General features: G+C 48.9%; 3 protein-coding genes and 1 pseudogene across 5 annotated transcripts; 2 read left to right on the top strand and 2 right to left on the bottom strand.

The window, feature by feature from the left end:
- Positions 1-7,017: 7,017 nt before the first annotated feature.
- Positions 7,018-11,055, bottom strand: LOC307098280 (large ribosomal subunit protein eL33-like; the record flags this gene model as incomplete). The annotated part of the gene is made up of 3 exons (XM_079768989.1): positions 7,018-7,253; positions 8,127-8,209; positions 11,051-11,055. 3 exons carry the CDS (start codon positions 11,053-11,055, stop codon positions 7,018-7,020), a joined length of 324 nt encoding a protein of 107 aa, XP_079625115.1.
- Positions 11,056-24,176: 13,121 nt separating this feature from the next.
- Positions 24,177-63,833, top strand: ANP32A (acidic nuclear phosphoprotein 32 family member A). 2 transcript variants are annotated; one of them, XM_079768376.1, is made up of 7 exons: positions 24,177-24,307; positions 55,782-55,931; positions 56,180-56,302; positions 58,548-58,749; positions 60,190-60,287; positions 62,232-62,295; positions 62,557-63,814. In XM_079768376.1, the coding sequence occupies exons 1-7, from the start codon at positions 24,254-24,256 to the stop codon at positions 62,616-62,618; spliced, it is 753 nt and encodes a 250-aa protein (XP_079624502.1). In that variant the 5' UTR covers positions 24,177-24,253; the 3' UTR covers positions 62,619-63,814. The 2 variants fall into 2 exon arrangements, with proteins under 2 accessions (XP_079624502.1, XP_079624503.1); XM_079768377.1 differs by lacking the exon at positions 24,177-24,307 and adding an exon at positions 47,276-47,353 and having other exon boundaries at positions 62,557-63,833.
- A 10,700-nt stretch (positions 63,834-74,533) lies between these two features.
- Positions 74,534-75,054, top strand: LOC307098134 (ferritin light chain-like; annotated as a pseudogene). Its single transcript has one exon. The product of its transcript is annotated as a ferritin light chain-like (transcript).
- A 25,315-nt stretch (positions 75,055-100,369) lies between these two features.
- On the bottom strand, positions 100,370-229,869 carry CORO2B (coronin 2B). Its single transcript, XM_079769659.1, has 12 exons — positions 229,440-229,869; positions 163,723-163,923; positions 125,972-126,088; positions 112,371-112,520; positions 111,631-111,795; positions 109,555-109,671; positions 109,326-109,430; positions 108,669-108,765; positions 106,909-107,021; positions 106,465-106,555; positions 106,141-106,280; positions 100,370-102,320 (listed from the first exon to the last, which is right to left on the bottom strand). Exons 1-12 carry the CDS (start codon positions 229,452-229,454, stop codon positions 102,189-102,191), a joined length of 1,443 nt encoding a protein of 480 aa, XP_079625785.1. The 5' UTR covers positions 229,455-229,869; the 3' UTR covers positions 100,370-102,188.
- Between the last annotated feature and the right edge of the window lie 58,489 nt (positions 229,870-288,358).

Below are 288,358 nucleotides of genomic sequence, written 5' to 3'. Positions count from 1 at the left end.
CTGATGTTTTTCCATAATTACATTCAGGTTATGCATCTTTGGCAACATTATCATAAAAACACATGAATTTTATTTATTTATTTTTGCAGCCCTTCCAAGCTAAATTCCCATCAGCTTATCTAGGCAGCCAACCAAGTGTATGAGTCACTTGACACACAGGACAACTGAGCAGAAAAGCACATGAATTTAATTTGTTCCCATACTGAGGATGTTCACTTTGATCATTTGAATAAGGTAGTGTCTGCAAGGTTTCTTCACTGTAAAGTTTTTCTTTTGTGATCAGTACTTCTGTGGGGAGGTATTCTGAGGTTAAATTCTATTGCATTGCTTCCCAAATTTTTATGGATGAATTGATATCTGTATGAACTCATAGTTTCCTGTGTGCTTCAATGGAAAGTAATCTATTACTATCATTATTTATTTTGATAGTCAAAATGTACCAGATTTGACCCTGCAAGCTGGCTTTTGTCCTCTGTCATGTCCCAAACATTCTTGGAACAATTCTTTGCTTTCTGGCATAAGAGCATCCAGGATCACCTTGTATTTTCCTGCCTAGCCCTGGAATCAACCATTTCTCCAAGGAAGCTTCTTTTTGTTTGGGTGGTTGGTTGGTTGGTTTTTAGTGAAGAATGGTGTTTAGTCCTAGCTGGTTTGGCTCAGTGGATAGAGCATCGGCCTGCGGACTGAAGGGTTGTGGGTCTGATTCTGGTCAAGGGCAGGCTCAATCCCTGGCCCTGGTTGGGTGCATGTGGGAGGCAACCAATCGATGTGTCTCTCTCACATCGATGTTTCTCTCTCTGTCTCTCCCCCTTCCTTCCACTCTCTCTAAAAATCAACGGAAAAATATCCTCAGGTGAGGATTAACAACAACAACAAAAAGAATGGTGTTTAGACCATCAACAAAACAAAAAGTCAACGCACCAAATGGGAGAACATTTCATCAATGGTACATATGGTAAGGAATTAATATCCAAAATTCATAAAGAACTCACAACTTAACATGAAAAACAAACAAATAATGCAATTAAAAAATGGGCAAAGGAACTGAATAGACACTGCTCCAAAGAGGATATACAGATGACTTCTGTGAAAAGATGTTCAATGTCACTAATCATCAGAGAAATGCAAATTAAAACCACAATGAAATATCACCTCACACCTGTCAGAAAGGCCACCATCAATAAATCAACAAACAACAAGTGCTGTCAAGGGAACCCTTGTGCACTGTTGGTAGTAATGCAAATTGGTGCAGCCACTATGGAAAACAGTATGGAGGTTCCTCAAAAAATTAAAAATGGCCTTGGCTGGTGTGGCTCAGAAGTTAGAATGTCGGCCCACACACCAAAGGGTTGTGGGTTCAATTCCCAGTCAAGGGCATGTACTGTGTTTGCAGGCTTGCTCCCCAGCTCTGGTCAGGATGAGTGTGGAAGGCAACCAGTCAATGTGTCTCTCTCACATTGATGTTTCTCTCCCCGCTCCCTTCTTTCCTCTCTCTCCCTCTCCCTCTCTCTCTCTCTCTCTCATATAAATAAATAAATAAATAAATAAATATTAAAAATGGAATTGCCTTATGACCCAGCATTTCCACTTCTGGGTATGTAGCCAAAGAAATTCAAAACACTAATTCTAAAGAATATATACGTATACCTCTATATTCGTTGCAACATTATTTATAATGGCTAAGCTATGGAAGCTACCCAAGTGCCCATCAATAGACAAGTGGATAAAAAGTGGTGGTATATAAAGTTCATTTTTAAAATCCTATATAATAAAGAGGTAATATGCAAATTAACCCTCATGCCCTCACAAGATGGCTGCCTCCAACCAGGCTGGCAGGGGGGTTAGTGAGGGACGACCAAATGACTGAACAAGCAGGCTACGTGGGGCGAGCAGGCCAGCATGGGGGGCAGTAAGGGGTGACCAGGCTAGTGGGGGGGTCAGTTGGGGTGACCAGGCCAGCAGAGGGGGGAAACCAGGCCAGCAGGGGGGCAGTAAGGGGTGACCAGGCCAGTGAGGGGGGCAGTTAGGGGCGATCAGGCCAGCAGGCAGAGGCAGTTAGGGGCAATCAGGCCGGCGGGGGTGGGGGGGCAGTTAAGTGCAACCAGGCAGTCAGGCAGGTGAGCGATTAGGAGCCAGCAGTCCAGGATTGTGAGAGGGATGTCCTACTGCCGGTTTAGGTCCAATCCTGGGCCGCCCAGCCCAGAGGGGGGATCGGGCCTAAACCAGCAGTCGGACATCCCCTGAGGGGTCCCGGATTGGAGAGGGTGCAGGCTGGGCTGAGGGGACCACCCCCTCCATGCACAAATTTTGTGCACCAGGCCTCTAGTGTATGTGTGTGTGTGTGTGTGTGTGTATCTATATATCTATATATCTGTATATCTATCTATCTATATCTATCTATATCTATATATATCTATATATATACATATATATATATACTAGCGTTCCCGTTGCAGGAAAAATCCTGCAATAGGGTTTCCTGCTGCACTCTACCCCACCCCGCCTCCGCTCCTCCCTTGTCCCCCGACCCGCCTTCTCCACCAGCCCGCCCCGCTCTCCTTCCTTCTCCCCCGGCCCCGCCTCCGCTCCTCCCTTCTCCTCCCCCCGGCTTGCTTGCTTCTCCGCAGCTTTGCTCCCTTCAGCATCTCTTGGCTTCTTTCTAAGCTGTCTTGATAGGCAAATTAGCCGCCATCTTTGCTGGGGTAATTTGCATACTCATCCTGATTGGCCGGTGGGCGTGGCTTGGTTGTAGCGAAGGTGCGGTCAATTTGCATATTTGTCTATTATTAGGTAGGATATATATATATATATATATATATATATATATATATATATATATATATATAATGGAATATTACTTGGCCATAAAAAGAATGAAATCTTATCATTTGCTACAGCATATATGAACTTAGTAGGTATTAACTAAGCGAAATAAGTCAGTCAGAGAAAGACAAATACTATATGATTTCACCTGCTCTGCTCAGCATAATGGCTCTAGGACTGAATCTTTTGGGAGGAAATGGAAGGGAATTAAAAAAGGAAAGAAGAAGGGGTGTGGAACTACTATCATTCCTTTAAATGTTGATTATTTTAAAGAGTATAACATGGCCTCTCATTATGTTTTTAATTTGGATATCTCTGATGACTAATGGTATAGAGCTTTTCAGTTGTTCGCAACATATACCTATACAGTTGATTTTTGTATACAGGCAGTCCTTGGGTTACGTGGGACTCGATGTATGTCATTTCATGGTTATGTTGCCATCTCCCATCTACATAATAAAGAGGTAATATGCTAATTGGTCCTGACGGTGTTACAGTCATGACCAGGCTGCGCACGCACAGGAGCTGGTGGGCAGGGACGGGGGCGGGGACTTGCAGCACCAGGACATTAGGCTGTCACAGGGGGTGGCCCCCTGTGGCGCCGCCCAGCCCAGAGAGGGACGTCAGGACGGGGGCAGGGCCTCAGCGGAGAGCTCTCAGCACTCCTGTGCCGGGGTCTGAAGGCGCGGAGAGGAAGGGAGAGCACATAGGCAGTTAGGGGTATCAGGCCAGGAGGGGAGTGCAGATAGGCAGTTAGGGGTATCAGGCCAGGAGGGGAGAGCAGATAGGCAGTTAGGGGGATCAGGCCAGGAGGGGAGAGCCGTTAGGGCAGTGGTCGGCAAACTCATTAGTCAACAGAGCCAAATATCAACAGTACAACGATTGAAATTTCTTTTGAGAGCCAAATTTTTTAAACTTAAACTTCTTCTAACACCACTTCTTCAAAATAGACTCGCCCAGGCCGTGGTATTTTGTGGAAGAGCCACACTCCAGGGGCCAAAGAGCCGCATGTGGCTCGTGAGCCGCAGTTTGCTGACCACTGAGTTAGGGCCATCAGGCTGGAGGGGAGCAGTTAGGGGCATCAGGCAGGCAGGAGAGCAATTAGGGGCATCAGGCTGGCAGATGAGCACTTAGGAGCCAGTGATTCTGGATTGTGAGAGGGATCCCAGATTGGAGAGGGTGCAGGCCAGGCTGAGGGACCCCCCCCCGCCCCGTGCACAAATTTTGTGCACTGGGACACTAGTTTATTTATTAAAAAAAGAAAAGTTCTGTCATTTCGACGTATGTACAAATGTGCTTTATGTTTTTTATTATTTATTTACCACAAGTAAAGGTCAGGAATTGTTATCTTTCTTTTAAATTTTTTTTAGTTTCACTTCATTACTGCTGTGTATGTGCTCCATGTGAGTGATGTAGGTAGGTGCTTATGTAGGTGGGTTCTGACTTACGGCGAAAATCATGTTACATCACGCCATAGGGACAGATCTCTGATGTAACCCGAGGACCTACTGTACTGAACTTGTATCATGCAATATTCTTAAATTCACATATCAGTCTTAGTATTATTTTCATAGATTTAAAATTTTTTCAATGTAAACAATTATGTTTTCTGTAGTAAAGACAGTTTACTTTGATCTTTTTCAATCTGTATACTTATTTTTTTCTCTTATCCTATCACACTGGCTAGGACTTCCAATACAATGGCAGATAGAAGTGGTGATAGTGAAGATTCTTGCCTTTTCCTGATTTTAGGGCAATATTATTCAATATTTTACCATAATTGTATAATATTGGCTGTGAAATTTTCTTAAATACCCTTTATCAGTTTGAGAAAGTTCCCTGACATCCTAGCTTGAGATGTTTTAGTTTTGAACTGATGTTCACTTTTATCAGTGCTTTTTCTGAATCTACTGAGAGGATGATGTGGGGTTTTGACTTTCCTTCATTATTGTAGCAAATTTCATTAATTGATTTTCCTAAAGTTAAACTGCCCTTGCTATCCTGGACTATAACTCATTTGCAGAATTTTATTTAGATTATTGTCCCTGTTTATGAAAGACAATTAGTATGTAATTTCCCTTTATTGTAGAATCCTTGTCTAGTTTTATATCCAGGTCATGCTGACTTTATAGCCTCTATTTACTGAAATAATTTCTGTAAAATTAATCTTTTCTTCATTGAATATGTGACAATTCTAATGAATTCCACTGAAGCCATCTGTGCTTGGAGCTTACTTTGTGGAAAGGTTTGTTAATAAGAGTTCCAATCTGGCCCTAACTGGTTTGGCTCAGTCGATAGAGCATTGGCCTGCGTACTGAAGGGTCCCAGGTTCGATTCCGGTCAAGGGCATGTACCTTGGTTGCGGGCACATCCCCAGTAGGGGGTGTGCAGGAGGCAGCTGATCGATGTTTCTCTCTTATCGATGTTTCTAACTCTCTATCCCTCTCCCTTCCTCTCTGTAAAAAATCAATAAAATATATATATTTTAAAAAGAGTTTCAATCTGTTTAATATATATAGGATTATTTAAATTTTCTATTTCTTCTTGATTATATTTTGGTAAATTGCATTTTTCAAGGAATGTGTCCATTCTTCTAAATATTCATATTTTTTGCATAGTTATTCATAATATTTTATTCTTCATATTGGTATGTTGTGTTTTCTTATTTAGTTTTGCTAGTAAAATTTAGTTTTGCTAATAAAATTTTCTAATTCAATTTTATTAATTTCAATAAACAATATTTGGCTATTCGGATATACTCCACTTTGTGTGTATTCTACTTTGTTGATTTTTGCTCTAATATTTACTATTTCCTTCTTTCTGCTTCCTTTGGATTTTCTTTGAGGTTCTTTTCTGATTTCTTGCATTAGAAGCTTAGATCATTGATTTATAACCATTCTTCTAATATGTACACACAGATCTATAAATTTATTTCTTATTACTGCCTTAGCTGCAATTCACAGGTTTTGATAGGTTGCATTTCCAGTACAGACAGCTCAAAATATTTGATAATTTCCATTGTGCTTACTTCTTTGACTCATGGATTATTTTTGAAGTGTGTTCCTTAATTTCTAAATATTTTGAGATTTCTAAATTCTGGTGATCAGAATAATACACTATAGCCCTAGCTCGTTTGTCCTGGGTTCAATTCTGGTCAAGGGCACATGTCCGGGTTGTGAGCTCAATCCCCAGTTGGGGGCGTGCAGAAGGCAGCCAATCAATGATTCTCTCTCATCATTGATGTTTCTATCACTCTCTTCCTCTCCTTTCCTCTCTATAATCAATAACAATATATTTTAAATAATAACAAAAGAAATAATACACTATATAACTTTTGACTTTTGAAATTTGTTAAAACTTGCTTTATGGATCAAAGCATGTTTTGATAAATGATACATGTGCACTTGAAAAGAATGTGTATTCTATTCTTTGGGGATACAGTATCCTATAAATACTAATTAGATAAAATTGGCTGGTAGTGTTATTTAGATATTCTATATTTTAATGTTTTTATTGTTTTACAAGTTACTGGGAAAGCTGTGGTGAATTCTCCATATATTATTGGGATTGTCTATCTTTTTATTCTGTAAACTGCTGCTTTATGCATTTTAGAGATGTGTTTTTAGGTGCATATTAATCTTTTTTAAAAACGTTTTTATTGATTTTAGAGAGGAAGGGAGAGTGACAGAAACATCAATGATGAGAGAGAATCATTGATCGGCTGCCTCCTGCACGCCTCCTACTGGGGATTGAGCCTGCAACCCAGGCATGTGCCCTTGGCAGGAATCAAACCTGGGATCCTTCAGTCCGCAGGCCCATGCTCTATCCACTGAGCCAAATCGGTGAGGGCTAGATGCATATTAATTTAGCATTGTTTTATGTTGTTGTTACGGTTGAATTAATTCTTTTTTCAATATGGAATTTCCCTCTTTATATCAAGTAATAGCTTCATGCCCTAAAGTTTACTTTCTCTGGTATTAGTATAATAATATTTGCTTTCTTGGGTTAGGTGTTTAAATGACATATTTGATCCATCCTTTCCATTAAACTTATTTGTTTTCATATTTTCATGTATTTTGGTGTGTCTCTTGTAAGCAGCATATATTGAGTCTTTTAAAAAATCTAACAATTTATATTGTGTGTTTTTTTCACAAGAGAACAAATCCAGTTTTATTTACTTACTTTTCAATGAGTTTAAATCCTTGAGGGGTATATTACATGGATTCTGTGTCCAATGGCCTTAGCCAGAAGGCTGATTTGGAATTTGGCACGAGCCATGCCACTGTTTCCATGAGCGTGAGTTACCTCTCCCCAGATTACTCTGGTTTTGTTTGGTTTGCCACCAGGAGTCACTGTGTTGTTCTTTGATTTGCACACAGAAGCACATCTCTTGCCTAGATAGAATTCAGTTTCACCTTGAGCATGAACACCTTCAGTTTTTTTTGTGTGTGTGTTTTTAATTTCTTTATTGATTAAGGTATCACATATTTGTCCTCATGCCCCCATTCCCATCCCACACCCCTCCCCACACATGCCCCCACCCCCCTGTTGTCCCCTACCGCTGGTTAGGCGCATATGCTTGCACACAAGTCCTTTGGTTGATCTCTCCCCTTTACCCCAACCCTCCCCTACCCTCCCTCTGAGGCCCGACAGTCTGATCCGTGCCTCCTTGTTTCTGGGTCTGTTCTTGTTCATCAGTCTATGTTGTTCATTATTTCCACTAGATGAGTGAGATCATGTGCTATTAGAAATACACTTATAAGAACCGATAATGAGACAAGCAATAATGGTTATGGTGACAGGAAATGAATCAGTCTGTAGTGAGTTTCTTTCTGGGCCAACAGTTCTTTTGAGACCCAATTACAATGTCCAACAGTTCCTTATGTGTACATGTCAGCACTGACATTACAGTTCTGGATGGTGGAGAAATGGTGGTAATGCAGATCCGGCTCTCTCTGGTTTGGTCCTGGGCAACCTGCAGTGATGCACAGCTGCTAACTGCTAGTATGGGAAGACCAAGTCAGCGTCTTCCATCTCTGGACTGCTTCTCTTCTGTCTTCATGGCTGGAGTAGTAACCTGTAAGTAAATTACACCTAGAAAATTAATTGTAAGGCTAAAAGCAAGACACCCATGAAAAACACACAAGGTGTCAAAACAAGCCAGAGGAAAATCATTTGGGAAAAAAATGAAATAGGATCCCAAGTCAAATTTATAGAAAATATTCCTTTATTAACTTTTGGTCGAGAATATGTTTGTATATCTTCAGAAAACAACTCCGAGACCATGTGGATTCCAGCAACACCTTCAGTTTTAAGAAGAGCTGTGTGCTCCCTCTGGTTCCAGAGACCCAACGTATAGCCAACAAAAATGGCCTTGGACCACAGCCTTCAGACACGTTTGTCGTTTAGCAGGCCTCCACAGGTTCTAAGATGGTGGAAAGAAACAATCTAGTTCTTTAATTGGGAGTTTTATTCCTTTACATTCACTCTAATTATGAAATAACTAGAGATTCAGGCACTGGGGTGGGGGGTGAGAGTCCCCTCAGCCCGGCCTGTTCCCTCTCGCAATCTGGGACCCCTCGGGGGATGTCCGCCTGCCGGCTTAGGCCCGATCCCCAGTGGGATCGGGCCTAAGCCGGCAGGCGGACATCCCTCTCGCAATCTGGGGCTCTCGCAGTCCGGGACCCTTCGCTCCTGCAGTGGAGGCGGGAGAGGCTCCCCCCACCACTGCTGCGCTTGTCAGCCGTGAGCCCGGCTTCTGGCTGAACGGCACTCCCCCTGTGGGAGTGCACTGACCACCAGGGGGCAGCTCCTGCATTTAGCATCTGCCCCCTGGTGGTCAGTGCATGTCATAGTGACCGGTCGTTCTGCTGTTCGGTTGATTTGCATCTTAGGCTTTTATTATATAGGATTAAGTTGTGGTTAAGTCTGCTTTGCTATTTGTTTTCTTTTTTTCCCATGTGCTTTCTTCCTCCCTTCATGCCTTGTTTTTATTAGTCAAGGATTCTAATATTCCATTTTATCTTTTTGTTTTCTTTTTACTATCAGTCTTTTAGAATGTAAAAAAAAAAATGTATTCTTAGCTTATTACAGTGTACCTGTCATTGTCACAAATAATGTCAGCATCTTAAAACAGTGTATATCCATTTACCCCATTCACATCTTTATTTTGTACATTTTATTGCCTACCTGTGTATAAACCCCACAAATATTTGTTATGATTGTTGTTTCAATAGTAAAGAGTTTCTCATATTTACTCAGTATGATGCTATGAGATCATTTATCTTCAACCTGAATAAAGTTCTTTGGGATTTATTATTATGTTAGCCTGCTAGGGATACAATTTTGCAACTTATTTGAGAACATTTTCTTAAACTTTTCTTTTTTAGGAAAATCTACGTTAGCAGGGTGGTATTTTTTTTCCTTTCAGCTGTTTGAAGATGTTATTTTATTGCCTTCCAGCTTCCATACATTTTTGTTATAATATCAACTATTGTATCATTCTTTTTTTCTGGCTGCTTTAAAGATTTCCTTTTATCTCAAAAAATTCACAAAATTTGACTATGGTGTGCTGTGGTTTTCTCTTATTATCCTGCTTGGTGTTCGTGAGGATTTTTGAATCTGTGAGCTTTATCATTAATTAGATAGGAAAATTCTCAGCCACCATTCTTTATATATTGTTTATGCTTATCTCTCTCTTCTCCTCCTTCTGGGATTTAAATTATTATATATTAGATTTTTTGCCTATGCCCCATATCTCTCTCATATTTTGTTCTTTTTCATTATTTTTTTCCTTCTGTGTTCAGTTTAAAATTTTTCTCTGATTAATTTTGAGTCTAGACTGGTGCTGTAACCATTGAAATAGTTCTTAAATTTCAGATATTTCAATATACATATCTAGAATGTCGATTTGATTCCTATTCATAGACTCAAATTCTCCACTGAAGCAGTCTGTCTTTTCATTCATTGTGTCCACCTTTTCTTCCAATTTCTTTAACATACCAATTGTAGTTATTTTGAAGTTTTTATCAGATAACTCTAGTAATTTCTAAATCATCTCTGGGTCTGCTTTTTTTACTGTTTCACCTCATGGCAGTTTGGTGGTGGTTGTTTTTTTCTTATTTCTTTGCATGTCCAGTGAGTTGTTTTTTGTTTTGTTTTGTATTTCTGCTGGTTAATAGTTTTGTTTTGTTCTGTTTATCTGCTTATTTAACTGTATCTCTTGATGATTTGTGTGTGTTTTTCTTTTTTCTTTGCATATCCAGTGGAGGTTTTGTTTGTTTGTTTGTTTGTTTTTATTTTACAGAGAGAAACATCAATGAGAGTCATTGATCAGCTGCCTCCCGCACACCCACTACTGGGATCAAGCCCACATCCTGGGCATCGAACTGGTGACCTCTTGGTGCATGGGATGACGCTCAACCAACTAAGCCACACCAGACAGGGCTTTTGTTTTGTTTGTCTGCTGATTTAATATAGTGGTTATTACAGTGAAGAGGCTCTAGATTATATTGCCTTCCTCTGAATGCTGAATCTTGTTCCGACAGCAAGTGTCAAATTATTTAAGTTTAGTCCTTACTCCTATTGTGTAACACTACTCATTCATGAAGGTCCTTAATACTAGGATGTGGGCTTTCAGGGGTTTCCATTAAGTGCCTACGTATTCATGAAGTTTTATACATTCTAAATTAGGCTTGGCTTAACCTCTCATGCCTTCCCATTATTGTTCAACCGCTGAAATCTCTGTTCAGCTCTCAGCCTCCTAGTCACTGTTCTCTGCTAGGTCTCCTGGAGTCTTGCCCTGTTCTTACAGATTGTAACAATGGGCCAAGTTTCTGAGGGAATTTTTTAATGCAATTTTGGAGTGCTTTTTCTCTGCAGCTCCCTCCTTAAGGGACCTTGGCCTCTAAACCCAGCTTTGTTAGTAGGTCTAAACTCTGATCTCTGTTTCCTCTGGCCATACACATTACTGTTCTCTGCTCCATTTCCTTGTGCTGGAATGAATGTGAGGCTGGCCTCATGTGCTTCCCATTTCTGAAGGGTAATAATCCTGCCTTGGTTGCGGCAACTGTTTTACGCAGGAAGATGAGTCCAATGTCAGGCACTCAATAATAAATAGAGCTGAAAGTCAAGAGATTTCATATTTTAAAAGGAATGAATTAAAAGAACCACTATGTTTTTCTCATCTCAAGTTGTAATGCCAGGCTAAACATAAAGAGCTTCTTACCACATGCTCCCACTCAAATTCAAATCCTAAATTTAAATTCCGGTATCATTATAGAGTCCTGTCTTTTATTTCCATGCCTCTGTAAAAATTAATAGCTTAATAAAATATACTCATCCTGCCCTGACTGGTTTGGCTCACTGGAGAGAGCGTCGGCCTGCGGACTGAAGAGTCCCAGGTTGGATTCCGGTCAAGGGCATGTACCTTGGTTGCGGGCACATCCCCAGTAGGGGGTGTGCAGGAGGCACCTGATCGATGTTTCTCTCTCATCAATGTTTCTAACTCTCTATTCCTCTTCCTTCCTCTCTGTAAAAAATTAATAAAATATATTTTAAAAATAATTAAAAAAATATATATATACTCATCCTAATCTTTGTTAAATTTTCTATTTATACAACTGAGGTAAATGAAAACATTTACACATTGATATTCATATTTCATGACCATTACAGAAAAAAATGTTAGATTTATTAGATCAAAAATACAAAATGAAGATTTCCTTCAATTGTTAAATAAGAGTGAAATAAATGAGCTTTGTAATCTCATTCCTTCTTTAATTTATTTTTTTCTGGTTTTATTGAGATACTAGAGGCCTGGTGCACGAAATTTGTGCACAGGTAGGCTCTGTAGGCCTGGCTGGTGATCAGGGCCAATTGGGGCCTTCCTTCCCCCAGTTGCTGGTCAGCCGAACTCCTGAGGGGATAATTTGCATATTAGCCATTTATTATATATGATAGTTGACATATAACATTGTATTAGTTTTAGGTGTACAATATGATGATTTGATATATGTATATATTGCAAAATGATTATCATGATAACTTTAGTTAACATCTATCACCTCACAGTTACAAATTCTTCTTGTGATGAGAAATTACTGTTTTAATAACTTTCAAATATACAATACACTGTTGTTAAGTATAGTCACCATGCTGTACATTAACTCCCTAGAATTTATACACAGTATCTCATAAGTGGATGTTTGCATCTTTTGACCATTTTCACCCACTCCCTATGCCCTGCCTCTGGCAACCACCAATCTGTTCTTTATGAGTTTGGTTTTTTAGATTCCACATATGTGAGATCACATAGTATTTGTATTCCTCGGACTTATTTTACTTAGCATAATGCCATCAAGGTCCAGCCATGTTGTCACATATGACAGTATTTCCTTCTTTTTTATGGCTGAGATATAGGTAGATATAGATCTCTTACGTTTTCCTTGTCCATTCATCCATCAATGGACACTTAGGTTATTTCCATCTCTTGGCTATTGGAAATAAGGCTGCAATGAACATGGGTATGCAGATATCTTTTCAATATAATGATTTCATTTCCTTCCGTTATAAACCCCGAAGTGGAGTTTCTGGATCATATGGTAGTTCTAATTTTAATTTTTTGAGGAGCCACCATACTGTTTTCCACAGTGGCTCTACCAATTTACATTCCCACCAACTGTGCACAAGGGCTCTTTTTCTTCACATCCTTACCAGCACTTCTTATTTCTTATCTTTTTTATAACCATTCTAACAGGTGTGAGGTGATACTCCATTGTGGTTTTGATTTGTAGTTATTAGTGATGTTGAGCACCTTTTCATGTACTTCTTGGCCATTTCTATGTCTTCTTTGAAAATATGTTTATTTCCTCTGCCTATATTTAAAACTGTGGGTTGTTTTTTTTTTTTTTTTGCTATTGAATTGTATGAGTTCTTTATATATTTTGGATATTAGCCCCTTATTAGACTGATGATTTGCAAATGTTTCCTCCCATTCAGTAGTTGTTGATGACTTCCTTTGCTGTGCAGAAACATTTTAGCTTGATGTAGCCCTACTTGTTGATTTTTGCTTTTGTTGCCTTAGCTTTGGGTGTTAAATCCAAAAAATCATCACCAAGACCAATGTCAAGGAGTTTACCCTGTATTTTTTCTTCTACAAGTTTTATGGTTTTGGGTCTTTGAGCGTTGTCATCTTATTTTGTCTTGCTTTTTGATGAATATAAAATCCAAAGAATATTGTGTAACTTCACTAAAAGTGGTATAGATACAAAATTAGAGTTAGGGAGCTCTCTAATTCCCATCTCTCCCACAAATTGCCTTTTAAGACAATTCAATCCCTGGGTAGGAGCCTAAAATAAAATGTTATAGTAGAAAAGCTTCTGTGTTGTGGTCATAGAAATAAGAATTTTTTTTCCTCATGTTAGAAAGAATAAAGAAGTTACTTAGCAATCCCTGTTTCCCCAATATCCTACTGCTATTTACTTGACATTCAAGATTATAGTAATTTAAATGTTTCAAAGGGACTTTTAAAGTAGGGTGCCCACTAGGTTCAAAGAATTTAGTCATTAAATATATATTGAATATTCAATGTTCAAATAATACTGGGGGTAACAAAATATGTCAAACATTATAACTTTAAGGACTTATTGAGGGGGTGGGTAAATAAACACAGTACATGGAAGTGGTCCTATTGCTACCCTTAAAGTCTTATGAAATTCAAGGACAGGAAGGATCTCTGGGTGGATTTAAAGAAGGTTTCATGAAGGCAGTAGTATCAAATTTAGTCTCAATTTTTGGGTAGGATTTGGACTGGTGAGGAAAAAAGGAAAGGGTATATAAGCTGGGAGAATCACATAGTCAAAGACAGAAAAAAGGGAATAATAGAAGGTCCAATTTGTTTGGAAAATAGAAATAACAATGGGGAGGTCATGTGTGGTCTCTTTATTGGAAATTTAAATGCATGGCTGGGGTGGGGTGGATAGGCCACCAGGAACCAGAGAAGCTGTTGCTGATGGGAGAAGCACTGTGACTGGAGCTTAGGACCATTCATTTGGCGATGAGAGGATATCAGGACTTCAGGGCCAGTGCTGGGCCACAGAAGTTTCCGACTACCTGAGTTGAAAATCCTGAATAATGTAGTGAATTTGCATAAAATTAAATTCATTTAATGTAAAGGACTCTCATATATTCCAATGTTGAGTCCTTCCTACATTACTATTTTTTAAGTGTTTTTTTTTTCTAACCAGTAAAGTTACCTGACTGTTTTTGTTTTTAAATATATTTTTATTGACTTCAGAGAGGAAGGGAGAGAAGTAGAAACATCAATGAGAATCATTAACTGGCTGCCTCCTGCAGGCCCCCTATTGGGGATCGAGCCTGCAACCCTGGTGTGTGCCCTAATTGGGAATTGAACTAGTGACCTCTTGGTTCCTGGGTCAACACTCAACTGCTGAGCTACACTGGCTGGACCCTACATTACTGTTTTAAGACAATAGTCTATAGAGAAATAAATGATAAATGTCCATGTGCATTGCAACATTATTTACAATAGTGAAGATATGGAAACAATGTGTCCATTGATGGATAATGAAAATGTTTTATTTACATATTTATCTTCTTTATACATATATCACATAAAGAAGTTTTTTGAACATATTTTTATCTTGTAAAATTAAAAGTTGGTGATCCTATCTTGGTCCTTAAAACACATTTTTGGGGGAAATGTTATTGGTGAGAAAAATAGAAGCACATGGGGTCAATTTAGATCTGAGGGATATTGGAGTTGGTGTGAGCACTCTTAGGTACAGTGGAGAAAGTGGGCTGAAAGGAGGAAAGATATTTGGGAAATAAAACTTAGAAGATGAGGCAACCATTTGGTTATGTGAGTCAACAGAGGGCAATTCCAAGGGTGCCACTGATAAAAACAAGAGAGTGAGGCACACGATGGTATTTTGGTAGAGGCAAAGTAGGCAGGGCCTGACGGGGAAGATTATTTTAGTTCTGGAAATGTTCTGTGGATGTTCCTGTAGGAAATGTCTCATGGTCAAGTGAAATGTCAGTCCAGAGCTTCAGAGGGAGGCTCATTTATTGATGAAACAATAGACATTTATTTTATACCCGCTATGAGCCAAGCACTAAATTGGGGGAAAAGAGATATATTTGCGTGTCACTTATATAGACTTTCTTACAATTATCTTTTCTTCATTAAGTTCTTATTACTTAATATAACTCTTTTACCTGTTTTATGGTGCTTCTGAGAACATGAAATTCAAGATATATTGCAAATCTAATAATATTTGAAATTTACAGTTGATCTACAAAATCATAAATGAATAGAAAGCTAAGACTGATTTTTAAAAAAACTTTATTAGTGTTAGCATGGCTGCAGTGTCTCAAACGTGTAATGGCACAGCACCAAAAACGTTTCTATGTTGGTCACAGTTTCTCTCTTGATGAGCAAGTGAACAGGCTGGTAGACGGCTCTCTGTAGAGACCCAGGCTGAGGGAGATTCCAACCTCATGAACACTTGGCTTCCAAGATCACTCTGTCACCTCCACGTCAGTCAACATGCATTGGCGATTTCAGGCCTCAAAGTAACAAACATCACTTCTCCTCCCACTCCACTGTTTAGCACTCAGTCCTATGGCCCAATCTAACTACAAGGGCAGCTGGGAAGCATAGTCAAGCTTTGTGTGCAGGAAGGAGAGGAAGAGATTTTACTTAATAATTAGCAGTCTGACATGATTGGCATTAAATCATCTGGGGAAAAAGTTAAATTCTAATAAATAAAACACTTGGTCATGAAGAGCATTTTGTGTTTTAATGGACAGAATTTTTAGCACTGCATCTCAGAAGAGAAGTTATTACCACTTATAAGGAGTTTCTACTCATGTTACAGTTAAACCATTAACCATTGTAAAAATTAAACTAGAAAACAGTTGAATTCCTATAACTTTGTTCCAAGTCCTTGCAAGGGTATCACTTGCTTTTTCTAGTTGAAAAGCAATCTAAGCCCTAGCTGGTTTGGTTCAGTGGATAGAGCCTCGGCCTGCGGACTGAAAGGTCCCGGGTTCGATTCCAGTCAAGGGCACATGCCTGGGTTGCAGGCTTGACCCCCAGTAGGGGGCGTGCAGGAGGCAGCCAGTCAATGATTCTCTCATCATTGATGTTTCTATCTCTCCCTCCCTCCTCCTTCCTCTCTGAAATAAAAAAAAAAAAAAAAAATTATTTAAAAAAAAAAAAAGCAATCTAAGCTAAGTGACCTAAAATGATGTGGGGGGCAGAGAGGAGGGGGGGGGGGGCGCAAAAGGAAAGAGGACACTATCCCAGGATTAATATGTTTTCTATAAGCAGATCCTTTATGACCTTCTTCTTTGTTCCCAGGAATATGGGTCTCTTTGATGTGTTTGTGGTTTTTGCATTTCTTTCACCATCAGCATTTTTTTCTTCAAAATTGTCCTTAAAGAGATTGCATCCTTTTAAGAACTCTTAGCCTGTGACCACTTGCCTACTTCCAATACATTTTTACTACACATCTCATGCCCTTCAGTTTAGTTCTGCACTTGAACCTGACACGTGCTCAGAGTGGCAGTTAGAAAGCCATCGGCAGTACTGCATCACTACTCAACATTACCTATCTATAAAGACTCTGCATTTATTCTTGAAATATAACATGTAGATTATTCTATCTTTAGTGTATCTCTTAGGACTAAATTCCTTACCTTTTTTTTCTGTTTGTTTTCTTAGAGGATATTTTTTCCATTGGTTTTTAATTTTTTTTAAATTTATTTTATTTTATTTTTAAATATATTTTATTGATTTTTTTTTACAGAGAGGAAGAGAGAGGGATAGAGAGTTAGAAACATCGATGAGAGAGAAACATCGATCAGCTGCCTCTTGCACACCCCCTACTGGGGATATGCCAGAAACCAAGGTACATGCCCTTGACCGGAATCGAACTTAGGACCCTTGAGTCCGCCGACGCTCTATCCACTGAGCCAAACCGGTTTCGGCTCCATTGGTTTTTAGAGAGTGGAAGGGAGGGGAAGAGTCAGAGAGAAACATCAATGTAAGAATACACATGGATTGGTTGCCTACCGCGCCTGTCCCGACCAGGGCCAGTGATTGAGCCTGCAAACGAGGTATTGAACCCAAGATCCTTCAGTCCACAGGCCCATGCTCTAACCACTGAACAACCCGGCTAGGGCTCCTTATTATTTTAAATCAAATATCTATGGGACCTTTCTCAAAATCTGTTACTATCAACTCTGCTTTCTTTAAGTATATCATCAACATCAATAATAATATATTGTTTCTTCTGGCTTAGGATTTGGAAAGGGAAGCATTTCAAAGAAAATTAAGGATCTCAGATATTTGCTGTGTGTGTTTTTTTTTTAAATGGATTGGTTTAGAGAGAGAGAAAACATCAATTTGTTGGTCCACTTATTTATGCATTCATTGGTTGATTCTTGTTTGTGCTCTGATGGGAATCAAACCAGGAACCTTGGTGAATCTGGACAACACTCTAACCAACTGAGCCCAGCCATGGTTCAAACATTAGCTGTTTTAGGTTGATCCTAAATAGGTGAAGCAGTCCCGCCTTAGTCTGTTTTAGGCTATAATAACAAAATACCACAGGTTGGGTGGCTTATAAGTTAAAAAACACACAGCTATTTATTTCTCACAGTTCTGGAGGCTGAAAGTCCAGAATAAACTACTACATGGTGGGGGGAAGACCCTCTTTCGGTTTGTAGACTTCTAGCTATACCCTTACAGGATGGAAAGGCTAGGGAACTCTGTGGGGCCTCTTAATAAGGGTGCTAATCTCAATCATGAGGGCTCACGATCCAGTTGCCTCCTGTTGGGAGGACCACCTGCTAATACCATCACCTTGGGGATCGATTGGGGGCTGGGGATACATACATTTAGATCATATCAAGTCTCTTCCTGGTAAGTAGTTTGGAGCAGGAGAGGAGCTAAAATGGGTAATTTGGGTCATTAGAAAATCTTCACAGTATTGTTTAATCAGAACAGTTTAGATTTTGCTTTTGGCCACCTAGCATCAGAATACTAGGTAGGAGGGCTGAGGGAGAATCCTAACATAAATGGGAGGCAGTGTCATACAATCTTTTCCCCTGAAAGCTGGGGAACCTGCAAATGCTCTCCCTAAGTGCTTTGAATCTTGAGGGAGTGACACAGAAATGGAGGCTCCCGAGATCATTTACAGCAGTGAAGGGACAGAGTCCAGAGCTTAGAGATGAATGACAAGGGGTGGGGTCCTCTGCAGATTATACCTGGACCATGTTCTTTGGTCCTACAGTAAGCTTATAAGAAACTCCTGCCTGCATTGGTCAGGGACAGTTTCTGCTGCCTGCAACCAAGAATTCCAACTAGCGCAAACACTGTACCTGCTATATCTATATTTTCCACTAAAAATAAATTTATTGCAAACATTATTTATCAACTGAAAATCTTAGAAACTTTTGACAAAACAGAAAACACTATAACCCCATCACCCAGAGCAGCTTTGTAAAAACAAAACAAAACAAATCTTAATTTCCTGATGTATACTCTCTAGACTTTTCCTGGGCATATGAATATATTTTTTCTTCCTCTAGATACCACACTGTGATCAACATGCTTGTTATTTGCCTGCTATTCTGCCTCATCCTACAGCATTGCTTCTCCACAGGAACTTGAACACAGACATGTTCATGAGTTTTGGTCCAGCCTAGTGAAAAATACTTGTCACAGTTACTCGAGTTGTCTTTGAATAAATATATGTAGAAGTGATATAATTCTTATACACAGAAGGCATAGAAAATGATTTCAAGTAAATTCTTGGGATAAAAAAAGCAATCCAGCAGAGTAAAACGTGTATGTGTTACTCTGTTGGGTAAGAGTCCTCAAACATCTAACATGGCTATCTCATTTGGTCCTGTACAAATGAATGCATAATTTTTATATTCAAGTTGCTAGAATTCAGAATTTCCAGAGAAAGTTTAGGGTATAGGTATACTGTCTGGAGGACCTACTATTTTAACTAGAAATATATTTAAAAGTTACTAATTTCTTAGAATGCATTAGATGGATCTTTAATTCAAGAAGAGGTGTAGTTCATATTTAAAAGTACATAATTACTTCTAGCTACAAATAAGAACTATTTCAAAGTACATAATTTGAGGGGACAATTTTACCATGCATGCTTAAAATTACAAACACTATTTGCAAATAGTAAATATAGTAAAAGTTCTTAGAAAGTCTGTTCTCTATCTTATCTTAATAGACTTTAGTACCCTTTTCTATATAGAGGTAAACTTCAACCCCAGATGGATGGAAATAAATTTGCAGATTCTAAGTGAATTGCATTTCTATTTTTTCAACATAGATTGCCTTTAGTCAGTCTTGTTCCATGATCCCTCATGCCATTATTTACTTTTAAACTATGTACTGTTTTCCTTTATAGCCATATTTTAATACTAAAAATAAGAGCTTATGGCTCTGGTTTTCTTCCTGGTGAATGGTAAATAAACTTTCCTTTTATTGCTACCCCCAAATTTTCTTTACTAAATATATTTAAGACATAGATTCATAGAATTTCTAGTGATTCCCAAGCAAGTGCACAGGTAATAGTGTCCCCCCGCCCCCTTTTCTTTCTTTCTTTCTTTTTTTGTTTTTGTTAATCCTCACTAGAGGATATTTTTCCATTGAATTTCAGAGAGTGGAAGGGAGTGGGGGAGAGAGAGAGAAACATCATGTGAGAGAGGTACATCCATTGGTTGCCTTCTGCACGGATCCCTGCGCACCCCCCACCCCCATCCCCAATTGAGCCTATAACTGAGGCACGTGTCCCTGACTGAAATCGAACCCAGGATGCTTCAATCTGCAGACGGATGCTCTATCCATGAGCCAAACCGGCTAGGGCAGTTGTTTTTCCCTTTTCAAAATGAATCATCTTTAAGCTGCTTTTAAGATTTTTACTAGTAATTTTAAAATCCTCTGACTATTTTTATTTAACAGTGCTTTTTCTCTATGACCTGCCCATTGATAAGGTAACTATTCAATAATTTAAAAATAATCTAATACTTTATTAAGCAAACAATAAGTAACTTTTTAGATCCTGGGCCTCAACATTCCTTTGCTCCTCAAATCAAAATGCAGTAGTTGTCTCACATTTGTTACCATGAATTTCAAAAGTATAATTTACATTCTAAAAACCTTTTTATACAGGACAATGAGAACATAATTAAGCTGGAGTCTTTCCATATCATTGTCTTTTGGGGTCCAGGCAGCAGAACCATGATGTAGGTGAAAAAGTATCATGGCCAGGTTCCAGTGTATGTGACTCAAACTGAAGAACAAAAAGTTGAACTGTGAATACATCAGCTCAACTCATGAAAAGGATGCTACCAAGAGGGTCTCCATTTTTAGAGACCAAACAAGGGCAAATGAGCTAAAATAGCAGCAGGATCAACATGGGTTATTTATAAAACAATACTTTCTAACAGGTATCAAGAGGTTAAGGATATGCATTGCTCATACCTCCTAGAGCAGCGGTCAGCAAACTCATTAGTCAACAGAGCCAATTATCAACAGTACAACGATTGAAATTTCTTTTGAGAGCCAAGTTTTTTAAACTTAAACTTCTTCTAATGCCACTTCTTCAAAATAGACTCGCCCAGGCCATGGTATTTTGTGGAAGAGCCACCACACTCAAGGGGCCAAAGAGCTGCATGGGGCTCGTGAGCCGCAGTTTGCCGACCACGGTCCTAGAGAATAAGATAGGCTGCTCATTTGTTTGGGATGGTTCTCAATGGGAAATATTCTGGAAGACAGGATGGTATCTTTCTGAACTTGAAGTCCATTTTTCAACATAGGGGCTCAAACCTTTGAATTGTAGCTCATTTATTACTCTCAGTGCAAATCAAATCCAGTTCCAGACTCTCCATCTTAACCTAACTCCCACTGCAGAATCATCTCAACAGTTAGGAACTCATCGTGCTCTCACTCCAAATCAAAATGTAGCCAAGCCCTGGCAGGTTTGGCTCAGTGGATAGAGCTTCAGCCTTCGGACTGAAGGGTCCTGAGTTCAATTCTAGTCAAGGGCAGCTCCGGGTCCTGGTTGGTGGCATGCGGGAGGCAACAAGTTGATGTGTCTCTCTCACATCAGTGTTTCTGTCTGTTACTCCCTGTCCCTTCCACTCTCTCTAAAATATCAATGGAAAAAATATCCTTGAGTAAGGATTAAAAACAACAAATGTAGCCAAGATTTCTTGATGGGGGCTTCTTTTCTTACTATATCTTATGATGTCCGATGTGTGATATGCAGAGCCATTTAGAGCAATGACTTACGACTATAACATGCAATTGAGTGTAATTTAAGAAACAACTCTGTAAAATAAGGAATATAAGAGAAGGGTTTTTTGTTTTTATGTTGGTCAAGTACTGCGGGGCAAATGGCTGAGTGTTAGCTGAGCTATATTCCTATTTCCTTTTGATAATAAAAAAATCAAAATCATTAAAATTTCCCTTAAAATAAGCTACAAATATATCTATTTGTAAAAATGAGAGGAATCTTTTCTTTCAGAGTATGTTGGAAAGATGGGATGTTAAGTATTCAATTGGTTATATATACATTTTGGACATTTCAATATCTAATGATTGACGTCTGGCAAAGCCTTCTTTCAGTTTTCTAACACCAATACAAAAGCTGTTATAAAAATGTATAAGGGTAAGGTGCTTTTAAAAATAACTGTTAAATTTAGCCCTAGCCGGTTTGGCTCAGTGGATAGAGCAATGGCCTGCAGACTGAAGGGTCCCAGGTTTTATTCTGGTCAAGGGCACATGCCAGGGTTGCGGGCTCAATCCCCAGTAGGAGGCATGCAGAATGGCAGCCAATCAATGATTCTCTCTCATCATTGATGTTTCTATCTCTCTCTCCCTCTCCCTTCCTCTCTGAAATCAATAAAAATATATTTTAAAAAATAACTGTTAAATTTAATATTTTGCCTTATGATAAAGCCATTTTTTGCAATCCTAATTTTCATTTGTATCTGTCCACTTTCTTTCATGGGAGTTTGAGCTTCCACACCATCCTCTTTAGTTTTTGTACGATAAAGTGAGCTATTTGCTTCTTTTTAGCAGAGCTGGATGAGGACATTTCCCTGCATTTGATTGGTTGGATTGTAAGGGATTACTCACTCCTCTGGAAAGGCACTGTCCCATATCACATTGCTAAAAATGTGGACTTAATTGGGGTTAAATATTTAAATTGAAGCATTTACCATCAAGAGAACATAAGCTTCAGGACCCCTATGTTACTTAGATTTTACACATCATATTGACTTAATGTGCTTCTGATGAAGAGCTCTGCGTTTAATCAACCTTAAATACCATACCCAGGAAGAACTGACTCTGGCATACAGGTAATTTGGGGTCCCAGTACATTTTATAACGAAGCCAGTACAATTTTAAAAAGAATAAATTCAAAATACACAAATTGACTTCAATAAGATTAACAACACTGAATTGTCAGCTAAGTCAAGTCAAATAAACTACTCTATACTATTTATTCCCATAAAGAAAAACGACTTTCCATTTTTTATTCCTCATTTTCAAGCTACTCAAAAAACATGATCACTTTTCAAATTTCACTTATCTGAAAGAATTTACTGAGCAAAATGCTTAGTTGCAGGATTTTACTTTTGTAACCCATCAGGTTACAATATTAAATTTACTACAAGTTTCTTCCCCAGTGCAGGCATTCTGTATGTGTTTTATTTACATTCTGTCACTTTTTATTTCCTCCTAAACTTTATATGCCCACGAATGAAACTGTATTGGTGTTATGTAACAACATTTCAAATTTGCAACATACATACTGATTTATCTGTCCCTTGAACCCACTTCCCTGAAAAAGAAACACATGTATCCAAACAGAAAAAAACTTCCTTACAGTGAAAGAGTCTAGGCGTGTAGAAATAAAAGCATTTAAAAACAGTTGTATGGAAGGGTCAAGATGTATCTTTCCTTGTTGATAACAACCCCCATGATTTATTAACAACCATAGGCAGCCAAACCTTAGGCCTGCACATAGAGGTTGGTAACCCAGCGGGAATCAAGGCTTTAAGGTCTCACGATTAATGTGATTCGAAAAACCCAAAGCAAACAATCGGAAAGGCCTGATAAAGTGCTCCAAATAGAGCCTCTTTGGCAACTCAAGTTGAACCGTATGACTCAGGTGGACGATTAGACTAAACTGTGCGCCGTTTTCTTTCATTAGGTCTATAAAGCCCATAAATTAGGTTTGGTCCAGAAAAGCAGAAGTTATTAGCACCTTCCTTTCCCACTTTTTAATACCATATACATACACAATTCTTAAGCCATGGTCTTCATTCATTGATTAAACAAGATCCTGGGTGCCTTTTTGGTGATCACTCCTCCCAAGCTGACCTTATATGACAGCAATTTGAAATGCCCCTCCGTGGCAAGGGTCGAGACCACGAGGTTAGTCATCCAAAGGTGGACGCGACTTGCTTTTATTTACTTAATTAATCGAGGAGCGGCGATGGCCGCGGCTGGACTAGGACGAGGGTGGAGAAGGGGCGCGCGGGTTGTGAGCCAGGGATGGGAGCCCCCGGAGAAGGGGGGCAGCAGCCAAGTCCCACCTGCTCCGCCCGCCGGACCCAAAAAATGACCAGCCCCCTCCCCCCCGACACCCCTCGCTGCACCCTTGATCCCTCCCCCTCTTCCCAGGCCTTTTATCCTCCCGCCTGCCCAGCAGCCCGCGACTCCCAAACCTCGCGCCAACAGCCTCCTTCCGCAACCCCCTGGGGTGGCGCGCGCAGGCCTAGGGCTGCCCTGCGAAGCCCGGGCCCCGCAAGGACCCCTACCCGACCCCTCCGGCCGCGCCCCTCCCCCTGGTATAACGCACCTGCGGCCCCGCCCCCGGCCAAACGCTGAGGCGGCGGCGGGCTGGCGAGGCCGGGCGGCTCGGCTCTCGAGGTAGTCACCTTCCCTTACCCCGCCATTCATCCCACCCCCCTCGTTCAGCCACGGAGCAGCGGCCGCGCTCCTCTGCCGCCCAGAAATCTAAAGGGGTCCGTCTCCGGCACCACAACCAAATGGCTGAGCCTCCCTGGCCGGCTACGCAGCCCGCCCATTGGTCCCTTCCCCCGCCGCCGCTGCCGCCACTGGCTGTGGCTCAGAGATCCTCGGCGGCGATTGGCTGAAGCTCCTGCCGCTCATTCGCGAGACCGCAGATCCCGCCTCTACAGCGATCAGGTTTGTGTGCGCCGCGGGTGCTGGGGGCTCGAGAACCGAGCGGAGCTGGTTGAGCCTTCAAAGTCCTAAAACGCGCGGCCGTGGGTTCGGGGTTTATTGATTGAATTCCGCCGGCGCGGGAGCCTCTGCAGAGAGAGAGCACGAGAGATGGAGATGGACAAACGGATTCATTTAGAGCTGCGGAACAGGACGCCCTCTGATGTGAGCATTTGCCAAAAATATCTCTGTCGGTCCATTCTCCTACTTTGTGTATGTGTGTGTGCGTTGGGGGGGGGGGTGAGGCACTTTTATTGAGGGGGGGAGCCCGGGAGGTGTGGGTTTGGGGGTCGGACTGCAAATGAATTGCAAGGTTGGGGGGTTGCAATACCATCAGAGCATGTTCCGGCTGCCGCCGCCGCCGCCGCTGCCCTTGGTGTGTGACTACCTGTGCGTGTGCTCCCGCGTGTGCGAGTGTGGGTGCGAGAGTGTGCGTGCGAGTGTGTGCACCCATCGGGGGCCAGCGGGCGCACGCGTTTGGGTCGGAGAGAATGAGGCAAAATGACCCTCTAGCTCGTTGCTCCCATGACTCCGTCTGGGGAAAAAGATTAACGACGGAGGAGGAGGAGAGGGGCTGCCTCCTGGATTTAACAACAAAAAGGGGGTTTATATTTTATAAATGAAAACCCCCGTCCACCACCCCCTCCCGCACCTCACCCCTCCCTTTCCCTCTCGCTCACGCACACACAATAAGTTTTGGGCTTCGCGAGTCCGGTTTAGTTTCTGATAAATGTGGACCGAGGCCCCCGGGGAGAGCGCGTGGGGAGGGGGCTGCAGTGGAGTTGGGAACGGCTCGAGTTTAAAGTGCGTCTTCATTTCTTTGCAGTGATGAGGCGAGAGACGGGGGAGCCATATTTGTAACTTTGTAGTGTTCGTGAACGCGCCCTTTCTCTCCCTCCCTCCCTTTCTCTGCCTCTTCCTCTTCTCCTCTTTCTCCCTCACTCTTTCCACCCCACCTTCGGGCCAGATGCTGATATTTCTTGCCTTCGGAGGGGAGGATAAATGGGAAGGAGAGGGGGAGGGATTTTCGAACGTGCAAAGGCACCGATAATCCCCGCGCCTCCCCACATCTAGCGATCGCTATTGCAAGTTACCCAAAGGCTGCGTCCCGGTCCCCCCTCGCCCCTGCGCCTTCCGGATGCCAGCCTTCGAACCCTGGCGAACCCTGGCGACCCCTGGCCGGTCTCTCTCTAGAGCGGGCTCCTGGGCAGCCATTCGGTGCCCGGCTAATAAATGGGCATGGGAAACTTTGTCAGGACGCAAGCTGCCCGGAACTGGTGCCCGTGGTGGGTATTGGCCGGGTCCAGATTGATGCGGGCAGAGCGAACACGCAGCTCCGGGATGGGAGTTTGCCTTCCCGTCGCCGTTACCGATTGGGCAGCGGCGGGAGCAGGGCCGAAGGAAACTTACACGGCAGGGAACGGGGAGCCTCGGCGAGAGCTCACCCCTGAGGAAGTGGGAGGCCAGGGTTGGTTACTCGAACGCTCGGTTTTTGTTTTTGTTTTGCTTTTCCTGGCTCCCTCTCGCTTTCACACACTGTTTTATGCGAGTTGGCGGCTCCGCGGGAGAGAACCCGGGTCTGAGACGGAGACGCTGGCTGACTCTCCTAGTGGCCTTTGGGGGACCAGGCGAGCGCGGGCGCAGGGCCGGCGCTCCAGCCGCGGTGGCCGGGGTTCCAGAGTTGGCGGAGCACTGTGTGCTGACCTGTCGCCCCTCCGGCTGATTAGAACCCGAGTCCCTGGCGAAGACAGGCCTGGCTTCCTCTTTGCTCTAGTTCCTCCCCCAAACCTGAGTGAGACTTTTGAAAACAAGATCCTTTTTGTGCCTCCCCCCCGCCCTCCCCATCACATCATAACGCAGCTGTGGAGTGTAGACGTGCGGAGCCTGATGGCGCGCAGGGCGGGGAGGGGTGCCCGGCGGAGAAGGCAGGAGTTGCCTGGAACAATTTGCCGGCGGCTTGCCTTTCTCTGGTCGGTTCCTTCCCGGCTGGAACCCCAAGCCGGAGGATTGGGGGGCTGGGTGTGGTGATGGGGGAGGGGGCCCGAGCCGCGGTCTTCCCGCGTACTTTCCGGAAGCCCCCCGTGCGGAGGGGGAAGGGCGCCGAGCAGGGGGCCCGGGTCTCCGCGGGTGGCTGCGAGCGGGGACGCGGATCCCCCGGCCAACCCCGTCCACTCCGCCGGCCACCTGGGAGCGAGCTCGAAAGCGGGTCGAACCGGCTCTTTAAACTTCCGAGTGTGTGCTGGGGGAGGGGAGCGCGCCGAGCGGGGAGCGATTTCTCACGCTTCGCCCCCTCGCCGCCCAGGCTCCCTGCCCACGCGCCTGCCCCGAGCCTCGAGGCCGGGTGGGGCTCGGGGAGTGGAGGGGGCACTTTCTGCGCGTTTGGGGAGGAGGGGAGAAAGCTCGCTAATGAGGGACAAAAGAGGTGGGGGAGGAGGAACTATTTTTTTTAACGTTCTTAAGACAAATAGCTTCCGGAGAGCGCCCCCTGCGCCCCTGCCCGCCGCGCCGCCCCCCGGGGCCCCCACACACCCACCTTGCGAGCCTCTCCCAACTCCGATCCGGGGGCTGGTGGCCGCGCCGCGCCGCCGAACTAGGATGAGCAGCCATGTTTCCCGGTCTCGCGCGGCCCGCCCCGCCCCTCCCCCACCGCGCGGCGGCGGAGCGCGGGCCCCGAATGCGGGCGCCGGGCTCCCCGCGGCTCCGGCGGGAGGGCGCTGGGCCTGGTGCTGGCGGGCCGGGGCGCGGGCGCCTTGGCTCAGTCCCCGGGGCGGGCCTTGGGGCGTCCGGAGCTGGTTTGGAGCTCGAGGTGTTTTATTATTTTAACGGCCAGACCCGCCCGAGGCCGAGCCCCAAGGGCGCCGAGGCATTATTGGGGGGCAGGGGCGGCCGCCAGGGCCCTGTTCGCTAGTGGCACGGCTGCCGGGCGCCAGGCTGCCATTTTGTCACCGCGGCTGTTGTCGCTGCGGGGGGGGCGGGGGCGGGAGGCAGGGCCTTGCGCCATCACCCCGACGGGCCTGGACGTGGAGGCAGCTTGGGGAGGTGGCCCCAGCACCCTCAGATGCGCTATGGGACCCGAGGGGTGTTCCCTCCCGTGCCACCGGCCTGAGGCTCTGCTGGAGCGTCGCAATCGCTAGATCCTTCTAGTGCCCCCCCCCCCCCCCGTCCCCCATGGCGCTCCTCAACCCCCCGCTCTCCAGTATTTTGCCCTTCCTCCTGCAGTCGTTTTAGACGTAGTTAAATGTGGTCCTGAGGACGAACCTATCACCCTGGTGTTTGGTCTTTCCTCAGAATTTATAGGAGGGGGCGGGGGGAGAAATTGAACAGGGGGTTTCTTTTTGGGGAGGGGATGCGCACGCAACTCTAGCGCCCCGACTGAAGCGAGGACCGCAGCTGCTTCCTCGGGAGGGACGCGGCGTGCGGGAGACGCCCTGGAGGCTGGGCTCTCCGGGGAAGGTAGGTCTTGCTCCGGGTTTCAGGTGGGTGTTGCAGCGCCCTGCAGGTTGATAGGGGAGCCCCCCCAACCCCTTCCCTGCCCCCCTTCTTTTATTTTCTACCTAGGGGAAGGTAGCTACAGTACTAAATGTAACCGCAAATGGATAAAAGAAGGGAATAAGGTTTGGTTTTTTTAAAAGTAAGTGATGTCTTTCTTGCCGACTCCCCTTCTCTGGCTATTGACTGCAGAGCCAGACAAGGTGTCCTGTAGGCGGCATCGCTCTGGGACTTTTTAAAGCCGATAGGATGCTGATTAAACACCTCACTGGTGTCTGCACAGAGACTGGCTTTCATGGCAGCGCCCAGCAAAGGCTGCCCAGTCAGCCAGGTTTAACTTCGACCTTTGGAATACATCGCATGATGTTTTCCAGTCTGACTTACTGCCTAATTGGGTTCAAGTAGGCCGGTGTTAATTCCAGTTTATGCAAGCCAACGCGGGATCCACAGGCAGAAAATTGAGCATTGAGCTCGGGATAGTCATGGTTATGTTTTGTTACTGAACTGCTGCGGCTGATGGTAATTTTAAGTTTGGGGGCTGGGTCCACGGTAAATCTTGGTTCTGGAACCACACAGATCTGAGTTTGAATTCCCCTTGTCGCAAAAGAGGTAAGGTAAGTTAACCTGCCTCTGTGAGCTCGGGCAGGTCAACCTAACCTACCTTTTTGAACTTTGGTTTCCTTACCTGGAAAGCGGAAGTAGTAATCCTAGTTAGTAAGCGACAAAACTGGCTTAATCTGGCCCTAGGGTGTTCAGTCTATGATAGCGTTGTTATCTGAGAGATACGGGATGCAGTGGGGCACAACTCTGAACTCCTCTTAGGATTAGAATAACAATAATAGCTAATGCTTTACATTGTACACATGCTGTGCCTGGCACAGTTCTTAGTGGATTGTGCCTATCAGTTAATTTAGCGCTATGAGGTAGAAGATACTCTTATTATTCTTGTGTTACACATGAGGAAATTGAACACAGGCTATCACAACCAGTCTGTACTCAATCTCTACTCTCCGAAAGCACCCTTTTTTGTAAAATACCTTCAGGAAGAGCTTTTTTTGTTTTTCTGGCTTTCAAACTTACCTTAATGGCAAGTGAGTTTCCTGTGTTGAAGGTACGAAGACTGGAGGGCCTCTCGATTGAAGATGTTGAGAGTTGGTCAGGACCAGAAGCTCTGCGGATTATCTTTTTTTTAATTAAATTTATTGGGGACATTGGTTAATAGGATCATATAGGTTTCAGGTGTGCATTTCTATGTTACAAGATCTGTATATTGCACTGTGCCCACTACCCAAAGTCAAATCATCTTCCGTCACCATATATTAGGCCTCCTTCACCACCCCACCCACACCCTGGGTTATCATCTTAAGGGGGAAGCCATACACTTTCTGAGTTTGGTTTAGCATGTCACCTCTGGTTAGACTTGAAGCAAATCTGGCCTTTTAGGTATTGGGGGGTGCATTTGGGGTAATGAAAAGACAAGCACAAAAGGAGCCACTGTTAGGCACTGATTTCTATGGGATCTTGTATGTAATGCATTTTCATTACTCTCCATCCATAGCCAAAAACAACAGAATTGGCATGTCCTTGGTATTTAGGACTAATATGCTAATAATACCACATGGATCATTTCAGTCCTCCCAACAGCTCCTTCAGGGTAGACCAAGAATTGTGACATCCTGTTCTCCCTGTTGTGAAAGTGAATCATTGAGGATGGGAGAGAGGGTGGAACAGTCAGGCAGCAGGTGAGTAGCAGAGTTGGGTTCTCTCACTGTAAAACCAGAGGTGGACAGTAAGGACTTTGCAAATTATAGTCTGTTGGGTCCCAAACATGGTCCATCACCAGAATCATGTGGGGAACCTGTTTTTGTACAGCCCATGAGCTAAGAATAATTGTATATACAAACGTTACACACAATTTGATGATATGGAACATTTAACTTGGAATCCCAATTAAATAAAATGTTATTTCCCCCGCAAAAAAAGAATTTTGTGTTAGACCTTTATTACAAAAATTATACTTATATATTTTTAATTTTATCAATAAAGGAATTGTGTGGCCCTGGCCGGGTGCTCAGTGGTTAGAGCATCGGACTGAAGGGTTATGGGTTCGATTTTGAATCTAGGGCAGTCCAGGTGTGCAGGGAGGCAACCAGTAGATGTGTCTCACTTTCTCCCCATCCTCCTTCCCCTCTCTCTAAAAAATCAATGGAAAAAAATATCCTCACGTGAGGATTTATTTATTTATATTTTAATATATTTTTATTGATTTCAGAGAGGAAAGGAGAGATAGATAGAAACATCAATGATGAGAGAGAATCATTGATCAGCTGCCTCCTGCAGGTCCCCTACTGGGGATCGAGCCCACAAACTGGGCATGTGCCTTTGACAGGAATTGAACCCGGGACCCTTCAGTCCACAGGCTGGCGCTCTATCCACTGAGCCAGACCAGCCAGAGCCTCATGTGAGGATTTAAAAAAAAAACAACCACAAACTAATAAAAAAGAGAATTGTGGAAACTTGTTTTCTCTCATTGTAAAAGTGCCTGTGTAGTACTGTCAGTTTTGCCTTTAGGTAAAGTTTACTATCTGGTCCTTTACAGAAAAAGTTTGGTAAGCTCTGGCTTAGTAGAGTAGGGGGAGGGACCCTGAGATCTGGGTTTTTTTTAAAAAAAACAAAACATTTATTAAGCATGTGGCAAGCCATTCATTTGGTTGGTGCTTTGGGGGCTCTCCAAATCCTTGTATGTGTGTCCTTTAACTAGTTGACACCTACTGGAAATCAGTCTCAATTCAAGAACCTGCATTAGAAGAGAAATTCTCCTTGCTGCTCGTTTAAAATTGAACACCACTTCTATCCAGAGGTTCTGTGTAACCAGCTAAAATGTTTTATCTTGCATATTCAGAATATTTCAGAAGGCTTTTGCATATCTTGTAGTTACATGGTTACTTTTTAGATGTCTTCTCAGAGCTAGAGGGTAGGAGCTTTGAACTGCAACGGTTTGAGCTTTGAGGCCTGGTAAGGTGCCACAGCTGTGCACCCTGTGGCTGACATCAGACCCTCAGAGCACAGATGATTGAAAACCACAGATAACCTTGGAATCTCTGGTTTGGGCATGCTGCTCTTACTCCATGCATGGACTCCGGAGAATGAACCAGCAGAAAAGTGGCTTTGAGCTTCCAAGCCCTTCTTTCTACCTTTAGCCTCTCGTGCCTGAGCCACTGAAGGATGGGAATGGATGTGAGGTTGGCCAGGCCTGGGGAAGGAGATGCTAAATCCAAGAGAATGAGGATAGCAAACCAAAGACTCAGTTCCCTGCCTTAGCTGCTGCTGCATCACCAGCCTCTCAGGTGACTTACTCTAGACCAGTGGTTCTCAACCTTCCTAATGCCGCGACCCTTTAATACAGTTCCTCATGTTGTGGTGACCCCCAGCCATAAGATTATTTTCGTTGCTTCTTCATAACTGTAATTTTGCTACTGTTATTTTGCTGTCACGACCCACAGGTTGAGAACCGCTAGCAGGGTCGCCTAAGACCATCGGAAAACACAGATATTTACATTACGATTCATAACAGAAGCAAAATTACAGTTATGATGTAGCAACGAAAATAATTTTATGGTTGGGGGTCACCACAACATGAGGAACTGTATTAAAGGGTCGCGGCATTAGAAAGGTTGAGAAACACTGCTCTGGACTTACACAATCCTTATAGGAAACACAGGCACCGGTTGAGCTTTGAGAGCTGGTCATCCCAGAGGTTAGGTCCAAATCAATTATACCACATTGACATAGAAAACTGGAGGCTTTTGGTGATCCGTTATGGAGAGAGTGTAGGATTCTCCTCGGATGTCTCCTTTCCACTGTGCCTGCCCTCTCTACCTTGGTGCAGTCACTTAAGAAAGGAGAACTTGCTCCTGAGTGCTGGTGAGCCCTGGTAGAATGAACTTGGCCCAGTTTGGCCTGAATTCTGCCTTGGTAAAGAGGAGACTCATTACACTGGTGTCCAGAGGGGGCACTCCCTTACAGAAGTTTGCTGCCATGCCCTCCCCTCCCCCCATTGTGACCTGCCCACCCGCTGCTGTGGCTAGTTCTCTAGTCTCCTATAAAGTACCCCTCACGGGTCCCTGTCACCACTGCCTTCCTGCCACAAGTAGAGAAACATGGACCTGACTCTGAATCTTAACATTACATTGAAATGTAATTTTACAACAAATGATAAATGCCCAACAATGATGTTTTCATTAAAGAGATGGAGTCTGGCAGGGAGGGAGAATTTCGAAGGCATCTGTTCTTCAGAACTTCTCCTTTAATAAAATTTGTCGAAAAAGATGCACAAAGCACCCAGGGCCACCTGCCCAGACACGGAAGCACCCTCCTTGTATAGAACTAGTTGTCCAGTGGATTGGTTAACACAAAATCTGCAAACAAGATAAAACCTCTTTGCTGTACCACACCAGCCCCTGTCCTGTGCCTCTGGGCCACACCCTGCAACCCCCATGTTTTCACTCAAATTTATTTTGTTTTGGCTCTACCGCTGCCCTGATACACTTGTCTGTCTTCTCCTTTACCCAAACTTGCTCCAGGCAGCAGATCTAAAAGATCAACTTACTTACTATCTTTTACTCTCATGTGGATTAAAGTCAGGGCTCTCTCCCAGAGTTATTTGCATTTGGAGATTCCAGTTTGGTGAGGAAATTACCAGAGAACTATTAGAAACTTGAATGCTGTTCTCAGCTTTGCTGTTAACTAATTCGGGCATGTTGTTCAGCTGCCTCTATTTTCTTCACTCTTAATTAGATTAGTGGCTTTCAAACTTTTTGACCCTAACAGTAAGAAATGTTTTACACCACTGCCCAGTGTGTAGATACATTCATGTCATTTGAAAAACTGACAGTGAGCTCCCTTACTGCGTGTAAAACACTTTTCTATTCATTAAAACAAGTGTGCTGACTTTGACCCATAAATTGGTTTCATTAATTGTTCGTGTTTGAAAGACATTTAAAATATGAACATTAAGGTTCATTCACACTCAAATATCTTGTGGTTTGATTTGGGGGAATGAGGGAATGCCATTTGTAGCATTGTGAAATCTGTCTCCTGAGGGTCAGTGATTTCTGCGTTTTGAAGCCAGCTTATCTGGGAGTCCCATTTTCTCAACCTGCTCTCCTTTCTTCTAGCTCTTTCCTAACCAAAACTTTTTCATGGCATTAGGGAATCATTATCCTAAATTCCTGCTCTGGATGGATGCCTTCCTGTGTTCCTGCTTGTGTCTGTGACCCTAAGCCAAGCATGTTCCTCCACTCCCTTCTCTCTACCCTCATCACCCACTGCCCTCCATCCTTTGGTGTCGTGCACACTATGCAGGCTGCCTGGGGCGCCCACATTTATTTACCAGTGTGGCGGAGAAAGGTTGCAAACAGAAGATTCACTTGGCTGCTACTCTCACCCAGACTGCCTGGGTGTTCCTCCTGTCCCCCACCCCTTCCAGCTGTGGTACTTGGGCAGGCCCCCTCACCCCTCAGCACCTTTCCTTCTTGTCTGTGTAAAATGACAATGTGATAGTACCTACCACAATCTGGCACACAGTAAGTGCTCAATAAGCGTTATATGTTATTATTATGGTTTGTTCTGCTAGAACACCACAGTTGTCACCCACTTAAAAATAAACCTTACATTATCAACAGACACATTATATATAAAAAACATTTGTTTCAATGGGAAAAGAGGTTAGAAGCTATAGACTAAAACTTGCCAGAAGTTATTTTCCTTACAAGCAATTCAACCGTAATGTGAGGATAACTGTCCCATCTAAACGTCGTGCTCAGCCCGGCATTGGATTGTCAAGTTGTTTCTGCTGAGGAGAATGTCATGACTTGCCACTCTCCTGGCAACTCCTTTTGTCACTGCCCTCAAGCAGCTGTTTTAGGCTCCTGTCAAACTGCCCACTTTCCCTCTCAGACCCTTTCCCTCCTAGCTGCATCCTCCTTCCTTACAGAGAAAATTAAAACCTCCTGGTTTCCAAAGAAATACCCAGACCAAGTCCATGCCCAGCTCAGCTGTCCTTTGGTTCTCATCCCTGCCTGCCCTCTGGTCCCCTTCTTCGTTCTGGGCCCCTAGCCACTCTCTCGTCGGGATGCTTCTCCAGCGTGGGGTGTTTCTCCCACCTTAAAACCAGTGGAAGACCTCCCTCGATTCTTCTATCTCATTGTGGCTGCTACCTGTCTCTCCCCTTTCACACGCAGCTTATTGCATTGTCTGTAACCACCTTCTCCGTTCCCTCCTCACACCTCAGCCCTCTTCAGTCTGGTTTGCTTCCTAAACAGCTTTCCCTGTCTTCTCTTATGTGACTCCTCAGCAGAGTATTTACACCCTGACCTTCATGAGATACGCTCCCTCTTGCCCCTCCCTCTCTGTTTTTTTCCTCTGTGGATAGGGCTGCTCCCCAGTTTCTCGTGGCCTTTGCCCTCCTCTATGCAGCCATGAGGCATTGGACTCGGTTAAGCCTGGCCCTGGGCCCTCTTCTCTATTCCCTCCCGATAAAGTCCTGTCCTCCCTCACCAACAGCTGCCGTTTACATCTCTGGCCCTGACCTCTTGGCTAAGCTCAGGACCCACTCAGTATCTCCAAAGCACCCCACATTCAGTGTGTTCAAAAGGAACCCATGACCTGTGTAATCTCTTCCCTCCCCCTCCCAACATGTACACACGGGACCTTCTTTCTAGCTATCACAAGTTCTGTCAACTCAAAATATTCTCCACTTCTTGCAGCCAGTCTCCCTGCATCACAGCCCCCTGGAAGCTATGCTTCAAACTTCAGCCAGAATGCTCTTAACAAAACAGATGAAATCATTACCCTATACTTACAACACAGCATTGTTCATAGGATAAAATCCAGAGTCCTTAGTAAGACCAACAAGGTCCTGCATGGACTGGCCACTGCTGGCCTCTTCCTCTCATTTTTCCCCCTTGATGCTCCCTTTCCTGCTGTGCTGGCCTCACTCACTGCCTTTTATTTCTTCAAATCTATTCCACGCTGTAACTGCCACCATCACCTCCTTAGCATCTAGTCATCTTTACCGTCTCCTTCATCATCCACCCCTCCTCAGCTCTAGGTCTGGTTCTTTTGTTAGAAAACTCTTATAGAAATTTCCTTCAAAGTGCTTGAGTTTGTAATTATATATTCCTGAGTGCGAGTGTTTTAATTAGCATCTCTCCCCCTACTTAGCTGGTAAGCTGCTTGATTTAAAGGACCTGGTCTGCTTTGCACTGTGTATCCTCAGAGCTCAGCACTGTACTTGGCTCATGGTGGGCATTCTAGAAGTGTTGGTTGGATGAAGGAACCATGGTATTTGCATGTTCTTGTCATCTTCATTGCCCTCTGTTTGGTGAGCCAAGCACGAAGCCACTGAAACAAAGCATCTGAAACGAATAGAGGTTTGATGCCCTCAGCTCTCCCCTGGATGGGCGTGAGCTTCTGCCACTGGGTGGGTGGTTCATACTTTCTCATCCCAGTGCTCTTCAACTTCTTCCGGCTTTTATATTCCACTAGAGGCCCGGTGCACAAATTCGTGCACAGGTGGGGTCCGTCTGGCCTGCCCCCGAGTGGGGTGATTGGCTGGTCAGCTGGGGGGAGGGGCTGTGGGCAGTTGGCTGGCTGGCCTCGCCCCCTGGTCGAACTCCCAGTTGAACTCCCAGTCAGACTCCCAGTTGAGGGGACAATTTGCCTATTAGCCTTTTATTATATAGGGTAATAGTAAAGACTTTGACCGTGAGCCCCAGTACGTTTACCATTTAGTTGCGGATTATTCACATACACTACATATAAGTATATGCACATTATAAAATGTAACACTAAAAATTAAGAACAAGTTAAAAGATATTAAAAGTCCTAATATTTTTTTTCCTGCATCCCAGGGGAAGGGGACCACTGCTTTAATCAGTTGCTTATTTTATTTTTAATTTGGTCATGAAAGATCATGTCACACAGGAAATGCCTATACCTTACCAAACACTCTTTCCTTAATTAGATCCTCCCAGTCCTGGTGTGTGATGGGTAGGAGTGGAAGGCATTCTTAATCCTTCTTTGATAAGTGGGAAATCCAGTGGTCTGCCTGAGATCCCCAGCAAATCAAGTGCCCATTTCTGCGTGTCAGCTAGGTGCTGCCTGGTTAGACTGTGTGCACAGGCCTACCCCAAGCTCCCTTAGGTCACCCCTTAGGGTTCAGCCAAGGCCAATCCCTGAGCTGTTCCTGCAGATCTGGAGAGGCCCAGAAGTGTCTGAGGTGAGAGGATTCCATCAGTAGACCTAGGCTGGTCAATGGAGGGGAGAAGGCTCTCTCCTACTTACCCTCAGGCTGGGAATAAATCAAAGGCAGGATGAGCTTCAGGCTGGAAGAGGGCGGATGGAGAGCCAGAGTGAAACTGGAGGAGACAGGCCTGAGTGTTTGTGTGAAGCACCTTAGCAGAGTGGTGCCGGGACCCAGCAATCACAGCTGTCTGGGACTGGTTTGTCAGATTGTGCTGCCTCCTGCAGAAGTCGTGGGAGGGAGAGAGAGAGAGAGAAAGTAAGGATGGTAGGTTTGAGGCAAGATCCTGTAACAGTAAAATTAAAGGGATTATTTTCAGGGGCTTGCATCCCAGGGAGGGACTCATCCCAGGTTATGTAACCGCCTTCACCTTAGTTATTGGCCTCACCAGCAGGTTCAAATGATGTGACTGGAGGGAGGGGTGAAGGGAGCCCACTTTCACCCGGCATCCAGAGTGATGTAGGGAGTTAAAGAAATGCTGTTTGAATATCTGTAGCAGATTGCATTTGTTTAATCCAGTTCCTGTGACCCACTCCACCTGGGCCAGGAGGAATGGGTCACCGGAAGGTGGTGGTATGGGTTTCTGTGGTTGAGGGGGATGGTGGAGAACTCAGCATACAGATGCGGGGGTGGGGGTGTAGTTAGGGAGGCGGATTGCAACCCCAGTTGTCAGAACCACCAGGGAAGCATTTATAAGAAATTCCCAGGCTCTACCCGGCTAAGGAATCCTCCAAGGGGGGTGCCCAGGCTGTATTTTTAGAAGGCTCTGAACGGGCTCTGAGGCACAGTTGGGAGCCACCACTCCGGCAGGTGCAGCACTTCACAGCAGGTAGGAAGAAGTAAACGAAGGCTGTAAAAGGAGAGAAAAATGGAGCAAGGAAAACGGGAAATAGAAAGAAGGATGTAGGACTGAACCTGCTGGGGGGTAGGGGTCCAGTCCTTGGCCTGGCCCCCCACACACCCTCTTGGCCACACAGTTGACAGACAAGCACATTCCTGCTCGTGACACTTGTAATTTTTCATATCTCTGTGTCATGCTGCTGCTGCTGGAGTGTGGAGTGGGGTTTATTGAGCAAGCCTGGGCTTGGCCCATCGGGATTTCTAGGGAATTGAGAAGGCAGGCCTGTGGGCCTTTTGTAAGGAGGGGACCTCAGGGCCAACAGTCAGGTGTGGTGGGCAGTGCCCGGGACTATGGAGCTCCATGGCTAGAAGATATCTGGCAAGTACCCTCTTTGAGCCTCAGGTGCCTCATCTGTAAAATGGTGACTAACAATATCTGCTTCCTGGGAGTGGTGGTCGGGGGCAGGGGGCATTAGGACGGAAAGAAATGAGGTTTGTGCCAGACGTGCATTGCGGACAGCCTCTGAAGGGTAGTAGGTTCTAACCAGCCCAGGCTTGAACAAGCTGTTTGGACAGGGGAGCCAGCCTGTCTGAAGGAGGCCCCTTACTGGGTGTCTGAGCTTGTACATGGTGGGAGCAGTTCTTGGGAGAGCTGCCTTTACCTGCCCCTGAAGGAGGCCTCACTTGAGCTGCTAAAGCAGGTAGGAGGGGTCAGGGGGGCCCCAGGTAGGGGACAGAGCCCCCATGTTTGAGGTGGGGCTGGAGCAACATCAACCTAGCTGTGGACTTCCCCTGCCCCAGGGCCCCCCTTTCCCATCTTGGGGTCGGGGTTAGGGGTTCTCTGCCTGGCTAGCCATTCATTTCTGGAGCAGTGGCTCTGTGCCAGTAGCCCCTCCTGCCTCTTAGCTTACCTCCTGGCTGCAGAACTCAGTCTGCCCTTCCCAGGCTTTATGTTTCATTCAAACAGCTCCTGAGAGGAGGTCTCCAGGAAGTCAAGAAAAGGGAGCAAATTGTGTCCTTCCCAGGTGATTTAAAGATGTAGAAGCCTCGGGACTTCCAGGTCATGCGCAGCGTTCTGTCAGCTGGTTCTAGTAGCACCTCACTGGGGTGTGCACTGTGGCTTTGCTCCCATTGGGTTGGTCAGTGTCTCTTCAGCCCCCCTCTGGAGGGCAGTAGGAGGGCTAGCAGAGCCGGCATAGCTCCCCTGCAGCTGGGTGCACCCGGAAGGCTTTGTGATGACGTCATCTGTTCTCCAGCCTCCAGCTTGGCTGCCTGTGCAGAAGATCTGTCTGTTCTGGCACAAGGGCCTGTTCCATATGGAGGGCCAGGAACTGGCCATCACACCCACCCAGGGCGTTCCTTCCACTTCTGTACATCTCCCTCTCCTCTTGGAATTTTGGGTGCACCCTGGGTGTGGCCTGGGAAGAGTGGGAAGGCATGCACTTGAGCAGGGCTCCCCAGCTGTCTCTGGTAGTAGGCCTGAAGAGGCCTATCTGCAGGGATTGGCCTGCTGCCATAATAATGATTGGTTCTGCTTCTTTTAGCCCCCATCCAGTGTGCTGCTCTGTGGCAGACATGCCCTTATGTGTCTTGATTAAGAGAGCTGGCGTGTCAGCACGTCTAGGTGTGGTCTGTGAGTCTGGGGAGGCTTCTCCTCAAGTAGGGTCATCCAGGGCTGCTGTTTGGGGTGGAGGTAGAGGAGCAGGCCTGGGAGCTGAAATGGAATGCTGTTCTTGTAGAAGCGAAAGGGTACTTGGTTCAGGGTAGGCAGCTGGCCTCTGGAGATGGGTGCTCAGGAGTCTTCCCTCAGTTCAGGTGCCCAGTGTGGCCATTCTCAGGGGCCACCACAGGAGAGGGTCAGATGTGGGAATGAAAATGCACCTTGGATGGGGGGTGGGAAAGTAATGGGGGGATGAGGACAAATATGTAATACCTTAACCAATAAAGAAATTAATATGCAAAAAAAAAAAAAAGAAAGAAAGAAAGAAAATGCACCTTCGAGTTTGACCAGTGGCTGTCTGGTCTGAAAGGTACCCATTCAGCCGGAAACCAGGCCTGAATGGGCAAATGGCTTGCCAGCCCCAGGAGGCTTATTACGGCCACGGATGTCCCTGGTGATGAGCAGCGTGGCCTGTAGTGTTTGATGTGAACCTGAGTTATGAGGGTGATTTCTGCAGATGGAAAATACGTGTGTGGCAGGGCCGGCCATCCGTTGCCACATAAGGCACACCTCGCTTGATTGCACTTCACAGACACTATATTCTTCAAAATTGAAGGTTTGTGGCAACCCTGCGTCAAGTAAGTCTATCCATGCCATTTTCCCAACAGGCTCTTCGCACTTTTTAGCAATAGAGTATATTTTAGTTAAAAGTATACACATTTTTTAAGACATAATGGTATTGCACACTTAATAGACTACAGCATAGTGTAAATATAACTTTTATATGACTGGGAAACCAAAACATTTGTCGGATTCACTTGATTGCAATTTGCTTTGTTGAGATGGTCTGAAACCAAACCTGCAATATCTCCAATGTCTGCCTGTATTGATTGAATGCCTGCCCTGTGCCTGTTCTGTTCTCTGCATTCTGCATACCGCTAGCATTGAACTAGATGAGCACATCATTTGTACTGCCCACGTGGGGCTGACATTCCATTGAGGGAGACAGTCAGTAATCGAAGCAAAGGCATAACTGCTGGTGTGGTGAGTCCGTGACGACATAAAACTGTGTTAAAGGGAGTGGGTGACCCAGGAAGGCCTCTCTGAGGAGGAGCAGAGACTCACAGAACCTGCACTGGACTTCTGGGCCCCCATGAGCCAGAAGCTTAAGTATCTATCTGATCAGTAAGTACCTGTGAATCACCTGCTGGTGAGCAAGCTGAGGCCAAGTGCGGTTAAGATGCAAATTCATGAGGTGATTAGTAGGAAAGATGAAATGATACCAAAGAGGGACAAAATATAACTGGCCAGTATTCTGCTCACAACCTTGGGTATTTCTCTGGCCAGCTCACCCTCTGCCTTTCCATCTCAGAATGTGTTTTATTATCCTCTCGAGACTCACACTTTGAAACATTTATATTTCCAGATTGCATTTATTAACAATAATATTTTTTCATTATGGCTGGGGGTGTTGGGGTTGGGAGGCAGAAATGCCAAACACATCTTTAACTGCCAGTCAGCCTCCAGGCAAGGGCTTAACCACCTGGAGTTGGTGTTTTGCCTGCCTAGGCAGAGGAATGGTCCAATTTTCTTAACCACAGGCTCTTTCTACCTGTCACAGGGGGATTTCGATTGGTCTTTTTGAAATGGCAGTTATGTGGAGGGCCCCCATTGCTACTTTGGATTCCGTCTGGACCAGGCCCTCCCTCCTGTTGAGGGTCCAGATGCCTTTGGGTGGGCTAGGGAGAACCTGCCGATGCCTCTGACCAAAGATGGTGAGGCAGGACTCAGGGTGCCCGCGGTGTATTTGAGCGGGAGAAGCCTGCAGTTAGTTCAGGTCACAAATCCAGCCCTGACCCACCTCTTCCAAGGACAAGGCTGAGCATTAATTGGCTGATAGTTTTCATCTAGAAGCAGGTTCCTGCATGAATTTGAAAGGAGCTTCTGGTGAAGTAAGACTTCCTTAATTAGCCTGTTAGGGAACCAGCTTCCCAGTATTATGGGGGCTGAAGAATGTGATGCCTACTCTTCTGCTTCAAGCTTCTAAAGGGAAGGACCCAGATTGTCATCTTTTTACTCAATATTGAGAAAAAGTAGTGTCTTTTCTATGTTTTGCTTATTTTTACCTATTGAATGTCTGTGTGCCAGACATCCTATTTATTCATATTTAATCAATACAGAAATACTACAAAATGAGTGGGATTATTCCCACTTTAACAGACAGGGAACTGAGGCTCAGAAAAGTAGTTCAGTAATTAGCTCAAGGTCAATTAGTCCTGAGCACAGCTGTGCTTGGGTGCAAAGCCAGGTCACTGACTTCAGAGCTGTGCACGGAGCTGCAAATCTTCACTTTGACCTCCTGCCTTCTTCCAGCCACTTAGGGGCTGCTGAGAATATGGAAATACGCTCGTCTCCTGACTTCCTTTTCCTTTCTCTATCATAACCGATGATGCCAAAATTTCTGATTTTTAAAAATGTTCTTTGTGTGAAATAGAATATATATTGAAGTGAACAATAAATGTGAGGTCCAATGATTTTTCTTTAGATTCCCCCCTCACCGCCCCCCCACCCCCACCCCATTAAATGATTATTTTACATTGTTGGGGAAATCCCCATGAAATCCACTTTTCCTGTGTCTGCCCTTACCTTTCTGGGCCAGAGCCTTAATGAATATGTCTGGATTTCCTTTTACACTCTGACTTGCTTCACGCCCGAGGGCTTGTACACGTAGCTGAGAAGTGTCCCCAGGGTGCCTCAGATACTAGAGGGTCTGGAAAGTGGGAGAAGGCCACATTGTTTTCCAGTAAAAGTAGGCTAAGACATAATTAGGGACTGAGGTGCTGCCTCAAAACCAGCAGCAGTGTATTCTGACCTGTGAGAAAGGAGTCATGGCTGTTGTGGAGCAGGTGTGGTGATCATGGTGCTCCTGGCCATCAGCAAGACCCCCTCTGGGACAGGAATTAGGTTTTGCCCCTTATTGAGCACCTAGTATAGGCCTTGCATCATGCTAGCTAGTTAGCAAGCGTTACTTTTTGATCCCTCAGAACACCCCTAAGGTGTAGGTGTGGCCGCCCATTTCTAGCCGGGGAATCAGATGGCCTTCAAGGCCCACTGAACTAACTGCCCCTGTGTATTGTAGCAGTCCCTTCTTATCCCCTGCAGACTGGACACTGAGGCAGAGGGCAAGGTACCTTTATCATTGGATCCCCAGTGCCTGGTGCACTGACAGGCATAGCTGAATATCTTAATACATTTAAATTTTAAGATTAAAAAATTTTTTTGGCACTTGTAGGTTCTGGAGTAACATTTCTCGAATGAGTGGAGGGGAAGTAACTTGCCTACATAGGTACAGTAGCGAGTCCATTAAATTGGAGGACTCTGAGGCTCTATGACGGCTGCCCTTGTAGGTCAGAAGTGGGATCTGATTCCAGCTTCTTGGTTAATAAGCTGGGCGAACGGGAAGTGACATAAGCACCAGCTTATCTGTATTGTGGAATTATTAGAGCTAAAATTGGAAGCAGCCCAAATACTCATCAATAAGGGACTGGTCAAGAAAAATGATGGCACCCCCGCACAGTAGAACACAATGCAAATAAGAAACGAGGAGAAAAATAAGATTCTGAATTTGTTTTTATATGTGTAAACAAATCCTGATGAGGTGGTTAACTGGATGGGATGGGAGAGAGAATTAACTGTTTATACTTTTTTGGTTTTGAAACCATGAGAATGAAAGTGTTACTTTTTAAAACCAATTTTTCTAAATAACAGAAGTGACTTTGGACCAGCTGTTCTACTCATCTGGGCAGTTGGATTAGATCAAGGCTTCCTGTGGAGTGAGATGTTGCATATATTGTGACTCTCCAGCCTGTGTGGGCTTTTCCAGGAGACCCTGGCCCTGTCTGACGATGGTGTGATGGTATACAGTCCCTTTCATTGGTGGCCGGGACCTGGATCGGCTCAGACCGTTTGAGAGGGGCTGGGGTGGGGTGGAGAACAAGGAGCCTTCTGCAGAGGGGTCAGGCCTTGTTCCTGGGAGTTTATCCCATGAGAACCCTGCCCTGATGTGACTCAGTTGGTTCTTCCCCCAAAGTGAAGGATTACAGTGAAGAGAACTGTTCTGGAGCATTCTGGCAAACTGCAGTTTCATAGGAAGAAAAAAGTGGCAGAATGTTTTCCCAGATTATTTTTAATGCTTTTCGGTTCAGCAAACATTTGTTGAGAGCTGCATGCAAGGCAGCGTGGGGGAATCAGAGCTGCATAACACCTTGTCTCTACTCTCTGGGTGCAAAGTCTTGGGTAAGAAACCTTGTAAAATTCCTCCCCAGCCTCCTCCAGGATAGCAGTTTACCTCTGGTCCCACGGAGACCATGGGATTAGTAGGAGTTGTTCTTTGCATTTTACAGATGAGGAAACTGAGTCTCAGTGAAATCTTACCCACATCCACACAGTTCCTAAGTGGTAAAGCCCAGATCCAAACCAGACTTTCTGACTACTTCACATGTGCCCAACCTCTCATAATCAACACATTCTACCATGGATATTTCCCAGGGGTGTACCCCATTTCGACCTGGAAACATTGGGTGAGCACAATCCTGATTAAAGCTCCTTCTCTTTTTTCCTTTAAGAAAGGGCAAGGGAAATCCCAGGCCTACGGTTGGGTCTTAGTTCTTACCCCTTTGATGTGGTCCAAACAATGCCAATTCCACTGCCTATGAAACCCACCACCCTACCAGCAGTTACATGCAGTGCGCCCCAAATGTGTGACAGACAGCTGCCCTCTCCCCACCCTATGCTCACACCACCACTTCCTCTCCTCTTCTTCCACACACTCTGTTGCTGCCACCTGTCCTCTTGGCTGTTCCCCAGAAGGCCATGCACACTCCCCACTCTCAGGGTCTTTGCCCTGACTGTTCCATTCGCACAGAAGGCTCTTCCCAAGGTCTTCGCTTGGTTTCAAGTCCCACTGAAAACTCAGCTTTGGATAGGCTGTCCCTGGCCACGTTTTCTAAAGGAGTGTCCCTTGTTGCTATTGCTATCCTCCCCCTTTTTTTCTTTGTAGCACTTACATATATTATGTACAGATGTATACACTTATTGATTTATTATCTTGCTCCCCCACTAGACTGTAAACCGGAGGCCAGGCACCTAGTTTTGCTTACTGCTGTATCTCCTATGCCTAGCATGGGTGTCCAGCATCTAATAGATTCTGTAAATACTGTCAAATGAGTAGATGGAACCTGTCGCCTAAATAAGTAGTAACACTTCTTTAAAGAGGAAAGAATCACCTGCTGGCGTGCTCAGTGGTTTGAGCATCAACTTAGGAACCAGAAGGTCACGGTTCAATTCCCAATCAGGGCACATGCCTGTGTTGTGGGCTCCATCCCCAGTGTGGGGCGTGCAGGAGACAGGCGATCAATGATTTTCTCTCATCATTGATGTTTTTATTTCTCTCTCCCTCTCCCTTCCTCTCTGAAATCAATCATATAATAAAAGCCTAATATGCAAATTGACCGAACAGTGTAACGACCAGTTGCTATAATGCGCACTGACCACCAGGGGGCAGACACTCATTGCAGGAGCTGCCCCTCAGCCCGCAGGCCCCAGGCCAGCCAAGGCGGGTGCCAGCGGGGGGTGGGAGGGCCCTTATCGCCTCACTGGTCGCCCTGCAGATCCGCCGATCACTGGCTAGGCATAGGGACCCCAGCCATGCATGAATTTCATGCATCGGGCCTCTAGTAAAAAAAAAAATATATATATATATATATATATATATATATATATATATATATTTTTTTTTTTTAAATATATTTTATTGATTTTCCACAGAGAGGAAGAGAGAGGGACAGTCAGAAACATCGATGAGAGAGAAACATCGATCAGCTGCCCCCTGCACACCCCCCACCGGGGATGTGCCCGCAACCAAGGTACATGCCCTTGACCGGAATCGAACCCGGGACCCTTGAGTCCACAGGCCGACGCTCTATCCACTGAGCCAAACCGGTTTCGGCTAAAAATATATTTTTTAAAAGAGGAAAGAATCAAACCATAGCATTGTAAGAGAAGAAAAGACCCAAGGCTCATCTCTTCTCAGTGCTTCATCATGCAGTATTTTCATTTAATAACCGTTCAGCACTGTTTATGTGTGAAGTTCTTTACAGACAATCCCTTAGTAGCCTCCAGGGAGCTCACTTATTTATTTATTTTTTCAGAGCAGCCCATTTTATGGGACAGTGTAATGATTTAAATACCCTCTTGTATTTTATTTTGGGCCAAAAACTGCCTCTTTGTAATTCGTGCACACTGATCTTAGTTCTTGCGCCACCGAGGAACACAGAATAGATGTACTTCTATTTGCATATGACACTCCCTCAAATAGTTGGAGAAAGATAGTGATCAAGAGTCTTTTCCACCCTCCAGCCTAAACATCCCTAGTTCCTGCCATTGCTCGTCCAACTGTCAGTTTTCAGACACCTTCCCTCTCTGGTTGCCTTCCTCAAGTTTGTGATGCTTCAAGGTTCGGCATTTGAAGTCTGGCCCTCTTGGAGCAGAGTGTTTTGTGATGCTGAGGAAGGAATGTTGGTCCATCCTACTTGTTTCTGTCAGCACAGCCTGGGATGGCCTTGTCGGCGTTGACCGCCTTGGCGGGACCTCCTTCATGAGCTTCTGGTGAAGACGAACACGTTCGATTCTTTTTTACATCATCTCTACTGGTCTAGCCCCTCCCTGATCCTCAGGGATTACAAAGATTGTACGGCTTTTGTATTTTAGCATTTTGAGATTAACGCAGCTGTAGATCTGTGAACGACAATGAACTCAACTCTATTAAAAAAACAAAACAGTAAAGATAGGTCAAGTTCTATCATCTAACAATAAAGATTTAAGAAAAAAGAAAAGTTCTATCACCAAAATGCAGGTGAAGAGGGTGGAGCTCTGGAAGTAAAGCGAAGCCTGTAGTGTAAGCCTTGTAACTTCCTCCTTTCTTCCCTGTTGTTGACTGCCTGTGCCTTTCTCTCAGGCCTGTCTGTCTCCCCATGTTTCATCAGCCTCTTCTCCCAGCAGGGCCTCGCCTTCCCATTCCTTCCTTCCTTTCTCTCATTCCATTGCTTTCCATTTTCCCCCCTTCCAGTTACTAGACATAGGAACTAACATTTACTTCTTAGCATTTCTTATACTTCCATCCCCAATCCTTTTATCATAAGCATTTAACTTATAGAATTTTTCTAAGGGAGAAGAGAAATCAGGTTAAATTGCTTCTTGTGTGTGACCTTGGATGGAAGGAACGTTCAGCCTCCTGCCTTAGGTTCTAATGCATGATTGGTTTCCGTTTCTGCCCAAATCAGCGGTTTCCGACTGGTGGTTGGACACTAGGGCTCAGTGCAGCAGTGTTTGCTCTGTTTCTGTCACTGCCAATACTTTGTCACTTTGGGTAGGGTTGGCAGGGAAGGATGCCAAGGTCGACGGTTTCATCTCTGGAGCCACTTAGTTTTTCCTGCCTCTTCTGCACTCTGTTCAGAGTGGGGTGAGTGGAGGCAGGGTGGGAGGGAGGGAGCTGAATTCAGGCAGGGGGCTCTTTTCCTAACAGCTTTTTTCTTTTTCCTGCTGTTTCCTCTGGCTTCAAGGAGTTCCCTGTGGAGAGGCTTGTAACTTAGGGGTGTGGCCCCTAAGTTAAGAGAACTGAGGCTCGCCCAAGGCTCGATTCTGCAGTGGGCTAACTCTAACCTTGGGTGGGTCACTGGGTTGGCTCAGTTGCCCGAGAAGCTGGGTTGGATCCACTGGTTCCACAGAAGTGGCAAAGATGTAGCCCCTGCATTCTCTGAAGCATGTTTTAAAAGCCAGTTGGGGATTCGGCAGAGGCCTAGTACCAGGGCTGTGGAAGGTGCCTGGATCTCCGAGTCTGAGTGGTGTGCTCTCTTCTTAGGTGGGTTATGGTGGTGGGCTGGGCTGGACAGAGGCTTTGAACTGCCAGCTCATGGATCTTAGTAGTGAAACTGAGGAAATGAATGAACTTTTGTTTTGCAGGCCATTCTTCCCCTCGGGCCCACAGGGAGTGGGTAGCTGTTATGGTCCACACTACACCCATGGCAGAGACCCTGGGCTGTGCTCCCTTTTCAGACCCTGCTGACCCAGGGACTCTGGCGGGATCTCTGCAGCAGACAGCCCTCGCTGTCCGCAAGTGGTCCCAGCCCAGCCAGGCTTAAATCCTTGAATCTGATCGCAGTAGCCAAATCAACCGCATTAGTCGGCTGGGACAGAGGGCCCAGGAAGCCATTTAAAAAAATATATTTTTTTGCCCGGCCAGCATGGCTCAGTGGTTGAGCATTGACCTATGAACCAGGAGGTCATGGTTCAATTCCCGGTCTGGGCACATGCCCAGTTGTGGGCTTAATCCCTAGTAGGGGGCGTGCAGGAGGCAACTGATCAGTGATTCTCATCATTGATGTTTCTGTCTCTCCCTCTCCCTTCCTCTCTGAAATCAATAAAAATATAAAAAAATAAAAAAATATATTTGTGTTGACTGGCCCAACAGTGGAGTCAGTGGGGCACTTTGCTTTAGAAAGTGAATAAGGGGTTAGTTAGCCTTTGCCCACCCCACTTCTTCCTCTCTAGCTTGAGTGACCTGTGTTTATGAAAGCTAACCCCTCTAGGCAGAGCACCAGGGGCCGCTGAGACCTTAGAAAGGCTGTGTTTGGAGGAGAGGCAGCAGGAGTAAAGACTGCCAGATGTCCTGTGGCCGAGCAGTGGCTCTCAGAGGGCCTGATGGAGAGGGACAAGTTCCCTGGGAGGGTAGAACTCCACTTGTCTGTGGACAAGGTAAGCGTGATGAAGCCTGGGGAAGCGCTTTGTTTACTGTAACATGGGGAAGAAATGCCAGGTGGTGTCATGGTGCTCGCTGCAGGTCAGGGAGCCTGGTAGAGGGGTGAGGCGGGGACAGACTACCTTCAGAGGAGGCACAGGGGGTTTGGTCAGAGAGCCATGATGGTGGGGGGACTGGAAATCCTCCTCTGGATTTGCACTTGATCCCCATGGCCATTAAAAGCTTTGGGACAGGGGCTGATGGGAGGTGATCAAAGCAGCTTTTTAGGAAGATTGACCAGGATTTATCCACCCCTGCTCTCTAGGCCTTCCTCTTCAGACTCCTCATGGCCAGTGCTGCGGCTCTGTAATGAGGTCATTGTGGGTGGTGTGGGTTTTTTAAGAATCACAGGGTTATTGAGCAGAGAATGGGACCCTGTCAGCTGGGGTGCCTGCCCCCTGCTGCCTTGTGAGGTGGCGGACATCACATGGAGGAGGTCAGACTCCCACATTTGGAACACAATACCACAGACTTCTGGGGGCTGTTTTTGTGATCCAGATGTGTTTAATAGACTACATGATTGATTTTTGCATTTCAGTAATTATCAGGATAATTGACCAGTGTCCTGTATTTCCTTTCTGGCATCCCTTAGTGATGAATTCTGGGCTTCTTTAGCCCATGAAATTTCCCACCTACTTTTGGAGAACAGTGACTGAGATTGGGTATGGGTGGGACTAAAAGTGTGTGGACGACAGAACTTTGGAACCAGAAGGAATCGTACCTCTGTACTCAGGCCCCATTGTTCAGTATGTGGACGAGGGGCTGGCAGAAGCCCAGAGAGTGGACATGACCTCCCTCAGCGCACAAGCAGGGCAGTGGCAAAGTGAGCACCATGTCCAGGTCAAACAGCGTGTCGAGCATCCTTTGCACTGCACCTGCCCACATCTTCTCCCCCTTTCCTTTTTCTGGCCCCAGACCTTCCGGGATCTGCTGAAGGTAGGAAGGGACAACCATTTAGAAGATGCAGCCTGCCAAGTTTTTTTTTCAATTGATCACGCCACCCACAAATTCCAAGAGCCTCGTCTCTCCCTTCTGAACTTCTCCCCACTTCCTGGCTCCCAAACAGCTTTCTAAGCCTCTTGCTCTTGGAATACTTTCCTTCTTGTGCTCTTAAACCAGGCAGCGCTAGTGCAGGGCTGGGCAACCAGGGAAAGCTTCCTGCCGGAGGTGGAACTGACAAGTCCTTGAAGTGGAGTAGATGGCTGGAAGGGAGAGGTGAGATTTTAGGGGAGGAAAGCAAAGGCAGAACATCAGGGAGGGGCCCAGCCTTGCTGAAGTTCACAGGAAGTTAAACAGGCCCGTTGGAAGGCCCAAAGCCCAGGTCCTACACCCACCTGGGCGGGTCCTGGGGTGGTTACCGCTCTGAGTCTGTCCTTCTGGCTGGAGGAAGCATCTGCCGTGGAAGCAGCTCCTCTGTCTTGGCGAGACAGCCACCAAGTCCTCCCCACACCCGCGGAAGAGGTAGGAATCCAGGGAGCCAGTCACAGGGTTTATGTTAATGCAAGCCCTCCCCTAGCCGGCGCACAGCCTATTATCCTTGCCGGCCGACAGCTTAATTACCGCTGCGTTCCTCGGTTCCCTAAAATAATAAGGATGGCGTCACCGACTTCCCGCGGCCATGTGCTCCCACCCCGCCCGTGCCTCCAGAGCGCTATTGTAGGAAACAAAATCCAGACACTCCGAGGCTTTTTTTTTTTATCTTGGAGAGATTTTTTTTTTTTTTTAGTAATGTGGGCCCTGCCCCTTAGTGAAGATTTTAAAAGATCTTTAAGAGGTGTGGACACCTGTCTCCGCTACCATCAAGGCTGAGGAATACCCTCCTCTTAACAGAAACTGAAAGCTACGTGGACGATTCCTGGGTCTTCCACGGGGGACTGGTTTCTGGCAAGAGCAGCGTACAGTGTACGTGGTACAGCAGAAGAATCACCTAACCTGGGTTCCTAAGCTCTAGGCAAACTCTGGACCTGGCTTCTTCCTCTGAGAAAAGAGGGTTAAACTAGACCAGTATTTTGCAAACCATGGATTAAAAACATTTTTTTTTAACGTGCTAGAAAGGAGTAATTTTAACAGGGTAAGTTTGTTTCAGTGTGTATGTCTAGATGCACACAAAAAGGTATGCACTGAGTCAAGGTGTAAATGGATTTTTTACTGTGCGTTGTGGTCAGCAAGCCACTGACCTAGATGATCCCTAAGGCCTGTCTAGCTTTCGAAATGTCTGACTTTTCTCCCAGAGCCTGACTTTCACCCCATGGAACCTCACTGATTTTTGCAGGTTTTGTCACACCAACTGTGAAGCAAAACTAGATTTTATGGTTACAATGACAAAATCACAAGCATTTATCACTCTAATCGAACACGTTTAGGAGAAGCCCGTTTCCCCTCTGCTTTGGTGCCTCGAACAGTCTGGCCTTCTAGCTAGAAATCTGCAACAGGGGATGGCCCATTTAAAAGCTGACCTATTTAAAACCCATGAGCACACACACACAAAAAAAACACCACAGGGTCAATTTGATTTGAGTCTTCTCTTCTGTGCAAGGCTGGAACTGGAAAACTAAATTGGTCAGGGACTGACAAGGTTGAAACCAAAGCTACAAATATGTATTGAAGTCTTGCTCAGTGAAAAAAGACAGTCAAGGGTTGAGGTTAGTGGAAAAAAAGAATCAAGGCGTGGATGTAAAATAAAGGGGTGTGTTTGTGGTACACCATCTTAGTTCTCCAAAATGTTAAAAGGCCTTCTATATTCCATGAGGAAGCCTTGCAAACAGCTGAGGTAATAACTCAGATCTGCTGGCCTGCCTTTGTTCTCATTTATCTATCTACCTATCTATCATCTATCTATCTATCTATATTTAATTTTAGAGAGGAAGGGAGAGGGTGAGAACGGTAGAAATATCAATGATGAGAGAGAATTATTATCAGCTGCCTCCTGCATGACCCTACTGGTGATTGAACCCACAACCTGGGCATGTGCCCTGACTGGGAATTGAACAATGACCTCCTAGTTCATAGGTCGATGCCCAGCCGCAGAGCTACACCAGTCGGGCTGTTCTCATTCTTGTGCTTTGAGAGGGGACACAGCAATAAACGTGACTGGATCAGGGGGAAGGAAAATGGCTTTTTCCACAACTGGGGTGTTCAAAGTATTATTTCATTTAATCCAACCCTAAGTGATCAGCACTCTGGTCATCGCAGGAGCTCAGGAGGGGTGAGATGAGCAAGCAAGTGGATTTGAGCCAGGTCTCTCGTGACTCCAGAGCCTGCCTTCTGTCCACCTCTCCACCTTGCCTCAGGAAATGCTGGAAAAATAAAGAGCAGTTCTCACTCAGCTTCCTTTTCTCTGGTTCTGGCCTTCAGAGGCCTCTGTTTGAGGCCCAAGTTGTCCATTTAAATCAGTGCCAGCTTCACGGGCATGTGACTTGCGCAGTCACACAGGGCCCCATGCTTAGAAGGGCCCTGCTCTTGGGTTAATGTGCTGCTGTCACTGTCTTGGAATTCTTAATAATTCTTGAACAAGGGTTCTCACATTTTCATTTTGCTCTGGGCCCTACAAATTACATGGCCAGTCCTGGCTTTGATATGTGTGTCCCCTTTCTCTGTCTTTCTAGGTCCCACAGTATGCCTCCCAGCTGGCACACAGGACTGTAGTTGTTTACCAGCTGTCTGTCTCCTCCTAGCCAGCCCCCACACCTCCTGCTCACTGTCCCCTCCGAGCCCCTCAGCGTTGGCCCAGGTGAACAGCGACACAGGAGCACTGTGTCTGGAGAGAAGGGCAGAGCACTGGGTCAGGGGGGAGGAGTGTGCACAGTTTGCTGGTCTCCGGGATATAAGACATACTGGAAACCATTGCTGCTGCTGTTCACAGAGGCAGGGTGTTCATTCAGCTTGTCCTGGACCAGTCACATTGTACATTTCATGGTCTGACTTACTCTGTGTGCCCCGCACCTAGTGTTGTGCCTGGCACGATAGACAGGGCATTTGTTAGGCAGTTGCTCTGGTGTCCACTCCCCGCTAGGCTGATTATGGAGAAGGACAGTCCCTGACCTCTAGGAGGATCGGGTGCTTAATACACGATTAAATGATTCATGCAGCAGCTGCCTTCGGTGCCCTGGGATGCTCAGAGCTGGACGCAGGGGAAGGCCTCCTGGGGAGGGGGGCCTTGTGCAAGGATGAGAGGCGGGGAGCAGTGAGATTGGAGGGCGTAGGGGGAGATCCAGAGTGGAGGGCCTCTCAGGTCAGTTTAGGAACTTGAATTCCCCCTCCCCCCCAGGCGGTGGCCACAAGCTGGGAATGTTTTCTAGGCCAGAGTTTGCATTTTATAGGTTAACAGATATCATCCCCTTTCTGCAGAGACTGAGCCCAGCATCTCAGGGATACAGCCAGGGTTCATTCAGCCCGTCAGCCGGGTCCTTGGCCTCCAGGCAGGGCCTATTCCCAGGAGTCCAATGTCCCTGCTGTCACAGAGGCCCCTTTGGAAGCAGAGCGGCTTAGAGTGGCTTACGTGACTGGCCAGGACCAGGCTGCAGTGTTGGGAACACAGAGGAATGGTCAAATTGGAGCCGCTGTAAAGACACGCTTGCACAGTTTTGGAACAACCAGTGGGTTGTTCCTCAGTAATAATGTGTTCATGTTGATCATGGACCTCACAGCTCTCGCTGGTGAGAAATGGCCACTGCGTTCTTGCTTTGTGGACAAGTTTTTCAGGAAATACCAGGGCCGGGCAGTCTGACTTCTAGGGAACTTCTTAGTGCCCCACCCACATCTCTTTGGGGCCGAGTGTGGATATTCAGGCTTCTCTGGGGTGTCAGCACTTGAAGCCTGAAGCAGAGGGTCCTGTGTAGGTTTGCCATTGGTGTATCTGAACAGCTCCTGATACAAGCAGTGTCGTCCCAGCTGTTGAACTAGAAAGAGAGTAACCACATTCGGATATTTTTAAACAGCCAGTGGAGTTGGGAGAGAGTCTAAACCCAAAGTACAAATTTCCGGTTTAATTTTAACTTTGCACTTAACTCACACCCAGGATTTGGCAGGAGGAAATGGGCCTTTAGTTATTTGTTTGTTTATTTTTTTAAGGAGAACACTCCCTGAATGCCAAGGATGCTCTCTTCACCTGGAAGGTTAGAGCATGGTCACCAAGCAGAGACAGGAGGAAGCGGGGTGCAGTTGCAGCAGTTCCAAGTGATTTAAGGAACGCTGGGGCGGGTTGGAGGTGTGGCTAGATAGCCTGTTCTATTCGGGAGCTCAAAGAAAGTGTGGCCCTCCTCCAAGGAAGGGGGTGGGCCCAATGGCTTCTGCTGTTGGGCTGGCATTTTTGTTTTTTGTTTTTTCCTGTTCGGTCCATTTCAGACTTTTCACGGACAGCTTACTTGCCATCCCCATCAACCCACAAAGAAGAAGTGGGTTTCCCGCAGTGTGGTTTGTACATTTTGGTGATATTAGCACCCTGGGGTTTAAGCCTGGACTTGCCCCCCTCCTCTTTAATCTCTCCCCTAAGAGTGCTGAAACCCCCAACAGGAAGGAAATGCAGAAACCCCGGGGATCCTGCATGCCCCACAGACCTGCAAGCCCCACAGACCTGGCTCCCCGACACCACAGGCCTCCCTTGCCAGTGACTGGAAGCAGCCTCTTGCTCCCTGGGGAGAGGGGGGTCCCCGAGCCCCTCTCCAGATCTGTGCTCCCTGGCTTCAGCCTCATCTGAGCGAGGGCTGGGTTGTTTTGTGCTTTGGTTACTGAGCAAGTGTAACCAGGGTGGGGTCTGCTGGGAGTGGCCCCCACCTGGCTGGTGGAACAGTTAAAGGGGTGTAAAAGGGGAGCAGGTGGCTGTCAGGGCAGCTTGTCCGATTGAGTTGGCCGCTGGGAGCGCCTGTGCCCCATATTTGAGAACGTCAGAAATCATCAGGAGCCAACACTGACCACCGGGCCCAGCAGACACCCTCCTGTGGCCACTTCTGCCCTTGGGAAATGGGAGTATGCCCACTGTGGGTCTAGCACTTAGAGGGTGCCTGCTGAGGGCTCAGGAAAGAGCCCAGGATTGTTATGAATAACACAGTAGTAATAGTAGCACGGACTTGCATATTGGTCCCGAGAGGAATGGCCTCCAGTTTGGTGTGGAGCTGGAGCTGGAGCCTCTGTCTGTAGAATTCCCAGGCAGCACTGAGCTGCTCCGGGAAAGAGGTCGACTTCCAGGAGGAATTCCCTTGACTCTCCAGCACCACCTCCCCCCAGCTGCGGGGCCTTCTCCTTGGCTAATGGCCTTAAGAGGAGAAGCCGTTGACCCGGTTAGAGAGATTGCATGTCTGAAATCGTTGAGGGTGGATTGGAATCCGTTCTCATATTTGTCTTTCTTTGGTGGAGGTTACAGAACTCCCAAGACCTTCCAAGGAAACAGTAACTAAAGAAGATGGTGGGCCCCGTGACTCCGGCATTTACCACAGCCTGAAGGAGGGTCCTCCCTCCCCCAGGACAGTTGCTCTCCCTCCATCTGCTCTGCTCCCCTGAGGCCTGGCTTCCTGGCTCTACACTGATTTCCTGCCCTAGGGTAGGACTTATTCCCAGGCATTCTTGCCACTGACCTTGAGAAGGTGACTTGACCTGGACATCTGGCCTCTCCTGGGGCCTGAGGGAGTGGGAAAGGACAGGAAAGGCCCCAAGAAAGGTGGGCCTGGGCGCCAGTGCCCAGGCCCAGAGCTCCCTGCCGTGAGGGATTAATGCTGTGCCGGGCTGAGCCGCCTGCATCTCTCCAGCAGGGAGGAAGAGAGCACTGATGTGCCCTGAGCTCCCCTCGTCTGCCCACTGGCAAGCGTAGACTGAGGAGGGGCACGGCAGGCCTGCTGTGGGTCTGTTCCCCCAAGTTGGCATTTGACCCAGAGACGCCCCAATCGGAGGGGCACCTGGACGACCTTGGCAAGATGGTCATCCTGGACCCTTCGGGGAAAAGCTAAGCAAATTGGCCTGCTGCAGGGAAGCGCGGGGGCAGCCTGGCAGGCAGGTTAGGGGGTCTGACTGCTTATCCCTGAGAAGAAGAGGCTCTGAGGGGCAGGAATGACCGTTGGGACATTGCAAGACTGCTGCTGAGAAGGACAGGCCTGTCCGTGTGACCCGGGGTGAGAGGCCAGACCTGTGGGGAGAGGGCCCAGGGCCAGCATGTCCAGGCGGCTGCAGTGCATGTTTCCTGGAGGCTGCAGGGAGCAGGCAGGGGTGCTGTGTCAGGCCCCAGGTGTGGCCAGGTGGAATCATCTTTAAGGTGCCTGCCAGCCCTGGGAGGCCAGGGGCTGCCGTGCCAGCCTGCCAGGGACCTGAGTGGGTAACTGGGCATATGCCTGGAGGGCCAGCACCCTGGCTGCCCTGGTTGACTCCCTGGGTCCGTTCAGGCCTGAGACATGGTGTTCTTCTCAGCTAGTGTCCCTATTGTCCGAAGCCTGGCCTCCCACGTCAGCCAAGTCTGCCTTCTAACAACCTAATGAGAAGGTAGCTTTTTTTATCAGTTCTTTCTACCTCATTAGAAATAAAGGATTTGGGGCCCAAGAGAGGAGAATCCAAGACCCCTAATAGGGCAAACTGCCTCCAGAGAGGTGGGCATGGGGCAGAGCCATAGAAGTGCCTCCAAAGACCAGCTTTTGGACTTGGTTGCCCTCGGCATTTCATTATGGGTCCATCCTGGTTTATGGATTTCCGTTCTCTCCTTCCACATCTACTCAGGACCCCGAAGGGCAAAGCCGAGAGCTGAGATATCTGTTACGGTAGCTTACATGTGTCTCTTAATATTAATTAAAGTTCAATTAAATTTAAAACTCTGTTCCTCGGTCTCACCAGCCACACTGCAGGTGCTCAGTGGCCACCCATGGCTAGTGGCTCCCCTCGTGGACAGTGCAGGGGTTTCCCTTGCTGCAGGAAGTTCTGTGGGACAGCAGTGGTCTAGCGAATGGAGAGTTGGAGGAGCCCCTGATTGTCTCTCCCTACCCTGGGGTAGGCCAAGCAGTGACCATGGTGACAAATTCCAGGCCAGGTGGGCAGGTTATGACTGGTGGCAAGAGCGGTGTGAGAGCAAGAGAGGGAGGGTACGCCAGCAGGAGGAAGGTCACCAACACATGGAGGTGAAGGGAGCACGGGGGTTGAGGATGGGACGTAGGGAGCTGGCCTCGGGCCGGTCAGGCTGGGGCCATGATGGGCGTGGGGTGAGGCCCAGAGGTCCCCTAACGTTAGAGCCAGGATCTGGAGGCTGTGGTGGTGCATGGCAGCGTTGCCGACGCAGCAGGGCTTTCTGAATTTATCTTCTGCGGTTCGGCCGTGCCTCCTGTCTGGAGTGGCCCCTGGTTGGTTCTGCAGCTCCGCTCCCCTCAACCTGAGTCCCCGGGTAGAAAGGCCAGGGTGGGCATGTTGTTAATGTGCGAGGAGGGACTGCTTCCTGGCTTTGTCGCCGTCCTCCGAGGAGGCCTGACACCCTTCTGCCTGGGCCCCATTCCTCCCTCCGTTCACACGGTCCTTCCCTTTCCAGGTGAAAGAGCTTGTCCTGGACAACTGTCGGTCTTATGAAGGCAAAATCGAAGGCCTCACAGATGAATTTGAAGAACTGGAATTCTTAAGTACAATCAACGTAGGCCTCACCTCAGTCGCAAACTTACCAAAGTTAAACAAACTTAAGAAGGTAAATAGAGTGTAGAGGAATGTGTGTGTGTGTGTGTGTGTGTGTGTGTGTGTGTGTGTACACATGCGCACATGTGTGTGCGCCCTCAAGCAGGTGGTGGGGGTAGGGAGGAGGAATGGCCATCACTTCGTGTTTAGGGAGCATAATTGAGGGTGTATCCAGCTGCCTGCCCCGCTGTCTGCTAGGCTCTGAGCATAGAGCCTTCGTTTTAAGAGCTGTTTCTGCTTTTTTTTTCCTTCCCTATTTAGCTTGAACTAAGCGATAACAGAATCTCAGGGGGCCTGGAAGTATTGGCAGAAAAGTGTCCGAACCTCAAGCATCTAAACTTAAGTGGCAACAAAATTAAAGACCTCAGCACAATAGAGCCACTGGTGAGTCACTGGGTCCTTCCCTCTCCACCGGGCGGGCAGAGGGCAGGACTGATTGCAGCGAATGCTGCTTTTGAGTTTCCCCCCACTTGTTTTACTTTTTTTACTTCATTTAACTCCCCCTGTGTGCTGTGAGATAGAGTTTGAGCAACTATTTCTGCTTCATCCATCAAGAAACTGAGACCTAGAGAAGTTAAGTGCCTTGGCCCAGGTCACACAGCCAGGCTGGCAGTCTGGGTGCAGACTAGGCCCCTAGCCTCAGCGTCTGGCCTAGCGCTTTTCCTCATGCAGTGTCCGCGTCCCTTTGGAAACTGGAGCTTTTCTCCAGGCTCCTGGTCCCTCTTTGGGGAGGGAGGATCCATCCGAGAATTAGGCTGATCCCGGAGGAGGCAAATCTGCTTTCTCCTTGGTCACTGACTGGCCTGATGCTGGTGCCTCTGAAGGTCAAGCCGTCTGGGATGGCAGAGAACTGTGGTCTGGGACCCTCGTGCCGGCCTTCCTCTGCTGTCCTCCCAAACGTTCTTACTGGCTGGAACGGGCACGTCCTGGTCAGGATAACAATTTTTACATAAGCAGGATCTGAATGGCTGAATTATCTTGATTTTTTTTTTTTAAGGAGGTCAACTGTAAGATGTGTCATTGGTTCATTAGTAGATTTTTTTGAAAGATAGAAATACTACCACACGAAATAAACACACTTACTGTAAATATACACCTAAGAGTCACTTCGTACGCCATGCGACTTAGAATCAGGGGAAAGCCCGGAGGGTCTTTTGTCAAGTTTCTCTTTTTCTGAGGGTGGAGGTTGGAGCACTTCTCAGTTGGGTTTGTAGGGTTCTTGCCCAAGAAGCACTCTTTGCCCTCTGTGGGTGCTCGGGGGGCTGGTGGATGGCCCAGGTGGCAGAACAGGAAGTTAGACATTTTCTGCCCATCTGTGGCCTGGGGTCACTCACTAGAATGGGCTTCCCATAGAACATTTTGTCAAGTCCTCCTCTGATCGGAAAGCAGAACTATTTTGTATATCTGAAAGTCTTAATTTCATTACAAAAGGGAAAATGTGTGGAGGTCTAGCTGTGTGTTTGGGTGGTGAGGGACCGAGTGTATAAAACACTGTGAATCAGTCATCGTTAGAGATCAGATATAGACAGACAGACAGACACACACACACACACACACACACACACACACACACACACACCCCATGCTCCTCCCACCCAGACCACACATTTTTGTAGCTTCCTTTTCCTAGTGATCAGTGTGACTGATGGGTTACACTCACCACTAAAGGGTGGGCAACTGCTTTGGTTGGGGGTGCTGGGCTCACCCACCCAAACCACAGCCCAGATTCCCTCCCTGCCCTTGACCATCCGCTGAGAATGGCCAGGTCTCTGTCTTGAGCTCTTGAGAGAGCAGCCTGGTTCCTGACATTGACCCTGAGGGACAGTGGCTTTAGTCGCCTGTTAGGCCTGGCCCCGTGGGAACAGAGGCTTGGCCTGGGCAGGGTCCTCCTGCCAGCTGTGTGACCCTTCCACTTCCTGGCCTCAGTTTCCTCAGACACCAAGCAGGAATGTATGAGCTTAAACCCTCGTACATAAAGCTTTGACAAAGCAAATTATTCATGTTAAGTACCATGAACAAAATCTGGACCCTCCGCTGGGTTTTCTCTTGTCCTTTTTGACAGGCAGCATGGCGGAGAGTATGCACAGGGGTGAAGCTGGGCTCCAAACCTCAGTTCTCTACTTCCTCATCTGGAAAACGAGCAAACAATTATTTCTACCTTATCGGGGTTCTGAGGACAAATTGAGTTAATACCCAAGTGCTGTGTTGACTCCTGTTATTCTAGCAGCAGGGGTTAGTATGTTGGCTCATGCTGCTGTTTTAGTTCCCGTCTGGCCCCTCATCACAGGGGCAGGCAGCACAGCTCTTGTCTCATGCACCAAGAGAGCCCCACTTAATTTCAAGCAGAATGAAAGTGTGGGCATTGGATGAGATTTTAACGATAAAATCCAACCCTTCATTTTCCAGGTGAAGAAACTGAGGCCCACCAACCGGGGGTGATGTGAGTGGGTGGACACTGTGGCCAAGCAGGACCAAATCAGAATTCTTCCCCCCTGTGGCCTTGGTGCTCTTCACACTGTCTCACTTCATCCCCACCTGTTTCCCTGGTTGTTTCCCCTCACCCCGCCTGTCCCCTCCTCTCCTGCCTCCCACAGGTCACTCACTGTTGACTTTATTTTTCTGCTTGCAGAAAAAGTTAGAAAACCTCAAGAGCTTAGACCTTTTCAATTGTGAGGTAACCAACCTGAACGACTACCGAGAAAACGTGTTCAAGCTCCTCCCACAACTTACATATCTCGATGGCTATGACCGGGACGACAAGGAGGCCCCTGATTCCGACGCCGAGGGCTACGTAGAGGGCCTGGATGAGGAGGAGGAGGAGGATGAGGATGGTGGGTGGCCGAGTGAAGGCCAGGGCAGGCCTGGTTCCTCCCTGCTTTACAGAGGGGTGGCCTGGGTGTTGGGAGGCCCCACTGGCTGCTCAGGGGCAGGACTGTCAACCTCTTTCTAAAGCTGTGGAGGGAGTGGGGCTCTCTGCTGTGTTTACTGGTGTCCCTAATCTGGGTCATTGGTTGACTCCCTAAAAGAACCGTGCGTGAGCCCCAGAGAAACAGCCTCAGACTCTGTGTAGTAACTTTTTAAAGACCATCTAGCTGAAGCCTCACTTGGGTTGTTTTTTTTTCCCCCCTTTCCAAAGTCCCACTGGAAATGAGATTCTACACTGTCTAGTGTGACTCTAGACTCAGACACTGTCCTAGGGAGGGGGGAACAGATAGAGGAAGGTGGGGTATGGTCTGAGGTGTCCAGTCATGGAGCTCGAGAGGTTGTGGGGCCCCCTGGTGGCTGCAGCCCAGAGAACCACAGTCCAGGACTCGGGGGTGTGAACTTATGAGGGACCCAGGCAGGTGGAGGCTGCAGGTAGCCTGGTGGGCTCCCTGGCAGTGTGGCGAGCAGCCAGGGTTGCAGGGAGGGAAAGGAAAGGGCACCTTCTCTTACTTCCCTCGTCACCAGCACAGTGTGGCTTTTCCAAGGGTCTTCATGGCCAGAGTACAGTTGAGGATGGAGATACTTGCCTGGTTAATTCAGACCCAAGATTTCCCTTGTTAAATAGTATTTTGCAAGTTATTCATGCACTTTGTGATACAACATAACGGGCCCAGGACTGGAGTCCTGAGACCAGGTTTCTAGGCACAAACTAATTTGATGTGTGACCTTGAACAAGTCACTTCTCCCCTCTGCCTCAGATTTCTTGTGGGGGTGGGGAACCTTTCTTCTGCCAAGGGCCATTTGGATATTTATGACATCATTTGAGGGCCATACAGAATTATCAACTTAAAAATTAGCCTGCTATATTTGGTCAAACATTTAATTAACTCACCCTTAATGCCTTGGCAGGGCCAGACCAAATATTTCAGGGCCTCATACAGCCCGTAGGCCGACGTACCCCACCCCTGCTTTAAAGTGAGCAGTTTGGCTGGATGCTCTTTCTAAATGAATTAATTTCTCAGCTTTCCCGGGCCCGGTAACTGTTCCTCTGATCCTTCCATTTCTCCGTGGTCTCAACCTTCACAAAAGGTCTCTCATTTTTGTACAGCTACGGGACCAGGGCTTGTTGCTCACACCACTTCAAGTGCTTATAATTTAGATCATTTTAGGATGTGTTACATCACCTTCAGGCATCTAGGCTTTGGGCTTTGGTGGGGTGTGAGGTCATAGGCCCCACACTGAGGACCATACCACCCCTGCCAGTCCCGCCAGCCTGGGGCCTGTGCTGTGCAAGGGAGGAGCCAGCTCACTACCAATTCGTTCTTGTCCCCATTTCCACTGCACAGAGGAAGAGTATGATGAGGATGCTCATCTAGTGGAAGATGAAGAGGATGAAGAAGAGGAGGAAGAAGGTGAAGAGGAGGATGTGAGTGGAGAGGAAGAGGTAAGTGCCTGGCTGGGTGGGGTACCATCTCCCTGAGTCCCTCTTACTTGCTGTCTCTGAGTCAGCAAGTAAGAGGGACTCAGGGCTGGTTTGAGAGAGGCCAGACTTGCAGCAAGCCCTGGGAAGTTGGATTAGGAGAGGGTGAGAGGGGATTCTGGAGGCAGGTAAAGAGGGGACCTCACCTGCTGGGGTAAGCCTGGCCCTCAGTTCTGTGTGAAAATTAGTTCTTACTGCATCCATGTCCCCATTTCCTGCCCTTTTGCATTCATATGTTAATTCACTGAGCACTCACAGTATATTAGGGGAAATCAAAGACTGCCCTGAACTGATGGATAATGAAAGACACTGCTGGATCCCAAATCAGAGTGACCAGGGTCTAGTGCACACAGTGGAAGTAGTGCCATTTTCTTAGCACACTGACTGGTTCCTAGTTTTTTGACAAGTCTGGGATTGTCTGTGAGTGGTAATACAGCACAGAGATTTAGCTGTGTGTCCCTGGACAAATTCCGTGACCTTTCTATTTCTTCATCTGAGAAATAGCCATCTGGATGGTAAACAGGGATCAACTCACTATATTGTCAAGAGGATAAACTAATTTATAAGTAAAATGCTTAAGGACAGTGTCTGACTAAGGTGTTTGACCACTTGCTATTTTAGGCTTTCACACCCTTCTTTCTCCAAGATGCCGGCTCAGCGTGCTGGGTTTTGTATTGGGTGTTCTGCATCAGCTCTTGCTGATTATAAAAGTTAGGTGTGGAGAGGTTTAAAATTATGACAGCATGGACAAGGCTCCTGGTTTCTCCCGGTTTTCTGTCTCTTGATTGAGCACACAGACACCCACCTGCCGAGCACACCAACCTGGGCAGGATCTCCCAGCCAGCACAGCCCAGGCGGGAGGAGAGCTGGTGTGATGGGCTTGGTTCCTCCTGGTCTCCGTGCGGTTGCTCTTCTCCCTGGGTGTAGGCTGCTAGGCTCACCTCTGAACCCTTAGGAAAACAGCCACCCCCACATCCCTCAGGACAGGGCAGTAAGTTGTGTTGACTAATGGGCTTTTTTGTCTTGTTCTTGCTGCCACAGAAGCTGCAGCGTGCAGGGTTGGTGTGTGTGTGTGTGTGTGTGTGATCTCATTGACCATCTGCAGATTTCCAGCTTCCAGTAAAGGAGAGCTTACACACACACACACACACACCAGTCTCAGCAAACAGACTGATTAAGGAATTCTTCTGTGACATTATAAAAGGATATCTCCCTTGACAAAAAGAAGTCTATCACCAAGTTCTTGTTAAACAATGGCCTGCCTGATGCTTTGGGAACAGTGTTCAACAGGCAGAGATTTAACTAGCATGTAACCCGGGAGCAGCATAAAGCAAGGGTCCTGTGTTGAGAAGGAAGTCACACATCTGGCTGGATCTTACCGAGCTGGGATGATGCCCTCAATGGAATTTATTCTCCCCTCCAAGTGGTCCAAGTTTGCAAGATGGTGCTGGGCTGTGTGGGGTGAGGTTGGACTTGCCCACAGAATCTGTGTTTGCTGAAACGGGGGTCTTCCTTGAAGCCAGCACTAGATTGAGGGCAGATGGAAGGATGGCCTACTTCCCATGACAGAGGGTCTGCTTGGGAACCTGTTCTCCTAGGAGAGCAGCGCATTGGATTAGAATGCTGCCTGAGTCCTAGGGACTTCAGCTCAGGAGTTCTTGACCTGGGGTAGGATCCACAACCCCCCTGACACTGTTTGCACGTATTGTATGTGACAGGGGTATTTTCTGGGGGAGGAGTTTAAAGCTTTCCATAGAATCTTTAAAGGGGTCTGGGGTCTGTGATGGAAAAGAATGTCCGTGGGGGCTCTGAGAGGCCTTTTTTGAGATCAGTGCTGGGGAAAGTGGCTTCCTCAGCAGGTCTGTGGCCGGGGCACTACTGATGACTGGCACACATCTTCTCTCCTAGGAGGATGAAGAAGATTATAACGACTGGGAAGTAGACGATGAGGAAGATGAAGAAGAGGCTGGTGGTAGGCAGCCTTTGTACTCTTGGCTGGTAGCGGCTGTCCCCTTCAGTTGACAGTAGATTGTGTAGACCCCAGGGACCTGGCAGTGGGCAGAGCATGCCCATCCGAGGCTGCAGGTGCCTGGCTTTGCAGATGTCCTGCCTCGGTTTGCCAGGAGGGCAACGCTTCCGAGATGCCGGTCTCCTGGCTTCAGTGGGGCGGGGAGGGGGTAAATTAGAGGTAGGACCACTCTTTAATCTGAACGCCTTTTCCTTGCTCTTCCAGAAGAAGAAAAGGGTCAGAAGCGAAAACGAGAGCCTGAAGATGAGGGAGAAGAAGATGACTAAGTGGATAACCTATTTTGAAAAATTCCTATTGTGATTTGACTGTTTTTACCCGTACCCCCCAAATCCCGCCCCCCGAAACTTATTTTTTTCTGATTGTAACGTTGCTGTGGGAACGAGAGGGGAAAAGTGTACTGGGGGTTGTGGGGAGAGGGTGGGCGGGAGGGGGTGGAATAAAATACTATTTTTACTGCCACTCTTTATTTTTTCCCCTACTTTTTTTTGTGTCTGTTTTTGTCCCTGTAATTGCAATAGCTGAGTACACACCAAGTGAGCATTTGTTCCATACCCTCGGAGAGGATGGTTTGGAGGTCTCTCACATTTCCTGGTATTTCCTGAGTCTCTTGAGTGGGTTGGAAGGCCGAGGCTGCCTCAGTTTGGTTTCTCAAAGCCCTGGAGGGACTGAGCACCAGCCACATCTTACCTCTTGTCCTGGTTCACGTGGTTTCTGCATTTCTTGGGCCTGCTAGAGGCATCCAACGCCCTGGTTTTAAATAGCAACCTAAAGGCGTATTTTGGCACTGGTTGGGGGACAGTCCCCATCTCTCATTCCCTTTCCCTCTTCACAGATGGTGGTGGGCTTCGTTCTACGAAGAAGACTCTGATGTCGCTCTTAGGAGTAGGAGCTATGAGCCAGAGAGCTGAAAACAGCAAGCTCATGAGTAAAATGGATTTGGTGGTTAGAATGAAAAGAGAAGAAGCAAACCCTTAACCGTTAACCTCTTTAAAAGATTTTTTAAAAACTCTCCTCTCTTGTTCTGTAAAATATTAGAATGCTTTGTTTTACAAAATGACAAGAGAATTCTTCCACATGTACTCCTGTGCTTAGACCATTTTTACAAACCTAAGTGCAGGAGATGTTGCTGCATGTCGGCTGGGTTTGTTTGTTTGTTTTCATACGCCCGAGCACGGAAAAGCTAGCGCAAAATTGTATTTTCTTACCTAGTGGAAGTCTGAAATGACTGCAAATTCCTAGTGAATGTACAGGTTTGCTTTCATGTCCCTCTTCTGGATTGCTTTAGGAGTGACGTGCTTCCTGGCCCGTGTTTCATCTGTACAAAAGAGCATCTGCACCGTTTCTTTCCCCCCCTCAGAAGAGCCAAACTTTGAGTTTTATGTCTGTTTGTCATTGATAAATTTCAATAAATCTTTTTATACAATTTTTTTGGGATGGCTTCTTTGAGTCCAACAGGCCATTGATCTAAGATGCATTCCACACCACCTGCTCGCTGACAGGGCTCCCCGACAAAATAGCTTTTCTCATGGGATATGTAACCCGATACTACATTTGGACCCTTTGGGTCTCAAAGCAAGACTCAGTGGTGTGCTTTCTTCATTAAAAGCTTCATGTTGGAGGCGGGGAGAAGTGTAAAGAGAGAAAGATAAAAAAACCAAAATGTTAGGCCAACCTTGAGACCAGACCTTATTCTGAATACCTTCCATAGTTTTGTTGTTCAGACTGTAAACTAGAACATATGCTTGAGAGCCTCAGGAATGTGTGAAACACATTTGTTCCTTTTTGACTTAGCATTATTACAATAATTTCTCTGCCTCTAAAAGGTCTTCAAAAGCATCTGTCTAACAAGGGTAGGTAGTGGTCCACTAACTACTCTGATGTGTTCCATCCTAACCAATGGTTAGATGTTATTTCCAGCTTACCACCACAGTGGACTTTCTGTTACACGTTTTGGAGGATTTCTTAGAACAAATGCTTAGAAGTAGTGTCGTTGCACCAAAAGTTGACATTTCTAACACGCGTGCAAGGTGCTCATGATTTCCAGAAGGGTTATACTAAAGTGCTGCGGTAGTTTATACATATGTACATGTCTTCATCCTCGGCCTTGTAGCCTTGAACCCATGTGAGCCCTGGTGCCTGTGCAGTTCCTTTTGGGAAACCTCACTCCTCTGGGTGGTGCCTGGGATACCTGCACTTCTCTCTGGAGAAATCCCCTGACTCTGTGTGTAGGATGGGCGGTGGCCTCCCAGAGGCGCGGTGCTGTGGAAAAGGGGGCTGTGAGGATGAGCGAGGTAGGCATGCTCTGTGCCTCCGGAGCTGGAGAAAGGACATGGGAGTGGGGTGAAATCCAGAGCCGCTCGGGCCTGGCCTTGGGTTTTCTGGCCCTGGCTCCATTTCTGGGGGTTTTAAGGATCAGTTGACTCACATAGATATGGAAATAACTGCTGTAAAAATGGAAGCTAAAATAGACTGTGACTGGTTAATGCTGATGGGACTGAGGGAGGAAAACTGTCGATGTCAATCATACTGAACATTCACATCAGCCCTCGAGTAGAAGTCTTATTGCACCCGTTTTATAGATGAGGAAAACCAAGGCCCAGTGACGTGAAGGTAAGGAGAGGTGGAGTCAGGGTGAAACCCAGGTCTGGACTATTTTGTTCAAACATTGTCATGAATGGCAAGGAGGAAGAGAAAGCTTAGCCAGAGGGGAGAGGCTGACGTGTATTGAGCTCCTGCTGTGTGCCGGGTACTGAGAATTCATTCTTACTGGATTCTCACAGCCACCTTAGGGAGGTGCCAGTACCCAGGTCACACAGCCAGAAAAGAGCATCAGGAATAATCCAGGGAGGGGTGGTTCCAGAGCCAGCCCCCTCGTCTTACACTAGAGTGTCTCCTGCTTCCCCGAGACGCCTGTATGAGCCAGCTGCGTAAAGCAGTTGCTCACCTTGCCCAGTGCACCTGGGAGTGAGGTTTCTCCACTGCAAGCTAGCAGGTGCCCTATGGACCCTTGAGAGCTAGAAACCCCCAGTCATCAGTCACCCCTCTCATTTCATGGGAGAGGAAACTAGAACCCAGAGAGGCTGAGTGATTGCTCAAGGTCACACTGCAAGGTGCCAGAGCCCACCCTGGGCCCCGGGACTCCTGTTCCTGGGCTTCTGCACCAAGTCTCCCGCGGCTCACTGGTTGCAGGGAGGCCAGCTGCTGTGAGAATCAGGAGATCCATCCACAGTAGTGTCTTCCAGGAGGAACAGCCCAGCCCTGGGTGGACAGGATGCCGCGAGCGCCAGGGCCCAGCTGTGTGTTGTACGTGGCTTCAGAGTGCATCCAATGTTTTTTAAATATTCATAGTGGGTTTGGTTTCCCAATAGTGTCAGGCTGGTCATCCCTGAGAAGGGCATTTCTTGACGCAGACTAGTGCCTGGAGGGGAGGAGGATGCTGCTGATTCTAGATTAGGAGCTCCTACTCTTATCATCATTTATATCCATCGCCTCCCTCTTCCTCACACGGATTTCACAGAGGAAACCAAGGCTCAGACAAGCTGGACAACTAGCCCAGCAAGTTAAGTGGCAGCTGCGCTTCAAACCTGTGTCTGACACTGGAGGTCTTTTCCTTATCCACTGTGTTCAAAGAGCCAGGCAGACAAGCGATTTGGTTCGTCTCATTTGCTGACTTGCAAAGGCTGTTTTTATCCTGGTTCAGAGACTCATTGTTCCTGATTGGAAGGATTCCCACAGTGGGTCCCTAATAAGCAGCGTTGGACAGTGGTGTCCCTGAGTCCCTGGACTAGCCCTTGGACAGGCCCCTGTGGCAAGCTGGGCTCAGGGCTGAGTGGGGCAAGGAGAGGCCTGGAGATGGTTGGACAGATGAGGGCAGGTCTGAGGCTGATCAGCCTGCCTGAGCCCCTCCAGGCGGGCTCTGAATGTGGCAGCCGGGGCATCTGCAGACTGCCACCTGGGACTTGGGAGCTGATGCCGGGGGCGCCTGTGGAGTTGCCTGCCAGGCATCCTCTCCTCTTGGTCTGGCAAAACCACTGCAGAGACTCCCATGGACATGGCCCACCTCCATTCCTGAAGTTCAGGCGGGGCTGCCGGTCACCTATCTGGTTCCTGGGCTGAGCAAGTGACCTAGTGCTGGCCAATCAGCATGTTCCATACTCTGACCAGAGTGACTGGTCCTGGGACACAGATTGGTAAAATGAGGCTTGGTCTCTGGAATTTAAATGAGGAACTTCCTGCTATGCGTGTGGGGCTGGGATGATGGAGGCCTGGGGGGGGGGGGGGCCAGTACACTGAGTGAGGACACCAACGCAGATTTAGAACTTACTGTTGGGCGTTGCACATCATTTTGCTTCTTTCTCATAAAAACCCTACCAGGCAGTAATTATCCCCATTTCAAAGACTGAACACATAAGTACTTGCTAAATATTCGCTTAGTGCCAGACACAACACTGTGCTTTATAGAAGTCAACCTAGTGTTTCCCAAATCTCCCTGATAAGAATCCCTAGGGCTTGTCAGACTGCCAGGCCTCCCTCACCCCTGGGAATTCTGGTTCTGTAGCTCTGGACTGGGGCCTGGGAATCTGTTTTAACAAACAGCCAGAGGATTCTCACCACTGGGGACATTTGGGAAATGCTGCATGAAACGTAATACCCACAACAGCCCAGTGAGGAGGGTGTTATGGCCACGCTCACTCAATGTTGAGGAAAGTGAGGCTCAGAGAGGTTAAGTAACCTGCCCAAGATAACACAGGTGGTGAGTGACAGCTGGGATTTGAACCTGGGTCTACATGACGTTCACACTTCTTGGAGAAAGGGGACGATAATGACTACCTGTGTGTCTCACAGGTTGTGAGACAGACGGTGGGAAAGATGGGAAGGGACTTTACAAAGTGGAAAGCAAAACTGCTTTTGGTAAAGAGAGAGATGCCAGTGTTATGAAAAAGAAGTCTCAGCAACCCAAATATTTTCTGTAAGGAGGGGAAAACAGTCCTACAAACCAGTTGGTCATTAAGATAATTATTATGAAAGTGGTTCCCCCTCTTTTAAAATTTACATACAATAAAATTCACTCTGTATCAACTATCACGATACAGTATATCGAAGATCTTAGTTGTAAAAAGAAGTGAATTTGCACTCAATTTTGCTGATGGCTTTCTGAGGGCCATCAAGCCTTGACCAGGGCTCAAGAGTTGGGAGACCTGGATCCTCTCCCAGCCCTGAGACGAACTCGCTGGGTGATTGCTTACAAGTCACCTCTATGTCCTGGAAGAAGATCCATGCAGACTAAATGGCTTCTGACAGCCTTAGTCGGTAGTTTGTTGTAATAGTCTTTCCCTTGCCCTGAGGCCTTCAGGTAGGTCTCTCTTGACATGGAGTTTAGTCAAGGTGTTCTCTGCCAAAACTACGAGGTGGCAGTAGGAAAGATCAACGTGGGAGAAACAGCCTCTGCGGGCGGGAGCGCTCTGATGCAGAATTCACAAAAGGACCTTCTGGGGTCTGACGGTGTAGCCGGCGCAGTCCGGACACATTCACGATTGCCTGGGCCAGTGAAGAAGCCGAGAGGAAACAGCTCGGCACGTGTGATCTCATCTCGTACTCACAGAAGAACTCTCTTTCAGGTAGTTATTCTCCCCAATTTCCAGACGAAGAAACAGGTTTAGAGACATTATGAAACTCGCTCAAGATGGCATAGCCAGGAAGGCACTGCTGCTGTCCGCACGCACAGCTTCCTGCCTGAAGTATGGGGTGTTTCCTCAATCCCTAGGGCCTGAGCAGCCTACAGCTCACTGCAGCAAGAGTCATCTCTGAATCTCGGTTTGACTAATTTCACACCTTTTCTCAAGAATCCAGCTCTCAGGCCCAGCGCAGTCCTCCCACTCATCTCTGCAGTTCTCCAGACTGTGACAAAACCAGGCTCCCCACAGTCCCGGGGAACAGCTGTCGTGCAACAAAAATGACTTGAACCTCGGGAATAAGGAGAACTGATTTCTACCTCTGGAGACAGGGACTCTACATGTTTTGGGGAAAAAACAAAACAAAAAAACAACAGCAACTCCTTCCAATACTTGAAAAGTAGAAAGGGGCAGCATGCTGGGCCAGAGCGAGGAGGCCCGTGTGACCCGGGAGGAGCCTCCTCTCTGTGGTGTCTGCCTCCCAGAAGTGACAGGAGATAGCGTGTGTGTGTGCTGGTGGGAATGATCCAGTGCAGAGGGAGGCATCGACGATGAGAGACAGAGAGAGACAGAGGATCTCGGAGAAAATCAGAGGCCTGGGATCCTGTGACTAACTGGAAGTTTAGCCTTTGGTAGAGGAAAAGGACACTTCATCTTTTGAACAGGAGAGAAAGGCTATATAGGTCCATGTCGGTGGGCGAATTTGACGGAGGGAAGATGGCAAAGTTCCTGTCTGCTTTTGCAGAAAATAAGAGGCAGGATCACCAGTGGGGGATGGGGGCTGAGAGGGGCAGAAGACTGAGACAGTTGTTCTGGAGGGTGGGAAACAACCACTCTCGGATGCCTGGGAGGGGCGAATGGCGACCATGACTTTAAAGGGGGAGCGAGCATGGCTCTGCTGCTTGAGAGCAGGCATCGAGGTGGCAGAGAGCTGGGCTTTACCAGCCAGATGAGGAGAATGCATACAGCAGGGGGCAAGGAAGATGGGGTGTTTAGAAGATTTGTAAGGATGGACCATCTATATATATAAAAGCCAAGTGACCAGAACGTCGGAATGACTAGAATGATCGGTCACTATGACGCGCACTGCAGCAGCCAACTGGCCTGATTGGGGCCCCAATTGCCGCCCCCCCCAACCACCCATGGCTCCTCCCCCCGCCAGCCCTGCCCCCGATCAGCCCCCCCATCAGGGGGAGGGCCGGTCGACCTCCTGCACCCTCTTCCCCCACCAGCCCAGCCCGATGGCCCCCGTCAGGGCAGGCTGGCTGGATCCCACCTGTGCACGAATTAGTGCACCGGGCCTCTAGTGAATTATAAGTTAGCTATGGAGGGAAGTAAGTCATGACTGATAGTGAGAACATGGGAGCAGGTCAGTAGAGTGGAGAACTGCTGGAGTTAGGTTGTTGGGATGGGAGCATCAAGGTAGGTGAGCTGCAAGGAGATAGGCAGTGGTCAGAGAACGGAGATGTCCAAGGTGGTGCACTGACTGGTGAGAAGCCAGGTTATGACCATGGGAGTGGGTGTCTGAGATGGGAAGGAGGAGCAGATCTTCACTGGAGGTGAGAAGTTTGCAAAACAGAAAGACCAAGGAATTGATTGGGTGGTTTGTGCTTGAGGTCATTGAAGAGTAATAGGAATAAAAATAGGAAAAATGATAATAAGCCAATTGCTAGAATCCTCACTAATAAGGAGGCAGATAATGGCAACAAAGAGTCAGTCATGCCTCTTTAAAGGAGGAGGGAGGAGAGATGGAACAGTGATGGGGAACCAGAACAATTCTTAGTTCCAGGCTTTGGGGCATATGAGGGAGGGGGACACTGTGGCCCAGAAGACAGCTGGGGAGAGGGGTCATCAGGTTAGAACCAGGTTTGAGTTAACACAAGAGAGGAGGTCCATCAGCTGCTTACTGATGGCCCCTACAAGGCTCCGGAAGGTCTGAGGAGGGGGAAAGGGTGGAAAATAGCCCTTCTTCCTAATACAACTTCCTTATATGTTCACGTTGGTGGTGGGGTGGGGATGGGGCTGGGGCCGGTGAAGGGGCCAGGTTTCCCCCTCCCTTTTAAAATTTACAACCTTCGCCATACAGTTCAAGTTGGGTGTTTGTGGGTGTCCCCGGAGGAGCTGGTTCTCTTATGTCTGTTAGTCATGGTAGACTCTTTGGAGCTTGCTGGCTTCTCCTCCCACGGGCTGCCGCTCCCTGTGGCCCCACGCCCCTGACTTCTCTAGGTAGAGGCGATACTCTGTGCCATCGGCTCAGCCCACCCACCCTGAGAACTGTTCTGGTTAGAAGTTCCCTGATGGAGCCCTTATTTAGCATCCACCAGCCAACTATCTAAGCCAGATGTCCCCTCTTACTCGCCCTCCTTCGGCCAGTGTTCTAAACTTCGTTGCTGGAATTCCGATGGCAGGGAGGAAAGCTGCAACACCACCACCAGCCCGGCCTCCCTGGGACCCAGCCCCTCACAGACTGTGTAGCAGGCATTTCGGAGAGTTGCAGCAAAGACTCCTTTGCCCTCAAACATAAAGGTATCTTCAGGGCCTCAGCTCTCTGCACTCCCACCTTCCCCTCCCCAGGCAACCGGGAGGTGCCTGAGCTGGTTGATCACCAACAATGGGGAGCCCCCTATTGGTCAGCTTCTGGCTTGGACACCACGCTCTGCTCAGAGATCCCCAACTTGAATTTATAAGCACTATCAACTTGCAGAAAGAGCTGTGTGGGCTCCCATTCCCAGAGGGGCCCTGGGCCTGCCTTCCCTTGAAGCTTCATGGATTATCTGCAGAATCTGAGTTTGAGTTTGGATGCCCACACCTCCCCTGCTCTAGATCTCTGGTGTATTCTTGCCTGCCTTGATGGGCCTCTGGAAGTCTCTTTGACCTCCATACTTTAGGCTCCTAACCAGTTCCAAGCTGTTGCCATTCAATTATTTGCCATTCTATCTTTCCAAAATGTACGTGTATATCAAAAACCAAGATGTACACATTAAATATATGCAATTTCCGTTTGTCAATTATACCCCAAAAAGCTGGGGGGAAAGAAACAAAGTTCCTAGTAAACTGCTTTTTTGTTTTGTTTTGTGTTTTACAATCTAAGCATACAGGTTTTTAAACGAATATTATTATGTTTATTTTTATTTATTTATTAAAAATATTTTTATTGAGCCCTAGCTGGTTTGGCTCAATGGATAGAGCGTCAGCCTGTGGACTGAAAGGTCCCAGGTTCGATTCCAGCCAAGGTCATATGCCTGGCTTGCAGGCTCGATCCCCAGTGGGAGGCATGCAGGAGGCAGCCGATCAGTGATTCTCTCTCATCATTGATGTTTCTATCTCTCTCTTCCTTCCTCTCTAAAATCAATAAAATACATTTAAAAAATATTTTTATTGATTTTTAGAGAGAGAGGAAGGGGAAGGAAGAGAGAGAGAAAAACATTGATGTGAGAGTGAAACATCAATCAACTGCCTCCTTCTGCACCCTGCCTCCCACTCCATCATTGAGCCCAAAACCCCAAGCCCATGCCCCAACCCAGAATCAACCGGCAGCTTCTCCATGAACAGGATGACACCCAACCAACTGAGCCACACTGGCCAGGGCAGCATGCAGGTTTTTTTCTAATTATTATTTTGAATTGGTTTGGGGTATATTGCTTAGTGGTTAGACAATCATATACCTAGTGCTCTCCTTAATGTTTCCAGTACCCTAACTGGCACCATATATAGTTTTGACAATATTATTGACTACATTTCCTAAGCTATACTTACTTCCCTGTGACTATTTTGTTACTACAAATTTGTGCTTCTTAATCCCTCCACCTATTTCACTCAGTGCGCCAAACCTCTTTCCCCTCTGGCAACCACCAGTTCTCTCTCTGCATCTATGAGTCTGTTTTGATTTTGTCTGTTTGTTTATTTTGTTCTTTGGATTCCACATACAGGTAAAATCATATGATGTTTGTCTTTCTCTGATTGACTTATTTCATTGAGCATAGTATCCTCTAAGTCTGTCCATGCTATTGCAAATGTAAGATTTCATGACCTAGTAGCCATTCAATTCTTTAGAAAGAAAAAAGACAGAGTTCTCACAGAGAGAGGACTTAAATAAGAGGATAGACTGATAGTTCTGTTAACACTATGGAGTCAAATTCTCCCCCCAAGATCAATATTTAGTGAAATGGACCACACCACAAAAAACATTAAACAAGTAGTTATTGATCATCTGCCAGCCATAGTAGAAGGTATTGGGTGGAACTACCAAGTTAGGGACACTTATCTTCTATCTTATTTCAAGATGACAGACAAGCACAATTTGGACTTGAGGTGTCCCTTGAGATTTTATAGTGACAAATTAAATTATGCCAAATTTTATCAGTGGTCACCCAAACTGATAATTCTTAAAATTGTATCATAATGGGAAAAGGCTCATGATACTTTAAAATGTACTAAGTTTCCAGGAGGAAATATAGAGGGGGAAATGTTATAATACAACTAGTGGCCCGGTGCACAAATTCGTGCACATCGAAAGGAAATTAATTAGAAGAAATATTTTAATATCACTATTCACCCTTTCTCTAGAAGTGTCAACCAAATTCATGATCAACAGTGATAGATGGAAACACACATGTGCTATTGGTGCAAGAGCTTTACATGTATTGTGCATGTGCGAGTCAACTTAGCCTTTTAAATCTATCTATATAAAACCCTAATATGCAAATCAATGAAAAGGTGAAACAACCTGCAGAATGACAGGTTGGCGGGGAGTGGGGCCAGCAAGTGGGCAGCACCAGGCCAGCCAAGGCAGCTGCCATCGGGCAGAGGGAGGTAACTGGCAGGGGCAGTAGGGGGGCGGGGCTGGCTGGCGGAGCTGGCTGGTGGGAAAACCAGGCTGCCAGCCAAGGCAGGTGCCAGTGGGGGCACCCAATTGCCCCACCAGTCACCCCACAGATCAGCCCTGATCGCCGGCCAGGCCTAGGGACCCTACCCTATATATTGGGAACAGTCTCTTAGATTTAAAAATTAAAACCTGGCAAGGCTACTCTATGCTGAAAAAACAGGATGATGCAGCGATGACATGCATGGACTCTGGCTTGCACATTTTGTGGTCAGCCCTGATTCTGACGCTTATAACTGTGCGACAAATCCAATTACTTAACTTCTCTCTGCTTCAGTTTTTCCACCCATAAGATGGGGAAAATGGTACTACTGCCTCAGAAGGATCATGTTATGTACTACTTTTTATAATCAGGGCAAAAAATGTAGCTTCCCATACAACAGCAAGATGCCTTTCACCTGTATGAAAAGTATGGTCACTGGTGCATGCAGTGTGTCCATAAACCAGCAGTTGGACATCCCCTGAGGGGTCCCAGATTGCGAGAGGGTGCAGGCCGGGCTGAAGGACCCCCCTCACCCCGCCCGTGCACAAATTTCGTGCACCAGGCCTCTAGTATATAGAGTAAACTTGCTTAATTAGACCTGTTTTCTGATTTAGCTAAACTTTTTCCAGCCCAGTGAAGCACCCCAACTTCTCTTTCAGGTAATTGTCAGCAACACAGCAGTAAATATCAACACAAAGCAGATCATTATTTTAGATCATGCAGGGAGAACAAAGGATAAAATATTTAACTGCAGCAGTGTTTGACTATATTCTGCACAGTGAGAAAACCTGAAGTCATTTTCAAGGTCCACCATTTCTTACTTCGTTTCAGTTGGGTCAAGTTTCTAAGCTTTCTAAATCCCCGTTTTCCAGCTAATGAAATGAAAATAGGATTCTACTGAGTCTCCTACTCCAGGACTTCTGTGAGGATCAAATGAGATGAGGCACAGGAAAACGCTTCACAGACATTTGGTTAAAGTGTAAATGTTTCCACCTGGCTATAAAGCAAGTCATGTTCCTGGGCTGAAGAAACTGCAAGGAGTCTAGTCACTAGGGAGAGGAAGCTGGGCAATGCTACGTGATGTCATTACCTGGCGCCCACAGCCACTGTTTCCGGGCTGGGTTGGGCTGGGCTGGGCTGGGGGCCGCATTTTGTGCCATGGGGTCTCGGCAGTGTTGGCTGCGATTTGGTGGGCTGTTGCTCTGGGGTAGTGGTGGGGCCTCTGTCCCACTTTGGTGAAGCCGAGTGTTGCTTTGTCGGCACCAGGTCCACACTGCCATTTCTCTGTAAATGGCCATCGCGTGTTACATCAGCTCCTATGTTGAGCGTCTGCCCCCTGATGGTCAGTGCACATCATAGCGACCAGTCGGGCAAGCGGAGGGACACTTAGCATATTAGCTAGCCTTTTATATATATATATATAGATATTTATTGAAAAGAACAGAAAACAGGCAGTGCCCTCAGCGGTCCCGGATCTGTCTCTTGCTTCAACAGTGTTTGGATGGAACAGACCCAGGGTCTCCCCTTCTTCCAGCCTCCACCCGCTCTCCTGCGTCTCATCCAGTCACCACCTTCAGAAACACCTCCGGAACCAGCCAACACACCGGGTTTTTTCCTGCCTTAACTCCTTGTTGCTGAACAACTATGGGCTCCCAAATTCGTCAGAATTATTCCACCAATGTGGAGGCTGCAGTCAGCCGCCTGGCCAACCTGCATCTGCGGGCCCCCCAACACCTACCTCTCTCTGGGCTACTATTTCGACTTTGACGATGTGGCTCTCAAGGGCGTGGGCCACTTCTTCCTCAAGTTGGCAGAGAAGCACAAGGGCGCTGAGCGTCTCTTAAAGTTGCAAAACCAGCGCGGTGGCCGCATTCTCTCCCAGGACCTGCTGAAGCCTCCCAGGATGAGTGGGCAAAACTCAGGACCCCATGGCAGCCGCCTGGCCTTGGAGAGGAACCTGAACCAGGCCCTTTGGGAGCTGAGGCCCTGGGTTCTCCCCGCGCAGACCCTCAGCTCCGTGACTTCCTGGAGAACCACTCCCTGGATGAGGAGGTGAAACTGATCAAGAAGATGGGCGACACCTGACCAACATCCGAAGGCTGGCTGGCTCCCAGGCTGGGCTGGGCGAGTATCTCTTCGGAAGGCTCACCCTCAAGCACGACTAGGAGCCTTTGGAACCCAGAGGCCCCTCTGCATCCCCCTGCTGTCTCTGGCTTTTACCCGAGCCTCTTCCCGAAACTAATAGCCATTCTTTTAACTACCCTGAAGCCCTCTCCCATGCATTGGACCAAATGAAACAATAAAGCTTTTTGCAGAAAAAAAGAAAAAAAAAAGAACAGAAAACAAATTAACATGCATACAAGTAAGCACAGTATGTTCATATTATCATATGAAAAGAAAACATGCTCTACAATTCAATAAGAACAAAAACTCCAGTGAAAAAATGAACAAATTATTTGAACAGACCACTTCACAGAGGACTTCACCAATGGTGTGGGCACGGGAAAAAGTGCCCATATCAATAGCCATCAGGAAAAGCCAATTAAACCCACAGTGAGTTACCACTCCCTCCCTCCAGAATGGCTTACAGTAAAAAGACTGATAACACCAAAAGGTGGTGAGGATGTGGAGCAACCAGATTCTCGTGTATATTTGGTGGATGCATCCAATGGCACAACCTCTTTTGGAAAAGTTCTGGCAGTTTCTTTTAATCTTATCAATGTTTACCTACCCCCTGACCCAGCAATTCCCCACTTATATGTTTACTCAACAGAAATAAACATGTTCACAAGGAAATGTTTACAGCATCTTTGTAATGGCCATAAGTTGAAAACAACTCAAATGTCCAACAGCAGGTGAACATAGAAACAAATTGTGGTATATCTGTATAATGGTGTTACCCTCCCCATAAAAAGAAATGAATTACCAATAAAAACAACAACCCAGAAGAATATCAAAACTATTATACTGATCAAAACCAAGTCAGACATAAGAGAACATATTGCATGATTTCATTTACATAAAATTTAATAATTAGAAAAACTAATCTATAGTGAAAGAAGTCCATCGCTGAGGTGTGGGACTGGGGACTGATGGGAAAAGGGCAAGAGGGAATGCTCTGGGGTGATGGAATTATTCTCTATCTTGATTAGGGTGTGGGTTACATGTGTATACATTTGTCAAAATTCATCACACAGAAGATTGCTGCATTTCACTGGGTGTAAATTTTAACTAAAAAATTAAGAACCGTAAGAAATATGTATTTAACTTTAGCTAATGATATACAGGCTGAAGTATTGAGAGGTGAAGGGCACTGATTTCTGGAACTTATTTTTAAATGCAGAAAACAATAAGATGGATTGATGGATATGTGGTAAAATAAATATAGCAAAATGTTAACTATAGAAGTTAGATGGTAATTATATGTGTTTTGATGTACATTTCTTAGGTTTACTATATGTATGATAAATGCAAAACAAAGATACATTATAGAATTAAGATTATGGATGATTTTTTAAATCTCCTAAAACAAGCATGTCAAACTCATGGCCCATGGGCTGCATGCGGCCCACAACGAATATTTTTGTGGCCCAGCCAATATAATGGTATGTAAGAAATTTTTTAATAAAAATTTTATAATTTAATTTTTACAATATCCTGTTATACATAACTAGAGGCCCAGTGCACGAGTTCTTGCACCAGTGGGGTCCCTCGGCCTGGCCTTTGGGATCAGGCCGAAACTGGCTCTCTGACATCCCCTGAGGGGTCCCGGATTGAGAGAGGGCACAGGCCAGGCTGAGGGACCCCACCAGTGCACAACCAGGGCCGGGGAGGGATGCAGGAGGTTGGCCAGCCAGGGAGGGACCCTGGAAGGGCTCCAGGGCAGGTCCAGCCTATCTTGCTCAGTTTCAATTGGCCCAACTCCAGCAGCAAGCTAACCTACCGGTCAGAGCATCTGCCCCCTGGTGGTCAGTATACGTCATAGCTACTGGTCGGCTGGTTGACTGTCTGCCCCCTGGTGGTCAGAGCATGTCATAGTGAGCAGTTGAGCAGTCTTAGCATAACATTAGCATATTATGCTTTGATTGGTTGAACGGCCAACTGGATGACCGTACACTTAGCATATTAGGCTTTTATTATACGGGCAATGACGTGCGTCATTTTGTGGTTACATTGCCATCTCCCATTTATTTATTAAAAAAAAAAGTTCCATCATTTCAACGTATGTACTTATGTTATGTTTTTTATTACTTATTTACCACAAGTAAAGGCCAGGAATTGTTATTTTTCGTTTAAATTTTTTTTACTGTTTCACTTCATTGCTGCTATGTATGTGCTCCATGTGAGTGACGTAGGTGCTTATGTAGGTGGGTTCCAACTTATGGCAAAAATCGAGTTACCTCGAGTTGTAGGAATGGATCTCTGACATAACCCGAGGACCTACTGTATAGGACTATTAATAATGAACTACAACGTTTGCTAATGACTGATTACTATAACCGTGTTGCATTCATTTCCCTTACGTGCCTTATGCACAGGCATACCATTTCTCTCCACTAATACTAGCAGCAAATGTTTTAGCAGCCGATTGTCACGACATTAGTCTTGTACTGACTTGTTTGGTGTGCGCAAGAGGAAATATTTCGCTTTCGGAAAAGAAGAAAAATAGGCTTATTTGTGTTGCGCTTATTAATTTGTGCAGTTATTCAGTGTCTGGTAAGTTAATGTTCAAGAAAAAATATTATTTTTTATTAAAATGTTCTATTATTTTATGTTAACAATTACTCATTTATTTCAGCCCTTTGTATTTAGCATGTCTCTATCGAAATAAACCTACGTTTCTATGAAAATTGAAGCTTTTGTTTTTTTGCGGCCCACATAAACTTAAACCTTGTTTATTTGGCTCGTGTTAGTCTTTGAGTTTGACATGCTTGTCCTAAAACATTGTCCTTGCTGGTTTGGCTCAGTGGATAGAGTGTAGGCCTGTGGACTAAAGGGTCACAGGTTTGATTCTGGTCAAGGGCACATGCCTGGGTTGTGGGCTCAATCCCCAGGAGGGGGCGTGCAGGAGGCAACCAACCTCTCATCACTGATGTTTCTCTCTCCCTTCCTCTCTGAAATCAATTTAAAAAATTTTAAAAAATATCCTAAAACATTAACTTTGTATTTTATATTCAACTAAAATACTTTGACATCATCCTGGTATTACCAAGCTGAAAAAAAAAAAGGCTTATTATGGAAATTTTGGAATATACAGAAAAGTAGAAAAATTTGTTTTAATCTGTAATTTTATGACTCACAGAAAATCACTTAGTGACATATTCATATTTTTACTTATATCTTGAACATTTCCCTGTCATTAAATATTCTTAAAAACATGATTTTTAGATGGCACTCTATTCCATTGTATGCATGTACTATATATAAATTGTTAATCACTCCCTATTGTTAAACGTTGGCTTGCTTCCCAGTTTTTCTATTGCAAACAAAGCTGGGGAGAACTTGCTGTGCAATACATCTTTGACCACATTTTGATTTTTCCTTAGGATGAATTGATTCCTTGAAGTTGGGTTACTAGGTCAAAAGTTAGAAACATTTTTTTTTTACATCTAATACTAGCAAATTGCTTTCCAGAAAGGTCATACTAATTTATACACCCCAACTACTTTACGAGAGTGTTTATTCCCCTGTATCTTAGTCACCTTTGGATCTGTTTTTTTAAATTTAGGTCTGGTCAAGTTTTTTTTTGGCCAATTTCATAGGAGGAAGACTGTATCTTATTACTATCATTTTCACTTGTATTCCTTTGAGTACTAGTAAACATTTATTTTTCCAATTGTTTGAAAATTTTACTGTTATCTTTTTGTTATTGATATCTAGTTTGATTCCATTGTGTTCAAAGAATAAACTCTGCATGATTTTTTTTTTTTTTGTCCTCACCCGAGGATATTTTTAGAGAGAGTGGAAGGGAAAGGGAGAGACCCAGAGAAACATCGATGTGAGAGGGGAAACCTGCAACCAATGTACATGCCCTTGACTGAAATCGAACCCGAGACCCTTCAGTCCGCGGGCCAACGCTCTATCCCAGGGGTCCTCAAACTTTTTAAACAGGGGGCCAGTTCACTGTCCCTCAGACCGTTGGAGGGCCGGACTATAGTTTAAAAAAAACTATGAACAAATTCCTATGCACACTGCACATATCTTATTTTGAAGTAAAAAACAAAACGGCAAAAACACCCGCATGTGGCCCGCGGGCCGTAGTTTGAGGACACCTGCTCTATCCACTGAGCCCAACTGGCTAGGGTTACTTGGCATGGTTTTTTACTTGATGTTAATAGAGACGCTCATGCTTTATTTTGAATGATATTTGTACAGAAGCTATATTTCCTAAAGAACTTCTTTAAAATGGAAAATGAATGATGAGAATTCTAGTTAAATACCCTTTTAAAATATAGGGAATTCTTAGCTATCCATAAGGAAAAAAACAAACAAACTGAGAGTGCAAAGACCAGGTAGCATTACTGAATTCACTTATTTTGCTTGTTGTGGGTGAACAAATGAATAAAACAATAGAAGTGAACTCTAATAACTTGGATATGCTTGACTCAAAGCTGGCTTATACCAATTCTTGCAGAATTACAGCAAAAAACAGAACTACAGTTAGAAGTCTTCTCCTAGACGGTATTCTACAGTCTGGAGAGAATTGTGAGAACAATTCTCTCCAGACTGTAGAATACAGAATTTTGCTAGATTCTCCCAGACCTCACATTCACAGAACATCTTAAATATAAAAATTTTTTAAAAATATATTTTTATTGATTTTTTACAGAGAGGAAGGAAGAGGGATAGAGAGTTAGAAACATTGATGAGAGAAAGACATCGATCAGCTGCCTCCTGCATGCCCCCTACTGGGGATGTGCCCGCAACCAAGGTACATGCCCTTTAAAAAAAAAAAATATATATATATATATATATATATATATATTATTTATTTTTTACAGAGAGGGAAAGACAGTTAGAAACATCGATGAGAGAGAAACATTGATCAGCTGCCTCCTGCACACCCCCTACTGGGGATGTACTTGCAACCAAGGTACATGCCCCTGACCGGAATCGAACCTGGGACCCTTCAGTCCGCAGGCCGACGCTCTATCCACTGAGCCAAACCTGTTAGGGCTTAAATATAAAATTTTTATCTTCTTTTCAAATGAAATTATACATATAACCACACAGACATGCCAATAAAACTGAAAAAAGATGTTTATCCAGGGACTCTGAACTTATGGCCTATTACTGGACCACATTGCTGACCATGTGCTATGAATTGTTATTTTTATGAATTCTGTAATTATCTTCCGATTAACACAACTATAGAATTTTCTTGCTCCTGTTTTTTTTTTTTTTTATGTTAAAGGAGTAAATATAAAAATGTAGATATTTAAAATATGCTGTAATTTTTGTGTCCCTATTGGGGCATTTCTTCATTTTTTAACTTACCAGGAATAAAAATTTAAAAAAAAATGGCATTAGCTGAGGTCTCTTTCGATGGCTTAGGGACTCTGCAGTGATCCCTGGGCCCTTGGAGTACAGCATTCCCTGAAGGAGGGTGACTGAATTCATTCATATCAGCTGATACAGAACGCGGGCGCTTTCCCCTTGCGCTGGGACAGCACCGGGAAGAATCAGCACTGAAAGGATGATTGCTTTTTACCCACCCTCTGAAACAGCAGGCTCAAACACACCGTTTAACAAAAACAAAACAAACCATGTCCTTCATGTAAGATGTAGTAGGGGAGCTTCACAAACAAAATACAAATTAAAAGTAGACATTTTATCATCTTTTCTGGAAAGCCAAAAGCTTAGTCAACATCATCTGAGAGCCAGTGCCACCACCGTGTCATATAAATACAGGCGATCCGAGTCCTGGCCCTTAAGGTAGGATTTTGGGGGGAACCTAGATACTCAAGAGATTTAGATCCTCTGAATTACGATGAAGGAAAATGTCGGAAGAGTCAATGGCCTTAGTAAATTGAACACTATAGTGAATTAAAAGACTTAAAAAATCAATAAACAACACATGCTAGTCCACTGTTCACTCACTGGAGGCAACAGCCCGAGACAGCATAGTGATCAAAGAGAAGGGTGGAGTTATGCATGGGTTATAAGTTAGCATCCTGCTATTGGCATGGTCAGGCAGATCCGTATATCAGGTGTTATGATGGAAATCATGGTATTTGTGATCAGGATTAATGGAGGTTTTCATCTGTTATCTGTTGTTACTTTAAAAGCAATAAAACAAAATATTTTTGAGGCTTAAAAGATAAATACTAAAACAGTAAATGAATATAGAAATCTCATTAACTGAATACCCAGGGCCACTTCTCTCACACCACTGGTCTATTAATTTTAAGCAAAGTTAAAAATTGCTGTTTTGTTTTAGTCCAAATAGGTAATACACTCACCTGGGTCAAAAATCAAATAACATAAATAGGTGTACATAAAGTCTCATTCCCCCTCATCCACTAGTTACTCAGTTCCTACCCACTACCTACTGATACATTTGCATTGCTTTCTTCTTAATTTTTGCATTGCTTTTCTTTATTCCCCCTAAGATTCCATCTGCAAATGTAAATATCTATATCTATAATAATAAAAGCATAATACGCTAATTAGACCAAACGACTTTCCGGACATCTTTCTGGATGAAGCTGGGGCTACAAGGGAAGCCCGGGTCCTGCGTGCCTGCTGGTGGCTGGAGGGAAGCCCGCCCAGGTTCCTGGTGCCAGAGGAAAGCTGGTGCTAGCAGCCGGGGGAAGGAAGGCCTACTCTTGCACGAATTTCATGCATCAGGCCTCTAGTATATATATATATATATATATAATATATATATATATATATATATATATATATATATATATATATATATATATATATAAAAGGCTAATATGCAAATCGACCCAACGGCAGAACAACCGGTTGCTTTGACGCACACTTACCACTAGGGGGCAGACGCTCAACGCAGGAGCTACCCCCTGGTGGTCAGTGTGCTCCCACAGAGGGAGCGCTACTCAGCCAGAAGCTCTGAGCCAGGCTCATGGCTGGCGAGTGCAGCGGCGGTGGCTGTCAGTCGGACATCCCCCAAGGGCTCCAAACTGGGAGAAGGCACAGGCCAGGCTGAGGGACCCCTCCCTCAAGTGCACGGATTTTGTGCACCGGACCTCTAGTATTATTATAACTCCATCCTTTTTTTTTTTTTTTTAACACAAAAGGTAGCATAGAGAGCATTAAGAGCATGATCTCTGAAGCCAGACTGCCAATGTTCTAATCCCAGTTCTTCCACTAGTTAGCTGTGTCTTTAAGCAAGTTTCATAACCTCATAGTGCCTCAGTTTCCTCATCTACATAATGAGGATAATAATAGCCTCTGTCTCATATGGCTATTTGAGGATTAAATGAGCTAATAAATGTATAAAGCACTTAGGACAGGACCTGGCACAGTGAGCTCTCTGGGTGTGATATGTAGTAAGGTGTTAAGAGTCCAGGAGCATGAGCCCTGCGGTGGGACTGCCCAAGGTCAAATCTCATTTCCCTACCTGTAAAATGTAGGAAATAATAGTACTTACTCTTACCAGTTGTGAGATTGAAATGAACAGTGCCTCGCGCACAGTAAGCACTATTGTATTTCATCAAATCCACGATGCCATGGACTGTAAAACACATCATCATATTGTAGACCAGGAAAGGCAAGCCATTCTAATTAAATTATGACATGCCTTTGACTGTAACACATCCTTATTTCAAAAATGTTACAAAGTGAAAAAACACATATCTTAGAATTGAAGAAATATGGGATACAAGTGTTAGCTATCACATTCTTATTAACACTTAAAAATACATCTTGGATATTGTTCTATATTGGTACAAAGAAAGCTTCCTTTCTTCTTTTTATAAATGGCTATATAGTAATCCATTGTGTGGATGGGCCATAAATTATTTAATGAGCCTCCTATTAGTTTCCAGTCTGTTGCTGTTACAAACAATACCGCAATGAATAACCTTGTAGACATGTCATTTTGCAAGTCTGCTAGTATATCTGTAGGATAAATTCCCAGAATTGGCGTCACTGGGTCAAAGAATATACTTTGTTGAAATTTTGGCAGGTATTTCTAAGCTCAAGTTTAAGTCGCCGGGCTACTTCAAACTAAGAAAATCATGGATCAAGAGTGTTTGAGCCCTAGCCGGTTTGGCTCAGTGGATAGAGCGTCAGCCTGCGGACTGAAGGGTCCCAGGTTCGATTCCGGTCAAGGGCACATGCCCAGGTTGTGGGGTCAATCCCCAGTGGGGGGCATGCAGGAGGCAGCTGATCAATGATCCTCTCTTATCATTGATGTTTCTATCTCTCCCTTTCTCTTCCTCTCTGAAATCAATAAAAAAAAAAAGTTAAAAATAAAATTTGAAAAGGATTGACCCAATAAAGAGAAGAACAGAAGAGTCCAACCTTAAAGGGGTGGGAGAAAGAACAATCTCATCCACTGCTGGTGGTCGTGTAAGCTGGTCCGATGTTTGGAAGGCATTTTGGCATCTCTATACTCTGCTTCTGGAAAGCTATCTTACAGAAACACTAGCACAAGTCAAAGATGTATATAACAAGAAAGACAAGCACTTGGGAGGTGGCAGACTCAGTGCAAAGTGCTTTACTGATATAAACTCATCTACTCCTCACAGCACTACGCGGTCGGAGCCACTATCCCAGTTCCACAGGTATGAACACGAGAGATGCAAGAAGAGGAAAGCTAATAAGCTGTAGAGCAAGCATGTCGAACTCAAAGGCTGACACGGGCCAAATGGACAAGGTTTAAGTTTATGTGGGCCGCAAAAAAAAAAAAAAAGCTTCAATTCTCATAGAAACGTAGGTTTATTTCGATAGAGACATGCTGAATGCAAAGGGCTGAAATAAATGAGTAATCGTGAACATAAAATAATAGAACATTTAAATAAAAATTAATATTTTTTCTTGAACATTAACTTACCAGACACTGAATAACTGCACAAATTAATAAGCGTAATGCAAATAAATCCTATTTTTCTTGTTCTTTGAAAGCTAAATATATCCTGTTGCGCACACCAAACAAGTCGGTACAAGACTAATGACGTGGCAATCGGCTGCTAAAATATTCGCTGCTAGTATTAGTGGAGAGAAATGGTATGCCTGCGCGTAAGGCATGTAAGGGAAATGAATGCAACACGATTATAGTAATCAGTCATTAGCGAACGTTGTAGTTCGTTATTAATAATTATTTATAACAGGATATTGTAAAAATTAAGTTACAAAATTTTTATTAAAATGTTTCTTACATACCGTTATATTGGCTGGGCTGCAAAAATATTCGTTGTGGGCCGCATGCGGCCCATGGACCGCGAGTTTGACATGCCTGCTGTAGAGATAGGTCTGGACCTAGGCAGCCTGGTACAAGCCTGTGCTCTTGTTTTATTTTATTTTTATGTTTTTATTGACTTCTGAGGCAAAGGGGGAGAGACAGAGAGATAGAAACATCAATGATGAGAGAGGATCATTGGTTGGTTGCCTCCTGCACTCTCCCCACTGGGGATAGAGCCCAGGATCCGGGCATGTGCCCTGACTGAGAATTGAACCGTGACCTCCTGGTTCATGGGCAGATGCTCAACCACTGAGCTACACCAGCTGGGCAAGCCTGTGCTCTTAAGCTTATACAGATGTTATTTTGAAATAGTGGGGGAAAAAATTTGAGAAGCCTGAATGTCCCCAAGTGAGTTAGTTAATATTATTTTAAACCCACACTGTGGGAAACAATGATAAAGAATGCCCTGGCCGATTTGGCTCAGTGGATAGAGCGACGGCCTGTGAACTAAAGAGTCCCTATTTCGATTCCGGTCAAGGGCGCATGCTCAGATTGTGGGCTCCATCCCCAGTGTGAGGTGCGCAGGAGGCAGCCGATCAATGATTCCTTCTCATCATTGATGTTTCTCTCTCTCTCTCTCTCTCTCTCTCTCTCTCTTTATCACTCTGAAATCAATAAAGATATATCAAAAAAAAAAGAACGAAGTAAATCTTCATATATCAACCTCAACATATGTCCATAGTGTATTGTCCTTTAAAAAAATTAAAAAGAGGCTGCAGGGCAGTTTGCACAGCATGAGTACATTTTAATATAGGCGAATACGTGCTGTATCAATCAGGTAGGCAGATGATAGATAGATAGACAGATAAATAGATCCTATATAATAAAAGGCTAATATGCAAATAGACCTAATGGCAGAACAACCGAACAACCAGTTGCTATGATGTGTGCTGACCACCAGGGGGTGCACGGGGAATATGGCGAGCACTGGCAGCAGGCAGCAGAGCGTGGAACATGGTGGGTGTCGGCTGCGGTGGGATGGTGGAGGTGAGCGGGGGCGCCAGACCAAGGCGGGGCGCTGGTCACTGTCATCGGGTTGAGTCTCTGGTGGTTACTGAAAATTCTTTGCTCCCGCATGCTGTGGTCCTGCCTGGCACTTGCACCTGCTGCCGGCGCTGGTCCTGCTTGCACCTGCTGCCAGTGCCCAGCACCGGCCCCAATTGCTCATTGCCGTCAGTGGGTGCGAGCGGTGGCTGCCAGCCCTGATCACCCCTGAGGGCTTCTCCACTTCCCCCTGCTCCTGAGGGGCGATTGCCAGCCCCAATTGCTCCGCACTGTCAGCAGGTGCAAGCTGGGCCGGCGCTGTCAGGGCATGGGAGCTGTGGTGGCAGGAGCGGGGCTGCTGGCAGACAGGGGACCGGGGGCCACAGCGGGAGGGGCTGGATGGGGGCACAGAGGATGGGCCGAGACCCTCCCCCCTGTGCCCACCACAGACTTGTGGCCCACAGTTCCTTTCAAGGTGCATGAATTCATGCACTGGGCCCCTAGTAGGAAGGTCTGGATAACTAAACAATTAAGGACATTCACTCTGAATACTCCCAGGTGTGAGAGAGTGGTGGGGAAGGAGGACTCCATTCTGTATACTTCCAAATTACTTGAATCTTTAAAATAATGAGCATGTTCTTAAATGTCAAGAGGGCATTTAAGCCCTGGCCATACAGCTCAGCTGGTTAGGGTATCATCCCAATACGCCAAGGTTTCAGGTTTGATCCCCCATCAGGGCACATATAAGAAGCAACCCATGAATGCATAAATAAGTGGAACAACAAATCAATGTCTCTCTCTCTCTCTCTCTTTCTCTCTGCCTTCCTTTCTCTCTCTAAAATCAATCAATAAATATGTATATATTAAAAAAATAGGCCATTTAATTCCATACTCCTAAAATTTTACTTCATCTCTGAACCAATGTCATCAAAAGTGGTTGGGTGTAAAGTACACTATGGACCGTGTGATTTAAGGAAAAGAAAAAAAGAACCAACTCAGGTTCAGAAATCAGTAACACTGACCCAACTGCCAAATTCCTTGGAAAATGATTCAGCACAATTGGCTACTAAAGTCACTTATCAAATACTAATACTCTTTAAATGATTAAGAGATACTTTCATTTTCTTTAGCATTTTTAGTATTGTTTCCTCCGTTTGTAAGTTATTTTTACTCCCTAGAATCTTCCCGAGCTGACTTGAATCTCTCTCTAAACACCTCCCAATTAAAGTAAGATTTAAGGTATTTTACAGTGTGACGTGCCACGTGTCTGTGAAGGGGATCCCTATTTTGGAAGGTCCAGTGTAGGCTGAGATGGCGGGTTAGTCCTGGGCTAGTCCACTGGTGCTTTCAGGAGAGAATGGCGCAGCTGCCAGAAGAGAGGGGCCGCCTGGCACCAAGATGCCCGCCTGGGAAGGAACCCTGTCCTACCCTCTCACACTCCTTGACAGTGGTGCTCTCCAGGGAGGAGGAGACTCACTGAAAAATGCTGGTTGGATCTTCTGATAAAGTAATTTGAAAATGTATAAAGGGAATTCTTTTTAGAGAAGTTTAAATGTTATTTTTCAATTACAGTTTACATTCAGTATTATTCTGTATTAGTTTCAGGTGTATAGCATAGTGGTTAGACAATCGTATACTTTACAAACTGTCTTCCACCCCCACCCCCGATATTTCCAGTACCCAACTGGTACTGTACATAGTTATTGCAATATTACTGACTATATTCCCTATGCTATACTTTCCATCCCTGTGGCTGCTCTGTAACTACCAATCTGTACTCCTTAATCATATTTGAAGAAACCCAAAACACTAATTCGAAAGATTATATGCACCCCCGTGTTCATTGGAGCATTATTTACAATAGCCAAGATATGGAAGCCGCCCAAGTGCCCATCAATAGGCAAGTGGATAAAAAAGCGGCGGTACAGCCAGGAGGCAGCCAATCAATGATTCTCTTTCATCATTGATGCTTCTATCTCTCCATCTCCTTTCCTCTCTGAAATCAATTTTTAAAATAATAATAAAAATAAAATGTGTATCTTGGGGACCCTGTTTTCCTGTCCCATGCCTCACCTCCTCATTCATTATCCTTCCCTGGTATCTTGGAGGTGACTGGCAGGGGCTTTTTTGAACTGATACGGTTCCTGAACTTGCAAATTCCCTTTGTGTCCAGGAGCCACACTCAGTAGGCAAAATAAAGAGTCCCAATATTGTATCAGTGCTTTTTTATGACTTAGAATTTTTAAATGTTTATGCTGGCGTGTGGTCCAGAACTCTGTTCTCCACACTGTAGCTGCTTCCTGGTTGGAGGAAGGAACCACGGTTTGTCACTGATGGATTATGTGACTGAGGAAGCTTCTCCACTTGTCATTCTAGCCCTAGCCTACCTCTTTCTTGACCACCTCTCTCAGAATTGACCTCTCTTTCCCTCTGAATTCCTGCCACCGTCATTCATTCATTCTGAACTCAATATACTCGTTAACTATCTTATTAACGACATACTAGGTACTATGCCAGGTGCGGATATGAGATGAGGAACAAGACAGACATGGTCCATCCATCAATGAGCTGACAGAGCTGCCTTCCCTCTTAGAAGAGACAATTATATAAGTGGTGAAGTGTGGGAGTGTTAGAATGGGGAAGTCAAAGATGCTAAGGTGTTATAGCATAGTAAGAAGCTAGGAAAGTCCCAGGACAAGCAGACTAGGGAAACTGAGACAGATAGTTAAACAGCAGTGTGTGGCCACCTAGTAAATCCTATCTTCTCTAAACCAAGGATACTTAAGAGTAAACGGTTTGTACTGTTCCCCAACCAGAGGGTAAATAGCTTAAATCACCCTACCTCTGGGAGACATAATAGAAATCCAATTAAGTGCAAATTGCCAACCACACCCAAGGACAGAGAAATTAAGAGAATAAATATCATTTTGGTACATCAGCATAAAGCTGATGAATATTTTGTTGATCCACCACTAAGACCCCCCCTAAATGCCCAGCCTTTAGAACCTCTGAAAATGAAAGTCCCAGCGCACTCTCCCTCCAGGGAGCATGCTGGAGCCATTCCTTCTCCCTTTCTCTCCCCAACAGGCACGTATCCCCTAACTTCTAAGGGACCCCATGATATTTTTGCTACAGTCAGTAAATTCTTGCTTGCTTTTCTACACTTTGTCTCTTGACTGAAATCTTTCCCTCAAGAAGACAAGAACCAATGTCTCCTCATCTCACCCATAACCAGGGAGTAGCAAGGTGTAGGTTCTAATCTATTCCAGGAATAGGACAGACCTTTTTTTGGGAAGTGGCATCGAAGCTAAGATCTGAAGGTGAAGTGAAATTAGCCAGACCAGAAGAGCGGGCAGGAGTGATGCAACCAGAGGGGACAAGGTGTACAAAGGCCAGGAAGCAAGACCGTGCCTGGAAACAGCTCAGGGAATCAGGAAAACAAAGCAAGAAAGAAGTATCTGTGTGAGACGTCTTCAGACACCAGTCAATTCTCCAGCTCCGGTTGAGTGTTTAACAATTCAATTCTGAAACTAACTATGTGGAGTTGGTGCAAACCCCACAGTAGTGCAGACACCACAAAACTGCCCCCATTTCAGATGCCAGCTGCAGCCTCAGGCCCCATATATTTCTGACTGACAATAAACTAGAGATTCCCATTATTCCCTCCTTGGGTTGGGTAATTTGTTATATCAGCTCACAGAAATCAGGAAGGCACTTTACTTGCCAGTTTATTATAAAGGAATCAAATCAATAGCCAGATGAAGAGTACATAGGGAGAGGTCAGGAAGGGTCCCCAGCTCAGGAGCTTCTGTATTTATGAAGTTGGGGTACACCACCCTCCAAGCACATGGATGTAGCCACCAACTCTAAACCTCTCGGGATCTTGTTTTTTATAGACCTTAATCTCCAGCCTCCTCTCCCCAACTTCCAGGAGGTCAGTGGGTAGAGCTGGAAGTCCTACCTTCTATCACTTGACTAGCCCCATCCTGAGGTTACTAGGGGCCCCACCCTAAGTCTCTGTATTAATATAAACTCAAGTGTGATAGAAAGTGACTCCTTATGAATAACAGAAGATACACCTACCATTCAGGAAATCCCAAGGGTTTTAGGGGTTCTGGGACAGGAAAAGAAACAAAGACCAAATGTTTATTTTATTATACAGCATTCTATAGGAGCAAAGAGTTTCGGGTAACAAATGGAAAGAGATGAGACTTGAGAGAAAGGAGACAAGCTAGACTTATAGATGAGGTTAAAGAATTCTACTTCAGATTATGCATTGGAGAGCCACTAAGTGTAAAGTAGGAGAGTGACAAGAGATGAGGTTTACCTGTTATAAAGATTACTCTGTTTGGAGAACTGATTAGAGGGACAAGCCTGGAGTCAGAGGACTAGTAAGAAAGCTATTATAGTAATCCTGGTGGAGACAATGATGGCTTTGAGAGATCCTGAAGATGGAAAGAAGTGGGTGGGGTCATGAGAAGGCTGAGCCAGGGATGCATTGTGATCATTATCATTCTCCCAACAATTAATTGTGCTCTTCCTTCAAACTTTTATTTTTATACTAGAGGCCCGGTGCATGAAATTCATGCATGGGTAGGGTCTCTAGGCCTGGCTGGTGATCAGGGCCAATCAGGGCCCTCCTTCATTCCACACTGCCCCCTGGTGGTCAGCGCATGTCATAGCGAGCGGTCAAACTCCCGGTCAGTTGAACTTCTGAGGGGACAATTTGCATATTAGCCTTTTATTATATAAGGATTTATTCCTACTTCTTTAATACTGTTATTTGACTTTTCATGCATTTTATATCTTATCTCTCCAACATTCCTTAAGAACTGAGATTACCTCTCATATCTAATCCAAACGTAATACTTTGATCTTTTGGGCCTTAGTTTCCTCATTATTTGTTTTTTTGTTGTTGTTGTTGTTTTGTTTTTTTACAGAGAGGAAGAGAGAGGGATAGAGAGTTAGAAATATCGATGAGAGAGAAACATCGATCAGCTGCCTCTTGCACACCCCCTACTGGGGATGTGCCCGCAACCAAGGTACATGCCCTTGACCAGAATCGAACCTGGGACCCTTGAGTCCGCAGGCCGACGCTCTATCCACTGAGCCAAACCGGCTTTGGCAGTTTCCTCATTATTGACATGGAGTTGATAAGCTATAGTTTTCTGGATTCATGGGACTATTTTGAAGACCCAGGGTTCAATGAGATAAGATGAAGTAGCTTTAAGTAACATGCTAAGCAATAGATGATTATTATCCTAAAGGAATTCCGTAGCTGCATTAGATTAGCACTGCCCAGAGTTTATGTTAGTCAGTAGTCAGTCAGAAAAAAAGAAGGAAAAAGCTGCTGCACTCTCCTTGTGTGGTTGATTCTTAAATTGTGACTGAAGTTTAATCAATAGTAGCCAGATAATATTGATTTCACCCAGAGAGAAGCCTGGAAAAATGTTTATCATAATAACAGACAAGAATTGGATAGCTGATGGTTTCAGATGTCTACTGGGGTAATCCTAACACCTCAACTCTATCTGTAATAGGTGTTAAGAAAAAATAAAGTTGAGGATCTATTTGGCTTTATTGAGTGATTCATGAATCGGGCAGCATCCCACCTAGCAACCAGACAGGGTGCCAAGGGGTTGTACACAATGGATGGTTTTTATAGGAAGAAGGGTGGCACAAGGGAGCTATTAACAAAAGAAAAGAGAGGATTATTTGGGGGCAGAGACATCATTTCTTTGGAGGAAGGGTTTCTGTTGTGCAGATTGCCTCTTCTTTCTATGGGGGACCGAGAGGGTCCACGGGACAGATTACTTTGCTGGTGCTTGACCAGAAAATTCCAGACTGGTTGACTAAGATTATGTTTCTGGAAAAGGTAGACGCTGCAATTAGATCTGGTATTACATCTAGGATTGGTATCCTGCTCTTTTAGCATGAGTGACGCCATTTGGGGCCTGTGGTTTTCTGAAGCCCATCTCATAAGGTAGGAAAAATCCTTTCTCTGAGATTTCTGTGAATTCCCTGGACTTACAAGTCTGTGTCACCTCTGCCTTTGCTTTCTTGTGGCTGCACCTTTATCTCTGTCCCAGAATTGCCCCCAAAGTTAAACACAGCCCTTTCTCTTTGATGCCCCATAACCCTGCTCCCACAGGGTAGCTTTGTGTAATAGACGTTTACTGGAGATTTGGGGGAACGGGTTACATTGTAAAGAGGGTGGATTGCAGAACTGCAGTCCAGAGATCTGTTTTTAAAAAGCTTCCCCAGTTGTCTACCCACGAGGGCTTTAGTCTCTGGCCATATTGCTTAGTTTTGCTTTTTTTCCTCTCTCTTTTGTTCTTCCTGATCCCCAAATTCTTGTTCACTTCTTAGGTGGAACAGTTACGCTCCCCTTGTTTTTTCCTCCCCACCCATGTCCTCAAAGCCTCACCTTCTACCCCAAGGGGCCTATCAAGGTATTTTCCTAAACAATGACACTTCCTTTCCTAAAAGGAACTCTGGTGCCAGCTGATAAAACAATAACTTCTCTTATCTGCTGCGACAATGACAAGGGTGCCAAATCATGTTTATGCTTTGGGAGATCAGACATTAGTTGGGTCTTCTGGCCAATGAGAAAAGTAACTCTGGTTTCCAACCATTATGTCATTTGATTTGATGCTCACAAGTTTGGGAGAAAAAATAGGTAGTTCTGATTAGCCCATTTTATGAGGAAAAGTGGTGTTCAGTAATGTTCGGTGACTGTTGAATACGCTTCTGAGCTAGAGCTTGAACCCTGATCTCAGCTCATTCAATTCTGTTTCCCTTGAGGGTTTTCATGAAGACGGGAAATATCTCTTGTTAGTCAAGTGAGCTGTTTTGAGAATGAACTTGGTGCCCCTGTGTAGAAGGTCAAAAGAGACATGGGTTATTTGACAGATAGGTTTTGCATAAGTGCTGGAGGAAAAGATAAGCTGTCAGCAAATGCTTTTCTGTTTGAGACTGAAATGTTATTCCCCCAAGATAACTATCTTGAGGTTGTTGAGAATGGCTAAGGGTAGGGAGGGATCCAGCAGGGCTGCGGGGACCCACCTCTCCAGGCCTCTCTCTGCCAGGGACGCCAAATCCTCTCCTGTCACATCTGTACCCTATCCTCTTTCAAGGCCCACGTTCTATTCCCAAACATCCTCTGGAAAGCCACCCCTGCCAGCCACACAGGACTGCATCTCTCTCTCCTGGGAATCCATTGGCAATGGCTCTCTGCTTTGCACCATTCGTGTGTTCTACGTCAGGGACTTTCAAAACTGGCTGATTGTGACCCACAGTGAAAAACACACATTTTATCTTGTATCTCAGTACACACACACACACCACTCTCTCCCTCTCTCTCTCTCTCACACAGAGCAATACACACATGCATACTACTGAACAAAGTTTCCTACACAGATACTCACCCTTATTTTCTGTTTCCACTTAATTCTCTTCTATTCTACTAAAAAATGCTGGTTGCAACTCACTCAATCAATTTCATGACCCACTAAGAATAAGTATTCTCAAACTCCCGGCAATTCAGAGTGTGGTGTTTTATTGTATACCGCAGCCCACCTCCCACATCTCCCTCTCTACGGCTTCTGATTTTTGAGTTCAGTTACCTTCATAAGGCAGCTGAATACTCCCAGCAACTTCTCATTAGCCTCCTTGCCCTTAGTCTCTCTCTCTCTCTTTTCCAACCTCCCCAGGAATTTTTCTCAAACGCAATTTTCTTTTGATCATTCTGATGCTTAAACACCTCCTGAGGCTTTCCATTGCTTAAAAGTGCATTCCAGCCACCTCGTGTGGCTCAGGGGTTAGTGTGGACCCATGAACCAAGAGGTCACACCAGATCGATTCCTGGTCAGGGCACATGCCCAGGTTGCGGGCTCGATCCCCAGTAGGGGATGTGTAGGAGGCAGCCGATTGATGTCTCTCTCTCATCGATGTTTCTATTTCTCTATCCCTCTCCCTTCCCCTCTCTCTAAAAATCAGCAAAAACATATTTTTAAAAGCAGTGCATTCCAAATAAATAGCCTAAGTATAAGATCCCTCACAGACTACTGTCCACTCGCCACTTTCTCCTTGGTTTCAGCAACTTAAGGACTTACGGATTTCCTCCCCATCCACACCAACACCAGCTGTCCTTCTCGGTGACTTTGCACATGCTGTTCCCTGACTGGAATGCCTCCTCTCTCTTCTTTGGTGGAAAATTGCTTTCACTCCAAGAACACAGATTACTAGAAAGAAGGAAATCCTGCCATTTGTGACAACATGGACATTGAAAGCTTTATGTTTTAGTGAGATAAGCCAGACAGAGAAAGACAAATGTTGCATGATAGCACTTCTATGTGGAATCTTAATAGTGGTTACTAGAGACTGGGGAAGAGGGGGGGGTGGGGAATGTTGGTCAAAGGATACAACTTGTGGTAAGTACATTCTGGAGATCTCATGCCCAGCAAAGTGATTATAGTCAACAGTGTATTACATGCTTCAAAAATGCTGAGAGACCAGATCTTAAATGCTCCCAGAACAAAAAAGAAATGCTAATTATGAGACAGAATGAAAGTGTTGCCCTAGCTGGTTTAGCTCAGTGGATAGAGTGTCGGCCTACGGACCAAAGGGTCCCGGGTTCAATTCCAGTCAAGGACATGTACCTTGGTTGCAGGCTCCTCCCCAGCCCGGGTCCTGGTTGGGGCTTGTGCAGGAGGCAACCAATCGATGTGTTTCTCTGACACAGATGTTTCTCTCTGTCTTTCCCTCTCTCTTCTACTCTTCCTAAACATCAATGGAAAAATATCCTCGGGTGAGGATTAACAACAACAGGAAAAGAAAGTCTTAGCTAATACTATGGCGGTCATCATATTGCAATATATAAATGTATCAAATCAAATTCTTGTAAACAATGTCATATATCACTTACAGCTCAATAAATACAGACTAGAACTCAGATTGCCTCTCACCATGAGGTCTTCCTCTGTCTTCTGTGCTTGGCTGTATACATGGCTCTGATACAGTACAAACTGTACTGAATTGTAATTACTTATTCAAGCATCTGCATCCCTCATAAACCAAGGTCAGTGTCTTGCATATCTCAATCTGTTCTATATCACTGGCACCTAATGTACTAATGTAATGTCATTGTCCAGCAGATGTTAATTAAAAATTAACAAAAAGATACAGTTTTTCAGTTCCATATCATTAATTAAATTTCTCCCATTTTATATGATCTTAGTCTTTCTGGCCATTTTACTGATCCAGTTACATACTACACATGTGTGCAAGCATGCATTCACGTGCGCATGTTGAGGCGAGTGGAGAGGGTGGATTTCGGAAATAACAGTCTATCTGTAGTTCCTGTTGTACATTATGTCCACCCCAGCCAGAAGTATTTTTTAAAATATATTTTTATTGATTTCAGAGAGGAAGGGAGAGGGAGAGATAGAAACATCAATGATGAGAATCATTGATTGGCTGCCTCCTGCAGGCCCCCAACTGGGAATCTAGTTCGTAACCTGGTCATGTGCCCTTGACCGGAATTGAACCCAGAACCCTTCAGTCCGCAGGCCGACACTCTGTCCACTGAGCCAAATCTGCCAGGGTTCAGCCAGACGTATTTATTGCCCAAGGTAACATCATGATTCTGATAGCAGAAATTTTCTTTTTAAAGTCATGGCTGAGACAATAGTCTTGAAATCCAAGAGTTTTGGTTTGAAGAGGAGAAAGGGCTCAATGGCACAGGAAGCAGGTCATAGGGTTTATGCCACAAACAGTAGACCGGGAGAGATAGGTGAAGAGTTCCTGTACCCTGCTCCTCCATAGGCCAGATCAGGATTTGGGCCAGGTGGAGTGGGAGGAGGTCAGTGGGTGGGACCAGACCTGGAAGGATCAGGGAAGGCTAAGCCAGCCTCCAGTGGACCAAGGGCAAGCTCAGTCAAGGCCTCGGTGTAAACCTGTTGCCACCTTTGCTTGTGCAGGGATCCGTGTGAGCTGTGCATCTCAGTGGCGGAGCTGGGAGTCTGCTGCCAGGACCCCACCTGTCAAGTATCCAATGGAAGTGACCCCTGCCCACAGTCTGTTCACCCCATCCAACTACCCACGTGAGTGTGGTGGCATGAGGTCCCGAGGGGCAGTGATGATGGGGGAGGAAAAGTCCCACGACCCATGCCTTGGTGGACTGAACAGAGCAAGCCTGAGGTTCCATCCCAAGGGAAACAGTTGGTGGCAAATCCTAAGCTTTTACATGTCTTTGGAATATATTTTATTTTATTTTATTTTATTTTATTTTATTATTTTATTTTATTTTATTTTATTTTATTTTATTTTATTTTATTTTATTTTATTTTTAATCCTCACCTGAGGATTGTCTTTCCACTGATTTTTTTTTTTTTTAAGAATGGGAGGAGCAGGGAGAGAGAGAGAAACATTGATGTGTGAGACACATGGATTGGTTGCCTCCCACATGTGCCCGGGCCGGGGATTGAACCCTCGACCCTTCAGTCTTCAGGCCCATGCTCTAACCATTGAGCAACCGGCCAGGGATGGAATATCTTTAAAACTAAAAAGTACCTTCCTCTCTTATTGAAAAAGGTTATTATGAGGAAAAAAATGCAGCTATTAAAAAAGTATAGAATTAATCTGTTATCCCATCACCCTGAGATAACTACTGGGATCTTCTCAGTCCTCCCAAACATTTTCTCTGCACTGGATAGAATTTTAATGGTAAAGTAGAGTAGAACCTCATTGAGAGCAAGAGCCACATCTTGCTCATTTCCTTAGTCCCAGCACCTAGGATAATACTTGGTGTAGAAAAGGCACTTGATAAAATAGTTTTGAATGAAAACTGTCTCAAATCTTCCAGTAGGCCAGGGGCGGTGCGGGAGGGGGATTAACCCATTGTCATTACCATTGCAGATGATTTAGCCAAAGGACAAACAAATGTGTGAAAGGCTGGTGGGGGACAAGTTAGGGTGTGGGGACTTTCACGTGACAGTGTCAAGCAGCCCCAAGGGCAGCCAGGTGTTTCAGTGATGAAAGAACACAAGTTTTCTAAGAAGCCCTTCCTCTGTCAGCAAGTCCAAAGGACACTGACTAAGCCGGTGCGGCCAGCATTGTCTGCGGTCCCTGTTGGGGTGGTGCTGGTTTGAGAGAGGTACAAAGAACCTTGCCCACCTCTGCGGAGGGCCCATCTGTTGGCAGAGGGTGGCTCATCTCCCACCCCAGCTCTGGTCCCATGTCTGGGAGCTCTCCCTCTTCCTCCTCCTCATGCACCCACGTCCGTGACCAAAGATGCCCATTCTGAAGTCTGCCCTGACCACTGCCCCCCATCCCCACCCCCATCTGCCCTTGGGCCACTGCCTCACCAGCTCCTACCCGGCTCCTTGTTTCAGGGCTGTCCTCAAACCTTTCCCCCTCGCAGCTGACATTCCTGCTTCAAGTCCTTTCTCGGCTTCCCGTCTAGGATTCAGGGCTTCGGAGGCCTGGCTGCGACCCCTCTTCCTCTGCCCCGGGGCCGTATCCGCGCCTGGGAGGCCGCTCCTGTTTCTCTCATCAGGAACTTCCCGGACCCTGAGCGGACTGGAGCTGCTGCGGACAGCACTGGCCTGAACCCCTGCTCCTCCCTCCCCCCTTCCTTCCCTCCCCTTCAAGTTCCTGGCTTTTCCTTCAGTCACCTCCTCGGCCCCAAGCCTAATCTAATTGCAGACTCTTCTGGCTCCTCCCTGTCATTGTCCCTTGGTGGGAAAGTTGCCCAAGGTCACATCACAGGTCAGGGGCTGGGCTGAGACAGGGCCTACATCCAGGCCCTTTCCAACTACTCAGGGCAGGTGAGGTGAGCGCCCTCCTCTGGCCGCTCCTCGGAGACAGGTCAGGGGAGAGTGGGCTGCCCCCTTTGGAGTGGGTGTCCCTTCTCCCAGACTTGGGACCTTTCACATCCTGGCTATTCCGTGTGCCTTCTTGGTCATGAGTCCCCGGTGCCTCTGGTCGGGTCATTAATTCTGGGGTGGGGTGGCGGGTGGCAGAAGAGACCCAGTTAGGAAAAACAGGCTTGATAGGAAGGCCACGATCTGCCACCTGCTGGCTAGATTCAAGCTCCTAGCAAACTCTTCCTGGTCCTTGAATCTTGCCTTAAGCACCGTGACCTTGAAATCTGGGATCTCTGTCCTCACCTTCCTCCTCCTACTTGGGCCTTGTCCCTTTCATTGTCCCTGTTTCCATCACTCAATCTGGTAACCCCGTTCACATTAGCACCCCAGTCCCAGGGAGGGATCCGAGTATGAAGAGGGCTGGGGCTAGGGCAATGCTTAACCCAAAGGGACTATGGGCTAAAGAGGGGGCGCGGGGGGGAGGTGTTTCAAGCAGTGTGGCAGCCAGGTCTAAGGGAGAGGCGGGACAGGGCTTCCTACAGCTCCTCAGACCCCATCCTGTAGATGTTCACGTTGCCTCTCTAAGGACATTTGTGTTTGTTACCGAATTAAAATTCCAAGGAAAGTCAGGCTTCAGGTTGTTCCCAAGTAGAAAGGCTCATGCCCAAAATACAAGAAGCTCCTGCCAACACCCCAGACAGGCGCTCTCCCCTCTCCCTCCCTGCACCACCGGCCTGCATTCCCCAGGCTGGCCAAGGCCGGGAGGAACGGGAGGGAGGTGGGAATGCTTCCCGTGGTCCAGGGAAGCGTCCGCTCCACTCCGTGCAGCGAGGCTGAGGGCTGGTGGCGCTGTGTGTAGGGGGGCTTTTCAGTATGAAGTCATTGCCCACAGGGAGGAAGCAGCCGCGTTTGGCACGGTCCACTGGCAGTCTGGGGTGTTTGCCCAGGACCAGGAGAGAGTCTGAAAATGCCCAGGTCCATCCTGGGATCTCAGGAGGCTGGCTGGATGAGAACCTGGGAGTCAGCAAATCCCACAGCTGCCTACTCCACACTGAGCCAGAGGGTAAAGCTCACTCCAGGGGCTGCTAGATGGCATGATGCCCATGGAATGACCACTGACCAGGGCCCCTCAAGAGCAGGCCTGATTCTTTCCTGTCTCTGGGTCCCCAGCACCCAGGACTGAGTAGATCCAGCTACTCTAGTGTGTTAGACTGAGTTGAAAATCCAAGTAGGTGTTGGGGTGCAGGCCAAGGGGTTTAAGGCATAACTAGGCAGGACCTCTCCATACAAGAGAAGTTTAGCCTATGCTCTCACTGGAGAAAAGAGGGGAGCAAGCACCTGGTGGGGAACATAGCAGTAAGAACAGGTTCAAAGAGCCAGAGGGACCGGCTGTCCTCCACGGTCACAATAACCAAAGCAGCGTGGTTAGCGAGGCCACAACTGGCAGCAGGATCAGCGTAACAGACTAGGCATAATATACCAGTATATGGAGAACTACAGGACACAGACAGTCAATGTGGACTTGTCCCTACTTAACAAATGCGGTTGGGAAAACAGGCTACTTGGGGGAAAATCACATTTGACCCTGATCTTGGACAATTTGTCATAATGAGTAATGATTAAAGAGCTGCCCAGTTAAGCTCAGAACTGGGGATTGGGTGGGACCGAGACACACATGAGACAGGTCACCTGGTCCATTTCCCTGCTCCCTGAGTCCAGGCGGTGGTTGGTGTGTGTGTGTGTGTGTGTGTGTGTGTGTGTGTGTGTGTGTGTCAGGGAGCAGAGAAGCCTCAGTCAAGGAACCAGCTCCGTCTTCCTCAGCTTCCCGGAAGGAGCTTCTGAAGGCCAGCCTCTCAATGACTGTGCGAGCTCAGGGCTGTGTGAACCGATCTAGTGCAGAAACTCCGGGAGTGTCCTTGCTCAAATGCATGTTTAGCAAAAGTGCTTTCCGGCACCGCACCCTGGAGGAGGCCGTCCTGCCGCTTCCCTTCTCCTGTTACACTTCTCCTTTGCACCACTCGTGCTCGGCCATGGGTAGTCTTGGGATTTGTCCCATTCTCCTAACTGCTGGTATAACAGACACTTAAGTGTTAGACCAGGAAGGGACCCTAAAGTTGTCTTATCCCCTCATTTTAGAGATGGCGAAAGTGAGGCCAGAGAGACGTGAATTACTCAATGTCGCACACCCAGTTAGAGGCAGAGCTGGGCCTGGGGCAACCCCTCCCAGTTTCCGGTGTCTTGCCCACTGCTCCTCTCCAGCCCTGTATTCATTTCCTCTCCAGTACCTCTCCTCTAAGGCTTTCGTTGCTTTCCTCTGGCTCTTCTGAGTTTTCTGTGGTGTCCACGCTGCTACGTGCCTGTCCACTTTGCAGCCTGACAACTCAGCTCCATGACAACCCTGGCTTGGTGAGAGATGAGGGTGTCCCAGTGGCTGCTCACCGTCCCTTGTTTATGATGGGCCACAGCCCTCCCCCCAGGACAGACTTGGCCCAGCACTAAGACTGGCTGGAGACTGGGAGCACATGCCTTCTCGGGCTCTGGCTCACAAGAGCCACATCCCTGTATGTCTTCCTCACTACACCAGCTGAGTGACCTTGAGCATGTCACCATTCTGGACCTGACTGCTTGCTTGAAAATGGGGACAATATTAGAATACACCTAGAGCTGCTGTGAATGAAGATCAACAGTCAAGTACATGGGATAGTGCTTTGTGAACCGAAATAGCATTCCAGTGTGAAATGTTGATGTCCCCCAGATCTCAACACAGGGCTGATACAGAGCAGATGCCTGCAGACTAACTGTAGAACAGTGGCTCTCCACTGGGGGCTATTTTGACACCCCAGGCGATATTGGGTGATTATCTGAAGACATTTTTGTTTATCACAACTGGGTAGGGGTTGCTGTGGCATCTGATTGGTGGAGGCCAGGGATGCAGCTAACCATCTTACAGTGCACAGGACAGCCCTCACAGCAAAACGTCATCTGTCTCCAAATGTCAATAGTGCTGAGACTCAGAAGCCTTCGGAGGTGAAGGAAAGTGTGAAATTACATCTGCGGATACAGATGTGGTCTGCCATTCCAGAAAGGCAAAGGCGCTGGGCTGGGGAGTTGGCCATCAAGACACCGTGGTAACCAAGAGCGGGAAGCACCCGGGGTGCAGTGACAGGGCCATGCCCAGGCTGATAAGTTGAAAACATTTTATTTCAATTCTATCCTTGGGAGGCAGCATAAATAATCACAGAAGACCACAAAGGTCAATGGGAAGAAAAAAAGCTCAAGAAGTATGGGGAGGAGGAGATGAGAGCTAACACTGTCTAGCTGCAGGGGCTTGGGGGAGAGGAGACCCTGCTTCCGCTGGCCCAGAGGGTGGAAAGTTCAGGGAGGAAAACCCCAGGGGTTGGAGGGCTTTCCCTGCCCAGGTTGCCTGGAGGGAATCCTGACCTCTGTGGGTGGATGTTCTGCGGTGGCCATGGGCAAGGCAGGTGTGGAGCACAATGTGTCTAGTAGATCCTAGCCAGCGAGAGAGAAGGGTGGACACCCATTTCTTGATTCCCGGGCCAGATCTCACCCCCAAACTGTGACTTTTCTGAGAAGAACAGTGTTTACAGACACTGTGGGTGGTGGGAAATGGAGAAAAAGAAACAAAAAGAGAATGTGTAGAAGACCAGATGAAACGTGGCGTCTCAAGAGTCCTGTGACCTCAGGCCACTTCTCAGTTTCTTCATCTGCAGAATAGAACGAGTGCTCCCTACCCCTGGAGTGGATGTGAGACTCAAATGAGATCCGATGTGTCAAAGAACGGTGTAAACTTTAAAGTGCTATACCGACGGGAGGGGCTGCGGTCATTCTACAAGCATAAGGCCGAGAGTGGCTGAGATAACAGTGGCGAGAGACACACAGAGCATCTTCCACCCCTTGAAGCAGACACCCCTGCTCTGCCTTCCCTAGGGCCTGACTCCACCCTCCTCAGCCTCACTTCCAGGAGGAAGAGGCCTCATCTGAGAGGGAGTCCCCTGGGAGTGGGGGCAGGACACGGGGGCCAGGGAGACGGAGGGGCACTGAGTGTGAGGGGCCTCAACTAGGCAGTGTGACACATTGGCACTACTGGTGTTGGGCGGACGGTGGAAGTGGCTTCCAGTTTTCATTCTCCACAGATACGTGGGCACCGGCGAAGCCCCCAGGGATTGGCATCTTGCTGCAGTGGGAAGGGCCCAGGCATGTTCGGAACACCCTAGGTCCTGGGTCCACTGTTGACCTGTTGGGTGACTGAGTCAGTCATTTCTCCAGTGCAACCCTCAGTTCTGTCACTTGTGAAATGAGGACATCATTCCCTACCCTGCCTGCCTCCCAAATCAAATGGGAAAAGGGTATTGCAAGAGCTTTGAAGAGAATCATGGGAAGGCAAGGGGTCATTATGGCCTTGGCGAGCAATCCTCTTAATTCCCTGAAGACAAGAGAGAGGGGGGGCAAGAGACAGAAAGGAGCGAGGCTGCTTGCAACCCTTGTCAGGTGAATCTGGCTTCCAGGGCTGCAGACGGGGGGAGGGGAGGGGAGAACAGGTGACACCTGCCATCCAGCCCTTACAGTGTGGTCCATCAGGGATGCGGTGAGCCCCGCAGTGGGTGCTGAGATGTCCTGACAGCAGCCTCCTTTACAAGGGAAAAGTTCCAGTTCTAAGTCTACTGGGGTCTGGTTTCCTCCTCTGCTCCCTGGTCCACTGAGGGCACCCCTCAGGGAATCCGTGGTCTTTGCCCAGCAGGGGGAAGCTGAGATTCTGGAGGTGGCAGGAAAAGGGGCTGCCAGCCGGGTCCTCCAGGAGAGCCTGGGGACTCTTATTAGCATGAGGTCAAGAGGTCCAAGATCAGCTTCCAGTCTTGAGGCGGCAGGCGGGGCCCTCAGGCTCTCCCCAGCTCCCATCCAGGCGCTGTCTCTGGGGTCACAGGATCAGGGCGAGGTAAGGGACGCGTAGAAACAATGGAGAGATCGGCTTAGAAAGCAGCCCGGCGGACAGCTAACAGTTCTTGGGGCTGTTACGCAAGTTCTTCAGTTCCAGCTGGAGCTGCCGAATGCGGATGTCCTTCTGGGCCAGCTCCTCTTTCAAACGCCGGATCTCATCCTGCTGCCGGAAGAACATTCGGAGGAGCTGGTGGACCAAGAGAAGAGAGGCCACGAGGGCCGGGGCGGGGCCGGGAGAAAGGAGGTGAGAAGGTGACTTCCTGAATGGGTCATCGCCACATCCCCCTCCCTCCCCGCTCCTGGGCTGCCCATACAGCCTCACCCCCCCCACCCCCCAGACCTTCCACTGCTCCCCCCTGTAGTGTCCCAGGTGACTGATGTCACCACAGCTCTCCCTCCCCCAGACTCAGCTCACTGCTCCTACTTTCCCCTGTGAGGTAGGTAAGAGCGATAGACTTGGGGCTTGATTCGGGATCACTGCACAGGCCGTTTCCTAACACCCCAAACCTAATACTTCTAGTTACCATTCTGAATGGAAACCTTCCTAAAATGCTTGCTTCAGGAGGCTCAGGATACAGATGGAATCCAGCTTTGTTCCCTGCTGACAAGGAACCATCACAGGTACACCAAATTTGCCCGGGGCAGTGGTCCAGTTGCTGGCGTGGGCACAGGCAAAGACAGACCCTCCCTTAGACGACCCCATGTATTCACCTGCCTCTCCATTTCTTCTGTAAAACAGACTGACAGGTGCCCACTGAACACGGAGGCCTGGAAGGCCGCGGCTCGTGGAGGACCCCACACGCTTGAGTTGAATGTTACCAACAAGCAGTTGGGTTCCTCCTCAAACTTCCCGGTGAGAGTCACATTTGCTCTTGCAATTGCATACTTCAGTTCGCTATGCTATAAACTGCTGAGATGTGAGTACAGAAGACAGTTAGTGTCCTATATAAACTACGTTGAATGGTTTAAAAGATCTTGGTAAAGGTGATGCTAAAAATGCTGCTGCTGAATGAGTGAGCTATGGGTGATGTAACCACAAAAGACGGGACTTTCCTCTATCTGGATTGTGTGAGAGTAGTTACACGAATATAGAAACTTCTTACACATTTGTCAAAACTTATGGAACTGTATACTATAAAGGATGAATTTTACCACAGGTGAATGCAAACCCAATAAAGTTGTCTTTTTAAAAAACTGGGGAAAACTTTGGAAAAAACTAGGGTTTTGTTTTCAGATTGACTTTAAATTCTTATTCTATGTAAAAGAAACTGGAAATTGGAGTGAAGATGTGATTAATTGAGAAAAACATAGCAGAGTTCATCCAGGGATGTCCTCAAAGAAACAGTCTTGGCCCCGCATCAAAAAATGTTGAATGAATGTATATGTTTTAAATGAAAACAAATGGTTTGAAGAATGTGTATGTCATTTTTATGATTTCTTCCTTTAACTGTTTTTTGTTTGTTTGTTTGTTTTTTAATACCAACAAACCAGTCCTGGTTTTGTCTGAGGGAAGATATGTTATTTGCTCATACACACTCCTCTGCCTTCCAAATTCTCAAAATTTCTTGGCACAATTTTTCAACTTTTGTTTAAAAAGAGTTTATTGAGGTCTAACTGACATTCCATAAATGTCACCTGTTTTAAATGTACAATTCAGTGATTTCTGATAAAGTTACAGAGTTGTGCAACTGTAAGTCTCCTCCCTGTGTCAACCAGCAGTCATTCTTTACACTTAGATCAATGTGTCTACTGTTTAAGGCCCCATTTTCGAACTGGCTGCTTCCAAGCTGCTGTAAAGATTAAAACTGTGGGTAAAACCAGAGTTAGCAGGCTCTGAATGAATTTCTTCCCAATGAGGATAGGCACAGGCTTTAGTGTAGGGAGACTGTGGCATATTTTTATATATTTTTATTGATTTTAGAGGGGAAGGGTGATGGAGAGAGAAATAGAAACATCAGTGATGAGAGAGAATCTTTGATCAGTTGCCTTCTGCACGCCCCCTTCTGGGGATCAAGCCCGCAACCCGGGCATGTGCCCTTGACTGGAATTGAACCTGGGACCTTCCAGTCTGCAGGCAGACGCTCTACCCACTGAGCCAAACCGGCTAGAGCCAGAGACCCTTTATCATTCTCCTCCAGGTCCTCAGTTCTGATTCATATAGAAAAGTCTATAGCTAAATGGTATTCGATTTAAATACTAGTCAACCCTGCTTTCTCCACACCAGTACTAGAACTGAGCTCAGGCTCCTGATATGGCCCACACGGGCTAACAAAGGAAATCAGGTACCTCTACCTTCTCAAGGTACACACACACAACATTTTAATAGAAAATGCCAAACATATACAAAAGTAAGAAGAATAGCACCATGAACCTCCAAGTACTCATCAGTCAGCTTCAACAAATGGCACGTGTTACCGCTTTTCCTCCTTGATATCTACCTATTCTTGGTATCTGCTCCTGCCCACTTCTCCTGCACCCCTTCCTCCTCTTCAGGGATTATTTAGAAGCAAATCCCATTGATCACATGATTTCATCCAGCCCTAGAAACCTCAACGTCCCTCTATAATGGCACATAAACATATATATAACAATTACCAGTTTGCCTGTAAATTTCCACTTTAAAACTGTGAGGTCCCAGAGGTCAGGAATAGTCTTAGTTTTATAAATAATAGTGGCAATCATAATTGGTGTGACAAGAAGCCTCTAAGGTCCGTCGCGTTCCCTCCCCCCACCCCCCCGCTATCCCTTCCCCTCAAGGGTCGAATGGACCTAGTGATTTTCAAATGAATAGAATATGGCAGAAGTAATAAGATGTCATTTCCAAGGTTAGACGACAAAAGGGCTGTGGCACCCATCTTGGACACCCCTCTTCCTCACTCACTCTGAGGGAAGCCAGTGCCATGTTGTGAGCTGCACCCTATGGAGAGGTCCAGGTAGCAAGGCCCTGAGCGGGGCCACCTCTGGCTGACAGCCATGAGAAACTGAGATTCTCAATCCCACCATCTGGGAGGACATGAGTCCTGCCAGCAACCTTGGGAGTGAACTTGGAAGTAGATGAGCCACCAGATGCGACTGCGGCTCTGGCTGATACTTCACACCCTCTTGAGAGACCTTGAGCCACAGGCACCCACAGAAACGATGAGATAACAAATGTTCGTGGGTTTAAGTCACCAAGTTTTGGGGTAATTTGTTACATGGCAATAGCTAGCTAATACAGTCAGGCTCTTTGAGCACTTAATGTGAGCCAGGGAGAGATGATCTCTTTCATGCTCACAGCATTTCATATCCCCATTGTGCCATGAGGACAGGGACTTCGAAAGGTCAGGAAACTTGTTCAGGCACCGCCAGGAAATGGGAGAGCCAGATGCCAATGCAGGTGGGTCTACGCAGCCATCTCTACCTCAGCGGCATCAAGCCAAGTGCCTGGCACACGGTGGGCGTTCTGTGAGTCCTGGCTGAGCTAAACTGTATTGGCACCATAGACTGAGGGTGTGGTTAGAAAGAGAAGCCTCCGGGGGCATGGAAAGGGCCCAGCTACGATTGCTCCTGAATACTCCCATTGCAAATGGCACAAAGAGCATTTCCATAAACATCCAGTATCTTCCACAAAAATAAGAAATTGTCAGATCTCATCAGTGCTCCAACGCCAGGAAGGAAGGCAGTGCTGTAGTGCACGAGGCTTGATGAGTCAGGAATTTATGTCTCCTGTACCACCAAATGACCGCGACATTCTGCAGTGGATTCATGAGGAGACTGTGAGTCCACAGGTAACTGTGTGGGGTAGTGAATGTGAGGGTTGGGGGAGGGGCATCAATATCCCTATGGTATCCCAGCCTCTATTTACAGGGGTCAGAGGCGATGGAAGCCAACAGCAGGCTACCGATGGTGTTTGTCTCAGAAAGAAAAAGGCTTCAGAATGGAGCTGGCTTAAAGGCCTGACCCCCTAATTGAAATGTAAAGGCCTCGCTCTTCCAGGGCCTGTGGAGGCAATAACTTATATTCCTTACCTCGTTCTCTGTCCTGGGCGGGACATTTTCTAATAAATCTATTCCATTGACCACAACGCTCTTCTTTTCTTTGATAGGAGCCTTAAATACCATTTTTGAGGACTTCTTATAACCTTCTTTCAAAGACATCAGCACGGGATCTAAGAAAGGCAAGGGACATGTTCTCACTGACGACGGATGGACTGAATTAGCCTCTGCTTGACGGCTGGCCAAGTGTGAGGGAAGTTCCAGCAGGAGGATGTGCAGGGAAATGGGTGAGCCAGATGAAGGCAAAGCTCTCACACTCTTACCTCTTTCGTGAAGCCCACCCCTGGCAGCACTTACCTCGGTTGATGCCTCCCAGCCATTCATCAGGGGTCAGAGCTGGCTCCGTGCCTGGCGTCATGGGGTAAATATCTTCCTGGTAGGAATCTGACTATAGTGGGGGGAGTGGAAGAGGGAATAGATAGGGTGGGGGGATGCAGCTGAGAAAACCCCTGCTCTTCAGTCAGACTTTTTTCCTTGCTGACCATGTTACCTGCTTTCCTGCCTCCAAGCCTTTGCATTCACAATGTCTCCCACTTGGAATTCCCACCCTGGGTTCATTAACAAACAACACTGCCCCCCACCTTGGAATGTCCTCCATTCCCCACCCCAAACTGGGCCTGAAGACCCAAGTCCACAGTGAAAGGGCTACTTCTTCTGGGCTCCTCCAGGCTTTCAGTCAGCGGACAGCAAGCTAGGATTTGATGCAGGGGGCCCTTGGGAGTCCCGCCCAGCCCCACTCACCCTCCGGGGCACGATCATGGAGATGGGTTCGATCAGGCCCTTGAGAGTCACCAGCTTGTAGAAGCGGAATACCTCGCAAGCCGACACATCCAGCCCGTGCTTGGGCATGACCCCTGTGGACAGTTACACATGGCTTCCTGGGGCCCAGGGGGTTCCCCCCTTGGTGTCCCTCTCCCTGATGTCCCCAGCCACAGGGAGAGACCCCCAGTGGTTGGCACTAGATTTGGAGCAATGACCGCTGTAGAGGGCAGTGGGTGGGCTGAGGGCTTCATGAGTCAGTTCTGTCCTGGGTGGTGACTTCTCACATAAGCCTCGTGGGCCAGACCTGCTTCACCAAAGTGCATGCTTTAGAATTGGGGTCTTTTAGGACTGGAAGGGGCTGCAGAAATATTGGGATCCAATCCATTCTTTGTATAGATGAGACTCTTGAGGGTCAGAAGGGAAGGGGCTTGTCCAAGGTCACAGGGTGTTGTTACAATATAAGCCACAGAACCCATCACCTTCTGAAAGGAACTGGCTTCCTGAAGTGTCTGTGTCCCTGATCTTCAGAGAAGGAGGGAAAAACCTTCTTCCATGCACCCCTGAGATTTCAATGCAGCTTGTCTGCTGTTCTGTCATAGTCTTCTAGGACTGAGAGCAGATGTGTGCACATGTGAGTGCATGCATTGTCTGTGTGTGTCGTTAGCCACACTGTCCCTTAACAGCTGCACCTACTGGTCATCTACTGAGGGAGTGGTGTGCAGTGTGGTGTTAAGAACACAACCTTGCGGGTAGGGAAGACCCAGGTTCGAATCCTGGCTCTGACCCTCTTTATGGCTGGGAGTCCTTAGGCAAATCGTGACCTCAATGAGCTTCAGGTTCATTGGCTGGTTAGAGAAGGAAAGTAGTCAGGGGATTGAGTGTGAAGATGCTCATTAACTGCTGGGCATGGTGGAGAGCACAGATAACAGGTTTCTTTCTCCATGATGTGACCATGCGTCAAGGCTCTACCTCTCCTCAGCTGGAATGGAAAGGCTGCTCTTCCAGACAAGGTCATTCCAGGAGCTGGAGGGCAGTGGTGCAATGGCACCCAAGGGGCATCTGGAGCCAGCAGACTGAGCTTGAGGTCTGCCTGGGGTGAGTTACTTAGCCACTCGGAACCTTCCAACGTGCCCAGCTCATGGTAAATGCTCAGGAGTGGCCACAGGGGAGGAATCTCCTGGATTCACCCTCTTCTCCCCATTGTCATGCTATCCCCCTAGTTACCATCATTTCTTGCCTAGAAATCCACAGTGGCCTCCTAACTGGTCTCTCTGCCTCCCTCCTGCCTTTCAAAATCCATGCTCCTGAATCCACTCTCCCTACAGAAGCCAGAGCAATCTTCAACCGGACTTTCAGATCACATCGCATTGTCCCACCTCCTACTCACCCACCCAAGGAAAAGAAAACCCTCCGATGTCAGAACCGTGTTGGGCTTCCCATCTGCAAATGGGAATGAAGACATTGCATCCCTTCCCCTCTCCACGGGCTGCTCATCAGCAGAGATCACGGAGGATGCCCAACACCAAGGGAGGATGAGCCGGTCCAGTGGGTGGTGACAGGTGGCTGGAGACGAGCCGGCTGACCTTCACAGGGGCAGCAACTGTAAGTTCTATCTAACATGCCTATGAGCTGTGGCCGTCTAAGTCTGATATTTTATTGGGGAGCGTGTAATCCATAAGCCAAATATCCAGTCTCTTGTTCTACAGCCCAACAGCCAGGGCAGCTTCCTGACCCCTTACCTAGGCCTTTTTGCGGGGCTGGGGAGCGGAACTCCATGAGGTAACTCAAGTAGGGCTTCTCAGTGCTGATCTCATAGTACCGGATGTTTCCATCTCCCTGCGGGCAAGAGAGAAGGAGGTGAGGAAGGTGTGTGTGTGTATGGGGAGGGTTGAGTAAGCCCTGGTCCAGGAGTCTGCTGAAGAGAGCCTCCACTGTGCCTCAAAGGTGGTCAAAGACCAGGGAGACCTGGCCTCTGGGTCCCTGGTGGGCCTGCCACAGGGGACCCGCTGGGGGTGTGGTGCTGCTACTGGTGGTGGGTCTGTGTGTATAGACAGCTTTCCTGACAATCAAGGCCGTATTTGTCAGAGATCTCCTGGAAGGTGCCTCAAATTCCATCATTAGTCACAGTCCTCTACACCTCAGCTCTGACCCTTATCCCAGTGTAAAGCCCTCTCCAATCCACCTCTGAAGGAATTCTGTCATTGACACTTCAGTAAGAATACGTGTCAGACTTGAGGGTAGGTTTCAATGGAAAAGAGTAAGAAAGACCCAGGTTGGCACAGGGGAAAGCCAGAGAGGTTAGGTTGGTTCTTCTTAGGGAAGTAGGGAAGGAGTAGGGGCCGCATGGGAGGAGGGGTCTCCCACAGGCTGCCCAGTCCCTCTCCACCTTCTACTACCTTTCCTGCCAGGTAGAGCATGTGGGTGTCGGCGTCATAGAAGGGGAACAGGAGGCCGGAGAGCCCATCAATTTCCTCCTCGATCAGAGGCATGGAGAGGTCCTCCTGCGGGGAGGCGGCCAGTATCAGCCTGTGTCCAGGAAGGATGGCATCTCACCTTCCCAAACTCCAGCAAAGCCCCCAGAGCTACAACCCGTTTATGCCACCCCCCAGCCTCCCTGCAGCTGACCTGGTCCCAGAGGGCAATCTGCCGTGTGTTCCACCTAGAGACCCCAGTCGTGAGAAGCCGCTTCATGTTCCCCAGGAACACCACCCGGTTCACTCTGTGGTTTTTGCAGCTGGCCTCCTGGGGGGATAGAGAGAGCCGGTAAGTCAGGGCCCCGGGCACCAGGGCCCTGTAGAAGACGGAATCATGCCCCCCAGGAGATACATCCATGTCTTCATCCCCGGAACCTGTGAATGTTTCCTTATTTGGAAAAAGGGACTTTGCAGATGTAGTTTTAAGTTAAGGGCCTTGAAATAGGGGATCCCCTGGATTATCCAGGTGGGTCCTATAATGCTATCATGAGAGCCCTATAACAGGTGGAGGGAGATTCCACAGACACAGAGAAGGTGATGTGACCTCGGAGGCAGAGCTTACAGTGATGTGACCACAAGCCAAGGAAGTCCAGCAGCCACAGAAGCTGGAGGAGGCAAGAAAGGATTCTCCCTGGAGTCCCTGGTGGGAGTGTGGCCCGGCTGACACCTTGATGCCAGAACTCTGGCCTCCAGAACTGGGAGAGAATCCATGTCTGTTGTGTTGGCCACTAGTGTGGTAGTTTGTTACAGCAGCTCCAGGGAAGAAATACAGGTACTGAGGAGCAGTGGAGCCCCGAGACTGGGAAACCAGGCCTCTCTGCCATGTCCCACAGTGGGTGGAGCACAGGGGAGAGGGAGCTAAAGCTGACCAAGCCCCGGGCAGGGCCTGCAATGTGCCAGGTGCCAGGTGCTCTCCTCAGGGCCTCTCTTTTAGCCTGCACAGCAAAACCTACTGGCAGGAACCTGAGAACAGGGGACTCAGGCTGGCTCGCTGTTTGATGACTCACTACACCAGGGGCTCCTACGAAGCCGTCCTCTGCTTCCTCTCCTGCCTCCCAGCTCGTGGCACTTCCTTTTCCTCCTAACGCACAACGGTCCTCTGCCAGGATGAGTCAGCATCAGGTAGACACCAGAGGCCGGCGGAGCCGTGCACAGACCCAGGCTGGTGCCACCTGCTCTGGCGTTCAGTTCCAAGTTCTGCCAAAACAGTGTAACCCGGAGGAGCCCCTCCCCCCTCTCGGCTCGTGTCCAGGGTGTGAGGTGGAGGCTGGGTTCTCTGCTCTCTGGCACCTTTTCTGCTCAGCGTGGGCTCTTGGGTCCATCTGGCTGGGTTTGAACTCTAGCTCCTCCATGACGGTGACATTCCAGTCTCCGACCCCCTCCGAAGCACAGTGTCCCCACGTGTGACATGGGAAGAGGAGCAGGACCCACCTCAGAGGGCTGTCGTGAGGGAATGATATGAAGCCCGTGGCCCTACGTGCCACACGGTGAGCACTGAGCAAATGCTGCTAATACTAGAGATGCTAATAACTAGGGTAATTATCTGTAGAAGCAGTAGTAGCTGGCTTTTTGGCCTCACAATATTGGATTCTTCCTAGATAAACACAACCAGGTCATCATCCACCTTTTCTTGTGTAGTAGGCAAATCACAAATTTAATCCAAATTTCCCATCCCTCCTAGTGAGGCATGCTTTAGGGGCTCAAGAAATGTTAATTTCTTACTCCCAAATGCCATCTAATCCCTTCCTCACAGGCAAGACCCAAGAGACTCAAAAACCCAAACTGGAGTTAAGTTCACCATCAACCTCCGCACTTGGAGTTGTCCCCGGGGCTGATGTGCGCGGAGGCATTGCCACCAGGCTGGTCCCACACAGGTGGCTGGGCTGGGGGTCCAAACCCCTCCTCCTGTGTCCAGGATGGGGCTCGGTCAACACCCACGGACTCATGTGCTGAAGGTGTCACCAGCCCCATCCCCAGCGCAGGCCGGAAGAATCCCATCTGGGGGGAGGGGTGCAGTGGCCAAGAAAGAGAACGGAAGCTCCTCTCCACCAAGGACAAGGCAGGGTTCCTGTGAGCCGAGAAGGGCCCAGAGCAGACGGGACAGTCAACAGAGGTGCAGGCAGGTGCATGAGAGAGGGGAGCTGGCTCGGCCTTCCCCTAGGCCTGGCTGAAAGCTGAGCCCCAGGCCCCAATACCTTCCCTTCCCCTCAAAAAAGTGGGGCTTCACCTGCAGAACGCGGCCGGAGCGGGGCTCGATCACGCGCAGCTTCTTGTCCTTGCACGTGGTGGCGAGCAGGCTGCCGTCGGTGTTGAAGGACATGCAGAGGATCACGTCCGAGTGGCAGTCGATCATCTTCACGGGCTCACCCACGTCCAGGTTCCAGATGAGGACCTGGGAGGGCAGGCATGCAGGAGTGGGGTCAGCCCTGCTGCTGCTGTCATCGGGCATCTGTCCCCGGTCCACGCCCAATGGTCCTGGGAGAGGTGCCCCGTGCAGGGTGGGGGTGTGCTGGGCGGCAGGGTGGTGTCGCTGAGATCTGTATCAAAGGCTGATGTGTCCCTGTCTCTCAAACCCACGACTGTCCTTGGGCTCAGCTTCCACAACAAGCAGGAAGGACAAATGTTCCTGGCCGGGCTCCAGGGGCTGGCACACCTCTTTTGAGGGGGCCCTGGGGGTAGGGACTGGGGCTCCCTTCTCTTCCCTCCAGCAGCTTTGGTTGCTCTTTTTTTCCCACCAGGAGAGTGTGGACACGGAGTGGCATTCGCCTCCAGCCCATCAGTATCAGAGAAGGCAGTACGGGTGCTTCCGGCCTCTGTGGACCCCAGGAATGACGGGGTGCACGAAAGATGCCCAGTAGTGTGTGGCGAATGAATAAATGAGTGAATGAGACACTATTGATGAACATGCCTCCAAAGATGCCCTACTCTCTCCCCCTCCCCATCCACACTGCCTGTCGGGCTGCCCACCTTGTAGTCATAGCCGGCACTGAACAGGATGTTGTTGGTGGTGGGGTGCCACTCGACCAGCCCCACACGCCGGCTGTGCCCATGCAGCTCCAGGAGGGCCTCTGTCATGTTCCGCTTCAGCCCGCCCTCGGGGATCTCCCAGATCCGCACCTGCAGAGGGAACAGAGGGCCCAGGCTGGGTGGCAGGGCAGGCAGAGGCCCGATGCCTCTCCCCCCCACACCAGGCTTCTGCCACCTGCGTGGGGAGGCGCCTCACGGCCGGCGTGGTGTGCAGAGCTAACTGAGGCCTGGGGGGAGTTTTGAGGGTGTGAGTGAAGAGGAAAGAGGCCATCCCCTCTCTTCCCTTGGGAGGGTCACGCTGAGCAGCTCTGAGCCAGTGCTGAATTCTAAAGCCGATCTCTGCTTCCCTTCCCACACCCTTCTAAGAGATCTGCCTTCAGCCCCAGCTCCTGTTTGGACCATATAGCCTTGTCCCTGATCCTGTCCCCCACCCAAGATGGACACCTGAGCAGAGGGAGACCGTCTGGGAGGTGGGAAATCCAGAGTCTCCTGAGACATGAGAAACCAAGGGGCAAAGATTCTCCTTAGATGTGGAAGCCTGAGCTGAAAGGATGGGCAGAGCCTGCAGGCAGCTGCTATTTCCAGGCTTCTGATGCTGATCGAGAAGCAGAAAAAGATGATCTGCAGAGAGGAGGAGGGGCTCACAGAGAGGCAGCGAAAAGAGACCATGAGGCCCCAGAGGGAGAGAAACTGAACAGTTTCTCTGTAATCTTTGAATACCCACCCCACCCCGTTATTTCCACCAGCCCCGGTGGGCTTGTCTATCAAGCCAAACAGGCTCTGCAGAGTCTCAACGGTTTCATCTAGAGATGGAGGAAATCTTTGCCTGGCCTTGCCCACTGGCAGAGTAAAATGAGATACTGCTTGCAAAAGTTGGTAAGCTGTAAAGCTCTCTATAGAACTAAGGGATTATAAACCTTGTTCTCATTGTTATCATCATTAATGCTATTTATTATGATCTGACTGGCGAAGAGGCAAGAATACATGTGACCACAACTTAGGACACCTTTAAAACAACCCTGAAAATCTGAACTCCACCCTTGCTAGTAAGGAGAAAAACAGCTTTGAGATACCATTTGTAATCTTCTAAAATAGCCAACTTAAAGAAAGAGCTGGTGGTGGCAGATTATATTGTAGGTTTAATCGGTGTTGGTAGTATTATAAAGCAGTCATCTTTCAGAAGCAATTTGGCCATCTTTAGTAGAAACTGTAAGACATTTATATTATCTGACTTAGTAATTTCACTCTTAAAACCCAATATAAGCAAAAATCTCTATGCATGAAGATGTTCATTGTAACATTACCTATACAAAAAACTTAGAAACACTCTAAATGACCAACATGAGAACAATCTAATGTCATATCAGTGTGGAATATTAGCCATCCTGTTATAATTCTGAAGCCTGTTAAAGAAAGCCAGTGATAGCCTGGCCAGCATAGCTCAGTGGTTGAGCGTCGACCTATCCACCAGGAGGTCATGGTTCCATTCCTGGTCAGGGCACATGCCCAGGTTGCGGGCTCGATCCCCAATGTGGGGCGTGCAGGAGGCAGCTGATCAATGATTCTCTCTCATCATTGATGTTTCTATCTCTCTCTCCCACTCCCTTCCTCTCTGAAATCAATAAAAAATATATTTTTTAAAAAGAAAGAAAGCCACTTATAGGTACTCTGAAGGACAGGGGAGCAAGGCTGTGAATTGGGGGTGCCCCGAAGGGAATTCCCTTTGCAGGATTCTCTTGTTGGTGCTTTCCCCTCGGACTATGGAAATGAGCATTTCCCACACTTTGTTTCCCTGAAGACCCAGCTCTGCACATGCAGACACAGGGCCTTAGGGAGAGAAAGGCAGGTCCAATAAAGGATTGGAGTCACCCTCAGGTGTACCATCCTGTTTCAAAAAAAAGCTCAAGAAAACATTTATAATTAGGGGACAGTTGAATGTTTTCCCATCCTCACTGTCATCTCCTTAGACTCCATGATCCTTCCTCCAAAGGCCCTGTGTGAGGCCTTCTGAGATGAGGTCTGATCTGGAAATGGTGGGAGGCTGGAGTGGGGACCCGGTGGATGACTCAGTAGTTAAAATAAGACATATCCCTCTTGTCCCCAAATGTACTAGAGCAGTGGTTCTCAACCTTTCTAATGCCGCGACCCTTTAATACAGTTCCTCATGTTGTGGTGACCCCCAACCATAAAATTATTTTCGTTGCTACTTCATAACTGTAATTTTGCTACTATTATGAATCGTAATGTAAATATCTGTGTTTTCTGATGGTCTTAGGCGACCCTGCTAGCGGTTCTCAACCTGTGGGTCACCTAAGACCATCGGAAAACACAGATATTTACATTATGATTCATAACAGTAGCAAAATTACAGTTAGGAAGTAGTAACAAAAATAATTTTATGGTTGGGGGTCACCACAACATGAGGAACTGTATTAAAGGGCCGCGGGCATTAGAAAGGTTGAGAACCACTGAGCTAGAGGAAGGTGATCCTTGAAGCGAGAAGACTAATATTTGAAGGGGACACACACACACACACACACACACACACACACACGTTCCTTTCTTTTTTACCCAAAGGGATACTATTATACATGCACTTCTACAACTTTTCTCATGTAACAGCAGATAGTGAGCATCGTTCCACACCACTACACATGATCCACCTTATCGTTTTAAGTGGCCAGGGGACATCTGTTGTATGATTGTGCCATGATGGATTTAATCAACCTCTAATAGTGAACACCTGGCTTCTGCCCGCTTTTTCCACTATTACAACTCATTCTCTGATGAACAGCCTGTAACACAAGTTTGTGCATGGGTGTGAGTATTCCTGTAGGACACTTGCCTAGAAGTGTTTCATTATAGTTTCTGTGAAATTGTTCCCAAAGCTCTTCCAGTTTCACCAACAGAGTCTGCTTCTTTACTGAGGTCTCTAAAACTCTATTTTCAGAATTGGATTTCTGCCCATTGGATTAAAAGTGCCACTGCTGTTTTCACTTGATTTCTTTGATTCTTAGACATACTGGGCCTCCTTTGTGTGCACTTGGGAAGCTTGAGAAGCTTTCAGACTCAAGGGGATGAGACTCTTTTTAAAAATATATTTTTAATTGATTTCAGAGAGGAAGGGAGAGGGAGATAGAAACATCAATGATGAGAGAGAATCATTGATTGGCTGCCTCCTGCATGCTCCACACTGGAGATCGAGCCCACAACCCAGGCACATGCCCTGACTGGGAATCGAACCGTGACATCCTGGTTCATAGGTCAATGCTCAACCACTGAGCCACGCCGGCTGGGTGAGGGGATGAGACTTTAAGGGGCAGAATGATGGGTCAGTGTGGAGGCATTTGGGGGCAAAGGATCCTGTCTATGAATACCTCATACTGTCTCTTTTTTCTTTTAAAAAAATCTTCACCCAAGGATATGTTTTTATTGATTTTTAGAGAGAGAGAAAGGGAGAGGCAGAGAGAGAGAGAGAAACATCAGTGTGAGAGGCATATGCACCCCGATTGGGTATTGAACCCATAACCTTTTGTTGTACAGGATGATGCTCCAACCAACTGAGCCACCTGGCCAGGGCCTCATCCTGTCTCTCAAGGACAGCAGGCAAGCGTGTACACACATGAACACCAAGTATTCAGGGTGCAAGTGTTGACTGAGGCAGGAGAGTGGCCTCTGGCCTTTGAGGAAGATCTTTGAAGCAGAGAGTTGAGCCTCATTACTTCCACACTAGCCTCTTGTGAGCCGGGCCCTTGCTGGCCAATGGGACGGCGCTGAGCTTGCCCTTGAGCAGCGTACAGTGGGGCTGACCCAGTAGAGCACCTGTGGGGGCATAGCTGGGGGAACCTCAAATCCAGTCTTGGGGGTGATGGTGGGAGGAGGGGAAGAAGCAGGGTTAAAAAAGAGGATATCAACCCAGGTTTGAAAATACCAACTGGGGATGTGGGGAAGGGTGGGGACACAGAAAAATGACCAGTGTGTGTGGGGTCAGCACAGTCGTTGGGGAGACTGCGGGCAGGTCAGCCTGGCTGGGGTGCAGCGGGCTGGCAGGGGGCAGAGGAGGCCAGAGGCCGGGTGTGTTACACCTGGTCACCGGGGCCCAAAGGAGCGCTGCTTTGGGGGCGTCTCAGAAAAATGAACCCTTTCCCAGAGCCTAATTCCTGAGCAGCCAGGTACCTGAGGCGTCCCTGGGTGGTGTCACAGGCCAGGTTAAGGCACAGACACATGGGGAGGCTGTGAAGTGGGGGTCCACCCAGGCTCTAATCTCACTAACAAGCTTGGACAAGCCAGTTAACGTCTCTGAGGCTCATATTCCTTGTCTAGATGGTGCATTGAGGTGTGCGTGCCATTTAGAGGTGTGTGAGTTAAAGTGAACTGGGCTCAGAGTCCTTGTGAGTCTGAGGCTTTGTTTGGGCAACGGCTCTGCCTAGTAACCTACAGGCTAAGCCTTGAACTGGATCCCCATCCTGTTCGGCAAAGGCTGCAAGGGAGAAGGCAGGGCTGTTTTCACCAATAACTGCTGGAGTAGCGTCCCCAGCGGGGGTTGGGGGACCCTGACAGAAAATGTCCCACAGAGAGGGAAGGAGGCGTCTTGTCTTACCCCCATTTGATATCAGCCACTTCCTTCCTGGGCCCCCGGTTTCTCATGCGTGCATTGAGACAGTGTAAGTTAATCTTCCAAATTTTTGTGTTGCTGACATCATTGAATGTGTCCCTGCGGGGAGAGACTAACTCTGATCCGCCGCTACCGCTAACAGTTGGTGCCACGTGCTATGGGAGCTAAGAGGAGGGCTGAAGTTCACAGGGCGCCTAGTAGCTGGAAAAGGAAGTCCAATCCCTTCGTATTCACGGGATTTGCTGGCGGGAAAGAGTGGATGGGGGTGGGGAGCACTGTGGATCTGCCCAGAAGTTGCTCTGGGAGGCTACTTCAATTCAACGGGAAAACCAACAGAGCCTGCCAAACCGGATTTCTGGAAGGAAGGGGAGGGGAAAAGTGGGAAAAGCATTCTCTCCAGCCAGGCAGCTGTGCCTGGGACAGTCCCCTTCAAAGATCCCTGGGTCAGAGCCCTGCTTATCTCAGTGACAGGCATCCAACAAAACATGCGCAGCCCCTCCCTGCGTCACCCGTTAGACACCAGGGTACGGTCCTTGGTCTCAAGTAGCTCACAGTCTTTGGGGGAGACAGCAGACACGTGCAGACAAGGCTAAGGCAAGACAGCTGATAAGGACGGTTAACAAAGCTACAAAACTCTGTGCATGGAGGAGGGAGCAGCTGGCCAACAGAGAGAGCCCTGGGGTCTGGCAAGCTACATTGAAACCCAGACTCTGAACATACTGGTGTGACTTCAGCCAAGCTACTTAGCCTCTCTCAGCCCCAGTCTTCTCATCTGTGAGAATAATTATACCTCTAGCCCTGGCTGGTTTGGCTCAGTGGATAGAGCATCAGCCTGCGGACTAAAGGGTTCCGGGTTCAATTCTGGCCAGGGGCACGTGCCTGGGTTGCGGGCTCGTACCCCTCTAGCAGGCGGTGTGTAAAAGGCAACCAATCAGTGATTCTCTCTCATCATTGATGTTTCTATCTCTTTATCCCTCTCCCTTCTTCTTTGAAATCAATAAAAATATTTTAAAAAATTATACCTCAAATCACAGTTGTATGAAGACTAAATGAAGATAAAATATGTGCCCTACCAAGCAGATTACTGAAGTACCTAATAGTACATAACAATGCTTGCTTAATATTAATTAAGGATCTTATGCAAGTTTTATGTAGGCCATTTTAATCAATTTACTTATTTTGTTGAATCCGTCCAGTGTTAGATGTGCTTTATATTTTCCATGCGCACTTTGTCTCCCCTGTGTAGTCGATGTATATGGTATAAAGTTTGTCTATTTTACAGAATGCAGCATACATCTCCTCTTTGAAATTATTATGTGATTATGAAGGTGTCTGGTTGGGACTCTCTCAGGTTTTGACACATTGAGGGTCATGGTTGCAGGTGGCTTAGGGCCAGGGTCTCGTGAGGGTCTGCTCGGGGGCTCTGTCGACATTGTTCCTAAAGGAAAGGATGTTCCATTTAGGTCAGTGGTCAGCAAACCGCGGCTCACGAGCCACATGTGGCTCTTTGGCCCCTTGAGTGTGGATCTTCCACAAAATACCACGGCCTGGGCAAGTCTATTTTGAAGAAGTGGCATTAGAAGAAGTTTAAGCTTAAAAAAATTTGGCTCTCAAAAGAAATTTCAATCATTGTACTGTTGATATTTGGCTCTGTTGACTAATGAGTTTGCTGACCACTGGTTTAGGGGATCTGCTTGTTACACGGCAGAGACAGTCGTATTGCCCGTGTCTGTGGCAGAGGAGCTCGGGAGGCGCTGACGCTCACAGTGGCCCTAAGTAGCTGGGAGAAGACACAGATACAGATTCCAACGACTTAGGATTTCCTTTTTATTTTTTAGTAAGTTTTATTTTTATTGATTTTTAGAGAGAGAGGAAGGGAGAGGGAGCAAGAGAAACATCGATGTGTGAGAGAAACATCAATGGGCTGCCTTTTATACGCACCGGGACCGGGGATGGAACCCACAAACTTGGCATGTGCCCTGACTGGAAATCAAACCGGCGACACCCACCCCCACCCCTGTGAATGGGACAATGCTCAACAAACTAAGCCACACCTGCCAGGGCAGAATTTAATTACACACACACACACACACACACACACACACACACGCACACTCTGTGTGGAACAGTGTGGGGAGAAACATTGTACATTATGGTGTCCGCCCCCGGGAAGCATCCAGTTTAGCTATACTACATCACACCATTACCGGCCTTAGGATTTCCAACCACTCCACAGAGGCAGTGCCTGGGGCCCAGATCACAGCAACTCGCATGTCTTCTGCAGCAAGAAGAGAGCGACGAGGAGGGTCTCGCCCAGAGCCAGGAGGCTCCGGGAGCTCCCACCTCTCCATTTCTTGCCAATTATTCTGTTTCCTACTAGAAACTGAGCTTCTCACCACTCTCCTAAACAAGAGGTAGAATCTCAGTCTACGTTCATGTTGATATCTTCTGACCACCTAACTGTTTCCCAAAGTGAGAAACAAGTCACCTCAAACCCGGGGAGGTGCGAGAGGCCACCTGAGGGCCCAGAAGAAAGCATGACTGAGCATCTACTGCTGCAAGTCCCGTGAGGCGGCTGCTAGAGGATTAAAGGACATGTAAATGTGGAGCTGGACACATAGATGGATCCATGCTACAAATTATTATTGTTTTATTTATTTTTTAAATTAATGATTATTCTTGCACAGATAAGGAAACGAAGCACAGAGAGTTTAGGACACTTGCCTGGGGTTGCACAGCTAGGAAGGGAGGAGCTGGGATTCAAACTCAGGCTTGGAATCAGGCAAACTACCCTGTCCCTCTCTTCTGCACCCCTGCCCTTGCCAAGTCCCTTCCTGCTCGCCCGGCTGGAATCTGACAGCCTGGGTAGGGCATGGTCTGTCCTTCTGCTCATCTATTCCAGGAAAAAAGTACAGCTCCCTGGCCCCAAGTATCTAGAAATCACCCTCCTTGGGGCACAGATAACCAGCGGGGCTTCCCACTGGATGGTCACCTCCTCCATACAGGGTGGGGTCTTTCATCACCGCTCTATCCCCAGGGTGAGGAACAGGGTCTGACATATAATAGGCACCTGAGACTCACCTGTAGAATGAATGAATCACTGGGAGAACCTGAGACAGCGCAGAGGCCATCCGCAGGTTCAGCAATGAATCCCCTGACCCGGGTGAGCGGCTAGTCCTTACTCCGGCTGGGGGTGAGCAGGATGGATGAGAACTCACCCCTTTCCTCCTGGTTTGGAAGCAGGGCCTGGTGGGGGGTGGGGGTGGGGGTGGATTTCTTTCCTGGATTTTGAAGCTCAGCATTCAGCTTAGTCCTTTTTGGAAACCAGTGACACAAGGCCTATTTGGGGGCTCACTGAGCGGAGTGAGATGTAGTAGAAAGAACACGTACTGAGTGTCTGACTCCCAGCCCTCTGTCCACCCCTCACTGGCGCAAGTCATTTAAACTCTTTGGTCCCCACTAAGGCTAAGGCAGTAGCAGTTTACGTTTATGGAGTTCTTAGTAGCCATGAACCACTTTTATATTCATTCCGTTCTCATGATGAGCCCAATATGGTCCCCAATTTACAGCAAGGCAACGGATACCCAGAAAGGTAAAGGAACTGGGCCAAGGTCACACATGTAGAAAGTGGCAGAGCCAGGATTTGAACCTAGACTGGCCTCCTGAGCCTGGCTGCTCAGCACACGAGCCACACTGCCCGTTTCTCTGCAGCTGCCCAGGGCATTGCTGAGGCCTCCTGGGGCTACTGTCCTCCCATCGCTAGGAGGGTGGTGCTCCCTCCCAGCTCCAAGAGGTGTGCTTCTCAAGTGTGTGTGTGGGGGGAGGGTGGTGGGTGGCTTTCGAGTGCTTCCAGCAGAGCTGACATCCTGCCCCAGCCCACCCCTAGCTCCCCTGGGAGGGGTGTCATCTCTGGGGAGGGGGTGGGACGGGAGGGGGTGGCGAGGACAGCCGCTGGATGGAGGGGCAAAGAAATGGAAGGCGAAGGGAAGATGCTGACTTGGCCCACCCAGGAGACGAGCCTGCCTCCCTCCCTCCTCCGTCACTCTCCTGAGACTGCGCTCTCCTCTCCTTGAGATGTCAGAAACCTCTCCCGCTGCGGCTGCTGGAGAAGTGCTGAGAGCAGGCGGCTCGGAAACCCAGAGCGCCCTTCCCTGCGCCTGCCAGCGCCCTCCCTAGCTGCGCAGAAGCTATAAAAAGCACAGCCCTTCAACAATAGGTGACATCACCCAGCAGCAGCAAGAACTGGATTCTGCCAGATGCCAGGAGAGTGACGGCCCCCACCCTCCCTCAGGACAGGAGCCCTTGGGAATGGGCCGGGGTATATTCCCCTGGATCCCGGGAGGGGTGGGTTAGACTCTGGTGGAGGGAGGCTGGGGGAGGGAAGGCTGATCCCGAGGGACATGGCGGGTGGGTGTCACTGTCACTGGAGATTTTTCAAGGGATGGGGGGACATGGGAAAGGAGCTGGGAGGGGGTGGAGGCTCGCTAGATCCCACAGTGTCCTCGGAATGTTCTGAGACAAGGAGAGGCGATGGAGGGTGGGCGTGGGCGCACAGGCAAAAGCCATGGGCAGGACCTGCAGGCTGCTTCCCCACCGGGCCCGCGTGTAGACAGTGCCGGGCACGCGGCAGCTCTGCTGACTGGCCTCTTAACCCCGGTTCTGGCTGTTTCTGCCGTGTAGTGAACGTGACCCTTTGGGCGGAGAGGTTGAGGGAGGGTGTCTCAGAGACCTGCCCAAGAGGCGCAGAGGGACACGCAGGGAGGGATGTGGAGGGAGGCTGATGTCCTTTCTAGTTCCAATGCCCTGGGGTCTGCCAGAACAGCCCTGGCGGACCCGCAGGCTCCTCACCCAGCAGGGAGCTGTGGGCTCTACTGCCTGTGCATGCCCCTCCCGGGACCTGGCCAAGCTGCCGGTGGGCTGTGCACAGAGAGAAGGCCGAGAGGGAAATGTTGAGCGTCTGATGGATCTGAGCCTCAGTTTCCTCACCTGTGAAGCTACAGCTGGGGGCGGGGAGTCAGGAGAGCTGAGACACAGACCCCTTGTGTGACCTGGGCCTCCACCTCAGGGCCTGTGGGCTCCGGGCCAAGATCCTTGGCCCTGAGGCTGGGAAGGGGCAGAGGCCCGTGGGACAAAGCAGGGCGCCGAGCTGCTGCCCAGACCAGCAACCTGAGCAAGAGCTTAGCTCCTCTGTCTGGAGACTTAACCTCCTTCTCTCTGGATCAGCAGCCTGGGCCAGCCCCGCCCTCCCTGTGCCGCCCCCCCCCGCCCCCTGCTGGGTGTCCCTTCTCTTCACACGCTCCCCTGGTGCTCCCCTTCTCTGTGGAGCCACATTCCAGCACTTGTCCAGCTGGCCTGGGGCCCCTCCTTCACAAAGCTGGTTCTGACCCTTCAGCCCCACTAATCCCCCTCCCGGGGCCCTCCCAGGGCACCCGGCGTCAGCCACACACCGCACACCTGGTGCCCCGGCTTAGGTTCAGATGCACAGGCCTCACTTCAAAGGGCAGCTGCTCCCCTGGCATCCCAGGCTGCTCTCTGCGCCCAGCCTCCCTCTGCGTCCCTCTCCTACCCGCTCCCCTCCCTGGCCAGCTCCCCAGCGCTCCAGCCACACCAGACACCTCCATTTCCCAAACACTCCGTATGCATTCTGCTATGGTCTGAAGGCTCGTGTTGCCCCAAAATCCATATGTTGAAATCCTAACCCCTGAAGGTGATGCTATGAGGAAGGGAGGCCTTTGGGAGGGGATTAGGTCATGAGGGTGGAGCCCTGGTGAACTGGATTCGTGCCTATGAAAGAGACTCTAGAGAGCTCCCGAGCCCCTTCTGTGGTGTGAGGACACAGTGCGGCACCTGAGCACGCTGGCACCCTGACCTCTGGCTTTCCAGCCTCCAGAGCTGTGAGCAATAACTTCCTGTCGTGTATAAGCCACTCACTCTGTGGTATGTTGTCACACTGGCCTACGCTGCCTAAGGCACACTCCCTCCAGGTCTGTGCCTCTGCTCTTCTTGGACATCCTTAAACCCTTTCTCTGCCTTCAAAGTCCTCCTTCCCCAGAGTCCAGCTCTCCCTAACCCCCTCTGCCCTGCCTGCACCGTGGTCAGAATTAACCCCTCTCTCCTCCCTGGACACCCAGCCCTGTTTGACCTTCGTGGCTACAGCGACTTCATTCTGCATTGCATCTCAGTGAGTGGGTGTGATGCTGCCCCTCTGCTCGTGGAGTTTCCTGGGCAGGACCGAGATTGGCAGGCACAGTGCTAGGCACAGACCTGCTTTCATCCTCATAGCAACTGCCACAGGGTATCGTTAGTACTGTTATAAAGATGAGCACAACTGAGGCTCCGAGAAGGTAAACAGCACGGCCTGGTCACCCAGCTGCTACACGGTGAAGCTGAGATTCCATCCCAGTTCAGTCTGAGTCCATGGCCAAGCTTGCTCTGAAGCCAGCACCTAGGAGCAGGCGGGCACACCGCGGTCCTTCCGTCATGTGTGTGAGGCTGAAGGGAGCGTGTGGCCTGTGTGGCCTGGGCTGGGGCCCTGTGCTTTTCTTGACCACACGGCATGGATGTCTGGTTTATTAGCTGCGGTCCTTTAGCATGTGGTGCCCAACTCTCAGGTGAAATAAGGTGCTGAGCTAGAACTGGGCAGGGCCATCAGCACCAGAATCCCTGCCACCCTTACCCTGACTCAGGCAGACGTCTCCACCTGCGGTGGAGCCAGGACAGCCCGTGACCCCAAGAGCCCTGGCCTAACCTGTCCCTCCCCACAGCAAGCCGGACACTGCTCTTCTCTGTCCCAGCTGGCTCCCTGGAGGGACACGAGACACTGGGAGGGCCCTGAGGCTTCCCACAAACTCCGTGGGCTCATGTCATGATGAGACCTCGTAGAGCAGGAAGGGCTTAGGACCACAAGCCCTCCTCGACTTCCTGGTTGTGTGACCTGCCCCCAACCCTTAGTTTGGGGGTGGCAGTGCCTGGCTCGCAGGGTGGCTGTGAGGGCTCACTGTCTTAAAGTGTCCAGCCCCGACTGGGTGGAGGAGATCGGTATAAGGCAGCCCTGAGTTTCAGGGACATTTGCTCCCTGATGGCTGGTGACAGTCACTCAATACCTTAGTGAGCAGCGATGGAGCCAGCTGTGGTTGCTCGGGCTTCCTGGGCCCACAAGAGAAGGATGGGCAGTGCCTCCACCTACCCTCTCTCCCACTGAGCCCAGGCCTTACCCGCACTGACCACTGACCTCTCCAGCCCCCACCAGCTCCAGCTGCCTCCCTTCCAGCCCCAGAAGCAACCAATGACCTCGTTCTTCCTGGGCTCCATCATCGTGTGTCCATCCTCTGGCCTGCCTGTGCTCTGACCCCTGGGCACTGTCCCCATTTAGCGGAAGAAAGTAACCGAACCTCATGGCCTGTGTCACCACCAATTCTTGATCCTCTGCTCACCTGCTCCCTGCTCTTGCTGCTGTTGCTGCTGCTCTCAGAAACCCTCTTGGGTTGACGTAGGGCTTTGACCTTCAGGAGTTGGTCAAGCCCATTCCACTCTCCTAGCCCCCTCCCCACTACTCTCATTTACTAGGTACTGTGCCAGCTGACCTCCTCCCCCAACTTTATTTACCAATGGAGACTATTTTACTGTGACTCCCTTTCTTTGGATAACTGATTAGTTGGGCTATATTTATTCACTCACACAATTATCTTTCCATTCACCTTCATCCAATCATCCTTCCTTCCATTCATCTATCTATCCATTATCCATCCATTCAGTCATGTCTTTATCCATCAGTGTAATTATCCATCCATTCATCTATCCACCCACCTAGCCATCCATCTAGCCATCCGTCCAATCATCCATGCCATCCAATACCTATTAAGCATGTACTAGGTAGCAGGCTTTATGCTAGATGCTTGGAATTCAGAACCTTTGTTCTCAGGAGCTCACAGTCCAGTCTGGAGACATGAGCTTTGATGTCCTTTCTAGTTCCAGTATCCTGGGAGCCTATGACCTGTACCCAGGATCAGGATATGCCAGTGAGCACCAGGTAGATGCTTGTGACTCGACTGAAAGGCTGATCTTCCTTCACTTGGGAACTGATGCTCTGAAATCCCCGCTTGCTTCTAAGCGGGTGCATTGACAATGTTCAAGGCCATGTAAGACTAGACATAGGGACCCTCTACAGAAATGTGAAGGCTATTGCCAACACCTGACGCTACCTCACCCTGTGAAAATCAGCAGAGCTCAGGGGAAGGCTGGCCAGAAAACAACTTCAAGTTTTACTCTCCCTGGATTCTTTATCTCTCCTCTCCAAATTCTTTCTGTCCCTGTCTTCCTCCCACCCCCATCTCTCTTACCTGTTCTCTTTTCCTCTTCCCTCCATCTCCCCCTGCTCCCTTCTCCTCATTTCCCTTCTCCTATTTATTCTCTCTTCCAATTAAGTGGTGGGACATGAAATTCAAATTCCGGCCACCATGTGGGTCCTTGGACAAGTGATGACAATTCTCAGGCCAGTGTCCTTCCCTAACGCCATGGCTCCCAGGGGACAAAGCCAGATGGTGCATTTGCCATGCCCAGCCTGCAAAAAAGGGCTCTTTTCCTCATGCCTCATCCATTTCCTCACCTTTCCCCTTCTTCTCTGTCCACGTTCCCCCTACTGCCTTTCTCCTTAGGAGACCACAGACAGGTGCCGACTCACATATTTAATCTTGTTCTAATTCTCACCTATAAAATCAACCCCTCCAAATGAAATCACTCTAATGGCATAAGATCTGCCAAAGAGTCTATGGATTCGCTCCCTGAGTCCTTTTCCTAACTCCCCTCCCCATCTTGGGTCAGAAGAGCAAAGAAGGAAGAAGGAGGAGAGTTTAAGAAGGAAGGTCGTCAGGACGAAGCACGGAGAGCCCCGTGGGCCCACCTTCCTCGGGGCACCCCTCCTGCTCACCGATGTGTCCTCTGAACATGAGGCAATGATGTTCTCAATGAAGGGGTTCCACTTGATGTCCAGCACGTTTCCCTGGTGACCACAGACCTTGGGGTAGTTGGGTTCAATCCTGCCTGTCTGCCAAGAAGAGAGAGAGAAGGAGATTAGTTTGATGGCCCTGAACAGAGAGCCTTTACTCTGGCTTCTAAAACGTCTTATTCATGCATGGCCCATGGACACAGACAATGGAGCAGTGAGGGCCTAGGGTGGTGGGTGGGGGTAGGCTGGAAGGGGTCAATGGGGAAAAAAAGGGACATATGTAATACTTTCAACAATAAAGAATTATTTTTAAAAAATAGTCAAATTCATTAAAAATCCTATCTAATAAAAGAGTAATATGCAAATTGACCAGGTACTGTGCCAGCTGACCTCCTCCCCCAACTTTGACCTCTGCTACACCCACCAGCCAATCAGGAGTGAGTATGCAAATTAACCCAACCAAGATGGCTGCGGTCACAGAGAGAACAGGAGGGAAGGCTTGGGTTTCCCCAGCGATGGAGGAAGCCAAGCTTTCTGCACACCCTGGCCTGGCTTGGCCTCCACTTAAGGCTACAAAGTTTCAATTATAGAAGATAAATGAATCCCAACAGAAATGGTTGCCACCACAGAGGGAGCAGGAGGCTTGGCTCCACTCCAGGCTACAAAGTTTCAATTGTAGAAGATAAATAAACCCCAGATATCAGGGCCTCCTCTTGGGTCACCAGGGGGTGTGGCCGGCCTGCAAACCACCACAGGCCCCTCGCCCAGGCCACCCCACACCCCAAGGGAACCCCCGCCCTAATCCGGGACACCCTTCAGGGCAAACCAGCCAGCCCCCACCCATGCACCAGGCCTCTATCCTATCTAATAAAAGAATAATATGCAGATTGACCATCATTCCAACACACAAAATGGCTGCCTCCATATGGTCAAAGATCCTGCCCCCATGTGGACACAAGATGGCCACCACAGATGGCCAGCAGGGGAGGGCAGTTGGGAGGGACCAGACCTGCAAGGGAGGGCAGTTGTGGGTGATCAGGCCAGCAGGGGAGGGCACCTGGGAGGGACCAGGCCTGCAAGGGAGGGCAGTTGGGGGCAATCAAGCCTGCAGGGGAGGGCAGTTAGGGGTGACCAGGCCTGCAGGGGAGGGCAGTTAGGGGTGACCAGACCTGCAGGGGAGGGCAGTTAGGGGCAAACAGGCTGGCAGGGGAGCATTTAGGCATCAATCAGGCTGGCAGGGGAGTGATAGGGATAGGGCCTAAATGGGCAGTCGGACATCCCTCGAGGGGTCCCAGATTGGAGAGGGTGCAGGCTGGGCTGAGGGACAACCCCCCAACCTGGTGCACGAATTTCATGCACCGGGCCTCTAGTAAATAAATAAAAACAAAATGTCTTATTTGTCTTTGAGTTTCTGCATCAGGCTGGGCCAAATTGCTCTGTGGCTGTGTCCTCCCCAACACTGCATGTAATGGGGGTGGGGTGGACACGACTGGTCCATACGCCACCTTTGTGCAAATTAGCAAAAGGTGCCTCTTCCTCAAGTAAAAACATTTGAAGTTAAGATGAATGATCAAAGGCTGCTGCCCTGGCAGGGCATACACCTAGACACTTGGATGTATGCACTCTCCCCAGTGCCCGCACTCCCCACTGCCCCCAGGGGAGGTGCTACAGCCCGGTTTGGGTCAGGAGGAGACTCTCCTGCTGTTCCAGGAGCCTGTGTTCACCTAAACACTGTCATTTAAGTAACTGATTCTGCCTGAGACCTGAACGGTGATGAGGCAGGCTTGTTCGGGGGGCGTCTTAAACACCTGTACACAGTAATAGTCTTTGGAGTCACACACGCCTGCGTCTGAATCGCAGCTCTGCCACCGGGCAGCTATGCAGCCTGGGGAAAGTCAGTGAATTTCTCTTAGCCTTGGTTTCTTCATTTCTGAAATGAGGATAGCAATGCCTACCTCTTAGCATTGTTGTGAAGATTAAATGAGCAAATGTGCTTAGCAAGGTTTTTAATGTGTAGATTAGCATTATAAAGACTGTTCAATATCTGACAGCTATTGTTATTGGACAGGCTAGATGACACCTCCTCCAGGAAGTCTTCCCTCATCTCCGTGGGTTAAGAGCTCCTCCTCTGTACGCTCACAGCATTCGGGGCTTCCCTCCGTGACAGCATCATCACATGGAGTTGCAGTCTGTTTCCGTGTATAAGCAACTGAGGACAGGGTCTGTGTCTCCAAATCTCCAGCTTTTAATAAGCCTGGCACATAGTAAGTGCTCAATTCATGATCTGAGAGACATTCTGTGAAGGGAATAGAGTCCACAAAAAATGGAACCAGGGATGTGGGGGTGGGGGATACTGGAAGGGTAGGTCCATGCTCAGAGGCTATAAGGTTGACAGGGAAAGGAAGGAAAATTGTAGGCAGAAGCTGTGTCTTCACCTTTTTTAAAAAATGTTTTTTTTATTGAGTTTTAGAGAGAGAAGACGTGAGAGGGATAGAGAGATAGAAACATCGATGCGAGAGAAACATCATCGATCAGCTGCCTCGTGCACCTTCAACTGGGGATCAAGTCTGCAACCTGGGCATGTGCCCTAACCTGGAATCGAACTAGTGACCTCTTGGTTCCTGGGTCGATGCTTAACTGCTGAGTCACATCAAGCCAGGCTCCACCCATTTAATACTAGTTTTTTGGGGTTTGGAGGAAATAGAGTTCTTTGAAGCACTGCTCATTTGCTAATGGTGTTAGGCAGTCAGAGGCACCTTAGGTAGGTGATACCTCACCCTCCTTTAGGTTCCTGGACTGAAAAATGAGGAACAGAACCAGTTTCTGCCACGGCCCTGCTATGCGTGCCCTGTACTTCACCAGCATGATGGCGCAAGCGTGACTGCAGAATGCTGTCCTGCCATAACCTCCCCACCCACGTCATGCATGCATCTCTATCAGCTCATTTCCAAATCCTTTGATTTTTTTGTGTGTGACACAGCAGTGGCAGGATGGGCAGAGAAAAGAGAGCCCTAAGAGGAAATGGCCGTGGGATGGAGGGTGAGGAATGAGGAGGAGTGAGAGAGGAAAAACGCCTCAGAGGTTGTCCTCCAGCAAACTTTACTGAAGCTGTACACAGTGGGAACATTAGAGATTCAGAGAGAGTGGGTATCAGTTAAGAATGGAATCCCCTTTGGCATGAGGGATGCAATTCAAAACTGGAACATGTTTTCCAATTTCTTTCAGACTGTTGGACACTGTTTCTTTAAATGAGACTGTAAGCAGAGACTGGACCACACGAGGCCCTGGGATTTATTAGAGTTACACCTTATCCTCTTTTACTTTTATGACAAGCCTACGAGCTAGGCATGAGGAAGTGAAGGCCCAGAAGGGTTAAGCAACAAGCCCAAGGTTTCCCAGCTGAACCTGAAATGCAGGCGCCTACCTAGGGGGGTCCTCAAAGCTGAGCTCTGTGAAGCCCAATGCTCGTCATTGGCCGGCTCCCCTCCTCCAGCTCCGAGGTCCATGGGCGGACAGCCCTGCACTGTCAGCTCCCACAGCTCACGCACTCTCGGACTGAGCCGTTCCTGACATTGGACCCCAAAGGCTGCGTCGGAATGATCCCCGAGCAACGCTGATTGCATTAAGCTTTTGGCACCCAGCCCGGCCCAGGCAAATCGGAGGGGCACGGGATCAGTCAATAGGTGGCCATCAGCTAACAGCAGCTCTGGCCCGCAGCCTGTGGGTGACGCACAGAGGGGCCGGCGAAGCAACATCCCTGGGACCTATTCAGTATGGGGAGAGGTCAGAGCCCTGCGCTGGGAAGGGAGTGAGTCTTTTTGAAACAGAATAATCCCGATGTCATGTATAAGTCTAGGTGGACCTCTCTCTCTACAATGGATGCATCCCCCAATGCGGTGGGTAATAATAATGATCACGCCTTAAGCACACTGTTGCTTATGTGAATGGTGACCCTCGAGTTTTGCAGCACACAACCAACGTGGCTCTACGTGGCAGCCGTAAGGGCAGGCTTTCAAACTAGGCAGCTCTGGTTTTTCCTGTGGTATATAGTAGGGTTTCGCATAAAATGTTGTTAGAAAGACAAGTCCCATTGGTAAGAAGAAAAGTTTGAAAACCAGTGTTCTATAGAGAAATCAAGCAAATTAAAAATACTATTATTAACTCCATGAAAAAAGAAGTTGTATATAAGAAAGCTAACACAATCATAATGCATGATTTATATATAGTATTTACATAGTTGTAATAATGGAAATTCCAAATATTTATTTAAACAAGAGTTGTGCTTTAATGTGCTGGGAGGACAGAGGTAGGGGAAGTGTGTGTGTGTGTGTGTGTGTGTGTGTGTGTGTGTGTGTGTGTGTGTGTGGTAAGAGGGGAGATAGAGCTGGAAGAGAGCCAGATCCCTGTCATCCATAATAGGAAGTCAATAGACAAGGTCTAAGATTTTAAAAATCAAAACATGGCAGTAGAAGCAGGTAATTAAGAAATATGGGGATAAGTGCAAAAAGAAACAGCTAAAAGCAATGCAAGTAGCCACTTTAAGGAGTGGGAAATGAGGGATGTAGCAAAGTGGGACAGGAATGGAGGGTAGAGGCCATGATGTGCCAGTAAATGTTCAACAACTGGTTCTCCTGTGGGGAAAAGGCCCTGGTTTTGAGCATCTGCCCATGTGAGTGGTGTAAATATCCCATCGTGGCTGACTTCAAGTTGCCGGGAGGGTATCACCAAAAGCAGAGTTAGAGGAGAATCACAGTAGACCCGTTACATAATATTTCTACCATTAGATACAGTCATCCCTCGGTATCCTCAGGGAATTGGGGCCAGGATCCCTGAGGATACCAAAATCCACAGATCCACAGATGCTCAAGTGCCTTATAATTTACGCACATTCTCCCGTATACTTTATTTATTTATTTTAATATATTTTATTGATTTTTTTACAGAGAAGAAGGGAGAGGGATAGAGAGTTAGAAACATGGATGAGAGAGAAACATCGATCAGCTGCCTCCTGCACATCCTCTACTGGGGATGTGCCCGCAACCAAGGTACATGCCCTTGACCGGAATTGAACCTGGGACCCTTCACTCCACCGGCCGACGCTCTATCCACTGAGCCAAACCAGTTAGGGCTCTCCCGTATACTTTAAATCATCTCTATGTTACTTATAATACCTAGTACAATGTAAATACTATGTAAATAACCGTCATACTGTATTGTTTAGGGTATAAAGGCAAGGAAAAGTCTGTACATGTTCAGTACAGATGCAACCATAATAGGCCTAATTACATAGTACAGGCCAGCAACAACGTAACTTCCCCCCCATATTTTAGATCTACGTTTGGTTGAATCTGCCGTTGTGTGTGGAATCCCAGACTACCAGAGTGTGATAGACATAAATAACCTCAAGAGCACAAACTAGTACAATAATTAGAAAGTAATGACTTTAATATTTAGTACCTCTGTTTTTAATATAATTTATTTAATTGGAAGTCTGCATAATTTAATTTTTAGTAATAGCTGTGTTTAACAACCAACTTGCAAAACTCCTGAAAATGTAACAGCAGGCTCTCACAGGCCAGTACAAGCCGACTCCCGCACATCACGTGTGGTGCTGTGGGCCTTGTCACTGTCAGACTTTATGAACTCTGTATAATTATCACTCTGCTAGACAGGAAATTAAAGAGCAAACAAGTAAAATGCATGCACCAGGTGTTCTAAAGGAAGCTTGTTCTGAAGGGTCCCAGGTTCGATTCCAGTCAAGGGCACAAGCCAGCCCAATCCCCAGTAGGGGGTGTGCAGGAGGCAGCCAATCAATGATTCTCTATCATCATAAATGTTTCTATCTCTTTCTCCCTCTCCCTTCCTCTCTGAAATCAATAAAAATATATTTTTAAAAATTAAGACATCCACTGCTGTCTTATTTATCATAGGGAACAGTCTTTTAAATGTCCAACAATGGGGCATCACCAAAATGAGTGGCAGTACACCAATATAATGGAATATTATAAGTGCATTTAAAATCATATTTTCAAAGTATGTTTAATGACATGGGACTTGTTCAAGATATAATGTTTAGTGAAACAGTCAAAACCAAGTTAAATACATAAAACAATCTCTACCTATTAAAAAACACAGTCTGTAAGAAAACACATCAACTTGTTCATAGTGGCCATCTCGGGCTAGGTGGATATTAGTGGTTTTCACTTTTCCACAATGAACATTTAAAACTTTTATTAAAAAGATAAATGTTATTTATTTAAACACACACACACACACACACACACACACACACACACACACACACACACACCCTATAGCTTTGATTGAAAAATATTCCTCTCTGGTTTTGGTCAAGCAGGTTTTATTTTTTAATTTTTTAATTTTTATTTTTTAAATATATTTTATTGATTTTTTTACAGAGAGGAAGAGAGAGGGATAGAGCGTCAGAAACATCGATGAGAGAGAAACATCGATCAGCTGCCTCCTGCACACCACCTACTGGGGATGTGCCTGCAACCAAGGTACATGCCCTTGACCGGAATCAAACCTGGGACCCTTGAGTCCACAGGCCGACGCTCTATCCACTGAGCCAAACCAGTTTCGGCTATTTTTTTATTTAAAAAAAAAATTTTTTTTATTGATATCAGAGAAGAAAGGAGAGGGAGAGAGAGAGATAAAAACATCAATGATGGTAGAAAATCATTGACTGGCCGCCTCCTGCATGCCCCACACATGGGATTGAGCCTGCATATGCCCTGACCAGGAATTGAACTGTGACCTCCTGGTTCATAGATTGATGCTCAACCACCAAGCCACCTAGACGGGCAGTCAAGCAGGTTTTAAAAAATAAGGTGCAGCTGGAGTCTACCAGGTTTATATGTTTCAGAAGCTTTTGTGGAACATAAATGTGTTTGCTCATACAGGCTTCACTACTCCCTTGTTACCAAGAATGGTTTGGAGGCGGGGAATAAGATCCTTTAAATTGAATGAAATTATATAACGAATTGAAAGCGGGTTTCAGTCTGTGTGTGTGTGTGTGTGTGTGTGTGTGTGTGTGTGTGTGTGTGTGTGTACAGCCAAGGCCAGGCCCTCTCCCTGGGGAAGGTGGGCATCTCGGCTTACCCAGCAGCCTGCCCAGGGGAGCGGCGGGTGCTCTGGGCCTCAGTCCAGGCTTTATGTGAACCCAGTGAACTGACTGAGGATGAGATTTTCAAAACAACCTGCATTGCAGCTGCAGCTTCCTAGAATCTTGCAATGCTGCAAAGCTGAATTTTGTTCACAGGAGCCAAATGCTTTCTTACCTGGGGAATCAGCTTAGCAAGGCAGAAAGAACAGACGCTGAGCAGGAGGTAAGGTTTCTAGGCCCATAGGCCCAGTTCCACACCCATCTGGCTGGCTGAATGACCTTGAACATGACCCTGGCCTCTCTGGACTTCCCATTCCCAGACCCTGGACTAATGCCCTACCGCTTCTTACTGTATGAAGCAAGGCATACCTGCTATCAGAAAGACGCAGGATGGCAGTTCTAATGATAACTAAAAAAGAGAAGGGTGGTAGTAAGAGACCATTTGATAAGTGCTTATAAAGTACCAGGCCTTGTGCTAAGCAATTTGTATACATTACTAGAGGCCTGATGCACGAAATTTGTGCAAGGGGCTCGGCCCCCGCAGCCCCAGCTTCGTCCAGAAGGTAGTCTGGAAGGACGTCCAGGAGGACGTCGGTCTAATTAGCATATTATGCTTTTATTATTATAGATTTTATTTAATTCTTGTAACAACCTTACATAGTTTTATGAAATCATTTTAACCCTCCGGTATCAACCCATCTTATGGAAGAGAAAACAGCTCTGGGAGGTGACCTCCCGAAGGCGACACAGCTGGGAAGGGAGGAGCTGCCATTTGCACTTGGCGTTGTCTGGCTCTGAGGCATCTCTGCTACGCTGCCTCCGATTTCAGAATGTGGGTGAGACACTTGATAAATTAGGGGGGAAGTGGGGTCCTAAGAAGGGGCTGGCTGGCAACTCCACGTGCCCCTTAAACTTGTTCTTGCAGATTCTCCCTTCCCTCCTCCTTTCTCACCCAGACTCGCCCCTCCCCCTAGCGATTCCCAAACTTTGCTACATTTTGGAATCACCTGGGAAGTTTGAAAATCCCAGTGCCCACATTGCACCCTGTACCAATTTAATCATAAAGTCTGGGAGGGGGGAGCCAGACATCAGTATTTTTTAAAGATCCCCCAGTGATTCCAATGGGCAGCAGAGTTTGGGAACCACTACCCTAGAGGCTCCCTATTCTGGTGGGAGCCCCTGCAATACTCATGCATTTTAAGACAGGCTCCGTGGCTGCCTGACTCAGTGGTAACCAGTGTAGGCGTGGAGGGTGGGGTGAGAAATTAAAGAACATCATTGCACACCTAATACAGACTCATTGGCAGGAACCACAGATAAAGCAAATAGAAAGATACCATCAGGAGGACCCAGGGTAATGGATAATGCTGAATCCAAGAGATGGGTGATGTAATGGTGGAACCTCAAGCTTCCAGATGGGTGATGTTTTTGGATGTGCCACCCTGATCATCACATTCCCTCCTCCATGATCTGCCCCATGCATCCCAGACCATCCAATTAAGCTGCTCACAGTCTTCTCTGCTCTCTCTCCTCTGGATGGAAGTTGATATTAAATGGGAGAACCATTGTAAAATAGGCACTGTAGTCCTTCTCCCCAAAGCTCTGGGCAAAGGTCAGGTCCCCTGTGTCCCAGCCTTCTGGTCTGAAGGAGGTCATGCCCCCAACTCACAGCCCTTGATACTTCTCAAAGCACTTGCACTTACATGATCTTAATATAGCCCAGGGAAGTGTGACTCTGGTCACCCCACCAGGCAATGGCAGCCACAGAGAGTTTGTGCAGGTTCAGAGCTCGGGTACCACACGGCCTCCTCAGGCAGGAAAGGAAGAGAGTGCTTGCGCCGTCTCTGTGCTGTCAACACTAGCATTGGCCTGCTCCTCCCCTGCCACGGAGCCAAGCTCTCCTAGAAGGTGGGAGCACTAGGGACACGAGGCCTGTGGGGTTCGGCTACAAGCTCTTCAGTGTCACCCCGTATTTGGCCCCAGGCAGGCCTCATCCTTCCAGAGACCCTGCCACAGAGAGAACCCCTGTGGAAACCCACCCCAAATGGGGAGGGACGGAGGTATGAATGACCCTGAGGAGGAATAGAACCCAGTCAAGGTCAGGAGCCATTCCCAGGTCAGCCGTACTGGGGGCCCCACCAGACCTTCTCATGTTTTACAGAGGCTGCTGCCAGGAGTCTAAGAATCCCTCCTTCCATTTGCCATCTGGCCCAGGGAAGGAGGAGAGAAACAGGGACCCTCTGGCCTGAAGCTCCTCCTGCAAACTCCCCCCTCCCCCATCCACATAGGCTCCTGCTGCATGAAGGAAAGCCATTCAGGGCTATTGTTTCTGCCCAGCCCACCTGGGAGTTAGGAGCATCACTAAACCTCTGTCCCAGTGGGAGGGGTGAGATCCAGGAGCAGGGCACTGGGCTCCTGTCAGCCCGGCTGCTCACTGGTTGTGCGGCCGGGGACAAGTCTCTGTCCTGCTGGTCTGCATCTCTCCCTCTGAAAAGTGAAGGTGTTCTGGAAGGACAGAGATAACAAATACGTGGTCCACATGCCACCCCCAGGCTTCCGTCTCTGCAGCAGGCATCGCTAACGGCTCACTGGGTCCTGCCCGAGCCCTGAAATCCTTCTCGGTGGCCAGACTGGGCAAATGAGATGAAGTTTGTGTGTCTGCCTGGGGCCACATGACCCCAGAGTTCTGACAGCTGTTCACATGTGAGCGCCTTGCTAAGCCTCTGAGACTCGGATTCCCGGAGGCCTCGGCTACGTTAATCCCCACACAGGCCTTCACCTCTGCTCCTTCCTCTCCAGCCCACAGTGCCCGCAGCCCCCTGAGGTGCCCAGCAGTCTTCCAACTGGTCTCCTTGGTGCTCCCATCTCTCAAACCCCTGTGTGAGATTGGCATTCTCTAATTATCACTTCCATTTTGCAACTCCTCCAGAATCTTCCATAGTTGTAACCATTTGTAGGAATTTTGGCACTTGGACATCCCAGCCCCCTTCCTGATTTCGGGGACTCTCCCACTGTGTGATGTACCGATGGGATGCAGCCCCTCACCATCCATCGGGAGAGCTGAAATGGGGCTCCTCCTACCCAGGGTCCTCTGCTGGTCACGGAGGGGGCACATGACCCGGGTTGGCCAATCAGAACCTCCCACCCAGAAAGGGCCAGGACTGATCTGACTTCCTGCTCTGGGCCCTCCGGATGCCTGGTGCTCACCTGTGTTCCAAGTCTGGTTCTCTACTGACCCCCGCCCCTCAATTCTGTGAAGGCCCCAAATCCCTGTCCACTTAAGAGGACTAAGGGTGACTTCTGTTGCTAGCAACTAGGAATCCTGAGTCAGCTCCCTTGTCCCTACCTCATCAGATCCAGCTCACCTGCTTGGCCTTTGAGGGCCCACACTCTGTTCCCACCTCTACCCTTAGCCATCAGTTTGCTCAGCCCTCTTGAGGTCACACTTTTCAGATTGTCAAGAGATGGACACAACTTTAAATGTTAGGTCTCAGGTCCCAATAAAATAGTGACATCTCCCTATATCCCAATATATCCCAATATTTTGATGACCACACCTTTTTTTTTTCCAGCCTGGCCACGATGCTGCGCTGCTTCTCAATAGCACTGCCTTGCACTGGTTGCTTTATTTCATGGGTGTTGGTTGCCTTCCCCAGGATATTATTAGCACTTTCATCTCAAATACGATAACCATGGAGGGTTCCCAGCAGAGCGTGGGACACAAGTGAAACCGAAGAAGCCTAAGACATGCTTCTTATGCCCTCGGCCCCAAACACAATGTCAGTCTATATTCGGGACCCAGTGATTTCCCAGCCAGTTGCACAGATGCCGCTTTTGTTGGCGGTGGGAGTGGATCACGGAACACCATCCACACTCCCCTTAGCGGAGCCTCTCCTCTGCCTCGCCTCTGGGTTTGTTCACGAGAGACCCACCATCCACCAAAAGCATGCAGACTCAGCATGGGCCCCATGCCCGCATAGACACTACCAAGACTGAGCCCTGGGCCGTCACTGGCCACACGGAGACCTCTGGCTCAAACCCTCAGCCTCGCTCCATCAGCAACATCTCAGGGGCCAAAGAAAGGGCTATACCACCTCCGAGGCAATGGCCTTGCCAATGCCCTTGAAATGGAAAGTGAGCAGCCCAATCCTTAGGTGCCCCGCCTTGTCCCAGGCTTTCTCCAGGCTGTGCCTGCTGAGCTTGGGTGATCCTCGGGCTAGGGGGTGGGAGAAGGGACAGACTGCACTCCAAGCTCCTAGGAACCGGGTCCAGCTTGGCTCTGCCCACACCAGTGAGTGATGGGCAAGTTCCTCCTGGGGCTGCAGTTTCCTCACGAGACAATATACATAAGCTCACCCAGCACAGTGCCTGGCACCAAATAACCACTCAACAGATACTAGTTGTCGTTATCTGCAAAATGAGGATTTGTGTCTCACCTGTCCTTGTGCAACCAGACCTAGCACAGCGCCTGAACACATGGGCTCAGAAGTGTCTGCTGAACAGAATTGAGACACCAGGGCCCTCTAGTGCCGACAGTCTATGGTTAGAAACAGCCTCCACTCCTCCGCCAACACGGACAGGACCCTCCTGGGTTTGGTGCTGGCCACGGAGAGCTGAAATCCCTCCTTTGAATGTCAGCTCCATGACAATCTATCTGTTTTGGTCACGCCTGTATGCCCAACATCTAACACAGTGCCAGGCACCTAGTAGACTCCCAATAAATATTTACTGAATGAATACACGAGTGGGAAGTAGATGATATTTCCAGAAAGGCCCCCCGCCCCCACCAGCCCAGAGGCCAGGGCAGAGACTGGCTCCTACCTTCAAGCAGAGCTAGGCTGCCAGAGGGGCCAGAGGGGCCAGAGGGGCTGCATCCCTCTTGTGCCTGCCATTGGGCCTCCAGCCAGATCCATTAGCTTCCCAGTCACCTGGGGCTACTCTAATTCCCAACCGATAAAGGGGACAGAGGCCTGGCCTGTGTTGAGCTCTGGGGGACGCAGGGGGTTGATTGTGCAGCACCTGTTTGGGGGGCTCCCCACATGAGACAGTAAGGGCAGCTGCTTTGAGCTTGGCTCTGGGTGCCCCGCCCCCCCCCCCCCCCCCCCCAGCCGATCCTTGGGAAACTTACAGAGGCCGCTGCCTTTTCCATTATTGCCCCAAGACCCCGTGACTACCTTCTGGGGGCTCTGTGTGAGGAGGGCAGAGAGGCCTCCCATCTGCATAGAAATTGGGGCTTTCTGGTCCCCCATCACCCATACCCTGAGCCGTGGAGCCCCAGGCCATGCTACCTGACTCCTCCCGGGGCCATGCCTGGCTCGGGGGTCTCCCAGATGGATGGGGAGGGCTAGAACCCACCCAGGGTTGTAGGGTGAGCTGGTAGCCAGAGGCATAGGTGCTGAGCAACTCTTCCAGGGATGTCAAGTACATTTTAGGCCTTCGTCAGGAAGGGACAGTGGCGTTTGGGGTGCAAAGGGGGGCTCCTGCCAATTATAGAAGGGCATGAATATGGCCTCCTGGGCCAAAGCGATGGGCCTTGCTAGGCCCCAGGAGGCAGAGGATTTTCACGAAAGCCTGCTCTCTCTGCTTGGGCAGAGGAGGAAGCCCCCACCCCCGTGCAGCCTCGTGGCTTCCCACAGTTGCAGAGGACCTGTGGCCACTTGAGCCAGGGGGTCAAGAAGGGTGCCCTGGTATCTAGAAAATGCTGCTCCTGCCCTCAGCAGCTCACGCTTTCCCTGGGACGATGAACTAGAGGAAGGGACGGGTCTGCAGTTCCAAGCAGAGGCTGACCGGCTGAGGAAGGGGGATGAATACAAGCTTGTTTCCCCTCCGTTACTGTGAGACCCTCACAAAGGACCGACAGCCAGGCAGAAGGCAGACGCTGAAAGGGGCACTCCAGAGCACGCCGGAGGGGGTACACACACTCCAGCTCATGCAGGATTAGAAGTATTTTCGCCATCATGGCTGCCTTCTTCAGATTACCTTCCGCTCTATTTCCCAATTAAAGTATGGCTCATGGAGCTCAGAACAATGCTGTACTTCTAGCCTGTGGTCTGACCACCACAAAAGGGAGAGGGAAGAGTTCCTCCTTCTGTCTGGACTCTAATGTTTTTCTGCCTTATACTAGTAAAAGAATCTCTGACTCGCCGGTTGACTCATATCTGAACTCCCACCATTAGGGATTCTTTCCTTTGGTGCTACACCTTGATGCTCTTAATATACACACACTACTAAGAAGGGCATAGTGATAGGAGATGCTGGTCATTCTGAATGAGCTTTGAGAACTTATCTAGAGGCAGATCTGAAGGAAAGGAGCATGAAGACATTGGTGGAGAATGTGGAGGGGTAGGTAAGAAAGAAAGAATAGGTGGATAAGGCCAATGCAAACTCTTAACCTCAGACCTTGCCTAATCAGATCATTGGGCATCAATGAGTTTGGTGTTCGTCACGCTGTGTTCTACAGAGAAGCCCTGACATATGAGCTCTCTGGTGGTCAGCGCCCCTGCTCCTCACCCCACCATCAGTGGGAGGCCCAGAGAGGGGAGGGCACTTGCTCTGGGATACCCAGTGAGTACGTAGGTGATGGCTATGCCCAGGGCCACACCCAGTTTGAAGACACTCAGGTTAGTGCCCAGTTCCAACCTTGTCAGGTCTAGAGGACCTGCTCATAGGAAGAGGACAGGAAGGTCACCCTGAGAAGACATGGGGCATACATCAGTTACCTGAGGGTGGTTCACTGGCTTCACTCCCAGGTTACAGACACTGGTGGGGCATTCCACTGATCTCACCTACCTTCCTGGCACATCTGTGCAGGGAATATCCCCCACCCCCTTTCCTGAAGCCATCAGCAGGGAGCTCTCAGACCCCAAAGGGTTGCTTCCTATCTGGAAGTCCTTGCTGTCCAGAGGATAACATAGTGGCCAAGCAGAGGAAGCTGTGCTACTGCAATTCCACCAGCAGAGGGCGGTAGCTGCGCTGCTCTCAGCAGCATTCAGAAATGTAGACTGTGTGGGAGGAAACTTGGCCCACCAGCTCTTCCTAAGCTGGGGTCCTAAGACACACACTGCCTTGGCCTGAGTGTTCCTAGTGCTCAATTGACTAGAAAATTCCTTTTCATGTTGAGATGAAAATCCATTTCCTTGTAATTCTTGTCATAAGCGCTTAGCTCTGCTTCTGGGGCCACACGGAAAACGTCAATCCCTTTTTGCTTTGCAAGCTCTCGGGAGTTGGAGTCCCCTTTCCTCGTTGGCCACCCACAGTGCTATGTGACTTTGGGCAAGACCCTTTCCTTCTTTGGAACTTTATTTTCTTACCTATGAGACAATGGGATGGATCCTGATAAATTAATTCTAAGGCTCCTTCCAATTTTGACATCCCAAATGATGACTCTTTCCGTTACCACCATTACCACTGAAGGGCAGGAGAGGGGACGCTATGTACCTCCCACTCTTGGCTTGGGTTTCCAGCACTCACAGTGGCTCCCAGGCACTCTGTTCCCACCCTCCAAGCTACAGCCTGTTCTTAGACCCTTCCCCTTGGGGTTTGGGTTCTCCTGGCTGCTGCATACTCACACCCACCTCCACCGGAGCTCATCTTCAGCCCAGGCCTCGCTGACACTTTCCATTAAATGCCTGTGACCCAACTGTCATGGGGGGCGGGGGGCTGCTCACAGGTTACCTCCATTACCAAGGACATTACCAAGTTGTCCTACTATCCCGCTCTATTATCTCCTGGGATAATCACTATTATTTGTGGTGTACATTTTCCCCAAGCTGCACACAGTGAGCAAGTGGAGTAGTGTCCTTCCATCCCTGTCCACTGCCCCCGAGGGCCCCCAACACGCTCTCCAGGGCTTCGGGAAATTGTCAGGCATAGTCAGAATTTTCCAGCTACTGCATAGCTCTCCCCTGCCTCTCAGAATACTATCTCTTCCTGTAAAACACTTTAATCCTGGGATGCAGCCTTCAAGAGGACCCGTAATCTCCACCTCCTGGTACACACACACCCCCTGGGCAATCCCCTCCCACATTCCACCAGGGGTGGTCTGTGATGCTAACAGAACGTGGCTCCTGAGAGCTGTAAGGGCTCCTGGTTTCTGCCTGGAGGCCTTGCTCTCTTGGATCATCACTGGGGGAGGCTGGCCGCCATCAGAGAGGACACAGCCTATGGAGAGGCTCAGGCGTCAGGAACTAAGGCCACCCAGTTCCCCCAATCAGATGATTGTAGGCCCAGTTGGCAGCTCAGCTGTAACCTCATGGGAGATCCTGAAGCAGAACTACCCAGCTACGTTTTGGGGTAATTTATTATAAAGAAGGAGAAAACTAATACAGATATAATTCCCGTTTGTTGTGAGGCAGGCAGAGAAGCTTTAGCACTTGAGATTTTGAAATAGCAAACTGAGGCATAGAGCAGGTAAACCATGTGGGTGAGGCTTTCATCAGCAGGGGGGTCCACAGCCAATGAGGAGTGGCCCTAACCTGTGAACTTTCTTGGGTGCCCGGTGTGGGCTCCAACCCCTGACATTTTAGAGGCTCCCCCTCACTTTTTTTTTTAAGTAGTGAGAAAAATAAGGTAGGAAAGTCGGGAAATACAGATGAGGAATGACTGATTTTATTTCTTGGTGAATATTGGCTCAATTTTATACCCAGCAGGAGAGAGTTTTGTTTTGTTTTTTTCCTGTGGCATTAAATATTTTTGACATCACCATTTTTAATGGCAGCATTGTATTTCACAGTATGGCTATATCACAGTATATTATGCAATCTCCTACCTCTGGATGTATATGTGATTGATAATTTGCAACACTTTAAAAAGGCTGTAGTAAACACAGCTGAATCTTTACACACATATGTGAGTGTTCGAAAATATATTTTTATTGATTTCAGAGAGGAAGGGAGAGGGAGAGAGAGATAGAAACATCAATGATGAGAGAGAATCATTGATTAGCGACCTCCTGCATGCCCCCCATTGGGAATCGAGTCTGCACCCCAGGCATGTGCTCTGACTGGGGGATCATACCATGACATCCTGATTCATAGGTTGATGCTCAACCACAATGGCCGGCCATATGTGAATGTTTTAAAGGATAAGTTCCTTTCAGTGAAAGTGCTAGGTTAACAGGTCTGCACTTTACAATATGCTTTTGTTATAAAATTTTAATTGCCCTCCAAAAAGGTTGTACTAATTTGTATTCACATCAGCAACTCAAGAGAATGACCATTTCCCTATACCCCTGACAGCAGATAATATTATAATGACTTTAACTTCCTTATTTTTAGATGAAAAATAAGATTTCATTTATTTCATTCACAAGTCTTGGATGCTAGCAAAGTTGGTTATGTCTTCATTTGCTCACTGGACATTTGCATTTCCTTGCTTGTGAATGACCTCATTATATGAGCGAGGTACTCATTTCTTTTTCTTAATGATTGATAAGAGCTCTTTGTATATTAGAGATATTAATTTTGTATTATTATCCCTTTTCACTTTTGATCCACCTGCAAAAACTAATGATTCTAAATATTTCTACTTTGCCTCTTTTTCCCTATTCAGTTCCCTCCCTAGTTGGTCGAGCCACCAAACCTCCTTTGGAATGATGTCTCCAGCAAGCTCAGGCTGATTTCTGGGGCTCAGAGGCATAAAATCATAGCAAGCTCAGAAAGCCTCACTCATTGCTCTCGGATAAAGTGAGACCAGGCAGTGAAACACCAGAAGTCAGGGGCAGTCACAGGAATGTTAGCTCTGCTGGCTCCGGTTGACTTCCGTATTTATGCAAAGCACTGCAATTTCTTTCAGAGATCACGTCCCATCCACTGGGCCAGAAAAACCTACCATACTCTTCACACCACACCCACTTTGCCCTGGCCAGAGAGAGGACCTGCTACGGTTCCCATTAGGGAGCTGCCCATTTGCTGGTTGCAAAGATGTCCTTGTAGATTTCAACTACCCAGATGCAAATAAGCCCTGGTTCCAATGTGAAAAAGGTGTCCTGCTTCTCAAGGTCAAGTCCTACCTCAGGCTTCCTAAGGAATGTATTATTATGTGTATTTCTTTGCTTTGCTTAAGTTTGAAATCCTCCAATGGCTTCCCACTTCACCCAGGTGAAAATCCAAACTTCTTAGTGTGATCTCCAGGATTCTGGGTAATCTAGTTCCTTCCTAACGCTCCAACCGCATCTCCCACCGCTCTCCTGCTCATTCACGATGCTCCCCCTACATTGATCTTTTTTTGTTTTTTTTTGTTTTTCCCTGGGTCCTTAGCTTATGCTATTCTCTCTTGCTAAGACACTTCCCTGTGGTCTGCACATGACTGTCTCCTTCCCATCCAAGTTTTCAGAGAGGTCTTTCTTGACCATCTTATTTAGAATCTTAATGACTGGTTTGTTTCCCTGTGTATTGTTTGTCTCCTTGCCTGGCCCACACAGCTCCTGAGAACAGGAACCTTGCCTGTACATCTTGTTTGTATTGTTTGCATGATCCAGAAGGTTCTCCGATCTTCTGTAGCTCTCCTTGGTGCTGTTCCTCCTCCACACCTCCCCCCAAGCTGTGCCTGCAAATTGCTAAGTCTGTGTACTCAAGGCGCAAATGACCCAGGCCATCCTGTAGGCTGAGGCTTGCTGTGGTCAGGTCATGCTAACCTCTGGGCCAGCATCGTCCTGTTTTCTTTTGGTTCTATCACTTTCAAGCTGCGTGACTTTGGGTACATTGCCTAACTTTCCTGTGCCTCAGTTTCCTCATTTGTAAGATGAGGCAACCCCTGTTTCGTAGGCTTGCTGTGTGCTCTCAGTAAGACAGGGAACAAAGAGGTGTGAGTGATTGTTCTCATAACAACACTGCCAGGCGGATTTATTTCCTCCTGTTTATAAATAAGAAAGCCAAGGACTTAGGGTCTAACAGCTCAGCGAGGAAGTAGCTGAGTCAGGATTCTGAGACCCGAGGCCATGACTTTGTCCGGCCACATATTCAATTCTCTTTTACAGACAAACAAACTGGTGTGGAAACTCTCCCCTTCACAGCGACTCCCTCCCCACACATACAGAACCAGCTCTCCCTGCATTCCTGCATTCCCCCCATCTTCAGTGCACTCACAGATGGGCAGACTGAGACTGAGAAGGGGCATGTGGGTGAGCAGAGAAGTCCAATGTAAACCTGGCTCACTGGACATCTTCCAGACACCAAGCAGGCAGCCTCTCCACGTGGGGAAAGGGCTGCAGGCTTCTGGGCTGGATCTGCCAGAAGCCTCTGTCCTGTCCATAGGGCCTCACCCATCAGACCCCTCATCCAGGGTCCCAGTTCTGCAGTCTGGAAGACTGGGGTTTTGGCCAAGACTCGTCACCACTCTAAACCTCAAAAGGTTATCCCATCCGGAAAGATCCTGGCCTAGCATCCTGGCAGAACCCTGGGTGTTGGGAATAGGATGAGCGGGATTGTTCCCAGTTTTCAGAAGCCCAGTGGGTAGTAGCAGGAGCAGGTATGAAAACAGACTGAGCCCCGTCCCCCGTCATTGCCCCCCAGACTAGAGGAAGAAGCATGATGGCTTCCCGGAGGTGGTGGCCTGGAGCTCTGCAGGAAGGATAGGCAGGAATTGTCCGTGTGCTCAATGAAGGAGAAAGGCATGGAGGTGGGAAGGACCAGGACAGGCTCAGGGTTAGGGTGGAGGGCAGTGTGAGTCCCAAAGGAGGGATGGGAGATTCATCGGAGCCAGGGCAGCGATGGACTTGATCCAGAAAGGGAGGAGAGGCCCTGGGGCTTTGAGAGTAGGGGAGGGCCCCATGACAGAGAGGGGAGATTTGGGAGAGGAGAGGCTGGGAGAGGAAACTCAATGCCCGTTTGCCACGGGCCTTCCTTCTACAGGTGCAGACTGGCACTCCCATTGCGACTGTGGATCCTCTCACCACCCACAGGAGGAGCTGAGAGCCGTAACTCACCCAAGGTCATGCAGCTGGTTTCCGGCAGTGCCGAGATTTGAACCCAAATCTACCTGATTATGAAACTGTGTACTATCTTTATTATCTGTTGTTTTTTTAACTGAAGGTGGTGACTGCAATAGTATAAATAAACAATGACAACGCGGAGACCCCCTTCTGCCACAGGGTGGAGAGAGACACAAAGCTGCTTGGCCCCTTCCTTACTCACCCCCCAGCCCCCAACCCCCAGCCCCCAGCCCCCACACCCCCGCCGTGCTGGCCACTCCAGCTGTCCGGGGGAGGAGGGAGCACCTTCTCAGGCCACTTCCTTTTCTTTGTCTGGGGCTGTGCCAGGAGGGGTCAGCTGTCCAGGAGCAGGCGATGGAGAAAGAAAGAAAGAAAGGAAATTCCCACCAGCTGCCAGGAAAGACTGTCTCCTGGAAATGCTATGCCCCCTCCTTGGGTCCTGGAGAAGTTTGGAACAGTAGGGGTGGGAGAGGCTGTTACCCTTCGCCTCCTTTTGAAGTATGGTAGCAATCATCTCAGGTAGAAACTGCAGTTTTAACTTTAACTTTAACCCTGCTGTTTTGGGTTCTGTACTTATTTGCTTGCTAAAACAATAGAAAAGTTATTTTGATTTTCTGAACTTATGTATGCTATCCCAATCGATTGAATACTCCATGGATGGTGGTTTGAATATCGCATTGATTGTGATCTTACTGGTTATCGAAGCACATTCTTCTGTACCTGGGAACCAGGACAGCACAATTACCCTAAATTGTCTCAGTAGCTACAGATAATGCGTTTTGGTTGACTCAGTGGTCCCAAGACCAGGACAGCACAATTATTCTAAATTGCCTCAGTGGCTCCAGATAATGTGTTTCTGTTGATTCAGTGATCCGTAGACCCAAAACTATACTTAGTCTTTATAGATAACTAACTTGCTCAAATTCACTTCTGTAACTGCTTTGCACAAACCAGGTTCCTCATTCCAAACCCAAAGATGGAATCGATACCTTTGTGATATTCTGCCTATATAAACCAGGTGTGACGAGCATTTCGGGGCTGCGAGATTTGGAGCGTTGTGGCCCCTCATAGCCGCCGGCCTTTGAATAAGAGACTCCATAATTTGACTTTTTGAGGCGTCCTTTGTGAGATTCGGGTACACTACAACACTTTCACCTGAGCACCACCCCCACCTCTGTCCTAAAATCTCAGCGCCCCTCTACTTCTGGCCTCCATGTGACACGGTGTGTAGGACACTCAGGTGCCTGGGGCCTCACTTTCAGTATCTGTACATCTGAGCACCACCTGGCCACAAGGCATGTTGTTGTCCGGTCCTGTGCCAGCTACACAGACTGTCCCCAAGGAATTCTGTGTCTGAAGCCACCCCATCTCAGACAAACGGGCCACCCAGCAGTGGTAAGTATAGACAGCTGTTACGGTAGAATTGAGATGGTGTTCACTGCAAAGCTATTTAATCGTTGAGGAATGTTTGAAACATTTTATAATAAAGTGTTGGGGGGAAAGCTATCTTTCTCAACCCAAAGTATTTTTAATGGAAAAACATTTCATTATTGGCATTAAAGTTAGGAATTAGACACCACTATTATTTAACACTTTCCTGGAGGAATTATCCCATGCAATCAGAAAAGAAAAGGATACTAAAGCTATAAACATTATAAAGAGGTAACATTATCACTACGTGCAAATGATAAGAGAGTATCCTTAGAAATCCTGAGAGAAAACACTGAAAATGTTGTGAATTTAGTAACACAGCAGGCTAAAATATTAACATACAGAAACCAATGGCTTTCAAATATACAATTACCAAACAGAAGATATAATGGAAAATGGGCCCTACTGTATAAATAATACCAACAAAAAATGGTATAAGCTCTATATGAAGAAAATTTTAGCACACTACAATGGGTACAAAAGACTAGGACAAGTTACCAATGTTCATAGATAGTTTGCTTCAACATCATAAGATTGTCTACTCTTTTAATTTAGTCTATGAATTTTACATAATCCCAATAAAAATAAGATTTTTTTTTGTATTCCCATAAGCAGATTCTAAATTTAAATACTAAAATAAACAAGCAGGAAGAGGCAGTTCACCTTTGAGAAAAGATAATGATGAGTAATGAGTAGTTTATTGATATTTTTGTTCGTTTTTCTTTCTTTTTTAGTTTTTTAGCATTATTGATATTAAAACATAATACAAAGCCTCAATAACACAGCACTGTGGTACTGATACATTAATAGAGATCAGCAGAAAAGAATGAACAGCCCCAAAATAAACCCAAACACATACAGGAATGTAGAATGTGGCCAAGACTGGAAAAAATTAAGTTGAATCTATACCTCATACTTTACTTCAAGATAAATTTCAAAAGGTATCAAAGATTTAAATTTAAAAACAAAATTATAAAAGTACTGGAAGGCTTGTCAGAAAACTACTTGATAACCATGGAGAAGGCTTTTCTAACCATGGCCCAGATCCAGCAGCCATGAAAGGGAAGACTGGCAAATTGGAATTATTGACATTTAAAAGGAGAAAACTGCATTGAAAAAACAATCCTTTGAAAGGTGTATTTGCAAGTCATATCCCAAACAAACGGCTAACTTCCCTAATATACAAAGAACTTATTAAACCAGTAAGAAAAGAACCAATGATAAGAACCAAAATGGGTAAGGGATATGAACAGACAAGTCACACAAAAAGGAAATGAAAATACATTTTAAACATATAAAGATATTTCAACCTCATTTTTTTTTTTCTACAGAGAGGAAGAGAGAGGGATAGAGAGTTAGAAACATCGATGAGAGAGAAACATCGATCAGCTGCCTCTTGCACACCCCCTACTGGGGATATGCCAGAAACCAAGGTACATGCCCTTGACCGGAATCGAACCTGTGACCCTTGAGTCCGCAGGCCGACGCTCTATCCACTGAGCCAAACCGGTTTCGGCTCAACCTCATTTTTAACAAAAAAAGCTACTTGAATCTACTCTGAGAAAGTTTCCCACACATCATTTCAGCAAAAATATAAAAAGTATGGTAACACCACATTTTTCAAGTGGGTAAGGAAGTAGGCACATTTATAGTTTGCTGGTGAGAATGTAAATTGTTACAACCTCAATGGAAGACAATTTTGTCAATATCTATCAACATTTCAAAAGCACATATTATTCCCTCCTTGTTTGAAATTAACAAGGTATATTTATCTCCTACAAAAGAGAGAGATCTTAGCTGTACAGCTCATCACGTTTTTACACATGTATACATGCATGTAACTATCACCACAATCAAGATTCAGGACATTTCCATCACTCTAAAAGTGTCCCCACAACACAAAATGCAACCATTACTCTGACTTCCATCACCACAGGTCAATTTTGCCTGTTCTCGTACTTTGAATAAGTGTAATCACACGGTAGGAACTATTTTGTGTTTGGCTTCTATTCAACATGTTTTAAAGACTCATCATGCTGCTTGGGTAGCTATAGTTATTCTTTTTTAAAAAAACCTTGAGGACATTTTTTCATGGATATTTAGAGAGAATGAAATAGAGGGAGGAAGGGGTGGGAGGAGGGGGGAGAGGGAGAGAGAGAGAGAGAGAGAGAGAGAGAGAGAGAGAGAGAGAGAGCGAGCGCACTATATCTACTGGTTGCCTCCCGCACATGCCCCAACTGGGGCCTGGGATCAAACCTGCAATGGAGATACATGCCTTTGACCAGGAATCAAACCCTTCGGTCCATAGGCCGATACACTAACCACTGAGCAAACTGGCCAAGGCTCTACAGTTACTTTTTTACTGCTGTGTACTCTTCCATTTTATGAATCTACCACAATCTGTTTATCCTGCTGAGGGATATTTAGATTGTTTCTAGTTAGTGGCTTGTGCATAAGCTGCTATGAACATTCTTACACAAGTCTTTTTTGTGGATACATGTACCCGTTTTTCTTTTTTATAAACTTATTTGTAGAATTGCTTGGTCCTAATGTAGACATCTGTTTAACTTTATTACACATCTCAGAACAGTTTTTCAAAGTGGCTGTAACATTTTACACCCCACCAACGAAGTATGAGAGTTCCAGTTGCTCCTCATCCTTATCAACACTTGATATTGTTGGTCTTTCCAGTTGGGCCATTCTGGTGGGTGTATAGAATAACTCATGCTATTAACTTGCATTTTCCTAGTGAGTAATGATGGGCACAGCATGTAAATAAACAAGTCCACAAAAAGGAAGTGCAAATGAGCCTTAAACATATAAAGCGGTTTTCAGCCTCAGTCTTAATAAAAATGCTAACTGGGACTACTTTGATGAAGTGGCCCCTCTTCATAGGCTTCTTGGCCATTTGGACATCCACTTTTATGCAATGTCCATCTAAGGTTTGCCCTAATTTTTTTTCTTATTTTAAAACACAGTCATATGTTACGGATACCAGTCCGTTTTCAGCTATATGCATTGCAAATATTGCTCCCATATCTATGGTTTGCCTTTTCTCTTCCTTAATGGTATATTTTGATGAGCAAAAGGTTTTATTTTGATGAAGTCCAATTATCAGTTGTTTTTATAATTATTGCTTTCTGCGTCCTATTAAACAATCTTTGCCTATTACAATGTCAGGAAGAAATTCTCGTGTGTGTGTGTGTGTGTGTGTGTGTGTGTGTGTGTGTGTGTTGCTTCCTGAGAGGAAACACATACCTTTTGAACCATCAATGCAACATTTAGGAATTTATCCTACAGATCTGTGCCACAAGGCATGTCCTTAACTATTCTGTGTGGCACCGTTTTTGACAGTGGAAGCATGGAAATCATCCAGATGCCCATCAGCAGGCTCTATCTATGGCTCAACAAAAGATGGTGCATCCAAGCAGTGGAATACTGTGTCATGTAAGAACGGATGAGGAAACTTTCTGTATTTAATGTGGAAACATCTCTAAGATATATAATTGCATGGAAAAAGGCAAGACACAGAGAGAACAATGGGCACAGTGTGCTGTCTTTGTGTATAAAGGAATATATATATATATATATATATATATATATATATATATATATATAATTTCAGGAAAGACACTTGAGAAGCTGTTAACACTGGCTGCCTCCTGGTAGTAACTGGAAGCTATGTGAAAGGCAGACTTTTAACTGTGTGTTCTTTGATTGCCTTGGAAGTTGAAGCCATCTGAAGGTTTTACTATCTGGAAATAAATCCTTATTTATAAATAGATGTTATTCTAAATGGGTCAGATTTTCCATATGTGGGCATTGGGGAGATAGGGCAGTCCACAAGGGGGAAGAGCTGGAGCAAAAGTGTGGACAAGGGAAAGGGGACTGCAAAGCCGGTGTGTCTGGGGGCTCAAGAGCCCTTCACAGACCTTTGCCCAGGGTCTCCTCATGGCCTCAATGTCAATTCCAGGGGCTTTTGTTGTCCTGGGGGTAAGCCCTCTTGAATGTCCTGTAGCACTGAGCCCGCAGCGAAGTGCCCACCATTGTGTTGGGGAGACTTCATCTACCATGTGTCATTTAAACCTCATTCTGATCCCAAGGGGCAGTCTTAGGATTGATGTCTATTGGACAGAAGAGGAAAGTGGAGCTCAGAGAGGTTAAGTAACATGCCCAAAGTCACAGCAGCCTAACTGGTCCCAGGGCTGGTATCCTCCCCTCTCCAGAACACAATTAAGACCAGGGTGGGAAAAGGGAGGATGGAAAGAGTTAAGCACCCAAGAGTAAGCAACCAGGCACTTCCATGGCTTTTTCTGGGGCAGCCCCAGGTTGCTGTCTGGCCTTGGGCCCCATCAGCACCCCCCTATCCGCCCCCTCCCACCGGCCGACGGCAGGAAGGAGGCACAGATGGCAGGCGAGGATGAGGCCCCCAGCCAGGCTCACCCAGCTGTCACGTTGGAGAGCACCGTGCATCTCCTCCTCCTCCTGCCTTGAACAATTGGGAGCCAGCCAGCCTGGCCCCAGCTGTTCCCTCTCCCTGGTCCAGGGCTCCTGCCAACCCACGCTTCTGAGGCCTTTGTCTCTGGTGGAGGAGAAACACAGACTCCCTGCACATCAGAGCTGGACAAGACCACAGAGGACACCGGGTCCCACACCACCTCTTCCAGATGGGGAAACTGGGCCCAGAAAAGCCAAGGGACCTGCCCCAGGTCACAAAGAACCAAGCAGAGAAGTGGGGCTTCCTCACTCCCAGTAAAGCTTGGGATTTGGGGGCACCCCACAGGGTGAGGGGTGCTCAGGCAGGTTGCATTACCCCCTTCCAACTGAGCTTCAGCCAGGGCAGTTCTGTTTGTCCTGATTTTATACCAAGACGTTCCTTCTGCGAAGTCACAGTAGCCTAACTGGTTATGTTTCAGGGGTCTGTCTTTAACCTGGGCCTACAGACCCTTTAGCAGGTCTGTGAGCTGAGATAACAGAAAAACTGCATTTAAATTTTTCCTAGTCTCTAACTAAAATTTAATATTAAGATTAGCTGAACCTACAACTTTTCCATCAATAGACAAGATAGATATTTTCTGACCACGTTACCCTGTTACCATGATCTCAAAAATTGTTTACACTCCTCATCGCTTTGAAAGTACAGGACTGATCAGGTCCTCCACTTGATCATGCTATTTAATCCTATCTAATAAGGAGGGGATATGCTAATTGACTGCCCCACCCTCAAAGATGGTGGCGCCCACAGCCAATAAGGAGGGAATATGCTAATTGACTGCCACTCCCTCAAAGATGGCGGCACCCACAGTCACAAAATGGCGGCGCCCAGCCCCCTCAGCCCCGCTCAGGTGGCAGGCACGCAGCAAGGCTGGGCCCACCCCCAGGTGGGCCCGGCTGCTCTGCACGCCTGCCTCCAGAGTCCCCCAGTCCCCTCAGCCCCCCAGCCACCCAGGGGTGGCCCGAGGCACAGGCAAGCCTTGGATGGCAGGGCCGCCCGAGGCTCAGGTAACCAGGGTCGGCTGAGGCTTGTGCTGCCGACAGTGGCAGCAGCAGAGGTGTGATGGAGCATCGCCTTCTCCAGATTGCCTCCCTGAGGGCTTCCGGACTGTGAGAGGGGGCAGGCCGGGCTGAGGGACCCCCGACTCCAGCGCATGAGTTTTCATGCTCTGGGACTCTAGTATATTAATATAAAGGCACACATACTACTATATTATAATTCTGGTATGCATTTTGATAACTCTATTTCAATATAATTGGTTCCTTTGTTATCTTATTTATTCTATTTTATGGACTTAAAAACTTTACTCTGGGAAGAAGTCCGTGGGCTTTTCCAGACAGCCCAAGTGGCCTATGCACCCCTCCAAAGTGAAGGACCTGTCTCATTTAGCGTTAAACACTAAAGCTTGAACACTTTTACACTGTATCTGTAACCTCATAAGACTAAGACTGAGGCTGAACTCCCTCCACATAAAGAAGTAATGGGGGTTGGGTGGAGGGGAGAGAGAGGGGGAGGAGGCACTGGTGCCCTAGGTGAGGAGCCCGTGTGCATGCTCTGTGCCGGGCACCCTCCCATGCTCTAACATTTCACTGAATCCTCAGAACAGTCTTGGGGTTGGGACTAGCATTTCTCCCATCTTGCAGGTGAGGAAACTGAGGCACACAACAATTAGGTAACTTGACCAAAGCACATGGCCAGCAAATGCTGGGGCTGGGATTCGAATCCAAACTGACCAACCCAGACCCTTTGTGCCCCATCACTGGGCAGCCTGCCTCCCTGTCTAGGAAGATGGAAGTCTCTTATGGAACGTCCCTAAGGTGTTGCTGCGGCTTGGGTGGGAGGGGGGATAGCTTCTCTTCCGGAGGGTGGAGGGGGGGGGGGGGGGGATAGGATTCTGAAGGGTTTGTTGCCCCAGCTGATTGTCTGACACATGGGGCACGAACTAGCTGTGCAGCCTTGACTAAGTCTCTTGCCCTCTCTGGGCTTCAGTGTCTCCATCTCTAAAAGGCAGCATTCTAAGCACTGCCATCCCTGCCTTCCCCCTCCGGTGTTTACCTGAGGGACAACCCACTTAAAGACTTAGGTTGCTTAGCAACTGAAATCAAGGTCTTGGCTGAGTGGAATGCAAAGCGGGGAGGACAGGCTAGCACCAAGCCTTGCTGATGCCACAAAGCCCTCTCTTGTTTTGAGAGGCTGTGAGTGCTGTGACCTCCCCACCCCCACCTCCATCAAGGTGACCTGGCCCTTTAAGAGCCTTGGGATGGGGTTGAGGTCAGGGACATGCGGAAGGGCATCCTGAAAAGGCAAGTGCCCTTAGGACTAAGTCAGGCCTGGAGTTTCTCAGGCAAGGCAAACACAAACTCACTGTTCTAGAAGCTGCCATGGGACAGGTCAATTGTAGAGGTCTTGGCCAAGGCCTCAGGGCACCCTAACCTCCCCCCTCCCCGCCCCCCCAGCCCAGATGCTATTTCAAGCCAGTCACCTTAATTCCAACTCGACACACCCCCCTGTACCCTATATTGTTTTTGCTGCTGTTGGGAGTCCAGGGACACAGGAGGAAGGAGCTTCTGAAGCTGCGGCCTCAGGGGACAGGTGAGTCCCTGGAGGGTGTGAGGCTGGCTGCCCTGTGGGAACAGCTCTCCCTGCAGTCTGGAATTCCACTCTTAGCAACACATTCCTGTGGATCGCAAGAGTTTGGTTTCCTCAAATCTCACCTTAACCTTAACTGAATGCAAATTCCTTGTAAAGGAAAGCCACCATGATTACCAACACCTTAGTACCGTGGTCGGCAAACTGCGGCTCGCGAGCCACATGCTCTTCCACAAAATACCACGGCCTGGGAGAGTCTATTTTGAAGAAGTGGCGTTAGAAGAAGTTTAAGTTTAAAAATTTGGCTCTCAAAAGAAATGTCAATCGTTGTACTGTTGATATTTGGCTCTGTTGACTAATGAGTTAGCCGACCACTGCCTTAGTAGGTCTGATTTTTGGACTCTGAGACGTGCCAGCTGAGTGCAAGGCCTCCTGGGAAGGGCACGAGGGTGCAACCTTGAATACACACGTCTTTTGGGGCCAGGATTTCTCATGGGCACCACATGGGAATATGTGATTGCTGGAGCCTCCGGATCTGGCAGTTGTGTCCGTGTAGACTGGAACTGGGGCCCTGGGGAGGTGGGCATGAACTGTGGGGATTGTGTAGTTTCAGGCCAGCTCAGCACAGAATCTCAAACTCATGCTCCCACAACGGGCCTGTGCTTCAGCTCTGAGCCACGTAGATTCCAGAAAGCTCCTGCCCCTAACTTCCAGCACCTCCTTCCCTCCAGTAACTGGGAGCTTGTTCTAGTAGCTATAATAATAGAAATAAAAGCATTATAGCTTTTATTGAGCACTTGCTGTATACCAAACACTCGGGTAAAACTTTCCATGCTTTATCTCATTTAACCCTGGCTGACAGGCCAGATAAGCAAGCAGGCTACCTCGGCGGTGCAGGATCCAGCAGCAAAGCGGGTCCAGCCCTCCCCCTCCAAATTCTCTTTCCTCCAGGACTCAGCCTGGTTCCCATCAGTCATGCTCCTGGGGATGCACTGACCACCATCCCCACTTGCTTTTCAGCACAAATGACTTGGCTGTGGGTGCCTTCCCCTGCGGGCAGGGTGGGCTCACTGCTGGGAAGCTCATGGGCGGCACCGGGCAATGGAGACGGTAGTAAGAAGGCCAAAAAGAAGCCTCCCTTGCTGGCTGCAGGCTGGGAAGCCCTCAGGCTATTTCTGGGCCTTCGTGGACAAGAAAGGGGGGATGGGGAAAGCTGTTGGCATCACGTAGCTTCTACTGACAGAGCACGCACCGTATTTAATCATCTCGGCCCCCTAAGAAACAGGTACCACTGTTACTTTAGAAACAGAGAGAGTGAGGCACAGAGAGGTTCCATGCCCAGGGGTTCACAGCTAAAGTGTGGGAGGCTCCAGGCCTCAGAAGAAAATGGAGAGCAGACCAAGCTAACTGCCAAACTGGTTTGGGTCCAGGATGGTGCCCATGGGTGGAGTCAGGGCCCACAGCCCGAGTTCACAGAGTCCTAGTGACCCAGCCCTAGTGTTCCGGCCTCCCTGGCTCTGCAGGGAATCAGAGGAGTGACGCTAAGGAGCAGCGAGTGGAGGCCCTGGCCCGAGGCAGAGGGGCGGATTCCTTGACCTCCCAGCACACCCACCAGCCGGGCTGCAGCCCTGGTCCCTCCATGGACCTCAAATCCAGATAACACCCCACCCCATAACCTTGAAATAAAGTAAGGAAGCCACATTTTCCCTGCTGCTGAAGGCCTTGCCTTCACTTTTCTCAAAAGCAAGCAGTCATTCTTCCAAAAAAGGGAAAGCACAAAGCAAGGCTGTCAATCTGGGGCCTCAGACAAATGGCATAAAGTTGCGACTTCTCTCTCTCCCCCTTTCCCAAAGTCACTTACTGTACATTTGGGCTGTCACAGCCTTTGAGATGCAAATCACAGCAAGCAGAAGGCAGCTTGAAGAACAAAGAACCATTGAGGAAAGATCAGAAAAATGAATTTGGAAAAGGCTTCCTGAATTCCCCCAGGAGAGGGGGAGACGTATCCGTAGAGGGGAGCAGTGGTGAAGATTTGGGGCTATTTTTATGGGGCAGAGAAGGACTGAGGAGCTCCAAGCTGACTGTGGGGAGTGATGGGGAGGGAGAGAAATCTGTAATGGAAGCAAAGGCTTTGGATGAGCAAAAAAAGTCTGATTTTATTACAGTTTTCAGCACTGAGCTGGGCACTTTCCCTCCACCCCCTTTTTAATATTAGGCCTCAAACTGTGAGTCATAGAGCTTGCTGGTTTGTCAACTACTGGGGTCCATTGGAGAGAGAGAGCAGCTGGGTGGGGAAGTACTGTTCTGAGGACGTGAAGGGGAGCATGCAGCCCTTCCCTCCCCCCCCCCCCCCCCCCGCCCCCTGCAGTCTGGGAAGCCCCTGCAGGGTACCACATTGTCCTTGGGGCCTGGTGGGGAGGGGATCCCTGGACCGGCAAAGGGAAAACCCCAGGTGGGAAGATGGGGCACAGTGCCTCTGGGACCTGGCCTCACGCCAGCACAAGGCCTCCTAGCTGAGCACCTACTGTATGCCCTGTACAAATCCCACATGTTCCCCACTCTCTGGGGCTCTCAGTCCAATCAAGGTGGCCAAAGGGACCATGAACTGCATGCCCACAGGGACTTGGTCTCGTTTACTGCTGCATCTCGGGCCCCTGGAGCTGTGACTAGAACATAGTAGGTGCTCAATATACATTTGTTGGGTGGATGACTGGGTGGGTGAATAAATTGAATGGAGGAATAGATGGGAGGGTGGGTGGGTGGGTGGGTGGATGGATGGATGGGAGAGGTGGGTGGATGGGTGGGTGGATAGACAGGTGGGTAGATGAGTGGGTGGATGGGTGGGTAGATGGATGGACTAACACCTAAGAACATAAGGATATAAAAAGTACTCTAACAACAATGGATCAAAATGCCTCCGGACAGGTGCTGGGATGGGGAAAGTGACGTGGAGCTCACCCCATCTGAGTTGGGCCTTGAGGGATGAGAAGCAGCCAGTCTTGTATTTTGCACAGTACCTCCCAGCACACTGGTGAGGACATATGTGACTAAAAGGGAACAGGATGTGAGCACTAAATTGAACTCTAGAGATCATGTGGTCCAACCCCATCATTTTGCAAAAGAAAAAAGTAGGGCATAGGAAGGTTTAGTGACTCACCTGAGGTCACACAGCAACTACACGGCAAGGCAGAGATTCAAGCAAGGTCTCTCTGCTTCTAGAGCCTGACCTCCTCACTACTTTCCTGCTCCAGGGCTCTGATCTCCCCCCGGAGATGCTAGTGGATTTTTGATACCATTCCTGCCCCAGCCCAGCTCCACCACCCACCCCTGCAGCGCCATGGAGACCGGGAGCAACTGCCCAGCCCTGGGTAGGCCTCTCACCTGTGGACACCAGGCACAGGAGATTAAGCAAGAGGAGGTCATACCAATTGGGTTGGGGGAAGAGGTTGCAGCACCTCAGCCCCAAGACTGAGGAGGAAATGTTCTGCCACCAGGTAGAGACTGAGCAGGCATGGGGTGGGCAGAGGCCACAGGGCTTACACAAGGGGGTAGGAGTGACCCCCACCTGGAGACCAAGCCCAGCACCCAATCCCAGGATTGGGTTATTTTCATTTTATGCAGCTAAATCTGAGCATAAGTTCACCAGGGACTCCAGTTTCTGAAGAAGGTATTAATGCCCCACCCTTTAAGCTGCTGGCAGGAGCAGTTAAGATGGACACGTTCAATAGCTCCCTCTACACACCATGGAGTTACTGACCGTGGGACAGGACCTTCTCAGGGAATTCCCACCTGCCTGGCCTGCCTGCCAGTGGGATACGCCTGGGCCTCTAAGACCAGGCCTGATGTTGCTTGGGTCCTCAGTGCCTGGCATGTGCCAAGTGCCCAGTCCAAGTCCCAGGACTAAAGGAATGACGCTCTCTTGTCTGGTCCCCTACTCCAGGACACCTGTCTCCACCTCTCCTTGACAACCGAAATTGCTGGGTCAGTCCTTCAGAGAGGAAGCATCCCCTAGCGCCTAGGAAATGCCTGCTCTCCTGGCTTCCAGCAGAGAGGGACACATGTGGCGTCGGCACATCAGAGGGGCTCATTGGTGGGATTAACGTCCAAGGAAATCCTTGGAGACATGCAAATGATCGTAAGAGTAACACAAGGCACATCTGTAGACATGCCTCTCCCTCCCTCTGTAAGGCGGCAGGCGGGTGGCTGGGAGAGCCCTGGGTTGAAATTCTGCCATCAGTGTGCCATGGAGATGTGACTTCTCCAACTCTCTGTTTCTTCATCTGTAAAATGGGGAGAGTAACTGTACTTTCATCATGGGACTTGAGGTGAGATTTGAAGACAGCAGATGTGTTGGGCCCTCAACAGCTCCCTAGGTGATTCTACAGCCACGGCTGAGGACCGCTGGGAGAAGCCAGACTCCTGAGGTGCAAGCCAGGCTTCTTTCTCTCCGAGCAGGTGCCAGGTAGGGGACCAGGGAGCTGACTTCAGCAGTCCTCTTGGGTGGTGGAGCTTGGGCATGCAAGGCTGTGCTTCCAGCTCTGGGCTTCTTGGGCCTGGACCGGGCAGCCCTGGTGGAGTGTGGCAGAAAGGGGCGGTGCACGTGGGGAGGCCCGAGTGGCTAATCAGGCCTGGGCACAGTGCCTGGTCTCTGGAATATTCATAAGGCCCCTCCAGCTGTGCCAGGCAGTCAGGGTGCTGATTGCTCCCCCATCTGCAGCTTAACATTCCACTCCAGAGAGGAGAGAGCTGGCGGCTGAATGCTAACGAGGGAAAACCAGGCTCTGGCCCTCACAACAGCAGCCCGAACAAGAGCCCGGGAGGACAAACCCACTGCTCCAAGCTCTGCCAGCCAGAACTTCTTCACCAGCGACATGGGCCGTGGAAAGAGTCGTGGGTTCCGAAACAAGAGAGCTTTGATTTCAGGGCCAGCTCCTGCACTGACCAACTGCATGTCCATCTCTGTAGCCTCAGTCTCCCCACCTGTAAAATGGGGATGGTTCTACCTACCACTTGGGAGGATTGATGAAGTCAGAGTTTGTTGGACCTGAGTGCTGTACAAAGGCAAGGCATCCTCATTGTCTGGGGTTGCTGTGGCCAGAGCTTCCTACCCTGGAGAACAGCTTTTAGTCACAAATATTGAACTCTCAGGCCAGCTGGCTCCGAGGGACATGGAACAAAGGGAGAAAGGCTTCCTGGAGGAGTGGGAGCCTCTCTCCGAAGGCTCAGGAATTTGGGGGTCCCCGGCTCATACTGGTCTCATCTGGCCCAAACCTCTAGAGAAGCAAGGAAGGAATGAGAAGGACACTGACAGTAGAAGGAAAAGGATTCGGAAAAGATTGACAGCAACAGACAATGTTCTGTGGCCTTTTGGTTGCTCAGGACAACAGTCTGTAGCCATTACAGGGACAATGCGGGGAGGGACAGTGTGCCACATGAGTTCACAACTCCTCCTTAACGCTGCAAGCAATGATTAGGGTTCATCAAGAAACGGCCCACACCTCTTCTGTGTTTGTATTGAATAGCACAGGAAACTGGTTTTTTAGAGGGATTTCTATCAAACTGAGGGGGAAAACCTGGAGCTAACATAATATAACCTTCTTCCCAGAAAATCGACCAGCGTGAAACAGCTCATCTCTGCTGAGATAATGAGATGTTTCTGAATTCAGCATTATTGCTGTTGTTGTTTATTAGCCCTGCCTCCCCACGCCCAGCAGCCAGGCCCTTGCCTACAGGCCCAGCTCCCACCACAGGGGGCAGGAGACTGACGGCCTTGGTCCAGGCAGCAGGGGAAGGGGGAGTTGGCACTGATTCCGAAGCAGCCCCTCGTTGGGGGGTGGGACCCTGCTCCACAGAAGCTGGGGTCCTGGCTCAAACGAAATGAACCACTCAGATCTAGAAGCTGCCTCATCCTCCCAGCCATCCATCACCCCACCCCCACCCCATGCCCTCACTATGGATTAAGTTTGCATTTTCTCCAGCAAATGTTACTCTGGGAGAAAACATTCGCAACATACATAACGGAATGCTGAACAGGAGCCAGCTTTGGGCTGTGTGGCCCCTGAAACCTCAGGGGCTCCCTGTTCCCATCAGCAAATTGCTTTTATTAGATTCCGCCACCCCCCCACCCCCCCTCTGCCCAAAAGTACAAAACATTAAGTGTTCATCTAAGAAAAATTTAGAAAATATTGTTACGGAAAACAAAGACAATAAAAGAGCACTCATGCTCCCAATACGCAAAGATAGCTACTTTCAATATTGGGTGTATATTCTCCCAGTCTTTTTCAGACCGGTAGATGGATACATAGATATTTTTAAATGGGATATTTTAAGCATTTCACTATGTTTTGTTTTGTTTTCACTTAAAACAAGTTTTCTCTCATTAAATATCCTCCTGCACCAGTGGTTCTCAAAGTCTGGTCTGGGGCCTCAGGGATCGCCAGGACTTTTCAGGGCGTCTGCTGGGTTAAAACTACTTGCAGGACATGAGCTGCCTTTCACTCTGCTCTCAGGAGTGCACAGTGGGGTCTTCCAGAGGCTGCGTGATGTGTGATGTCACAGCAGGCGAATGCAGAAGTGCATACGCAAGTCCCGCTCGTCTCTTAGACTAATTAAGAGATTTGCAAACGTGTAAAACAATGCCATTCTTCTCATTAATTTTGTTTGTTTTGGAAAATATATTTTCCTCATGAAGATATGTGTGTGTTTTTTGAGAGCATGAAATGGTTTTATTGTTGTTATGTTAAGTAAATTAATATACATATTTTTGAAGTTCCTTTGTTTTTATTTTAAACTAGAGGCCCAGTGCATGAATTTGTGCACGGGTGAGGTCTGGCCAGCCCAGCCACAATTGGGGCGGATCAGGGCTGGGCCTGTCGGGAGGAGGAGATGACAGGAGGTTGGCCGGCTGGCCTGCCCTGATTGGGGCCCGATCAGAGCCAGGTCAGCTGGGGAAGGGACAGGCTGGGGGAAGGGGAGATTGGATGGTGGACCTCGCCCCTGATTGGGGTTGGAGGGCCAACTGGGGGTGGGGATAGCCATGGGGAGGGGCTGTGGGAGGTGGGCTGGCCGGCCCCACCCCTGAATGGAGTGGGGGGTGCTGATAAGGGGCCAGCAGCCTGGGGGAGGGGCCATGGGTGGTTGGCTAGTTGGCAGTGCCCCTGATGGGGGTTGGGGGGCTGATCTGGGGTGGGGCTGGGCAGGGGGAGGGGCTGCAGGAGGTTGGCTGGCCAGTCCCACCCCCTATTGGGGTTGGGGGTGCGATCAGGGGTGGCCAGGGGCAGGGGCTTCAGGCCTATCCTGGTGGGGCTGGCTGATGGGGGTGGGGCTGGCAGGGATGCGGGGGGTAAAGGAGGGGATGTTTGCCAGTTCTTGATTGGGGTAGAAGAGTTCAATCAGGGGCAGGTCGGCAGTGGGGAGGGGCTGCGATGTTGGCCGGCCGGCCCCACCCCCTGATTGGGCCAGTTTGCTGGCCACAGTGGGCGTCATAGCCACTGGTTGTTACGGCCGTTACAGTCGCTGGCTTTTTATATATATAGATATGCTAAATATTGATAGACATAGGGCCCCTATAAGCAGAAGCAATAATTTTTTAGAGAGTTGGGTGATTCCGAGGCTGAACCCTTGAGAAGGGCTGCCCTACAGCCTCAGTTTCGATGACTGCATGGTGTCCTTCTGTGTGGCCCCTGATCTGTTCACTCATTTCCTTATGGACGGACCTGCAGGCTGTCGCCGTTTGTCACTATTATAAAAGTGCTGCACAGATCATGGAGTACTTACCTAAGGTGAAAAGTTCATGAAAGGAGAGAAAACAACAGACCCCAACTGGCAGTGTGAGCCAGCACTCTCAGCCCACTATTAATCAAATTACACAAAAGGTATCAGAGAATGTGAACAAATAAAGTTGAAAGCTATGTGTGAACTGACCAAATAAATATGTACGTGTACCGATACCTTGTATATTTCTATAGAGAAAGAAATACTCTGTAAAGAGTACTTTCTTTTCCGCTGTTCATGGAGAGTTTACAAAATCTGATCATATGCTAGGCCAGTGCTATGGTGCTATTACCAGAAATGTTGCGGAAGGATTTAGAAACTTGTATGCAATTTGAGAGAGGAATTTTATTTTTGTTGGAAATAATAAAAAGTTAGTGCTTTTTTTTTTTTTTTTTTTTTTTTAAAAGTCAAGTACTAAAAAATGCTACAAACATTACCGGGGAATATTTCTGAGGGATGGATTCCTAGAAGTGGAATTGCTGGACCAGTGACATACGCCTTTAAATGTTAATTTGTGTTGCCAAGTTGTTTCCCTTTACCTCTTACCATGTCATACACTAAGAGTGCACTTGAGTGCCTGCTCTCTCACAACGCTGGCAATACCAAAGACTACTGCTCTTTCAAAGACTTTCCTATTTAGTAGGTTAAAAGGTATATTTTTGTCTTCTGAGAATTGCTTACTCATATCCTCCAGCCATTTTCTATTAGGCTCTTTTTCTTACTGATTTCTCTGGAACCCTTACATATTCTGGACACGAATCTTTTGTCTGTTACATATTTTAACTATTGTACTCAATTGTGTGGTTTGTCCCTAATTCTGCTTGCATGAATCATTGTAGTACAGAAACCATACCTTTTTTAAAAAATTATTCTACTATATTCATCATTTCCTTTATGGCCTGGGGATTCTTGTCTTGCCTTAGAGAGTCTTTCCTCATTGTATGATATTTAAAATGCTCTCCATTTTCCTCCAACATACTTGCAGCTTTTCCTTTTCTTTAAATGTTCAATCCACCTGGAAATAACGTTTTGTTATAACGTGAGGCACTGACTGTTGACCTTTGCAAGCCATCAAGTGGAGTATGGCCGGGGGCCGGCAATGCGCTGGAGCCCCATAAACGTTGCTGGGGACCTGCAGACGGGGGCTGAGCTAGTCCCTGAGGGAGACAGATATCTGAGCCCATCTGGTTTGGGAGGGGAGGCAAGCTACATTTCAGAGCCCTTTAGAATGTGTTAGAGCCACTGAGGACATCTGCAAAGTTGAGGAACAGAGCTGATGATTCTCCCAAGAGAGCAGCAAAACATCTCAAACGTGTCGTGTGGTTCACAAGTTTTCCTGTCCAGTATCCCACTCCACGCCAACATCTCGGGTGTAGGTGGAGGAGAATTTAGGATCCCCCTTGTACCATTACAGAAAAATAAAGTGCAGAGAGGTTAAGTGACACCCGAGGTCAGTCATACGGCCAGCAAGTGGCAGAGCCCAACTAGAACCCAGACCAAGTCCACTGCCCCTCGGACCCGTCCGTGCCTGGGGCTCTGTCCTCAGTCACTGCAGCTGCCCCCTTTGGGGGAAGGGAGGATCTGGCCCGTCTCTCCCAGATCCGTGCTCCCCCACCGTGGGTAGGAGAGGCTGCAAAGAGCCGGCCTCCCCCAGCAGCTGACGTGGATTGCAAGAACCAAGGTTCCTCAGGGCCCTCCTCCCCTGAGCAGTTTGGCGAGGGTGGGAGTGGAGATGAGTCAGGCCGGGAAGGGAGCGCTCAGCCAGAAACAAGCAGGACTGACAGCGAGCACTTTTCCTGAGGCATGTGACCTCCCCCGGGGCCTCTGGGGACCCTGCCTGGATGCCAGAGCTTCAAAATGTAGGCTTTGCCGGTGAATTAGCTATATTCGCGAAGGCAGCCACAGAGCGGGGGAAACCTGTAGCTGGAAGGTGGGGGGTGAGGGAGAAGGGAAATGACAGCGTCTCTCAGTGGAGAGCTCACAATGGTTTTGTTTGTTTTCTAAGTTTGCCGTTTTTTGTAGATGCCCAATGTGCCCACGGCTGAGTCTTCCTCCCAGCTCCAAATCCAGGACACAGAATGGTAGAGCTGGACCTGCTCTTGGAGATCAGATGGTCCAATCCCTCAGTTTAATGAGAACCCCAAGCACCCCAAGGAAAGCGACTTGTCCACGTGCACACCTTTGGAGAAGTTCTGGGAACAGACCTCAGGTCTCCGAGATTCGGTGAATCTCAGAAAAACTGGGAAGGCACAGACCCTGGGCACGTGATGAGGAAGTAAAAGGTGGTTGTGGGGGGAGGGGAGGGGAGGGGTGCAGAGACAAATAGGGGCAGCCGCCCAACAGTGACCAGAAGGGCTTCCCTCTGCCCCGGGCTGCAGCCGGGCACCTACCTGCTCCAGGGGGATGACGAGGAAGGACCCTCCTCCCGCGCTCTCGGTGACGATGGCCAGGAAGCGGGCGTTGACGGCACAAAAGTGGTTATCGTGCACATTCTTGGTGATGGGGATCCCATCGAAGCAGTGCTCCCGGTTGGCCACCTTCCCATACACGTTCCGGAACTTGGAGCTTCGGTATTGCGGACGCCAGGACATCTGTGAGGGGCCAGGAGAGACAAGGGTCAGGCTGGTCACTGCTTCCCGAAGGCCCTTGGCCGGACGCTGGGGGAGAGAAGCGGCTTCCCAGGGAGGCAGGGGGCGGCCCAGCCCTGGTGCTGCCCTCAGGACACGGGGAGGGGAAGGAACCTCCCAGGACTGTGCGCCGGACCCTGCGCTAGAGGACTCACTTTTTAAATAAAGGACTACAGGAGCGAAGACCGGGTGAGGGTATTCACACGTTTCCTGCTTTCAGCACACACACCCATCCCACCTGCCAGAAAGGATGGAGCGTCCTTTCTCCTCCGAGGGACGTGCCATGTGATGGAGCAGACCGTCCACCCAACCACCGGTACGCGCTGCCTCTGTGTGCCAGAAACTGCTCAACTCAGCACAGGAGGTGCAGGCTGGGGAGGCTGGGCGCTCACGGAGAGAATGCTGCTGATGGCAAGGGGCCCCTCTATCTGAACAGAGGCAAACAGCCACCCATTATCATCTCCGCCTCTGATTCTCTCAGGCTCCTAACCCACAGTGCACCCTCAGAAATAGTTCAGTCCCATATGTCATCATCGCTGTCACCGCCAGGCACTGACAGGTGAAGCGGCCTGTCCAAGGTTACCCAGCTAAGGAGTCGGACCATGAACACAGCTCTCCTGGCTGGAAACGCAGACTTCCTGCTATGGCAGATTGCTATGCATGATTTTGCTGTCTCAAAATCATCCGGTGTGGGGGAGGTTGCTGAGCCTCCCTCCCATGTTATTTGTTAGAAACGCGGATTCCTGGGTCCCAGTCCAGACCTACTGAATTCAATATTTGGAGGATGGAGTCCAGAAATGACCATGTTCACCAGCTCCCCACCCTGCAGTGAGATGGAAGTTTAGGAGGCCCTGTTCTAGAGAGGGGAGTGGTGCTCCTCACACCTCTCCACCCACCGTCCATGACACAGGCTCCAACCAACCGACAACGCCAACCAACCAGCTGGTTCCCACTGCACGCCTGTCCCGTGCTGTGCGCGCGTGGTTGGGTGAGGACCGCATGGGCTGCCCGCAATGGAGTCCAGCCTCCCTGTAGGATGGCTCCCCCTATAGGGGACCTTACAAATGGAGGCTGTCACAGGTGAACCCCTGGCAGGTACACATCCAAGCAGGATGAGCCACAAGTGAGCACCCAGCCCGGGGCCTGACGGGCAGCGGGAGCTCAGTAAACGCTCTGTAAGAGGAACACGCTTCTGGCCTGGCTTTGCCATCGTCCATCGCCTCCCCTTCCTGCCAAACCTCCTGATGCGCCCTGAGCCTCTCACCCCGTCTCACGGAAAGGGGAAGACTCGCGGCTTCACAGGAAGTTTCCAAGGAGAGGAGAACAAAAGGAAACAGCCACAGAACCAGGAAACCAACTCTGGGATCTGACTGAAAACACAACTTTGCATTTGATTCAAATAAGGCCAGGAGCTCAGCCACAGATGCTCCTTTCCTGGAGGGAGGAGTTCAGAGCCCATGCGGAGAAGCACAGGCAGGCTCCTCACCTTTCCTCCCCCCTCTCTCCACCCCCCCAGTCCCCCCACCTCCCAGCCTCTGCCCACGCTGCCGCCCGCTGCTGCCTGCCTCTCCTCCCTGCAGACTGCTCCCCAAGACCGCGCAGGACGAGTCCTGCTGTGAGGCCAGCGGCCTGGCTGGTCACTCCTGGCCGCGTGAGCTCAGGCAGGCCCCTCCACTCTCGTATCTGACTCCGCACCAGGATTACATCAGCGCTTCCCAGAGTGGAGTCTCAGGGGCCCTGACAGTTCCTTTACATAGTACAGAGATGAAAGTTTTTAAAACTACATGTTTTTATTGTTTTTTTTTTTTTTAGAAAGAGAGGAAGGGAGAGGGATAGAGATGTAGAAACATCGATGAGAGAGATACATCATCGAATGGCTGCCTCCTGCATGCCCCGCACAGGGCATCGAGCCTGAACCCAGGCAGGCATGGCGTCCTGACCGGGAATTGAACCCGTGGCCTCCTGCTTCCTGGCTCAACACTCAACCGCTGAGCTACACCAGCTGGGCCAGAGGTGAAGTTTTTAATTGTAGTCGTTATGTGTTTATTTTAATTTACACTAAAAAATATAACTCGCATGCCAAATCCATGATTTCACAGATACTATTATTAATGAGGCCAAGTTAAAAAATAATGAATCACTTCAAAGAAAAAACAGTATGAAATAGTCTGGGTAGTACATGGGCCCAGTAAAAATTCAATCTGATAAGGAAGTGCTGGAAATCGCTCCGTCTCTTCCAGGCAGCGAGTCCAGAGTTCCCATGGAAGAGAACGGAGGTGGCGATCTTGCTCATTTCAACCTCCTGTGGCTTGCTGGTGCAGTTCTGGCCTGGAATGCCTTCGCCCCTCTTCTCTGCCCAGCCCACCCTTCGCCTTCCCAACTCACCCTCACTCAACCCCCTCAGAACCCTTGGACAGCTAGCACCTCTCCGTCAGCTCCTAGTCTAGACCTGTCACAGGCTCCCTCGGCCCGAGGGCCGGTCTCAGCTCTGCGATGGCAGGCAGCGACACCACGGCGTCTGAGCAGCACTGAAGTCTGTTCTGTGCTTTTCCTGGGCAGCCCGGTGGGTCTGTGGGTCTGGCTGCCGTGGGAACCTGCTGGGCACTGGGCCTCATGACAGGCTGAGCCCCTCCTGGAAGGGAATGGGCCTGGTGGGGAGACGGGCGGGGGCAGGTCAGCCTCCACCAGAAGGCGAGGCTCAGGGAGCCACTTCATAGCCACGTGTGGTGAGCAGGACCGAGAGCTCTTTCTCCACCCCGAGCACAGCCCATGGCGGGGCACTGGGACGGGTAGACAGGCCTGTTTATAACTGGCCCCGCTCTGTGCTGCCCCAGTGCTGACTTCATTGCAGGGTCTATGGTGGTGGTGGGAGAGAGGGTAAAAAGCACCAGACTGAGATCCAGATGCAAGTGCCATCTCTGCTGCTGCCCAGCTGTGTGACTTGGGCAAGCCACTTAACCTCTCTGTGCCACCTGCAGCTATAAAGCAGGCCAGTAATCCCGACTGCCTCCAAGTGTGTGGACGAGTCAGTGCCAAGTTGCCATGATGCGCACAGCACAGGCCTGGCACCCCTCTGGATGCTCACTTAATAGGGCAGAATAGGAGGCAGGAGAAGCCAGCTGGGCACTGTGTGGAGCGTGCCCGCCCTGCCCCCCCCCCCCCCCCCCGCAGTGTCCATTTCAAACACTCCAGAGCCCTGCAGGCTGAGGGGCCAGGTCTGAGCCCAGGCCCTCGGTCCCAGCCTGCATCCACTATGGCTGGGCCTCCTGGGAAATGTGTTATTCCAGAACTCCTGGGACAGGAGGGTTGGCCACACCCTCCGCACCACATGCAAATTTCCCTGGGGTCGGGGAGGGGAGCTTGCAGCAGCCAGCCACCTGCGTCTGTTTGCCCATCTGACTTCACTTCTTCCTCCTCCACCTCTCCTCTACCCTCTCCTTCCTATCTTTTCCCTGTTCTTTCCATGTTGTCCCACTCCCTGCCCTTTCTTCCCTCGCTCTGCCATCTCCCTAGCTCCCCATTCCTGCGGATACAGCCAAGAGGCATTTGTGGCCAAGGCTCCCAGTGGGCACACTCACATTCTTTTTTTTTTTTTTTTTAATAGATTTTATTGATTTTTACAGAGAGGAAGGGAGAGGGATAGAGAGTTAGAAACATCGATGAGAGAGAAACATCGATCAGCTGCCTCCTGCACACTCCCCACTGGGGATGTGCCCACAACCAAGGTACATGCCCTTAGACTGGAATCGAACCTGGGACCCCTCAGTCCGCAGGCCCACGCTCTATCCACTGAGCCAAACCGGTTAGGGTAACATTCTTGTTGAACACATTCATGTTGCCCGCCCCCTCCCCCCCCGCCCCCGCCACAGCCCAACCAGCAGTTCTGAGCTGGATGTTGCATGTGGGGGAGGGGCGCAGAGCCCTCAGGCTGGGGGTCTGCACTCAGCTGCCATGTTTTTCAGTGAGTATGTCTCCTGGGGTAGGCTCTACCCACCCAGCAGATTCTAGGCTAACACAGGCTTGCTTCCTGGGAAAAGTGGAGAGTGTCTTTCCAAGGGCTTTGTCCTCAGCAAGCCTGGCACTGGCCTCTCCCCACTGGCTGGTAGACCGGGCTGGATCTCCATGGAGATTCTCTGTGCTGGGCCTTTGGAAGGACTGCTGGATGGAGGCTGGGCCCTTGCTTACCAGTGGTTTTTCCTCACTGAGCCTGCAGCTTCCCCCACAGGACCCCACAGCAGGGGCATGGCAGCGCCCCGAGGGACTCTGGGGTCCTGTAGATCTACTTTCCAAGCCACTCCTGCTAACCTTGGGGAAGACAGTTTGCCTCTCTGTGCATCAGGGGCTCCATTTCTAAAATGAGACTATAATTTCTAACGTCGTGTGGTTGTTGAAGAATAAAAATGAGATCATTTAGGTGCAAGGTCCTGTTCAGGATCAATGATCACTGCTGCTCCCGTGGGCCCTTCCTATTGAGAGGTGCCCCAGAAGCACCAAAAGCATCATTCAGCAGACATCTGGTGCAAGCAAACTGTAGGTTTACAGAAATGGGAGATCCGGGAAGGTGGGAGGGGTCCCGGAGGGCTTCATGGAGGAGGGGTCCATCACCTGCTCTGAGAGAGCACCAGGCACTGCGCACACCCTGCTTAGTCTCCGAACCCACCACCAGGAAACTGCAGGGTGCTGGTCTAGGGTGGGAAACAGACTCAGCCAAGCTCAGCCAGCAAGCGCAGGGCTGATTTGAACCCGTTCTTTCTGACTCTGCAGTGCATACTGTTCGCTCCAACTTTTTATTTCAACATACAGAAACAAACACCATCTAGATGAAGTATCGTTTTGCCATCCTTCTTTGTGTGTGTGTGTGTGTGTGTGTGTGTATGTGTGTGTACTTCTTTTTTTCTTTTTCCTTTATAGAATCCTTTGAAAAGAAGTTGCATACATCATGACTGCTACCCCACTATTGCATAGCATGCATTTCCTACAAAGGACAATTTCCTAATTAGCACATCATGATGACCACATCTAAGAAAATTAACAATTCCTTGATACGATCTAATACCTAAACCATATTCTAAATTCTCCAAAATGCCTTTTACAGCTATTCCATATTTTGAACCCAGGAGGGGAACCACATTGCTCCCATGTGTTTCATTTGGTTGTGATCTCTCTTTTGCCTCCTTTAAATCTAGAACACTCCCATAATATTAAAGATATATATTTTAAAGTGACATTGGCTTTTTAAAGACACGAAGTCAGTTATAAAATGTTCCAGTAATTTGTCTCATGTTGCTTGACGGCATCTTCAAAATCATCCCTCTATTGCCCACAAACTCCGGGAGTTGGGTGCAGAGCCTTGAATCAGTTTTGCTGGGGGTGAGGCTGGGGGGTGGGGGCAGAGGAAACGTGCGAGCACTCACCTGGCAGGGCTAGCGACCGTGAGGGTTGGCGGACAGTGGCAAGGGCTGTTTGGGCAGGGGGGTGAGGGGGGGGGGTGGACAGAGGCTAGAAGACCAGGGAGGCCAGACCAGCTCCTGGCACAGAAGTGGCCAAAGAGGGGCGTCGGCAGGGAGGTTGGACCTTCCCACCCGCGGTTACTAAGGGGCTGACTTCATTCTGAGGTCAGACGCATGGGTGTGCAGGCAGGGAACAGAGAGGCTCCTCCTGACTCTGCCGAGGGAGGAGGCCACGCTGAGGCCAGGACTAGAGGAGCTGCAAGACCTCAGAGGGAAATCAGAGGGGGCAACCAAGAGGTGACCCGGCAATCTGGCCCTTGGCCCTTTGCCCTTGCTCCCAAACCCAGCCCACATCCTGGTGGATTCCCCCAGCTAGTCAAGTGAGGCCAGAACACACTCTCAACTTTTCAGGACAAAATTGAGACACATTTGAGCTTCCCGAAAGGAAGGACTTACTCAATGGTCAGAGCTGCCTGAGATGGAAAAGGAAGCTGCCTCGATAGATAATGAGCTTCCCAGCCCTGGAGGGGGCGGGATTCAGGCGGGTGACCCCTTGTTAAGGGTAATGTGGAACAATGCATGGACCTAGAGGGGCTTCCAGCCCAGAGATAACAGCACTCCTCTGCTTTATGCAAAACACGGTGTTGAGACAGAGAGGAGCACAGGGGGCCGAGTGCCCAGAAGGAACCCTGGTTCTGCCCCCTGGCCAGGGACCAGCCTCTTCTGTAAAGCAGGGATCGCAATGCCTGCCCAGCTGGTTTGCTGTGACCCTGAATGACAATGACCATGACCGTCATGGCAATTGCTCTCTCTTCCTAGGGCATCCCACAGAGCGGATGAATGCTCTGCCACTTCTTTTAAGCTGTGGATATGTATGTTGTCTCTCTCCTGCTACTAGATGGTAAGTTATCTGACCATCTGTCTCCTCCTGGCCCCTGTACAGCCCCATCCCACCCCAGGCCTGGTCCAGGACTCCTGTCTGGCAGGAGACGCCTCGTGGCTCCGGTTTATAATCTCTCAGTCCGGAGGGAGGGCAAGAGTGAAGGTCAGGCACCAGTGCCCGGTTCCTTAGGTGCTGTGGGTGCAGCCTCCCTCAGAACCTGCCCAGGCGGGGACTTCAGTTGAGGTTCTGAGTTTCATTTTCAGGATGATGCTCTGTCCCTTCCCCCAGGACAAGGGTCTGGTCCTGACCCTCCCCCCATGACCACTTCTGGGTCAAGCCTTTCACGGCAGTGTTTGTCCTTCTGGTCATGCAGCCCCATCCCCTCTGAACAACTTGTCACCAGGTCGCCAAGGCCTCTGCGTTCAGTACGGCTCTCAGGCTGGGGCTGTGAGGCCCTCGTCGCTGACAGCACAGCATCAGCAAGGGGACAAGTGCCTGCAGAACGGCCCCCCAAACCACTCCCAGCTACAGCCACGACCCTCTCTAGACACCCCCTCATTCTCTGCCTCCCCCAGCTGACCAGCGGGCAGAACTGGGCAGATGCTACAATTCCATTGAAAACATACAGTGTGTATGTTACTAATTTGAGGCTCAGAGGGTTTGTAAGACTAGCCGAAAGTCCCAAGCTATGAAAGTTGCAGAGCCAAGACTTCAGCCAAGAACTTCTGACTTTTAGTCCACTGCTCTCCTCCTTCAGCCTCTCCACCTGAATTCATACCCCCCCCCCCATGTCCTCCCGCACACACACACATTGTTCCATATAATACAGGGCAATACACAAAAGTGTAAAAAAAACTGTACAGCTGGTGGGGTTTTGAGAGTCAGAAAGACTCCAAAGGTTTCTATCTAGCCTCTGTCATTTGTTAGCTGTGTGACTTTAGACAAGTTACTCAACCTGTCTGAGCATCAGTTTCTTTATCTGTAAAATGGGAACAACGTCACCCAGCTCACTGGATGCAATGAAGTGGCCGAATGCAACCTGCCTGACCAGGTGTCTGGCACAGGGTGGGTACTTGACATACCCTAGTTCCACCCTCTCCCTTTCTCCTGGAAGGGAGAGGCTCTGACCTCAATTGAGTGTTTACTTGGGAAGGCCAGGCTCTGCCAAGAGGAGGAGGGGGCTGGGCCAAGGGTCAGGGGAAGGAAGGGAGAGGCTCTGGCCTCCAGATGTGTGCAGCATCTGGGCCCACTCCTTGGAGGCCTCTGCCCGGGCCCAGGGCCATGCTAGTCTCCCTCCAGGAGTGGGAGGGCCGGAAGGAAGAAGTATTCATTCTGCAGCTGAATGGCCCTTATAGCCTCTTAAGAAATGGAGGCTGGGTGTTCTCTCTTCTGAGATGATCACTAAGGACACTCCACATGGAAGCAAATTGTATCCTGTCCTCTGATGCCGAAAATGATTTATTGTGGCCAGTGGCAGCGGGTGTAGTTTCTAGAGGATGATGACTAAAATCCAGTCACTTAACTGGAACACAAAAATGTATGAGGGCAGGTTTTCTCTTTTCTCTGGCTCAGGTGAGAGGAGAGCACTCGGCTGCATCCTCGGAGAGCTGTCCACCGGGGGACCCAGGAGACCTGCCTCTATGAGAGCCACTCCCTGTCCATTTGCTGCCAGAGAAAGTCTGGCATTTTCCGTCCTGTTTGGGTCACTAACTGTGTGGCCTGGGACAAGTCACCTTCCCTCTTCAGGTTCAGTGTCCTCTTCCATGGATGTGGGTATCAACCACCCTTACGTCCTAGAATCCTTGGAGGACATGAGAACACAGGGCACAGATACTATCATGAGGACCTCTGCTGCATTCGCCCAGAACATTCCGGGTCCCTGAGCGAGAGCCGATCACCTGGCCCTCCTCCACCCCTGAGCCAGCTCTGCATCCCCAACCCCCGGTCTGGGCACACAGGAGGGACACAGAGCATGTTCCCAAACGAGGGAGCAGGAGTGAATCACCCAGGGTCCCGAGGAGCTTGCCAGGCTGGGCAGGAATTACCGATGCCTCTCTTTCAGTTTCCTCCTGTGTAGAATGAAGGGCTAGGATCTTCTCCTTTGAGCAGGAGAGCTCCTAAATGCAAAATGGGCAAAGTCAGAGCTGTCTGTGTTCACGTCGAGAAGGAAGCTGGGACTTCAAGGCATGGTCCTGGGACTGCACTGTGACACACGATCTGAGAACCTCTGTGAGGAAAGATGGCCAGCTACTAACTCACCAACTCACCGTGGGCCCTCCGCACATCTCTCCTTCTCCTCCCACAGGAGGGGTTTGGCCCAGAAGACCCACCATCTAGCTCTGCCATTCCATGGCCTAGCCCCGGGCCCTGAGTTCTCACTGGTGTCCAGGACCTCTGAGAAGATGTTGTAGCCATTCAAGAAATTCCCAGCAGAGAAGGTAGACCACACATCTCTCTCAGATGCTCTCTGATGGCTGGATCCCCCGGATTTGGGCCTCCAGGGATCCAGGAAGTCCTTGAAGGTCTGCCTCTGAATTCTTTGACCCCTACAGCACAGCCGAGGGCAGCAGGGGCGCAGGACAGAGGGCTGACTCACTGCCCCCGTGCTCACAGCTCAGCAGCACAGCGGTGCTTAGGAGGGAAGGCTCTGCAGCCAAGGGACCTACATTTGCATCCTGGCTCCACCTCACCCAGGCCCACCTGGAGGAGTCAACGAACCTCTCTGAGAGTCAGTTCCCTTTATCTGTGACACGACCTTGTGAGGATGCTGTTCCCCCTTCTCACTTCCTTCGGGCCTTTTCTCTGAAGTGACCTCTCAAGGAGACCTTCCCCAGGCACGTGTCATTGTCGACCACACCACATGTTTCACTTGTCTGGCTGGCACCTTCTCCTCCATAGCAGCTCCAAGAGGGCAGGGTATTGTCCCTTCCGTTCGCGGCTCTGTCAGCAGCGCCCGCAACAGTCCTTGGCACACGGCCAACCCTCGCAGAGTGTGTCTGCCCGTGGGCCCAGGGCAGTGGTGCGCTGGCAAATGGTTACCGACCAGCATTCTGCGGGAGGGGTGGGGAGCCCTGGTTTGCAGTGTCTGACCATTTCCAGGGTGAAAATAGCCCCACCATGGCTGATTTCAAGGTACCAATGCGGCATCACTGAGTGTGTACTTGGGCTACAGTTAAACTGCAATGGGAATAGGACAGGAAAAGAGGTAGAAGCCATCAAGGCAGGCAGACGGATCGACGTTGGAGGCTACACACACTGTGTGGTCTTTACCATTCCCCTCAGTACAGCATCCCCCAGACCCCTGGTGCGTGACTCCCTCACTGGGCTGTGCAGCGGGATTGTCTGAGGAGCATGTTGCAAATGCATGTAACTGTGGACACCAGCGTGTGAGAATTATCTGCTCTAGCTTATGTGCCTAACAGTAGGCCAAAGCTGCACCATCCCATCTGCTAGCTACTAGTCCCAGCGACTGTTTACATTCTGATTAATTAAAGTTACATCAAATTAAAAATTCTATGTTCTATATCTTGAGAGAAGTATAGGTTACACAGGGATATGTGTTTATCAACACTCATGGTATACTTAAGATCTCTGTGTTTCACTTTACATAAACTGTATCTTAATAAGGTACTTTTTTAGAAAAAAAAATAGTAATTCAGTTCCTTATAATCAGACTAACCACATTTTGAGTGCTTCCTAGCCACACAAGGCTGGTGGCTACCATATTCAACAGCACAGATTACAAATCATTTCCTTCCCTGCAAAACAACTCCTATTGGGCAGGGCTGGGAGAATATCAATTAGCCCCCAAAGTCACAGCCTAGAAGAAAAGAATCAGACTGAACCCCCACACCTAGGAGTTCCTGGCTGGGAGGCACAGGGACCACGGAAGGTCATAATCTGTAGTCACCCCCATGACTTTCTCTCCACCCTGAGCATGTGTTGCATGCCTGGGTTCCCGGCCAGCTCTCTTGCCAACATACAGAGCTTCCTGGGCAAGTCCCTCAGTCTTCTCAACCATGAAATGGGGATTCCTCCCCTCTGCCCAGCTCTGTCCTGCCTCCCTCATGCTCTCGGGGGAGGGAGGGGTCAAAGACCAGTGGGAATGAACATGACATGAACAAAGTCCAGTTGGAACACGGGATGACACCTGAAGATGGGAGGACACAGATCCTGCATCCATGGATGCTACATTCTGCCTGTCACCCAACGCAAGTCCAGCCAGACACGAAATCTATTCCTGGAGTAGGCTTCCGTCCTGAATCCCCACAGCCTTCCTGCTCTGCTGAGCAGGTTGGGCACGTGAGGGGAGGCTGCGGCTCTGCTCTGAGCTCTTCAGGAGAGTTTCCCACCTCTCCCACGATGGCCCCTGAGCTGGGAATATTTCCGGACACCCCCAGAGTCAGTCCTGTCTCATCTTCTCATCTGACCCTCTTCCTGGCTCATCACACTAACAACAGCAGCCAACATTTATTAAGTGCTTGTGCTTGCTAGGAGCCAACCATTTGACATCCATTACATCCTGTAATCCTTATAATAATCCCATGGAACAGACACGACGATTATCCCCAGATGCAGCTGGGCTTGTCCAAAGTCACTTAGGTGGAGGAACGAGGATCTGAACTCAGATCTGACCCAGGATCTCTGCCTCATGTGTTCATTGCCGACCACACTGGATGCTCTTGAGGGCAGAGGCTGGGTCTCATTCTTCTTCATTTTTCCAGTATTGATAAATAGTTATTAAATACATGAATGAGTGAAGGAATAAGAGGACAGGAATAAGAAAGCGTGACTGTCTCTTCCCCCTCAAAGCCTCCAAAGCCCCCTTGGTGCTCCCAGACCACACACCTTGTCCGCCCCTTATGGGATCTGCAGGATGAGTTACCACTTGTCAGATCCAACCTGGGCGGAAAGCCGGGGAAGGAAACGTCTGCCCCCCTGAGGCCCAGCGTGTCCTACATGTGGTCCTGACACAGAAAGGCTTTCATGGAAGCACAGCCTGCCCGGGCAGCAAAGGGCCCTGGGCCCACTAAAACCCAGCCTCTCCTTTCACAGACTGAGGTCCAGACGGGGAGGTGACTTGTCCAAGGTCACACAGCAAGGTCGCCTAATGGCCAAGTCACACTGTACGCCTCCTGTAGGAAGTGGGAGTGGGGGTGGGGAGGTGGAGGGGTAGGACATGGTGCTGCCATGCTACCGCTCTCAGCAGACAGACCCATTGTGGTTTCTGGGTTGGGCAGGCCCCACCCAGGGAAGCACCCACCATCCACTGGGGTTCTGAGTTCTATCTTCCTCTGCCCATCGAGGGAGGAGTGGTAGCGCGCAAAGCACAGGCCCAGCAGATGGTTTCTATTTGCAGCCACTGAGCCCAGTCTTGCCAGACTCCTGACCTATTTTGAGGAACTGAGGGCCCCACTGGCTCGGGGATGGCCTCCTACTCACACCCCTTCACCCACAGATTGGCAGACGATCAGATGGATGGTTCGGGGTCCGTGGAGAGGGAGAGTAGAGGAGGAAACCCCTGGACAATGAGGCTGGGTGGATGCCTGCAAGCTTGAACCCTGGGGAGGGAATCCTGTCTGAGTCTCCCGGGGTCTTTGTGAAATTCAGGTTCCTGGGCCCCACTTCGGGCCTGCAGGACCCCACTCTGGGGCTGGGCCGAGGAATCCGCATTTCCACCAGGCTCCCTAGTGAACTGTCTGTGGACCGACAGCACAGGCATCATCCGGGAGTGGGTTAGAAATGCAGAATCCTGGGCTCCACCTGGGACAGAGGCAGAATCCACAGTTTAACAAGATCCCCAGGACTGCAGGTGTGTTAAAGCTGAGAAACCGCTCTCCTCCAGTGCACCTCAAATTTGAACGTGCAGCAGGACAGCCGGGGGAGCTGTCCACACAGATCGCTGTGGGCAGGGCCTGAGGATGTGCAGGTCTAACAGTTGCCAGGAGATGCTGAAGCCACTTCAGTCCCTCATCTGTCCGGCAAGGAGACTTGAGCCTTCTGAAGCCCTACCTCTGTGACTTTCCTAAGTCCCTTTTTTACCCTCTGAGCCTCAGTTTCTCCATCTGTAAAACGGATATATAATTCTTACCTTTTCCCTAGGATAGTTGTGAGGCTCCAGTGTGTGTGAAAGTGCTTTGTGAACTACTACACAAATGTTATTATATAAATCAATTTGATTAATTAATCAATCAATTAAAAAGGACTTTAGGTGATCTCCTTTGACCCTGACAGTTGCCCTGCCTTTCAGTGGGTCAGTGGGAGAGCTGAGCCTAATGCAATCCTTGGAGGCTTTATCCTACATTCCCAGACTGCCAAGCACAAGACCAGGCATGCAGTAAGCGCTCAATAAGGGCCAGTGGGATTCAACCAAAGACTTCTGGTTCTCAGCCCGATTCTCTTCCCACTGCAGTCTCTCTTGGTTAGGTAAGGCTAAGCAACTTTTTTTAAAAAGGTTGTTTGATAGTTGGGTCAAAAGGCCGAGCTGAGTAGATGCCAGGCACAGGATTTTGCAGCTACACAACAGACTTCAGAGCCAGACTTGAGAGGCCTTCCTCCACTCCCCTTTGCCTCTGTCAGCAAATGAGGAGTCTCGCCTGGCTGCCCGGATGGCAGGGAGGTCCTGGCCCAACACCAGAGGGAGGGAGAGCCCATTCCTCGAGGACGGAGACTGAGAAGGGAAACAGGAAGGGAAGTGCATGCTTAGATGTGTGTCCTGATTTTTCACACTTTGGGCTCAAATCTTAGGTGCACATGTGCTCGGTGGGTTAAGGGTGGTGCAGAGGGTAGCAGGGGTTCTCTCCAACTTTTTGGTTGAGATTCTAGAAGGAGATAGACCACTATTCGATGGCCCTGGGCCAAATAAGAGGTGGCCTCGTGGAATTAAGATGGCCAAGGATACTGGCCAGACAGGGTGGAAAGAACCAAGCTGGCCCTGCTCACTCCAGAGGGAGGACATGGACGATCTCAGAAGCACAGGCCACCAAGAGGTTGCCAAGGTGCTCGGCCAGCGTGGCTCAGTGGTTGAGCATCGACCTCTGAATCAGGAGGCCACGATTCAGTTCCCGGTCAGGGCACATGGCCGGGTTATGGGCTTGATCCCCAGTGTGGGGCATGCAGGAGGCAGCCAATCAATGATTCTGTCTCATCACTGATGTTTCTCTCTTCCCTCTGCCCTCCTCTCTCTGAAATCAATAAAAATATATATTGATGAGAGGCAAGCATACTGTATCAGAGTGCAAGTGTCTTCGCTGGTTATGGGAAAGACATTCTAGGCCTGGGGCAAGATGACTAGTGAGACAGAGGCCTGGCTGGGGATGGACCCTACCATCAGGGCCAAGAAAAAATGGACCATGAGTTTGTCAGCTGCAAACTTCAGTGTCCGATGCCCAAAGAATACCCTGGGATGGGACAATCAGCCACACCTCAGTGGACGTCAGCTAGGACATGTCTAAGGACCAGCACAGAGCCAGAGGTCCCCCTCCCCTGATACCTGAGGTCACTTAAGCCCGGCCATCTATAACCCCAGATGCCTCTGGAACAAAAGCCAGAGGAGAAGGAGCTCTGCAAGATGAGCCCTTTGGAGTCATTCGAGCAGAAGCCAAATTACCCCCGAGGCTGGGCCGTTACATGACAGGACTGTTTCAATGACTGAGTCAGACTGACTCCCCTGGATGAGGCTGAATGTGTTTATCACCGTGACCCTGAGAGGTGGGGCTCCTGATGAGATCAGATTGGCTTCAGGGAAAGTAAAGAATCTGTGTCTTCTTTGCATCCAAGTGGTCAGGGCCACTTTACCAGGCTGTGAAGGCTGTGCACTGCATAGCTGCACCATGTGGACAGTGCCCATGGAGTTAGGCAATGTGTGTGTGCGTGGGGGCGGGGGGGGGGGGGGAGACACTGCAAGTCCCTTTACAGTGAAGTGGCTGCAGAAGCAGGAGGTAGAGTCGGAGAGCTTCATCGCCATCCCAGAGGCCAGGCTTGAGCAGACAAGACGGCCAGGGGGATCCCGCACATGTAGCTCTGAAACGGCATTCCAGCCTTCTGACGCCCGGTCCTGTGGCTGCCCCTGGGAGCCCGCCTGCTGGTCACGCTCTTGCCTCCCCGTTACTAATGGTCAACAGAGAGAGCCTGTTTCTAGCAACCAAGAGAACCCACCCGAGCCACGGCGAGGGACATATGGCCTTCCCAGGGCAGCTGCTCTGAGCCATTCCAGCAGCCAGTCTACGCCGGCATGCGTCTGCGCTGGCAAGGGGAAGTCACTCATCCCTGACAGCTCAGGATAAGGAGCTCTCCTTGCCCAGGGATCACACTTTCCCGGTGTGCTCGCTGGTGTTGAAAGGCGAATAAACTGGCCCCTATGTATCTCTGACACTGATCGAGGACTCACCCTTCCTGAGCATCTGCAGCGCTTCCTGGCTGCAGCTCCCGGTGGGCACTTGGTTACACTTGATGGTCTGATCGGTTCTCTTACGTGTGAGAGAATGCTCTGCAGGCTCTAAGCTGGGCCCACATGCCAGCTCTGAAGCCTAACAGCGCAGGGACTCTACAATTAGACAGGCCTGGGTGGATATTCTAGTACCACCACTTACTAGCTATGGGTCCTACACACCTTGGACAGGTTCATTTGTGTTTTGGAACTTGCATTTTCACCTGTAAAGATGAAGGATAACATGCCCACTCCTCAGGGCAGTTTCCACCCTCTTGGTCTCCCTCAGAGTGTCCTGCACACCCTGTCAATAACCAATGACTGGGTAAGACTTGACTGGCCTTTTTGAAGTCAAGCATAACTTCAGATGGTTCCATGACTCCGCCATCTGGGTTGTCCCTGGGAGCAGTGGGACAGGTGCCTGGATAAGGGGTGTGTGGCAGATGCTGCTGACAGGCTACATGCCAGCTGTCCCCACCCTTTTCCACTTACTTCCATGGCAGGAGGGCTGTGACTGTCCCAGGAGAGGCCCTGTGATCCAGTTCTGTGCTGGGGGGCTTCTGGGAAAAGTTTTTTTTTCTCTTGAATGAAAGAAAACACATAAGAAAATCTCTTTCTTGATATACTGGCGGATACACTGCTTCCTCCTTTCGTTTGCATTTGAGACTGGAAAGCCCGGGGCTGTGGCAGCCACTTTGGGCCCATGAGGTGACAAGCCCATGATCAAAAGCCAATACGATGAAGAGCCAGACCAGAAGGATAGAAAAAAGTCTCGGTCCTCAGTGACACTGTGGAGCCACAAAACCGAGCCGAGGAACTCCTCCCTCTAGGCCTCTTGTTCAATAAACCATACAGATGCCTACAGCTTGAGCCATTCTGGGTTGATTTTTGTTGTTATTTGTAGCCAAAAGGGCAGAGGGTGAAGAAGAAAGGGCAGGAGGTAGCAGATGTCTGAGTCTTTCAACACTGTCTCCTTGAGGTCTCTATGTCTCAGAGGTTCTGCCCTCACCGCCAAGAACCTAGAAATCATCAGGAGGCTCTGCCCATGGCAGCAGGCCTGCCCCTGCCAGAGGGCCAAGAGAACCCCGGGCCCCTCCGCTCCCTGTCCGGGTTTCCTCCCGTCTCTCAGCAGAGTGCCTCGGGGTGGGCGATGCAGTGCCTCTGCCTCCCGTGCAGTTGCTGGAAGAGCTGCGCAGCTCGGGGGTGAGAATGGTGGCCATGGGGGGGGAAAGCAATAATCAGATTCAGACTGCCCGCTGCTTCCCAACCTCCCACACGGCACCTCCTGGGTCCAGCAACACCATTGAGACTTGAAAGGAGGTCCCTCCCCCCACGTCTGTTCTTTATTCCTCTGACGGCTGCCATTATGACAGAAACCATGAGGAGGCGGGGCGGAGATGAAAATGAGGTCATGTATGTAAAACATCTGGCACAGGGCCTGGTGGGCAATGAGCGAACACCAGCACCCTTGCCTTCCCCTCCCAACACAATGGCATGTGGGTGACAAAACACGGCCATTGGGCAGCTGCTAAAGGGTGGCGGTGCCTCTGTCCTTTTGGGACTCTTTTTTAAAAATATATATATTTTTATTGATTTCAGAGAGGAATGATTTCAGAGAGGAAGGGAGAGGGAGAGAGATAGAAACATCAACGATGAGAGAGAATGATTGATTGGCTGCCTCCTGCACACCTCCTACTGGGGATCGAGCCCACAACCTGAGCATGTGCCCTTGACCGGAATCGAACCCAGGACCCTTCAGTCCGCAGGCTGACATGCTGTCCACTGAGCCAAACCAGCTAGGGCTCTTTTGGGATTCTTGCTTTTTGAAGGACTCTTTCTGCTTTCCCTCATGGTACACACACACACACACACACACACACACACACACACACACACGCTCCTGGCACCTACCCTTCTGCTGGTCCCTGTCCACTTCATGAGCATATTACAAAGTCCATGAAGCTGCTCAGTGCTCAGCCTTTCCATTCACATCATTTCCTCCCAGTCTTGGTCCCAGGCTGTGTTCCAGCTTCAGGCCCTCCTGGTCACTGTGCAAATCCAAGCCAGTCCATTGGCACCATCTGGCCTCTGCAGACTCACCTCTGCAGATAAAGTCTCTCTACTCACCTCTCCCCTGGAGTCAGGACCACCCCAGCCTGTAGGGCACTTTTGTGAAAATAGCAAAAGGTACCCCTTCCTCTTGGCAGGCACAGCTCTGGGCCAGGGCCCACGGCGCGGTGAGCAGCACACGGGCTGAATTTCAGCCTCCACTTGCTCCTCTTCCAGGTGCCCTTGCACAGGCACAACTCACACAGCTGTGCATGCGGCCACGCGTGGAGCCTTTCCAATTACCTTCCAGTGTTTCTGACCTAAATGCTATTCCCGGACATTGACTACAGAACTTCCAATGTGGAGCAGCCCCGCTCAGGGGCAACAACTGTACAAACACCAGGACCTACTTAGTGCTCCCCAGCACACTCCCACGGCTCACCCAGGACCTCCTTTAGGTCTCTTCTCTGCCAACGCTAGTTAAAGCCACAGTACCTCTGTTGTCCAATTCCAGTTCATTCCTCCCGCCCTGTCTGGAGGTAAATCACACAGCTGGCCCCATGTTCTCATCCCACCTTGGTTAGAGACCTTAATCCTCACAACAACCCAGTGAGGTAGATGTATTATCTTCCCCTAATTAGAGGGGAGGGAATTGAGGCACAGAGGTTAAGTAACTGGCTCGAAGTCACCTAGGGACGGAGGGATTTGAACCCAGGCCTAGGGACGGAGGGATTTGAACCCAGCTCCACTGAGTGTGCACTTACCAAGCAGGCTATGGGGCTATTGTGGGAATTAAACGAGATAAAGCATGCTTGGCACACAGCAGACACTCAATGTATGGTCATTATGCTAAGGCTTCATTATAGTTGGACATTTATCATCATTATTACTCATTGTGCAGTGCCCGCCCAAATCAAGCTGCCCCTTCTTCCCTTCTCTCCCTCCCTGCAGCGCTGATGTGGCCGCATTTTTAGGTGGTGGGTGGGAGTCTTGGTGTTCCTTATAGAAGGTTTCCTGCTGGGTTTCCAGTTGAGGGGGCAGGGAAAGAAAATTTGGGGTACAGAGGAGAGGGCAAATAAATGCCCTTGGCACAGAGCCTCATCAAACTGGTGGCACATCCACACACACCAAGTCACATTGGCTATAATAGGATGGGGCTGGGGTATCAGGGTCAGTAGGGGGGTCTGGGGCAGAAAGGAAGCCATTCCCATGAGCCTGGGGGGTCTTGGGTGAGGAAGCAGATGAAAGAAGACCAGACTGCCCCAAAAGATTCAACTCAGCAAATGATCACTGAACCACCTACTACAATCCCTGAGGCCCAGTGCAAATGCCACTTCTTCCAGGAAGCCCTTCTAGATGTCCCAGTAGAATCAACTCCTTCCTCTCCTCAGAACACTTTGTATTTCAAGCCCAGCCCTGCCCATATACCTACTTTGTTTCCGATTCACAGGGCAAAGAGGCTGAATGTCTTTTTGACGATAGGCTTGTGGAGAGCAGGGGCCAGGCTTACAATATCTGTATGTACAGTAGAGGCTTAATGTATGATTGTTGAGTGAACAGTGATGAATGACACAGGTCCCACCTGCTTTGGGCTGCTCTATTCTGTGACCTCATCACTGCAGAGCGCTAGGTGGTGGGCGAGACCTCACAGCTGGCCTGGAAGGCAGACATGAGCGCCCTGTGGAAGTGACAGGATGATGGGAGAGACCGCTGCTCCTCTGCACCAGGAGGAGGGCAGCGTCTCTCCCCAGGCCACCTTTCCTTCCCCGGCCCTGGGCTCGGTCAACACCCGGTCATCCCCTCAGTGAAGTTTCAGCCCCGGTCTGTCCAGGCCCCTCTTCCTTCTGCCGCCTGGCAGGGAAAGACCAGACTTGTCACAGTGCCTCCCACCAAACCATCGTCCCGCTAACTCATTAAGCTGCAGTCAGACTCATCTCACTGTCCGGGCGCATGGCACTCTCCCTCAGGAATGTTCCAGATCAGGGTCGGTGGTGGTTACACAACCATAGGCAGCTGCTAAAACACAGACTTGTGCACTCAAAAGGAAGGCTTTTACTGCATGCTAATTATACAGTAAACCTGACTTTTAAAAATTCCCTAAAGAAATGTTAAATGGATAAAGGAAGTTGCATAAAAGAAATGGAGGGGATTTTCCAGTTTAGAGACTCCTAAACCCTGTTTGGTGGCACAAGGAGACCTGGGTCCCTCTCCCACGCAGTGGCACACGCTGAACCCCCACTATAAGGGGCCTTAGTGGAGCGTAGGGAAAGGGTCCCTGGGCAGGCTGCCACTGTCCTGTAGTGTCCCCACTCTGGGAAGATGTGGCCTTTAGTCACCAGCATTGAAGTAAAAAATAGAGACCACCCCAGATCCACTGAATCAGAATATCTAGTGGGGGGGGGGGTGGACCCCAGAAACCTGGCAGTCTGGTGTTTAAAAAGCCCCAGAGATGCACAACTGATATTTGAAAAACATCATACATTGGTTTTAGGCCCTAGAGATAGCAGTTCCTCATACGAGTCCCTGGCCGGGGAAACACTGAAGACTCTAATGATCTGTGCATCACCATTAGTATTTGTGTTAGAAACTGTGTTTGCTGTCGATTTTAATATCTTCCCTTGATAGGGTGCTTCAAGAACCCTGACATGGATTACCTCATCTAAGCCAGCAGCTGGCTGTTTTTCTTTTCTTTTTTTAAATATATTTTATTGATTTCAAAGAGGAAGGGAGAGGGAGAGATAGAAACAACAATGATGAGAGAGAATCATTGATGGGCTGCCTCCTGCACACCCCTACTGGGGACCGAGCCCACAACCTGTATGCCCTTGACCAGAATTGAACCTGGGACCCTTCAGTCTGCAGGTTGACGATCTATCCACTGAGCCAAACCGACTAGGGCCAGCCATCAAGAAACCTGTTTGTGCTCCCTGAGCCCAAAGGGAAAGTGGCTGCTGGGATCTGGGATATAGACAGCGAGGGGCAGGCTGCTCAAGCACCACCTCCAAGCTCACTCTCAGCAAATGGTACAAACTGGGGTGATCTGGAGCTTCACTGCACTCAGCTCCTGGGTGCTGCCTGGAGAAGCCCAGCAGGATTTCCAGAGCAAAGGAACCTGCAGGCTGCCCTTCCCGCCAGGAGTCCGCCCCAATGCCTGAGACAACCCATGGACATCATCCGGGATGGCCTCAGTCCACATCGCAGCTGGGAGAGGCTGGCCTCACCCATTTCTGTCCCTTGGGGATGGGACGAGGTGGGGCTGAGGAGGAGGGTTGTGGTTGGGGAGGGCTGGCGGTCAGTCATGTCAGCTTGTACAAGTTAGCTACTCCCTGGGTTCCCACATGACCTTCCAACCATGTGCAAAGGGCCCACAGTCTCGCTCCAGCTGTTTCAATTCTAGCCCCAGTTCTGCCGCTCTGGCAAGTCTCAGGGCCTCAATTCCAGAGGCAGTGCAGGGTAGAGGTGAAAAGAATTGGACCATTCTTTCCTGTGTGACCCCAAGCAAGCAACATCACTTCTCTGAGCCTCAGTTCCTTCATCTATAACATGAGGATGATATTAATAGTGCTTACGGCACAGGGGTCATGTGAAGATTAGATTTCATAAAGTATACAAATCACCTGACACATTCTTGGCCTTTATACATTTTAGCTGTCACCCGGCCAGTGTGGCACAGTGGTTGAGCGTCAACCTATGAACCCAGAGGTAACAATTCGATTCCCAGTCAGGGCACCTGCCCAGGTTACAGGCACAATCCCCAGAGCGGGCATGCGGGAGGCAGCTGATCTATCTCCCTCCCTCTCTAAAATCAATAAAAAAATTAAAAAAAAAATTTTAACTGTCATCATCACCATCACCATCCTCAGCTTCCCAGTCTGTTAAGTGGGAGTAATGCTAATCCCTGCCCTGCCTACCTCACAAGGGTGCTGTGAGAGAAGGTCAACAAAACTGTAAACTCCATGAGAACAGGGCCTGTGTCTCCTTGTTTTCCTGATGCATCCCCAAGATTTAGAATGGTGCTTGTCAATAGTAGATGCTCAGCAAATTTACACTGAGTGGCCAGATTATTATGATCTCTGAACGCATAATAATCTGGCCACTCAGTGTATATCCTATATAATAAAAGGCTAATATGCAAATTGTCCCCTCGACTGGCCAACTGCCCATGTCCCCTCCCCCTGGCCAGGCTGGCCGGATCCCACCCATGCACGAATTCATGCACCAGGCCTCTAATATATATAGAGAGTTGCCAGATTATTATGCATTCAGAGATCATAATAATCTGGCCACTCAGTGTAAGTGAATGAATGGATGGAAGGATGGAGCGTGGGGATACACCTTGTGACTCTGAAAGCACTCCACAGGGGTGAGCTGCTTTTGTTTCTAATGAGTAGTCAGTGATGTCCAACGACAGAATGGATTGTGTTGGGAGGTGGAGTTCCTTATCACTGGAAGCAATTACAGAAATTGGAAGGTCTCCTGGCACAGGTGTCAGAGATAAGACTCACACAACAGGTTCAGGTTGAACAGGATGACACCTCGAGAGTCCTGTCCAACTCAGAGTGAATGACAGGCTCACTCTTCCCATCCCAAACCCTTCCAGCCAACAACAGCCCTCAGTCAAGTCTTGTCTAGTCAACTCGTACTCAAAACCAATCATCAGATCCTCATACGGTGGTCATATTCTCCACCAAGATGGACGGTCCCAAAAATACACTCATGTCCATACACACTTACTCCACCTTGCACACACAGCTACTCACCCAGCAGTTGCCACGCCATCATAATTGAAAGAGTAGCAGCTAACGTACTGAGCTCTCACTACAAAGCAGGCTGTGAGCTAAGTCCTCCTCCCACGGGGTCTCATTGAATTCTCACTCCTAAGAGGAAGGGCTCATTATCCTCATTTTAAAGATGGAAAAACCAAGGCTCAGAAATGACTTGCCCAAGGTCACGTGGCTGGCCGGAGCAAAGCTGGACTTTGAACTAGCTCTGTCTCCTCCACAGCCTGTCCTCTTGAGCCACACTTCCTCCCAAACACAAACTAACAACCAAACAGAGCGAGTCCAACTGGCTCTCACAAGGTTGCTTCCAGCCCAGCCACCATCCCAATCTTTAGGGGCAGTGGAACCAATTGGGCAGCCCACCCACTGGGAAAGACGGCCCGTGAAGTCAAAGGCACAGCCTCACCTCAGGTGCACTGGGCTGGTCTTGCCGGGTTCCTGCAAGTGTGAACCCAGCAACCGGACTCCTGCTCGCAAATGGTTCTAACCCACCTTCGTAGCTCATCTTTGCTACCTCAGCCCTATATTGCAGTCAAACTGGACCCTTCCTGGTCACCTCTGGGTCAGGGGTGCCTTCTCCTCTTTGCCTGGCAAATCCTATTCAAAGGCACAAGTACAGTTCAGATGTCCCCTGCGCTGCGAAGCCTCCGCGATCCCTGGGAGGGAGAACTCGCCACTCCCTCCTCTGCGCTCCCTGCATAACACTTGGTCCATCGCTCCACTCCGGCACTTACTGCGTTGTTCTCTGGCTACTTGTTATGTGTCTGCCTCCCTCGCCAGACTGGGTCCCCCGGAGTCAGAGCAGTGTCTGAGTCAGTGTGAGAGTTCATCTGTGAGCACCACAAAGACGCCCAATAAAGACTGTGGTTTCATTACTTATGGTCAGGAGGGTCCCCACACAGGACGCTGGCAGGGTTCACAGCGGTCACACAGTTGAGAATGTTCACTGCTGATATCATCCGTCCACACCGAACAAGCCCATTCGCGAGCAGGCGAGGAGAACATCTGGGCTCCTTCAGAAGCCAGAGCTGCCTGGAAGGGAGCAGCATGATGCTCCCGTGGAGCCGGGCCAGCAGGCGGCTCTGCTTTCACCCAGCGACCTTCTACCATGTGCTGGGGGATTTCATCACAGAGACGGCTCCCTCCTGACCCTGCCCGGCACACATGGTGGCAAGGCCTGGTCTGCCATGGCTGGCTGGGTGATGGCAGGCCCACACTCTCTCTGGGCCTCAGTCTGTTCACCAAAAACAAAACAAAACAAAACAAAAACACAGCAGAAACAGGAACCCCTGAGGTGCCTGCCTTGTAGGACTAGGGTAAAGGGGAATGAGTTAGGAAAAGACAGAAGGCATTGAGAAATGTACAAATGATTCCAAAGAAAGATGCAGGGCCAGCCGGCTGGCGTGGCTCATTGGTTGAGCATTGACCTATGAACCAGGAGGTCATGGTTCGATTCCGAATCAGGCCACATTCTGGGTTGTGGGCTCAATCTTCAGTGAGGGGCGTGCAGGAGGCAGGCGATCAATGATTCTCATAATTGATGTTTCTATCACTCTTTCCCTCTCCCTTCCTCTCTGAAAGCAATATATATATATATATATATATTTATGATGCAAGGCCAGATAATGTTGGAAGGGAAAGGCGCTCTTCACTCCAGTGGCTTAAAATAACCAACAAGACCCACAGACAAGGGCCTTCCGTCATTTTCCAGGCACGGGGTTGAACTGAGCCAGTGTTCTCCAAACTTTATAATTTGTTTCCCAATACGCTTTTGCATCCCTATGACAGCGGTCTCTGGACTGCTGACCTGGGCGGAGAGATGCCGCCCCTGGCTCCTCAGGCGTCCCTGCCTCTCCTTGAGCCCATCTCCTATGCTGATGCCACTGTGATCGTCCCCAAATAAAGCTCTGATCTTGTCTCTTCCCTTTCTCAAAAACGTATAATGTTGTTCTCTTGCCTCCAGAGTAAAATGAAGTATTTCCCGGCTGTTTTCATGCATCCCCATAAACCAGCCCGACAGTATCTTTCCGGTCACATCTCTGGGAACCTCATGTTTGGCTCTCAGGGGGACTGCCAGAGTTCCAATCTTGCTGTGCCATTTAGTAGCCGTGTAACCGAGAGCAAGTTTTAGAACTTCTCGGAGTCTCAATTTCCTCACCTGTAGCCTAAAGAGTTCTTGTCTCGTAGGATGATGATAAGATGAGATTACCATGAATGTGGTAGCCCAGGAAGAGGGCTGCTCAATGCCAGACACGTCCGTGCTGGCCTTCCACAGTGCGCCCTCGTATCTCCTGGCTGAGCTCATGCTGTTGCTTCAGTCTGGCTGCCCTTCCCTTTCTCTGTTGACTGAAATCCCAGCATTCATCCGGACCCAGCGCAAGTGCCACTTGAACTGGGGGCCTTTCCTGATTTTCTCAATCAAAAGAACCCATTCCTTGCTCCCTTTTCCCACATCACATAATTTATATGCAATATAATAAATGCCATAGTATGCCACACTCAACCAGTATTTCTCACACTGGAAGGTCACCTCCTACTGGTAGGTTATGAAATCAAAGTCATAGGTTGCTATCAACATTAAAAAAATAAGACAGTAGAAAATATCAGAGTTAATGGCAGGACTTTTGGTTTTGTATGCATAATGTTTGTGTGTGTGTGTGTGTGTGTGTGTGTGTGTGTGTGTGTGTGCCTGTGCACACAGGCACACTCATGCTCTTGGTCTTGGTCACAACATAAAATTATTTTATTTATTTATTTATTTATTTATTTATTTATTTATTTATGGTTAATCCTCACCTGAGGCCTTTTTTCCTTTGCTTTTTAGAGAGAGGGTGGAAGGGAAGGGAAGAGACACAGAGAGAGAAACATCAATGTGAGAGAGACATATCGATTGATTGCCTGCCACATGCACCCTGACCAGGGTCAGGAATCGAGCTGCAACCCAGGTATGTACCCTTGACCGGAATTGAACCTGGGACCCTTCAGTCCACGGGCCAATGCTCTATCCCCTGAGCCAAACCAGCTAGGACATAAGATTATTTTTTAACAAGAGTTGAGCCACAAAAATATCTAAAAGCCACAGCATTAACTGTAGGCGCCTGAAGGGCAGGGACCAAGCCAGGTTTACTTCTGTGTTCCCAGCACTTTGCACGAAGCATGGCACAGCGTAGATACTCAATGAACATTTACTGAAGTGACCTGAAAATCCTGTAACCCAGACTAGTGTGTTTACTAGAGTATTCCAGGTGCACAAGAGTCATCTATAAACCCCCATGTTCAGCCACAACACCCAAGGCCCCGTTCAGGCACAGGACCCACCCAGCAGGATGGCAGCCACCCAGTGGGGATTTCAAGATCAAGGTTGTTGGGTGTGGGTGGAAAAGAGCAATATGGCTTAGTCCAGGCTCACCCAGGACCCCCTTTCAAGACGCTACTTTCAGCTTCTACAAAATTGGAACAATGATGCCAGCACCCCCCATCCCCCGAGAAGAGAACACAGTGAGGAAAGGTCTAGAGTTCATCTGGTCCTCCTCTTTACGTCGAGTTTGCTGAGGACTAACATACAAGCACACACTTATACACATTTACACGCATACACACAATCCACACAGAAACACACTCACAGACACACACGCATGCACACACACATGCTACTCTTCATTTCAGAGGTGGGAACATGAGGGCCCAGGAAGGGCAAGTGATGGCTCACGGTCACATAGCACGTGAGTGGCAACCAAGAGCTGGGAATAGAACCATGTCCCTTGGTTCCCAGACCACGAGTGAAGAGGGCACTATTGAGGCGTTAAACAGAAAAATGCTTAGAGAGCCATGGACGGTCCCTTTCCAGAGTGAGAGGCGGTGTCAAGGCCCAGCTCCAGGATCTGCAGAGACAAGAGGCCACAGTGGTTAACGTGTCTCTCTGCTCCCAGGCTGCCTCTGGGTTTCTGGCCATCCCCAGCCATCAGTCCCCCAGGGCCACCTGTGCCAGCACAGCAGCCTGCCCAGCTTTGTAAAGCTGGAGGGAACTGATGTCATGTGAAAGCATGGGCTTGGAGGCAGACAGACGGGCTGTAACTTCACCCCAACAATCCATGAACCACTTTCTGAACCCCTCTGAGCTCTGGACCCTCATCTGGTAACCAAGGTTACTGCTCTCCACTCCACGGTTCATGGAGGGTTAAATGAGGCAAGGTAAGTTAAGTACCTGCTAAGTGTGTGTAAACTTAGTTCCTTCCTTTCCCCTTCTCCCTTGAAACCTTTCATTTTATCCTCAGAGATTTCTTCCAAATAAAAACAAAACACCTCTGACCATCTTCTTCTGCTTTAGCACCTTCAGTGTCCCTACACTAAGAGAATAAAGACCAAACTCTCGCCCAACACTCAAAATGGGTTGGATCCTATTTCTTTATCTCTTCAGCCCTTTTGTCCATCAATGGGATGGACCAGTCACCTATCACTTGGGATCACAGATTTTGCTGAGAATGAACACACACACACAGAGAGCACACAATTACACACCCAGCACTCTCCCCTCAGACTTGCCTGCCCCATATCCTCCTTTCAAAACCCTATCCCAAAAGCAGACCCATGTGGTTGGAATTAGTCTGCCTGTGTGCTAGGTTCCAGAGCCCAATGAACGCAGCACACTGTGTAACCGCTCCTCCGGGGCCTGCCTGGCTTTCTCATGAGATCGTGAGCGACTGTTTCCCTGGCTGCCTTGAACTTGAAGTAGGCCATCACTCCTGCTTCAGCTAGGAAGGCCCGCAGCGGCGCCAGGGACACCTCACCTCTCTCCTCTTGGAGGCCCCACTGCAAAGCCCATCTCCTCTACGCAGCAACCCCCACCATCCCACCCTCTGGGCATCCAGTGCCTGGTAAATAAAACTCTGTGGGGGGCCAAGCCCTCACCCCACCCGGCTCCCACACACAGAAGCTTTGTCTGAGCTGCTGATGCATAATACATGGGCGCAGGCCCGGACCAGCCGCGCACCCATCTTGGACAACAGGCCCGTCACTAAGAGGCTGTGAGGGGCACAGCCAGGACACAATGTGCTCCAGTCAGAACTGAGGGCCGTGGAGAAAGGGCCTGCTGGGACCCTGGAACCGGCCCCTCCTCCAGGGCACAGTGCAGGGGTGGAGGAGAAGGCGGTCCCCAGAGGCCCCACAGGCGGAGGGGGGGTGGTGTCCTGAAATCCTCCCAGCCACTTTCCAATGCAGCCTCAGGCCACGTCCCTGACTCTCAGGCTTAGCTGCTTCTCCCTTGTGAGCCATGGAGAGTCCTCCAGGACCCCTCTTTATCATGGTCCCCATGTTCCTTCTTTAAGAGTTATTCCAGCAAGTGTTTCCACCTGTTAGGAGCTAATATGCTCCTTGGGGTCTTGGCTTCTTGATCTTGGCGGGACCAGAGGCCCCTCACCTACCCACACTCATTTGTCAGTGGGAAAACAGCGTGTGCATAACAGAATAAGAAAGGGGTGTTATAAGCCACCTATTATACTTCCTAAAACAAGCTATGCACAATTTTATGTGATAAAACAACACCCTTTCTCTTGCAGGATCTGTAAGTAGAATAAATCCACATGCAGCCCATTTCTATATACGCAGAATTGGGGAATTATGGGCATAGTTGCTTTAGCAATAAGGGTCCGGGCGATTTCGTGTTTGAGTCATCATGCAAACACACTAAAGATGTGTTCAGAGATTCTCGCCAGCACAGATTCTCATTCAGGAGGTCTGGGCGAGAGCCCAGGAATCAGCATTTTAACAAGCACCTAAGAGATTCCAATGTAGGTGGTCCACAGATGATACTTTAAGACACAGTGGTTAATGAAAAGTTATAGGTTTCACATATGCAAGTAAGTGCCACACACTGGTGGCTCACTGAACAACGCACAACAAACTAAATCAATAATGATGGAGCTAAACTCACAGCAATTTATAATGAAAAAGCAGGAACAACAGCAACTGAATATTGGAACAAACTCAAGATGACAAGGATGACCTTAGCTGGTTTGGCTCAGTGGATAGAGCATCAACCTGTGGACTGAAGGGTCCTGGGTTCGATTCCGGTCAAAGGCACATGCCCGGGTAGCAGGCTCGATCTCCAGTAGGAGGCTTGTAGGAGGCAGCCAATCAATGATTCTCTCTCATCATTGATGTTTCTATCTCTCTCTCCCACTCCCTTCCTCTCTAAAAATACATATTTTTTAAAAAGATGGCACGAACGGTAAGGAGTCCTTACTGAGAATTTTAGGAGTTCTAGCAATCTATACAGGTGCACACAGGAGGAGCTTTGCCAAGGACTGCAAAGGCACCAGTCATCTTCATAGAATACTGATTTCAAGACCCCAATAAGTTCTAGGGATTATTAATTTGGGTTTATAAATACCACAATTCGCTAATCCTTGTTTGATACAGAAGGATATCTGTAAGCAGCCTTTGGTTGTGTATTAAAATTTTAAAAAAATATGTGAATCATGCTCATTGGCTCTTGAAAATCCAAGGAAGGGCTTGCAATTCTGAATCTGTTCTCAGTCCTTCAGCGAGAGCCTTGCCACCCACGAGGGGACTGAAGACTTGTCCCTCACAATTTACTGCCTTCCCCTTCTTTTACCTGTGACATCCCTCAGGTAGAAACATGGACATGGGGGTGAGTCACACTAGGTGACAGAGCAACAAGAGAGAAGGAACCTGGGCTGCTAACCCCTTTGAAAAGAAGAGCCACCTTAACAGTCTGGACACCTATCTAGACTATGAGATGTGAGACAAAAATAAACTTTAGTTTTGTTCATGCCACTTTGGGTCTTTATTAGAGCAGTCCAAGCCATATCCTAACCAAAGCACTGTTTCATGACCCTGGGGTAGGGGGAGCGGTTAAAGGGGTTTGATCTTTGATGTTGAGAGGCCAGTTCAGATAAAGCATACAAGCTAGACTTAAGGCATCTGCACCCGCCTCTTCTGGAATTCTTGGGGAAGAAAAGAAAGCAGCAGGTTTCTCTGAAGGGTTGTCAGGAGTTTTGGTTAAGTTAGGAATTGGAGTCCCATGTCATGCTAAACGTGGCCACACTAATCCTTTGTGCACTCCCAAGGGTATTTAATGGCTCTGACATTTTACCTGAGTAAGAGATGCCAAGAAAGCTGTTCCAGGCCTTAAAGAATCAGAAGGGGGGAAGCTAGGGTCAGTTACAAACCAACTAATGCCATTTGTCTCTCCCCAAATGCTGGGAACTCCAAGGTTATAGAGCTGTAGAGCTGGAAGGATCCTAAAGATCTTCCATTCGCACTCCTCATTGACAAGGAACAACTCTGAGGTTTGAGGAGGGGAAGTCATGTGTTCAAGCTTGGTTGGAGAGAAAATTATCAGCAGGCCAAGACTTGAACCCAGGTCTCCTTGGCCTCACCCAGTTCAGTGCTTTGCTAGACTTTGTGCTCCAACTGCTGGAACTTAGGGGTATGCAAATCTTACCAAACAACCTTCCCTCACCCCAACAGCTCTCCTGCCCACCCCAGACTTCATGGCACACACTCCTACAGCATCCATTCCAGTATTTGGGGGCTCTCTTGCAGCACTAGGCATTTCTCATTTCCCTACTCTATCCTATTCTCCCTCCTATTCATTCTCTCTCTCTTTCACACACACACACACACACACACACACACACACACACACACACACACACATCCTAATAAGTAAATGGAGTTACTAACAGCTGAACTGTCCTTATGATCATCATTTCAACGTCTATGCACAAAGAACTTCATAGAAAATAAGAACCTGGTAAGTGTAATGCCCATCTTTATTCCTCTATAATCATGTTGGTCCTTGCCAATATGTATATGTGTCTGCATCGAGAGCCTTTAAGACCTTCATTCATTTTGTCTCATTATACTTATTCCTGGGAATCAACCACAATAAACAATTAGCATGGTGGACACATTTCACACATAAGGATATTTCTTTAAAAGTAGAAAATTGGGCCCCACCAATGTGGCTCAGTGGTTGAGCGTCCACCTAGGAACCAGGAGGTCATGGTTCAATTCCCGGTCAGGGCAAATGCCTGAGTTGCGGGCTCAGTCTCCAGTTGGAGGCATATAGGAGGCAGCCAATCAATGATTCTTTCTTATCATTGATGTTTCTATCTCTCTCTTTCTTTCCCTTCCTCTATGAAATCAATAAATATATATTTTAAAGTAAAAAGTTGGACTCATCTAAATGCCCAATAATAAGAGGCTAATAAGATCAAATATGCTTATGTTCTTATGACAGACCATGTTATACAAGCATAAAAATCATGCTTTTGAAGCATATCCAGATTTAATCAAATCTAATTCAATATAGGACTGGCCTTTATTTTATGTTCTTCTGAGAAAGAAAAACATGTAACAATTAACTTTGACATGCTATCAATTGAAGATATATCCCAATTTCAGAGGTCACAAAATGTGAAATATAGCATAAATGATACCATGGGGAAGTGCTCCTTATACAATGTTATAATATTAAATGCAAAAGATAGGGTATACTCATACATACTCATACATACTCATACGTACTCCTACGTACTCATACATACTCGTAGAAAAAAACACAGTGAAAGGTAAAGCATCAAAACACAAAGGCTGGTATCTTGGGAGGGGAGGATAAAGGGTGATATTTTCTTTCCATCTTTACATGTTTTTATTTTCCAAATTTCCAGAATAAACATGTCATTTTTATAATGTGAAAAAGATATTCCTTTAAAAATAAATAGGAAAGTGAATGCAGGGGAACAGGTAAAACCATGCTTCGCATGAGCATGTCTGCAGACATGAGCTGGTTCCCAGAGCCGCATGAGCTGGTTCCCAGAGCCGCACTTGGGCTGCTGTACTCCCTCGAGCTGAAGACCCACAGCTGGCTTCACTTCGTTGTTATTCGGTACATGGAATGTTTCCCAATTTTCTGCTAACACAAATAAATCCTTGTATGAAATACTTCTTTTATTTTCTCTCTTGGGCCATTTCCTTGGCCGCTTCCAGGGTGTGGATGGAAGGTGCTACCTGGCATCTCTGGGTGTTAGTTGGCATCTCCGTGAGCTGGAGTCAAGGGGTAGGTGGTTCCAAGGCCCATTTTCACTCTGATGTTCTGTTTCTACATGTGAACATTCTGGACTGACCTGGTGCCATGTTGGCCTCCCAGGCCCACCTGACAGAACCTGAAATGTGTTGGCTGCTGAGCAGATCATCGTACTCTGTAAGGTGATAAGCCATTTTAATCAGTGAAACGAAACTTCAGTTCTTTGAGAGATGGGACCCTGGGAGAGATGTACCCTCCGGTGTAGAAGATGGACGCAGGATCTAATCTGAGACCAGCTTTCCACAAACAGAACTTAAAGGCACAGGGTGCTCATTGGGAAGGGGGAGGAAGGATGGGAGGATAGGAAGAGGTGTGTGGGGTGGGGTGGGGACCGAAGGAAATGCAGAAGAACATGACACCAAAGGAAAGGCATGGGAGAGGAGACCCGGGGCATGGGAGACAACCTTCTCCAGAGAAAGCAGCAAGCTTGAATCGAGGACTCCTGCCTGCGGAGCCAGGGAAATGCCAACCTCTACCATCTTTGGCTGCCATCCCAAACTCCCTGGAGGCATTGAATCAGTAGGAAGAAATCCAGGAGGTGGTGGGAGTTGAGCAGAGTGGTGTGAAGATGGAGGATTCTTACATGGATCCACAACCACGTGAGGATGTGCCCTGGTTGTGCCCATGCCCAGCAGCCCCAAGGGACCAGCCAACATTCAGGAACTGTCAAGAGCATTGGACTAGGACGAACAGACTAAGGTTTGAAGAGTGACTCTTTCAAGTAACCTTCTATCTCATGCCCTCCAGGGCTCAGTTTCAGGAAATAAACCCAGTGATCTGTAATGTCCCTTCTGATTGCGACATCTTAAGGGTCCAAGAAGAGATGACAGTCAAGTCACTTGTGTTTTTTAAATTTATTTTAAAATAATAATTGTGTATATGTAAGGTATAAAAATTATTTGATCTACATATAACAGTGAAGTGATTACTGCAGTCCAGCTCATTAACATATCATCTCGGCACATAGTTCCCATTTTTTGAAATCGACTCTTCAAGCAAATTTCCAGTATTCATTACAGTATATTAGCTAGCGTCATCATGCTCTTCATTAGACCTCTAGACTTATTCATCTTACATAACTGCAACTGTGTGCCCTTAGACCAACATTTCCACATTTCCCCCACCTCCCTGCCCGTGGTAACCACCGTTCTGCTTCTGTGTATCCAGCTTTTTTAGATTCCACATATAAGTGAGATCATGCAGTTTTTGTCTATGTCTGACTTATCTTCCAATTTCATACATGGTGTTGCAAATGGCAGGATCTCCTTTTCAAAAGCTGAATAACATTTCATTGTGTATATACTGCATTTTCTTTAAAATATATATATACTGTTTTTATATATATAAAAACAATATATATATATGTTTGTTTTGTTAATCCTCACCTGAGGATATTTTTCTATTGATTTTTAGAGAGAATGGAAGGGAGGGAAAGAGACAGAAACATCGATGTGAGAGAGATGCATCGATTGGTTGCTTCCCACATGCACCTTGACTAGGGCCGGGGATCGAGCCTGCAACCGAGGCACATGACCTTGACCGAAATCAAACTCAGGACCCTTCAGTATGTGGGTCGACACTCTATCCACTGAGCCAAACAAGCTAGGGCTGCATTTTCTTTATACATTTATCCACTGATAGACACATATGTGTTGTTTCTGTATCTTGGTTATTTGAATAATGCTGCAGTGAACATGGATGCAGATAGCTCTTTGAGATACTGATTTCACTTCTTGGATATATTCCCAGAAGTGGAATTGCGGGATCATATGAGAGTTCTAGTTTTAGTTTTCTGAGGAACTTCCATACTGTTTTTCATAATGGTTGCACCAATTTACATTGCCACCAACAATGTACAAGGGTTCCCTTTTCTCCATGTCCTTGCCAACAATAATCTATTTTTTTAAACCATAACCATCCGGATGAGTGTGGGGAAATAGCTCATTGAGGTTTTGATTTGCATTTCTCTGATTAGTGATGCTGCACACCTTTGCATGCACCTGTTGGCATTTGTGTATCTTCTTTGGGGAAAAAGTCTAGGCAAATCTTTTGCCCATTCTTCGAGTTTTTTGTTTTTTTGCTATTGAGTTGTGTGAGTTCCTTTTATATTTTGGATATTAACTCCTGTTCAGATATATGGTTTGGAAATGTGTTCTCTGTAGGAAACCATTTTGTAGATGGTTTCCCTTGCTGTGCAGACTTTTTAGTTCAATGAAGTCCCACTTGTTTATTTTTGCTTTTGTTGCCTGAGCTTTTGGTGTCATCCAAAAAATCATTGCCAAGGAGCTTACTGCCTATATTTTCAAGGAGCTTACTGCCTATGTTTTCTTCTAAGGGTTTTATGCTTTCATGTCTTATATTTAAGTCTTTGATCAATTTTGAATTAATTTTTGTGTATGCTATAAGATAAGGATCCATCCAATGAGATGTGTGTGTGTGTGGGGGGGGGTTATTGTTTTTGTTTGGTCGTTTTGGTCTTTCTGAAATGGTTTTGAGGTGATATTCATGAAGAGCAGTCGGTACCTAGAACTGTGCCACTAATGAGAGGAAAGCCTGTCTGAGAAGGTGCGTTTCTTCCCAGAGCCGTCGTCCCACCCTTGGGGCCTCTGCTGGGAAAACAGAGTCAAGTCTCAATGCCTTTTTAATTGTATCTCTAGTATTATAGACGTAGGGCAGTACTGTATCATACCTCTGTGAATGGAAAGTACCTTGTACCTGCTTTATGATACGTAGTAGTGACCGTGCTTTATCAGAGCTGTTTTTAATGACGTTATTCTAGAGTGTTTTCTTTCCAGATGATGATGGAGAAGCTTTAAAAAAAATGGTGCCAGGTACCACAACAGTAAAAGAACTTTGCTGTTTTCTGGAGATTTTTATTTTATTTTATTTTATTTTTTTATTGGAGTGTGCTGGATGTCTATAATTTTGTTCAGATGACTGCAGAACCTGGAAAGGCTGTTGCTGCTATTGATGCATAACATACTGCTATTGGTCTTTATATATATATATATATATATATATATATATATATATATATAATTTGAATTTTTGGAAACTTTAGCTGTGCTGTCAACTTTGGAAAAACTATCCCAGTTGTACTGTGTTGGGTTGGCATTGTACAGAAATTAACAGTCATATTGGCCTAAAAACGTTCAACATAATTTTTTCCATTTGTACAGGGGTAACGCAGTGTATTAAATATGTAAGGTCTTAATCTACATGGGTTTGATTACAGAAACTAATAAAGTATTCTCTAAATTAAAAAAAAAAAAGATAAGGATCCAATTTCATTCTTCTGCATGTGGATATCCAGTTTTCCCAGCACCATTTATTGAAGAGACTGTGTCCTTTCCCCATCATGTATTTGTGGCGACCTTATAGAAAATTAGTTGACTATATAATAGGGTTTATTTCTGAGCTCAAGTCACTCACTTTATTCACCAAACAATTACTGAGCATTTTACTTGTGTGAGGCACAGCATTAGGACCACAGGAGCTGCACGGAGGAATGGGAGGAGGGAACCACACTTCTAGAACATTTACTAGTTGTCAGGCATGAAGCTACCCTATCACTAGTGACAATCCTAGGAGGCAGGTATTATTTTCCCGATCTGACAGGCAACAACACTGAGGCTCAGACCTATTAGGTCATCTGCCCAAGGTCACAGAATGGCAAGTGGTTGAGTTGAGAGGCCAACCCAAGTTAACTCACTAGGCCTCATCTTCCTTCTGAGAAAAAGAGCGCCACTGTTGCCTTCAAAGAACCCACAATCCCATGAGTGTTTGAGTTCGATAACTACGAGTTTGAGCAAGAGTCAGAACAATGCCTGATTGAGCAGGACGGAGAGATGGGGAAGGAGCTGAGGAAAATCCAGCCTGGGAGTCTGCCTGGGCTTGACTCAGATTCCAGATTCAAGTGCAGAATCAGGGGCAAGAGAGGAAACAGCACAAACAAAGGCATGAATGGAGAGAGGGTAAAGTTCATGGGCCATCAGGGAAAGAGCAAGGAGTCTGTTGTTGCTGGAACAAGGGAGTCTGGAGATCAGCGTGGGAAACAAGCCCCAGAGGATGCAGGGGGCCGGCAGCCAGGGGTCTTGGATATCAAATTAGGATCAGCAATGAAGGGGTGCACCCGGGACCTAGGGCAGCCCCCAGCCCTTCCTGCACGGGGTCGTGAGGAAAACGTAGGACCTCAGGGTAGGCAGTGGTGCGGCACTTGCTCTGTAAACCAGGCACTGGAGACCCCATGCCATCCTGTGGAGCCCCAGCAACTCTTACAAGCTGCATCCATTCACATTTCCTGGGGGCTCCTGGCTGGGGCCACAGGACTGCAGCTCCCTGAGGACAGCACTCCTTCCGGACAGATATTCAGTACCTCCCTAGGAAGAGGTGCTCCACAAATATTCACCTAGTTAATTCTGAATCACGAATGAAATCGTCACCACATTTATTTTCTCTCTGTGCCAGAGTCTGTGGCCTGGTTTCTACCAAGAAAACTGTGGGGTGGGAGGGAGAGGCTGGTTGCACAATCACGGGGCCCCTGGGGATGGGCTAGCTGGCCCGTCTGGATGACTCACACGGATTCCAGGTCCAGCCAGTGTACTGAACGGACCTCTTCGCACTCCCCGCCCCATTCCATCCCGTCTGCCATCATTGCCAGTGACGAGGCCCAAAAGGCCCCTCCACATGGCGTGTGGCGAAAGGCAGCTCTCCAGCCCCATGTCCTCATCGCCTGACCCCGGCTCACCCCAGGGCAGCCGAGCAGCAGCCTCCACCAGCAGCTTTTATGCCTTTGCTTAAGTCACACAGACACTCTGGGAAATGAACAGGAGTGAGGGGGCCAGTGGCCGGCACAGCGGGCCCAGGACTGGCATCGGAAAGAGCTGGGAGGCCGGCAGCGAAGAGGAGACGAAGACCCCAGTGACTTCCAACTCCACATCTTCCCCAACTGCAAGGAAATCTTCCATCCCAGACGGTCCAGCTGCTCTGGTGTTGGGCAGCTGCCAGGCGGGAGGCGAGGCCAGGCCCCCGAGGTTAGAGATTTCTTCCTTTTCCTCTCCATCACCCCTGCTCTGGTTCAGGCTCTCATTACCTCATGCCGAGATGCCTGATGTGGGCCACACACTGATCCTCTGTCCCCGAGCTCACACAGCCAGGGCCCTCTTCTTACATATAGGCCCCGTGGGGGAAGGAAGAAAGACGGGGCCTGTGGGCCTGGTGTGACCCTGTTCACAGGTCCTCTCTCCCCTCTGGAAGCAGGGGCTCGAGCCAGGGAACGCTGCGCCCGGTCCTGACAAGGCCCCACACTCAGGTCATTCCTGCTGCCATGGTTCCTATCCCCTCTCCCTGCCCCGTCTGCTCACACCCTGAGCCTGCAATGCCCGCCTGCAAGGCTGTTACTGCAAGTCCATGTCCTCTCTGCTGCCCTGGAGGACGGGCCCGAGTTTGAGTTCTCTACATGCCTGGCGCTGAATAGGAGTTTGAGTAAATAACTACTTGTTACAATGCTTGTGAATGGTTAGATGGAGGGCTGGAATGGTGGACGGGAGGCAGATGATGATGGTGAGGATGAGGAGGAGGATGAAGAATCCCAAGGCCTCTCCCAGAGCCCCTTCACTCCCACTGTGGGAAGTGTGGGAGAGGGCATGGGCACGTGGGAGTCTGGACAAAGCCTTGAGGTTCCAAGAACAAAGTCTTGAGGCTCCAACCATTCAGGATTCACACATTCTGGTTCCTGGGGGCATTCCCTCTCTAGGAGAGGAGGAACTGGGGAAAAGAGGGGAGATGTTCCCTGACCTTTGATCTTCAGATCCTGCTCCAAAATCCCTTCACTGCACAAAGAGCCAAATCCTTGAAAAACAGAAATGCACCAACACACACACACACACACACACACACACACACACACACACAGAGAGAGAGAGAGAGCTGAGCCCCCGCCAGCCCGCGGTCAGCATGCACAGATGGGCCTGGCCAGGGGAGCTGTCCCCAAGGCCGAAGGCTTCCAGGAACCAGAGCGTGGGGGAGGGAGAACCTGTTTTGCTGGCCTTTTCCCCAGGGGCCTGGACACTGCAACTACTGCCCCTCAGGTCTGGCCGTGGGCAGCCAGCCACAGGAGGCCAGACCTTGCTCGCTTCCCCCTTGGGCACTGCCTGTCTCTGACGCTAGCTCTGGGCCTGCAGTGGTCGGGGTGAGGCCACCAGGGGTGAGGCCACCAGGCCTGGTTTCGGCTGCCTCCATCCAAGGGAGGGAAACACTGGCCCAGGGGTAGGTTGCAGGAAGAGTGGGATAAGTCCTCTCGCAAGGGCAGCATTGCACCCCTTCCCAGGCTGTAGGCCAGGAGCTGCAGCTGAGCCTTAGGGTGGCCTCTGTGCACACATGCTCCTTCACTCCCAGGCCCCGACTTCATGAGATGCTAGGCTGGAAGGCATTTTTGTTGTTGTTGTTGTTTTAAATATTTTTATTGATTTTTAGAGAGAAAGGGAGGAGAGAGAGAGAGAAACATCGATATGAAAGTGAAACATCGATTGACTGCATCCTGTACACCGCCTACCAAGGACTGAGCCCGAAACGCAGGCATGTGCCCTGACCAGGAATTGAACCTGTGACCGCTTGGTGCATGAGACCACACCCAACCAGTTAGCCACACTGGCCAGGGCCAAGGCATCTGGTTTTGACCGAAAGATGATGAAGACCCTAAGGTCTCAGGAAAGGCAGGGACAAAAACATCATGTCTGTCCCCAGAGACTGAGCCTGACAGACCTTAGGGGAAGGCTGGAAGTGACAGCCAGAGATGCACTTTTTGGAGCGGACTCAGGCGGGTTCCCTGGGCCCTCCCCTTGATGAACCTGGGATAGGAGTGACCTGTGTGATTCTGGGACTAGGTCATAGAGGTCATGCTTCTTCTGCCTTGTTCGCTGGAACACTTGCGCCAAGTCATCCTGCAAGAAAGCTGACTGCTCGGAGGCTGCCATGCCACCAGGAAGCCCGGGCCACACAGAGATGGCATGTGTACATGCTCTGATCCACAGCCCAGCTGCGCCCTGCCTTCAAATCATCCCAATCCAAGCACTAGACATGAGAGTGAAGAAACTTCTGGAAGATTCCACCTCTCAGATGTTCAAGTCACTTCCTAATCATTTGTGTTTTCCAAGCTGAGACTCCAGACGTTGTGAAACGGAGTCAAGCTATCCTGGTGTGCCCTGTCTGCATGCCTGACCCACAACAGCCAGGCGGCCCCTGGCCAACCCCTCTACCTGCTCCAAAGGCCCAATGTCTGTCTCCAGCCTGGTGAGCGAGGGAGAATGCCAGGAGGGGCTCGGGACGTTTGGGAAAGACGCCTCCCTGTGGTGTCCTTTCTGTGGCTCTGAATTAATCCAAACTGATGGAGGACGTACAGGGCACCCACAAAACCCCTGCTCCGTGCCAGCAGCTCCAGGGGATGCCAAGAACGCCTTCATGCCCAGCCACTTACTCTCTACCCGGAGCCAGACTGGGGCTGACCAGAGATACTGGGGACAATGTCACCCCATGTCCAGTTTCGCTCCAGACTTTTCTGTGTCTGTCCCAGTTTCAAACATTCTGCCACACTCATCCATGAGCTATCAAAACATCTCTGTCATTTCACTGTTTCTATATCCAAACTGCATTTTCTGCATGGCCTCTTCCACCCAGAAGCCGTGCAAAAATCCTGCAGACCATGTGCCAGAATTTGGGGTATGGAAAATGTTTACTTTATGAAAAGCGACTGAACAACTGTTCTGTTCAGTTCACCAGAATAGATGCCTACAGCCTGTCGCCCGCGTGTACGGCCCTGTGCTGGGCTCGCTGGGCGACTGAGTCATGGGATCCCAGAGCTGGAAGGGCCTCATCCACTCTGGTGAGTCCAGAGGCCAAGGCCTCATGCTTGCCCTCTGGACAGCGGTTGGTGGAGTGACCTCTCCCTCCTCCTTGACCTTCCCCTGGCCACACCTTCTCTGAAGGCTGTTCCCCTTCTCCGTCTCAGCCACAGAGAGCTTCTAGCTCTCGCCCAGCCCCTCCTCTCACTTTAACGCCCACCCCCATTAGGCCAACCCCACCTCAGAGATTCTAATTCACCTCTTCCTTGCCTGACGTCACCCACACTCCGGGACCTAAATGCCATCTACAAGCTGATGGCTCTGACATTTCCACCCCCAGCCTGGGTCTCTCTTCTGAGCTTCATATCCATTCATTTGGAGTCTCCCCAACATCTCTGACCTAGCTTGTCGGGAACTAACTACTGATCTTTTCCCCACCCCAACCTGCTCCTCCTCTGCCACCATGACTCCCAGCAAATGGGACTGTCATCCACTCGGCTGCACATCCCACAACCTGAGAGGCATCTGTGAACCCCCTTTCTCCCGGGCCCACCCCTAGGTCCCGTCACGTCTCCCTTCACTTTTCAGTCTAAGAGCATCTGTATTTTCCAAAGAACTTTTACAGTTATAACCATGGTGTGCATACAACTTGGTAAGCCACCTTTTTCACTTAGCAGGAACATTCTTCCACATTGGGATAGCATTTTGCTGTGAGTTTTAACAGCAGCAGAATGTTCCCTTGAACAAATGCTGCCTAGTTTACTTAGCCAGTCCCTGTTGTGAGGCCTTTATTTTGCTTCCATGTTTCAATTGCTACAAATAACGTGTGATGAGCATCTTTGTGCACAGAGCCTTCCCTGCCTTTAGATCATTTCCTTTGGACACCTTCCCAGGAGTGGGATTACTAGGCCACAGGATATGGACATTTTTATAGCTTGTGATGCATGGTGCCAAATTGCTCTCCAAAAGAGTGGTATTCCTTCACTTTTGTGTGTCTTTGATAATGGCTTATACAATGTTGGGACCTATGATTTTTGGGACAGTCCTGGGCACCTGGGAATTTAGAGCCCCCCACCTCACCCTTTGTTTTTAAGAGGAGGGGGACGGGAAAGGCGTTGGCAAGCTTAGTCCTAATGATTAAAAAAAAAAAGATATTTTTATTGATTTTCTTAAAGAGAGAGAGGAAGGGAGAGGGATAGAGAGACAAAAACATCGATGAGAGAGAAACATCGATCTGTCACCTCCTATACATTCCTCACTGGGGATCGAGCCCACAACCCGGGCATGTGCCCTGATCGGGAATCGAACTGGTGACCTTCACTGAGCCATACCAGTCAGACTCTTTTTTTAAAGACTTCTTAAAGTTTTGCTTAATCTTCTCCTAATTATCAAGGTAATAATGTACATTATAGAAAGCCAAAACATGGAATTGTGTAACCAAATAAAACAAAAGCACCTATAATCACACCTTCCCAGAGTTCCCAGATGACATGCTTTCTGAGTGTCAGATGCTGGGATGAGGAGCTCAGGCTGAATGTGAGGTTGTTGTTTTCATCATGGCATATACATGTTTAGACCCTGGCCTTTCCATGATGTTCCCTGGAAAGGGCAAGCACATGTTCTAGTTACACTACTGAGATCAAATCCCGCCCTTCACCACCACGTTTAAAAAAAATAACCATCTGCCCGGCTGGTGTGACTCAGTGGTTGAGCATCAACCTATGAATCAGGATGTCACGATTAGATCCCCAGTCAGGACATATGCCCAGGGTTGCAGGCTACATCCCCGGTAGGGAGTGTACAGGAGGCAGCCGATCAATGATTCTCTCTCATCATTGTTGTTTCTCTCTCTCTCTCCTGCTCCCTTCCTCTCTCTGAAATCAATAAAAACGTATTTTTAAAAAATAACCTTTAAACTCCCACATAGAACTGGAAAGGTATCCTTAGGGACATCCTCAGTGAGGGCCTGCCTTTGTCCTTCATTATTAAGGTTGCTCTCCTTCGCCACATCTGGACAGAATCTTTTAGACATAAGCTTGGTCCTTTCAAGGTGGGGAAGATGGTTTGGGGATGGGGGAGGCTGGCCATGAAGTGTCAAACTGATTTCTCGACCTTAGAAGCTGATACCGAAAGCTGCTGGGTACCGAAAGCAGGTCCCAAAATGTTCTGAACCATGGCTGGCACCCCTGAAATGTGTGTTGAGAGAAGGGAGCACCCGGGGTGACAACACGGAGGAGCAGACCCTGCAAGGATAAAGAGGAACAGCGTGGGTTTACTGAGGATTACCCAAGCCTGGCTCTGTGCTGACTGCTGTACAGATGTAAATGAAATTTCATGCTCACAATGCTACTTGTACAAGGAGTTAGCATAGTGACTACTATGATTGGAAACTGAGGGTTTAAAACCATCCAGGACTTCACACCTGGACGGTAGAAAGGGCCAGGACTTGGGCCCCAGCAGGCTGACTCCACAGCCAGGGCTCTTCTTCTGAATCTCCTGGCTGTACATGTTCCACATGAGCCTCCAAGAGAGACCAACGGCCTTCTGAATTCTATGACAGGGCACTCGTATCTCCAGGTTCCGTCCACCTTGACCTCCCAACTCAGGTCCAGGGTCCTCATGTGTAATAGTCTCTTAGGGCTGCCACAACAGAGTGCCAAAGCCTAGATGGCTTAAACAACCTCACAGTTCTGGAGGCTGGACGTCTAACATCAAGGTGCCAGCAGCTTGGTTTCTGCGGAGGCCTCTCTTCCTGGCTTGCAGACGACCACTTTCTCACTGGGTGCTCACAAGGCCTTTCCTCTGTGCACCACACATTCCTGGTGTCTCTTCCTTTTCTTATGAGGGCATCAGCCCTATGGGATTAGCAGCCCACCCTTATGATCTCGTTTAACCTTAACACCTCCTTAAAGGCCCTGTCTCTAAATAGAGTCACATTGGCAGTTAGGGCTTCAATATTTGAATTGGGGGGAGACACAATTCAGTCCATAACACCACGCCAACCAAACTCTGCTCGGAGAAATGCAGACTCGTGACATCTGTCCCTGCAGCTCATCCTCCATAAAGGCTCCTTTGTCATCATGCCTCCTATGAGCATTATTAACAAGCATGTTTTCTCTTAGTAGATTATGATTATTCGGATGGCCAACTTTCACCATCTGTACATACTCTTCCATTCATTCATTCAACTCATTCATTCATTTGGTCGGCCACTCAGCTGTCTAGCAACTAGTTTAGTAAGCACCTCCTAGGAGCCAGGCACCGTGTTAGCCCTGGGAGCCCAATGGTGCATAGGACAATTCTGCATCCTAACTCGACCATCCCACCCACTGCTCTCTCCCCATTGTGCTCCCCAAGCCCTGGCCACCTGACAGCTCTCACCTCCTATTCTAACAGACCTTTGACAAATCCTTAGTGGGCAGGAGGCTCTTTAATGCCTTCCTGCTCAGGGGAAGCAGATGGTGTTAATCCAATGGGGCCACGGCTTCTAGGCAAGAGATTGCAAAGCTGTGTGTCCCCTTCTAGGAAGTAAAATTATACACGTCCCAACAGAGGAAATAAATGTGTGCTTGCAAGATTTATACAAGCAGTCTCTCCTTGCTCAGCACACAGGCATGCTTCCATGAAATATTTCTACTGGAAAACAAGAAGGAATCGCCTCTAGGTGTTCCTATGTTGCTTGTCTTACTGAACCTCCCTTCATGAAACTCCCACCTCCCATCCTTACCCCAATGGGGGCAATAAAAGGAGGAGAAACACCATAGGAGGCAAAACCATGGGAACCCCCACCAACCAGAGCCCTGGGAACCATGGCGATGAGCTGGGTCCTGCTTAGCTTGGGACATGATAGGGATAGAGAAGAGTTAAAGACACACATTATAAAGAGTAGCCAGATCCCTTTGGAGGCTAATCTCTCTTTCAGTGGCCTGGAATTTCTATATCAAGGTGAATTAAAACATCTAGGTTAAATGTGTGTGTCCAGGGTCAGACTTAACTTCGGCCAAATACCCCAATCACTGCAATACCCACTGTGCCTCTCACTGTTCCCTTTCACAGCACCACGCGTGACCTTAAATGAAAAAACTGACAATATTTTTTTTTATCATAAAAAAATACATGCCAGCGTGATGTTATTAAAACATAAATCTGGTGTTGCTCCCCTGCCAGAAAGCAGTCCCTCCCTCACCTGCAGGGTCAAGTCCATGGCCCTCACTCATTGGATTCTGCTGGCCCTCCTTAGCCTGGGCCCCGCCACAGCCCATCCATGCTCCCACTGCCTTTAACGTCCTCATGTTCCTCAAAGCCTTGGTCTCTCTTCTCCAGGCCTTTGCACCTGCCGCTATTCCCCAACTTGGATCATTCTTCCCAGCTGTTCACGTGGCCACATCCTCCTTCAGCACTCTGCTCAGGGCCCCTTCCTCAGGCTGACCATCCGGTCCCCCAGACTGTGTCAGCTGCTCCTCCTCTGGGTCCCCACGTACCTCCCTCATCCTAGTATCCGTCACACCGTGCAGCACGAGTGGCCTGGTCAGACCCTGTGCCCCGAAGCCCCGCAGTGCCCTTGACTGTAAGTTCCCTGCAGGCCGGACCATCTGCCGCATTCATCACTTTATCCCTGTGCACACAGGAGTGCGCAGGGGATGCTGGCTGGATGAAGGCCTAGTGATAGGCAGGCCCCGCGACCTCTTGGTGCCAGCTTTCCCCACAGCCCTGGAGGCCAAAGACAGTGTCTCGTTCGTTCGTTTCTACTTCTTCAGGTTGATAGTCGGCCTGCGGACTGAAAGGTCCAGGTTCGATTCTGGTCAAGGGCACATACCCAGGTTGCAGGGTCGATCCCCAGTAGGGGGCGTGCAGGGGGCAGCCTGTCAATGATTCTCTCTCATCATTGATGTTTCTATCTCTCTCTCCCTCTCCCTTCCTCTCTGAAATCAATAAAAATATATTTTTAAAAAAGTATTCGTTGTATTAAGGGGGGGGGGGGGGCTGTGGAGAAGCACACAGAAAACAGCTTTCTGGATAGATGTTCCATCTCCAGAGCACACACTTGCACACCACCGTCCCCCTTGATGAAGATACACACTCCACAGGGAGTGCCACTGCCTTAAAGGCCAGCTGGGAGGTGTCCTGTCCTTTTTAATTAAAAGTCAGAAGGCAGCGTCCTCCCCACTCATTCCTGTCTCTCCAGGTCATTTCTGGAACTAAGACTCAGCAGGACAGCTCAGAGGGAGGTGCGCTGGGTGTGGAGAAATCGCTGGGTTTGCATCTCTCCCTGCCAACCCTCCTCCCACACTGCATGGTCTTCCTGTGGGGGACCAGGCTGAGGGGCTGGAGGGCCAGGGGTCAGGGGCCCAGCGACCAGGATGCTTGGGGCTGGGCCAGCGTTGTCCCCAGCTTACTGTTCTCACCTCAAGTCTCCTTTTGCATTCCTTTGCCAAAGGCCCAGTTTTAGGGTGCCCCCTTCGTTCTTGGGTGCGGAAGGCAAAGCACCTGCCTCCTAGCATGACCCACAGGCCTCCCCTGAAGGCCCTTGGGAGCCACATCAACAGAGAAGCTCCAAAAGCACAGACAGGTTAGCAAAGACCCCTTTCTCTCTCGGACTAAGCCCCATGGAGGTCTGGGTCTGGGGTTCTAGAGAGGAAGGCAGGGGGTTCCCATGCCAGGAGCTTGTCACCTGATGCAAAGCAATCTCGAGGTGTCCTCGGCAAACCACTCCCGGGCAGAGTGTGCTGGGAACGTCCCTGAGGCACAAACCAAGCACAGTGGTAGAATGGGGCTGAGAGAGACAGACATTCCAGGGAGGCGTCCTGAATGAGGTGGCATTTGAGCCAGGCCCCCAAGGAGGAGTGCAACTTCCACATTTTAAAGATTTACAAAACAAATGGCACTTAAATCATTGGTTCTGTGAGTGTGTGTGTGTGCGCATGCACATGTTAGATGAAGGGCTGTTTGTTTGGGGAGGGAAGGGGAACTCTGGCCAGCAATAAGGCTGTTGGATCATCTGTAAGTACTTTTTATCCCTGCAGTTCTGGGAGGAACTGTGGCTGCACCACAGGGGTCCCAATGGCTGCAGCACAGGCTGCCTCCATCCCTTCCCGCAGCCCAGGTCCCCTGTGGAAGGGCCTCCGCCCAGCAGCAGGGACAGCAGCAGCCGTCCACACAGAGGGGCAGGCAGGGGACCCCTGACTCGGTCTCCAAGATTGAAGTTCATTAGGGCGCATCCTCCGTTGCCATGGAGACTGGGTCCACTGAGCCCAGCTAATAGTCCCTGAATTCACTCAGGCCTCGAGCACAATTAGACAAGATGAAATTCTGAGTTGGACTTAATGAGACCCGGACGTCCGGAAAGCATATGGCAGCCTCCCAGGGGAGCGCAGGGCCCCAGGAGAGCACACTGCTGTTCCGAGGTCACCAGGCCACAGCCTGTCTTGGGCAGGAGGCCTGGAGGCTGGGGAGCACTCTCCCTCCTTTAGAATTCTTCAGGGGCAGCACAGCCTCTTTGTGAGCAGTGCTGGGGGATGGGAGCAAGGAAGAATAAGCTCCCTGTGTAGGGCCCAGCCCTCCGGGATCCTTTCTTCTGCACCCTCTGATGGATGAGCCAACAAATGCATCTCACATGGCTAAAGCTACGTGGCACGAGCAGAATAGATCCTTCTCTCCATGCAGAAAACACAAATATGTCATTCAGAATTCTCTGCTGGAATGTCTATGAGCCAGACACGAGGGAACACGCCATGGGATCCATGACATCACATGCTTCCTCCCACGCAGGGCACAGGCCTCGTCCTCTGGCTGGGGAGGCAGGGTGTGGGCAGCTACAACCATCTCAACACAGCTGTGACATGGGAAGGACAGAGTGTGTTGTGAGGAGAGGTCAGAGAAGGCTCCAGGGAGGAGGTGGCATTTTGGCTGGGCCTTGAAAGTAGAGAGAAGAGAAAAGCACAAGTTTGAGGGCAGCAAGCGGACCAGTGTGGCTGGAGGGCAGGCTCTGGGCCTGAGCCAAGGAGGTAATGGTGGGAAGCTGGAGGTGGGGAAGGCTTTGCAGGCCTGGTCGGAGTAGAAACTTTCTCCTGGCAAGGCTCTGCACAAACCCCGCCGTGCCCTAACAGATGCGTTCGCAGCCTAGCCCCTCAGTGCCCTGCAAAGAGAGCGGAGGGAGGAGGACAGTTAGGTCTGCTGTGGAGTTAAAAGGGGGAATGAGGAGTTGGAGAGAGCAGGCTGCTACAGAGGGACAGCCCGGGCCTGGTGGCTCTGGGGAGAAGCTCACCAGGCAGGGACTTGCCTCTCTGGGGCACTCAGCCCCCTGGCTTTTCTAAAATCCAGGCTTTTTTATTTTTTATTTATTTTATTTAAAATATATTTTATTGATTTTTTACAGAGAGGAGGGGAGAGGGATAGAGAGTTAGAAACATCGGTGAGAGAGAAACATCGATCAGCTGCCTCCTGCATGCTCCCTACTGGGGATGTGCCCGCAACCAAGGTACATGCCCTTGACCAGAATCAAACCTGGGACCCTTCAGTCCGCAGGCTGACGCTCTATCCACTGAGCCAAACCAGATAGGCTTTTTTAGAAAGCAGGCCTACTCTCCTGAGAAAATGGGATTTCTGTCCTTGGATCAATTTTTTTCCAGGAGGTTATTAATAAAAATCACTGGCCCTGCATGATAGAAGAGCTGAGATGGCAAAGCTTCCTGTTTGTTTTCCCTCCCTCCCTCCTTCCTTTCCTCCCCCTCCCCCTCCCCACCCCTTTCTCTCCAGGAACCCAGCTCAGTTCCCCCTGAGCAGGACACACCAATTCTAGCCAGCTGCCAACCTCTTCTCCAGCTGCCACCCTCCTCTCCAGATGCTGCCTGCAGAGCCTGAGGCACCGAGCTTCGGCCTCTGCAGAATCTGATTTTCTGAAACTGAAAATGCTTGATGAGCTACCAAGACTGTAGCACAAGGTAGATGGTCCAGTTATAGAGGGAGGGGCTGGATCTGGAACACAGGCCACTGACCAGAGCCACTTCTTCCTCGTGGCTCTCCATCGCCCTCAAGGGCAAGGCCAGGAGCCCCAGTCATCCACTGATTTCTACTTCATACCCACCTCCACCGACTCTTCAACCAACACCACCCCGTGTCCCGTTTCCTCTCCAGCCCTTGCTGCTCCCACCAGGCTGGCTCAGGCCGGTCGCCTGGACCACCACAAGGCCCCCTAACCAGTCTGTTCCCACCAGGCTGGCTCAGGCCGGTCGCCTGGCCCACCACAAGGCCCCCTAACCAGTCTGTTCCCACCAGGCTGGCCAAGAGCAATGGGTCTAGCTGTGCAGGTCCCAGAGAGGGGCAGGGACAGGCCCCGCACAGCCAGCAGCTCCTCTCTGCACTGGTTCACCTCAGTAACTGCACTGAAGCCTCGCACCCGTAGCCACGAGAGCTTTTTGTTCATTGTTTTTATATTTTTGATGGGAGGGGAACAGAAATTAGGGAGTTCTATTGGCAAACGCAATGCTTTGGAGGGGCAAAGAGCCAGGCAGTGAAGAGCATGGGATCCGAGCTCTATCTCAGTGTAGTAGCTGAGCGACCTTGGCTCTATCTCACCCCGGCTCTGTCTCAGAGATAAGATAGCACCCTGGCTCCATCTCAGTTTAGTAGCTGTGCAACCTGGGCATGTTACTTAACTTCTCTGAGCCTCAGTTTCCTCATACACAAAACGGACATAGCAGAAGCACCCCACCCTGCCCCTCAGACTGTTGCAAGGGGGATAAGATGCCTGTAAAACAGCACCGACCCTGGAACATGGTCAGCAACTAAACAAACGTTAATCATTCGTACTTTGATACCGACGAGTGCGAATCCTACAGCACCTCCCTCCCTGCCCCTCCAAAGCCAAGCCCGCCCAGAACAGATGTGCCTGGCTGCCAGCACCCCGCTCCCTCCGTCACTTCTCCTTGACCCAAGAAGGCTGTGCCTCTTAATTGCTCTTTGGTTTTACTCAATTTGAAACGAGCAGGGCACCAATTCCCTGCAGGAAAAAAATAAATATGCTTCTGCTCAAAATACTAATGAGGTTGGACGCAAGATGAGGCTGGCTGGCAGGGGAGGGCGGCCCCGGAGGATCCCTGAGCCCTGCCGGCCCTGCAGGAGGACGCGGCCCAGTTTGGAGCATCCTCCAGGGGGCAGGTGGGCCGTGAGGCTCCGCTCACTCCACAGGCCCAGGTCAGAGGCCAGCGAGCTGAGGGGCCCCGTGGGAGGGGTGTGGGAACCCTGCTGTGGTCACGCCCCGTGGACTCATGGATCCAGTTCTTCTCCAGAAAGTTCTGGTACCACCTGGCTGTTGTTTCCCTTTCCTCCCACCAAAGCCTGCAGATACCTCTTCCCCGTGCCACTGAGCCCTGGCTCCATCCCTCATCAGCTCAGAGCGGCTGCCAGGATCCATTCTGCATCATCTCCCTGCTCCTGTCCTTCCTCCTCTAAGCGGCCACTCTCAAAAAGTCAGTCGGGCCCTAGCTGGTTGCTCAGTGGTTAGAGCATCGGCCCACAGATTGAAGGGTCCTGGGTTCGATTCCGGTCAAGGGCATGGACCTCAGTTGCAGGCTTGATCCCCAGCCCTGGTCGGAGCAGGTGCAGGAGGCAACCAACCGATGTGTCCCTCTCACATCAATGTTTCTCTCTGTCTCTCCCTCTTGCTTCCACTCTCTCTAAAAATCAATGGAAAAAAATACCCTCGGGTGAGGACTGACAGCAACAAACACTCAGTCAGTACATCAGTGAGCAGGAAGCAAGGGCCAGCCTGTGGGAGGCTGGACTCATTGTGACCAGATCCAGTTTCACCCTCCTGTCTAGCCCTCTCCCCCGATGCTCCCCAAAAGAGGGCCTCGGGGCTGCACCTTCAATGGTAGGTGGCCTCCCCTCCACAGCCCGGGAGCGTGCTGCTCTCTCAGCCAGAAAGATCTTCCCAGATTCCGCCGCATGCCTCCCTCACTCCCCTCTGGGCCCCCATGTCCCCTTTTCACAGCCGCCCTGTCCCCTTGCTCTCATCCCTGGCCCCACTGCGTTAGCTTGAACACTGCTCACCACCACCTGACATCCAAATATTTACATATCTGTGTTCTGTCCTGTGTCCCCACCCTCCAGGCCAGGCCGCTGAGGGCACGGACTTTCTCTGTCTTGCTCACGGATGTTGATGTGTCCTCACCTAGAATGTGGCTAGCACAGGACGTGCTTTCTGAGTATGAATTATCATGTAATCTAGTGGCTCCATCGTGTCTCTTTCCCAGGAAAAGCTCGTTACTGACTTAGGCCCGACTAGCCCAGCCTCCATCGTCACCCCCTCTCTGGCTACTCCCCAGGCCTGCTCCTCACCTTCGCAGCCCCTGGCCCTTCACATGCAAACCTCCCTGGGTGACCTCCACGCTCTGGAACGCCCCAGGAGCACGCCGCCCTTGCTTTTGCTAATGCTGCACCCCACTGCTCCCCCCTTCCCTAAATCCTCCTCTCCCTCCAAGTCAGGCTCAAACCCCGCCCCTCTAGGAGGTCCTGTGCTGCCTGCCAGTGCCCCGTGCCTTCAGGCCCCGGGCCCCACGCTGTTCCAATCACTGCACTGGCATCTGTCTGCCTCCCAGAACTCAACTTCCTTAAAGTTCAGGGAAATCGGCCCCTCTGTGTCCCCTGAGCCAGCGCAGTGCCTGGCAGGGAGCGGGTGCCCACGAGACAGTTTGTATTAAGATTCAGATTGTTCTAATGCTAAGAACGTATTAACTATTACCTCTCGCAAGGCCCACCAGGGGAGACAGGAGCAGCAGCCAGCCCCGGAGCTGGGAACAGAACCCCCACTCTGGGAGAAGGCCCAACCAGGGGTCCAGCTGAGGGCAGGGGTCCCGGTGCCCTGAGTGTGGACAGTGATGATCTGAGGCCAGCCACAGGCTCAGGGCACGGAGCCACAGACTTTCACATCTGAAGACAAGGCCAATCCCATTGTCAGGAGCAAGTGCTGCTTTTCTCCTTGGTGCCTGCAACTCCCAGGGGATGTGAACCGGACACCCGCATCCCCTTCCTGGGAGGAAATCCTGCCAGAGTTCTCAGGGACACGGGACAGCAGAGCTCAGCTGGAGGAGGAAGAATGAAAGGGGCCCAGGGTGGGCCTGGGTCTTGGGGGCCCTCCCTCTGGCCTGGCCCCACAGGCCACAGCTGAGACTGCCAGCTGGGCTGGCCACTGAGTCCCACTCCCACTCCGTTCTCTGTCCTTGAACGCTGCAGAGCTGGGACTTCTGTATGGTACAGTGCTCCCTACACCTCCTCCTACCCCTTCACTGCCTCAGAGCAAAGCCGTTCCACAGCTCATCTGGCTCTCTAAACACTACCAAGGGGCACACAGAACTGGATTGATACCTCCCTCTTTTCAGAGTTGGAAACAAAAGATCCAGAGAGGTTAAGCAACTTGTCCATGGTCACACAGCATGTTAGAGACAGAGCCCAGAATAGAAACTAGGTTGAGATTTCAATTGTTATATTTGGAGTCACCAGGAAAGCATGTGCTGAAAGGCTTTCCTGGGACTAGAGGCAGGAGGTTGAGAGGACTTTCTGTCCCCTCCAGAAATCCACGCACCCCCCCCCCTCCCTTTCCTTTTTCAGTACACAGGCTCTGTCTGGCTTTAAACTCAAAGACATTCCATCTCTGCTCACTGGCTCTCAGACACGGGAAGCAGCCCGTTCCCTGTGGCTTCTTCCCCAGAGGATGCATTCAATAAACAGAGCCCCTTTCTCATCTTCCTGCATAAATATTTCAGGAGACTAAGAAACAAACAGATCTGCATTTGATCTGCCGCTGGCTACTCAGAAACGGGGGCTGCTCTACCCCAGGCAGGACCCTCACTCCTCTCCTGGCACCGACGTGTCCACCAAGCCATGGGAAATACACGATGGCAGGGACAGCCACCTCCCTGCAGGCCTGGTGTGGGCTGGAGAGCAGAGCCCCTTTTTTACCAGAAGCACCCCCACCCCCGCTTGCTGTTCCTAGAAATGGGAGAACATGGTCTGCTCAGTGTCTGTTCTTGGAGATGCTTCCATCGCCGCTGCCCAAGAGCACACAGCAGGGGGCACGCGGCTCCTGCACAGACCGGAAGAGGGTGCAGAACCTGCAAGAACAGGTGCCCGCAGTTCTGGCTGGAAACCTTGGGGACTCAGTAAACTGGTCCCCCTTAAGTCTCCCCGAAACACTCCTTTTGTTTATTCATTCAAACGCTTGTTCGTGGAGTACATTATCCTGGGACCTAGAATATTCAGCAGCTCCCCACTGCCAACAGGATTCTGACTTCTCAGACTGTCATTTCCTGCGCTTCCAACCGTGCCCCACCCCAGCCTCCCAACCACATCTCTGCTCAAGTCACACTCACGCTCCAGTCAGCCTGGCTCCCTATCCCCGAACATGTGCTTCCCTTTCCTAAATGTTGTTCTCCCTTTTCTTCTCCCCCAGTCTTTTCTCTCGCCCTTCTCAGGATGGCACATGGGCCACCTCCTCCATGAAGCCTTCCTTGACCATCCCACCCTACAACAATGATCCCCCTCTCTTCCCCGAGCTCCCTCGTGGCTCGCTGCCTCTGCTGCCACTGGGAACTGATAAGACGCTCTCACGTGTGAGGTCTTATCGTTCCAACTCAGTTACAAGCATCTAGAGAACTAGGCTCCAACTTCTGTTTCAGCCAAGGGTCGGAGGCTAAGGGCTGTGCCTGGAAGGAAACTCAGCGTTGAAGAAACCCTGATGCCCGGGCCTCACCTCCCAGAGATTCTGAGCCTGTTGTTCTGGAGGAAGGGTGGGAGGAAGGACCAACTACATAATTTGTAGGTCCCCTTGGTCAACAATTGTGATGAATTTCAAGACGGTGAGAGAATGAGCATCTCATAGGTCACACACCCATGAAGCTGGCCCTCGGCACAAGCATGCAGACGTCCCCAGGTGGTTTGCAGCCAGCACTGAGAACCACTACTAACAGCATGGGGAGCCACTGCAGGTCCCACACCTCTGAGCTCACACAGCAGCCATGCATCTGCGTCTCCTCCACCTCCTTGTGCCCCGGGCTGAATATGTGAATGGATGGAGAGAGACGGCACTGGAACCAGGAAGCTGGGGCAAACCTTTTGTCTGTTTGGTTTTTTTAATCAACTGTAAATAGATTACATATTAAATATTAACATTATACATAAATGATAATTTTATATATATATATGTGTGTGTATTTATATATATATGTGTGTGTGTATTTATATATGTGTGTGTGTGTATATATATATATGTGTGTATATATATATATATATATATATATATATATATATATATATATAAAATAGAGAAATATGCTAATTAACCAGGACTCCGTAACGGGTCCACTGGACAGGAGGAGGTTGCGCATCAGGGGGTAGGGCGGCAGGGGCCTCCACGCGCCTGCACTGGGGGAGGGCCTGATCAGCAGCGGCCGCGGCTGCTTCAAGGGCCGGAGAGGGAGGCAGGGCCGGACCGGTGACTTGAGGGTGGGCAGCGCCGCACGATTGCGAATTGCGCACTGGGCTCCTAGTTTTATATAATAAAATATTAGCATTCGGATATTGAAATGTATCTGACATGCCTAGTGTGCACAAATTTTAAGTGTTCAGCTTGAAAAATTGTTACACAAGCATACATTTGCCTAACCACTATCACTCCAGAAGGCTCTCTTATGCCCTGTCTCAGTTAATGCTGCAGCCCACCCCCAACCTGGGTCCCCACTGAAAACTGGATAGAATTTTCATCAGGGAAGGCTGCCCAGCTGCAGGACTTCTCCAAGTCACAGTGCAAGCTCGTGGCAGCGCCGCAACTAGAACTCTGGCGCTCAACGGCCAAGTTCCGTGCACGTTCACAGCCCGCGGCAGTCTGGACAGGCAGGCTGGAGACAGCTCAGGAGGCTCTGGCGGCAGGGTCTGGAAGTTGGGGGAGGGAGATGGGTAGGACTGGGCCAGAGGCTGGGCAGCAGGGCATAAGCTCACTCATGCACCCAGCCTTGAACTGGGTGATGTTATCCTAAGATAGCTGGGGAAACTGAGTCCCAACCAGCGGAGGGGGATAACTGACCCAAGATCATACAGCCACACAGTGCCAGAGCTGAGGCCACCACCGCGGTCTTCGCACCACGCCATCACCACGTCTTCTCAGAAGGAGATTTGTGGCCCTCAGCCCTCCTCTTCTGTCCACTCAACCTCCACATGCAACCATGGGAAAGGCCAGTTCCACGGAGCGGTCCCAGTCACAATCTCCTTGATGGAGAGGGACACGTGCAGCACCCACTCCCAGGCACGGGGAGACACCTGCAGGAAACCTGGGCTGGGGGCCGGAACCGCTCCCCCACCTCGTGCCCACGGGCTTTGTGAGTGACCCTCTCCTCTCCGCCTGCAGGCCACATGGGCTCCGCGAACCCCAAAAGGGCCCCTGTCACTCCTCTGCTGAAAACCCCTCTAGGGCTCCCCGGGCACCACAGGGTGAGCTCGAGTCCCCCGGCTCCCACCTGCCGCTCCAGCCTGTCTCACCACCGCTATCCTACCCTTTCCTCCCGGCAGCATCCCACCTTTGTCTCTCAGAGAATAAGCCACCGCGTGTCCCTTTCCACACCTTTGCTCAGCCATCCCCTCCACCTGGGATGCCTTTCCCTGCTCTTCATCCGCCTCCACCTACTCAACCGGGAAGACTGGAGCTAAGATCGCCGCCTCCTAGAACCTTCCCTGGCTTCCCCACCTGGTCCCCCAGGACTTCAGAGTTCTGTGCACACATCTTTGTCCCTGCCCCCCACATCCCGACGCACCAGCTTCCTTCCCCCACAGCTGTGTGTCCTTCTGAGCGGCCAGTCTCCCCCTCTAGACTGGGATCCCCCAAAGGAAGGGACACTTGGGTTCATCCCTGAATGCTCCGTGCCACATGCTTTGAGCCTGGCACACAAATGCTCAGCAAATGGTTTTTTAATGAATCTGGGGGATTCATTAATTTGATTAGCAGTGAGGGGTGTGGAGGGTGGTCAGTGGTCAGGGGAGCAGGACAGCCAGGGTGGAGAGGTACACAGAATGATGGCCATCTTCTCCATTCCCATCTCCGCGCAAAACCTGCTCCCGGGACCAGCCGTCCTCTCTGGCCTCACTGCCCCCTCAGGGACCTCTCCTTTCTCTCATTGCTCAGGGCCCTGCCATCTATCAGTCAATGCCACCCACTGAAGGCATTATTTCTCCCAGGCTAATTTACATTGTAATAACATCTTAAAGCCCAAAGGAACTGAACTCAGGCACGGGGCTCTGGCACGGGGCGGGGGAGGGGGGGCTGGGAGGGTGCGGGGCTGGGGGGGGGGGGTGCTGGGAGGGCATTCTGGAAAAAGCAAGCACACGGCTTGGTCAGCCGTCCACTGCCAAGCCAGCGGGCTGCTCCGTGTCTGGGGCTGTGCAACCAGACACACCAGGGGCAGGTCCCGGGCCACCCTTCCCTATGGTGTGAGCCAGGGCAAGGGCCGCCTCTCTGAGGTTCAGTGCCCCCCTCTGTGAAGTGGGGATACCAGAGGAGTTGTGGGGTTACATGAGATAAAGAATGTGTCATGCTTGGTGTGCAACTCAGGAGCACTGGCTGCATCGCTCCTGCTGCTTTCCCAAAGCAAAAGCTGCAGAGCCTGCAGCTCCCACAGCCAGTTCCTGCACTGGTTCTCCAGGGGCCTGGGTTGGCGGCTTTGTTGTGGCTCCTGAGCCCCTCCCCGCCCCCCCCTCCTTCCCTCCACCCTCCACCCTCCACCCTCCATCCTCCACTTTCTTTCCCTGCCTCCCTCCCTCCCTCCAAGTCAGAGTTCCAGGGAAAACTTTGCCTAGAGACTTCTCAAGCCTGCGATAAGGTCTGGCCAGCCAAAAGCTCTTAGCAACTCAGGCTCCCAACCCAGAGGCCCTTCTAATGGTTTCAGAGAAACAAAAGAGGGAAAGATCGCCTTCAGCCCAGGGTGCCAAGAGGGCCAGCTCTCCCTCGGCTTCCAGGAGGGAGAGTGGGGTTCACGGGCCGCTTCGGAGGCCAGAGTGGTGGCCTGGACGTAAGACACGCGGCTGCCAGATCTCGGTAATCACAGTCCCCTGGCTGAGCAGGAGGAACCTCAGCAGTCGCTCCGCCTGCCTCTGCCATGTCCAAGCCTCAGAGCGGGGCACTCCTGGCCGGTCACTCGGGGGGCAGGGGGGGAGGGGAACCAAGCCTCTCCGTTCAGGCACCCCCTGTCATCTAGGCTAGGTTCTCAAAGTCTCCTTTCTGGAATTTCCCCCACCACCCACTTCTCAATCAGTCCTTGGCCGGGTTTCTACTAGAAGCCTAGAAAAGCCCATTGAACGGAAACTCATCCAACCTGAGCCTGCCATTAACCCAAGGGAGCTCCAGGTCTTGCTTGGCCACTTGTGCCCCCTTAGGCAGACCTTCTAGGGCCTCAGTTTTCTCCTCTGCAAAATGGGGGGGATCCCATTACATCTCTTTAGAGTCCCTTCCGGCTCTAGAAATCCATGGGTCAATAGGAAGAGGACATTGCCTACGCAGCAACACCAGGACAGGGGTTAGGCCTGCTGCAATCCTCGCCAATGTTCTATCTTTACACCTGGTACCCCAAAGTCTGGACCACACCCTTAACGAGTGCTGGGGAAGGGACTAAAAACCCCGGCCTCAGCAAGCTCACAGTTACAGAGTCAAGGTCCACACTCATGAAACACTCAGCAAACAACCTCATAGGGTAGGCCTTTGCCTGCGGATGGTGTAGCAGAGACTGGGAGCTCCGGGGACTCTGAGGCAGAGGAATCCCCAGACCCTGAAAAGGCCAGTTTAACAGAGCGGTGAGGGCCCTGAAATAGCCCCAGTCCACCGCCACTTGAATCTGCTCTCAGACAGTATAAAGACTATGGCAGGAAGGCTGACCCAGGGCCTTCAGAGGACAGATTTGAGATAATAAAAAGTTATCAGGTACACAGAAATCCCCTTTCCCAGAATCCCATAGTTCTCAGAATCCCAAATTTCCCCTGCATTCCTGCAAACAGACCTTTCACCTGGAGGTTGGCAGGGCAGGCATAAACAGCATCTTCTTCATGCAGTTGGACAAAAAACTCAAAAATTAATTTTTTTTGTCCCTTTCCACCAACACCTTTCTTTCTGGCTGCTCCACATCCTGGAAATTCCCCTGGGCCCCAGATCATAAAGCTACTAGTTCTGAAATCACACTCCAGGTGTTTAAATGGTTTGCTGCAAAGACCTCAAGCTGGTCAAAGATATCCCTTTCCATAAGCCCAAGAGAAAAGTAGATCTTGCCCCCAGGAGTGTCAGATGTGTCTGGAGCAAAGGTCAAGGTCATTTGCCAATGGAGGACTGGGTCTTGCTGTCCAGAGTCTCAGGCAAGATTGTGCCCTGGGCCTGTCTTCCCTACCTTCCACAGGGAACCAGGATGATTCAGATCAAGGTTCAGATCTTTATTTGGCTCACTTTCCAAACGAAAGCAGGACACCCAATTTTTATCGCCAGATTATGCGTCCCAAGCATATTAAGATAGCCAAAATAGAACAGGAAGAGAGGAAAGCAGCTTTTCATCTGCAAAACCAGCCTGACAATAAAAACACATAGAGGCCCTTTAGAAGAGAGGAACTCATTTCTTCCACCAACAGAGTATGAATCAGTTCTGAAGGCAGCACTGCAGCCGGAGAAGTTGGTTAGCTGTTGGACAGAACTGCCTAACACGGAAGGCCGTGAAACCCTGGTGGTGGGATGGGGCAGGAGGGGCCGTGAATTTGACATTACAACGAACCACCCCCTTCCATGACACCTGCAAAGCACTTTACTTCTATTTTTCCATGTTACTTCCATATTACAGCACCCTAGAAAGGTTGAGTACTAACTCCATTTTTTACAGATGAGAAAAGAGAGGCTCAGAGACATTGAGGGTCAGAGACATTGGCCCAAGGTCACACAGTAAGGAACAGAGTCAAGAGCCTCCAGATCCCCAGCTTTGTCAGGAAAATGTCCATGTTATATTTTCACTTTGGCCAATTAGGACCATTTTTAGTTTTAAAATCTTTGTGATGATCTGGATTGGGCCTTGGTCTTTAAAGTAAAACTATATATATATATATATATATATATATATATATATATATATATATGTATATGTATGTGTATATATATATATATATATATATATATATGTGTGTATATATATATATATATATATATATATATATATATATGCTTTAATGTTACAAGTCCACTAGGTGGTGGCTGCATTTTGGTTTCTGCCCTGCCTCAGCTCAGGGAAGGTGTACATTTACATGGAGTGAGTGGCACAGGGTCATCCCAGCCCCACCGTGGCCAGACAGAAGGCCTGGGTGGCAGGCTCAGTTCCTCACCAGCTTTGTGGACGTTAGTCACTATTACCTCCTGTCCTCTCTCGGCCTCTGCTGCTGCAGCTATAGAAAGAGGACCAGTAATAGCACAGACCTCAAGGGTTGTCATGAAGATTAAATGAGTAGATTTATATGAGACACTTTTTATATGCCTGCCAGAAACTACACACTCTAGGAAGGTTAACTACTTCTGTTGTTCTTGTTTATTTCACAGTTGGTTCCTTAAAAGCAGGGACCTAACACCTGGTAAAAGGCTGGGAACTGCCTACTTATGAATTGGGATTTATTAAATGAATCTAAATTCAGATTAAGAGTCGTTCTCATGTTCCTGGCAAGTGTGGAGTGCCATGGAGGTCAAGTGCTGGACCGGATGACCTCAGCTGGCTCTGGAGTGAAACTCTGAGCCTGGGGGCTTCTTCCCGGGGATTCGTGTGAGCACCCACCCAGCGGGAGCCTCCCCACACCCCCTCTCCAGTCCGCCAGAGCCTCCAAGGGTGTCACCTTCTGCCTCACACAGGGGCCAGTAAGTTTAAGCCTGAGCCAGGAACTCCATGTAAAATGTGCACCTTCCCTGAGCTCAGGCAGGGCAGAAATCAAAATGCAGCCACCACCTAGTGGACTTGTAACATTAAAGTTTATACTAGTGTGTATATATACACTAAAGGCCCAGTGCATGAAATTCGTGTGCGGGTACGGTCCCTAGGCCTGGCCTGTGATCAGGGCCATCTTCCCCAGCTGCCTGTAGCCGGCCCCGCCACCCACCACCACCCACTCCCGGTTCCCCATTTGCCATTAGGCAATCAGAGCCTGCCGGCTGGGGAAAGGGACCAAGAGGTGGTCAGTGTGCCTCATAGTGACTGGTTGAGCGGTTGTTCTGCTGTTAGGGTCAATTTGCATATTACCCTTTTATTATATAGGATTATATAGGATAGAGGCCTGGTGCACCGGTGGGGACCGACAGGCCTGCCCTGATGGGCACCCCGATAGGGGTGGAGGTCCCTGCTGGGGGAAGGGGCTGGGGCGAGGGGCCGCAGTCGTTCTGGTCTCTGGTGATTCTGGTCGTTCTGCTGTTTCAATTGCTGGGCTTTTATTATATAGGATAGTTTTACTTTAAAGACCAAGGCCCAATCCAGATCATCACAAAGATTTAAAAACTAAAAATGGTCATAATTGGGCCAAGTAAAAATATAACATGGAAATGTTCCTGACAGAGCCAAATTTCCTTCTGGAAAAAATAAGCGACCCCTCCCTGAAGCTGCCTGCGAGCCAGGAGGGCCCCCGCTCTCCCTTACACAGCCCAGGGAGGCTCTGCGAGGGGGGCAGAGGGTTGGACAACTGAACGTGGCACTTCCACCCCCTCTTGCCCAGGTCAGTTTAAGTGGCCCAGCTCCCAGCCATCCTCCCTGTGATCATCAAACCGCAGGAGGAGGAAGGGAAGAGTGACAGAGTCAGGAGGCCGGGGCTTGCTTGACCAGCCGGTGCGCCCCATCGCTGGGTGACGTTTTGAGGCTTACTTGGTGCCTCTGTGCCCGTTTCCTCCTGAGGGGAGTGGGGATGGCAACAGCAACCGACACCATGAAGTCCTTCTGAGGATCACAGGAGCTCATACATGTACCGAGCCCTCCCCAGTGCCGCAGGAGAAGTCCTGGTGTGCTGTGCCCTCTGCCTGTTATCCTCTCCTCAGCTCCCTCCTTTCACCTGCTACCTCCTACTCACCCTTCATGATTCAGCTCAAAGTCGCTTCCTGACCCCCTGACTATGTCAGTCCCCTGTTGTTATTCCCCAAGTTTGCTGTACTTCTCATTTTATAACCCTCAAGACACCCATTGTCAGCATTTCTTTAATTTTCTGTTTTCTGGATGTTAATAGCTAACACTAGCTGCTTCACGTGGATCAGTTCGTTTAATTTTCATAATAATTCTTTTAAGTACTATTATTATTGATCCCAATTCATGGATGGAGGAACAGATGTTCAGAGAGGTTAGGCAACTTGCCCAAGAACACACAGCAAATAAATGATGTAGTGCCATCTGTCTAATTCTAAAGCTGGCATTCTTCAGAGTCTGCACCCCCTGGGAATCAAGGGCCATATCATATCGAGAGAAGGCCACTTCTGCCTCAGTCACACCTTGTTCGGCCCCTGGGCTGGCCACCGTGCCTAAGCAGCCCTATCTGATGTCAGACACCACATGTCGGAAGCCCTCCTCACCAGCACCCTCCCCCAAATTATTTATGTGGTTCCCAGCTCCAGCAAAGGCCACAGGGAAGTCTAAGCAGGACACATCCATGGTGTCGCCTTCAAGGCAAGCAGCCTTGAAACACACCTCAGTGCCAGGACCACGGACACACAGATAGGAGCCCTCCACCTCGGGGGTGGGAGCAGAGCAGAGTGGAACACCTGCACAAGAGGCCTGGACGTTAGATGAATGTGTGCTCTGGGCTCAGACAGCCCAGGCACAGAGCGCCCCTCCCCCACCCACTACGCTGGCCACCTTGAGCAACTCACCTACCCTCGATGAGCCTCAGTTTCCTCCTCTGGAAAATGGGATCATCCGATGACAGACTCAACCTCATGGGTGTACTGGGTAAGTGCGATCATGCCTGCCCAAAGCCTGCTTAATAACTGTTATTCTCTCGATGATGGTGACTAACCCTCACAAGATGTAGACCAAGCATGTCAAACTCGCAGCCCTCGGGCCGCATGCCTCGTTTATTTGGCCCGTGTTAGCCTTTGAGTTTGACATGCTTGATGTAGACCAGTATGTGATCAGGTTGAGAATGTTATGGCTTAAAGTCAGAAGATGTGGGTGTGCACCCCAGCTCTGACCCACATTAGCTCTGTGACCAGGCTGTGGCCATCTCTCCACTCAGACTCCGTTTAGTCCTCCGTAAATAGGGGGACCCCACCATGGGACCTTCGGAGGGATTAGGTGCAGTAACCCATGCTTGTAGTCTGTAAACAGGACAGTCCTGAGCAAGCCGGTGCCTCCCATCACGGTGCTAATTGGAAGGAGGGTGCCAGCCAGAAACCAATTAAGAAGTCCCTCCAGGGGCCTCTGTCGGGGAGCAGAGGGGAGGGGCCAGGAAGGTTGGGTGGCAGCTCCTCCCCTACTTCCCACCCTACTCCCCCACTCTTGCTCCTTCACAGCTGGTCCCACACTCCAGGCCCACAAAGGGGAGGCTCGTTGTAAACAGCTTCATGTGGAAGCCACTGCATTTACATCTGTCCTTCCCTGGCAGGGCCTGCTCCAGGCCAGCTGCTCTGAGGCCTGAGTGTGCGGGGTCCACCGGCAGAGAAAGGCAGGGGATCAGAACAAGCGGATCTGGAGAAGAGGAAAGGAGAGGGTGCTGTGCACACTGGGAATGTGCACATTCTCTCATCTCATGGACACCAGACAAATTCTGTGGCCAGCACATCCAAATCAGATTCTGGGCTGTGCGGTGCCAGGAGCCGGCGGCAGCTGAGGCCATGTCTGTTCCAGACTAGCCAACCCGGGAGAGAAATGGAAAAACTCACTCCATCACAGAGCTGCCAGGCCGAGTGCTGCCAGGTTGTTGGTCCAGCCAGCATCCCCATCCCAAACTGGCCGAGCTCAAGTCTAGGCTCACCCCACAGGGCCAGCCAGCTGTGGGGTGATTCTGGGGCCCTGGGGAGCCTCACAATCCTTCAAGAGCCTCTAAGTGATGCCACAGGTGCCAAGGTGGCAACGCCCCCAGGCAAGAGAACCTAGGCCTGTGGGGTGCCCTCAAATAACTCACCAGAGCTCTTCTGGAGAGTGAGTTTCATTGCCTATAAGGAGGGATGGTTAGGAAGGAAAGAGCCTGTATTTATTGAGCACCTATAGTATGCAAGCAAGACAGACCTCTCCTGGCTTGTAGCCCCTGGACCTCAAGACTCTTAGCTCAGGACATCTCCTTCATCTCCATCTCCTCAGAGGTTCTGGACAGCAGGGGCAATGGCTTACGCATTCTGTCACCCTCATGCCTAACACAGGGCCTGGCCTTGAGTCGGGGCTCCAAGGGTGCTGGCTAAAAGGAAAGAGTGAATGTTGGCCTCACACCCTCTGCATGAGAATGCTCCATATCTGGAAGAACTGACAGGAAGGAGGAGGTATAACGAGTACATGAAGTAGAGAGGCAGAACCCTCCCTCCACCCCCAAGTGCGGGGAGTTGGGTGTGTGCCTTTTACCTGAGGCTCTGTGACATGGTGGCTCTCACATCTCTTCTCCCAGTAAGAGCCAGACAGGAAAGAGGTGCTGGGAAGGGGGATGTTGGGGGTGGGGGGTGGGGAAGGGGAGAGAGGAATGGAGCCCAGGCATCTCCTTCATAAGCTAGATTCTGGGCCAAGGATTTGGAGGTAGAGAGGCCTCGCAACCCCTCCCTTCCCATCCTGATCCTGGGTATAGCTAGGGCTCCCATACACCTTAAACCCCAACATTGGTCTCCAAGGGAAGAGGCTGCCCAGCAGAGGGAAAGCCAGACCCCAGCAGTCCAGGTTGGCCTATCAGTAGGGTCACTGGAGTGGAGCCGAAACACCTGCCTCTGACTGGGCTGCCTGAAATCCCCTCACAGGGCGGCCAGGGGTCAGGAGCACTGGCCAGCCGTCAGGAGGACCAGGCTCCAGACGCTTCAGCCTCCAACTTGCTGAGTGACGTTAGGCAGCTCCCAATTCTGCGCCCTGGGCCTCAGCTCCTTCGTCTGTCAAGGGAGAGGGTTGGACGATCTGACAGCTCAGACATGCTGTTCTCCTACAAGCCACTCTATAGGGGCCCGAGAGTCACGTGATCTTTGTCAAACAATTAACTGTTACTAGTTACCTGGGAGAGCAACACCGTCCTTGGTCCTGTCGCACTGAGCAGGGGCCAGGGCGGCCAGCAGTGCGCTGAGCTCTGCCAGGACAGGGGCAGGAGAGAGGACTGACCTGCAGGAAGAGGGCCCAGGAGTGGCTGCCGTACTGCTGGGCCTGAAATCAGGTCCCAGAGAGGGTGTGCTGGCACCAGGGCCTCCGCTTTGCCCACATCCTCCTGCTTAGTTCTTCCGGAGTATGGCAGGCACTCCTGAGGCTCAGGGTGCTTTATTCCTGACAGCAGACCCACCAAACTGGCCCTGAGAACTTGGAAAGCACTGAGCTCACGGGCTCTAACCTAACAAGGCACACCTGGGAACCAGGAAGCCCCGTCACAACAAGTCACCACCTTGCTTACCCAGAAGCCCCGTCTCTGGGCACATCACAGACAAAAGCCAGGAAATCACACCACAGACCTTTTCTCATAGCCCACCGACGTGTACTCTGCTCACAGGGCTAAAGGCTTTGTTCTGTTTTCTCCTGGTGACGGCAGTTTAGGAAAGGGCATTAAGAACAGGAGAGGTACTGCTGGTCTGGCATATTGCTGACATGAAATACAGATAGAAAAATTACTAAAAGCAGGCACAAGAGTAAAATCATCTGGAATAAAATCGTGTTGTTACTAGGAAGGCAGCCTCTGCTTCCTCTCCCCTGACTTGCCCTATGGAAGGATTTTAGGCTGAACCTGGGAGGAGGTGAAGCCTGGCTCTCCTGTGGCTGGCCAAGGTCAGGGAAGCATCTCTCTCTCTCTCTCTCTCTCTCTCTCTCTCTCTCTCTCTCTTTCTCTTATTCCTTTCTCCTCCTCATTACATAAGGAAACTAAGGTAGCTTATTAGACACCCACAATAAAATAGAGTTTGAAAGTCATAACTAGGAGCCATGCCAGCAGGCGAGAAGGCCACCATCTGCAGGCTCTGTATCTCTAGTGCTGATTAGGGCAGAAGTCCCCCCTCACCCCCAGGCTTTATATGCAGCTCCACCAGCTGCAGCCCACAATGCAGGAGAACAGGGATATGTATGAGAGGCCAGGGGGAAGTGGGAAACAGAGGCCCGCCTCCCCTCAGGAAGTGCTACAGACCATCTAGCAGCTTGCCCCTCTGATCTCCTCTCCTCCGCTTTCCAGGATCTCTGCACTAACAAGAAGATCTCTTGCAATCCACACCTAACCTCTGCCCTCAGGGGGCCTGCCACAAAAGCTCAGTCCAAGGGGCAGGGAGCTAGGCTCCCCCAAAAGGGATGACCTTGTGCCTGGAGGAGGAGCAGCAAGGGCTGAGGTCTCACCCTCTAAGCCATTGCCTCCCCTGCCCCCCACCCCCAGTTTGTGAGCAGTGATCCCACCTCCCATGTCCTTTGGGGTTCTTCTTCATATCTATCTTGTAACCAAACAGAGAACAAAGAGCCCCCCAATCTCCGTGAGAGCCGACTTCCTTGCTGAAGCTGAAGATGTCTAAAGGCCCAGCAGAAGGAACTCTAGGCATCTTCCAAACCAATTCCTCCATTTCACAGGTGGGAAAACAGAGGCCTAGAGGTGGAACTGACTGGCCCAAGGTCATACGGCCTTCTTAGTGGCTGACTTAGAACTAGAGGCCAGGCCTTCAGACGCCCAGAGCACTGGCTTCTTCTGGAACTTGGAGAGGCACCTCCTCCAGCAGGCTCCCAGGCAGCAGGACTGCACGCAGGCCCTCTCCTGCAGCCGCCTGCTCCAGCCCTCCCCACAGGAACGCTGTGGAGGACCGGCAAGAGTGAAGAAGATAGGGTTAAGGTGGGGATTTTATTTAATCCGGAGCTGGCTTAGACTGATGCCACGTTGGTTAGAGCAGGAGGAGAGAGACACAGAGGGTTTTGGTGGGGGTGGGAAAGCATTCCTGAATAATCACTGGGCATCAAGAGGGCAGGCCTGTCAGTGGGTTTAACAAACAAGTTCCCCCCTTCATGGACTCCCTACCTCAGGGGCCGCCTCCAAGTAGAGACCCTCTAACATGGAAATAATCCCATCTCCAGGGTGCTCAACAGTGCACAGCAATGGGAAGGTCATAGGCCACAGATTACGACAGACCTCAGGGCAAACCCCAGCTTTGCTACTTACTCACTGTGTGACCTTAAGCAAATCCTGTATCCCTCTGAGCCTCAGTTTCTTCCTCTGTTAAAGGGTGCTAACCACACCTTCCTTGTAGGCCTCCTGGGTAGGTAGGCGTCCTGGGCTCATATGCATAAAGAGACACAGGGGAGGCACTGAATCAAATCTCAGTGCCATTATTACAAATCTCACATCCTTTATCTCTCATCCAGGCCTATCCATTATTCTTCTTCCCTTTGACATTAACAACCTTAATAATAATCATCCTTCCCAGATGAATAGCATGCGTAGCATTTCAAAACACTAAGCATCCTACTCGCTGTGGGTCACAGCAGCCCTGCCAGTAGTAGCCAGAGCTAAGGTGGACCCTCAGCCCCCAAGTTCATCTTCCCACAATGTCTCCAAGTCCCAATTTTGGAATTGAGCCCAAATACCCTGAACAAATATGTTGTCTTGCAGCAGATCTCATGGGGGCCTGGGTAGCCCCTGACTTATCAGACGGAGCCAGAACCACCCCTCCCGTAGCTACCATGGCCGACCCTCCATCTGGTCCACGGTTCTGACCACGAGCAAACTGCCCTTCCCATTTGGCCTCCAACTCTCCAATCCTGAGAGCCAGCTGGACAGCTAGCGGAGTCTGGCCGTGGGTGCCTGGATCACCAAAACCAAGGCCAACACCCAAGGCCAAGGCCAGGCTGTGAGCTCCTTACAGTGACCGAGCTCCCTCAAAAGTGTGGCTTCACATCCTTGATTTATTTGTTCTTCAGCTGCCCAGCATGACCCTCGGGATCCATATTATCATCCTCATATTCCACAAAAGGAAACTGAGGCCCAAAGAAGAAGGGCCCAGCCGAGATCACCCAGGGTTTGGGTAGAGTGGGGAGTGAGTTCAGGTCTGCTAGTCTCCTCATCCTGGGCACCGTCCAGTACCCTGTCTGCTTTCCTCTTAACCCCTTCCTCCTCACAACAGAGAAAATCCCAAAGTCTCTCCTATGGCAAGGTCCAAAACCCCCTCTCAATGTTGAAATGTTGAGGCTGCCAGAATGCCCATCTTACCCTCCCCGTCACATTCCCGCCCCTTATCTTCAAGCTGGTCACCTCCGAACCTTCCCTATCCCCAGTAGCAACTCCCGGGCTGGGGAGCGCCTTCTCCGGTGAGTGGCGTTGGCGAAGGGCCAGCGTCCCCGGGATTGGCGGCAGAGGCCGGCAGGTGTGGTGGGCTTTCCCCTCCAGCGGCCTCCTCTGGGCGGCAAGCCCGTTCCCACACCACTGCCAGCACCAGTCCCCGCCAGCTCCTCTCCCCGCGGCGCGCTCCACTGGCGGACACCAAGGCGCTGCCCCACAGTGCTCTCCGGGGGTTAAAAATGCAGCATCCTAAACAAGGGTTAAAAATGCAGTCCTGGGGTTGGGCCGGTGAGGAGGCTTGTTGTCCAAACCACAGCGGCTGCCAAAGCCGCATCCTCCCCCTTCCCTCTGCAGTCCTTGGGGGCCGGCGCGACTCCAGCGACGGGGGGAGCGAAGTAGGCGCACGCCGCACCTTCCCAGCATCCGCGCCCCCTCCTCCCTCCCACCCCCGCGTCCCCGCAGCCCGGGCGGAGGGCTGTCGGCGCCGGCGGGTCCCGGGCGCTTACCTTTGTGACAGTCATGCAGGAACTCGGGGCGCTGCCGGGCGCGGGCGCGGCGTGCGGGGGCGACGGCCGGGGTCCGCCTGAGGCCCGGGCGGCGGCGGGAAGGGGTCCCGCGCGGCTAGCGCGTTCGCGGCCCGGGCGGCTCTGGGCGCGCTCCCCACGCCCCGCCGGAGGCTCCGCCGAGCCGTGGGGCCCGCGCTCCGGGCGGGCAGCGCGCAGGGACCGCTCTTCGGCGCTCGCCCGCCGCTCTTCGCTGATGTCAGCCCCAAATGTGCATTTATAATAGATGAGCCTCTTTCGCCGCAGGAAGGCGAGGCAGGAAGAAAGGGAGCGAGGGAGCGGGCCCGGGCTGGGGGGCGGGGGGAGGAAGAGGGGCCGGGAACTCGCTACAAAGGAGGAGGCGGAGGGAGGAGGGGGAGGAGGAAGCGCCCGCCCGCCCGCTGCCGTGCCCCGCGCCTCCGGCCCGTGTCGCTGGCCGCTGGGCACCGCCGCTCCGGGAGCCTGGGCCGGGCGCCGAGGCCGGCGGCCTTAACCCCTTCAGGCCCGCGGGCGGCTGGGCGAGCGGGGTCCTGGCACCTGCTGGCCGGGGGAGTGGGCGGCAGCCCGGGTTCTCAGAGCCCCGCTGGCCCGGGGACGCTGGTGAAATCACCCGCTGGACGGTCGAGGCGCCGCGTTGGCCCAGAAGACTGCCGGGCTCGCCCCCTGGAGGTTCGCAAAGTGGGCCCGCGGGCCAGGAGGGGCGCTCGGCTCCGCGGGGAGGGGCGTGGCAGCCTGCAGCCCCGAGTCCGCCCGCGGCCCGTCCTCACTCACGCAAACCCCAGGCACAAGGTCGCGCAGCGGGGTTGTGTAAGCGATCGGTTGACTCCAATTCTCTATCCGATTAGCTGGCCCAGGGGGATCGTAGCCAATTTCACGGAGGAAGAAACAGTGCTAGAGTGGAAAGGGACTTAGACAAGGACACGCGGTGGGACTGCCCCCAGGCGTTTCTCCGCGATCCACGGCGCGCAAGCTCTCCACGGTCCCGGCACCCGTGGTGATAAGAGGTGCCTTCTAGTGACAGGGCGGGCCCGGCCCCAGGTGTGTCTGCACTGCCCTTGGTGCAGCTGGTCGGGAGAACACAGGTGCGTCCTGTGCAGGGACCTCATCCTGACCCGGGTCACACCACATCCTGGAGCTGTTGCAGGGGCTTGAGGGACAAGTACCTGAAGGTGACCCCCGCCAGCCAGAGTACCTGAAAAGAACCTGTTTGGGCCTAAACGGGACCACTGAGCGGCTAAGACTGAGCAGGGCACAGGTTAGCCCAGATGGAGAGTGCAGGGCTTTTTGGTGCATCACCACCTCACTGCAAGCCCGGCAGTGCTGGCTTCCTGTTACACCAAGATTTACATCCAAATCAAGTATGCCACAGGCAGTCAACTCGGTGGGTGACCACCTGTGTGTCCACGGTGCCAGGAGAACAGAGGAGACCTGATTCCTGCCTTCAAGAAAGCACACTGGTTACGCTACAGCAATAAGGGCTTCTGTAGAGAGCTTTGTGGATCATCACACTAATTTTCTTTGCATTTCCTCTCGTAGTCCAAAATGCAACAGTAGGAGACAGGAATTACCATCCTCGTTTTGCTGAGTGAACAGAGGGGAGGAGATCTGCCTAAAATCACAGCGATGAACAGAATTCTTGTGTATTTTGGACCTGTGTGTTCCAGGGCCACTCAGCCTGGATGCCTTATTTGCCCCCCTCCCCCACCCCTCCACCTTGGATGCTAGATGAATGGCTGAGTCCTGGTTTCACACAGAAGGATTTTGAGTAACTTTACTAAATCTCTTGGGTAGCCGATGTTGCCACAGGCCTCAGGCATCTCATTCGTGCAGACCCTTCCTCGTACCCATGCTGGACCTCAAACCTTTGACCACATTGCTCACCCCATCCTTCTGCACTAATCCAAGCCTCCCTACCTCTCACCATCCCACCTCCTTGCCATACTCCTGACAACTCCAGCCCCCCTGGTTCCACCAGTTGCATTTGGCTGTAGTATCTGGACTTCTTTTCATGAGCTTCCTGTTGGTATACACGGTGAGCTGGGAAGCATCCTGCGCACAGGGCACATCTTCCCTTACTGTGTACCCCTGGGCACTCTGCAGGTGCTCAGCAAACACTAACCACCAAAAACAAATCAGTCAAAATAAGCCTTAGATCTGCAGCAGAAGACATTTAGATTAGACCCACAAAAGCATTTGCTCTCAGGAAGCTGTCCAGCCTCAAAAGGGGTCACAGTCCCTGTCTGGACTGCCTTGGGTAGGTCAGCCTCAAGACAGGAAGGTGCCCCTAAAACCTTTCCAGGACCTCCAGCCCATGGAAGCCATGAAAAGGCAACTCTAAGACACGAAACCCCCTCCCCCCAAGGCTGTGACTGGTCCCCCTTTATCTCTCAGGGATGTTTCAATTCCCAGATTGCCATCCTCGGCTACCCAGCATGCCTCTTGGCACCCTCCCCACCATCCACCAGCCTTACAGACCCTGAGAATAAGACAAATGCTTAATATCAGCTTGAGCCAAATGTAATTAGGAACATCAATCTGCTGCCCACAACCCACGTGACAGGCTCCAAAGGCAGAAAGAAAATGAGTCTGAGCCCTCACACGTTGCCGGCTCACCCCTCGTGTCACATCTCCCCAATCAGAACGGAGGTCTGGAAGAGGAAGGGCCTCTCAGAGAACTCTGCGTCCCCTTGTCAGGTCAAGGGCTTGGCCCGCAGGAGACTCTCAGAAATGTGTGCATTTTCTGTGGCGCAGTGTCTACACCACAATGCCTCCCACTCTGGGTCCCCAGCACATGGCCCATCTTCGTCTGGACTCTCCCCAAAGCAGAGCCTGACAAAGGAGTTGGACGCTGGTGGTTTAATTGGAAGGTGTCCCAGGAAGCAGAAGTGGAAGAGAGGGCCGGGTGTGGGTAGTGAGATTGGGAAGGAGAAAGAGCCAATATAAAGACTGGCTTTATACTGTGTGTTCTCAAGGTCACGGCTGGAGGGAAGGGGGCCAGTTCCCCAGAGACTTCTGGGATGTGTCCAGGATTGGTTGCCGGAGTCAGCCAGCAGGCATTTATCCACAGGCTTCTCTTCCTCCCTGTTTGAGGGCTGCCCCATGGGGCATTACTTCAGCTTGAAGAATGCCCTGGGGCAGAAGTGGAAAGACCCCCACCCCAGCTTACATGATGCAGTCAGCTCAAGTCTGAGCTTTCTCAAACCACCCACAGAGCTGCAGGTGAAACCAGAGGGAGGCTGAGGAAATGTGTTACAAATTGTGGCGTAACTGAGAGTGTGCAGTGGTAGCTCTGGTCTCCTCCGGACACTCTTATGGCTCCGTGCTTTGGACCAGGCTCTCTCCTCAGCCTCCAATGCCTTTGCCCCTCTTTCTCTGTGTAGCAAACTCCTGTTCACCTTTCAAAGCCCAGCTCAATGGCACCTCCTCTATGTAGCTCTCCTGACACTACCTCCATGGTGGCCTAACTCACCCTGTTTTATAATTATCAAAATTAAATGTATTTGTCTTGTGGTGTGTGTGTGTGTGGGGGGGGTTGTTTTTGTATTTATTATTATTATTTTTGTTTTGTTAATACTCCCCCCCGAGGATGTTTTCTCCATTGTATCTAGAGAGAGTGGAGGGGAGCTCCCAGCACTTGCAGCTTGTCCACGTTAGCTACCACGGCACCTGTCGCTGCTGCGTTTCAGTCCCTCATCATTTGCAAAGAGCAGGCTTGGGACCAGATGGCTGCCAAGGCCTCCTGTGCTGCTGCAAGATGTTCTGAACTCCAGTTCGCAAGAACAGGCTTATCGCCCCAGTCAGCGCTGCCCTGAGCGTGTGCAGAGCCTTGGGCAAATTCGCGTGTGTGGGGAACCATGTCTATATAAACAATCTCATTTTCAAATGTAACACAAATCTCTTGGCCTATATGAGGTATTGTGATTTATTGATGAAGACATCGAGTAACGATAGAGAACAGGTACCAGCATGTTTGCCTATTGTCCAATCAGTGTGCAGAGTCTTTGTGGGCCCAAGAGCCATCCATTCCTTCTCGGGCCCAGGAATCAGCTCTTCATGTTCTTTATTGTCAAACTAAAGGCCCGGTGCACAAAATTCATGCATGGGGGTGGTCCCTCAGCCCAGCCCGCACCCTCTCCAATCTGGGACCCCTCAAGGGATGTCCGACTGCCCGTTTAGGCCCGATCCCGGTAGGACATCCCTCTCACAATTCAGGACTGCTGGCTCCCAACTGCTTGCCTGCCTGCCTTCCTGATTGCCCCTAACCCCTTCTGCCTGCCAGCCTGATCACCCCCTAACCACTCCCCTGCCAGCCTGTTTGCCCCTAACTGCCCTCCCCTGCAGGCCTGGTCACCCCTAACTGCCCTCCCCTGCAGGCCTGGTCCCCCCTAAATGCCCTCCCCTGCAGGCCTGGTCCCCGCCCAACTCCTCTCCCCTGAAGGCCTGGTCCCCCCCAACTGCCCTTCCCTTCAGGCCCGGTCACCCCCAACTTCCCTCCTCTGCCGGCCTGGTCACCCCTAACTGGCCTCCCCTGCAGGCTTGATCACTCCTCAACTGCCCTCCCTTGCAGGCCTGGTCCCTCCCAACTGCCCTCCCCTGCTGACCATCTTGTGGTGGCCATCTGGTGTCCACATGGGGGCAGCCATCTTTGACCACATGGGGGCAGCCATCTTGTGTGTTGGAGTAATAGTTAATTTGCATATTACTCTTTTATTAGATAGGATAGAGGCCTGGTGCACGGGTGGGGGCCAGCTGGTTTGCCCTGAAGGATGTCCCGGATCAGAGTGGGGTTCCCTTGGGGTGTGAGGCAGCCTGGGCGAGGGGCCTGTGGTGGTTTGCAGGCTGGCCATGCCCCCCAGTGACCCAAGCGGAGGCCCTGGTATCTGAGATTTATTTATCTTCTATAATTGAAACTTTGTAGCCTTGAGTGGAGGCCTAGGCTGGCCAGGGTGTGTGGAAAGCTTGGCTTCCTCCATTGCCGGGGAAACCCAAGCCTCCTGCTCGCAATGTGGTCGCAGCCATCTTGGTTGGGTTACTTTGCATACTCGCTACTGATTGGTTGGTGGGCATGGCTTGTGGGTGTAACAGATGTATGGTCAATTTGCATATTACTCTTTTATTAGATAAGATAGGTCATTCCTGGTCCATTTCTTATCCCCCACCAGGAGAAAAAGGTTTTTATTCACAGTGCCATGGCTTTTAGGCACCTGTTTGCATTGAAACAATATGGATCTTCTTACTCCTATAGTTCTCTGCTACCATTTATTTAATGCCAGTTGCATTATTACCCATGACTCTGTATCATCCATTGTGTTGGCCATGAATACTGGATTCCAGTGACTCTTTCGCATGCTCTTCATCTGCTTCACTGATGACCATAAATGCTAGTCTTACCCAGTGTGCAGGAGATAAGAAGGGTCACTTGTTTTTGGGTCATTAATTGATCATTCAGAATGTTGGAGTGTAAATGACAAGCCCTTTAGGCCACAGAAGATAGCAATGGGATGGAGTGATGCCATGGGTGCTCGTGGAGGTTGGCATCAGGGTAAAGAATGCTTGCTACCACCTCTGCCACTCTTGGTTTTGCAGATGAAAAGTGACGCCATGGTCAAAACATAGATGGGCAAGAGTCACCTCACAGACCCTGGAGTGATGGTAGCCCAGAGGCCTGAACTTGACCTGGGTCTTATATGGGAATCACTCAAACTCAGCATGTCAGCACCATTCTAGTGGCCCAATCGCTCATGACCTAGACCCTGCAAAAGGAATATGGCACCAGCCAGACTGTGGGAACATCCTGCTTAGCAGACTACCCTCTTGGAACTGGAGCATGCATAAGTGGCACGATAGGCCCAACTGGTCTCAGGACTCCTATCCTGGCCTCCTTGGGGATCTACCAAAGTGTCTCTGTACTAATTAGGCATCCCCTGACCGTTACAGAAATGCCTCCACCCTGCTCCCCTTGTCTTGCATTATTCTTTGCACCCCTGACATGTCTTCACTTCATAATTACTTTGCACATTGTCCCCAACATACCCACAGAACAAAAGCTTACAAAGGGGCAAGGATTTGGTTTTGTTTCCACCAGTATACCAGGTCCCAGCACAGTGACTGGTACAGCTTAGATGTCTGTTAAATATTTGTCAAATGAATCATCTCACTAATGCCATTATCCTGGTGGAAGTGGCAGTGATGGGAGGGAGGCAGCCCCATGAGGAATAAGATGTTGGGGGAAAGAGTCTAGGCCATATGGTCCAGCCTCAGCTTCCTCCTGTACCAAGCTCTCCCAGGCTAACAGTGGGGTGGACTCTTATACAGGCTCACGTGGCTGCTAAGCAAGTGAGACAGGGTGACACTTGTGTAGAACCCTAAGGAGGCCAGGACAGGAGTCCTGTGGATGTCTGGGGATAAGGAGTTCCCCCCCTACCCACACCCGACCACCCCAGAGGCCCAAGGGGCTGGACAGTGTGGGAGAGGAGGATGCTGCGATGCTGCAAGGTGACCCATCTGGAGCTCACAAAGAAGCCAGCTAAACATTCCTGGGCGGCTCTTTAATGATATTTACCATCAGATCTCTACCCCCAAGTCTACCACAGCCTGGGGCATAGCTTTTAGATGTCAGCCATCCATGACCTCCTCTTCATTTCCCCCAAACTTCCTTCCACAAGGTCAAATCCTGCCAGGGGACCCCTTGAAGTGGGAAGACTCATGTTTTCTGCCATCATCAGAAATGGGGACCTAAGATAAGAATCAAAAAGCGACCAGTTCCTGGAGCCTTCCCTGTGCTGGGTGCTTTAGTCCAACATCTCAGTCCATCTTCACTGCAGTCCTAGAGGGTTTCTCTCGTTTTTCCAGAGAAGGAAATTGAGGCTCAGAGAGCTGGAGCCCAAGGTCATCCCAAAAGGCTGTGATAGCGACAAGATTGGACTCTGGGTCAGCCTGGCTGCACCCTGGGCTTTCTGCTCACCATGTGGGGCTCTAGCTGCTGGGACCCAGATCCTTCCCTAGTGTTCCCTCAGCATAGCTTCCACGGTCTGAACCCCAGGGGAGAACAGAAGAGCTACTTTCCAACTTGGGGTCCCCGAGGGCCTTGGATCAGCCCACCTTTGTGAGCATGTTGCTTCTCATCATCTCAGTCCCTAGTCTTGTGTCTGGCTTATTTGACACTACCCAGGGGTCTCCTCCATGTCTTATAGTTTCGTGATCAAGACCCACAATAGGCCCTTACTCATTCTATGGGGCCAGAATTACCCTGATATGAAATGCAGACAAAGCCATCACAAGAAAAGAAAACTCCAGAACAATATCCCTTATGAATACAGATGATCTAATTCTAAATCATACTCTGTGACTTGCAGATACTGCCAATGCCCAGTCTCCTTTGATCCTCCCAACAACCCCATGCAGTTACACTCATTTTTCAGGAGGGAAAATTAAGGCTTGGAAGCTAAGTGACTTGAAGGCAGTCACATAGCTAGAAAGTGGCAGTTCTGTGTTCAAACCCATTTCCAAGTCCAAGCCCATCCTCCACCTCACCACACAGCATCCAAAGAGGGGATGAGAAGCAGCTGGTGCTGCAGACTTGCCCCTCTGTTCCAGTATCACCTCTGCACGCTCTGTGCTTGGGTGACTCACCAGAGTAGCGTCTCCCAGCGGGTGAGTCCCTTCCCCAAGCCTGCTGGGGAGGGCACAGAGCCCACAGGAAAGTGACTCCTGAGCCAAAGAACACACATCAGCCTGCACACTGTGAGAGTTATGTGTGTTGGACGAAGGTGGGGTGGGAGGGCAACCTGTCACTGCCTGGGCAAAGCCTTTGCCTCTCCGCACCTCAGTCTCCTCGTCTGCAAAACGCGGTCAAAGCTCCAAAACGCTGACAACACCAAATGCTGGCAAGGAGGAGGAGCAACAGGAACTCTCATTCACTGTAAGTGAGAATGCAAACTAGCCTAGCCACTTTGGGAGACAGTTCGGTAGTTTCTTACAAAACTAAACATACTCTCACCATGCAACCCACCAATTGCTCCTTGGTACTTACCCAAAGGAGTTGAAAACATATGTCCACACAAAAACATACACATGGGTTTATAGTAGGACGCAATTTCATTCATAATTGCCAAAATGTGGAAGCAACGAAGATGGTCTTCAGCAGGTGCAAGGATAAATCAACTGTGGTCCATCCAGACAATGGAATATCATTCAGCACTAAAAAGAATTGAGCTCTCAAGCCATGAAAAGACATGGAGGAAATCTAAATGTATAGTATGAAGCGAAAGACGCCAATCTAGCCCGGCTGGCGTGGCTCAGTGGTTGAGTGTCTATCTATGAACCAGGAGGTGGCTATTCAATTCCTGGTCAGGGCACATGCCTGGTTTCAGGCTTGATCCCCGGTAGGGGGTGTGCAAGAGGCAGCTGATCAATAATTCTCTCTCATCGTTGATGTTTCTTTCTCTCTTTCTCTCCAATCTGAAAAGGCTACATACTGTATGACTCCAACTGCATGACATTCTGGAAAAGGCCACACTATGGAGACAGTAAAAAGATCAGGAGCGGCCTGGGGATGTGGGGAGGGAGGGATGAGTAGATGGAGCACAGAGGAATTTTAGGGCAGTGAGGTTGTAATGGTGGATCCATGTCAAAACCCACAGAGCGTACAACACCAAAAGTGAACCCCAATGTAAACTGGACTTCGGGTCATTATGACGTGTAGGTTCATGGATTATAAAAATGCCCCACTCTGATAGGAATGTTGATAGTGGGGGAGGCTGTGTCTGCATGGGGCCAGGGGTATATGGGAACTCTCTATTTTCTGCTCAGTTTTGCTGTGAACTTAAAACTGATCTAAAAAATAAAAATCCATTTTTAAAATGGGGGCCCAAACCACCCAGGTCTCAGGCTGGGCTAAACAAGCGAATGCCCATGGAAACAGTGTAGAGGGCGAGCTGGCTCTCGCTATAAGGGATTGGGGCTACTATGTCATTAAGTCCCAGCAGTGCCAGAAATCCTCAGTGGGAGTGCAGGTGCATCATTTTGACTTTTTGAGTCCCAGAGTTCTTAGCTACAAACCTAGACAATAATACTCGTTATTCCCGTCCCCATGACAACCTCTCAGAGAGTAAGTGGCAAGCAGTGATGATGATAATGATGATGATGATGATGATGATGATGATGATGATGATGATGATGATGCCGCCACCATTTATATCCGGATGCTGTGTTAAGCACTCTATACACATTGTTTCATTTAATCCTTACAACTGATTTTACAGTTGAAGCATGGAGTTGGGGGAGGGGCAGTGGGGTGGGGAACAGGCAGCTTGCCCTGAGCTGGTCAGTGGCATAGTAGGTTCTGGAAGACTCCATGCTTGTACTCAACCTCCAGCTTTGCCCCCATGCCTCCCAGGCTGGCCCTGGAGCACACAGGGGTGGCCCCATTGCCTGATCACTGGAGATTGGCTTCAGAATAACAAATGATGATCAGAGTCAACCTTTCTGTGGAACTTACTATGAGCCAGGACTAGTCTTCAGCCTGTAACAATGCACCTTAATTCTTACAGTAGCTCCCTGAGGTAGGTACTATTGTTATGCGCATTTTACAGATAAGAAAACTGAAACATAGAACTCGAAGAACAGAAAATGTCAGACCCAGAGGAAGTGTGGGGCTCAGCTGCTCCTAGTCCTTTAGGGGACATTCTACCTCCCTTTGGGTGGCCTCAGGTGCTCCAGCTACTGCAAGGCAAGCGTGTGCATGCATGCGTGCGTGCGTGCATGTGTGTGTAATGCACTCGGTGCTGTGTTGCTGCATTGCTTCCTTTTGGGACCCACCACATCAATAGTCAGGAGAGGCCACCCCTGAACCTCCAGAGCCCTGTCTCCTGCTGCGCTCACCCCAGGAGTGTCTGGCAATACAGGCTCCTTTTCCCACCTGGGATGATTTTTGCCCCCACGTACCAGGCAGGGAAGGAAAGTCAGGAGCATGGAGCCCAATTTGCCCCTTAACCACGGAGGAGGCCTGTGGAGGAGGGAGCAGGGGAGGAAGGCAGAGCACCCCACCTGGAGGTAATCCATTAGTGCCGGGACTCCCTGCAGGCTGGAGGGGAGAGGAAGGCCTCCTTGTGGTACCCACAGGACCTGATTTTGAGTGGGAGTTCCTCGGAGGACGTTCTGTGTGGTGATTGGGAATAGAGGGTTTTAGAAGCAGCCAGATCTGAGTCTAAATCCTGCCCCTGCTCTTCCCTGGCTGCGACCTTGTTTGAATTACTTAGCCTCCCCAAGTAAGAGGCCCCAGTTTCCTCCCCTGTCAAATGGGGATAAAGATGGCAGCCACCTCAGAGGGCAACGTCTGTTCCTGGCTTGGGTCAGGGACTGGCAGACGGTAGGACTCAGAACATATTAGCTGTTTCTCGGCTGTAAAGTGGGGTTTTTGTTAGCACCTGCCTTGTTGTGAAGGTTAAATGAGTAGCATACATGAAAAGTGCTTAGGAAGGACTCTGGCAGAGAAATGCTGAGCATTTTATTTATCAGCATCCCCTTTCTCCCTACCTCTTCTCCCGGCCAGGTGGCACCTAGGGCCTGGAGAAGGGGGCTACTTAACCAGGATGCAAAGTGCAAAGCTGGCATTGTTCTCAGCTCTCCCCAGGGCGGTGGAAGAAAGGTGGTGGAGGAAAGATTGGGCGGCAGGAATTTATTAGCACCAATTAACCAGGGAGGCTCCTTCGGCTCACACCCAGGTCTGCCTCCCTGCTGGCGGGGGCCTGGGACCACGTGGTGGAGGAAGCAGCCAGGCTGGTGGAAAGGAGCGCACGGTGGAACCATCCACTCAGGCCGGGCTCCCCAGCAGAGACCAAGCAGGCATTATTCCTAACAAAATGGTTCCGGAAAGAAGTGAGGCCAACGTGAAGCATAGGAGGGCCTGTTCCTCGGGACCACAGGCAAATGCTCTCCCAGTCAGTGGCCTCCTCACGCATCTGACACCCAGAATGGGGATCATCCCTCACCCCAACCCCATCCCCACCCCCAACCTTTCAGTATAATCTTGAGATGAAAGAAATCATTAAAATCGCTGGAAAAGAAACGCAGACACTAAAAATGTTTTTTTAACTTCATATATATGTTCATGCCAATAAAAAATTTAACAATAAAAATATGAAAAAGGAAAATAGTAATGGATTAATACTTTAAAATTACACTAATGTGCTTTTTAAACAGGGGAAAACTTACATTACTATTAGTCTGGCACAGCAGCAAATCTGTGACTGACATCCAAATTGACCTCAAATTCATGTTCAGCTGACAGGAAAGCTATATTTGTCTATCTACCTTTACTCACAATTCATTAAAGAACACTTTTTATTAATTTTAACTTTGAAAACTTATTTTTACATGAAGCAACAGATAATAAATAGTTAGGGAAAGTCTTAAATATAAGGATATATTTGGTAGAGATTCTAAAAATTTAATTTCACAAAAAAAATTCTAGAAATTACAATACTGTTTTTATCTTTCTTTAGTATTGATTGCAGTGGTTTTCAAATATTTCTTGCCAAAAATTTGTGGTAAAATACCTTCACCAGAAATTATTTTCTTTTTGGTAAAATCTTCTGAAGTTTTTTTTTTTTCTTAAAAAATCAGAGAAAATGGCTGAAAGATAAAGAACATTGACATGATTTGACCCATTGCTCTAGATTAAGAAGGATGACAGACTTGAGTAACTCAAGTTCTACTTCTTCATTTTTACAGTAACTCTGTACTCATTGATAATTTTGGATCTACTGAGACACAAAACTATGCTAGAAGACAGTTTTAAAGATTTCACTAGAATTAAATTGTTCTCTAAACAATTTCATATAGAAGCTTAGTTTAGGTGTGTCGAGGCCCACTGCATAATTAGGGGTTCCCCTAATTGACTTAATGCCGAAAACAATGTTTATTAAAGTGTAAATAATAAAACATACTAACTTACAATAAACTTCTCCCACACACATTCAACAATAAATACAGCAATTGTTTAGAATTTAGAAAAGCTAATGTACAAAAGGAATATTGGCTTATAGATATTTTTTTCTTGTAACATCTCTATCTAGATTTGGTAAAAGGGTAATACTGTCCTTGAAGAATGAGTTAGGAAGTGTTCCTTCCTCTTTTATTTTTTGGAAGAGTTTGAGAAGGTTGGTGTTGCCTTTTCTTTAAATGATTAGCAGAATTCGCCAGTGAAGCCATCTGGTCCTGGGTTTGTCTTTGTTGGGAAGTTTTTCATTATTGATTCAATCTCTACTTCTTATAGGTCTGTTCTGATTTTTTGCTTCTTCTTGAGTCAGTTTTGTAGTTTGTGTCTTTTAGAAATTTGTCCACTTAGGTTATCCAGTTCTTTGGCATACAATTGTTCACATTCTTTTATCTTCTTTTTATTTTTATAAAGTGGGTAGTAATGTCCCCACTTTTGCTTCTGATTTTAGTAACTTAAGTCTTATCTTTTTTTCCTTAGTCAATCTATTTGACAGAGTGTCAATTTTGTTGATCTTCTCAAAGAAACAACTTTTTGTTTCATTGATTTCTCTATTTTTCTAGTCTTTTTTCTTTTGTGCTCTAATTTTTTTAAAAAAATATATTTTATTGACTTTTTACAGAGAGGAAAGGAGAGGGACAGAGAGCTAGAAACATCGATGAGAGAGGAACATCGACCAGCTGCCTCTTGCACACCCCCTACCGGGGATGTGCCCGCAACCAATGTACATGCCCTTGACCGGAATCGAACCTGGGACCTTTCAGTCCGCAGACCGACGCTCTATCCACTGAGCCAAACCGGTTTCGGCTGTGCTCTAATTTTTATTAAGTCATTCTTTCTGCTGACTTTGGTTCAATTTGCTCATCTTTTTCTTTTCTTTTTTCTTTTTTTAAAAATTTCTTTATTGACTAAGGTATCACATATTTGTCCTCGTCCCCCCATTCCCATCCCACACCCCTCCCCACACATGCCCCCTCCCCCCTGTTGTCCTTAACCACCGGTTAGGCTCATATGCCTGCACACAAGTCCTTTGGTTGATCTCCCCCTTTACCCCCACCCTTCCTTCTTTTTTCTTTTTTAAGATTTCAATTTAGTTATTGATTTGAGATCTTTCCTCTTTTATAATGTAGGCATTTAGGGCTATAAATTTCCTCTAAGCACTGCTTTGGCTGAATCCTAGAAATTTTGGTTTACTGTGCTTTTGTTCTCATTGTCTCAAAGTATTTTCTCATTTTCCTTGTGATTTCTTCTTTGGCCCATTGATTGTTTGAGAGTGTGTTGTTTAATTTCCACATACTTGTGAATTTTCCAGTTGTTCTTTTGTTGTCAGTTTTCAGTTTTATTCTATTGTAACCAGAGAAGATACCTTTGATTATTTAAATTTTTAAAATTCATAGAGACTTGTTTTGTGACCTAACACATGATCTATCCTGGAGAATTCTCCATATGCATTTGAGAAGAATGTATGCTCTGTTTTTTTTGTTTTGTTTTGTTTTGTTTTTAATATATTTTATTGATTTTTTACAGAGAGGAAAGGAGAGGGACAGAGAGCTAGAAACATCGATGAGAGAGAAACATCGACCAGCTGCCTCCTGCACACCCCCTACTGGGGATGTGCCCGCAACCAATGTACATGCCCTTGACCGGAATCGAACCCGGGACCTTTCAGTCCGCAGACCGACGCTCTATCCACTGAGCCAAACCGGTTTTGGCTGTATGCTCTGTTTTTGCATGGAGTGCTCTGTATATGTCTGTCAGGTCTATTTGGTTATAGTTCTGTTTAAGTTCTCTATTTTCTTATTGATCTTTTTTTTCTAGTTGTTCTATACATTATTGAGAGCAGGGTATTGAAATCTCCAACTATCATTGTAAAACTATCTATTTCTCCCTTTAATTCTGTCTTTATATATTTTGGGACTCACCTTTTCATAAATATATAATGTCCTTCTTTGTCTCTTGAAACAATTTTTGACTCAAAATTTATTTTGTCTGGTATTAGTATAGCCAGCTCAGCTCTATTTTGATTCTGTACTATTTGTATAGAATATCTTTTTTTACCCTTTACTTTCAGCCTATTTGTGTCTTTGGGAAGTTTCCAATATAAGGTTGCCAGATTTAGCAAATAAAAATACAGGATGCCCAGTTAAATTTGAATTTCAAAACACAATAAGTACATTTTTAGTGTAAGTTTATTCCAAGCAATTTTTGATATGCACTTATATCTTTAAAAATCATTCACTTTTTATCTGAAATTCAAATTTAACAGGGCATCCTGTATTTTACCTAATAAGATTTTAAGGACAGATATAGGCCCTACACTCAGGGAACTTCTGATCTGAGGGGGAAAATCAGGGCCTAACCTGGAGGGGCTCCCAGTTTAAGAGAGAAATACAATCCTTGCACAGGGAGCTTACAATCTGAAGAGAAGGGAGAAGGAGAGAGGAGGCACAGTCTTACCAGGAAGGCAAGGGGAGTTAGCCAGGACTTCCAGCAGGGCTTTTCTTGGGTCTCCCAAGATTTCCCCATGGGGAAGCACGGGACTTAGTTGGAAAGTCTGTAAGGAGGATTCCCCAAAAGGTCGGAGGCCAGTAGGGAGACCTTGCCAAAGGCGGCAGCCCCTGCCTTGACTTTTCCAAACAAGTCCAAGCCCCTGGGTGTTTTACTGGAATCTCTATGTTTAGTCTTTAGACCCGACCTTATATAAGCATGTGCTTTTTCAAAGATACTTACCCTGCTGATTGTATCTAATAGTTAATTTTAGTTCAAGCTGTTGTTACAATAAAAGCCTAAGGAGACAGGCGAATGGGGCTATTTGGCTGCTATAGCCAAGCAGTCCCTTAGCCCTCTCTTTCACAGAAACATGTGTCAGAGTAATCCATTCATCCATCACTCAGGGTCTGCTGGTCAGTCCCGGCATTTCCCCGCTCACACCTCATCGTCCACTGAGTGCCCAACACCCAAAGTCCACTGTGGGTATGAGCTGGGGAGCCCTAGCCAGCCTGCTTTTGGGAGCAAGGTCTGTGGGAAAACAGGGCATTCCTCCTCTGTACTCCCACATCCATATGCATATGCACCAAATCACAGCACACACTCGTGTCACACTCACAGGTACACCTTTACTATATACACATTCCCATGCATCTCTATACACACAGGCCCACCAAACACACTAGCCCGATAAACAGAGGCTCGTACACTCAGCCCCACTGAAACATACTCCACTCACACAGACACATGGCCCTGCACACATTGGCATACGTGACCCTGTATGCTAATAACAGATCACAGTCAGGACAAACCTCATATACTCTGCCTGTCCTTTCTCGGGCTCTAGATGTGTGTGTGTGTGTGTGTGTGTGTGTGTGTGTGTGTGTGTGTGTGCACGCATTTTACCCTGCCATCTCTATCTGGATATCTGTCTATCCTCCACTCTCCCATCCCAGCCGTCTGCCTCTCTCCCTGCAGGAAGGCTGAGGGAAGATGTGCAGGCCTGGTCTCCATGACAACCAAGGACCCTCTACCCTGGTAGGAGAAGGTGCTGGGAGGCAGTGTTGGCATTTGCTCAGGCCCTTGCTGAGCGGGACTGGGGTGAGGGCAGTGGGGAGAGTGGGGGGAGAAAGGGGTGAGATGACCATCTGGACCTGGGAGAGTGGAGCTGCAGGCACTACCCAAGTTCTCCAAAATGGCAGATGGGCATCATGGTGGCTGAGAGGAACTGGGAGGAGGGGCAGCCGGTGTGCCATATGCAGGAAAACCCCCACTCCACCTCTCACCGTATCTCCCTGAGCATCCTCAGATTTAACTGATTCTGAAAAAAACCCTCTCAAAGCTTCCTTTCCTGGAACCCAACCAGCACTGAGAGGTGGAGTTGTATTGGGGGTGAGGGGAGGGGCATAAACACCTTAAAACCCACAGGCCCTTGTACCCTTTCTGTGCCATTCCCTTGGGGGACGTGTCACCCCTCCTACACTCCTCTTTTGGATCCTATTCCTGGGGGCTGGTGGGGAAGATCACCCTGATTGTGCCATGGGACATCCAGAAGAGAGAGTGCTAATTTGTGCAAACCCCACAACGGTGAGGAGGGCTGGGCTCGGGTTCCTCTGGGTGCCTCATACCGAATGCATTGGTATGAGACCTGTTTATGCCCAGCACCCTGCCCTCGAGGTCCTGAAAGCTGGACTTGAAAGGGAGGGGTTCAGGGAGGGCAGCTAACGAGGGCCGTCCAGCAAGGAGCAGAGGTGGAGGAGCTCTGAGAGAGGAGGCTGTGTGCTGCTCTGGGCCTCTTCAGGAAGGAACTTGCTGTCAGCCTCAGGGAGTGCAGTTAGCAGACAACCTCCAGCACCTTCTGTCCACGGGGTGTGAAGGCCCATCTTCCCACGTGGCCCTCAGCCAGGGCCTGAGCACAGCGAGTGTCAAGGGCCTGCTGGTCTCAGCCCATCCAGGACTCTCACACGGGCGGACTGGGCTCAGAGCTCTGTTGGGTAGGGGTTGGCAGGGACTTGGTCAGATTTTCATCTGGTCTGAGGTTCCCCCTGCCAGTCCTGCTGCCTTCCTCCTTATTTCACAAGTTCAGGTCTCAGCTTGAACTCCAAACTTCGTTTCAATCAATGTTTGCTTACCAGAGGACCCAAACGGACACAGATGCCGAGAGATGTGTGTGTGTGTGTGTGTGTGTGTGTGTGTGAGAGAGAGAGAGAGAGAGAGAGAGAGAGAGAGAGAGAGCCCTGTTAACTGTGTTCCTCTGAGCCCTCAAGTTCCTAAGTCTGTGGGCCACCCTGCTCTCTGGTGGAAACTCCTTGGAACTACATCTCCATCCAGACCAGGAGGCCTATGGGAACATGGAATGGTTTCATGACAGCCACTGGCTCAGACTGTTCCCTGTGAGAACTTCAGGGATCACTGTACCAAGAGGGAAAGAGTTAAAGACAGAATTGGGGGACACCTTGTCACCACCAAGGTTGTTCCCTCTGCCCTCCCCCATGTTGTTCCTTCATCCCTTCAGCTCTCCCCTCTTCTCCTGCGTCCACAGCCAGCCCCGCCCATGCATCCTTCCTCACTCGGGCCTTCATCCCCACTCCCAGGACCAAGGTGACCGCCTCCCCACAGGCCCCTTTGCTTCGTCCACTTCTCTGCAGCCAGGTGACCTTCCCGAAGTACAAGCCAGACCTCATCCTTCCCAGCCTAAAGCCCGCCATGGCACCCTGAGTGCCAGGCCCCTGCACTGTGGCACCACCTCCCTTCTAGCTCATTCCTCACCCCGGCCCAGTTGTCACCGAGCACCCGAGAACCGCAGAAGTCCCATGCCCCCCAGCCCAGTTGAGGCGGTTTCCTCCACATGGACTGAGCTCACTGCACCCCATGGCCATCTCAGAGCTGCCCCACGTCCCTCCCTCTCTTTCCCTCCCCCTGAGCCGTGTGGCCTGACCGTTATCCCCCATGGCAGGTGTGATCCTTCTTGTTGCTGCTGTAACAAATTAGCACAAGCCTAGGGGCTTCACGACAATTCACGCTTCCTTTCTTAGGTTCTGGAGGTCAGAGTGTAAAATCAGTCTCGCTGGCCCAGAGTCCAGGTGTGCGCAGGTGCTGGTTCCTCCTGGAGGCTCATTATTCCACCTACCTGTTCAGGCCACTATTCAGCAGGCAAGGTTCCATCCCTGCTTTCACAGCCTGAGAAAGGGGACAGGTCTTGCCCTGGCCGGTGTGGCTCAGTTGGACTGTCGTTCCATACACCAAAAGGTGGCGAGTTCAATTCCTGGTCAGGGCACATACCCAGGTTTTGGGTTTGATCCCCGGTGGGGGCACATGAGGGAGTCAACAGGTCAATGTTTCTCTCTCACATGGATGTTTCTCTCCCTCTCTGTCTCTCTGTCTCCCTCTCTCTCCCTTCCTCTCTCAGGAAGGAAGGAAGGAAGGAAGGAAGGAAGGAAGGAAGGAAGGAAGGAAGGAAGGAAGGAAAGAAAGAAAGAAAGAAAGAAAGAAAGAAAGAAAGAAAGAAAGAAAGAAAGAAAGAAAGAAAGAGAGAAAGAAAGAAAAGATGACAGGTCTTTTCCTAAGCCAAACTGACCTTTACGGAGGCATTCCAATGTGTATTATCCTCCACATCAACAATCAATTTGCCAAATCTCAGCAGACACTGACACGGTGTCCTACAAACTCAATCAGTTCTGACACTGTCTACCCGGAGATAGAACCAGATCCCACAGGTTAAGGTCTCAGTTCTACAGAACTGACCGCCCCCCCCTCCCAACACCAATCGAAAGTCCCAGATTGTCACCTATGCTGCTGACCCACCCGCTACAGATTGGAGGTTCCCATGACCCCCTCCTTGGGTATGATCAGCTTGCTGGAGCAGCTCCCAGAACTCAGAGAAACATGTACTGATGTTCACCAGTTTATTATAAAAATATACAACTCAGGAACAGCCAGATGGAAGAGACGCGGAGGACAAGATGAAGGGAAAGGGCTGAGAACGTCCATGCCTGCTCTGAGCCCACCACTCTCCCCCAGTCTCCAGGTGTTCACCAACCTGGGAGCTCATCCTTTTTGGTTGTTGAGAGTTTTGTGGAGCTCAGTCTGCAGGGCTCCTTCCCAGAGGCTGGTGGGTGTGCCCGAAAGTTCCCACCCCCTAATCACTTGGTCTTTCTGGTGACCACCCCCTCCTGAAGCTATCCTGGGCCCTACTTTAAGTGACCTCGTTAGCCTATACTCAGGAGAGCTCAAAAGGAACGCCTTATGAATGGAAAGACCCTCCTAATACTCAGAAAATTCCGGGGGAATTAGGAGCTCTGTGTCAGAAATCTTATGGATATATTTCTTTTTACACCACAGGCACCAACCAAAGGCTTTGGCCATGGACTTCTCCAAAGACACCAAGAAACTGTTGATCAAGTGAAGCTAAGTCTCTTAGACATCTTGCAGTGGGAGGAATCCACCTTGACCAGCCCTCCGAGTATCTAAAATGGGGATATCAGGCAGGGGTGTTGATAGGATTTGAGGGTCCAAGCTTACTTAAAGCGGGCAGGAAACTGGTTGGGTTTGGGGAAACTGACAGAGTTTTGAATTGGGGGGCACAGGGATGTAAGCATCTTGAAGGAAGTCTTGATAATCTGGTTGTTAATAAACTGTTCATTCATTCACAGTCTTAGCATTCCCGGAGCAAGTAACTAAATCATTTTTGCTTGGTCTCTGCATTACTTCACACAGGGATGGGGTATTGTCTTGGTTTCATTTCTCACTTCACAAAGAACTTGGGGTTTTGGGTTCCCCAAGATAGAAATCGAGAGAAAACTCCAGAGAAATTCCAGACAGATTTTATTAAGCCTATGCTCGAGCACAGGGAGGCCAGGTCAGTGGTCCCATAGCCTCCTCTCCCTTTTCTCTTGCAGACCCACATCCTGTCCGGAGTCCAGGGGAAGGGAGTTAGTTAGCTTTCTCCTCCCCGTCCCACCCTCGCAGCCATCAGAGCTCCAGCAGGGCTCCCGGGCTTGGCAGGCAATGGCAGCACAGAGGAAAAGAAGGTCCTCTGAACTGGCTCAGGGCTGGCTCTGCGTGGCTGCTTTTATAAACTGGGGACAAAATGGCCTCATGAGAAAAGGCGAACTCTTTGAAAAAGGCGGGCTTGCCGAATGTTCTATTTCTGGGTCCGGTGACTTCCTTTTCCAGCTGCATGGCCTGCTGTGTTCGCACCTGCACTGTGGGGGCAAGGCGGCAGACTGCCCACGACCACCCACGACCGCCACTCAAGGAAAGCCGTATGGCGGTCAAACCTTGATCCGCTGTGCCTGCGGGCCAGAGGTTTAAGCAGGCAGTTAGCCCGGAGATATCAACTGCCTCGACCTTTTTTATAGGACGAGGCAGGGTGCTGACTTTTTTGTTTCCTTCTAGCCAGTTGGTCTTCACTCGGCTTCCTGGCCGCCCAAGTTCCTGTGCTGTCCAAGGTCACTGCCCGGTGCTGCCCCTGCCTTCCCGCTGCGCACGCAATTCCCTGAAAGGGGCTGCAGGGAGCAGAGACACCTCTCCTAGCCATGGCCCCACTACCTGATCCCAGCTGCCCCGCCCTGAGTCCCCCAGGGCTCACCACGGCTGTCCCTCTGAGGCCCTTGGACCTGGTGTGGCCTGGCCTCTGACTTCCCCAGGCAGGGCTCCTCAATGCCCTCAATGCCCACAGTGCCAATCCCACATTTTGTGCAACACAGCCCAGTCCTACCAGTGGCCCAGCAGGGATTCTCAGGCCTCTCTCTGTATGCTCTAAATCTGTGGGCAACTCACTAACATGCCAATTCCTGGGCCCTGTCCCCAGAGATGCTGCTTCAGCAGAGAAGTGGGGGCTGGGAATCTGCTTAAATAACTGCTTCCGGTCATTCAGATCCGGGTGGGGGCGGGGGAGTCTTCTGGCCACAATGTGAGGTAGACCATAACTTCTAAAATGCACACTGTGTGGCCCTAACCGGTTTGGCTCAATGGATAGAGCATTAGCCATCGGACCAAAGGGTCCCGGGTTCGATTCCAATCAAGGGCTCAAGGGCAGGTACCTTGGTTGCAGGCTCCTCCCCAGCTCGGGCCCTGGTATGGGCTCATGCAGGAGGCGCAATGTGTTTCTCTCACATGGATGTTTCTCTCTCTTTCCCTCTCTCTTCTACTCCCCTTAGAAATCAATGGAAAAAAATGTCCTCGGGTGAGGATTAACAAACATAAAAAATAAAACGAACACTGTGTGGAAGTTCATCGAAGGCTTTTCATTCCCCCGAGCAAGGGAGTCCCCACCTCCCCCAAAGGCTGCCACTCCTCCTGCCAGTGTGCCTGGGAATCCACTCATTTATTATCTTTTCTTATGCAAATGCTCTCCGGGAGACAAAGCACAGGGCAATTTGTACATTAAAGTATTAATAAAGCACTGCCACTTCTAGCTAACGGGGGTGCCACTGACTTATCATGGCCCCTTGCCCCTGGGGTGCACTGCTCTTCTGGTAAGAACAGCCACTTCTCAGCCACGTCTGCTACCCACTCCCCCTTCGTAGCACGTAAGATGGCATCCAGCAAGTAACACGTGGTCAGTGAATATTCACTGAATAAAATGGTAGATGATACAGCAGCAAAAGAGAAACGTGCTCCCGCTTCGTGGTCTGCACAGGTCACTTCCTCACCTGTTAACAACTACGTGGGGTGAGTATCAGGACCTGGAGACGAGGGAACTAAGGCTCAGAGAGGGGAATTAACTTGTCCAGTGTCACACAGCAAGACAAGGCAGAGCTGAGTTTTGCTCCAAGATCCACCCATCTCCTCTCCTTGTGTCTCTCCTACAGCCGCTGACAAGGAGCCAGGTCAGTGGTCCCATAGCCTCCTCTCCCTTTTCTCTTGCAGACCCACATCCTGTCCGGAGTCCAGGGGAAGGGAGTTAGTTAGCTTTCTCCTCCCCGTCCCACCCTCGCAGCCATCAGAGCTCCAGCAGGGCTCCCGGGCTTGGCAGGCAATGGCAGCAGGACATGGCTTCTCGAGAGGCTGGGCTTTTAGCCCAGAAATATATCATGCGTGGGGGTCCCCACCGAGCCCCACAGTGTATCCCCACAGAGGGTGGGGAGCCAGCCTCCCCCAGCAGCTGCTCCTTGTCTGCCCTCCCCCAGGCCTTTGCCGCCCCTGCTCACTGGCCTGCCCCCGAGGAAGTCCCTGTGCCCACACTACTGTTCCTTCCAGGGAGGTGCCCACAAGTGCCTGTCTGGCTGCCCTCACAGCCCTCGGGTTAAACTATCCTCAACTGCAAGACCCCATAAAGACCTCCCACAGTGCCCACATGCCCCCCACTGGCGGTATGTCTTCAGGGCCTTCCGGAGACGTGCTCAGTCTACCCGGGAGGTGTGTGCTACAACTGTCACATCCATCATTCACTGCTCCCCTGTCCTTGCTTAACTCCTGGAACACCATGACTCAGGCCTATGGAGTCCTGCTTAGCAGCGCGACTCTGATATCCGGCTGCCTGGGTTCAAGGCCCAGCTTTGCCATCCACCAGCTCTGTGACCCGGGACACTTCCTTAACCTCTCTGTGCCTCAAAGTGATCATGAACATTATGGCACTTACCTTACAGGCACTTCCCTACATGTCGAGCACTCAGACTGCTGCCTGGCCTGTAGTAAGCCCTTGGAGAAGATGCTCCTCTGGCTACGATGGTGCCTGACTTTTGCAAAGTTGAGCATGACCTGGTCCCCCACCTGCATCGCCATTCCCAGATGTATCTTGGGTAGATGAGCCTTAAACTCTAGCTTCCTCATTGGCAACCCTCCCCAGTTTCTGTTCAGGATTAAACTCTATTTACCATTCTCTGTGTATCCCCTTCAGAGTGTTGGAGGAAATGTAAATGGGACAAGATCACGTGTCAAGCTCTGTACGGCCACCCGCACTTCAGTGAGGCAGGTGGGCTTGGCATCCCGGCCATCGGGGACAGTCCCGGGACGGTCACGGGGCAGGAGTTGCCAGCAAGAGCCACACCTACCTTTGGGGTTTTGCTTCCAAAAGCAGGAAGTCTGTTAGAGGCGGTGGTTATGCCAAGAGTCCCTGAGAGAACTGGCAGGGGACTGGCTCTAAGAAGAAAGGAGAAGGGGAGGAGATTCTCATGGGTCCCCCTCCCACCAGGGATGTGTGACCAGGGTGTGTGTGTGTGTGTGTGTGTGTGTGTTGGGGGTTGGTGACTCCAGCCAGCTGGTGCTGGAAAGACTCGGAAGCACACACTGCTCACAACCTCCCTCTGATGGGGCTGTCACTGAGGCAACAGATGAGTCTGGTTGCCTAGCAACAAGGCCCTGCCTCTCCCATCCCTCCTATGGCCATTTCTGCCCCTTGGGGGCTCTGTGCCCTCCCTGGATGGCTCCAGCGTGTAGTAGGAACCAGATCCCCTCTGTGTCCAAATACCAAGTGCAGCAGAAGAAAGGGACTACTTTTGTGGCGGGGGCCGGGGATTCCGCATCCGGAGAGAGGAGGCCCAGCTGGTCTAGGTGGGGAAAAGGGAGCGAGTGGGGTCTCAGCCTCAGTCTTCGTTGGGTGTTTTCCCTTTTCCATTCTTACTGAGCCAGGGGAGTGGTGCTATGGCCTGGATCTACCTCTCACCTGCTGAGCGTTACCAGAAAGGACTTCTCCAGGCTCTGTCTCCCCACCTGTGAGAGGAGAGTTGGGGCAAGATGACTGCCGAGGCATTCTGTGATTGCAGAACCTCGGGGGCAGAGACCAGCAGAAACCAAGCTTCAGGCCCTAGCCAGGTTTCTGCACACACACTCCTCCCCCACCCCCTGCCACCAGGACTGCAGCATCTGGTCTTGGCCTATGGGGGGAGGCAAAAGGGGCATTTGGTTCTGGGCCTCACATTCATGAAGGACCCCAAATCTAGACTTTAGATGTCATATCAAAAGAAGTTCTAATCACTGATATGTAAGTGAAAAGCATTAATCTGTAATCATAAGCATTTAAAATAAGCTGTGGTCTTTGTAACTCTAGTTGTCATTTTTCATTTTTCGAATACAAGGGATGGCAGCCTGGGCCCCTTTTCCCTGGAGAGACAGGAATAATTTCTCCACCCAGACACACACCCAGCACACTTCCCCACCCAGCACCCACACCCATGGGGACCGGTGACTGGCAGGTGGCCTGGGTTCAAGGTCATGAGTGCAGGAAAGCAATATGACTGACCTCTTTAGTCTCCGGATCCCTCTCTGGAGAATGAGGAAGCTAAACTCTCTAGAGTCCTTTCCACCTCAGATGTACTCTGGCTCCAAGGACCTCCCTGCCTGCTGGAGAAAATCTTCCCACAAGCCCCTGGAAGAATTGTTCTGAGACAGCACCACCTGCTGGCCATTCTATAAATGACACCCATCCTTTCTCAGGTGACTCCTGATTTCCTGAAACTGTTGTAACAGAGGTTGTCCTTACTTTGCACCTGGATAATTTCATTAAAATTTTACAATAAACTGTATGAAATCAGTGATATTGCTTTCTAATTTTATATATTATTAAAGTGAGCTTCAGAGAGGTTAAATAACCTGCCTAAATTGATAAGGGGTGGGGCTAAAATTCAATGCTGCCATCCTGACTCCATAGCCCCTCATATCACTAACTAACCCCACATGAAGGGAGTTTTCAGAAGGGGTCCTGAGGCCCAGGCTAACTGATTTGCCAAGGCCACATGGCAAGTCAATGACAAAGTTGGGAAAGAATCTACATCAACTAGAAAGAGCATTCCGTCCGAGGGGCTTGCTTTGGGGAGTTGTATGAGAAACTATTTTTATGCTGGAAAGAAAGAGCTTCAGCTCTGCCTCAGCGAGAACCCTCAGCTTCAAAGACACCCAGGGTCTGGCATCTCCCCTGCCCACCTCTTTGGAGGACTCTACCTTTTCCCAGATCTGGAAAACCTACCAGGTGTAGTTTGCACCGCCCAGGAAGCAGGAATCAAGGAGCTTAGCAAGATGGAGAGGAACTCAGCCACTTGCCCATGCTCACCAGCAGCTTCGGAGGGGCTGGGATTACAATGGAGTGAACCAACTGCCCGCTCAGAGCGTTTCCCACTTCATCCTCCCTGTGGCCCTTCACCCTGCCCCACAGAGGCCCGAGCTGGTGTGGCCAAAGGCTAGCCAAGGGTCGGAGCAGGAGGAGGCGGGAAGGGGGTGGAAGACTTTGCTCAAGAGAGCAGAAGGTTTTGGTGCCACAAGAACAGACACATTAAAACAACCAATCAACCAATAAGGAGACAAAAGGTCCAGATCTAAAATGCTAGGAAAGAAGATTGACAGATTAACAAATGCTAAACCCAATACTCAGAGAGCTGCGTACTACACAAGCAGGATGCCCTCGATGGGCTGACATCACTGACCCGCATCGAGGGACAGGATAAACCATCCTGTATATATAAAGATTGGAAGGTAATACACCAACATACGGACAGTGCTTATTTCTGGGTAGCAGGATTGTTAGTGATTTTTCTTCTCCTTGATTATATATCATTTCTAATTTTTTTCTGCAAAGACTTGGTATTGCTCATATAATAAGACAAAAAGTAATTTGTAAAAATGAAGCAAGGAGGAGAATATCTTTATGATTTGGGGAAGGGAAGGAAGAATTTCTTAAACCACAAAAAGTACAAAATAAAGAAAAGATTAGAAAGTTAGACTAAAGATATTCCCCATTTACATAACAGACAAGGGATGAGGACATGATGTAGGAACAACTCCTATCAATCATTTTAAAATATATAAATAATTCAAGATAAAATGAGCTAAGCATATAAACAGGCAATTTGCAGAAGAGGAAACCCAAGTCATCAACATACACATAAAAAGGTGTTCGACTTCACTGGGTGTACCATTTCTCATTCATCATATTGGCAAAAATGGAACCTTAAACCCAGTATTGGGAGGTCTTGTAGCCAATCTCTCAACGTCTCTGGGCAGGATGAACATGACAATTCCTTGTCTGGTCACCCTCCTGGCAGGAAATGTGAGGGCGGAGGGGATGGGAACATAATGCACAATCAACAAGAGAGCAGTTCTATATTCAGAAAAGAGCCTCGAGTCCATTTTCTGCCCAGAGAATGAGGGTGGCCAGCCCAACTCTCTGTTGGCATTTTGCCCTGGAAAATGAATGGCACGAGTTGGCAAAAGAGGGAGAGCAGAGTGGGGGAGGTCTGGGGTTTAGGAGACCCCACGCGGAGGGAATGAGACCTTTAGGAGGAAATGCCAGCTCTCTGGGTGGCCACTGGCCGGGACAGGCTTTCTGGGCCCTGGCACCGCTGTGTGCCACTTTCCTAACCACAACCTTGGGGCTGGGGACTGGGGATGTCTGGGTCTGAGCCCAGGAAGCGACCTCAGCCCCCATCAGCCCTCGGGGGTGCCCCAGCCTCCCAGACAGGCCTCATACACCCCTGGGATGGGATGATGGGAATTTTCTCTCCCTAGAAAGGGATGTTTCCGCCAGGACCTAAGGAAGGGAAGCCGCTTGGGCTCCTCCAGATGCTGCCGGCAGTGGCTGCGCTCTGCTCCCTCCCCCGGATTTTCACCCCTTCTTCCCCTTCTGGCTGGGCTTCCCCTCAGGGAGCCTCGGATGGCGGGAAAGGCCTATTGGGAAACTCACTCTTTATCTCAAGAATGTTAAAATGTGAAGAGCAGCCACACCCACATAGGAGACGCAATTCAATTCATGATTCATTCAAAGTGTTGAATGTGCCACCTAATGATTCCAGGACTGCGGTGGGCAGGGAGGCCACAAACTGTGGCATCAGGGGAACCTGAGACCTCACATCTACAGCAGCAAACGCCTTCCCACATCAACTCGATGACAAAGTGAAAACAAGTGAATTAAACACCCAGGTTCAGCAGTTGGAGAAGAAACCATGAAGGCTCAGAGGCAGAATTCTCACTGACTTGTACCTTCTTCATTTTCTGAGTACTCCATATGCACCAGGCACCAGGGCTTCCATTTATCACAACTCCTTCAGTCCGCACAGCCCCTGGAGGAAGGAACCATTAGTTCCATCACTTTAGAGATGCAGAAAATGAGGCGCAGAAAAGGCACAAGGTAGCAGGTTACCTAAGCTCGGCTCCCTCACCTTGAGGAACGCTGCTCCACCCTGTGGTGGGCATCGCCCGTTGGGGGCACTGAAGGGAGCACAGAGATGTCTGGGAAGGTGGTCCCATCCTAAGAGTTTAGGGTCAAGTTGGTGTGTGGCACGCGCCCTTCCCTCCCCCCCCCCCCCCCCCCCCCCCCGTCCATCTTGGAAGCCAGCTCAGGTGTTCTCCCCCAGGCAGAAGGATCACTTGTTCTGTACACGCATGTCACACAGTGTCCAGGCTTTGTTTGCTTGGCTCTCCCCTAGTTCAAGGAGGGCTCCCTGAGGGCACAGCCTGAGTCCTAGCATCGCTAGCTCAGAGCCCGACAGAAATGAGGGGCTCGGTACACGTGTGCCAGGCGGATGGGTGAATAGGTGGATTCACTTATGACTAGTGCCACAGGTCACTAGTGACACACACGTACACACACTCACACAGCATTTGCTACATGTTGTCTCGGTTACTCCTCCCAGTGAGCAACCTCCTGGGGAAGGTACCATCATCATCTCCCTTTTACAGGTGGGGGAAATGAGCCACAGAGAGAGAGAGAGCCACTTGCTCAGGAGGGGTAGAGTCAGGGTGTCAATGCCACAGTTGGGTGCTGGTGCCCTTGCTCTCAGACACTACCCTTCCCAGTTGGCTGTCTACAATGGGGGCCGAAAGAGCATGGGGTGGGCGGGTGGTCACCAGGGTGGGGTCTGAGATGCCCTTTTGACAAAGGGATGGGGAGACTGTTCAGGAGGAACGCAGGTGACTTACCCAGCAGAGTGTTTGTTCTGACTAGAGGGCGGGGACAGTGAAGGAAAGGATCGGGGTGCAGGGGGGCTTCATCCCAGCCACCGTTGGAGGCTGCTGGGCAGGAGACTGCCAGGTAAAGCTGGGAAGACTGGACTGGCATTCACGAGCAGGATGGGTGACTAGGGCAGGAAGCAGACGGGAGATTTTGACAGTTTCCTTGAGGGGAAGAATGGAAGCCCTGGGCTCAGAGACAGGCAGGGGGCTGGAAAGGAGGCGTAAACTCAAGATCCTTACAAGGGGGGGGGGGTCCTGGGGAGCAAACAGGAGGATCTCTCTGGGAACTATGGACTCTGCCGCTGGGAAATTGGCCTTGCTGGCCGTAGAGTTGAATTTTAGTCATTCTCACAAGCCCCTGGGGTGATAGAGGAAGGAGGGGAGACAGTGGAAAGTGGGGGTGGGGGTACAGCAGCCCCTCAGATGCTTTTCATCTCTGTGTGTCTGCAAAGTCAGGAATGGGCTCAGACACCAAGATAAACAACTTGCTGACCTGGCGCAGGCCTGAGAATGATGCTGATAGTGCCTGTGAGTCAGCCCGGCTCTGGTCCAGGAGAGACAATTCCCAGCCAAAGAAAGGGAACACGCCAGCCACTGTTCTGGAAATTTCCACTCACGCTGTCCTCCTTTTAGAGGGGAGAAAGCTGAGGGCTACAGAGGGGACACGACTTGTTCAAGGTCTCCTGGCAGCGCAGAGCCAGAGTTGGAGGATGCCTCCCTGGGACCTCAGCCCAGGGCCACTGGGATTGTGGGCATTTGGGGCTCCCAATGCTGCCCCCTGCTTGAAGCCTTCCTGAGTGACCTGCTCCAGTCCAGCCTGATGCTTTTTGGATTTGCATTGCCTTGGTAGTTAAGAGATTATTTTGTTCGGCAATAAACTCTGACAATCCAGGAGCAGTCTGGAACGAGACTTTTTGTTGTTGTTAAATCTGCCAAATGTGGAGCATTGCTCAACAAATCCCATATTGACCACTGATGATCAAGCAGGCGTCGGTAAGCTTGTGCATCTCTATGCTCTTTGGAAGCCATATGACTTCCTTCCACCTGTGAGATGTGAGCAGAAGTGACATCTGACCCTCTGAGGACAGTTTCGGCCATGTCCCTTCCTGCTCAGCAACTATGAAAGCCGGCGTTACCATGGAACCTCGGATGGTTTGGTTGCCGAGTGACTACCATGAGTGAGGTCCCCTTCACTGGACATGCAGTGTGAGCCAGACATTAGCTCTTGTTCATTTGGGGGTAGTCGTTAGCATAGCTTAGCCTACCCCATTCTGACTGACACAGAAAGTTGGTTTTGGAAGTGGGTGCTGTTAAAACAAACAACTAAGAGGTGAAGCATTCTCTTAGAGACTCAATGGCAGGCGGTGAGGAGACGGGTGTTGGAGGCTGGGAAGACAGTGCTCCATGCAGTGGGTAAAACCGTTGCCCGGGGTCACTTGGAATGCACTCTAGGGAAAGGCGTTTGAAGACAGGAAGTTAAAAGTGTGAGTTGGCAAGGCAATGCAGGGGAGTGATGAGCTCAGAAATCATGTGGCTAAGGATGGGTCAGCCTATACGTAGGGGCACAATGGGAAGGGATCTGGAACCCGTCTTCCAGTTCCAGCCAAGAAGAAGTCCGAAACTGGTTGACTGGCCCACCTGAAACAACTAAAACTATGAAACAATGGTTTTCCATGCACTAGACCTCAGGCAACAAAGAACAGTGATCCCCCAAACACAGCAACCAAATGAGACAGTCCCACGAGGGCCCCATCCTCTGCCAGGAGAGTTTCCAGGCAGGCCCCAGGGCAGGGAGAAGGAGCACAGGCAGACTCTGCGTTGAGAAGACAGAACTGAGCCTAGGGAGACCAAGGCGGCTAGAATTCACAGGGCGCAGTACGGAGCGGAGAGAGCCACACCGAGATAGGACCCCAAAGCCCAAGGAGGGCTCCCTCCTGTCTTCAGCCGAGGACTGAGATGCACGGAAGCGTGGGGAAACCACAGGAGCCAGGGACAGAACTACCTGGAAGGATTGGAGGGAACAGTAGCAGAAGCTCACCCTGGGTCGGGATAATGCTTACTCACCAGGCAGACTGAACTAGGTCATAATTCACAGGGCATGGGGCAGAGCACTCAGAAGGGCCTGCTTCGGTAGTGGGGGATAATTAGCTCTAAATGGTATTATTTTGATGAGACTAAATCACCATGGCACTATGATTATGGTACTGACTGCAATGATATAGACTCCTTTGAGATCTGCATATTATTATCTTGTGTAATGATCCAGCTCTCCCATCACTTTTCCTCTATCCAAACTACTATGTAATAATACAGAGTTTGACATCCCTTGGTGTGAACTCATCCTCAATGTGCTATGCCTCTTCCTAGTCTCAGTAGCACTTAAAAACAAAATAGCACTACTTGGCCCCAAAAGGACTCTCAATTCAAATGATAATTAGGGCTCTGAAACGACATAAATGTACTTTTTTAAAAAAATAAATATTTTATTGAATTTTTACAGAGAGGAAGAGAGAGGGATAGAGAGTTAGAAACATCGATGAGAGAGAAACATCGATCAGCCGCCTCTTGCACACCCCCTACTGGGGATGTGCCCGCAACCAAGGTACATGCCCTTGATCGGAATCGAACCTGGGACCCTTGAGTCCGCAGGCCGACGCTCTATCCACCGAGCCAAACCGGTTACGGCATAAATGTACTTTTTTAATAAAATGTTTAAATAGATCTATGTTTTTCAAAGTGTTGACCACAGAACCCTGGAGGTTCCTGAGATCTTTTGGGGGGGTCTACAAAATGAAAACTATTTTCATATGAATACAAAAATATTGTTGTTCCTTTTTTTCTGTGTTGAAATTTGCACTGATGGTGCAAAAGCAAATGTGGATAAAATTGCTGGTGCTTGAGTGTGAATGAAGCAGTGGCATCGGCTGTAATAGGAGTCATTGACTGTGTTTCTCACCACCACGCACTTGCAGACAAAAAAAAAAAAAAGCCAGTTTGGCTTAAGAATGTCTTTGATGAAGCAGCAAAAATTAGCCCATGTATTAAATATTGAACCTTGAGTGCATGCCTTTTTAATATTCTGGTTCTGTGTGACAAAGTGGGAAAATGCATAAAGCAGTTCTGCTGCAAGCATAAGTATGAGGGTCGTCTGGAGGACAAGGACTCTGTGATAGATCGCATTGTGAGCTAAACGAGCCCCTTTTTTCATGGAATATTATTCTTACTTCAAAGACAGACAAAGTGGAGTTATCCAGATTTGGGCATTTGGCAGACACAGTTTTGAAAATGGATGAAATGAGCTTACCACTTCAAGGAAAAATGACTGACAATAATTGTTGCCAATTATAAAATTCAAGCTTTCAAGTGCAATTTAGAATTTTGGAAAACTTGTATTTGCCTCTATGAGGTTGACAGTTTCTCAATACATTGTGATTGTTTGTAATATTAATATAAGGATGTTGTTTTTTATATTGTATAATAAAATGTGTCAACATTTGGAAGCTCTACATAATAATTCAATGAATCAATATTTTCAAAACGATAAATGAATGATGTTTCAGGATTATGCATAAGCAAAAGATCCATTTAAAGTACAAGGCTGACATGCGGAGTTTGATGTAAGAGTAAGAAAAGTTCATTGATATGATTTCAGATTCCTCATTGCAACCAGCCTTTAAGAAATGAGCACATGTTGAGCTTTGGTGGACTGTCCAAGAAGAATGGTCACAATCATCTTTAAAGACTATGGAAGCACTCCTCCTTTTTCCAACTACATAGCTGTGTGAAGCCAGGTTTGTTTTTTTAAAAAAAACCAAACACAAAAACGTGTAAAAACAGCTTAACTGAGATATCATTGACATATAAAAAGTGTATATGTTTAAGTTATACAACTTTATGTTTTGATATATACTCACTGTGAAAAAAATCTTCACAATCAATCTAATTAACACATCATCACCTCACATCGTTACCATTGTATGAGTGTGTGAGTATGTGTGTGTGTGTGTGTGTGTGTGTGTCTGCGATGAGAAGCAGATTTTCTTCATATACCTCCACCAAAACAACATCCTATATAATAAAGAGCTAATATGCTAATTAGACCAGATGGTGGAGCGACCTTCTGGACTACCTTCCGGAACGACCAGTGGGCGGGGGACAGGGCCATGAGGCAGCAGGCCTACTCTTGCACAATTTTCGTGCATTGGGCCTCTAGTATCACAATAGATTGATTGCAGAAGCAGATAGGAGAATCCAGGTGTCTTCTATTAAATCAAACATCAAAAATATTTCCAGAAATCTAAAACAATGCTACTCTTTTCATTAATTTTATTTGTTTTGGAAAGTGTTATTTTCATAAAAATGCATTATTAATACCTAATGGGTTTATTGTTATTTTTAAATGATTTAATTAATAAATATTTCAAAGACTTTTTTCAGATTTTCCAATAAGGTGATTATAGATAGTCGTAGCCCATATGTACCACTTATCAGTTTACTGATTATTAGTCCTTCAATGCCAGCTCTGCAAAAATGGAGCTGGGCACTTTAAATATGTTTGCTCATTGCCAGCTGGCACAATGTTAAGCTTTGTCAGTAGAGGGTGATAGAGAGCCACTGCAGCAGGAAGCGGGTTTCCTTTCTGGTTCAGTGTGCTCTCCTGACAGGCTCCTGCAGCTTGGGCTTCTATAGTTCCTACTTCTAGGACATTGTGACTAAACTTCCTTTTTGGTCCCTGAACCATCTCCTATGCTATTGAAACCTATGAATGTTAAATAGCATAATACAATTCATATGTAATGCAGCTGTTTAAATGGAAAATCTGGAACATTCGAGTGTGATTGCCATTCTGTGATACAAGCAATTAAAAGAATTAATAGTTTTCCAAACCATCAATGCCTCAGGACTTTAGTCAGCTCAGCTAATAGAAATGAGGACTCTGAGCCATCTCTCCTTCTCTCTTGAGACAAAGTGGGACCCAGATCTGTGAGAACCTGCAGGCTGCTGTCATGGTACCTAGTCTCCTCCTTAGGGAACTCAATACCCTGCCTAGAGTGCAAGAACTCCTAGTGGGTCCTGGAATCCTCACCTTCTCTTTCACTGGGTGTAGGGAGGTTGGGAGATGATAAAAAAGCTAACTTTTTTTTTTTTTTTGTATTCATAAACTTGTGAGTTTCCTTTCTCTAGATAAAGACCTATTCATTAGGAGTGAACTTGAAGACTGGGCTTCAATTAAAATAACAAACAGCAAGAACCAAAGTGGGGCCAAATCAGCTGGGGTGATATGGGCTCTGACCATGCAGAGGAACGGGAGTACAACCCATGAGTTATTATAACCACAGACTCTAGAAGTGGGTGCCAGGGCAACATCTGGGCCCTCCTCCCGGTCACCAGCCCAAGGAGCACTCAGAACCAGCTCCTCTGCGCTGAAGTCAGCAATTCCAGAGGACATGGCATGAATCCAGTGGCCCCTCTCTCCTTCAACTGCTATGCCCTGGACATTTTTACCTAATGAAACCAAGCATTGTTTTTAAAAGACTATATTATTTTATGCAACTAAAAATTATTGGGTAAATTGTAATGTTTCTTGCCTCTATCACCCAATGGATAGTGACTTGAAAAAGATCAGATCAATTATTAGGAATGAAAAATAGAATTATATATTACTTTGAACATCTGAAGGTAACATACGTAACTCTGAGATCCTGCTACCTGGGTATACTTTATTATTTCCCCTAAATAATATCCACTCTGTGAACAAGACTCTTGCCTCCTCCTATACCAGATATCCGATACTCCATAATACTTATTAAATTGAATTTACTGAACCTCAATATTGTATTCTATAGTGGAAATTGGCAACTTTTTTTTGTACAGGGTCAGACCATAAACACTTTGGGCTTCACAGGCCACCTATGGTCTCTGTAGCAACTACTAAACTCTGCTGTTGTAGTGTAAAAACAGTCATGAACAATATGTAAACATAGTTGTGCTCCAATAAAACTTTATTTACAAAAACAAGCAGAAAGCCACTTTGGCTGATGGGCTATAGTTTGCTAAGTCTTCCCATGCTGTTGCTGGTTACTATCTCTGGAGACAAATGGCCTCTCCTTTTTTACCTTACAGGCAAACTTTAATCCAGAATCACATGGGAAGGAATTCTGGGAAATGTAGTTCTTGGTTTCTCCTCTTCAAGAAGGTGACAGTGATGCACAGTTGGCAACAGATAATCCAGTCTTCCAATGTTTCTGAATTATAGAATATTCACAGGCCATGATGCCAGAATGACAGACACCATATCTTCAGAATCTCCTGCTATTCATTGAATTGAAACAATGGATTCAGCTTGCTTACATGAGGCAGTTGAATTCTCTCTCACATCATGTATTGCTCCAGTATCATCTCAATGCTCCATAATTCATGGCTTCTCTGCCAAGGTCATTTTATTGTTCAAGGTGGCCCCTGGAGTCAGGTCCACATTCCAGCCACAGGAAGGAGGATGGGTGGAAACAAGGACATAGCCCCTTCATGTATGGACATTTTTTTAGAACTTGTGTGTGCCACTTCTGTTTACAAAGTCTAGTCACAAGGACAAATCTAAATGCAAGAGAGGGTTTAGAATTTAGTTGTTATTTCAGGTGGCCATGGGCCCAGCTAAAAATCAGGTGGTCTATAACCAAAGAAGAAGAACAGATATGAAAAGACAAGCAGTGATTTCTGATACACCAAAGTTTCAGTCACACCTTGTAAAGGCTAATGTTCTGCAACCACACCATGTGGTTACAGGCCAGTTACACAGTCACACCACATTCTTACTGGCCAAAGTTCTGAAGTGCTGGGCTATTATATGCCAGGATTCTGAATCACAGACGATTCTCAAGGTTCTAGAATTAGGTAAGACTTCCTCAGGCCAAAATCCTAAATTCACATAAAAACTCACAAGCCAAGAGTAAAAATCACAAAATCCAGTAAGCCAACCTTCCCAAATCACATGAGCTTCTTTGGATCAAGTATCCAGATTATATAAGGTTCCCACAGAATAAGCTTTCAGACTCATGCAAGATTCCTATAGGCTAAGGCACATGGAGATAAAAATTCTAGAATTACCCTATATCTCTTATAGACTAGGATTCCAGAATCATACAATGTTTTTATAGAGCAAGTTTCTGAAATAACACAGTATTATTACATAATATTCTGATAGCCAAGATCCTAGAATCAAGCATATTTCTTTCAGGCCAAGTTTTCTGAATAAAAAAAAAAATGTTTTAATCAAGTTTCCAAAATCTTGTAAGTTTATTACAGGTCAAGTCTCCAGAAGCACACAAGATTAGGAAACGGCACAGTGTTATTATAAGCCAATATTGCAAATCATGTAACTTTCTTACAGGCTAATGTTTCAGAATCACCCAAAGTTTTTTTCATGCCAGTGGATCTAGAATCACACAGCATTCCTAGAGCCTCATGTTCCATAAACCCACACAATTCTCAAAGACCCAGTTTCCAGAATCTTAAACAACCTGAGTTCCGGAATCCCAAATAATCCTTACATTCCTGCTGTCTGGTTTCTAAGCTGGCATTGAAGTTGACTGAGTCTGCTTTCAAGTGAGGATTCACAAAACATTACCCCCTCCAATGCCTGTGGCAGGCACTCTTCCTCTCTCTAGGCATCTCCAACAGTTGCATTATCCCTAACAGGTTCTAGAAGTGTTTATATATTTGTGAGAGGCAGGAGGAGCAGAGAGGTGGTATCAGTAGTGTATGAAGGGTTAGTAACAATAATAATAATAATTAGAACAATATTTATTAAATTCCTGCTATGTGCATCATACTTGTTATTGACATATTTTATCTATTTAATCATTCCAGCAACCCTGTTTGAATTACCATTATAATTAACATCTATATATATAAAAGCCTAAGCAACCGTTATGACCAAACGACTGGAACGAACGGTTGACCAGTCGCTATGACATGCACTGACCACCAGCAGGTAGATGCTCAATGCAGGAGCTGCCCCTGGTGGTCAGTGCACTCCCAGAGCCAACTTCCCATGGCCAGCCAACCTCCCCCAGTCCCTCCCCCCCACCCCGGCCGGCAAACCTCCTGTGGTCCCTCCCCCGTGTTCTTCCTCCCATCTGGCAGGCCCCGGCCAGCAGCTGGCAGGCTCCCTGGCCCCAGCCGGCAGGCCCTGGCTGACCTGGCCCCAACTGGGACTGGGCGAGACGGCCCCAATAGGCCCTGATCACCGGCCAGGCCTAGGGACCCCACCCATACATAAATTTCGTGCACCAGACCTCTAGTCATTAATAATTATCATCAATACTCTCTTTTTTTCCATGACCAAGCTCAGTTCAGAAAAGTTAAGCAACTTGTCTAAGATCATCTATATATACAAAAGGTTAATATGCTAAGTGTCCATCTGGGTAATGATGTCACGTAGCAATGCCCAGCTTCCTCTCCCTAGCAACTAGCCTCTTTGGAGTTTCTTCAGCCCAGGAACATAACTTGCTTTATACCCAGGTGCAAACATTTAACACTTTAACCAAATGTCTGTGAAGCGTTTTCCCGTGCCTCATCTCATTTGATCCTCACAGGAGTCCTGGAGTAGGTAGATAGGAGACTTAATAGAATCCTATATATACATATTTTTCATTAGCCAGAAGACAGAGATTTAGAAAGCTTAGGAACTTGACCCAACTGAAAAGAAGTAAGAATTGGTGGACCTTGAAAATGACTTCAGGTTTCTCACTGTGCAGAATATAGTCAAACACTGCTGCAGTTAAGTATTTTACCCTTTGTTCTCCCTGCATGATCTACAATAATAATTTGCTTTGTGTTGATATTTACTGCTGTGTTGCTGACAATTATCTGAAAGAGAAGTTGGGGTGCTTCACTGGGCTGGAAAAAGGTTAGCTAAATCAGAAAGCAGGTCTAATTAAACAAGTTTATTCTATCTATAACAATAAAAGTGTAATATGCTAATTAGACCAGATAGCCAAACAACTTTCCGGTCCTTCCGGATGTCCTTCCGGATATCCTTCCGGATGTCCTTCTGGATGAAGCTGTGGTGGCGGGGGCCAAGGCAGAGGTGGTTAGGGTCGATCAGGCAGGCAGGCCAGTGGTTAGGGGTGATCAGGCAGGCAGGTAGAGGCAGTTAGGGGTGATCAAGCAGGCAGGCGAGTGGTTAGGGGCGATCAGGCAGGCAGGCGAGTGGTTAGGGGCAATCAGGTAGGCAGGCAAGTGGTTAGGGGTGACCAGGCAGGCAAAGGGTTTAGGGGCGATCACGCAGGCAGGTAGAGTGGTTAGAGGCGATCAGACTGGCAGACAGGTGAGTGTTTAGAAGCCAGCAGTCCCAGATTGCAAGAGGGATGCTGCAGGATTGGGCTTAAACCTGTGGTCGGATATCCCCCTAGGGGTCCCGGATTGCAAGAGGGTACAGGCTGGGCTGAGGGTTGTCTCCCCCCACCCCCATGCATGAATTTCATGCACTGGGACTCTAGTACATATATATATATATATATATATATATATATATATATATGGCTAAGTTGACTCATGCATGCATGATACATATAAAGCTCTCACTGGCGCCAATCGTATGAGTGTGTTTTGATCTGTCATTGTCGATCATGAATTTGGTTGACACTTCTATTATAGAGAAAGGGTGAATAGCGATATTAAAATATTTCTTCTAATTAATTTCCTTTCAATGTGCACGAATTCGTGCACTGGACCACTAGTACAATTATAAAATGGTAGATTCAAAATTATATGCCTGGTTGTTTGCTCCAGGACTACAAGGAGATGCCTCTAGCTTTGGAGCAGAGCATAAAGAAAAGACCATAATACCCTGGAGATTAAAAAAAAAAAAAAAACTACTCAATTTCAACAGGAAAATGATAAAAGGAGCCATCTACAGAAACGATCCTTCCTAGGCATGAGTAGAAAATGAGGAGCGAAGGAGAATCGGGGAGGCATAAATCTTACTAAGGGCTGGGTGAAGCCTTGAGTGCATTCCCATATCACTGAGAACCATGTAACAAGACTCACTGTGCTGGCACATGGAGAAAGAGCAGATGTATTGGCAAAGAGGCTGTAACTGTCAGTGAGTTTTCAAAGGGTAATTTAGCAGTTTGAAATCAGCAATGAATAAGAAAAAAGGATGCTTGGATTGGCTGACACGATAATTCTGGTTCATTTGGCAGACAAATTCCTAAGGTGGAAGTGAATACATCATTCAGCAGTCATTTGTTAGGCTTCAATCATGTTCCTTGGTTTGGAGATAAACTATGATAAAAATGTATAAGGCAAAATATTTGTCTTTAATAAGTTCTACTGTAACAGGAGAAACAGGTGAACAACAATCAAACGTAAGTACAGTTATGGGAGGCCAGCAAGCATGTGTGTGCGTGTGCACTTATACACCCAGAGAGAGGGGAGCGGAGACGACTTGATGAGATGGAGATGGTGGGCTGGATCCATAAAGACAAGCTAGAAGAAGTCTGATGGGTGGGGTGAGACTGGCAGAAGTGGTGGGAGGCCTTCCCACCCAGAGGACCCACCAGACACACTGGTTCCCCAGGGGAAAGGACACATGTGTGATGGAGAGCCGTGACGAATCCTGCCTGCCATGGACATAGGGCTCGTCTTAGACAGCTCAGGAAGCAGCAAGACTAGGGCCAGAATGAGTCTTGTTTGTATCTATCAAAGGCCACAGAAAGCCATTGAATGTGGGGTTCTAGGATGGGGCACTCTGCACAAGCATGTGCGGGGTGTGGTGAGGAAATAATCACAACAAGGTCCCCACCTTTTGGTTACTTTCTCTAGGCTATCATATTTGGGACACAGATATTTCATACTGTTTACCCTAACAAATTTTTATTATTAAATGTAACCTTTGAAAATGTTGAAAAGATACTGCTTTTTGAGACAGTGCTTGGGGAGCTTTGGCTGTTTACCTCCATGATCTCAGTCTCTCAATGTCCCTGCCCAAGGGAGAACCAGCTCAAGTTTGACTTCTCTCCTCTTCCCACAAAGGAGTGGCAGTATCACCAATCAGCCAGTACTCAACGATTCAGTCTCACTGGCTTCAGATCCACAGTCTAGTTACTCTACTGGTGAGTCTACCCCTGGCTCCTCTTGGTTAGGTTTATCTGTTTATTTATTCATGCCTGTGTGTGTGTGTGTGTGTGTGTGTGTGTGTGTGTGTGTGTGTGTATAATCAGCAAACTTATTAATCCACCTCTGTTTCTCCCAACCTAGTTGAGAGTTTCTGAATTAAAATTCAGCACACTGCATTCCCAAGATAAAGTAACAGAATTCAGACTTACCTTCTCACCATAATAAACTAGTAAACGGATCAAAATATATTAAACAATTGTTTTCAGACACTGGTTAACAGGCAGCATAGGAGTATGATCCACGAGACTGGGAAAACAAATAAGATGAGCCCAATGATACCTATGGACTGCGTCTAGAGGCACATTCTGGACTGTGATGTGGGAAGGAAATATGTGGCCTCATTGTGCTGAAGAGACAGAGATCAAAGTTAAGGGATGTTGAAGTAGCTAAAAATGTGGATATAGTTCTAGAGAGAAGGGAGCTATGCAGAAAACAAAATTAAAAAAAAAAATGCATAGGGTTTCCCTTGAATGTTTGCTGGATTATAAAGCATGCTCACGGAGGGTGAAAGTCTATGACTTCATACAAAGAACAACTGTGGGGTGTGTTTTTTAAGTTGAAAGTTTCCTGTGTTCATACAGGTGAGGAGATGTTTAGGCTCCAACCAGACACAGTAAAGTTTTATTGATCACCCAGGACATTCAGCTTCTAACCTGCCCTAACAAAGGTTTAAACAAGTCTTGAAAAAAAGCAACTTAATCCTTTGGCATTTAACCTCCTGATATCAAAACCACAACATTCTTCACAGGAAAATACTCAACTGCATCATATTCACAATCAAATAAAAAATGTAATTAAAAATTACTATACATGCCAAAAAATAGAGCAATGTGACTAAAAACAAAAACAAAAATAAGTCAGTAGAAGCAGAAACAGGAATTATAGTGATAACAGGATTAGCAAGCAAGATTTTTAAAGCAGCTATTATAAATATACTCCATATGGTCAAGAACTTAAATGAAAATATGAACATAGTAATGAAAAAGAGAAGAAGAAGAAAAAAAAGAGAACCACATAGAATTTTTAGAGACAAAAATGCAACATGTGAAATGGAAAATTCACTGGATGGGGTTAACAGTGGATTAGAAGAAAGCATCAGTGAACTTGAAGACATAGCAATAGAAATTATCTAACCTGAAGCACAAAAATAAAAAAGGCTGAACAATAAATAGAGCCACAGTAACCTATGGGACAGCAAAAAAGCAGTCTAATCTGTATGTTGCTCAAGTCCCAGAGGTGAGGAGCAAGAACAGAAAAGTATTTAAAGATCTATTGGGCAAAACATTTTCCAAATTTGTTGAAAAATGTAAACCCATAGATCTAAGAAACTCAATAAATCCCAATCAGAACAAAAACAAAGGAAACCAGATAAAGGCACATTATGATCAAATTGTTGAAAACCAATAATGAAACTATTAAAAGCATCTAGAGAAAAAAAGACACTCTATGTCAGAGAATCAAAGATAAAACACTACAGGTTTTTATTGTCACAAACTATGCATACCAGAAAACAATGAAAGATATTTTTACGTGTTAAAAGAAAAAAAAATACTCTGTCAACCTAGAATTCTATATTAACAAAAAATATTCTTTAAAAATGAAGACTAAAGACTTTTTCAGACAAACTAGAGCTAATAGAATTCATTACTGACAGAACTACAGTACAAGAAAGATGAAAGAAAATTCAAAATATTGATACTAGATGGAAACCTGGACCTATTGAAAGGAATAAAGAGCATAACAAATAGTAAATATCTTAGTAAATTCATACATTTGCGAGTACTTGTTAGGGAGTGACATCACCAAAATGTCAACATAGGTCATTCCTGACTTTACTCCCCCTCACAAGAAGAACAACTAACAACTATTCAAGAACAAGACACCATGGAGAGCAATTTATTTTCTCACAGTTCTGGAGACAAGAGTCCAAGGTCAAGGTGCCGGCTGGTTGGTTTCGAAGAGGCCTTTCCTTGGCTTGCAGATGGCTGCCTTCTTGCCGTCCTCACGTGGCCTTTTCTCTGCACACACACGTCCCTGGGGTCTCTTCCTCCTCTTACAAGGACACCAGTGCTATTGGGTTAGAGCATCACCCTATGACCTCACTTAACTTAAGTTCCACCTTAAAGACCCGACCTCCAAACACAGTGCCTTGGGGGTTAGGGATTTAACGTAAGAATTTTAGCAGGTACATAGTTTAGTCCATAACAGTCTTCATCAGAATTATAAACTTCTGCTCTTTGAAAGTTATCTTTAATAAATGAAAAATAAGCCATAGGCTGGGAGAAAATATTCATTTTACATATATCTGACAAAGGACTTATATCCTGAATATATGAAGAACTTTTAGAACTCAATAGTAATAGAAAACCCAACTAAAAATGTTCAATAGTCCTGGCCGGTGTTGCTAAGTGGTTGGAGCATCGGCCCACACAGTGAAGGGCCACAGGCTCCATTTCCAGTCAAAGGCACATACCTGGTTTGCAGGGCCCTGGTCAGGGCATGTGTGGGAGGCAACCAATTGATGTGTGGATAACACTTTAAATGGGTGCACTTTTACTGTATATACACACACACGTATGTGTATGCGTACATAAAACACCTCAATGAAGTTGATTAGAATAAATTTAAAAACCTAGCAAGCCAAGTTTGACTCTCTGCTCAGCAGCCCAATCTATAAACAGTGTTGACAGTTTTGACCTTCTTCATGAATTGTTACATTCTGTGCTGGAACAAATGTGAATTAGACTGAACTTGAGACAGGAGTTTCGAGATCTTCACTGAGTGAGCAAGTAACAGAAATTGCATTTCTACTTTTTAACGAATGAAAAATATCTGCCCCAAACCCTGCAAAAGGCTCTGTCAGGAGTTGAATTTGTCTCAGTCTGGAAACCATAAAGCCTTGTTGCATCCTCCCATGGCCCAACAGGAGGGGGCACTAACCTTTTCCAAATTTTGACAAGCTCATCAGTATTTGCTTCAAACCATTTGTAGTCCTTTCTGACTTTTTCAGTAAGGTTTCACAGGCAAGCTCATCTTTCCAAAATACTTCAGGATTTGCTTAAAAAAAAAAAAAAAAAGGTTGTGTTTGCCCCTCCCCCAGCCAATAAGAATGGCTTATTTCAGAAATGGCTTCCATTTACATGCTTGCCATTTTAAACCATAATCAGCCTCGTTAACTATTAAATGATGCCAGTTTTCTTTTAACTTTGCGTTTTGGTGAGCGTTTTGCTAGGGGAAACTGCCTGTCTGAGAGGGAGATCTGTCTCATTTCGTTATACCCAGATGTGCCTACATATAAGACAAAGGAGAACCAATACTAAGGAAGAGTTTTAGTGAATTTATGTTGTACCTCTCATAAACTCCTGTGGGTTTCTTTTGGCATTCAATTTGTTGTTCTCCGTTCCTTTTAAGTGAAATCTGATGCAATAGTCAAGGGCCAATGTTAGGCCAGGAGCCTCCATCTCTGATCAGCCGCTGCGATGCAACATACATCAGTTCAGCCAGCTTTTCTCGCACTTCCATTGTACACTCAGATCTTGGGTGAGCTCAGTGGGTGGAATATTCAAAAGAAGCTCTGGCTTCAGGAAGCCTACAGTTAAAAAGAAGCATGAATAGTGGCTAGACTTTGATCTCGAATAACTAAATTTTAGTTAGGATTCCTCCCCTTCATTAGCAGTACTCATTCAAGAATTCATTTAACTTCTTTGTTAAATACATTTTAATGATCTTCAGTGTCATAATTTTTAAAACAGAAAACATTATCTCTATTTACTCTACAGGATTGGGGTGATGGTCAAAGAAGATAATGCTTAGGATGTCCGTTAGAGGCTCGATGCACAAAATTCATGCAAGAGTAGGCCTTCCTTCCCCCGGCTGCCAGCACTGGCTTCTCTCTGGCCACCGGCTGGCACCCAGGACCCTGGCTTCCCTCGCAGCCCGGCTTCGTCTGGAAGGTCTAATTAGCATATTACACTTTTATTATTATAGATAAATGCAATACTAGTAAAATTGTAAAGTTCATTTATTAGAATATGATTGGGGAGATAAGCCTAAGGTGACTCAGCAAAACGGCACGAACATACTTATGGTTTGTTTGTTTATGCCCCCCTGGAACAACAAGGAGGGGTTAGGAAAAAAAACAGTTTCAATTACCATATTTTCCGGCGTATAAGACAACTGGGCGTATAGAAGATTTTCCTGGGTTAAAAAGTCGTCTTATACGCTGGAAAATACGGTAACTTGAAAATCATTAAAACAAGATTTAAAAGATGAAGAAACATAGTTCCATTTCTGGCTATGATGAAGGAGCTCATGCCAGATAAAAATTTTCATTGAGATCAGCTGAAATAGCTGGATAAAATATTTTTTTAAATTTCTTTAAAGAGTTACAAGGCAGCCATGATTCAAGAGGTCACGATTTTGGAGGGGGAAAAGGAAGCTCTGTGAAAGATCCCACCATTTGGTCATCACTTTTCCCCTTGGGACATTTGGTGCAGGGTGAGAGGTGGAGGGGTTCAGGAGAGGTTACCCACAAAGAGACAGAGAAGCAGGCAGAGCTTCAGGTTATCTCACAGAGAAGAGAAACTAAGCACAGTTCTGGGCTTTCAAGGCCAGAGGAGTCAAGATCCAAGAGACGAAGGAGGCCCAGAGAAGTTAGCCTGGCAGTGGGCTCTTTTCTCCTTGAAGCAATTTCCAATTCTCAGCTACACAGGATAAGAGGCTAAGAAGATGAGTAAAAGGTGGCTGGAGCCCTAGCTGGTTTGGCTAAGTGAATAGAGCACCGGCCTGCGGGCCGAAGGGTCCCGGGTTCAATTCCAGTCAAGGGCACGTACCTTGGTTTTAGGTTTCTCCCTTGTCTGGGCCCTGATATTTCTCTCTGTCTTTCCCTTTCTCTTCCACTCTCTCTAAAAATAATCAATGGAAAAGTATCCTCAGGTGAGGATGAAATAAAAAAGGTGGCTGGAAAAAGCAGAAATTCTAAAACTGAAAGAGAATATAATTCAGAAAATTAAGAATCTAATGGATGGCTCAATAGTGGACTGAAGGAGAGGAAAAGGATTAGTTAAATCATAGTTAAGTCAATAGGAAATACACAGATTGAAGTCCAAAGCAAAATACTGAATAGAGGATAAGACACATATGGAACATGATGGAAAATTTAAATAGAGATTTCAATACATATCATTCAATACATACACTCTCTCTTCTCCTTCTTGGAGACCCAGAAGGAGAAGAGAGAATAGAGAAGTGGTATATAAAGAAATAATGACCAAGAATCTTTCAGCACTGACAGGACATAAAGCTAAAGATTCAAGAAGTGTTACAAAGGCCAAACAGCATAAATATACAGAAATTCTCACTTAGGAACATCAGAGTGAACCTTTGAACACTAAAAATAAAAAGAATATTCTTAAAAGTGGTTCATGGTAAAAGATATATACCTTCAAAAGCACAATAAGATAAAGGTCAGAGAAAATGGAATAATATCTTCAAATTGCTAAAATCATCATCATCATCACCACCACCATCATCATCATCATCATCATCATCAAACTAGAGTTTATATTCAGTGAAAAAAATCTTCCAAAAGTGTAGGCAAAGTAAAGTTATTTTCAGACAGACAAGAACCAAGAGGCTTCAGCACCAGTAGACCTGCACTAAATAAAAACGAAAGTGACAAAATTCACCTACCTAGCATACATAGAATCTGCCCCTAGCACCAAGAAAAAGCATTCATATCAGGTGCACATGAAACATTTATCAACATTGACCACATGCTACCCCATAAAGCAAATCTCAACAAATTTCAAATGGTGGAAATGATTCAAAGTATGTTCTTTGACTATAGTGTACTAAATTAAGGACAATAAGAAAAACATAACTAAAAAATTCCCAGGTGTTTGAAAACTCAGCATTATGCTTCAAATAATAGATGGATTTTTAAAATCACAATAGAAATTAGATAAGAGTTTGAACTGAATGATAGGATAAATATAACATATCAAAATTTATGAAGCTAAAGCTGTGCTTAGAGGAAAATTTATAACCTTAAGTATGCCTATATTAGAAAATAAAAGCTGAAATCAGTTTATTTAATATTTATCTAAAGATACAGCTAAAGCCAGGCTTAGAGAGAAATAAACAGCCTTAAATTAATATATTAGAAAAGAAGAAAGGCTAAAAACCAGTTATGTAAGTATTTACTTCAAGAAGTTAGAAAGATGCCGAAACCGGTTTGGCTCAGTGGATAGAGCGTCGGCCTGCAGACTCAAGGGTCCCAGGTTCGATTCCGGTCAAGGGCATGTACCTTGGTTGTGGGCACATCCCCAGTAGGGGGTGTGCAAGAGGCAACTGATCGATGTTTCTCTCTCATCGATGTTTCTAACTCTCTATCCCTCTCTCTTCCTCTCTGTAAAAAATCAATAAAATATATTTTAAAAAAAAAAGAAGTTAGAAAGAGAATACCAAATTATTACCCAAGAAAATAGTAGGAAGGAAATAATAGATATAAGAGCAGATAATAGTGAAACAGAATATAAAAGGAAAAGCAACAAAGTAAAAAGTTGGTTGTTTGAAAGACTAATGAAATTGATAAATCTGTAGAAAGACAGGTCAAGGAACAAAGAGAGGGATACAGATGACTGATGTCAGCAATGAAAAGATAAATATTCACAATGAATTTTTACGGACCATAGAGCAGAGTGCGTAAGAGTGCAGCCTCTAAAACCAGATTGCCCAGGTCTCAGGGTTTCAAAACAGAGTATCACTCATAATAGCCAAGATATGGAAACAATCTAACTGTCCATCAATGGGTGGATGGATTAAGAAGATGTGGTATATATCTATACTAATAAAAGGGTAATATGCAAATTGGTCATGATGCCCTCACAGTAAGAACCAAACAGCAGGCTGCGTGGAGCGACAAGGCTGGCAGGGGGATTAGTGAGGGATGACCAAACAACTGATCAGCAGGCTGTGTGGGGTGACCAGGCCAGCAGGGGGCGCAGTGAGGGGCAACCAGGCTGGCAGAGGGGGGCAGTGAGGAGTGGCCAGGCCGGCAGAGGGTGGGCAGTGAGGGGCAACCAGGCCTGCTGAGGGGGGCAGTGAGGGGCAACCAGGCCAGCAGGGGGGGCAGTTGGGGGCAACCAGGCCGGCAGGAGGGGCACTAAGGGGCGACCAGGCCAGTGGGGGGGGGGCAGTTAGGGGCAACCAGGCTGGCAGGCAGAGGCAGTTAGGGGTGATCTGGAAGGCAGGAGGGCAGTTAGGGGCGATCAGGCAGGCAGGCAGGTGAGCAGTTAGGAGCCAGCAGTCCTGGATTGGAGAGGGTGCAGGCTGGGCTGAGGGGACCCCTACCCCATGCACGAATTTCGTGCACCAGGCCTCTAGTACAATCTATAATAATAAAAATGTAATATGCAAATCAACCAAATGGTCGAACAGTGGAATGACCGTCCAGACGACCACGCTATGACACCCACTGGCACCAGGCCAGCCAAGGCAGGTACGATGCAATTGGTCAGGGGCCCCGCCATCACCCCATGATCGCCCCGCAGAGGGCGGCCCAGGCCACCCTCTGCGGGGTGATCAATTGCGGGGGGGGGGGGGGGGGGCCTTTGCAATCGATCGCCCTACAGAAGAAGGCCCAGACCACTGGCTGGAGGGCAATCGATAGGGGGACACTCCACGATCGCCCCAAAGAGGGAGGCCCAGGCCACCCTCTGTGGGGTGATTGATCGGGGGCTCTGCAGAACCGGGGAACCGGGAGTTTGTGGCGGTGGATATGGGCAGCGCCAGGCCAAGGTGGGTGCGGGCGTGGGGGGGGGCCATGAGGCACCCAGGGCTGCGAAGGCCTACCCTTGCACGAATTTCGTGCATCAGGCCTCTAGTCCTATATAATAAAAGGCTAATATGAAAATCGACTGAACAGTGGAACAACTGGTCGCTATGATGCGCATTGACCACCAGGAGGCGGATGCTCAACACAGGAGCTGCCCTGCTCAGCCAGAAGCCAGGCTCATGGCTCACCAGCACAGTGGCAGTGGCGGAAGCCTCTCCCACCTCCGCGGCAGTGCTAAGGATGTCTGACTGCCAGCTTAGGCCTGCTCCCCTGGGCCTAAGCTGTCAGTCGGACATCCCCCAAGGGCTCCTGGACTTCAAGAGGGCATAGCCTCGGCTGAGGGAACCCCCAAGTGCACGAATATATTTCAGCTATGAGGAAAAGGGACATCCTGTCATTTGCGACAATATCGGTAGACCTTGAGGGCATTATGCTAAGTGAACTTAGACAGACAGAGAAAGACAAATACTGTGTGATATACTTCAATGTGGAATCTAAAAAGTCAAACTCAAGCCCTGACCGGTAGCTTAGTTGGTTAGAGCATTGTCCCGATATGTCAAGGTTGCGGGTTTGATCCCCAGTCAGGGCACAGACAAGAAACAGCCAATGAATGCATAAATAAGTGGAACAGCAAATCGATGTTTCTCTCTCTCTCTGCCTCCTCCCTCTAAAATCATTTAAAATATATTAAAGACTGAAATTCATAAAAACAGAGAGGACAGTGGTGGTTACCAGGGGCTGAGTGGTAAATGAAATGGGGAGATGTTGGTCAAAAATTACAAACTTCCAGTTAGAAGGTGAATAATTTCTGGGGACCTCATGCACAGCATGGCAACTCCAGTTAATAATACTGTATTATAGACCTGAAAGTTGCTAAGAGAGAAGTTCTTAAATGTTCTCACCAAAAAAAAGAAATGGTAATTATGTGACAAGACGCAAGCGTTAGCTAACCCTATGGAGGTAATCATTTTACAATACATAATTTTATCAAATCAACACCTTGTACACCTTAAACTTACACAATGTTACATGTCAGGTATGTCATTATATCTCAGTAAAGCTGGGAAAAAATAGAATAGAATTATCAATGTAGAGTTAATATGAAGAATTAACCTGCCTGATAGTTTTGGAAAATTCTTGGCCATTGTCTTTTCAAATATGGCTTTTGCCCCGTTTCCTCATTTTTCTCCTCCTGGGACTCCAATCACACGCGTTGATGGATGTGGGCTTCTCTGGGTTTGTACACTTTTCTGAAGAATCAGATCTCTGTGGCCTTGTCTATCCTGGCCGCATTTTCTGCAGGTTACTGGGATCAGGTCCTCCCAAGGAGTCCCCGTGGGACACTTTTGTCCTGGGGAGAGAGGAGGTGCCAGGGGGGAGGGGAGCCTGTGCCCACAGTGTGAGGGACTCCCAAGGCCCTGCGCATGCTGCCTTTGTGCCTGCATATACAGCTGGAATGCTGTCTGGAATCAGCGACTGGAGAGCAGAGGCCCAGCCCAGGCTCCTCCTCCGGGACCTGAGGTCATTTCAGGGCGTTGAACCAAGGCTCTGGACACCCAGGATCTGAGGGATCAAGCACATCTGGCTTGCTCTGTGTCTATAAAGGCCCCTTGACCTCTCTTTCCTCCAGCCAACTACCTCCCCCCCCCCCCCCCCCCGCAACTCCCCATCAGAAAAAAAAGCAAGACAGGTCATCTCAGGGTTACCCGGGAGCCCCTGGGAAGCCCTCGGGTGGAGACCAGCCCAAAGTGTGTCTCCAGCTGCAGCTGAAGCACATGCCCAGATGGTCCCAATTCTAGCAGCAAGACTGCACGGAAACAAGGGACCAGAGGCTGCTTGCTGGGAGCCAGGGCAGGGGAGCCTGGAGGCCAAGGGAGAGAAAGAAAGGGAGGAGAGAGGAAGGCTGACTAGGAAACTGGGGGAGCGGACTTAGGAAGACAGAGGTGGGGGGAGGAGGCCAGGGGAGGAGAGGAGCCAGGGGAAGCTAGGGAGGGCAGAGAGGGGAGGAGCCCGCCCCGGGTCCTGCCGCCCACACCATTCACAGGCGGCTAAAAAGGGCTTGATGCAGCCCGGGTGGGGCCTCCCATCTTAAAGCAGGAAGCGTTCACGGTGGGATTTCAGGCACAGGGCTCTCCGCTGCCGAGACTCCCCTCAGTCCCAGGGGCCGCTAATTCCTGGCCTCGGTTTAGGACTCATCCCAGGAAGCTGGAGCCTACCCCTGGCAACTGAGAGCTGAACTCGGAGAACCTTTTCTCGTGTGTTTTCAAAAAGCCTCTTTCAAAACAACTTCTCTTCAGTGAGGAGTTCGAAAACCGGAGAATGAAAGAACTAAATCACTTTAACTCCCAAAGAATGACAACCGCCTCCCCGCCCTTGTTCCAGCTCCCAGGAGCTTCTCTCCCGCCCGGGACCGCGTGCTCAGACTCCCCGCGGCCTGGTGAGGACACAGGCAGTGTGAGGAGTATCATTTCAAAGGCGGGCGGCCAGATCAGCAATAAATCACCGTCACCATGTATGGTTTGGCCCGGTTGCCCTTCTGGGAACGGGGATTCCGGGCAAAGGAATCCGCCCTAATGGATTTTCCAACGGCCCAGGCCTGCGCTTTCGTGACTCTGGCTCTCCGAGGCCCTCTTCACCTCTGCCCGGCCCTAGCCAGGACCCTTTCCTCCTCGTGGCCTGAGAGGCAGCCCAGGGCTCTGGGCCGTCGGAGAGAAGATGGATGGAGAAGGCGGTCCATCCGGTCGGAGGGAGGAGAGCAGCCACTACCAGCTGCAAAACAGAGCGCCCAGCCTGGCCGCTGCCGCTGGCAGGGGAGGTGGCTTTCCGAGTGGAGAGCGGTGAGAAATATGTTGGAATCCGCCTCCACAGTCATGGAATTTTTAAATGTCCTTTTCAAACACATACTTTGAAAAATATTTAAAAGCAGGGGAAATTAATTAGGGCCCTTTTTTTTTTTTTGCTGGAATCTTCCTCCCAGCGCTCCTCTAGCAAGAGGAGTAAAAATAGGACCTGTGAGGGGTTGGAAATGCACTGCACACAAAGATCATATTTAAGAGCCCAACTAGGCGTGACCGTCCAAGTAGGAAGAAAGGAGCTAATTATTTCCATCGCTGCCGAGGGACGCGCGGCCGTCTTCTGGGGGTTGTGGAGAACAGCCCGAGAACCGGAAAGCCCCCAGGGAGCCGGGAGGAGAGGCCTTTCCAGGGGACAGACCCTGCCTGTGCCCCCCCGGATAATCATCACTTTTGTCCTGACTCTGTCACGGAGGAGGAGCGAGGAGATGGGGAAGGGGAAGGGGAGGAAACCAAAGAGTGTGGAGGGTGTTAAACAGCTCTTCTACTTAGGCCGCGATTTGACCTTTTAACTATATTCTTCCATTCATTTGACCCTCCATGACCCCCCAGCAGGTAGGCCTACTGAGAATGCTAGCCGAGTCCAAAGTGACACAAAGGTGTGACTGGCAGGCAATGTGAGGTCCACCGTCAGATGCCTGACCCCCAGCCTGGCCAGGCTCAGAGCAGCACAGCGGCGAGTGTGGGCTCTGGAGCCAGAGGGCTGGGGAGGAAGCCTCAGTTCAGCCACTGGAGGTGGAGGGTGCGCCCTAGACCAGGGCACGCGGAGCAGGGTAGCCATGAGCAAGGACTCGGAGCCACTGGCCAGCGTGTGACTCCTGACTCTATTCTCACTGCGTGACTTGGGACCATCTACTTGAGCTCTTCAAGCCTCAGGATCCTCATCTGCATAAGGTTGTGAGGATTGAAGTGAGTGCTTTCATGTAAAAGCTGAGCCTGTAACTAATGCGCCTACAATGTGGGCTGTTCTGAGCGGTTCCCTTGGCAGATGAGGAGGCTCAGAGCGGGAGTGCGCTTTGCCCGTGGACACATGTCTAGTAAGAGGTTGAGCCTGGACTTGAAGAGTGAGTGACGCCAAAGCTGGTGCTCGTCTCTGTACTTGCAGGAGCCCCATCAGGAGACCCCAGGAGAACAAACAGTGATCACCCTCTATCATCATCGTCATCATTATCTTCTTCATCATCCACCACCATCCCCTACTTTTCAGTAGCACTTGGCAGTTTTAACTACACATTTCAACAGTCTATCTTGTTTCATCTTCACAGAAATTCTGATTCCCATTTTACAAATAAGAAATCTGAAGTTCAGAGAGAACGACGACTTACCCAAGATTGCTCACTCCACGGTGGGACAAGCAGGACTGGAACCCAGAACCCTTCCTCCACACAGCAGAGCCATGGAGTAGCACATTCGGCGTGTTGCCTTAAAGCAGCCATGGCACGTTCTATTTTTCTGGGTTTGCTTCCGGCTTCTTTGGAAAGAGAGCCTGGGGGTGGGCCTGGCTCTGGGAGCAGGGCAGAGCCACCTCACAGCAGTGTTACCTGGGTGTGTTGGAAGCAAAGTGACAGGCCACCCCAGGGTGAGTGGAGCCCCTGTAAGGGGGGTGGGCCAAGGGTTGCAGTGACCGAGGTTGCTAAGCAGGATTTGGCCAGAGCACACTGCTCTCCAGAGGGCAAGAACAGAGGCCCTTTGGCCAAAGGGCTCAGTCAGGCCTGGGATCTCTGCAGTGCATAGGGTAGTGAGAGCTGCTCGTTGGCCAAGGCCAGCATCAGCCCCCTGCGGGCTGCTCTCTGGTCCATGGACCCAGCCGCACACTGACTTCTAACCCTAGGCAGGACTGAACTCAACCCTGGCCACTCACAGATCCTTAAAACTCGATACAAACTGGCTCCAAACCTCAGTCAGAGGCTGACCATGAACTCAGTTACCCCACCTAGACGCTGACTTAGAGACGGACTCTGAGCATGAACCATACTTGAGTATTGAGCCCAATCCTCAGGGTTAGCCCTAACTGCCATGAGCTAACCACACTCTGGCCACAGGCTGACCTCTAACCCCAGTTCCAGACTGAACTATTGCACCCTGGCCAGCCTGACCCTAGAACAGCTGATCTAAGGCACGTGTTTTTGGTCATACAAGTAAGAGGGTCAGGTGGGTTTACCCAGCACATCTGCACGTAGAGCTCCATGAGGTTGGGGATGAGGGACAGGGCCATCTCTAAGACACATAAGTAACCAGTGTTCTCTGAGAAAAAGCCTTGAGCTGAGGAAAACATGTGGCGAGATGGTCCCAGCCACTCCAGGCCTGGGCAGCACCCCGATGGAAATCCTAACAGAAGGAGAGAAACCTCCTTGTTTATGACATTGCTTTTAAAACTGAAGAAGAAGACAAAAAGAAAAAGAAAAGAGAAGAAAATCACAGACTATTTCACTTATTGCTATTGTAATTCTTCATAAAACATTAGCAAATTATTTTAAAAACAGCACATCATGACTAAGAAGTGTTGACGCCAGGAATGTCAGGATGGTCTGGTATCAGGGAATCTATCCTTGTATTTCACCACATTAATAAACGGAGGGAGAAAAATCCCATGATGTTTCAACAGATGCATAAAAGTATTTGAAAACTTCATCTCTTTATATAAAAACTCTTAGAGACTAAAAATAGAGGGGAAATTCTTTCACTTTAGAAAGGTTCTCTAATCCTACAGTGAATATACTTAACAAGATTTTTTTTTTAAGTTTAGATACATCCTTCTTATGTTAAGGTATAAGACAGGGGTGCCTACCATGACTGCTATTATTCAATATAGCACTGGAGGTTCTGGTCAATGCAATAAAATAAAATAAAATAAAATAAAATAAGAGGATTGTAATATGATTACCTTCAAATAAGAACTAACACTCAGCAGACTAATAGAACTAAAATAAGTAGTTCTTCAAGATGGTTGGATACAAAATTCATTAGCATTCCTCTAAAACACCAATAATCAATGATAAAATATAGTAGAAAATAAACTTCTCTTCATGACAGCAGCAAACTTACAAATCATCTAGGGATCAACCACAGTTGATGCTTCTCGGGGTTCTGTCCAGGGGAAGCATTCTCATTTCCCTCTGGGCATAGCTCCCGGGAGCCACGGGCATGGCTCCATGATCCTTCCAGGCAAAGGACCTGAGACAGGTGACGCTGCTGTTTCAGTTTCCTAGGGCTGCTGTCACAAAGAACCACACATGGAGTGGCTTTAAAGAACAGAGATGTATTCTCTCATGGTTGTGGAGGCTTAAAGTCCCAAATCCAGGTGTCAGCAGGGTCATGCTCCCTCCGAAGGCGCTGGGGAAAATCTATTCCATCCCTTGTTCTTAGCTTCTGCGGTTGCCAGCATCACTCCAGTCCTGCCTCCCTCATCACATAGCATCCTCCTGAGTCTCCTCTCCTCTTCTCATTGGTACATCAGTCATAATAGATTAGGGCCCTCCCTAGTGACCTCATCTCTACTCAATTGCATCTGCAAAGATCCTATTCCCCAGTAAGGTCGCATGTACAGGTACTAGGGGTTAAGACTTCAACATATCTTTCTTGGGGGGACACAATTCAACCACAGCAGTGCCCCTGTCCCACAGCACAGCAGCGCATGCCACACTGTATTGCAATTGCCGGCCCACCTGCCTATTCCTCCACCAGAATGTGAGCTCTGTGATACCAAAGCCTAGCAGCCACACTCACCATTACATCCCAGGGCCTGGCACTAATGCATATAATATTTTTGGAATGACTGAACGCTGGTGTAATGAGTGCCTGGATCCCGGCACCTATGGTACCTGCTTGCTCCTTCTTGCCTGACTGGCCTGCCTGTATCAGACTGCATCTGCCACATCACACCCAGTCAGCACCATGGAGGAGTCTTCGTTTGCAAGGAGTGGACAGTGGGGGTCACAGAGCCACCTACCTCTATGCAGCACCCCAGTAGCACAGAGTGCACACTCAACCCAAATGGCCCACCTGCAAACTCACTTAGAGGCTGCAGCCCGTGCCGCTGGCCCAGGTCCCAGGACAGACAGCAGCTGTGCAGGCTCACTTTCCAGAGGGGAGGGGGGGAGTGCCGCACAGAGAGCACCCCAACAGTCATCTGACTTCTTATCTGAGAGCTTCCTCACCAGAGTCAGTGGTGGGGGGAGGAGGAGGGAGGATGTGGGAGGGACCATCAGGAAAAGCAAACCCCTTCGACCTGGTTCTCATTTAGAAACCATGAGCCCCTCCTCTGAGGTCACCTGTGAGAGTGAAAGCAGCAAGAGCAAGGCAGAAGCTGAGGGCCCCGAGGTAACTCGCTCCCTGGGTTTGCATGAGGGGATTTGGACTCCCACTCGGCACTGCCAGTGTCGGTGCAGATAACCCCCCTGACCTAGAAGCATCGCTCCCTTTAAATTACTTGGTGGGAGATGCTGCGGGGGTGGCCTGAACGCTTCATGGGGAACCTCCAAGCAAAGAAGCACAAACTTCTGCAAATAGTTGGGACAGCAGCGTCTGACAGTTACATCATCACATCAGTTCATTCGCTCAGCGGCCTTCGGGGGGGGGGGGGGGGGCAGGAATTGTGGGAAGGGGAGGCGGCCATGCCGCAGATCAGGCTGCCTGGGCTCCCTGGTACCTTCTGGCTGGAGGCCTAGTTTATAACAATCGGATTCCACCCCATCCAGTAAGACCCCAGGCCCTGGAAGTTTCTAGGAGGGTGGAGAAGGCTTCAGGAAGCCTGGCTCGGGGGTCCTGGGCCCCAAAGTGATGGCTGTCGGGAGGCAGAGGCTGCCGTGCCCGGGAGCTGAACACAGGCCACGGGCCTGCAAATACCATTACCCCAAAAGAGACGTGTCTGGCTGTCCAGAACTTTCAAGTCTTTTGATGAAAACCAACCTGTTAACGCTGCAGGAATTTGCTGCTGGCGCTGGAGCAGCCCACTCCCCCGGCCTCCTCGGGATGGAGTTTCCAGCAGACCCAGGCCAGATGTGGGCCAGCAGAGCAACACGAGGGCCCGCGAGCGCGGCTCAAAGACAGTGAGCAGGATGGGGATGGGAGCAACCTCTGAGGCCTGGACAGTCCCCGGAGCAGACATAACATCCACCTGGAAAACGTAAATAAAAACCCTTCGCTGGCTGTCTGCCAGAGCCTCCCGCCTTCCAGGCACTGCCCTAAGCTCCCCCTTCGCGAGGAGACCTGCCTTCCCGTCAGCCGCCCCTCCGACCACTCTGTGTGGCCACCACATGCGCAGATAGCCCGCAGCTCCGGGCACAGCCCAGGAAACACCTGCCCAGCCCCACAAGCAGGCCCAGGTGCAAACCCACTTTACTTTCACGTCTACAGATTCTGTTTGTTCGAATCCCCAAACACCGCGTGCCCTCCATCTGCTCAGAGCAGAATCACACCCTTCATCCCGCCAAAATGTCCCAGTTCAAGGGGCTGTGGGATCCGATCATGTTATTAAAATCTAAGTCTCTTGGGTGAGTATCTAGTCCAATTGTAATACTGTTGGCGCTGTTCACAGTTCTAACTTCTCTTTAACCCTGAATGGCACTCTTCCCCTGTCCCCCTTTTCTGACTCCAAACACTCCTGGGGGGTGGGCTGAGGTAGCTTCCCTCCAAGATGGCCCCAGGACCCACCTCCTGGTGTTCACACCCCGAGGAGTCTCACCGCTGGGTGCCCGCTGGTCTGTGTGAACCATAGAACGTGGCGGAAGTGAGGGTTATAAAAGACACTGCAGCTTCTGTCTCCGTGGCTTCTCTCCCCCCCCCCCCCCCACCCGCTCCTCCAATCTCTTTCTCTCTCTCTCTCTCTCTCTCTCTCTCTCTCTCTCTCTCTCTTCACTCACTCTGGGGGAAGCCAGCTGTGAGGCCTCCCACCAACGCCCCCCTCCTGGGCTGACAGTTCCACTGTAACCTCATAAGAGGCCCTGAGCAGAGCCACGCAGCTAACCTGCTCCCAAATGCCTGCCCCTGGGAAACTGTGAGACAATAACTGTTTGTTATTTTAAGCTACTAAGCTTTGGGGTAATTTGTTATGCGGCCACAGGTGGCTAATGCGGGGCCTCTTAGGTGGCCTTGACGATAAGCAGCTCTTATTTAGAGCTCACATTTGCTTGATGCATATTCACTGGCTTCATCCTTAGCACAAACTGGCATGTGACTGGAGGGTCAGGGCAGGAACGAAAAGAGGGAGGGAGGAGGGATGGGAGCGGGTGAGGAACCTGGCCTGCCGAGCAGGCTCACAGGAACTGGGAAGTGTTTGCTCCAAGAGGTAGAAGCAGAACAGGGGTGTTTACAGCAAAGCCCTGCAGCCTGGGCCAGGCTCCCCGCCACCCACCTCTGTGCGTTCAGGCCCCCGTGGTCACAGCCTGGCCCTCCGCCACCTGGGTGGGCTGTGTGCCTGGCACAGGATCACTGGGGCCAGCTCACACAGACCCCGGGAGGGAAAGCAATCACCCCCTCAGACTCCGCTCCTCCCTGAACACAGGCGGCACTATTAGCTCGGGGCTCTGGGTAAGGTTACTGGCTGTTTATGACTTGGGACAGAGGCGTTTCCTGGAGAGCAGAGGCCTCTTTGTGTCCCATTTGAAGGCCACTTGGGCTCTTGGAAAGCGTCTGGATGATGGCATTTGGCCCTTAAAAATACGGTGAAGACCAGAGACTGGAAAGAACTCTGATGACGTTCTTCCTTCTTCTAGAGACCTGCACAGGCCCTGACAAGACTCCCAGACTCCGGAAATGTGGGAAGCCCTCAGTCAGGAAGAGCTGCCTTCCAGAACAGGGGGCCCCTAGCACCCCAGTGCCCGGCCAGCCTGCTGGAAGCAGGGAAAAGGCCACCAGGCCCTTGCCCACGTGTGCGGGGACCCGACCGTCCTGCTCCTGCGTGACCAGGTGTTCCAGTGTTGGGAGGAGATGGGGCCATGCGCCCGTGAGCTCTAGGGCCTGTGCTGCTGTGTGCCCTCGGGTGGGGGGCATGGGGAAGAGTTCCAAGTTGCTCCCACCCTCCGTACTGAGAACCATGACTGACTCTTTAATGCCCAAGCCCAGACTCAACGCCTTTACTCGTCTCACGTCCCCATGGCTGCCCACGAGGCCAGGCCACGCAGAGAGATGGGTGATCTCCAGCCCCTGGGTCCTGCAAAGGCCATGCCCCAAGTGGCCCAGTTCCTGCTCTGTGAGACGGCGGGGCTCCAGGAAGCCTCTTTCCTTTCCCAAATGCTCCTCCAACCCCTGCCCGGGCCGCTCTGGGGGCCTGGCTTTTCCACAGTCAGATTCCCAGCGTGGGGCCTGGGGGCTGTCCCCAGAAGGCTCCCCTTCCAAGTGGGCATCACCTGCCAGGAAAGGGAACTGGGCACCGCCTGGAGGAGTTGGCAAACTCAGGAAAGAGAAGGGGTTTAGAGAAACGTTGGGACCAGAATCTGGCAGGGTGGTGAGAGGTAAAGAGGGGAGTGGAAGTAAGAAAGGGCGGAGGAATTCGGGGGGACAGGGGGAGAAGGGCAGGAAGGAGGCCCCGGAAGGAGGGGGAGATTCTGGGAAATCTTCCTCACTAACCAGCGGAGACATTCAGCAGCAAACACTCCTCTCCTGCCCTGAGCTCCATCCTGCCTGCGTGAAGGCCCTGGAATGGCCACATCTACCCTGCCACGCGCTGGCCGGGACATCGAGTCCTGCATCCATCCGCTCTGGGATGGCCGGACTGCTGGCTATTTGAGGTCATTTATTTTTCTCCTGTGTTAGCTATGAGTTGCTGCTTGTAGCCAAACGCATCCCGATATGCATAACAGTGTTTAATGGAAGCATTTGTTAGCTACCCCCTGAAAGCAGAGATGTGTGGACTGACCCGGACACGGGCAAATATTTGACTTGCGGCAAGTGGAAGAGCATTGCACTTGGAACGACCAGCGCTGGGATCCAGACCTGGACCTCTGCCTTGGACAAGTCCAGGGCTGTCTCTGAGTGCCGCGCTCCCACCTGTGCCTCAGAGAACAGTGTGGGGTCTGAGGCAGTTATCACCAGCCCCTTTCCTTGGCACAGTTGGTAAATATTTCTGGTGGTCTGATCTATAAAACTCCATTAGGTCAGAATTATTGCCTCCGTTTCAGAGTGGAGGACACTGAGGCCCAGACTGCCTTTAGGTTTGCCCAAGGCCACACCTGGGCTCTGTCTGCTGTGACCTGGGAGCAGCGGAAGAGCATTCATTCACCCTTTAGAGTGCGTTGGCTTCAGACGATCCAACGGGTGGTGGTAGCTGAAACCCAGGCTCTAGGGAAGAGGCGAAGGGTGGGGGAGGGACAGGCGCTTGAGAAGGCTCTACCTAAGGCAGGTGAGCTAGCCCAGGTGCTATGCCAAGGCGAGGGTGCACGGGCTACCACACCGGAGCTGGGAGCTGGCGCCTTCGGAGTGACTTGGTGTTGGGCAGAGCTCTGGCGGAGGCCTCAGGAGACCTGGGTTCAGTTCCCCACTCTGTTCTTTCTAGCTGCGTGATCGTGGGCAAGTCCCTTAACCTCTCTGAACCTCACTTTCCCCACCTGTAAAATAGCAACAGTAATCCTTGCCCATCCCCTGTTGATATTACATAGGCCAACTGAGGCGCTTCATGAACTGTAATACATTAGAGAAGTCTAAGCGATTGCTTTCGGGCGGGGCGGAGGAGGGGGAAAGAACATTGAAAATGAAGACCTGTATCTGTTGACAGACAAAGCACAAAGCTGCTTGTATGGCAGGGCCTGGGTCCTGCTGTGGGGTCGCTGGGGATCTGTCCCCGCACCAGGAGACGCAGCAGTTTGCCTGGAAAACACTGACAGAGTCAGAGCGTGCTGAAGGGCAGCCTGTTAAAGACCAGCCTGGTGAGCCCACTCGTTAACGAGGTGTGAGCCTGCAAGTGCAAGACCTGGCTGGCTTCGGCAAGAAGCCTGTCGGCTTTGATCCCCCTTCTCCTATAAAATGTTATTTCTGCCCCTCAAATTCCTAGACGGACGAATCAGTCTGGGCTGCCTGTGGAATTCGAAAAGAATAAGTTTTCAAAAAACCACACTTGGGAACAATGGTCAGAAGTGTCTAGGTCTCAGAGGAAAAACATACACCCTCACCCCGCTAGCAAGTGTTTCCCAAGCATCCGCCCCCTCAGCCTCCCTATGCCTTCGCCTCCCAGGAGGCCCGTGTTTAATGAGGAGCTAGTTCACCCTGCGCTTCTGAGGCATGAAAATATAACGCACCAGATGCGCCAGCTGAGTCCTGTAGATCCCCCGACACCCCTCCCTGGGAATCGAATGGCCCGGAGGGCTGAGGGCTTGCTCTCTCCACGCTTGTTTCTCCGAGGAGCAGCGTGGATGTCAGGCCTGCTGTGTGGGAACAGCGGCACTCAGCTTGTTTTAATTGAAATTTTAACTCTAATCGCAGCCATATATGGGATTCGTTTTAAAAAGGAAAATAGTACCATAAAATGTATAGCAAAACAGCAGTATGCTGATTTGGAAAACAATGCAACCATTTCAACACTTTTTGGAGTGTGTTAACCTGCATGGTTCTCCATCATGAGCTTATAATTCTGATTCTTGATTTTCCAATTTTAGACATTAGCCCTTAAATGTCAAAGATGATAACTTAGTTCTCTTACTCTTCTCTCCCA

This window comes from Cnephaeus nilssonii (assembly GCF_951640355.1).
Source record: "Cnephaeus nilssonii genome assembly, chromosome: 4".
Lineage (NCBI taxonomy): Eukaryota > Metazoa > Chordata > Mammalia > Chiroptera > Vespertilionidae > Cnephaeus > Cnephaeus nilssonii.
The sequence above is the reverse complement of the archived record's forward strand: the minus strand, read 5'-3'. Positions and strand labels throughout refer to the sequence as shown.

Coding starts and splice junctions, on each gene's coding strand:
- CORO2B (XM_079769659.1), bottom strand. Junction 106,556..106,908: donor CCATGATCGTGCCCCGGAGG/GTGAGTGGGGCT, acceptor CCCCCACTATAG/TCAGATTCCTACCAGGAAGA. Junction 102,321..106,140: donor CGCCCAGGACAGAGAACGAG/GTAAGGAATATA, acceptor TTGGTCCACCAG/CTCCTCCGAATGTTCTTCCG.
- ANP32A (XM_079768377.1), top strand. CDS start 47,291: ATGGGGAAGAAATGCCAGGTGGTGTCATGGTGCTCGCTGCAGGTCAGG. Junction 58,750..60,189: donor GGAGGAGGAGGATGAGGATG/GTGGGTGGCCGA, acceptor TCCACTGCACAG/AGGAAGAGTATGATGAGGAT. Junction 60,288..62,231: donor ATGTGAGTGGAGAGGAAGAG/GTAAGTGCCTGG, acceptor CTTCTCTCCTAG/GAGGATGAAGAAGATTATAA.